Source organism: Chiloscyllium plagiosum, unplaced genomic scaffold (assembly GCF_037043375.1).
Source record: "Chiloscyllium plagiosum isolate Xiang-an unplaced genomic scaffold, Cpla_swu_hap1 HiC_scaffold_26, whole genome shotgun sequence".
NCBI lineage: Eukaryota > Metazoa > Chordata > Chondrichthyes > Orectolobiformes > Hemiscylliidae > Chiloscyllium > Chiloscyllium plagiosum.
Window position 1 is genome coordinate 15,625,262 of NW_028270164.1, and position 262,911 is coordinate 15,888,172.

Here is a 262,911-nt window from a genome sequence, read left to right on the forward strand (position 1 = left end):
TACCTATAAACACAAAGGATATGATTGTCATAAAGGTGTGTCATGATATTCCAGTTGTATGCAACAGCATTTTATGGATATTAAAAGAAAGGTGAGATAAACAGGAAATCCCATCTGGTTCACTGATGTCCTTTAAAGGAGACAACTTGCTATCCTTACCACATCTGGTCCATATGCAACTCCAGTGGTTGACTTGTAACAACCTTCTAACTTGGTCTAAAAAGCCACAAGCAAGCACATGGGCAAGAAAGCGACAGTGACACCCTCATCCCATGAAAAGATTTTTAAAAATGCAGATTGAGAGTTGAGTCATTCATTGCATTTAATCAATTCTATAGGGAGACTTCAGAGAATCTGGGGACCTATCTCTGATTCATTCCTGGATTATGTGGAGGTGCCAATGTTGGACTGGAGTGGGCAAAGTCACATGACACCAGCTGATTTGAGAGAGAGATCCAAAGATCTGATAGCTGGTGTGAGTGGAATGTCAGATAATACGTCTCTGAAGGTGACCAAGAGAGTCAGACAATGTGTAAAGTATTTATAAAGTCAATGTCAGTACTGTGCTGTCATGACAGAAGGACTGTTCTCCGAAAGTTTGTGTGATTTCAAATAAACCTGTTGGCCTATAATCTGGTGTCATGTGACTTCTGACTCATTTCTGGATGACAGCATTCTCACCAGGCAAATTGCCAGAAGGATCAGAATGCAGCTGCTCTTGGAAAAGTGCTATAACTAAACTCGTCTGAAAATAAACACCGATAAAGGCTTCCCTGTTGGATTAGAAACATGATTTTCAAACCTCGCTGAGGCCTGGGGATAATCTTACAGTGGCTCACCCATTCCCAAACACACGAATCCTTTTGCACATAAAACACATTCTGATATGTAACTGATAAAGCTATGGAAAATGTATGTTATGAAATATCTAATTATTGAGGATAGAATTGAAGGACAGCAAACATATTGGCTTTCGCTTAGCAAATGTTTATGGTTAAAAAAAACTTGTGTTTCTTTAGCGGGATCACAGGATGTGGGAATCACTGGCTGGGCCAGTACAGAGGAACCTCGATTATCCAAGGACACAGGGTTGAGGGGAAGTATTTTGTTCGGTTAATCGAATTCCGGATAATCGAATGCCGGATAACATAGTTTAGCCAAGCATCAGGACCTTGCGATCTTGCTGGATAATCTGATATTCGGATAATTGAATGCTGGATAATCAAGATTCCTCTGAATATATTACCCATCCCTAATTGTCTGTGAGAAGGTGATGGGGAGCCACCTCTCAGCTGCTGAGGTAAATTGTGATATAAGAAACTCACAATGCTTTTAGGAAGGTATTACGAGGAATTCCCATGCAGTAACAGTGAGGGAACAGTGATATAGTTCAGAGTTGGGACAGGATCTGGCCTGGATGGAAGCATGTAGCTCATGGTGTTCTGATGCATATGGCACCCTTGTTTTTCTGGGTGGTAGCAGGGTTTGAGTTTGGACAGAGTGGTCAAAAGAGCCCAGATGTGTTATTGCAGTGCATCTTGTAGAAAGTGCACATGCTGCTACTGTGCATCACTGATTGAAGGAGTAACTATTTAAGTTTATAGATGGTGCCAATCAAGCAGATTGTTTGTCCTGGATGGTGTTGACCTTTCTGAGTGCTGTCGGAGCTGCATTTATCCAAGCAAGTGGAGAATATTCCATCACACCTCTCACCAGTGCTTTGTGGATGTGGACTCCTTTGGACAGTCAGGAAACAGAATTCTTTCGCTCTAAAATTCTCAGCCCCTGACCTTTTCTTGCAGCCTCAGTAATTATGTAGCTTGTCCAGTTAGGCTTCTGGTCAATGATAAACCCCAGGCTGTTGATCAGAGATGGGAACACCATGCAATGTCAATGGATTCATTCTGACAGAATGCCTGGTCATTGCCTGGCACTTTGGTGGGATAAATGTTCCTTGCTGGTTATCAGCCTCAGTTATTGCTGTTTGTGTTTTGCTCTATGTACTTCCAGACTGTTTCTTTATCTAAGGAATTGCAAGGGGTACAGAGTGTTGTGTAAGCATCAGTGAAGATCCACATCGCTGACCTTACGGTGGAGGGAAGATCATTGATGAGCAGCTGGTTGGGTCTAAGACATTCCCCTGATGAACTCCTGCAGGGATGTCCTATGAGGTTCACCTGGCTGACCTCGCTACAATCACAACAGACATCAAGGCAGAAAAGGAGAAACTAAGACTGGGCGGCACGGTGGCACAGTGGTTAGCACTGCTGCCTCGCAGCGCCTGAGACCCGGGTTCAATTCCCGCCTCAGGCGACTGACTGTGTGGAGTTTGCACGTTCTCCCCGTGTCTGCGTGGGTTTCCTCCGGGTGCTCCGGTTTCCTCCCACAGTCCAAAGATGTGCAGGTCAGGTGAATTGGCCATGCTAAATTGCCCGTAGTGTTAGGTAAGGGGTAAATGTAGGGGTATGGGTGGGTTACGCTTCGGCGGGTCGGTGTGGACCTGTTGGGCCGAAGGGCCTGTTTCCACACTGTAAAGTAATCTAATCTAATGTAATCTAATCTAAAAAAAAAAAAAAGACTGGTGGTCAAAGACCTGGATAAAGGGATAGATATTAGAAGCATCTTAGTGGAGGAGAAGTTGAGAGGGAGAGATGGTCATGAATGGAAATTGGGATCCAGTTTCCAACAACCACAAACCCATATTCCTGGGTAGCTAAAAAAGGTTTTCCCACTGATTCTCATTGACTCTGGGTTTACATCAAACTCAAACAAACCCTGCCTGTCATCTCAGTCTAGGGAATTCAGTTCCATTGAGCATATTGAGACCAAAGCTATAATGAGGTCAGAAGCTTGATTTCTCTGACAGAATCCAAATGGCATTATTGAGCTGGTTATAGCTTAGTAAAGACTGCTCAATAGTACCAGACCATTTGTAACTCCTAATTGTTGGCTTTATTAGCAAGTATAAAATGTCTTGATCTCTGGGAACCTCCAATTCTGAACTTTTGCGCACCTCAGATGTGATTAACATCTGGACAGCAAAGCCTTCAGCTGCCTGGGCCTTAGACTCTGAAATTCCATTCATGACCATCTCTCCCTCTCAACTTCTCCACTAAGATGCTTCTAATAACTATCTCTTTATCCAGGTCTTTGACCACCAGTCTTAGTTTCTCCTTTTCTGCCTTGATGTCTGTTGTGATTGTAGCGAGGTCAGCCAGATGAACCTCATAGAATATGAGTTCCCTGATTGGGGCTGTTAATCTGATCTAATCAAGGAGCCCGGGCTAACAGATATAAACAGGGGCATCAGAGATTCTGTTCCCTCTGAGAGCTAGCTCTGACGGACCTGGAGCTGTGACTAGGAATAACCACGTGCAAATAAAGGGTGACTTGGTGATTGAGTCTGTGTGTTGTTATTTCAGTGGGGAAGGAATTCATTCAGCTCGTCAGGTGGCAAAGGCATCACGTTAGTGACATCTGCTGTGTCCATCTCAGATTCTGAGGTATTTTCCATGCTTGATGGAGAGGGAGAACCCCATGGATTCCTGAATAGTCAGAAAGGCAGTCGAGGAGTTTGCACATTCTCCCTGCGTCTGCATGTGTTTCCTCTGGGTGCTCTGGTTTCCTCCCACAATCCAAAGATGTGCAGGTTAGGTGAATTGGCCATGCTAAATTGTCCATAGTGTCCTGGGATGTGTAGGTTAGGTGCATTAGTCAGGGGTAAATGTAGAATAATAGGGTAGGGGAATGGATCTGGGTGGGTTACTCTTCAAAGGGTCGGTGTGGACTTGTTGGGCCAAATGGCCTGTTTCCACACTGTCTGAATTCTATAGGGATTCTATGAGGAGTCAGGCGTATTTTGCTCCCACACCGTTTACAAGTTTACAGTTTTCATATGGTGTCCCCCTGGTCCTGACCTTGTTATAATCACTACAATGTCAACGTTTGTTTGATAATACTCCAAGGAAGAATCTTGTGATGCTTTATTAGTGTTGGGAATAGGCCACCTGGCATCTTGTTGGGAACCCAGCATGAAGTTGTATGCAGTGAAAAAATAATGAGAACCATTCAATCTTAACTGCTCTTTGGTCCAGTTGTGAATCATTAAACAGATCTCTTCTGTTAGTTTGATAGGCATTTACTGGAGTGAAAAGGTTTCCCACTGTAAGATGATATGAATCTGACACCAGAGAAGTTTGCAATTGAGCTGTTTCTTGTGTGATAAATTCTTTTCATTGAAATTAACATTCGCAATGTTAAAAATCACACAACACCAAATTATAGTCCAACAGGTTTATTTGGAAGCACTAGCTCATAAGGCGCAGAATTTATAGCACAAGTTTACAGTGTGATGTAACTGAAATTATATATTGAAAAAGACCTGAATGGTTTGTTAAGTCTCTCATCTTTTAGAATGAACACGTTGGTTTCAGTTCTTTTTATGTAAATCACAGAACTTTTTTGAAAGTTACATTCTCAAGAGAACTTTAACGATAGGTGTCATGTCAGCCCAGATAATGCATTGAAGGTGTGAGGTGCCCTGTGTGAGGCTGTCTGTGCCCGAATGTTCAGACTGATTCTAATCTAAAAAATGAATTAACAGAATCTTACATGGATTTATGCAGTTTTTGAGCAAAATAAAAAGCAATTCTGCAAGTACAAATTCACCCCACATACTTATATGTGTGCATCTGTGTGTGTGTGTGGGACTGGGCGGGGGGGGGGGGGGGTGTTATGAATGTCTATGAGAGAGTATGTGTAAGTTTGTGAGTGTAAAGGGGTATGAGTCTGTGAGAGGGTGCGTGTGCGCGTGTGAGTGTGGGAGTGTATGTGTGAGCGTATGAGAGAGAGCTTGCATTCACAATGCTTCTGTAAAGAAAAGAAAATTATCCTTTGTTTTTCTCATGTCTACAGAACCTTGACTGAAGATGAAGAGTTTAGATACACTGATATTTCACAAAATTCTTGCCTAGTCATTGCTCCCTATCTCACTTGTTTTTATTCATTCTTCAATATGAGCATTGCTGATAAAACCAACATTTATTGCCCATCCCCAACTTTGGTTGACTAGTTATTGGAAACTGTATTCCTGATGAAGGGCTTTTGCCCGAAATGTCAATTTTCCTGCTCCTCGGATGCTGCCTGAACTGCTGTGCTTTTCCAGCACCACTCTAATCTAAACTCTGGTTTCCAGCATCTGCAGTCATTGTTTTTACCTAGTTATGGAAACTGCCTTCTAAACATCGGACTGTCTTACTGGGTCATTGCAGAGGTCAGTTAAGAATCTGTGGGTCTGGAGTCACATGTAAGCCAGAGGAGCTAACAACAGATTACCAGTGTTAGGGGAATTAGGGAATTAGTTGCATTTTGACAGCAATCAAAGATCACAATAACTGGCGTTAACTTTTCTCTACAACAACAACAACAAAAACAGAAATTGCTGGAAAATCTCAGCAGGTCTGGCAGCATCTGTGGAGAGAAATCCAACTCAATGCTTCAGGTCCAGTGACTCATATCCTTTCTCAGATATGAGTTTTCCTCTATTTCAGATTGATTTAAATAACTGACTCTGCACTCCATACCTGTCGTGGTGGGATTTGAACTCACATCCAGGCTTTCTGGATGACTAACTCAGTTACCTAACTTCTCAAAGTGGGGGTTGGGACCCCAGAATGGCTCATTACTGAAATGTTGGGGTCATGAGGTCCAAGGCAGCAATGGCCATGATGGAACTCCAAATGAGTTATGCCCATTGTGTCCTGTGCTACGAGATGGGTTCCTACAAGGATGTTGCAACAAGGACAGGGTTTGGGTGGGTGGGCAGGGGGTGGGGACTTGCATGCAGTGTGCTGCTGCCTAGTGTCCTGAAAGGCAAGCAGATCTCACAGAAAACCCCGAGCCCCAGAGTAAATCAATTAACCGAATAATCAATTATCCGAACAAAATAGTGCCCGCCCATCTTGTCAGATAATTGAGGTTCTTCTGTACATAAGAAGCTGAAAGTGAGATCAGTAAATCACAGAACTTTTTTGAAAGTTACATTCTCAAGAGAACTTTAACGATAGGTGTCATGTCGGCCCAGATAATACATTGAAGGTGTGAGGTGCCCTGTGTGAGGCTGTCTGTGCCCCAATGTTCAGACTGATTCTAATCTAAAAAATGGATTAACAGAATCTTACATGGAAAGCACTTTGTATACTGTAAATCACAAGCAAAAACAGAAATTGCTGGAAAAGCTCAGCAAGTCTGGCAGCATCTGTGATCCTTCAGAACAGGAAGGGTCACTCGACCTGAAACGTTACTCTGGTTTTTCTCCACAGATGCTATCAGACCTGCTAAGCTTTTCCAGCAATTTCTGTTTCAGTCTCTAATGTTGTTGTGGGCCTGACCTACTTGATGCTTCTTTTACAAAGTGAAGATGTTGAAATCTTGAAGTTCGATTCAGAACTGTGATAGTTTCTGTAGTTGAATGCTTAGAATTTGCCTCCACAGCTGTTCTGAGTAGAACAGGTTCTGGGAGTGAGTAAAGGATCCTATGTCTCACTTGCAGTGGCCTGCATGCTGGTCATCTGGTTCGGTAGAGCAGTCCTGGGTCACCGTTCAATCTTCTGAACTCCAAGGTGCAAGGTCCGAAGTCACACAATACCAGGTTATGGTCCAACAGGTTTATTTGAAATCACATGCTTTCGGAGCGCTGCTTCTTCGGCAGGTGAAGTCTAATGAGTACAAGCCCAACCTGCTCAACATTTCCCCACAAGGCAACTTCTCATAAGAAAGCAGAGTGGTATGAAGGCTGAGTGAGACATGCTGGAGCTGAGCAAGGACAACTTTTGGGTGACAGATGTTACGAAAGAATTTACTACAACCTTTAAGTATACTTTATGTTCTGAAATGGGACTAGTTCGGTTTCGGAAACCTGGTCAGCATGGACAAATTAGGCTGAAGGGCCTGTTTCTGTGCTGTATGACACTATGATTCTATGAAAGTTTTTATCCTGTTAGTATCCAAGAAGGAGGGGAACCATTGATCCTAGCTGAGGTCAATCTGCGACTGAAACTGGAATGAGACTCTTCCTTTTGCCTGGGTGGCCACCTGAACTCCTGTACACCCAGGACAGAAGAGACTTATAGAATCATAGTGTCTTAGAGATATACAGCACGGTAACAGACCCTTCAGTCCAACTCGTCCATGCCACTCAGACATCCCAACCTAATCTAGTTCCAAGTTAAAAATCACACAACACCATGTTATAGTCCAACAGGTTTAATTGGAAGCACTAGCTTTCGGAGCGACGCTCCTTCATCAGGTGGTTGAGACAGGCGGCGCTCTGAAAGCTAGTGTGCTTCCAATTAAACCTGTTGGACTATAACCTGGTGTAGTGTGATTTTTAACTTTGTACACCCCAGTCCAACAGCGACATCTCCAAATCATAAGCTAGTTCCATTTGCCAGCACTTGTCCCATGTCCCTCTAAACCCTTACTTATATACCCATCCAGGTGCTTTTTAAATTGTACCAGTCTCCACCACTTCCTCTGGCAGCTCATTCCATACATCCACCACTCTCTGCATGAAAAACGTTGTTCCTTAGGTCCCTTTTATATCTTTCCTTTCTCACCCTGAACCTATGCCGTCTAGTTCTGGACTCCCCCACCCCAGGGAAAAGACCCTGGGCGGCACGGTGGCACAGTGGTTAGCACTGCTGCCTCACAGCGCCTGAGACCCGGGTTCAATTCCCGCCTCAGGCGACTGACTGTGTGGAGTTTGCACGTTCTCCCCGTGTCTGCGTGGGTTTCCTCCGGGTGCTCCGGTTTCCTCCCACAGTCCAAAGATGTGCAGGGTCAGGTGAATTGGCCATGCTAAATTGCCCGTAGTGTTAGGTAAGGGGTAAATGTAGGGGTATGGGTGGGTTTCGCTTCGGCGGGTCGGTGTGGACTTGTTGGGCCGAAGGGCCTGTTTCCACACTGTAATGTAATCTAATGTAATCTAATGTAATCTAATCTAATGTAATCTAATCTAATGTAATCTAATGTAATCTAAAAACCTTGTCTGAGCATTTTTGAGAAAATATTTCTCTCCAGATGGTCATTATCCGAAAAGCTTTTGTGCAATTACTGCAAATTTCTGTCATTAAGGTTTATTTTGTGGTAATGAAGCTTGTCTCAGAAATGTAAAGTGAGCATTGTTAGCAAGCCTTGTAATTGACAGATTTTCTCATTATTTCTGACAAATTTAACAGCTGATGAGCTTAACTGTTAACTGCAGCAGAATCACACACATATCTGTCACTTTGATGACGCCTTGTTAATGTCGATGAAAAATGGCCGTTAACACTTCACTTAGTGAAAAGAATAAAATTCCAAATCCATTTTTGATATTTAATCCCCTCCTTCTCTCGCTACCTCTCCTCACCTTTCATGTTCTTGTAATACCCTTAAAGGGGTGTATATGTAAATTAATCAATTGGAACATGGGTGATTTATTGATTGTATTAAATAGATAAAAAGTACCATAGGTGATGTAGTGTTGGGGCCAAAACCATTCAGTTGTGTGGATATTTTTAAAAAGTCTGAATTATTTTTGAACTAAATTGGAAGGGGACTAATACTGGCTGGGAAATTTGCTAGCACTGTTCGGGAGGATTTAAACAAGTAAGGTGGGGGTGGGGGTGGGGTGGGAACAGGGAGATAGTGAGGAAAGAGATCAATCTGAGAATGGTCCAGTTGAGAGCAGAAGCGAGTCAAACAGTCAGGGCAGGCAGGGAAAAGGTAGGATTAATAAATTAAACTGCATTTATTTCAATGCAAAGGGCCTAACAGGGAAAGCAGTTGAACTCAGGGCATGGTTAGGATCATGGGAATGGGATATCATAGCAATTACAGAAACATGGCTCAGGGATGGGCAGGACTGGCAGCTTAATGTTCCAGGATACAAATGCTACAGGAAGGACAGAAAGGGCGGCAAGAGAGGAGGGGGAGTGGCATTTTTGATAAGGGATAGCATAACAGCTGTACTGAGGAAGGATATTCTTGTAAGGAGATCTCCGTTATCTGTAAGAATAATAAGGTGGTTATGGTAGGGGATTTGAACTTTCCAAACATAGACTGGGACTGCCATAGTGTTAAGGATTTAGATGGAGAGGTATTTGTTAAGTGTGTACAAGACAATTTTCTGATTCAGTATGTGGGTATACCTACTAGAGAAGGTGCAAAACCTGATTCTGGATCAGTGGTGCTGGAAGAGCACAGCAATTCAGGCAGCATCCGAGGACAGGCAAAATCGACGTTTCGGGCAAAAGCCCTTCATCAGGAATAAAGGCAGAGAGCCTGAAGCATGGAGAGATAAGCTAGAGGAGGGTGGGGGTGGGGATAGAGTAGCATAGAGTACAATAGGTCAGTGGGGAAGGAGATGAAGGTGATAGGTCAGGGAGGAGAGGGTGGAGTGGATAGGTGGAAAAGGAGCTAGGCAGGTCGGACAAGTCCGGACAAGTCAGGGGATCGTGTTGCTGGAGGTGAGAAACTAGGATGAGGTGGGGGAAGGGGAAATGAGGAAGCTGTTGAAGTCCACATTGATGCCCTGGGGTTGAAGTGTTCCGAGGCAGAAGATGAGGCGTTCTTCTTCCATGCGTCTGGTGGTGAGGGAGCGGCGGTGGAGGAGGCCCAGCACCTCCATATCCTCGGCAGAGTGGGAGGGGGAGTTGAAATGTTGAGCCACGGGGCGATTTGGTTAATTGGTGTGGGTGTCTCGGAGATGTTCCCTAAAGCGCTCTGCTAGGAGGCGCCCAGTCTCCCCAATGTAGAGGAGACCGCATCGGGAGCAACGGATACAATACATGATATTAGTGGATGTGCAGGTAAAACTTTGATGGATGTGGAAGGCTCCTTTAGGGCCTTGGATGGAGGTGAGGGAGGAGGTGTGGGCACAGGTTTTACAGTTCCTGCGGTGGCAGGGGAAAGTGCCAGGATGGGAGGGTGGGTCGTAGGGGGGCGTGGACCTGACCAGGTAGTCACGGAGGGAACGGTCTTTGCGGAAGGCGGAGAGGGGTGGGGAGGGAAATATATCCCTGGTGGTGGGGTCTGTTTGGAGGTGGCGGAAATGTCGGCGGATGATTTGGTTTATGCGAAGGTTGGTAGGGTGGAAGGTGAGCACCAGGGGCGTTCTGTCCTTGTTGCGGTTGGAGGGGTTGGGTCTGAGGGCGGAGGTGCGGGATGTGGACGAGATGCGTTGGAGGGCATCTTTAACCACGTGGGAAGGGAAATTGCAGTCTCTAAAGAAGGAGGCCATCTGGTATGTTCTATGGTGGAACTGCTCCTCCTGGGAGCAGATACGGCGGAGGCGGAGGAATTGGGAATACGGGATGGCATTTTTGCAAGAGGTAGGGTGGGAAGAGGTGTAATCCAGGTAGCTGTGGGAGTCGGTGGGTTTGTAGAAAATGTCAGTGTCAAGTCGGTCGTCACTGATGGAGATGGAGAGGTCCAGGAAGGGGAGGGAGTTGTCAGAGATGGTCCAGGTAAATTTAAGGTCAGGGTGGAATGTGTTGGTGAAGTTGATGAATTGCTCAACCTACTCGCGGGAGCACGAGGTGGCGCCAATGCAGTCATCAATGTAGCGGAGGAAGAGGAGGGGAGTGGTGCCGGTGTAATTACGGAAGATCAACTGCTCTACGTAGCCAACAAAGAGACAGGCATAGCTGGGGCCCATACGTGTGCCCATGGCTACCCCTTTGGTCTGGAGGAAGTGGGAGGATTCAAAAGAGAAATTGTTAAGGGTGAGGACCAGTTCGGCCAAACGAATGAGAGTGTCGGTGGATGGGTACTGTTGGGAACGTTTGGAGATGAAAAAACGGAGGGCTTGGAGGCCCTGGTCATGGCGGATGGAGGTGTAGAGGGATTGGATATCCATGGTGAAGATGAGGCGTTGGGGGCCGGGGAAACGGAAGTCTTGGAGGAGGTGGAGGGCGTGGGTGGTGACTCGAACGTATGTGGGGAGTTCCTGGACTAGGGGGGATAGGACAGTGTCGAGGTAGGTAGAGATGAGTTCAGTGGGGCAGGAGCATGCTGAGACAATGGGTCGGCCAGGGTGGTCAGGCTTGTGGATCTTGGGAAGGAGGTAGAACCGGGCAGTGCGGGGTTCCCGGACTATGAGGTTGGAAGCTGTGGGTGGGAGATCTCCTGAGGTGATGAGGTTCTGTATAGTCTGGGAGATGATGGTTTGGTGATGGGGGGGTGGGGTCATGGTCAAGGGGGCGGTAGGAAGGGGTGTCCTCGAGTTGGCGTTTGGCTTCAGCGATGTAGAGGTCAGTGCGCCAGACTACCACTGCGCCCCCTTTGTCCGCTGGCTTGATGGTGAGGTCAGGATTGGAGCAGAGGGATTGGAGGGCTGCGCGTTGTGAGGATGAGAGGTTGGAGTGGGGGAGGGGGGTCGACAGGTTGAGGCGGTTAATGTCCCGGCGGCAGTTGGAAATGAAGAGGTCGAGGGCAGGTAATAGGCCAGCGCGGGGTGTCCAGGTGGATGCAGTGTGTTGGAGGTGGGCGAAGGGGTCCTCGGAAGGTGGGCGGGTGTCCTGATTGTGAAAGTAAGCTCGTAAGTGGAGGCGACAGAAGAATTGTTCGATGTCACGGCGTGTATTAAATTCATTGATGCGTGGACGGAGGGGGACGAAGGTGAGTCCTTTGCTGAGGACTGATCGTTCGTCCTCAGTGAGGGGGAGGTCTGGGGGGATGGTGAAAACTTGGCAGGGCTGGGAGCTGGGAGCTGGTGTGGGTGTAGAGCTGGGAGTGGGGTCGGAGCCAGTACCTGGAGTGGGTGTGATGGTGGGGGGAATGGGGGTAGAGTCATGAGCAGGGGTAGTGTTCCCCTCGGGGTTCTGGGGGGTGGGGATAGTGACAGTGGGGTCTGTGGGGGGCGTATCAGCAGAATGCAGGTGAGTGGCGTTGGTGGGGACGGAAGTGGTGGCAGACACGGCAGTAGGGGTGGCGGAAGTCACTGAGCGTGTGGCATCGGCGATGATGTGAGGGCCGGAAGTGGCTGCGGGAGTGGCCATGATGGGGGCAGAAGTGACATCATCAATCAGCGTGGGGGTGGTAGCTGCATCAGCCGCATGGCTAATGGTGTTTCCGAGGCCAGGGGAATCTTCTAGAATGTTCGAGGAGCGCTGGTTATGGAGGTGGGTAGATAAAAGTTTGTTGTCCTTACAGTTTTTGATGTTTGAGATGGAATTGAAATACTGTTTGTTGAGAGTATGAATTTTCCTGAGGATGTAGTACAGAGTGGGTCCTTTGCAATTCTGAGAGAGTGTGGCCCTCAGCTGGGGCAGGGCTGACTGTAGAGAGGTTAGGTACCGGTGCATTGCTGCAAGCGTGGAGCGGAGGATCTTGATGGAGAACCGTTGCTGGTGTTTTTGAATCTGTAGTCTGTACTGTTTGTCCTGTTTGGGTCCGAACTCTGCTGGTTTAAAGGTGGTCCGGAGTCCGTGTGGGATGAGTTGGTTACGGAGGCAGGCACTGAGGAAGCAAATGTGGCTGTGATAGCGAGTTTGTTTCAGGACATGGTTGAAGAGCTTCAGGGCTGAGGAAATGACCTGGGAGTTGCAGTGGGAGAGAGACTCCCTGAGATTCTTGTAGAGAGAGGAGGAAAACTTCTTCAAGGCAGGCATCCTTGCAAGAGGATTCGCAGTAGGGTTAAAATGAACGAGGTAAAAACAATGACTGCAGATGCTGGAAACCAGATTCTGGATCAGTGGTGCTGGAAGAGCACAGCAATTCAGGCAGCATCCGAGGACAGGCAAAATCGACGTTTCGGGCAAAAGCCCTTCATCAGGAATAAAGGCAGAGAGCCTGAAGCATGGAGAGATAAGCTAGAGGAGGGTGGGGGTGGGGATAGAGTAGCATAGAGTACAATAGGTCTGTGGGGAAGGAGATGAAGGTGATAGGTCAGGGAGGAGAGGGTGGAGTGGATAGGTGGAAAAGGAGCTAGGCAGGTCGGACAAGTCCGGACAAGTCAGGGGATCGTGTTGCTGGAGGTTAGAAACTAGGATGAGGTGGGGGAAGGGGAAATGAGGAAGCTGTTGAAGTCCACATTGATGCCCTGGGGTTGAAGTGTTCCGAGACGGAAGATGAGGCGTTCTTCTTCCATGCGTCTGGTGGTGAGGGAGCGGCGGTGGAGGAGGCCCAGCACCTCCATATCCTCGGCAGAGTGGGAGGGGGAGTTGAAATGTTGAGCCCCGGGGCGATTGGTTGATTGGTGCGGGTGTCTCGGAGATGTTCCCTAGAGCGCTCTGCTAGGAGGCGCCCAGTCTCCCCAATGTAGAGGAGACTGCATCGGGAGCAACGGATACAATAAATGATATTAGTGGATGTGCAGGTAAAACTTTGATGGATGTGGAAGGCTCCTTTAGGGCCTTGGATGGAGGTGAGGGAGGAGGTGTGGGCACAGGTTTTACAGTTCCTGCGGTGGCAGGGGAAAGTGCCAGGATGGGAGGGTGGGTCGTAGGGGGGCTTGGACCTGACCAGGTAGTCACGGAGGGAACGGTCTTTGCGGAAGGCGGAGAGGGGTGGGGAGGGAAATATATCCCTGGTGGTGGGGTCTGTTTGGAGGTGGCGGAAATGTCGGCGGATGATTTGGTTTATGCGAAGGTTGGTAGGTGGAAGGTGAGCACCAGGGACGTTCTGTCCTTGTTGCGGTTGGAGGGGTTGGGTCTGAGGGCGGAGGTGCGGGATGTGGACGAGATGCGTTGGAGGGCATCTTTAACCACGTGGGAAGGGAAATTGCAGTCTCTAAAGAAGGAGGCCATCTGGTGTGTTCTATGGTGGAACTGCTCCTCCTGGGAGCAGATATGGCGGAGGCGGAGGAATTGGGAATACGGGATGGCATTTTTGCAAGAGGTAGGGTGGGAAGAGGTGTAATCCAGGTAGCTGTGGGAGTCGGTGGGTTTGTAGAAAATGTCAGTGTCAAGTCGGTCGTCACTGATGGAGATGGAGAGGTCCAGGAAGGGGAGGGAGGTGTCAGAGATGGTCCAGGTAAATTTAAGGTCAGGGTGGAATGTGTTGGTGAAGTTGATGAATTGCTCAACCTACTCGCGGGAGCACGAGGTGGCGCCAATGCAGTCATCAATGTAGCGGAGGAAGAATGGGGAGTGGTGCCGGTGTAATTACGGAAGATCAACTGCTCTACATAGCCAACAAAGAGACAGGCATAGCTGGGGCCCATACGTGTGCCCATGGCTACCCCTTTGATCTGGAGGAAGTGGGAGGATTCAAAGGAGAAATTTCTGGAGGAAGTGGGAGGATTCAAAGGAGAAATTTGGAGGAAGTGGGAGGATTCAAAGGAGAAATTTGGAGGAAGTGGGACCTACTCTTGGGAAATAAGGCAGGGCAGGTGACTGGGGTGTCAGTGGGGGAGCACTTTGGGGCCAGCGACCATAATTCTAAAATAATGATGGAAAAGGATAGACCAGATCTAAAGGTTGAAGTTCTAAATTGGAGAAAGACCAATTTTGACGGTATTAGGCAAGAATTTTCGAAAGCTGATTGGGGGCAGATGTTCACAGGTAAAGGGATGCCTGGAAAATGGGAAGTCTTCAGAAATGACATAAGAGTATCGAGAAAAAGTATATTCCTGTCAGGGTGAAAGGGAATGTTGTAGGTATAGGGAATGCTGGATTACTAAAGAAATTGAGGGTTTGGTTAAGAAAAGAAGGAAGCATATGTAAGGTACAGACAGGATAGATCGAGTGAATCCTTAGAAGAGTATAAAGGCAGTAGGAGTATACTTAAGAGGAAAATCAGGAGGGCAAAAAGGGGACATGAGATAGCTTTGGCAAATAGAATTAAGGAGAATCCAAAGGGTTTTTACAAATACGTTAAGGACAAAAGGGTAACTAGGAAGAGAATAGGGCCCCTCAAAGAACAGCAAGGCAGCCTTTGTGTGGAGCCGCTGAAAATGGGGGCGATACTAAATGAGTATTTTGCATCAGTATTTACTGTGGAGAATGATATGAAAGATCTAGACTGTAGGGAAATAGATGGTGACATCTTGCAAAATGTCCAGATTACAGAGGAGGAAGTGTGGATGTCTAGAAACGGGTAAACGTGGATAAATTCCCAGGACCTGATCAGGTGTTCCCGAGAACTCTGTGGGAAGCTAGAGAAGTGATTGCTGGGCCTATTTGTATCATCGATAGTCACAGTGAGGTGCTGGAAGACTGGAGGTTGGCAAACGTGGTGCCAATGTTTCAGAAGGGCGGTAAGGACAAGCCAGGGAACTATAGACCAGTGAGCCTGACCTCAGTGGTGGGCAAGTTGTTGGAGGGAATCCTGAGGGACAGGGTGTACATGTATTTGGAAAAGCAAGGACTGATTAGGAATAGTTAACATGGCTTTGTGCGTGATAAATCATGTCTCACAAACTTGATTGAGTTTTTTGAAGAAGTAACAAAGAGGATTGATGAGGGCAGAGCGGTGGATATGTCCTCTATGGACTTCAATAAGGCGTTTGACAAGGTTCCTGACGGGAGACTGATTAACAAGGTTAGATCTCACGGAATACAGGATCGACTTTTTGTCATTTACATAAATGATTTGGATGCGAGCATAAGAGGTACAGTTAGTAAGTTTGCAGATGACACCAAAATTGGAGGTGTAGTGGACAGTGAAGAGGGTTACCTCAGATTACAACAGGATCTTGACCAGATGGGCCAATGGGCTGAGATGTGGCAGAAGGAGTTTAATTCAGATAAATGCGAGGTGCTGCATTTTGGGAAAGCAAATCTTAGCAGGACTTATACACTTAATAGTAAGGTCCTAGGGAGTGTTGCTGAACAAAGAGACCTTGGAGTGCAGGTTCATAGTTCCTTGAAAGTGGAGTAGCAGGTAGATAGGATAGTGAAGAAGGCATTTCGTATGCTTTCCTTTATTAGTCAGAGAATTGAGTGCAGGAGTTGGGAGGCCATGTTGCGGCTGTACAGGACATTGGTTAGGCCACTGTTGGAATATTGCGTGCAAATCGGGTCTCCTTCTTATCAGAAAGTTGTTGTAAAACTTGAAAGGGTTCAGAAAAGATTTACAAGGATGTTGCCAGGGTTGGAGGATTTGAACTACAAGGAGCGGCTGAACAGGCTGGGGCTGTTTTCCCTGGAGCGTCGGAGGCTGAGGGGTGACCTTATAGAGGTTTATAAAATTATGAGGGGCATGGTTCAGGTAAATAGACAAAGTCCTTTCCCTGGGGTCGGGGAGTCCAGAACTAGAGGGCGTAGGTTTAGGGTGAGAGGGGAAAGATATAAAAGAGACCTAAGGGGCAACTTTTTCACACAGAGAGTGGTACATGTATGGAATGAGCTGCCAGAGGAAGTGGTGGAGGCTGGTACAATTGCAACATTTAAGAGGCATCTGGATGGGTTTACAAATAGGAAGGCTTTGGAGGGATATGGGCCGGGTGCTGGCAGGTGGAACTAGATTGGGTTGGGATATCTGGTCGGCATGGATGGGCAGGACCGAAGAGTCTATTTCCATGCTGTACATCTCTATGACTTTATGACTCTAGTGCTTTTGTCCTTACATCACCATGACTGTCAGGGATTGGTTTAGCTTTGTTGGTTTATAGAGCACTGTGATACCAACACTATGGGTTGAATTCCCATCACTGGTTTGAGGTTACCATGAAGGATTCTCCTTCTTAACCTCTTGCCTGAGGCATGGTGACCCTCAGGTTAAATCACCACCAGTTTCTTCTTTCTAATGAGAGAGCAGCCCCTATTGGCTGGTAAGTGACATAACAGCTTTTACTGTGAGACCATATCCGCTACACCTCAATCCATTTAGTTCTCTGCCTTCACATGTGTTAGTATGGTATTAGGTCCATTTTCTATTGATTAAAATTGTCTCTATTTGTTTATGGTCCAAGACGGACAGAAACGATCTAAAAGATTTGTGAAAAAAGCAAAGGTGGTGTCAGAATAGGGTTTCCCCCCTCTGTGAACGGTGAGGGTATGGAATACACTGCCTGGGACGGTTTCCCCCCTCCGTGAATGGTGAGGGTATGGAATACACTGCCTGGGAAGGTGGGGGATGTAGGCTCAATTGAGGCATTCATGAGAATATAGGAGGATTATTTGGATAGAAATAGTGTGCAGTGGATTGAGGAAAAGGCAGGGGATTGGCACTGGGTAATGATGTTCATTTGAAGAGACAGTGCAGGCAAATGTGCCAAATAGTCTCTTTCTGTGCTGGAATGTAGAGGCGTTGTCATAGAGTCAGAGTCACACAGCACAGAAACAGAACCTTCCTATCTGAGCAGTCCATGCCAACCATGTTCCCAAACTAAACTAGCCCAATCTGCCCATATCCCTTCAAACCTTTCCTGTTCATGAACTTATCCAAATGTCTTTTCGATGTTGTAACTGTAGCAGCATCCATCACTTTTTCTGGCAGTTCATCCCACACATGAACCACTGCCTGTGTAATAAAAGTTGCTCTTCAAGTCCTTTTTAAATCCTTCTCCTCTCACCATAAAAATACTCCCCCTAGTTTTGAACTCCCTCCCCTTCTGGAAAAAACCCTTGTCATTCGCCTTATCTATGCTTGTCATGATTTTATAAATTTCAATAAGGTCACTCTTCAACCTCCGACACTCTAGTGAAAAAAGTCCCAGTCTTTCCTGTCTATTTTTATATCCCAAACCCTCCATTCCCGGCAACATTGTCATAAATCATTTCTGCACCCTCTCCAATACTTCAGAAGAGGCCTCATTAACATTCTGTACAATGTCAATGTCAACGTAATGTCCCAACTCCTGCACTCAAAGGTCTGGGCAATGAAGGCAAGCACCTTCTTAACCACCCTGTCTACTTGTGACTCAAGTTTCAAAGAATTATGTGCCTGAACGCCAAGGTCTCTCTGTTCTACAACACTACCCAAGGTCCTACCATTAATTGTATCAGTTTTTACTCTGTTTGTGTTACCAAAATGCTACATCTCACAATTATCCAAATTAAACTCCATCTGCCACTCCTCAGGCCATTGACCTAGAACAGTTCTGTGATTCTGTGAATTTCTGTCTGTAACTCACCTTTCATCCCTCTCCTCCTGAAATGCCTAATTATTTACCCTTAACCAAGCAAGTGTCATAACATTACTGTCAGGAGTCTGTTCCACGTAATCAATTCTCTAGTCATAGTGATTTTCTCCTTTGTAAGAAAGCGTGCTCATTTGACATGAATCTTGCCTCTGAACCACGTGATCCTGTGTTCAAGTCCAACTCTGGAAACTGAGCACAAAATAAAACCTCCTGTGGCACAGTCAGGGAGTAGTGCATTGGCAGAGAAGCTGGCTTTCAGACATGATATGAAACCAACTCTCTCAGAACAGAACAGATCCTAAAGCACTATTAAGGACAAACTCTACTGCAGAGGTGTTACCCCTGCTGTTCTAGTGGATAGTTATCCCTCAATAAACATCACAGGTTATCGGATCATCATCACATTGCTGTTTGTGGGAGCCTTTGGGGGAAGTGCTGCCATTTTTTTCTCCAATATAACAGTGACTGCACTTCGAAATATTTGTCTTTACAGAAATGTGAGACATCTAGTGGTCATAGATAATTGCAAGGCTTAACTTTTTTTCTCCTTCAATAAAATCAGTCAACAATTTGGAGAAAAAAAATTGTTCTGAAGAAGGGTCACTGGACATGAAACGTTTGCTCTGTTTTCTCACCACAGATACTGCCAGCCCTGTTGAGCTTCTCCAGCAATTTCTGAACTTGTTTGGAACAATTTGGGAACTTTTCTGACCAAATGACCAGAGCAGGGTGCTGAAGACTTTGATGACTATAGTCGTTAAAATTATTTCACAGTTATCTAAATACGTTTAACAACTGAAGGTTTTAAATTCAACAAATTAAGTAAATCTGGAATCAAAAAAACCGAACCTGTAATGGTGACCTGGGAACTACGAATCATGGAATACGAGAGTGTGGTGCTAGAAAAGCACAGCAGGTCAGGCAGCATACGAGGAGCAGGGCAATCACCATTTTGGGCATAAGCCCTTCTCATGTTCCTGGGATGCTGCCTGACCTGCTGTCCTTTTCCAGCACCACACTCTCAACTCTGATCTCCAGCGTCTGCAGTCCTCACTTTCTCTGAATCATGGAACATGACAGTCATGAAACATGATTGTCATAAAAGCCCATCACATCCTTTCAGACATGAAATTTTCTACTGTATTTGGGTAGCACTGGCTTTGACAGCAATGTGGTTAATAATTAACTTATCTCTAAAATGGCCCAACAAGCCACTCAGTTGTATTAAACTGTTAGAAACACTGTAGTGAGAATAAAACCAGTTGAACATTTCAGAGTTGACCTTGTTCCTGGTCTCGATAAGGTCACACTCTTTTCTGTTAACCTTGCAGTTGTCCAACAGAAATATGTCAAAAATGTGACTGTTTTTCCACAAGTTAATAGCTTGACATTGTCATAACTCCTTTACTTTTCAACCAATATCTCTGATTCTTCCATCACCGTTTCTGTGTGTATCCTGCTCCCCTACAAGGTACTGAATATGAAATTCATACACAATGGTGTTCAATAGTGCATCTCACATTACTCTGGAAAGATAGAGGATCTCAAACAAAAGTTTAAGCAAACTATTTCATGCTGGCATTGTGCAATATTTTCCACCAACAAAAAGCTGTGATCAGACAAACAATCCATTCCACCTACAACATAATTGAGCAACATTGTGCATGAGTTATAATGTCACATATGCCAGCTGCATGTTCCAGTGTTAGATTGAATCAAATAGCATGCCTTTTCATTTGTTCATAATAAGCATTTCAGCTAGATCACACTCAGAAAACCCAAAACATTATGATGATCTGGCTCAGGACTGATGAACCTTATTTAAAAAGTTTTTATTCTTAAAACTATTCAAAATGGAGCTGGATTGTTGTGACAGTGAAAAAGCTTTTTGCGTATTTTATTGATTTTCTCACTGTAAAATATGAGACAATAAATCTTTCATTCATTCACAAAGCATCTTTTGTTTGATGCAATTAACCAGCACTTGTTGAATTATCCTGAGTGTGATAATAGCTACAGTAACAGCAAATTAAGATGACCAGTTCAGCTGCTTACATGATGGGGAGACATGATGGGAATTGTCCACTGTCAAAATCCTGCAGTGTTACCAGAAACTGAATTGGATCTGTCACATAAACACTGTGGCTACAAGAGTAGGTCACAGACTGTGAAATCTGTTGTGAGTAAATTATTTCTTTATTCTCCAAAGACTATCCACCATCCACAAGGCACAAGTCAGGAGTGTAATGGAACACTGTCCACTTGTCTGAGTGAGCATAGCTCCAACAACATTTGAGAATCTTGACTTCATCCAGAAAAAGCAGCTCCACTTAATGGGTACCTCATTCGCCATTTTCAACATTCACCCCCTGCACCACCAATGCACTGCGTACCATCTATAAGATGCACTACAACAACTTGCCCCATCTCCTTCAACAGCACCTTCCAAACACATAAGACTGAATGTTATCAGAAATCGACTAAATGTTATTCTGGCCATGTTTCATTGGAGGGTCTCCCTCCATGACACATGATGGGTTTTCTTGCACTACAGTCCCAGCATCACCTCATTAATCACACTCACAATGAATCTGTGAGGACAGCATAAGAGGGGAACATAAGAAACAGAACAGGTAATCATCCCACTCACAAGTTACACAGTAATGTACAGTAGGAGACGGAGCACTCCAACAAAAAAGATTACGGAATGCCTTGAAATTGTACTTTGACATTAGATCTTATTCAAATGAATGCAGCACCAGCGTGTTGCAAAGAGACAATGGAAGATTGTAAGTGCTGCATGAGAACTGAGACCTTGTTCTCCCAGCCTCATGTTGGCCAAGAATTCTTTCATTTTATTAGTATGAAGTACAGATAGAGATCCTGAAATACTGTGTAGCTTCATGGAGCATACAGAAATGTTTTGTTTTAATTTATAAATAGCCAACAGCACAACTTTAAACAAGATAAATGATTAGTTTATTGGACACGTTTTTTTCTGCAAGTTATTTAAGTAAAAAGTGATGGTTAAATTGTATCTATATTTTAGTTCATTACCATTACTTTTTAACTTACTTTAAATCGTACCTATATTTTAGTTCATAAAGAAAGTAAGGATAACAGTTGCATACGAAGCTGAAAGTGAGATCAGTCTCTAATGTGGGCCTGAGGCTTCTCTGACAAAGTGTAAGTGTTGAAGATTTGAAATTTGATTCAGAACTGTGATGGTTTCGGCAGTTGAATACCTAGAATTTGCTTCCAGAGCTGAACTGAGCAGAACACATTCTGGGAGTGAGCAAAGGAGCCTTTGTTTCACTTTCAGAAAACTGCAGGTTGTGTTCTTTGGCTGCCTGGTTCTGTAGAGCACTCCTGGATCACCTTTCATTCTTCTAAACTCCAATGAGCACAAGCCCAACCTGCTCAACTTTTCCTCACAAAGCAGAGTGGTATGAAAGTCAAGTGAGGTTTGTTGGAGCTGGGGAAGGACAGCTTTTGGGCAGTAGATGTTACCAAAGAATTTAGTGCAAACTTTAGACATACTTTATGTTCTGAAATGGGACTAGTTCAGTTTGGAAACGTGATTGACATGGGAGCGTTGGGCCTAAGGGCCTGCTTCTGTGCTGTACAACTCTATGAAAGATTAAATGCATCACTGCACATAAAAGACTGTTGGTGAATACTTACAGTTCAAGGTAATCAGCTCTGTGCTCCTGTGGAGTTTATGAAATATTGCGGTATCCTTGTGTGCTTTGTCACCGGTAGGTTCCACTTCTAAGGTGACCTGTGGTTACTTCAGTCGCACAGAGATGACTACCTTCAATCAGCAATGATGAATGACATAGACAAGGCTGCTTATGCCCAACATGTACACCCCAAACTGTTGGACACTGTACACATTTTACCTGAACAATCAGCTACAGGTGATTTCATCCTCTGTTGTGGAAATCAAAAAGTGTGGCACTGGAAAAGCCCAGCGGGTCAGGCAGCATCTGAGGAGCAGGAGAGTCAATGTTGCGAGCATAAGCTTTGCATCAGGGGAGAAATTCACTTGGATGATGGCACGGTGGCTCAGTGATTAGCACTGCTGCTTTCACGGCCCCAGTTTAATTCCATCCTTGGGTGACTGTCTGTGTGGAATTTGCACATTCTCCCCGTGTCTGCATGGGTTTCCTCTGGGTGCTCCAGTTTCCTCCCACAGTACAAAGATGTGCAGGTCAGGTGAATTGGCCATGTTAAATTGCCCATATTATTAGGTGCATTAGTCAGAGAGAAATGGGTCTGGGTGGGTTACTCTTTGGAGGGTTGGTATGGACTGGTTGGGCTGAAGGGCCTGTTTCCACACTGTAGGGAATCTAATCTAATCAGGAATGTCCTGATGAAGGGCTTATGCTCGAAACTTTGATTCTCCTGCTCCTCCGATGCTGCCTGACCGGCTGTGCTTTTCCAGCGCCACACATTTTGACTCTAATCTCCAGCATCCACAGTCCTTGCTTTCTCCTCTGTTGTGGAAATGCCTGATTAATACAATCTCTCTTTGAAAAGTCTCACAATGGGGCTGTACTTTGGGACATTCGGAAAAACACACTGATTCCGTCCATTTTAGACATGGTCACAGTCATTTTCCGTTCCCAGTTTGTATTTAGAAGCCAAATGTAGAGAGATGGCCATGCAGGTCATGCCTATTGCCGTGAATCTCAGGCTCAGCCTGGTTATGAAGGTGCCTCTCCAAGCCAAGTCATCCAACCTGATCCCCCACATGATCCCACACTCCAACTGGAATTATGTCAGCAACTGTCATCATCATGAGCTGTGGCTCTACAGTTTAGTCCTACCTACTGTCATACTGCACAGCACCTCATTGAGGCCATGAGAGAGATGACTGCTAATAACCTTCTGTCCATGCACTATCCCATACACTCCCATGCACTGTTGGATATCTCACTTGTCCAGCAATGTTCTTCCTCTTTACCGTCCACATCCCATCTGCATCTCAGGTTGTTGGCTCCAATCCCATGTCCCTACCGCAATAATGTGCCTCATAACCGTGGCCCTCCCTACCCCTTGACTTACATTCCACGGACCCTCAGGGTGGGCGGTGGCCTCCCCCATGACCAAATTGGACCTACTGACCAGACCCCTGACCAATCTCCGAGCATCTCTCTGACTGCTACACGATGAATCCTGGGACTGACTATACTGGAACTGCAGGCCTATTCCCCCGGCTGTACCGGATAGAGCCCTGATGCTGATTGCCTGAAGTAGATGACTGAGTCTGCCCAAGCCCTTGGACTGTGATTGCATTATGGATACAAGGCTATGGACCAAGGCTGGGAAATGGGATTAGAGTGGATAGGCACTGAATGACCAGCGGAGAAAGTGAGGTCTGCAGATGGGTTTCCTGAAGAAGCGCTTATTGCCGAAACGTCGATTCTCCTGTTCCCTGGATGCTGCCTGACCTGCTGCGCTTTTCCAGCAACACATTTCCAGCACTGAATGACCAGCACAGACTTGATGGGCTGCAGGACCTCTCTCTGTGCTATAATTCTATGACTTTGAGAGCAGAATTGTATGGAAGACCAAGAGCCTACAGCAGGAGAAAGTGAGGACTGTGGATGCTGGAGATCAGAGTCAAGAGTCAGGGAAAAGGAACTTGTGTGTTAGAATACAAAGGTTGAGTTTTACATGGGAAAAGGTTGAGGAAAACAGGAAGCTGGATAGGTGAGTGCTGGAATAGTCAGATCAGGAGGCAACAGATTTGTGCATGAAGATTTCAGCAGCTGATGGCCCAAGGCAAGATTGGCTGTGGGGGTGACATTACAGAGGTGAAAATAGGCATACTTGGTGTGGGGACATTATGGGGTTTGGAAACATAGTTTACTATTAACACCAATGACCGATAGAAGACTAACTTTTTTTGATCTTTGAGATAACTACAGCCCTTTGCTAACCATTTCATAATAATTTTCAGAGAGTAGCTGTTGGCCACAAACAAATCTTTTTCCACTGCTAACTGACATCGTGAAGTTTCCTACTTCCTGATCCAAGATTCCCTAAACCTTTCCAATTTTCCAATTTCAAGATTTTTCCAACAAAGCCGGACATGTCACAGTGATATAGAGTGTTATAGGGGTGCCCTCTTGTGGCAGAATGAGAACATCCCTTCCCCGAGACTGGGAAGCCCAGGTTCAAGTCCTACTTGTTCCACTATGTAATAGCGTCTCTAAACAGGTTGATTAGAATAAAGCATTGCAGAGAATCTCCTAGCAGTGCCACCTACTGGCAGGTATGGTATCCAGCTAATTGCTGTCAAAGGAATGGGGCCCTCTCGTGTCACAGTGGTATTGTTCCTGCCCCAGACCAGACAGATTTAGGTTGAAGACACATCTCCTTCAGAGGTGTATGATAACATGTCTGAACTCAATTAGGGAAAATATGTTCACTAATTTTAAAAAATAATTAAGATCAAATGCAACTTTGTAACAGGTTTTGAGGTACTCAGCTTGTTCTGTAAAACCGAGGAAAGAAATCAATCTAAGACTGGTGCAGTTGAGAGCAGAAGCGAGTCAAACAGTAAGGGAAGGTAGGACTAATAAATTAAACTGCATTTATTTCAATGCAAGGGGCCTAACAGGGAAGGCAGATGAACTCAGGGCATGGTTAGGAACATGGGACTGAGATATCATAGCAATTACAGAAACATGGCTCAGGGATGGGCAGGACTGGCAGCTTAATGTTCCAGGATACAAATGCTACAGGAAGGATAGAAAGGGAGGCAAGAGAGGAGGGGGAGTGGCATTTTTGATAAGGGATAGCATTACATCTATGCTGAGGGAGGATATTCCCAGACATACATCCAGGGAAGTTATTTGGGTGGAACTGAGAAATAAGAAAGGGATGATCACCTTATTGGGATTGTATTATAGACCCCCCCAAAAGTCAGAAGGAAATTGAGAAACAAACTTGTAAGGAGATCTCAGCTATCTTTAAGAATGATAGGGTAGTTATGTAGGGGATTTTAACTTTCCAAACATTGACTGGGACTGCCATAGTGTTAAAGATTTAGATGGAGATGAATTTCTTAAGTGCGTACAAGACAATTTTCTGATTCAGTATGTGGATGTACCTACTAGAGAAGGTGCAAAACTTGACCTACTCTTGGGAAATAAGGCAGGGCAGGTGACTGAGGTGTCAGTGGGGGAGCACTTTGGGGCCAGTGACCATAATTCTATTAGATTTAAAATAGTGATGGAAAAGGATAGACCAGAACTAAAAGTTGAAGTTCTAAATTGGAGAAAGGCCAATTTTGACGGTATTAGGCAAGAACCTTTGAAAGCTGATTGGAGGCAGATGTTCGCAGGTAAAGGGATGCCTGGAAAATGGGAAGCCTTCAGAAATGAGATAACAAGAATCCAGGGAAAGTATATTCCTGTCAGGGTGAAAGGGAAGGCTGGTAGGTATAGGGAGTGCTGGATTACTAAAGAAATTGAGGGTTTGGGTAAAGAAAAGAAGGAAGCATATGTCAGGTATAGACGGGATAGATCGAGTGAATCCTTAGAAGAATATAAAGGCAGTAGGAGTATACTTGAGAGGGAAATCAGGAGGGCAAAAAGGGGACATGAGATAGCTTTGGCAAATAGAATTAAGGAGAATCCAAAGGGGTTTCACAAATACATTAAGGACAAAAGGGTAACTAGGGAGAGAATAGGGCCCCTCAAAGATCAGCAAGGCGGTCTCTGTGTGGAGCCACAGAAAATGGGGGAGATACTAAATGAATATCAGTATTTACTGTGGAGAATGATATGAAAGATCTAGACTGTAGGGAAACAGATGGTGACATCTTGGAAAATGTCCATATTATACAGGAGGACGTGCTGGATGTCTTGAAAACGGGTAAAGGTGGATAAATCCCCAGGACCTGATCAGGTGTACCCAAGAACTCTGTGGGAACTATAAAAGTGATTGCTGGGCCTCTTGCAGAGATATTTGTATCATCGATAGTCACAGGTGAGGTGCTGGAAGACTGGAGGTTGGCAAACGTGGTGCCAATGTTTAAGAAGGGCGATAAAGACAAGCCAGGGAACTATAGACCGGTGAGCCTGACCTCAATGGTGGGCAAGTTGTTGGAGGGAATCCTGAGGGACAGGACGTACTTGTATTTGGAAAGGCAAGGACTGATTCAGGATAGTCAACATGGCTTTGTGTGTGGGAAATCATGTCTCACAAACTTGATTGAGTTTTTTGAAGAAGTAACAAAGAAGATTGATGAGGGCAGAGCAGTAGATTTGATCTGTATGGACTTCAGTAAGGCATTTGACAAGGTTCCCCATGGGAGACTGATTAACAAGGTTAGATCTCACGGAATACAGGATCGGTGCTGGGTCCTCTACTTTTTGTCATTTACATAAATGATTTGAATGCGCGCATAAGAGATACAGTTAGTAAGTTTGCAGATGACACCAAAATTGGAGGTGTAGTGGACAGCAAAAAGGGTTACTTCAGATTACAACAGGATCTTGACCAGATGGGCCAATGGGCTGAGAAGTGGCAGATGGAGTTTAATTCAGATAATGCAAGGTGCTGCATTTTGGGAAAGCAAATCTTAGCAGGACTTATACACTTAATGGTAAGGTCCTAGGGAGTGTTGCTGAACAAAGAGACCTTGGAGTGCAGGTTCATAGCTCCTTGAAAGTGGAGTCGCAGGTAGATAGGATAGTGAAGAAGGTGTTTGGTATGCTTTCCTTTATTGGTCAGAGTATTGAGTACAGGAGTAGGGAGGTCATGTTACGGCTGTACAGGACAGTGGTTAGGCCACTGTTGGAATATTGCGTGCAAATCGGGTCTCCTTCCTATCGGAAAGATGTTGTGAAACTTGAAAGGGTTCAGAAAAGATTTTCAAGGATGTTGCCAGGGTTGGAGGATTTAAGCTACAGGGAGAGGCTGAACAGGCTCAGGCTGTTTTCTCTGGAGCGTCGGAGGCTGAGGGGTGACCTCATAGAGGTTTATAAAATTATGAGGGGCATGGATAGGATAAATAGACAAAGTCTATTCCCTGGGTTAGGGGAGTCCAGAACTAAAGGGCGTAGGTTTAGGGTGAGAGGGGAAAGATATAAAAGAGACCTAAGGGGCAACGTTTTCACGCAGAGGGTGGTATGTGTATGGGATGAGCTGCCAGAGGATGTGGTGGAGGCTGGTACAATTGCAACCTTTAAGAGGCAAATGGATGGGTATATGAATAGGAAGGGTTTGGAGGGATATGGGCCGGGTGCTGGCAGGTGGGACTAGATTGGGTTGGGATATCTGATCGGCATGGACAGGTTGGACCGAAGGGTCTGTTTTCATGCTGTACATCTCTATGACTCTATCATCTATGAAACGTCACTGTAATGCTCCGCATGGACTGGCTTCACAGTGACTATGTGAAGACGAATCTCTGGATGGCATTACTCAGCATGAGACCTACTTAAAAAATCCTTTCCCCTGAGCAGGGAACTCTCTTCAAAAATAACACTTCAGCATGGAGGAACTACCTTTACTTTAATATAAGTGACTGATCATGTCCATAAGGAGCTGTTTCACAATGTTGTCAGATCACATGGAACTGGGACCTGAGGGCTCCAGTGATATCCTTTCCTCCCATCTCTTGTACACAGTTATACTGAATTAAGCTTGTTGACATTCACAGACATGGGTCAGTGAACCACCATTCACTTACAATATGTAAATGATTTTACCAAACTTTCAAACTCCTCTGTTATTTGTAGGCATTCCTTCAGTCAAGAGCCAGCACAGAGGTGTGTCAGATTTAGAATTTCCCTTCCTAACCCTGTGTACTCAAAATATACAACTCATCACTTAAGTATTACAACAGTGCATCCCAATGATTTTTACACCATGACCCAATTTTGAAAATTGCCAGTATCCCACAGTATGATTGGGGGAGGTGGGGGGGAAGGGGGTTGGACCAGAATGGGGGATGGTGGGTGGAGCCATGAGACAGGTAAGGGAGGCAGTGTACAGTCGCTTCTGCTATAAGGCGTTTTTCTTTACCGCGATTGAAGAATTTAAACCGTTGTTTGTAGAATGCAAGCTTTCCTTACCTGTATTGGCTATAATGCGATTCTGGGCGGATTAGTTTGAATGGCATGGCTATTGCATTGAAATGAAGCATGTACAGTGCAAGTTGTTGCTCAGATATCCAGAAGTAAGGAGAGGGGTGTTGTTTCTTGACTCACAGTGGCCCTTCTGGGCTAGAATATAAAGGTTCAATTACCTACTGTGGTGGAGATATGTTCAAGCATTTCTAAACAAGTTGGTTACCGTAGAAACATTGAAAATAGGAACAGCAGTAAGCCATTCAACCCTTCAAGCCTGCTTTGTCTTTCAATATGATCTGGGCTGATCATCTGACTCAATTTTCTTTCCTGCTTTCTCCCCATACCCTTTCATCCCTTTAGCCCTAAAAGCTATATCCATCTCCTTGAAAACGTTCAATGTTTTGGCTTCAACCGCTCTCCGTAGCAGAGATTTTCACAGTCTAATCACTCTCTGGGTGAAGAAATTTTTTGTCATCTCAATTCCAAATGGTCAACCCCATATCCTTAGACTGCGACCCTTAGTTTTCGACACCCCAATCACTGTGAACATTCTTCCTGTGTTTACCCTGTTTAGTCCTATTAGAATTTTGTAGGTTTCCTTGAGATGCCCCCTCATTCTTCAAAACTGCAGTGAATATAGTTCTAACTGATCTGGTCTCTATTCATACACCAGCGCTACCATCCCAGGAATCAGTCTGGTAAGCGTTTCTTGCACTCCCTCCATCGCCAGAACATCCTTCTCCAGGCAAGGAGATGAAAACTGCACGCAGTACTCCAGGTGTGGTCTTGCCAAGGCCTTGTACAATATTTATTTCCTGCCTACCTGCCAGCTCTCTTTCCATGTCAGTACACTAATCCCAGTCCCATATGTTTTAATTTTACATGTCAATCTCTTAGGTGGGATTTTATTGAACGCCTTCTGAAAGTCCAAGTAAACCACATCCACCGGTTCCCCCATATCAACTCTACTAGTTATAACCACAAAAAAACTTCCCTGGCCACATGGGTGTTTTTCCTGATGATGGGAATATGAATAAAGTTATTTGCACAAATGGAGTCCCTGCACTTACACACATACCACATGGGTGCTGTGGGGAAAAATAAGCACTTCTACTATATGGCAATAGTGTTGGGGTGACAAGAAAGAAAAAAAACAAGAGAGTTAGAATTTTTAAAAAAGCCACAATAAAATTCTCAGTGATTTGTCAAGCATGATTTTCCTTTTACAAATCCTCACTGACTCTTTTCAATCCTGTCACTGTTTTCTAAATGCACTGCTCTTAAATTGTTCATAATGGACTCTTGCATTTTACCTTCTTTACTCATTCGAAGGATGAGGGCATCTTTGGCTGGGCCAGCATTTATTGCTCATCCCTAATTACCCAGAGGGCAGTTGAGAGTCAACCACAGCGCTATGGATCTGGAGTCACACATAGGCCAGACCAGGTAAGAATGGCAGATTTCTTTCCCTAAAGGGCATTAGTGAACCAGATGGGTTTTTCCCCAAACAATTGGCAATGGATTTATAGTAGTCACTAGATTTATAATTCCAGATACTTATTGGATTCAAATTCCACCATCTGCCATGGCAGGATTTGTCCCCAGATGCCCAGAACATTATCTGGGTCTCTGGATTAAATTCTAGCAATAATACCACGAGGCCATTGCCTCACTGATACTCCATCAACTACTAATGTCCAGTTAACTGGTCATTAATCCCCAGTTTTCTCTATACCTCCTGTTTCACAAGTAAAAATAAATCCACAGGTTTGTTAATTTCTAAGCATATCATCCTCGATATGATCAACACTTCATTTATTCCCAGCTTGAGACATGAGTTCACCAAGATGGCGGCAGTGGGATAGGCAGTGTTCGGGCTCTGGAGCTCAGGGCTTGACCATTCCCTCCGCTGTCCACTTTTCTTTTTCTTTTCACTCTTTTCTCAATCTTTTACCTTTTTGCCCTTTTTTGATGGGCTGAATGGAAGTGGAAGGAGTGGCGACAGTGAGTTGGGCCCAGTGTGGGACCCGTGGTTGCAGCTCTACGGGGTGGGCCGAGTGTAGAGCCCGTGGCAGCAATGGTGTTGGTGGGCTGACTGAGCGCCTGAAGGAGGGGTGGGGACTTGGGCTAGCTGATTGCTTTGTGCTCCTTGGAACAAGTGTGGAGGTTAGCTCCTGGGCCCTGGGGCCGATTCTGGCTCAAACACGACAGTCTCAGCCTCGGGTTAGAGGAGCCAGTGCTGGGCCCATGGGCGGTTATGGAGGGATGAAGGTGACGATCGTATTCGAGACAGGGACCCCATTCCAAAGACCCCAGAGTCTGAAACAAGAAGCAAATGTAAAGATGAACACTATTGCTGTATTTTCCGGTTTTATTTTCTGTGTTCTGCTTTATACAGAGGAACTTCGATTATCCGACATTCAATTATCCGAATTTCAGATTATTCAAACAAGATTGCAAGGTCCCGAAGCTTGCTAAACTGTGTTATCCGGCATTCGATTATCCAAACAAAATGCTCCCGCCCGTGTCGTTCGGTAATCGAAGTTCCTTTGTATTCTGTGTTTTGCTTTATTTTCTAGGTTCTGTTTTATTTTCTATGGTTTGTTTTATTTTCTATGTTTTGCTTTATATTCCATGCTTTGCTTTATATTGTGTTTCAAGATGGCGCTGAAGAGTGGCAAGTCTAAACAACACTTTTCTCTGTATTTGTAATACACGTGACAATAAATAAGTAAATCTAAATCTAATTGTTCCCATACGACTCCATTCTGCATACACGAGGATAAAAGAGGATAAAACAGTAAACTAGAAAAGGTGCTTTGGATTTAAAACAAAAAGAATGATAACTTCAAGCCAGTTTGAATTTGCTCTGCAGATTTTGATGTGCAATTGGAAAAGTTTCCAACAATCGAGGCATTATTTATTCTTTCTAGCTGTTGCTTAATGCAACTGGAATAAATAACCACAAGTTGGCCAGAATCATTTAGTGCAGCAGACAACATCAAAAGTACATGAAAAACATGAATTGGCTCACAGATTTAATTATCCCTTGATCTCACACACAGTTTTGACTGAATGAGCCTAAAATAATACATTTCAAGATTGTTATGTAGTCAGGAATGAATTATGTTTCTTTGCATTTTACAATTTGATTAATTGTCTTTTGAAGTTACCACATATTTTTTGTGGATGCCGTGTAAGGGAATAGCAAGGAACATTGCGAGAGATGAAACAGCCTCTCAGCACACAAGAGGATAACTAAACAAACATGGTTTGGCAGTTTGAGTAGCCCTATTTATGGTGCATTTGCTTTGTTTTTTTTTAATTAAATTAACTACATAAACACTAAAGGACAACTGGGAAATAGATCTAAGACCAGGAACTCTTTCCGATAGCTCACTCACTTCTAAAATTGGACTAAATGCTCAATTAAAAAAAAGGAAGATCCAGAACAAAATCTTTCAGTCCTTCTCCACCTATATCTAATTTTTCTGTTACAGAGTTTCCTTCATCACTGCGTTTTTTTTAGAAATCATTCATGGGATGTGGATGCGAAATGCTAGGACCAATGTTTATTACCCATCCCTAATTGCCCAGAGGGCAGTTCAGGGTCAACCACATTGCTGTGGGTCTGGAGTCACATGTAGGTCAGCTGTTTCCTTCTCTAAAGGACATCAGTGAATCAGATCAGTTTCCTCGACAATTGATATTGATGGTCATCTTTAGACTCTTAATTCCAGATTTTAATTGAGTTCATATGTCACCATCTGCCGTGGTGGGATTCAAACCCAGGTCCCAGAACATTTCCTGGGTCTCTGGATAAATAGTCTAAGAGAATACTACAAGTCACCTCCCCGATATGACTTTAAGAAGCACTAACTTTCTTTCACTACACCTTTCAAAGTAATAATGTTTTAGTGCCCTAAATGGATATCTATTACATTTTCCATTCTTTAGGTGGACAATTTGTATTCCTTGATAGAGAATGTTATGGGCAGGGCCTTTTGGAGTTCAACTGGTTGGTGGTGAAAATCATGATGAAGTCAGTAGCCTTCTCTGATCGGTGTCTAATAAACTTGCAGGATGATAGTGATGAAACAGGGGGATGAGAGTCAATGGATTAGCTATAAAGATAGAAGAGTACAGTACAGGAACAGGCCCTTCGTCCCACAAGTCTGTGCTGATTATGATACCATTCTAAACTAATCCCATCTGCCTGCATGTGGTAGTTATCCCTCTATTCCCTGCCTGTCTGTGTGTCTGTCGAAATGCCTCTTAAATGTTGCTATTGTATCTGTTTCTGCCACCTCCCCTGGCAGCATGTTCCACACACATGTCAAACTCTGTGTAAACACTTGCCCCACAATAAAACTTGCTTTTATATACTTCTATCAGGTTGCCCCTCAGCCTTGGACACTGTACCAAAAACAATCCAAGTTTGTCTAACCTCTCCTTACTGCTAATACACGCTAATTCAGACAACAGCTGGTAAATCTCTTTTACACCTTCTCCTAACCCTCCACATCTTTCCTATAGTATGGCAACCAGAACTGCACATAACACTCTAAATACAGCTGAACTAATGTCTTATATTGTTGCAGTGACTTGTCAACTTTTATATTCAATGCCCCAACTGATGAAGGCTAGCATGGCAGATGCATTCTTAACCACTTTATCTACTTGCACTGGGGAGCTATGGACTTACACCCCAAGATACCTCTGGATATCAATGCTCCTAAAGGTCCTGTCAGTTATTGTCCAATCTCCTGTTGCATTTGACCTCCCAAAATGTATCACCTCACATTTGTCTGGATTAAACTCCATCTACTATTTCCCCGCCCAACTTTCCAATTGATTTATATCCTGCCACCTTCTTTGATAACCTTCCTCACTATCCACAACTCCACAGAAGTTGTTATCTTTTGCAAACTTACTGATCAGATCACCTACATTTTCATCCAAATCTCTTAGACATGTTATAAACAACAGAGGTCCATGCACTTCTCATAGACCTCTTGTCAGGAAAACACCCTTCCACAATTCCCCTCTGTCTTCTATGGCCAAGTTAATTTTGTATCCAACTTGCCACCTCAATATAGAATCCATTAATCTTCTGGACCAACCCAGCATAAGGGACCTTGTCAAATGCTTTAGTAAAGTCCCTGGAGACAGCATCCATTTCTTTATCTTAATCAATCATCTTCTTCACCTCTTCAAAAAAACTCAATCAAGTTCATGAGACAAGATGTCCCCTGCATTAATTCATGCTGACTATCCCTACTAAGTCCATTCTTCTCCTAATGCAAGTAAATCCTGTCCCTAAGAGTCTTCTCCAATAAATGTCCTGCCACTGATGTAAGGCTCAATGATTTATAATTTCCTGGTTGTCCCTGTCACCCTATTTAAATAAAAGAACAACATTGGCTATTCACCAGTCTTCTAGGACCTCACCTATGGCTAATGAAGATACAGAGATCTTTGTCAAAGTCCCAGAAATCTCAACCCTTATATCCTTTAGTGTCCTGGGATAAATCCCACCAGGTCCTTGGAACCTCTCTTGCTTAAAGCTTTTCAAAACACCCAACACCTCCCCTTCTTAATATCAACATACCCTTCCCTAAGGTTGCCATTATCCATATCCTTCTCCTTGGTGAATACTGATGCAAAGCACTCATTAAGGACCTCACCCACTTCCTCTGGCGCCTTACATAAATTCCCCACTTTATTCTTGTGTGGATCTCCCCTTTCTCGAGCTCCCTCCTTGCTCTTGGCCGATGTATAAAATGCCTTGGGATTCGCCTTAATTCTACTTGACAAGGACATTCATGGCTCGTTCTGACTCACCTAACGTCTTGTTTAAGGTCTTTTCCGCTACCTTTTTACTCAAGGATCTTTTGATTTCAATTTCCTAAACATTAATTATGCTTCCTTGCCCTTTTGAATAAATTTTCAATATCTCTTGTTATTCAGGTTTCCCAAAACTTGCCATTTTTATCTTTCATCCTCACTGGAATATGCTAGCCCTAAACTTTAATCAACTAGCCTTTAAAAGACTCCCATATGTCAGTTTTGGATTCACCCTCAAAACAGCCATCCCCAGTCTAATTTCTCCAGTTCCTGCCTAACACTGTTGTAATTAGCCTTCCCTCAATTTAGCACTTTCATCCGACGACCTTTCCTATCCTTATGCATCACTACCTTAAAACTTATGGAATTATGATTACTGTTCCCAAAATGTTCTCCTGCTAAAATTTTGATCACCTTGCCAAACTCATTACCCAAAACAAAGTCTAGTATGGTCCCTTAGGAGAAAGTAGGACTGCAGATGCTGGAGACCAGAGTTGAAAAATGTGGTGCTGGAAAAACACAGTAGGCCAGGCAGCATCCGAGGAGCAGGAGAATCGATGTTTCGGGCATAAGCCCTTCTTCAGGAATGAGGAATATGGTCCCTTCCCTATTTGAACTATTTACATAATATCTCAAGACCCCGTCCTGAATGCATCCAACACATTGTGTTCATCTAAGTCCTTGGAACTAAAGAAGTCCCAGTCAATATTGGGAAAGTTAATACAACCAACAATAACAACCTTAATGCTTTACATCTTTCTTTGATCAGCCGACATATCTGTCCCTTTGTCTCCCACTGGCTATTGAGAAACTTATGGCATAAACCTGTCAGGGTGATTGCACCTTTCTTATTCCTACATTTTACACATATGACCTCCAAGATGTCCTCTCTTAATATAGTCTGATACACTCTTTAATCAATAATGCAACCCCCCCCCCCCTTCCCCTTTTATATCCCTTTCTATCATGTCTAAAATATCTAAACACCGGAACAATGAGCTGACAGCCCTGTACTTCTCACAACCAAATTTCTGTAATTGCTGCCACATTGTAGACCCATGCACTAATCCAGGTTCTAAACTCATCTGTTATAATCCTTGCATTAAAATAAATACACGTCAGACTACCAGTCTCACTAAACTGATCATGCTTGTTCTTCCTATTAGACTTACTTGACTTAACCTCTACCTTCGACTCAACCACTCCACATGTTGACCTGTTGCTCTGGCTCCCAAACCACTGCCACCCTAGTTTAAACCCTCCCAGTGGCACTAGCAAATCTCCCAGACAGGATATTGGTGCGTCTCCAATTTAGGTGTAACCCGTCCTTCTTGTGCAGGTCCCTGGAAAAGATCCCAATGATCCAGATATCTGAAGCCCTCCCTCCGACATCAGCTCCTTAGTCACGCATTCAACTCTATTGTCTTCCTATTTCAGGCCTCACTAGCACAGGGCGTAAGCCTGAGATTACAAACCTAGAAGTCCTGCTTTTCAAATTCCTGCCTAACTCCCTAAATTCCCTTTGTAGGACCTTGTCTCTCTTTCTGCCTATATTGTTGGAACTAATATGGATCATCTCTACTGGCTACTCAGTCTCCCCTTTCAGAATACCTTATGTCTGCTCAGAGGCATTCTTGACCCTGGCACCAGGGGGACAATATACCAGCCTGGAGTCTTGCTCACCTCCATAGAAATACCTATCTGTGCCCTTGTCTCTGAATCCTCTATCACTATTGCTGGCCTAACTTTGACCCTCCTTGCTGTACAACAGTGCCAGTTGTGGTGCCAATGAACTGGCTGCTGCTGTTGCTTTCTCCTGAGATACCAACACCCCCCCCAACTGTAATCAATACAATATGCCTGTTTGAAAGGGGAATGGCTACAGGGGATTCCTGAACTGCCTGCTCATGTTTACTTGTAGTTCTGGTGTCACCCAACTCTTCTCTGTCTGCAGAGCCCTTACTGGTGGTGTGACCAGCTCGCTAGATGTGCTATTCTCAGCCTCATGGATGCTCCATAGTCGGTCCATCCATATCTCCATGTGGCCAAATCAGGGCCTACAGCTGAACACACATCCTGCATACATGGTCACCATGGAGACTGGAAGTGCCTCTAATTTCCCACACGTTGCAGAAGGAGCATTCTACGGGGGTTGGGTTCTCCTGCCATTGTGAGCCTGAGCACGTAGACAATAAGCCAGGAACCAAGTACACTATCTTACCCACTGCTCACCAAAATCAGATTTCTAACAAACCACAAATCTCAAAAAATAATAATACTTTATACTCTAGAGGCTACTCACTCAGTCTATAAAACTGGTTCTTGATTCTGCTCTGCTCCTGCCACCACTCCGAAGGAGCTTAATCCAGCACCCACTCCTCAAGCTTTTATCCGGAAGTTCCTACCATTGTTTACTTCCAGATATGCTCTGCTCTGTTCTGCTCTCCTGCTGCCACTATGCTGACTGAGCTCAGCTGAATGCTCTACAAAGTTCTGACATGGATTAGAGTGGTAATGGCTTAATGTCTTTGATAGATAATGACCTAAGCAGCTCTGCACTCTTCCGAAATGGATTGCTAAGTCATTGGCGAGATGCCCTCGAACATTCAATGCAAAACTCAACATGTGGGATTGAGACTGGCGTCCTTTCAACTTGGCTTTAGATAACCTTTCAAGGCAATGGCTCGTGTTCAGATTCTGCCTTTCAAACTCCAGCAGTACCTTGTGCGCACATTGGCACCTGACATTTGGAATTTATGCTCCTTGGATATGGTTGAGCAGGATGTGCCCTTGACAGATAAACACAATATTCTCATGAGTGGAATTTAGACACTCCTAAACATGATGACCCATTTCTGTGTGCACCACCAAGCCAAAAGAAATACTCATCATCCTGTGGAGAAATATTTTCTATTCTTTAACCTTATGTGAACCTTGCGGACTTTATGCTTGTGTCCTTTAATTCTACGCCCACATTAAATGGCAATAGTGATAGTTTGTCTTTTAGGGATCAATATTGAATTTGGAAATAGTGTATGTGAAGTTGAGTGAAAGAAACAAACAGGTTTTCATCATTTATGTTATTGACAGTCAAGCAAAAATGTGATCAAGTGACAAAAAGTTGGATTCTCAGCTGGCAATACACATAGTTTATAAACAGATCCTACAAGTAAAAAGGACCCAATTGTTCCCTCATTACAAAACAGCATAGAATGAAGTGATATTTCTGTCTGTCAGTTACATCTTCACTGAAGGAACAAGCTGTATTCTGCAACAGCAGGAAGCAATGAGCACATGAAATGGTTACAAGAGTGTCAGGTAAATACTAAGCTTCAGATTTAAGGTCGGCTAAGATGGGGGAGATGGGGATGCTGAGTGATATTTGTGTGATCAATGTGTATCAGAATAGATTTTCCCACAAAGTGATTGAATCTCACTTCTCCCGATTGATCCTCAGTTAGGCATGAGAACAAAAAAAAAACTCGTCCTCAGCTTCATTATTTCAGAATGCAGGACAATATGGTGTATGTGCTTGTCATGAACTACTTCCTTTGCAATGCTAGTGACGTATGTTAATGATAATACTGCTGTTAAATGCAGGTGCTTCACATTGGGTTTATTTGCATTCTGTTACAATTTCTGTCACTTTTTTTTGGCTTTTGATTGCAACATTTATTTGAATGTGTTTCGACTTCAATCACAGGTCCAAGCAGCTTTGCTGGAGTCAAAAACAGTCAACTTTCCTTGACACGTTTTAGCTCTAATCCATGATTATCGATTAACAAGTTCAATGGTCAAAACAGTAGATCAAAATAATTACTTCACACCTCTGACAAGGATTGGTGCACAAATCCACAACACAAAAATCTGTGTCTGAGCAGGTTCAGCAAACAAGTTAGCAATTTCGTTGTAATTAACTATGGCTAGTTAGCTAATAATTGCCGATTGTCTAAGGGTCAAGTGGATCTTTCAACATTGCCCGGATGTGTTAGTATGGGATAAAAGGGGACAAATACTTAGAGGATGAATTATTTGCTTTACCACTCTCAGTACTGAACTTTGCGTGACAAGTGTTGAAATTAAGAACTTGATTGCGAAGTTTAGCATAACGAGCATGTGACATGCTCGATTTTCCATCCGGTAAAGTTAATGGAGGGGAAATTCTATGGGCCGTGAATGGGGTTATGACCTCTGTGCCTGGAATGTGGTCATACTTCCGGTCTGCAAAACTTTGAGCCAGAAACCTTGTACTTAAACGTGTCCTGTAGAGGGTTTTTCCTAAACTACTTCCGTACTTACAGCTGTTATTCAATTTATTTTAAAATCTGCAGTCCTAAACGAACTTCATACTCACTCAGTCACTTGCCCACCCCCTTATTAATTTTTCACAGATTCAATTCCCTACTTTAGGCATCGGGTTTTAACCTAAGGCTGATGACAATTAGTTGGATGCAGTCAGTGGTAACAAATGTTGCAGTTATTGAAAATTCTTGAGTCTTTGTGAGCGAACCAAGTGCCAATTTTGCAGAGAGATTGTGCAGACAGCATCTTTTCATGCCAAAATGCAACGGAAACCTCCCCTGAAATACTGGTCCCAGTGTCTTTTCCAAGACATTTCTTGGGTGGTCCGACCATGACACACATTTTGTCAACGTCCAGCACTTTGTTAATGTCTTCCTGTGGCCATGTTACGTTTCAATATGTGCCTAAATTATAGATGATCTCTATTTTAACATCCTCTGAAGGCAATTTGTTAATGTATCACCTTAACCTTGAGGTGGCTGTTCAATTGCTTTGTCTCAGTTCAATTTGTAACCGTTCCTACCAGTCAAAAGTTTTAAAATCATATCTTCAAGAACCAAAGCTTTGTAGCAGCGATAGGGTGCGCGTGTATCACACAGACTCCAACAATTCAAGAAGACACTACCTCCTCTATGGTGAGTAGGGATTGGGTAAAATGTTGGTCATTTGATCAATGTTCACATAACAACATTAAGAAAAGTTAGAGTTTAATTGTATTTAGAGGGTGAGCATTTATTTTTGTATATACATATATCATATACAGGAGCAAGCTGAAACTGTCAGTGTTGGTTAGGAAGTAGGTAATATGTAATGTGCATTATTGTAAGTAAAAGCCTGTTAAGGTATATAAACTCGTCTTCAATGCTTCATCCTTGATTCTAACATTCACCACATTCTTGTGGGACTGTTGTCACAGGTATCCTGCACTAGGCAAGGATGGCAATGATTTTCTCTAAAGGAAATGAATGAACAAGTTAATCTTTCATGACAGCTCAGCATGGTCATGGTTACTGTTACTAATACAATAACATGATTAACCCCTATTGGTTTTAGTTTCCCCAAGTTTTGATAAATTAATTAAAATCTAAAACTACTATGCCAAGATTTAAACTCAAGGGCCCTGTAACTGTATCAGAGTGGCTTTTGAGGGAGTTCTGCAGTTAAGTCTTATAAAGAAAAGAATTGTAATCTTTTAATGAGATTGGATGACCACAGCGTCACTAACATCTGGGGCAGTTGTTGAGAAATCTGTAGGATCTTTCTTGACCGCATTTGCTATTTTAAATGCTCTGTGGAGTGCTCAACCACAATTTGTCTGTTACACATATTTACCTCAGTTTAAGTCAGGATGTTAGAATATTTTTTTCTGTGTGTATATACATGTAGACTGCATTACTGTTCCAACTTTGCATCGTGAAGTTAGAACATTACTAAAGTTTTTTCAAAATCTTAAAATCTTGTGATATTCTCTTAGTAAGTACCGAGTATCTAACATTTATCTACTCTCAAAAAATTACTTACTGGTTCCTAGTAATGTAAATTTAATGGTCTGGCCTCAGATCACAACAGTGATGTATATATACTCCATAGATAGTCCCACATCACTTGTTATATGTACATGAGGGAGAACTGTGGAGTAGAATAGGTAAGAATGGGCAAAAATTCTAAGTATGGCAGTGAATGCATACTTTTGGAACAGTGTGGTGATGGTGGGCTTATAACCAGGATATACGGATTTGCTATGAACTTGTAAATCTTGCTAACACATAGGCAGTAAGGGTGGGAGAGCTTTGTGGGCCAGAACAAGCACTAGGCAAACTAGGCAGATGCCAAGAGTGTGACATTTTGGGAGGGTGGGTGTGGCAAAAAAGCTGAATCAACTATTCATGAAACTCCATAGATAAACAAATAGGTTTCAGAAGTGGGAATGAAAGGTCTAGATCTACCAATATGCATCCACATATACTATACTGACTTACATATAGATTATCATGCACTTACATTGTCATTATTCCCAAAATTTCATATTATTTTCTTCATTATGTTTATGCACCAAGTTTACAAATTTGTGCATCTACATGCAAACATGTAAATAACATTAAAGATTCTAATTTAATCTAGCCCACACTATCATAATGACTGTGTCAAGTTTGCATAAAATTATACAGTAACTGTTGCTGGATCACAGAATATTGCATCATGTGAGGCATATTACACATCCTAATCTGCATTTCTTCTGGTATATAACCTCTGAAAAATATAGAACAATTAAAATGTACAATTAGCAGCATCATATAGTCCTTTCTTGTGTAAAATAAATCTAATTATAAATGCAGAATTTGAATTCACTGTAATGCATAACATTAATTTTTGAAAGTTAATTACGTGGAGGAAAGGTTTACGAGGCGAAGGTTTACTGAGGGCATCTAATATTCTAGCAGGGGCCTTGTCAGCTGTGTGGTGAAAAAGAAGTTGTCATTACTAATCACAGCTCCAGACAATAACTTGCTTGTAAAGTGCATATTACCACTGTAACTCACTCTCCCTCTGTAAACTGTAAAACAGCACAATCGCCAAGGGTCACAGTTCCCCACCAAGCCAGTACCCTCCTCAGTTGGAAATATATCCCTGTTCCATCAGCATCAGACAATCATGAGTTCAGGTTCCACTCCCGGAACTAAGCACACAAGTTGTCCTGACATTTCAGTGTTGCTTTGAATGGTTGCTGTCGAGATTCATAGAGATATACAGCACGGAAACAGTCCCTTTGGTCCAACTCATCCATGCCAACCAGACATCCTAAATTACTCTAGTCCCATTTGTCAGCAATTGGCCCAGATCCCTCTAAACCCTTCTTGATCGTGTACCCATCCAGATGCCTTTTAAATGTTGTACCAACCTCCACCATTTCCTCTGGCAGCTCATTCCATACATGCACCACTCTCTGCGTGGAGAAATTGCCCCTTAGGTCTCTTTTATATCTTCCCCCTCTCACCCTAAACCTATGCCCTCTAGTTCTGGACACACTGGGGACTTGCCTGCTCCAGGCCCATATGCCTCCAAACCTTTCCTATTCATGTATCCATCCAAATGTCTTTTAAATGTTGTAATTGTACCCACATCCACCACTTCCTCAGGAAATTCATTCCACATGCGAACCACCCTCTATGTATAAAATTTGCCTCTTATGTCTTTTTAAAATCTCTCTCCTTGCCTTGAAATTCCCCATCTTAGGGAAAAAGACAACTACTAGCAACTCTATCTATACCTCTCATTATTTTATAAAAGTTTATCAGATCACCTCTCAATCTCCTACACTCCAGTGAAACAAGTCCCAGCCTATCCAGCCTTTCTTTATAACTCAAACCTTCCATCCTGGCACCATTCTGGTAAATCTCTTCTGAACTTTCTCCAGCTTGATAATACCCTTTCTATAACTGGGTGACCAGAACTGGACACAGTATTCCAGAAGAGGTCTCACCAAAGTCCTGTACACCCTCAACATAACATTCCAACTCCTATTCTCCAAGGACTGAGCAATGAAGGCAAGCATGCCAACTATCTTTTTAACCACCCAGTCTGTATATGACGCAAATTTTAAAGAATTATGTGCCTGCACCCCTAGGTCCCTCTGGTCTACAACTCTATCCAAGACCCTACCATTAATTGTATAGGCCGTAACCTTGTTTGTTGAACCAAAATGCAATACCTCGCATTTATCCAGATTGAACTCCTATTGCCATTTTTCAGCCCATTGACCCATTTAATCAAGATCCTTTGTAATCTTAGAAAACTTTCTTCATTGTCTACTAAGCCACCACTTTTGGTGTCGTCTGCAAACTGGCTAACCATGCCTTCGATATTCTCTTCAAATAATTTCTATCAATGCATTTTCACTTGGTGTGATGGAAGAGCATAAAGCATTCACAGGAAATCTAACAACTTTACTTCATTGACGGCAGCAATTTGACAGATAATGAGCTGCTGTAGGAGTCTCAGCACATTGTCATTTTAATACCACTCGTCTGAGTGCAGAAAGACAATTTCCAGCTTGCACAGTGACAAGGGAATTCAAGAGTAAGCCCCCTCATCAGTATAGCACAAAATAAATAGAGTGAATTACTGGGAAAAAAGATGAACAATCCGAGAATGTTTTGAGATATTGAGGGATGCTGCGCAGTGTGCATTATGAGACAGTGGGAAAGCCCAAGTCTGTGTGTGTACATGGGAGTACTGTACAGAACTAGAACAATATAAATGCCAGTATTCAATTTCATGCTGCAATGCACAAGCATGTTTAATATTGTGATTTCTATTTCCATTTTGTGATTCAATATCTTTGGCAATTCACGTATCACATGTTAATCAGCCATCTCTTCTGCAGACTGCACATTGTAGTCATCAGCAGAACAAATGATTCTTTCTTCAATTAAGTTTGGCTAAATATTCCTCAATGGCTCAATGTGCAAACATACCATGTGTTCTGGTACTGAGCTCCATGCAAAATTCAGGTTTTATGTTCAAGTTTCTGTCAGGTTATATCATAAGGAGTGAAGTTGAACTGACAGGTCTTATCTGTCTGAATGCAACATGAAAATCATGAAATGATTACGCGAACTTTGAGCAAATACTTAATCCATACAAGCCAGCCATTTACTTTCCCACAAAATTATTCCAATGCATTTCTGAATTTATTCTGAATGTTATTTGCTCTCAGGATTTTGTCCTTTGGAGCCCTGGCATAATTTTTTGTTTGGTTACCCTTGCTGGCAGCTTCTTTTACATAATTATTGAATCATAACAATGGAGGTTAAGAATGACACCAATGTGCCGTCGCAAAGTTGAAGTCTATGACAGACAGATAGTAAGCTCTCCACTGGTCAGAGTCGTACGTAGCACAAAGCCAAGATGGCTATAGTTGCAGGAGGACAATCAACATGACATAGATGAAATGGGTTTTTGATCCTGGGGACACTGGCACACGTAGTGGTGAAATTGGGGAGCTGTAGCAATGAAATAGGCTTCCTGTGAACCATGTTTGTTCCAGGGGTCTTGAGAATCGAGGTGTTGTAACTCAAAGGAAAATAAAATATTTTAACATACAATTAGCAGCAGAAGTAGACTATTCAGACCTTCAAGCCTGCTCCACTATTTAATAAGATCATAGCTTATTTGTTTGTGTTTTGAATTCCACATACTACATAATTTCCCTTTCATAAAACCATGCTGATCTTTCCCAATTACATTAGTAGTTTTTAAGTCTATAAACATTTTAATGATCAATTCTAACACCACCTTCATGAAAAACCTCAACCTAACCAGCCTATAGTTAACAATAAAAACAGTGCTGGAGAAACTCAGCAGCATCTGTGGAGAGAGAAACAGAGTTAACATTTGAGTCTGACTTGATTCTTCTTCAGAAATGAAAAGATTCAGTGCTTTTATGTGTGGACAGAGGGAGAGGAGTAGCAAGTGTTGCCTATTTTCTGCCTCCCTCTCTGCTTGAATAAGAGGGGGTTACAATTACTATTTTGCAATCTGATGGAATCTTTCCAGAATCTAGTGCTTTGTGGAAAATTGGCATGATTGCATTATCTCATATACAACTTATTAGACATTTTGTTTAAGTGTGGTGCTGGAAAAGCACAGTAGGTCATGCAGCATCTGAGGAGCAGGAGAATCGATAAGGCCTTCATCAGGAATGAGGTTTGTGGGACGGGGGACCGAGAGTTAAATGGGAGGACTCAGCTGCTCTGGCCCTGATGAAGGGCTTATGGCCGAAACGTCAATTCTCCTGCTCCTTGGATGCTGCCTGACCTGCTGTGCTTTTCCATCACCACTGTCTTGACTTATTAGACTGTCGACATGGCTCAAAATCTTTGATCTTATAATTCTGAATACAGAAGGTCTATTGGTCATTGGCCAAACTTTCTTACATTGAATTGTTGAGGTGTCGAAGTATTTCCTACGAATGACATTATTGTCTCATTCAATGTAGGTCTTAAGTATTGGGTAAAATTAAATCTTGGGTTAAATATGTACATTTTATGGATTTGGAGAAGGTTTTATGATGTGTTTGAGCCATGGTCCAATGAGTAACTCTTTTTTTATAAGCCAAGCAACTGCAGGTTCAAAGGTAATTTCTCGTAGGAGAAAATGAGTCTCAATGTACTCCGGAGTCCTGGTGAAGGGATAATGTTCGAAATGTCGATTGTCCTGCTCCTCAGATGCTGCCTCTCCTGCTGTGCTTTTCCAGCACCTCACTCTTGACTCTGATCTCCAGCTTCTACAGTTCTCACTTTCTACTATTTGAACGATTGCTGTCTTTCAGTCCATTACTCTGTGTATATTGTCTGCAATGTTGACTTGATAATAACAGAGAGGAGTACATGATAAAAGTAATTAATTGACTGTGAAGCACTCTGTGGTGTTTTAAGGACATAAAATGTACTCTACAAATTCAAGTTCTTTACTTGTGTAACAAAACTGAGTTCAAATCGTGGATGTTTTCCCAATCGTTAATTTGAATGGTCAGAAAGTTCATAGTCTTTCCAAAGCAAGCCCCTAGCAAACTCCAAAATGATCCCAATTAAATCATATTAACTACCAAATAAAGGATGACATGCAAATGATATATATATAACGGATGACATTGAAAGAGAAATGTTTTACTAATTATTACTACCTTGTCAATCACATTGTTAAGGTTTGTTAATGTCATGTCAATTGCATTGTGAAGACAGGTAGCAGGTCTGAACTATTTACCGTTTGGCACCTATAAATATGAGATACTGAGACATTGATATTAGTGGTGTGAGACTGATAAAGTCAATAAACTCTCTCATTTAAAAAAAGGAATTGTGTCTTGGTTTCTGCTTCACCAGCCAGTTTGCATTCTTCTTGGCTTTGTCCTGGGAAATCTCTGATGGGTGATCAGAATACATTAAATAATTGCAAAAATGACTTATTTAATTTGTGCTCTGCACAAATATGCAGAACATGATAGAGTCTCATAACCCATTCTCACAGTCCATGCATGGGTTAATTATGGACAGGACTAATTGTCACAATATCCGGATCAACACTGCAAAGCACAAGATAGAATTCCATGATTTAGCACAAAGCACTCATGGGGAATGAATGAATGTTACCAATTAACCAGCTTCCTGGCCGATTCCAAATTTCAAAGGTCACAGCATTTCAGTTGCGGCATCAAAACCGGACAAAACAATCATTTGCCTGCAAGAATTGCAGCAATACATCCACGAAACAAAGTTAATTGTGTTACAGAACAGCGATATGTCTCACGTTATGAAAGGACACATGATGGTTAGCTTGATAAATAAGCTGAATAGATGCTATTAATGCTGAATCTCACACCTAATTCTATTTCCATTGATAAACACGAAACATCAGCCTTTAATGTTCCTGGCAGAAAATCTTTTCTCCTAAGTGTGCCTACTGGCAATCTGATTTTTCTCTATTCTGCTTTGGAGGTGTATGAGTGAAGGAAACTAAATCACGGCAGGGTGGCTTAGTGGTTCGCATTGCTGCCTCACAGTCCCAGGAACTTGGCTTCGATTCCAGCCTTGGGTGATTAGGTGGAGTGTACATGTTCTCCCTTTGTCTGTCTGGGTTTCCTCCCACAGTCCAAAGATGTGCAGGTTAGGTGGATTAGCCATGCTAGATTGCCCACAGTGTTCATGGATGTGCAGGCAAGGTAGAGGGATGAGTCTAGGTGGGATGCTATTTGGTGAGGCAATGTGGACTCAATGGGTTGCATGGCCTGTTCCACAGTGTAGGGATTCTATGAATAAATGCGAGGCTTTTGTTTGTCTTAGAATCAAAGAGATGTACAGCACAGAAACAGACCCTTCAATCCAACTCGTTCGTGCCAACCTGATATCTTAACCTAATCTAGTCCCATTTTCTAGCACTTGGCCCATATCTCTCTAAACCCTTCCTATTCATATACCCATCCAGATGCCTTTTATATGCTGCAATAGTACTAGCCTCCACCACTTCCTCTGGCAGCTCATTCCATACATGCACCACTCTCTGCGTGAAAATGTTGGCCCTTATGTCTCTTTATATCTTTCCCCTCTCACCCTAAACCTATGCCCTCTGGTTCTGGACTCCCCCACCCCAGGGAAAAGGCCTTGTCTGTTTATCCTATCCATGCCCCTCATGATTTTATAAACCTCTATAAGGTCACCACTCAGCCTCCGATGCTCCAGGGAAAATACCTCCAGCCTATTCAACCTCTCCCTATAGCTCAAATCCTCCATCCCTGGCAACATCCTTGTAAATCTTTTCTGAACCCTTTCAAGTTTCACAACAAGCTTCCAGTAGGAGGGAGACCAGAATTGCACACAATATTCCAAAAGTGGCCTAACCAACGTCCTGCACAGCTGCAACATGACCTCCCAACTCTTATACTCAATGCTCTGACCAATAAAGGAAGGCATACCAAATCCCTTCTTCACTATCCTGTCTACCTGTGATTCTACCTTCAAGGAGCTGTGAACCTGCACTCCAAGGTCTGTTTGTTCAGCAACACTCCCCAGGGCCTTACCATTAATTGTATAAGTCCTGCTAAGATTTGCTTTCCCAAAATGCAGCACCTCACAGTTATCTAAATTAAACTCCATCTGCCACTTCTCAGCCCATTGGCCCATCTGATCAAGATCCTGTTGTACTCTAAGGTAACCTTCCTCGCTTTCCACTACACCTCCAATCTTGGTGTCATCTGCAAACTTACTAATGTTATGTCCTCTTATGTTCACACCCAAATCATTTATATAAATGACGAAAGCAGTAGACCCAACACCGATCCTTGTGGTACACCACTGGTCACAGGCCTCCAGTCTGAAAAACAACCACCACCAACACCCTCTGTATTCTATCTTTGAGCCAGTTCTGTATCCAAATGGCTAGTTCTCCCTGTTTTCCATGAGATCTAACCTTGCTAATCAGTCTACCAAGAGAAACCTTGTCGTACGCCTTACTGAAGTTCATATAGATCACACCCACTGCTTTGTCCTCATCAATCCTCTTTGTTACTTCTTAAAAAAACTCAATCAAGTTTGTGAGACATGATTTCCCACGCACAAAGCCATGTTGACTATCCCTTGCATTACTGAATGTATACAAATCCTGTCCCTCAGGGTTCCCTCCAACAGCTTGGCCACCATTGATGTCAGGCTCACCAGTCTATAGTTCCCTGGCTTTTCCTTACCACCTTTCTTAAATAGTGGTGCCACGTTAGCCAACCTCCAGTCTTCCGGCACTTCACTCATGACTATCGATGATGCAAATATCTCTGCACCCAATAATCACTTCCCTCACTTCCCACAGAGTTTTAGGATACACCTGATCAGGTCCTGGGGATTTATCCACCTTTATGCATTTTAAGACATCTAGCACCTCCTCCTCTGTAATATGGACATTTTTCATGATGTCACCATCTATTTCCTGACATTCTATATTTTCCATGCCCTTCTCCACAGTAAACAGTGATGCAAAATATTTGTTTTGTATCTCCCCCATTTCCTGTGGTTCCACATGTAGGCTGCCTTGCTGATCTTTGAGGGGCCCTATTCTCCCCCTAGTTACTGTTTTGACCTTGATATGTTTAGAAAATCCCTTTGGAGCCTCCTTACCTCTATTTGCCAAAGCTATCTCATGTCCCCTTTTTGCCCTCATGATTTCCCTCTTCAGTATACTCTTACTGCCTTTATACTCTTCTAAGGATTCACTTGATCTCTATACCTGAAATATGTTTCATTCTTTTTCTGAAACAAAACTTCAATTTCTCTCGTCATTCAGCATTCTCTATACCTGCCACCCTTGCTTTTCACCCTAACAGGTATATACTGTCTCTGGACTCTCATTATCTCATCTTTAAAGGCTTCCCATTTTTCAGTCCTCCCTTTACCTGTGAACATCTGTCCCCAATCAACTTTTGAAAGTTCTTGCCTAACACCGTCAAAATTGCCTTTCCTCCAATTTGGAACTTCAACTTGTGGATCCGGTCTATTCTTTTCCATCACTATTTTAAACAATTAGAATTATGGTCACTGGCCCCAAAGTGCTTCCCCACTGACACCTCAGTCACCTGCCCTGCCCTATTTCCCAAGAGTCGGTCAAGTTTTGCACCTTCTCTAGTAGGTACATCCACATACTGAATCAGAAAATTTTCTTGTGCACACTTATTGTCACCATCTATTTCCCTATGTTCTATATTTTCCATGTCCTTCTCCACAGTAAACACTGATGCAAAATACTTGTTTGGAATCTCCCCCATCTCCTGTAGTTCCACATGTAGGCTGCCTTGCTGATCTTTGAGGGGCCCTATTCTCTCCCTAGTTACCCTTTTGTCCTTGATTTGTACCAAATTTTCTTGTACTTAACAAATTCCTCTCTATCTACACCCTTAACACTAGGGGCAGTCCCAGTCTATGTTTGGAAAGTTAAAATCTCCTCAGCGAACCACCCTATTATTTTTACCACAATGAGTATTAATTATTGCACCATTAACTCCTGCTTCTGTCTTGAGACAACTTGAAATCCTTCCCACAAACAGACTTTGAAAAATCAGATATGGCACTTTTCAAAATCTCAGCACATCTGTTATACAACCAATGGAGTATTTTTGAAGTACAATAGGTATTATAATGCAAGAAACATGGCAGCAAATTTGCATTTAGCAATACTGCTCCTCAGATGCTGCCTGAACTGCTGTGCTCTTCCAGCAGCATTAATCCAGAAGCTTCCACAAACAGCAACTTGATGATGAACATATAATCTATTTTAATAATGTTGGCTGAGTGATTCAGTAGGATACCTGAGAGAAATTCCCTGGTCTCCTGAGAAGTTCTGCTACTGGATTTAGAAGCAATGGGGCCTTTGTACACTATCTCATTGAAAACAGACAGTTCAGCATTCACTCAGTACTGCACTGAGGCTGTGAGTTTAATTCTATACTCAAGACCCTGTTGTGTTAAAACCTTCGCTGATTTTTCATTATTTTGTTTTTTTTTCAGTTTTGAGTTATGAGCTGGAATTGATTGATGGACTTTGGGTTAAAAAGAACAGAGGAGGTAAGCTTTGTTTGTTTGTGAGGCCAGGCCTCAAGGCTAATTGCAGGCTGAGCTTTGATTAAAAGGTTCCAACAGACCTAATGACCCCCTGGGAAGACCACTGTTAGAAGGTAACTCTGATCAAAGTTTCAGTAAAAACAGTCAAGGACTTCATGTTTATACCTGTGAACAACACATTGTGATGAACATTTAAGTAATCTGACTAGTTCTGTTATTTCCTCTTACTTATCTCTTTGTTTGACCTCTGACTTTTATGGGAATGGTGGCTGGAAACAAATGTTTCCAGTTTAAAGCACAGACATTAATCAGCTTACCGTGCTATTTAATTTTCTCTCTGCTAAAGCTACTTTATATGATCTACATCTTTCAGCCTTTTGTTTATGGTACGGAACTGGCGTCTGGAAATTAATCATGATGTGGAGGTGCTGGTGTTGTACTGGGGTGGATAAAGGTAAAAATTGTACAAAACCAGGTTGTAGCCCAACAAGTTTATTTGGAAGCACTAGCTTTTGGAGTGCTGCTCCATTGTCAGGTAAATGTGGAGACAGCTACCTGATGAAGGAGCAGCACTCTGGAAGCTAGTACTTCCAAATAAACCTATTGGACTATAACCCAGTGTTGTGTGATTTTTAACTGGAACTTAATCGTTCACCAAACCTGAAATTTGTTATTCAAATGCCTGGTTCGGAACCATCTGGGGGCCTGTGACAGTTTAATTTTACGTTGTTGTGAAAGCAGAAGTAGAAAGGCTGCTTTGATTCAGCTGTCTGTCTCCATGTTGTAACAGTTGTGAGACTTATAGGCTACAGCTTTCCCACTTCCAGAGACTGATTGCACTTCGACCATAGCCCATTCCCCAAACTGCAAGGACATGGATCTCCAGTCTCTGATTAGGGCCAAGTGCCTGATTGACTGTGGCCCATCCTTGGACTGGAATCGGGCGAGGTCCTTAACTAACTGTACGTCCGCTCCCAAGACTCACTACAGCTTTTCTCCACCCACTGAAGACTGATATCTTTTGACTTTCACACATGACCATTTACTTGCAGAACATGCAGTATGTTTGTCATGGAAATGCCTGGCACAAGTTGTAGCTGTGATGTTGGCGTAGTCCAATGCCACACAGCAATGTGTTCACCCTCTTTCCTGTTCAGTGCCGCCCATCGTCAATGCTACAAAGTCTGTACAAGCCACAGAGGCTGGCAACAGGAACTGAGCACTGAAACACTGAGAAAACCATGTGAACTTTGCAGAGGCTGGCAGTTCATAGTCAGTACTGAAGCCAATGAGAGTGTGCTAAGAAAACAATGAGAAGTGAATCGAGGCTGGCAGATTTTAACTAAGTGAGTGAGCGCCAAGAAAGCAAGCTAAAAAAAGCCATCAGTGGCATCCCGTGAAGATGCACGAAATGTCCCTGCACGCAAAATGACTTGTCAGAAGTTTATAAGTCAGTGACGTCTCTGAAATCCAAAGTGAAGTGCTGAAGGGCTGAAGAGGTGTGGAAGATGCTTTGAGAGCAGGGCCGGTGATGTGGTGACGTCAGAGTTTCGCTGGTACAGATGGGTGGACGAAGGATCGGGCAGTATGGTCACCATGGAGGGGTGACATTGTGAAGAAGCTGGGATGGGCATTCTGCAGCTGCCAGGGTGCCCACTTGGATTTACATGGCAACAATTTGTACCATCCTTTCCTTGGGAAAAGGCAGGAGAATTGCAAGTTGCCTTTGAATAAAGCAAGATGCAGCTTTCATGAGATTTAAATGTATGGATATAAGGTAGATACTGCTCAATAGTGAGATTCTAAAGTTGCCATTTAAGTCTTGAGGTAAAATTGTGAAAACTTTTGTCGTCATCAAGATTTTGATTTCTTAGTTCTTTCTGTATTTTCCCATGTTACTCACCATTATTCAGTTAGATTTGAACTCTGACCCCAGTCTTTCAATTCGAATGCAAAACTAACGTTGATCTGATGGTAGAGTGAACTATGTGCATTAATCTCCACATTTGATGCTTGGAATTTTGTTAAAGAGCAGAGAAAATTCCATTAAGACCAAAGAATGTCAGAATAAATGTTAAATTTGTTTCTTTTCATAGCTATTGGACCATAGCTATTACAAGATGATTAGGGGGTTAGATAGGGTTGACAGTGTGAACCTTTTCCCGCGTATGGAGTCGGGTATTACAAGGGGGCATAGCTTTAAATTAAGGGGGGGTAGATATAGGACTGAAGTTAGGGGTAGGTTCTTCACTCAGCGAGTCGTAAGTTCATGGAATGCCCTGCCAGTCGCAGTGGTGGACTCTCCCTCTTTATGGGCATTTAAGCGGGCATTGGATAGGTATATGGAGGATAGTGGGTTAGTATAGGTTAGGTGGGCTTGGATCGGCGCAACATCGAGGGCCAAAGGGCCTGTACTGCGCTGTATTCTTCTATGTTCTATGTTCTATGTTCTAAGTAGGGTTATTTGTATCAACGTCCAATATCATTGTTGCTGATGTTGCAAATGAAAATATGAAAATGAATAATATGCATTTTTAAAGTGATTTGGCAAGGTGGCATTTTAAATGCCAAATCCTTTATCTACTTTAATGAAGGTTGCACATTTAGAATAACTTGTTATTTTCCTTTGGAGGTAACTGACTAACCCACCTGGTATTTTTAACGTTCTCTGCGCTCATTTCTGATGTTGAAATGTTTTCTGTTTTTCCCTTTAACGATGAACTGACTGGGGATCGCTTGAGTTTGCTCTGGACATGCAGTAAATAATTGACTCATTGGCCTTACTAATTAACACAAACATCCTCCATGGTGAAGTCATGTCCTAAATCTGCTTGAACACTTATTTCCATCCAGTGTATGTGTCTTGTGGTCAATGGAAGTCAATCACTTTTAAGGATCAAAGTTCCAGGTTAACTCCCTAACTGTCCAGAAGGTGTGTCATAACATGCCTCAAACAGGTTGTATATAAATATTTATAATTTATATTGCATTTGTTTATTAATGAAGATCATTGATGAATTTAATCATGGAATATCGTTTCTTTTTAATGCATTCAACAAATTTTCTTATAATTATAACAAATTAAAAATAATGGCTTTGTTGTAGTTGGACTGGAATTAAGGATATTCCATTCACCAAAAACACTAACAGCATGTGAAGAAAAAGTCTCAGTGACTCGAGGAGTCTCTGCAGTTCACCATTTCACATTTCCAGCTTCAATTAAATTTTAAAAATGTCCTCATCTGAATGATCTCTTTGTCACTCTCCAGATTTGAGAAGGATACTGTGCTCTAAAGAATCATAGAGTCCCTACAGTGTGGAAACAGGCCATTTGGCCCAACAAGTCCACACCGACCCTCCGAAGAGCAACCCACCCAGACCCATTCCCTATTACTTTACATTTCCCTTGACTAATCCACCTAGCCTAGGCATCCCTGAAGACTATGGGCAAATTATCACAGCCAATTCACTTAGCATGCACATCCTTGGTATTGGGGAGGAAACCAGAGCACTCAGAGGGAACCCACACAAACACAGGGAGAATCTGCAAACTCCACACAGACAGTTACCCAAGGCAGGAATTGAACCCAGGTCCCTGGCGTAGTGAAGCAGCAGTGCTAACCACTGAGCCACCCAAGTCAGCAAAACAGATCTGCCTTCTTAAGCTCAGCATGTCTCAAAGGCAATGAAATACATTTAGAATGCAATCACTTCACTAAATTCTTCACAACAAGCACCCGCATGCAGTAACGTGATAATGACCAGATGATCTGTGTTAGTGATGTTGATAGAGTGATAAATATTGGCCAAGACTAGTGTTATGAAATCTTTTGCATTCGCTTGAATCTAAAGAAAGGGCCTTAGTCCAATGTATCATTTACATTCTCCCACTGTGGCCCTGTACTGAATCAGATTTTTGCGCTGAAGATTCTGGAGGTCACAGTCATTCTCATTCTCAGTCAGAGTTTTGTCAACTGAGCCATGGCTGTCTTATAATAACAGAATTAAAAATCACACAATACCAGATTATAGTCCAACATATATATTTGGAAGCACTAACTTTTGGAGCGCTGCTCCTTCATCAGGTATAAGATCGTATAAGATCGTATAAGATAAGAGTATAAGATCGTAAGACGCAGAATGTATAGCAAAAGTTTACAGTGTGACGGAAATGAAATGATATATTGAAAAAGACCTGGATTGTTTGTTGAGTCTCCCAGCTTTTAGAATGACCAGTTCTTTCATATGTAAATCCCAAAACTTTTTTAAAGTTACATTCTCAAGTGAACTTTAATAATAGGTGCCATATCAGCCCAGATAATGCATTGAAGGTGTGAGGTGCCCAGTGTGATACTGTCTGTGCCCCAATGTTCAGACTGATTCTATTTCTAAAAAAAGGATTTACAGAATCTTACATGGATTCATGCAGTTTTTGAGCAAAATAAAATGTAATTCTTCAAGTACAAATTCACCACAAACTTATATGTGTGCTTGTGCATATGGGTATGTGTGTGAGGGGGGGTGTGTGAGTGTCTGTGAGTGTGTGTGTTTGTGTATGTGTATGAGTCCGCTGAAGTGTTCTCCACACTCACCCACACACACACACCCTCTTACAGGCTTATACCCCTTTACACTCTCACTTACACACATACACAATCTCTCATAGACACTCATACCCCCTCACACACATACATACACACCCACATGCACGCAGATAAGCATATAAGTTTGTGGAGTGAATTTGTACTTGCAGAATTGCATTTTATTTTGCTCAAGACCTGCATGAATCCATGTAAGATTCTGTAAATGCCTTTTTTAGAAATAGAATCAGTCGAACATTGGGGCACAGACAGCCTCACATAGAGACCTCACACCTTCAATGCATTATCTGTGCCAACATGGCATCCACTGTTAAAGTTCACTTGAGAATGTAACTTTAAAAAGAAGTTTTGGGATATAAACATGGAATAACTGAAACCAACGTGGTCATTCTAAAAGATGAGAGATTTAACAAACAATCCATGTCTTTTTCAATATATAATTTCAGTTACATCACACTGTAAACTTTTGCTATTACTTCTGTGTCTTACAAACTTATACTCCAGAACCACCTGATGCAGGAGCAGCACTCTGAAAGCTAGTGCTTCCAAATAAACCTGTTGGACAATAATCTGCTGTTGTGTGATTTTTTAACTTGGTACACCCCAATCCAACACCGGTATCTCCAAATTATAATAACAGACATGTTATTGTCCTGATTGAAAAACCCCATTAGTACCAGCACACGAGCCTTTCTTGCTGTCAAAATATTTGATGTTCTGTACCTTCTTTCAGTTAGGACAGTAATAAACTCAAACCCCATTTTCCCCTTGACTGATATAAAAGATCCCACAGCATCTATTTCAGAAATGCTACTCAGTTCTCCTATTTTTCCTGCTCAAATACTTATCCTTCAACCAACAACACTAAAGACAAAGCTATTTTCTCATCTGTTGTTCCATTGTTATTTCTGTCACATTGACATGTGCAAATTGGCTGATCTGTTCCTTTCAATACATTACTTGAAACTGGTTTATTGATGGTACAATTTGTGATGAATGGTCCTACAGATATGGAAGTCTGTCTTCTTGCAGACAACTGAAATTATAATCTGAGTTTTATAGTGAGAACACGTCTGGGTCAACATTGCTATATTATTTGTTTTCTCCATAGCTTTTCCTTTTTCTAGGTTACAGTTCCTTGGATGTTGAGAACAAACTATATCAATCAAGTCCAGATGTCATTTGTTGATGAATTGACTGGTGAGTCTGGATGGTGGTCATTGGCGAGGCAGATGGTAAGATATGATCGTGGCTGGCAGTGACAAGATGGTGGTTGGCAGTGAAGCAGCTGGTAAGACAAAATGGCAGATGGCAGTGAAATAGCAGGTGAAATAAGATGGCGGTCAGCAGTGACAAGATGGCAGTTGGCAGTGAAACAGCCAGTGAGACAAGGTGGCCATCGGCAGCGAAATGGCAGGTGGGACAAGATGGCGGTCGGCGGTGACAAGATGGTGGTTGGCAGTGAAATGGCTGGTGAGTCAAGGTAACGGTTTCAGTGAAATGGACAGGCGAGACAAGATGGTGGTTGGCAGTGACAAGATGGCAGTTGGCAGTGAAACAGCTGGTGAGACAAGATGGCGGTCGGCAATGAAATGGCAGGTAAGTGAAGATGGTGGTCGGCAGTGAAGCAGCTTCAGTGAAATGGCAGGTGAGACAAGATGGCGGTTGGCAGTGAAATGGCTGGTGAGATAAAATGGCGGTCGGCAGTGAAATGGCTGGTGAGACAAGATATCATTTGTTGGTGAGCAGATGGCGAGACCAGATGGCGGTTGGCTGCAAGGTGGTGCCTGGTTAGCGGTTGGCAATGAGGGACTAAACCCAGCGGGGGGAGAGCGAGCCCTCATGGGTAAAGCTGAGAGTGGAGCGACTGCAGTCCCATAGCTATAGAAGGACTGTAATGATGAACTTTTAACTTAATTCTTTAACTTTCTATTTTGTAGGTTAGATTTTGTATCAAGATACCTTTGTCCCTAAGATGGTGTTGGGAATGGCGACATTGTACACTTTTCTATACTTGAGCACACATGACAATAAACTAATTCTAATTCTGGCTCTAAAAGGTCAGGAGACTTAGCTAGCAGTCCTTTGCAAACTGTCACAAAATGTCAAAGTGGAGTGTTTCTCCTCCTGGGCCTACGTTTATGGTTGGCAAGTGAAGCAACTGAGGAGCACTTCAGAGTTGACCCTTCTTGCCTGATATCTACAAAGATGCACAGTCCAGTGATGGTCACTAGACCACAGTCAGGACTGTGATGCAAGCTGATTTTCCAGTACTCCACACTAACCATTACCAGCCCAGGCATTAGAACACATCAGTTGCTGCATTGGCTGAGCATAAGTCAGCACTGAACAGAAGTGGACTTGGGACTTTATTTAGCTCTGTTTGTGCCTTACATCAATAGAGCCTTTCCATTAAGCCTCTGGTGACATGATGGGCCCTAAACAATTTAGAATGTTGCCCATCTAAGAACACAACTGGTTCCACTGTAATCAGAGTAATTGCTGGTTAATTTCATTGTAATTAGATTTTAAATTTTAATGAGCAGTGACTTCTCAGTTTTAGAGGAGAGGGGCAACTTAGAACCAACCTTATTGGTTTGTTTAACATAGGTAACACTTTAGTAATGAACTCTTTAACAATGCTTATTTACATTGTACAACATCACCACCAACTGGTAGAAAAGTTATATTGAAGACATTCCTTTTTTTGTTCTGTCACATCATCCCACGAGAAAATGGACTCAAAATCAGAAGTCACCCCCTTTAGTGGAGGGTGAAACTTCAGATTTGTTTGCTTATCTCATCTGGCTAAAAATGCTTTTGCTTGTGGTGTTAATGTTAAGTTTAACTGCTGTGGAGGTGTTGGTGTTGGACTGGGGTGGACAGAGTTAAAGATCACATAACACCAGGTTATAGTCCAACAGGCTTATTTGGAAGTACAAGCTTTCGGAGCACTGCTTCTTCATCAGGAAACTGTGGAGCAGGATCATGAGATACAGAATTTATAGAAAAAGATCAATACCATTGAAACTGAAACAATATATTGAATAAACCGCGGTGCAATCCGAAAGCTAATACTTCCAAATAAACCTGTTCGACTATAACTTGGTGTTGTATGATTTTTAAGTTTAATTGAGTTTACTGATGGGGGATCAGCAGCCTAGAAATTCAGTGATATGATTGGTGGGCTACGTGCACCTGATGAAGGCTTTTGCCCGAAATGTCGATCTTCCTGCTCCTGGGATGCTGCCTGACCTGCTGTGCTTTTCCAGTACCACTCTAATCTAGACTCTGGTTTCTCTGCAGTCATTGTTTTTACCCACCTACTATATTAGTTTAGCCTCAAATGAGGTGCCCACAGTCTATGCTTGGCTTTCAGCCCTTGTCCAATAAGGGGCTCAGATTTTGTTTGAGGTCTCCTTCACCAAATTGTAGAGAGTGTCCTTGACTGGCTACATTTAGGAATTCCAGGAAACGTAACTAGCAGTCCTTTGCAGGCTGTCATGAACACGTCAAAGTGGAGTGTGGTGGTTCAGGGATGTTTCTCCTCCTGGGCCTACATTTATGATATCACATGCTCCACCTCCTCATCTTCCCCATTTAATGTGGATTTGTTCACTTCTCTTGCAATATTGATGTAGATTCATAGACCATGGAAACAGACCCTTTGTTCCAACCAGTCCATGCTGTTGTTGTTATTAAACTGGAAAGAGTATAAAAAAGATTTACATTCATGTTTCTGAGACTGGCGGGTTTGAGTTATAAGGAGAGGCTGGATAGGCTGGGACATTTTTTCCTGGAATTTTGGAGGCTGAGGGGTGACCTTATAGAGGTTTATAACATCATGAGGGGCATACACAGGGTGAATAGCCAAAGTTTCTTCTCCAGAGCAGGGGAGTCCAAAACTAGAGGCATAGGTTTAAGATGAGAGAGGAAAGATTTAAAAGGGATCTAAGGGGCAACCTTTTCTCATAGAGGGTGGTGCGTGTATGGAACAGAGGAGGTAGATACAATTTAAAAATTTAAAAGATATTTGTGCAGCTACATGGATGTGTATCTCCTCAGCTTCCCGCATCTCCACCCTTGTACCCCACCCCTCCAACTGCAACAATGATAGAACCCCCTGATCCTCAACTTCCACCCAACCAGTCTCCAGAAACAACGCATCATCCTCCGCCATTTCTGCCACCTACAGACAGACTCCATCACTAGAGATATATTTCCCTCCTCACCCCCATTAGCATTCCGCAGAGACCATTCCATCTATGATTATCTCGTTAGGTCCACGCCCCCCACCAACCCACCCTCAACTCCTGTCACAAGAGGTGTAAAACCTGTCTCCACATCTCCCCCCTCACTTCCATCCAAAACCCCAAAGGATCCGTCTACATCTGGCAGAGATTTTCCTGCAATCCAAACACCTCATCTACTATGTCATTGCTCTCGATGTGGTCTCCTCTACACTGGGGAGACAGGACACCAACTAGAGGCATGTTTCAGAGAACACCTCTGGGACACATACACCAAACAATCCCAATGCTCTGTGGCCAACCACTTCAACCCCCCCTCCCACTCTGCCAAGGATGTGCAAGTCCTGGGCCTTCTCCACTGCCAGATTCAAGCCCCCAGATACCTGGAGGAAGAATGGCTCATCTTCTTCCTTGAGACCCTCCAACCACTCAGCATCAAAATCTACTTCACTAGTTTCCTAATGTCCCCTCCCCCATCCTCATCCCAGATCCAACCCTCCAAGTCAGCAATGCATTCATAAACTGTCCTACCTGTCCATCTTCCTTCCCATCTATCTGCTCCACCCTCTGTTCCGATCTATCACAAATCACCCTTACCTGCATCTACCTATTGCCTTCCAAGTTACCTTCCCTCCAGCCTCACCCTCCCCTCCTATTTATCTCTCAGTCCCCAGCTCACCCCATCCCCAAACATTCCTGATGAAGGGCTTATGTCCGAAACGTTGACTCTCCTGCTCCTCGGATGCTGCCTGACCTGCTGTGCTTTTCCAACTTTTTGACTCTGATTGCCAGCATCTGCAGTTCTCACTTCCTCCTCTTGATTTAAAAATGATCTCCCCCTTGTGGTATGCCTTTCTCCCAGATCAAATGTTTTAAAAGGACCTAACTTAGCCTGGCTTTCTTGAGTTAACAAAAGAGTAATTTTATTCATTACAAAAATAAAAAGACATAATAAAGCAACACACACGCACACACACACACACAGATTAGGAATAAGAAGTGAGTCCAAACTACATAAAAATTAAAATATGTATGAGTCAGTCTTTCTGGGTGGTTTGTGAAAAGTAGGTAAGAGTGGAATGTTGATGGCTGAACAGTTGATTTCTCAAGTTGATTTTGAAAGTCGTCCCACACTTCAGCTCTTTCACCACAACACTGAAAGTTTTTCCATTTCATGTATTTATCCAACTCCTTTTTGAAAATTTAAAAACCAATAACTTAAAAGCATTTTGAAACTATTTGATAAACAATTTTACTTGTAAAATGACAAAGTTCAAATTGATTACATTGTGCTTATAGAAAGCTGCAATATTTGCACAACCTTGTATTATACAACATTAAACTTAAAGTTTTTTTTATATATAAATAAAAATAAATTAACTAATGAACTCGTAATGGAATGTATGTGTTAGCATTTATTGCAGACAAATAGCAACTAAGAATAAAATAATGATAATCCAAAAGAGGGCATTTGTGCAAGCAATGACTATAACTGAAAGACACTGTGGAGTCTGAGGAATTTCTTTATTAACTCCCTAATCTCTGTGTGATCCTGGCTTGCAAGCTCTCATTCCCACTGCTGTGGTGGGCAAGGAAACTGTGGACCTCACCTACGTCAAAGACTTAGAATGTATTGATACAATAGAAAGGGAAGCAGCGTTTTCATTCAGAAACTTCAGAACATAATACACCAGTCTCATAAGGGAGTTTGCTGAAATGTGTGAAAGGCATTGGGTGTATTTGCTTACATTATACCAGATAACGAAGCAAGACAGGAGCTTGACTAACATCAGCCTGGAAATTCTAAATCTTCAATATGGAGTTTGATTCTGTGTGCCCTTTGCAACTATGGGGTCAAAATCCCAGAACTCTCTTCCTGATATCGCCCTCTCCGGTGCTTAAGTGAACCAGATGGGCATTTTTGACAATCAACTAATGGAGTCATAGTCATCATTAGATTGTTAATTCCAGATTTTTATTGAATTCAAATTCCACCATCTGCCATGGCATGGATTCGAACCCCGGTCACCGGAGCCTTAGTTGCGTCTCTGGATTTACAGATTTCATGCTGACAGTTCAGTGCCATATGGACAGAATGCCACACTGTCTTTTGGATGAGATGTTAAACTGACACCCCTCTGTCTTCTATAAAAGATCTCATGGCACTATTGAGTTTTCCTCAGTGTCCTGGCCAATATTTATCCCTGTATCTACATCATAAAAGAGGAGGTGTCCTGGTCATTATCATATTGCTGCTCTGGGAATGTGCTGATCTTACAATAGCTCTCCCATTTCCCACATTACAACATTTGATTGAACTTCAAAGAGTAGTCATTGACTGTAAAGCGCTTTGAGATATCCAGTGGTTGTGAAAAATGCTATGTAAATACAAGTCTTTCTTTTCCCTTTTTTTCCTTCATGTCATGTTCACATAAGCCCATTTTTCAGCAGGGTGATCAAGAAAGCTAATCTTCACCTCCCCTCTTTGTGCCATATTTGGTGAAAGTGATCCTTCCCTCTACATTTAATGTAAAATCTGACAACTAACAATTTTAGTTGAAGCATGTTTCTTGAAGAATGCGTTTCGTGCTGAATCAACATGAAGTTCAGTTGTGTTGGCGAACAGGGGACTGAAAGTCACAGTTTTTTCCAACATAGCACTGACAGGTGAATTTCTCAGCCAGGTACAACAGGTCACTGAAGGATTCTTGGCCTTTTACTGAAAGCTGCCCATTTCGTTTTCTGTGTATCTTGAAGCTGCTTGGGTTCAAGTGGAGGTAGTCGCTGGACTCCCAGTTCTTTCTTAAACACCTTCCTTTGTTGCTGCACAACGCCCTGCTGCACAATCTGGCTGCACGGGTTACATTTAAGATGTAGCGACCCAAGACATCGTCAATAAAACTCTGCAACATTGAGCACGATTGCTGCGGAAACAAGTTAAGTGCAGTGAGTGTCTCCACAGTGAAAGGCGCACAAGGGAGACAGTAAGTTTCACCAGCTTTTCTTTTACTTCTTTCTTGGGATGGGGGCGTTGCTGGCCAAGCCAGCTTTTGTTGCCCATCCATAATTGCCCAGAGGGCAGTTAAGAGTCAACCACATTGTTGTGGGTCTGAAGTCACATGTAGGCCAGACTAGGTAAGGATGGCAGATTTCCTTCCCTAAATGATGTTAGTGAACGAGGTGGGTTTTTCGGTCAATCGACAATGTTTCATGGTCATCGTGATTTGGAGACGCTGGTGTTGGATTGGGGCATACAAAGTTAAAAATCACACAACACCAGGTTATAGTCCAACAGGTTTATTTGGCAGCACTAGCTTTCGGAGCATCGCTCCTTCATCAGGTGATCATGGAGAATAAGTCTTACAATCTTATTCTCCACAATCACCTGATGAAGGAGCAGCGCTCTGAAAGCTAGTGCTGCCAAATAAACCTGTTGGACTATAACCTGGTGTTGTATGATTTTTAACTTCATGGTCATTGTTAGACTCTTAATTCCAGATTTTTATTGAATTCAAATTCCACCATCTGCCCTGGCAGGATTCGAACCTGTGTCTCTAGAATAACAGCCCAGCAATAATACCACTAGGCCTCCAAATCATGTACCCGACAGCAAGTTACACTTCAACAACCTGAAGAGAAAGGAGCAATAGTTCTGGGTGGGAAAGGAGTGGCTATACATTCCCATCGCCATGACAGTTAAAAGCAGGAGTCATCTCAGGCCACATTTACACTCTCCCAAGTAGTAGAGTATTTGTTGGTGTATTTGAGGATGGTGTATTCAATAAGAAAGGCACCAAAAGCTACAGAGGATGCAAAAAATCTTGCTGGAGAGAACTAGAATCTAAGCCCAATAACAATATCAGACCTCGTTGGTGGATAGAATCTACAAAGATTAACAGGCACCAATAATTAACCCAAAACCTCCAAGTAGGGTCTCCATTCTGTCACTCCAACTTTTGACTTGAGCTGATTACTATATGCAGATGGAATTTATTTTGGTGATTCTGGTTTGAAAATGATTGTGCTTCTCAGATAATTTTATTTTCTTTGCCGGTGCTTCACCTTGTACCTCCAAAATATGTTTCCAATGTGACCCCAATTCAAGGCTTGAAAATTATCGTTACAAGTGAGTTGAGTGGGGCAGGTGGTGAGGAGAGGGGAAGTGGGCAATGATGATGGGAATGGTACATGGGTTGTTGGGGGGGGGGGGCACCATGTGGGATGGGCGAGGTGGTCTGTTGGGTTTTGGGACGGGTGGACATGAGAGAAATGAGACGTTGGTGGACAGTTGTGGGACTTAGAATGGGGAAGAGCAATGAGGTGGGGGAAGGGTAGGCAGGAGGCATGATGGTTAGATTACATTCCCTACAGCATGAAACAGGCCCTTCAGCCCAACAAGTCCACACCGACCCTCCCAAGAGTAACCCACCTATACCTATTCACCTGTGACTAATGCACCGAACACTATGGGCAATTTAGCATGGTCAATTCATGCTAAGGCTGGAAGCGAACCTGTGACCCTGGTGCTGTGAGGTTGCAGTGCTAACCACTGAGCCACTGTGCTGCCAATCTCTTCAGGCAGATTGAAACAAATGCTATCTTTGCACTGGCTTCTCTTGGAGCAAGAATTAAGGACTAGGCCATGACACAGATTTAAAAGGCCCTTATAGCTAAATGGTACTGTGTTGGAGTTCCACACTCGATATTGCAGTCTCACAGCTCACAACTCCTGAATCTCGCATTGTGACCTTTAGTTTGGGAAGCCCCAATAATTTTTGGTCCATTACAAACCAAATACTTACACACTTTTAATCTCACTTTTTTTTATTCATTCACAGGGATGAGGGCTTTGCTGGCTGGGCCAGTATTCAGAGAGCAGTTAAGAATCAATCACACTGCTATGGGTCTGGAGTTACATGTAGTTCTGACCAGGTAAGGGTTTAGATTAGATTACTTACAGCGTGGGAACAGGCCCTTCGGCCCAACAAGTCCACACCGACGTGCAACCTACCCAGACCCATTCCCCTACATTTTACCCCTGCCCCTTACACTATGGGCAATTTAGCATGCTCAATTCACTTTACCTGCACATTTTTGGACTGTGGGAGAAAACCGGAGCATCCAGAGGAAACCCACGCAGACATGGGGAGAATGTGCAAACTCCACACAGTCAGTCGCCTGAGGCGGGAATTGAACCCAGGTCTCTGGCGCTGTGAGGCAGTAGTGCTAACCACTGTGCCACCGTGCCGCCCAGTTTCCTTCCACTAAAGCACATTAGTGAACTAAATGGGCTTTCCCCCAACAATTGGCAGTGATTCATAGTCACCAAGGCTCTTCATTCCAGATTTGTATTGAATTCAAATTCTACCATCCGCCATAGCAGGATTTGAATCCAGGTCCCCAGAGCATTATCAGACTCTCTGGTTTAACAATCGAGCAATTATACCATTTGGCCATCACCTCTCCCATCTATGGTAAAGGTTAATGTTGTTTGATGTTACCAGCAATTGACAGATGTACTTTGAAAGAACCAATGCAGACTCAATGACCCCATTGTTTTATATTTGGTACACTCTTAGTACCAGAAATATCAATTTTTTTAATGACTACTTTACAAGTTTCAGATTTCCTCAACCGGTTTTGTGCCATGTGACATCATTGCTGGAGTTTGGTTGATTATTTCTGAGTTCAGAGCTGATTGTGATCAAACATTTCTATTCACTTTAGGATGATGACAGAATGGGTATTCTGTTAAACAGCTGTAGCGAAGTGAATCATGAGGGGTGAAAAGCTTGGTAAGATAGCTTACTTGATTTTGAGTTATGTTTGAGCTTTCCCACACAACGATCCCCGCTGCTCCCAGAGAGGCACTTTCACCAATTGTCCTGATAAGGTCGTCCTGGGGAGAAATTTTGTAAGTTAGTTCTTCACACGAAAAGGTCAAGTAACGAAGCATGCCAACAGTTCTGGATTAGAGAGGTGAAAACACATAAGTTTACAAGACTTTTCGTTTTGCAAAGTTGATAGTGATCTGATTGGTTTATCATAACAAAAGTATGAGATAACCTCAATCATTGCAGACGACTTCAACTGGACAAATTGCATAAAACAAAATAAGTTTCGATGTGCGACCTAAACCAATGTGATAATAGTAATGCTTGTGCAATTTGTTTCTCTTCAGGGCTTGATTACACTAACAAGACTGACAGTCCAATGCAATACTGAGGGAACAGTGCACTGTCAGGGGGCTGCCTTTTAGAGGTGATATCAAACCGAGGTCCCATTTACCTCTTCGTGTGGTGTAAAAGATTATATGATATTACTTCTAAGATGGGTAGACGAGTTATTCCAAAGATCCAGTCCCTCTCATACCATCACTAAAATCAGATTATCACAATATTATTTATGGAAGTTCAAAGGATGTCATGTAATACAGCTGTCATGCTTCCTATATTACAACAGTGACTTCAAAGTCACTTAATTGGCAATAAAGCTCTTTGAGACATCTGGTCATTGTGAAACTTGCTACATTAAAGCAAGTTCTTCTTCCCCTTCCTGAATTGAAGTCCTGATTTGTCTGAACATATTGTTGACACATGTCATGATTGGCTATGAGGCGCCTCAATTCAGTGCTGCCTAATTCCTTCCAACTCCACACTCGCTTGGTACCGAAAAGACAATGTTCCAGCAGAACATGCACATTAGGTGCATTGGAAAGGGTCAGAGAATTGTTTATGTGAAGTGAAAAGCAGATAACCTGCAATTTCAATTCTTCCAATTTGGGGAAGAGGGTAATTAAAGTGTGGAACTCAAAGAATCCAAGAATTTTAATGGAGTCTTGTGTTATAGTTCAGTCAAGGAAAACCAGATAAGACAAGACAGAGGATATCAACGGGAATACAACTGTAGACACAAAATAGAAAATATAACTTTCCCAGAGTGCTTCGTGTTTGGAGTAAACCTGCTATATGGGAAATGTCAGGTAAGATGCTCAAAGGTGTAAGGAAAGAGTTTATGCTAAATGCAATATGAACATTGATGATTTTTTTTTACTAGTGTCTAATTTTGGTTGTCCTTTTCTAACTGACAGCTGACAATAGTCACTTGGAAAATGTGTCCAACTGACACAATCCTAAGAACTAAGGATTAAGTTATGTTGGAACGGCAGCTTTGAATTTTAAGTGTTTCCACATCAGAATAATGTTTGCCAATTGACTAGTGGAATTCATCAAATAATGTTTGTAGCTGAGTTCAGCATCAGCCAACACTGAAACTCAAACTCCAAACCGCAGCATGGTAATAGGAACAATTTATTTGAAAACGAAGTGGGTGGTCAGAGAGGATTATCTCGGAGGAAATAGGTGAAGATAAAAGGATTAATGTCACAATGAATTGCAAACTGATTGTACATAGCAGCGCAGTTGGCTTATTCAAATAAAACTTTCTCCTATAACATATACCCAAAGAGTGTTTTATTTCCCTAACACAGAGTGGCATGCAATGTAAAACTGCCTTTCCTGGTGCTCTTGTGGAATAATAAGTAATTCAAGTCAATCCATACAGCAATGGCATAACACACCCCTGGAACAAGTGGCATTTGAACCTGGGCCCCTGGCTTAGAGGAGAAAGTGAGGACTGCAGATGCTGGAGATCAGAGCTGAAAATGTGTTGCTGGAACAGCGCAGCAGGTCAGGCAGCATCCAAGGAACAGGAGAATCGACGTTTCAGGCATGAGCCCTTCTTCAGGAATGAGGAAAGCCTTGATTAATGCTTTGAGTTCAGAACTGGACTTGTTTTCTGCAAGTACATGAAGGCTGGTAAAAGGTAAGGATTGGATCCCAGTTCTATTATTCACTACCTGACTTTCCTCATTCCTGAAGAAGGGCTCATGCCTGAAACGTCGATTCCTTGGATGGTGCCTGACCTGCTGCGCTTTTCCAGTAACACATTTTCAGCTCCTGGCTTAGAGGTCAGGACACTTCCAATGTACCACAAGAGCTCCTACAAAGCAATGTAGATTTACTTTTTTCAATCAACCTGACCAGGATTGATGCATCTCTTGAGTAGGTGGGACTTGAACCTGAGCCAGAAGGGTTGCCCAATTCCAAGCAAAACCAGAAATTGCTGGAGAAACTCAGCAGATCTGGCAGCACCTGTGGAGAGAAATCAAAATTAATGCTTTGAATTCAGAACTGGACTTGTTTTCTGCAAGTACATGAAAGCTTGTAAAAGGTAAGGATTGGATCCCAGTTCTATTATTCACTACCTGACTTTCTGGAACAAATTATTTGGCCCCAATAAATACAGTCCTTAGACTTGCCAATGACCTGCCTGTGTCCTTTGGCACTTCCCTTATGTGCTAATAGTTTGGCTATCTCTAGCTGTCTACTGCACTCCATGGTGCTGTCAGTCACCCAGTTTACTACTGTCTTTTTTATATATCTCTGCTAAGCTTTACTCTCCTTTAGTACACAGCTGGGCACTATGCGGTAATGCTAAAAAGCATTTTCTTTTTAAAGCACAAATGAAATTTTCCCATAATTTATGAAAGTTGACATTAAGATTGGAAATGATACAAGTTATAAAACTGTCTGGGTCTGCTGTTGGTTCCCAGCCGACCAATGCTGATTTTTATGATTCTGTTCTTGCGTTAACATATCTGAATTGGACTGCTACCACTATTCCTATGTATCAACCCCTCTAGATCACTTTAGTTGCGCCATGCAGTACTTTCTCTTCCTGATCAGGATGCCCAGGTTGTTAGTGCTTTCATTTCACTTCCTGGTAAGAGATGAGTGGAGGTTGAAAGCCCCGTCTACAAATGAATAATCAATGGTCAAGAACTCATTGAATGGCTGAAAATTTCTGTCCTCAAACTCTGATTCTTTCATTCATATGGTCAACTCTGGCAAGACCAACATCTCACCTTGGAGATGAATGTCAGTTGCCTCCTTGAACAGCTACAGTCCATGTAGGGTAACTGCACCCACAGAGCTCTTCCCTGTCACAGGGCTTGCTAAGAGTCAGTGTCCCATTAAGGCTAGATCAGGTAAGAATGGCAGCTTTTTCTTTCTCTGAAGGTGATGAGTAAATCACAACAATTCATTCTTATTTACGTCGAGAAATTTATTCCACATTAAACTAGAGGGCATGGGTTTAAAGTGAGAGGGAAAAGATTTAAAAGGGACCTAAAGTGCAACTTTTTCATGCAGAGGGTGATGCTTGTATAGAATGAACTGCCAGAGGAAGTTGTACAGACTGGTACAATTACAACATTTAAAAGGCATCTGGATGGGTATATGAATAGGAAGGGTTTAGAGGGATATGGGCCAAATGCTGGCAAATATGTCTAGACTAACTTAGGATAATTGGTTGGCATGGACGAGTCAGACTTGAAGGATCTATATCTCTTACTCTATAACTCTAATGAATTGAACTTAAATTCCTTCCCCAAACCGCTGTGGTAGGAATTTAAACCCATGTGACAGAAATAATAGTCTAAACTGTGGATGACTTAAATTGTTACATCCTGACTACCTCTTTGACTAAGTTTCTGGTTTCTTGCACTTGTACTCCCTTTGAGACAGTATTAAGCTTTGTCTGACTACACAACGTACCATTTAAATATTGCAGGTGCCGAATAAAGGCAAGTTGTTGTTAGTTTACATGAACCACTTTACTACTTCAGTTTTGGATAACTTCTGATGGGAATACCAAGTGTTTAGAATAAGCATCTATCAGTCAATAAGCCCATCACTTAAAATTCTGCTGCTGATTTGTGATTAGTGTTTGATGAATTATCTTCTTACCTCAGAGAGAGTTTCATTCAGAGAATCACGATAGACTACTCTGGTGTAGGGATAGACAGGGAGAGATTGGTTCTCCTTGGAAAATGCTGCCACTCTCATCGCCTCTCGGACACGATTCTGTACAAAAAGTTTTGCATTGTTGGAAGACTTGAATATTCTGGACATATAAATACTAGGGTATAGGGCTGTGCTTTCTTGCCATAGCCAGAGGAGTTCATTGTTCCGTGATATTGCATGGGATGGACACCTCCCTGTGTACGTTCTGTGTTTGTTCTTGTGCATATAGTTGTAACAATGGGGGAATAAGTAATATCCCCAGAGTTGATTTGGTCTTAATTTCTTTCCCAGCTGCAAAGACTTTAATAGAAACTGTTTCGCAGCGTCTTCGAATTCAGTCTTGGCAATAGCAGCTGCCCTTTGCCTTGTTAAGGAAAGATCCCTTTGCTGGACTAATTCAATGGACTGGTGTTGGTAGATGAACTTGTGGTGCCAGTTTCGATCCCAAAGAGGCCTCCAATTTTCCCAGTCAATAATTGCTAAACCCCTGGACGTGTTGGATGGAATTAACCCTTCAATATCCTGTGCGGCCTTTTGCAAGTGCTCATCCATTTTGACCTGCTGTGGGATGCCACCATTGAACTCTTGACCAGTCAACTCATTATAGTGAGGATAGTAGCCAACCATGCCATTGAAAAAGATCCTAATGTCCTGCTGAAGCGGACTTCTTCGTGTGGTGGATACCATCGGAAAAGGTTTCAGATTGTAAGTCACTCCAAACTTCTTTGTGCATAGCTCCGTTGGTGCATTCCATATTGCAAGGAATGGAAAATTTCGTTTAAGTGGAAGCGCAGTCTTAAGTTGCAGCTGGCTGAAGCAAAATGGGATGAATGAGAGGTGCCAAAGAACTGCCAAACCATTAACGCAACCACTGAAACTCCCTAAAAGGTTGAATGAGTCCTTCATGGCAAAGATGTTGCAGCTTCTAAGAAAATAATAGATGAAAATGAAAGTTGTCACATTTGAAAATGTATTCGTAAAATCTTATTTAAAATTTAAATCCAGCAAGGTGTGTTGCACTTAAGTAACTTTCATAGATTCCATATAATGCAGATAGATGCCATTTGGCCCACTGAGTATGCACTGACCGTGTGAAGAGTATCCCACCCACAATCACTGCCTCCCCCCCATCCCCGTAACCCTGCATTTTGCACAGCTGACCTACTTAGCCTGCACATCCCTGGACACTACAGGCAATTTAGCGTGGCCAATCCACCTAACTGCACATCTTTGGATTGTGAGAGAAAACTGGAGCACCCAGCAGAAATGCATGCAGACATGGCAAACTCCATACAGACAATATGGCTGGAATCGAATCCAGGTGTCTGGCCCAATGAGGCAGCAATGCCAACCAGTGTGCCACTCTTATCTTCATCCCCAAGTCTGATATACTAACATATAATTGTTAGTCTACCAGTCAGTCAAGTTAAAGGTTGCATAGTAGAAATAAAAATTTGCAAAATATACTGATGAAGAGGTACTCAGCTGTTTGCAGTTCTGGTCTCCATGTACATCAGCAAGCTCTGCAGGCAATTCCAACAAAGTCCTCACCTTGGATGCACTGCAGTGGAATCCCTGTTTGTGACCTCACCCACCAGTTAGCTGATACTTGCCTCATCCCTGAATGTGTAACTAATCCATCTCCTCACATCCTAAGTTGTCCTAATCTCTATGTCACACTGAGTTGTATCTGTAAAAGGATATTATATATATTTCGGTTTTGCCCTTCCCCACCTACCACTGCCCGCCACCTCTATCCTCTATCTCTTGGCACTGTTGTACCTTCTTCCTTTCAGCAAGCTATGAATTGCCACCTCGCATGGGGTAGGGTAGCATCAAGAGATGATGGTAACGTAGTGTTACTTAATTTCAAATGTGTAGCATAAAGTTCAGGTACTAACACTATTTTAGAGGATAGATTAGAGGCAGGATCTGTATGCGATGAGACATTTAAGTAATGGGTGTGGATGTCACAGGCTGAAGCAGTATTTATTGGCCATTCCTAATTGCCCTTGAGAATGTAAGGTGAGCTGCTTTCATGAACCACTGCGGTCCATGTGGCAATTTTAGGGAGGGAGTTCCAGAGCTTTGACTCTCAGTGTCACTGAAGGAACGGCGATATAGTTCCAAATAAGGATAATGTGCAGCTTGCAAGAGGAACTTGCAACTGGCAGCATTCCCATGGACCAGCTGACTGTATCCTTCTAGGTGGTAGGGGTTGTGGGTTTGGAAGGAGCTGTTGAAAGAGTCTTGATGAATTGTTGGATTGTATCTTGGGAGTGAATGTTGAAGGTATTAGATAGGGTGCCAAACAAGTGGATTGCTTCATTCTGGATAATGTTGAGCTTCTTGAGTGTTTTTGGAGCTGCACCCATCCAGATAAACAGACAGCACTCCATCAAACTCCGACATTCTTTGTAGATAGTGAACAGGCCATAGGAGTCAGGAGGCGACTTATCCACCAAAGAATTTCCAACTTCTTACCTGCTCTGCAGCCACACTGTTTACATAGCTGGTCCAGTTCAGTTTCTGGTGAATGGTAACTCCCAAGATGTGGTTGTTTGAGGATTCAATGATTGCGCTGCCATTCAATGTTCAAGGGGTGATGGTTGGACTTTTGCAGGAGATGGTCATTGTCTGTCACTTGTGGGGCATGAATGCTACTTGCTATTTATCTGGGGCAGGGTCAAAGATAGTGTAGGTGCTAAGTTGTTAGAGGGTGAAGGTGTGCACAGGTTTGCTAAGGTACTCAAATGAAGACTTTGATGGGACATCACAGGAACATTGATGGGTATACACAATTAAATACTGAGTATAGTAAGAGACCAGATTTCCTTCAGATAACTAGACTGGTGATGTCCAACACCAACTTGATACAGGAATTCACATAGAGCCTGGAGCTCACCTTTTCCAGTTTGGAAGTGATGGTCAGCTCTTCTTTCATCCTTGTGGATTCAACCATGATGTGTGCGATAATCAATGTCAGTGCAAGCATCAGTAAACCAATATCTGAGTGCTTCAGGAAACTGCTGTCATCTTTGCCGTAGATTAAAACACTTCAACAATCTTCATCAGATTACTAGGTTTACTGACATACTGACCTTTGACTTGTGGCAATGACTCTGTAGAACATCAAGTTCTGTCCTTTCTTCCATCCCGTCCACTACATGCAGGTTTTTTTGTTATAAGCAGGAAGATAACTATTTACATAGGGTTTGAGCCTGCACTTTTAGTGAAAGCTTTATTTCAGTTAACCACACTCCACTGATATCTTTTTCCATTTTGTGTTTTTATATCTATCCAGAAGTGAGAGATCAAATGTTAAGGAAGAGTATACAGTTAATGACAGGACCCTGAACAGCATTGATGTACAGAGGGATCTTGGGGTTCAAATCCATAGCTCCCTGAAAGCAACCACACAAGTAGATAGGATGGTAAAGAAGGCATATGGCATATTTGCCTTTATTGGTCAGGGAATTGAGTACAAGAATTAGGGTGTCATGTTGCAACTTTATAAGATTTTGGTTAGGCCACACTTAGAGTATTGTGCTCAATCCTGGTTGCCACATTACAAGAAGGGTGTGGAAGCTTTAGAGAGGGTGTAGAAGAGGTTTACCAGGATGCTTCCTGGATTAGAGTTGTGAGCTATAAGGAGAGGCTAAAAAAACTCTTGAGCTGTGGAGGCTGAAGAGACTTGATAGCTATAAAATTACGAGATACATAGATAGAGTTGACAGTCAGAATGTTTTTCCCATAGTTAAAATGTCAAATACGAGGGGCTATGCATTTAAGGTGAGAGGGGGAAAGTTCAAAGGAGATGTGAGGGGCAAGTTTTTTATATAGAGAGTGGTAGGAGTCTGGAACGCACTGCCAGGGGTGGTGGTGGAAGCAGATACGATGAGGGCATTTCAGAGACTTTTAGATATGCACATGAATATGCAAAGAATGCAAGAAGATGGACCAAGGGCAAGCAGAAGGGATTAATTTCATTTGGCTTCATGTTTGGCACAGCATCGTGGGCCTGCACAACTGCACATTTCCTTTTCCCAACACCAAATCACCCCTTTTCAAAATACTTTATTAACAACCACTAGTAAATAATCAGTGTTTCCAACCAAATAATGTTATATGCAAAGCCCATTAAAGGTAATGCAAACCGCCAGAGGGGAGAGAGGGAGAAGCAGAAGGAGAGAGAGGGGGGTGAGGGGGCTAAATCAAATGGGAGTTGGATGGGGTTTCCATAGATTATTAGCTCTTCCATATTTATACAACCAATCAATGTCTAATTAACCCTTGACTAATATATTTATCACCACTTCATTGTTCCATTAGGTTTCAAGCAGTACTTCAGACTTTATTAGATGACAATATCTGCTCTTACCTGTCAAACTAGCAAACCCAAAATGTTGTTGTCCAGGCTGAGATGGTGTGGTCTACTACTGTCTTATAGTTAGACTTTAATTTGTCCTCCAGGGCCATCTGCAGTCTTTGTCACTGTACGTTAGCAGTCTTTCACTAGCCATACTGCAGCCACTGGGGAAACCCTGCACAGAAACACTGCAGGCAAAGTCACCCATGAGACGGCACGCAAGAGAATGCACAAGAAAAGTTCCCAAGTTCTGGGGAAGGGTCACTGGACCTGAAACATTAACTCTGATTTGTCTCCACAGATGCTGCCAGACATTTTCCAACAATTTCTGTTTCTGTTAAAGATTCCTAACTTCTGTTTGCAATGTAGTTCAATTTCATTTATAAATTCCGCTTGAAATATTTATTTTGTGTTTTTTTTTTATTTTTGCATTGTGGCCAAGTGAACACAATCTGGGTTACTGAAAAATGGCAAGATGAGATGAGCTTGATGTTCCTAGTATGACAGGTAGGTGCAGGGAGGTGGGGGGTGGGATTCCCAAGTTACATCCTCAGCCCTCTTCCTCTTCATCAACAAAGCGTCTGCTCATTAGCTGCTGACTGTTGATGAGATGAGCTGTCTCCTTGTTATGGAGTAGGAGAAAGTGAGGTCTGCGGATGCTGGAGATCAGAGCTTAAAAATGTGTTGCTGGAAAAGCGCAGCAGGTCAGGCAGCATCAAAGGAGCAGGAGAATCGACGTTTCGGGCATAAGCCCTTCTTCAGGAATGTCTCCTTGTTAAAGTTGAGGCAGCATGCAGCAGACCACCATCAGTCTCATGTCCCTTATTGCCAAGTGCTACCAGGTTTCTCTAAAGGCAGGCAATGGAAGCATTGTTTCAGTATGTCTGTGGTCAGCACTGTTCCTCCTTGTGTGGCAGCATGACTTGCATTGTATGCATGCTACCCAATGCCCGTGAGAATTCCACATGATTCCTAGTTTCATCAACATTATATCGTGGTCAGATAGTCCTTGTCATCTAACAGTGACCCTGTGGGTCGCGATGGTGGTTTAAATGCAGCTGGCAGAGCAGACTGGAACAGAATGAAGGCTGCCAAGGGACTTGGCACCTATCTGCATGATTTTTGAAGATGGTCACATTGGGTGAGGAAGTGGAATCTGTTTTAGTTCCAATATAAGGCAGAATGGACATGTGGCAATGCAATGTGTTTGCAGTCAATGGCACTGTGTACACAAGGGGCGGCCTACAGTGCCAATGAAGCTGTGTGGTGCCTTTGCCTGATCATCTCTGGCAAGAGAGAAAGTGAAGTGTTATTCACTCTGCTTGAACAGAGAACTTACATTACTCAACAGTGGATAGCGGGCTGGTGCTAATATCTTTACCTTTAGTCTGGAGGGAGTGAGGTACATAAACATTCATCAGCATTGTCACTTTCCGAGCAGCTGGCAATGTAGAGTTGGGCCTGGCTCAGAGGGGGCACATGACTGCTGCCTGGACACTGGGCACTGATCTCCGAAAGTTGATGTTTGTTGTGGTTGAAGTGGGGACGGGGTTTGTTTTAGTGCGGACCTCCATCCTGAAGCAGATGTCACACACATTGTTCTTCACTGTCCTTCAGGTAGAACATTAACTCCACGCACACCCTGGATATGTACTGTCTCCTGCTGAGTGTATTTCCCTAACCCCTCCCCCTCTGCTTCTCTAAGAGAAGCCCCATGCTTAGTGGAATACCTTCTACAGCAACCATTTCTGGGGGCAATTGCTATTGTGCAGAAACCTGGAAGTCAGCAAAAATCTTTGGTCCTACACAGTACTCCACTCCCTGTGAAGATCTGCAACTTGAAAGCAGTTACAGAAAATAATAAATATTGATATTATAATAGGATCATTAAGGAAAAAAAAGTAAAAATTTAACTCAAAAATAGTTAGTAATCATTTTAAATACAACACGTAGAGCTCTTGTGCTGCAGTGGTAGTGTACCTACCTTTGAGCCAGAAGGTCTGGGTCCAAGCACCACCTGCTGTGGGAGATGTGTAATAATATCTATAAGCAGATTGGTTGTTTTTAATACCCTGAAGTATTATCACACATAACAAAACAGCTTTTTTCCAACTACCAAATCACCTCTGGTATTTTTCATCTATTAACTACCACCATTAAATCACCCACGTTCCAATTGATTCATTTACAATCAAAGCCCCAAAGTCATGGGGAAAAGGGGAAGGGATTAAATAAAAATTGAGTTGGAGGGGGAGATAAAACATTCTACCCTCTGCAGTACTTATCTTTCTCTAAAAGCATTGAGAGATGAACAGGTTGATTCAAACCCACCTTTAAACAGAGTTGGAGAGGAAATTGTGTGAGGTTAATCTGGAGTTTCAGTCTGAAATGGTAGCACTGACATCAAATTTATGTTGCTCATCTGGTAGCCTTGTGGTGTTTTCGCTAGACTATTAATCCCAGGAGACACAGGTTTGAATCCTGCTATGGCAGCGGGTGGAATTTGAATTCAATGAAAACCTGGAATTAAGAGTCTAATGATGACTGTGCATCCATTGTCATTTGTCAGGCAAAACCCATTCAGTTCATTCATTCTCTTTAGGGTAGGGTGTCCACCCCGTGCACCCGGACCAACCAACCCAACCACCCCGTGGCTCAACACTTCAACTCCCCCTCCCACTCCACCAAGGACATGCAGGTCCTTGGACTCCTCCATCGTCAGACCATAGCAACACAACGGTTGGAGGAAGAGCACCTCATCTTCCGCCTAGGAACCCTCCAACCACAAGGGATGAACTCAGATTTCTCCAGTTGCCTCATTTCCCCTTCCCCCACCTTGTCTCAGTCAAATCCCTCGAACTCAGCACCGCCTTCCTAACCTGCAATCTTCTTCCTGACCTCTCTGCCCCCACCTCACTCCGGCCTATCACCCTCACCTTGACCTCCTTCCACCTATCGCATTTCCAACGCCCCTCCCCCAAGTCCCTCCTCCCTACCTTTTATCTTAGCCTGCTGGGCACACTTTCCTCATTCCTGAAGAAGGGCTTATGCCCGAAACGTCGATTCTCCTGTTCCTTGGATGCTGCCTGACCTGCTGCGCTTTTCCAGCAACACATTTTCAGCTCTGATCTCCAGCATCTGCAGTCCTCACTTTCTCCTCCAGGGTAGGGTGTCTGCCAGGCTTACCCAGTTTGTGACTCCAGTAACGTGACTGACTACCCTCTGATGGATGGTCAGTAAAAGCTGGCTTACATCCCACAAATGAATCTAAAATTAAGCTCCTTGATCCATCTGCTCTGTATACTTCTGAGAGATGTTCATTGTCTATCTAACTGCACTGACAAGGTATTCAGTCTGATTTGTCCCACATGAGTGTGTGGAACCATGAGAGCTAATGAGTCTAATTTCTGACTGAGTAACTCAACACTGCTTGTTTGGACTGCTTCAAAGTAGGTACCAATCCGAAACCAACATCTGCATCATCAAAACGTACAAGCAAACAGTAAACAGAGGGGTCATTAGCCTAATTCGTCCATGACAAATTCAGAACAGCTTTTAAATATAATTGGTTCTGATGCCCTGCTCTTCCATCACAGCTATGACAAATATAATGTTTAGCTCAGTGACTGTATTTAAACAAATTCTGCATTGTACAGGAAAGAAATTCCAGCTCTGACTCAAAATCTGACTGAGGTGCACCAGAACACAAATGACTAAAAGCACAGCAAACAAATGAAGAGCAACTTAAAACGCAAACAACCTCAAGCATGCACCATAATACACACATAAGCGCCTGTGCATACATCAGCACAGCTCATGCTTGCATTAATGTCCCAAATATACAAACATATTTCCCCTTAAATTGTGCACTAGCAACAACATAAAACAAAGTTTAAACTGAGTAGAAACTGAAGTATGGTTTCACATTCATGAGAAAGAATTGAACTACCAATTTGCATGTTAAATTTACCTTTCACTTGCTGGTTTCAAGATATCCACTTGTAGTTCTTTCCAGAAGCAATTTGTTGACCTGCTTCAGATTGTTCTGCGTAGTAGTCAGGTTGTAAGCATACTTATATAATTCTCATTTGAGCCAGTCTTCTCTGAATATTGAATCACTTAGATGACGAGTGTGAAATTGCTAAATAGAGATGTGTGGGATGAGTGTAAACCTGCTAACCATTAGTCGCATTTTTGGCTCCAGCTGTTTTAAAGATCAGGCTTCTAAAATTACCCTGCATTATTCCACATTTTTTTATCATAAATTGTTTATTAAGTTTCCTGATGTTTTTGATGAGTTTTATTTCACAAGATGGGAAGTTTGTGCAGCTGGAAGTTAGTTCATTGAATTCATGGCAAAAGCTTTACTGGAATTTTCCAGATAACACAACATTCCAATAAATATGTTCTCAGTGGTTTGGAAGGTCACAGCGAACAGGAATTGACAAACCTTTCAGCATCAAGAAAAATGTTTGTTTTTTTTCATAATTTGTTTTTAAAAAAAATCCCTCCCAAATTGTGGCATCCTCATGTTCTACAAGGATAGGTTTGTAAGTGTCAGTTATCTCTGGATTCAAGAGCAGTAATTGGCTGCAACTCAAATCCTTCTTATGCTTAAGAATTCCAAATTGGCAGCTCAGATTTATGAATCAAAATGGTTGTTCTCTTTACCCATGATCCCTAGAGTAGGTGAAACCACTCTATAAGTTTGTAATGAGTGTGTGCAACACCCAAAGGTTGGCTTTAATGAAAGAACACATGACATGACTTATTCAGCATGTTCTCTCTGCATACAATAGGTTGAATCAGCTATTTATACAAAAATTGAGCTCTGATGCCAAAGATTGTTATCAATCAAACATCCTGTTTTAACTTTTTAATTCTGAATATTGTACAATTTTTATGGATAATGAATATTATTCTATTCGCTGTTGTTCATCATGTAGATTGTACATAGAAATGTTGATTCATTGCAGCATTCAATTAATAATTAAATGGTGCCTTTGACCATAACATGATAGAATTCTTCATTAAAGTGGAGAGTCAAGTAGTCTTTTGCAAAACTAGGGTGCCGAATCTAAATAAAGGGATTTATCAGAGTATGAGGCATGAATGGGCAAGGATGGATTGGGGAAACTTGTTGACAGTGTTGATGGTGAATAGGTGATGTTCAATGTTAAAAGAACATGTGCATGAATTATTTATCACTTCCTAGCTTAGCCATGGTTTACCAAAGATATGAGTGGTAGTATTAGATCCAATGGGGAGATGTATAAAATTGCCAAAAAAAGCAGTACACCTGAGGATTAGAAATATTTTAGAATTTAACAAAATACAACAAAATGTTTGATCAAGTGGGAGAAAATAGAATATGAAAGTGAAATTATGGGGAGAATAAAAATGACCATAAAAGCTTCCACAGAGAAGAGGAAAAGATTAGTAAAGACAAATGCAGGTCCCTTACAGTCAGAAGCCAAGAAAATTATAATGGGAACAAAGAAATGGCAGAAGAACTGAACATATGCCCAAGTTTCATCTCCACAAAAGGAGACATAGAAGGTCTAACAGCAATGTTAGAATCACAGACTTGTTACGGTGTAGAGGGAGGCCACTTGACTGATTGGGCCTGCACTGGTCTATTTCCTCGTGCCAGCTTCTTGCATATCTTTGCACAGCATTTCTACTCAAGTTATCATCCATTGCTGTTTTTTAAGCCTGAATTGAATCTGCCTCTACCACCTTTCCAGGCCGTGCATGCCATATCCGAACGACAGCAGGGTGGCTCAGTGTTAGCATTGCTGCCTCACAGCGCCAGGGACCTGGGTTCGATTCCACCCTTGGGTGAGTGTCTGCATGGAGTTTGCATGTTCTCCAATGTGCCTGCATGGTCTTCCTTCAGGTGCTGTTGCTTCCTCCCACAGTCCAAAGACGTGCAAGTTAGAGTGGATTGGCCACGCTAAATTGCCCTATAGTGTTCAGGGATATGCAGGCTAGGTGGCTTAGCCACGGGAAATGCAGAGGTTTGGGTGAGATGGTCTTCAGTGGGTCAGTGTGGATTTGATGGGCTGAATGGCCTCTTTCCACTCTGTAGGGACTCTATCATTCACTTACAGTGAAAAAGATTTTTCTCAAATCATCTTTATTTCATTTGCACATCACTCTTAATCTGTAACTTTTTGTTCTATTTCCTTTCATGAATGGGAGCATCTTCTCTCTATCTACTCTGACCAGCCCACTCATGACTTTTGAAAAGTTCTTTCAAATCACCTTTTAAATTTTCTTCTCCATGTTCAGATGCCTCTACTTCTGAAATCCATCCTCATAACTGACGTCTCTCATTCCTGGAACCATTCTTGCAAATTGCTTTTGCACTCTATTCAATGCATTCACGTCTTTCCTATAATGTGACACCTACAACTATATACAATAGTCCAGGTGAGATCTAATAAGTGTCTTGTACAAATTCAACATCACCCTCTTAATAAAGGCGAGAATATTGTTGTTTTATTAACTTATGTCTTCACCTGTCCTGTCGCCTTCAGTGCTCTGAGCACATATACACCCAAGTCCCTCTGCTCCTGCACCCCCTGTAGGATTGTACCTCCTATTTTGTATTGTCTTCTAATGTTCTTCTGACCTCTCACTTCTCTGCATTGAACCTCATTTGTCACTGACTCACCCACTCCATCCATTTGCCAATGTACCTTTGGATTTCCACCCTCCCCACAGTTGCAATTCTTCTTAGTTTAGTGTCACCTGCAAACTTTGAAGTTGTGTCCTGCACACCAAGATCCAACTCCGTATTTACCAGAAAAAGCAAGGATTCCAATACCGACCCCCTGGGGTCCAGACTACAGACCTTCCTCCAGTCTGAAAAACTGACAATTATTCTGTTTCCTATCACTCAGCCAATTTTGTATCCACTTTGCTACTGTCCCTTTTATACCATGTACATTGACTTTCCTCACAAGTCCGTTGTGTGCAAGTTGAGTTAAGGATCCAAGGGGCTAGTGAGAGTGTGGAAGTGAAGGAAATCCACATTAGTAAGAATATTTTTCTGCGGAAATTAATGGGGTGAAAGACTGACAAATTACCAGGATGTGATAATCTGCATTCCAGTATTTTAAAGGAAGTAGTCCTGGAAATGTTTGATTGATGCTTTATGGTGATCTTACAAAATTCAACAGACACAGGTGCAGTTCCTACAGGTTGGAGGATTGCATAGGTAATCCTGCTATTTAGAAAGTGAAGGAAACAAGAAAAAAAAGGAATTACAGACCAGTTAGCCTAATACTAATGTGGATAATGCTATTATTAAAAAAAAGTGACAACAGATTACTTGGAAAGCATTAATGGGATTGGACAAAACCAGCATGGGTTTATGATAGACAAATAACGTTTTCACAGATGTACTGGATATTTTTGAGTATGCAATTCTGAGGTTGTACAGAAGAGGTTAGTGGGCAAGATTAGGGCAAATGAGATAAGGGGTAATATAACACTGTCGAGGCTTTGCATTATGCTAAGAGATATTCTAGGCTGAATGAGGAAGGAAGAAATAGGAAGAAGTACTTTCAGAAAGGCCAGCATAAAAATGAAGAACATAGAGGTAGAATGTAAACATTATATAGAACGTCACACACAAGAGAAGGATGGCGAAAGCCACATTCTAACTGCAAGAAGCTGCATCAGTTACATGCACGTGCAGAGCTAGAAGGGAGGAAAACAAATTCTTAAAGGTGGCTACTAGGGAATGCTAGCTGATGATTCTCCGAACAGTAGGTTCATGTTGTGAGCTCGAAAGGAGATGCATGGTTTGTGAATTATGACTGCTGAATGAGAGCATCTAGCCAATGAGAAGTATCAGATAAACACTGGTACTTTGTGCAGAATCATGAACTTTATAAACCTGTGTGAAGTCATAGAGTCATAGAGATGTGCAGCACAGAAACAGACCCTTTTGTCCAACTCGTCCATGCCAATCAGTATCCCAACCTGATCTAGTCCCATTTTCCAGCACTTGACACATATTCCTCTAAACCCTTCCAAATCATAAGCCCATCCAGATGCCTTGTAAATGTTGTAATTGAACCAGCCCCCATCACTTCCTCTAGCAGCTCATTCCATACACGCACCACCCTCTCCGTGAAAAAGTTGCCCCTTAGGCCCTTTTAAATCTTTCCCCTCTTTCCCCTCTCACCCTGAACCAACACCCTCTAGTTCTAGACTTGCTCACCCCAGGGAAAAGACCTGTCTATTTACCCTATCCATACCCCTCATGATTTTATAAAACTGTATAAGGTCAGTGGTTAAAGGTGGTGAGGCAAAAGTAAAGCCCTCAAAGATAAGATAGAGACTGTATGACAGAACATTGCTCATCCTAAGGGAATGTTCAAACATGGACGAAAGAGCTGAATTTTAGACGGGAGATGAGAGCGACAGCCCTTGTCATCAAGGCCACATTCGATGAGTGTGGCATCAAGAGGTCCTAACAAAACTGGAATCAAGGGGTAACAAGGGCAAATTCTCTGGTGGTTGGAGTCATACCTGGCACATAGCGAGATGGTTGTGGATGTTGGAGGTCAGGTACCTCAGCTCCAGGTCTTCCTTACTGGAGTTCCTCAAGGTAATGTAGCAAGAGTTGGACAGTATCCAAGTTTGGGCTGACAAGTGACAATTAATATTTGTGTCACACAAATGCCAGACAATGACCAGCCCCAATAAGAGACAATCCAACCACTGCACCTTGGCTGATCCTTAGGTTTGCTAATGACCAGAAACTCAACTGCACTTGCTACATTAGCTGAGTGGTGACAAAAATAGGTCAGAGGTTAGGAACACTGCGGAGAGTAACTTATCTCCTGACTCCCCAAAGTCTGTCCATCATTTATAGGGCACAAGTTAGGGTTGTGATGGAATACTCTTTATTTGCCTGGATAGATTTAGCTCCAACAACACTCAAGAAGCTTGACACCATCCAGGACAAATCAGCCCATTTGACACCACATCTACCTACATCCACACCTTCCACCACTGACGTTTAGCAGCAGCAGTGTATACTATCTGTAAGATGAACCGCAGAAATTCATCAAAAGATCCTTACACAGCACCTTCCAAACCTAAGACCACTTCCAACTAGAAGGACAAGGGCAACAGATACACGGGAACATCACCACCTGCAAGTTTGCCTTGATGCTGCTCCTCATCTTGACTTGGAAATATATCACCATTCCTTCAGTGTCACTGGGTCAAAATCCTGGAATTTCCTCCCTAATGACTTTGTGGGTTAACCTACAGCACATGGACTGGTTCCAGAAGGAGCTCACCAACACCTTCTCAAGGGCAAGTAGGGACAGGCAAGAAATGCTGGCCCAGCCAGTGATGCCCACATCCCACAAATGAATAAAAATAATTGACATAATTGCATGAGAAAATCCAGGCTGCTTAAATGTCAATGATCCATAATAACTCTAAGACTACTGAAGCTTCACAATGTTATTAATGCTACATGCTGCTTATGCTTCCTAATATGATAGGTAGGGCCTGATTTTGTATCTTGTGGAGCACTACATTAGTTAGACTTGTTCATGCACATTTTATGTTTTAGGTTGCTGAATTTGTGAGCTGAAATGTGAGAACAACAAGCCTTCAACGGAAAAGCATGGGACAGAGAGTGCACCTCCTTAATCAATGTTACATATGGTTAATTTTACAAAACAATTTTGTTTCAGAGTGTCCCATCAATTCAAAGTAAAATTGTTAGCTTTGAAATAGGGGATGGTGAACAAGAAGAAATGTTCATGTGATCTCTGTTTGTTATGAACTGAAGTAAAAACCCATTTGGGCTTCAATGTGCAGATGCAGAATCCTGTTATTTGTATTTATTCACAGGATGAGGGCATTGCTGGCTCAGGCAACATTCATTGTCCACTCCTAATTACCCAGAGGGCAGTTAAGAGTCAATCACATTGCTGTGAGTCTTAAGTCACATGCAGGCGAGACTAGTTAAGGATGGCAGTTTCCTTCCCTAAAGGACATTAGTGAACCAATTATTTTTCTAATAATTGACAAAGGATTCATAGTCACTATTAGACTCTTTAATTCCAGATTTTTATTGAAAATGCTAATTCCACTATCTGCTGTGGGATTCAGACCTGAATCACTGGCACATGACTCTAGATTAACAGTCCAGTGATAATACCATGAGGTCATCACCTCTCCTGATACCTCACAGAATAAGGAGGAGCTGCTGCTGAGATATAGAAGAAAAAGAATTAGAATCTCCAAAGGACGCTGACTGTAGAAAATGATAGGGAGCAGAAATGCAATTCTCAATGGGGCAAGGGGCTTTACCAGAGGTGACTAAACTATTTAAAGGGGCTGGATACAGGAATATCTGGAATTGTAGATCAATGAGATTGCCGTGGCCTGAGAGAGCGAGGTGCTTTTTGGTTATTATTCAATCCAAAAGATTCATGTGGAGTGGAATGATTGTTGAAAGTCAACTGGAAGCCATGACAAGGTGACTCACTAATTAGAGTTGGATGTAACTTTGAGGCTTTCTTACCACACCTGTGATGTGTAAACATTTTATAATAGATACTTGAGTTGCATCAGTTAGATAATGCAAAACGTAGCTTTAGTTTGGTGTATCAATTGTCTGATAATGACTATTTGATCAATGTTAATTATAGCTTGTTTGTTGCAGTAAAAGTTTTAAAAGTGAAATCTAGTCTGTCTACTTATTTCCACTGGCAATGTGGGAAATTCCTTTAATTTTCGAAGTTATCAGCCTGTGCAGGGATTGTAACACCAATCAGGTTTAGCGACTTGGAAATGATCAAAGGTGGGTGAATTGGAGTGGAGCAATTCAATGTCAAATCAAATACAAGAAGCGAAGTAAGTGAATTAACGGGAAGATTAGATTAAGAGTGAGAAAGACGAGGAAATAGAAATTAATTACTCGGCTGAAGTTTCTGGAATTATTTTACCGAGCAGCAAAGCAATGATAATCAGAGGGTTTTAAGCAAGAAAGGCTGATTTCATAAAGCCAATGATGGAGCAGGGTACATTAGCCGAGCCATTTGTGGTAATTTGTAATTCTTGTCCCGTATCTTCTTGTTACACCGGTTTGTGCATTAATAACCAGATGCATCAATGAAACATGATTGTTTTTCCAACAAAATCCAGTTTGCAGCATGAATCCTTCGTAGCTCTGACACAGGAACTTCTGAAATCAGGCAGGAGCTGATGCAGTGTAACAGAGGTGGCACAAACTTTGGTGGTCTCCAACCATAGTAACAGCTTGGAAAATCTCACCACTTTGTACAATGTGGCTGCTTTTAAGAGACAGTGAAGCACAGGGGAAACAACTGAGCTGTAATGTTATATTTAATATTACTTAAATTCTTGTGCAACTATTTTTCTTCGCTCACAATTGACTTGCCAATGCTTGATTGCACTTTTGCAGATTTTATTCTCACTTAAAACCTGTTTTTGTTGTTTTGTGAAGTGGGATTTGTTTCCACAGCTGAAATTCCTGTTTCAAAACACCATGCACGATTTCTCAAGGGCAGTACGTGTATATGTTTCAAGACTTGAATCAATTTCAAGAGGTGCCAAACATGCTCCTCACGTAAAAAGATGTTGATTCTGTTCAATGTTAGGCCAACATTTTTCAGCAATAACACATTATAAAAATAACCTGGTAGCTGGACTCAAGTTTTTAGCAGTCAGCTTTGATTTCTCTACCCTTTGAGTACGAAATACTCCAAAGATTTCAAAGCGTATTTGTGGAAAAAGAATAAATTTATAGATGCCTGAAAAACAACAGGAAATGCTTGTATTTGTTCAGGTTAGTTGGTAAGATGTTGGGGAACAGTTACATGCACTTCCTGGTGTAAAGGAAACTGGTGGGCACTGTGCATTAAAAGATTTTTCCCTCTTGTTTAGTCCAACCAAGGTCATGAGGTGAAAAACTCAATGAAACAATGGGAAAGACATTTTGGTTCTGGGAAGGGCTTTCTCTGCAGGCTACCTAACCCTGCCATTGGGCTGCAATGGGTTTTAGGTACCTGCTCTGTGTGGGAAAGAGTTGTTCATTGTGATTTTCCCCAGTGGAGCAGTCAACTGATGAGCAGTATCTCAAAACGTGACACTCTGAAGAGTGGCAAAGTCAAAAGGATAGACAAGCACAGGATGAATAAGGAAAGTGGGAGGGAGTGGTATAGTGATAATGCTACTGGACTATTAACTCAGAACTCCCAGGGTGATATTCTGGTGGTATAGGTTGATGATGCTGGATGATGAAACATGAATTCACCAAAAAAATCTGGTATAGACAGCTAGTCTGGTGGTAATGATGTAACCATTGTTGATTGTCAACAGAACCCATCCAGTTCACTAAGGTCCTTCAGGAAAGGAAACCTTCAGGCTGACATATGACTCCAGAACCATGGCAATGCGGATGACCCTTAACTGCCCTCTGGGCATTTGATATTTTTGTCTTCACTGGGGCCAGATTTGGAAATTAGTGACATTACAAATTATGGTGTCCGTCTACATGAGGTTCATCAGCACCACCTTGCTTCCCAGGTTGGTTATTACAGCAATGGTCAATCCAGCCTGTTAATAGCCTTCTAAAGCCAAAACCTCTTTAGAAATAATTTGTAAATGCATACCCGAGTTTTGCCCACCACATAAATTAGTTTCTAATTCACCTGATGATTTATTTTAATATTATATTCATGGAATGTGAATGTCACTGACCAGACCAATATTTATTGTCCATCCCTCATTTGCCCAGAGGGCAATTGAGAGTCAGCCATGTTGTTGCGGGACTGGAATCACATGTAGGCCAGACCAGGCAAGGATGGCAGATTTCCTTCGCTAAAGGACACTAGTGAATGAGCTGGTTCTTTTCCTGACAATCAACAGGAGTTTCACAGACACCCTTAGACTCTTAATTCTAGATTTTTAAAAAAAATTCAGTTCAAATTCCATCATTTGCCCTAAAAGGATTTGAACGCAGATCCCCAGAACATTGTCTGAGTCTCTGGATTAATAGGTATAATGATAAAACAATTAGGTCACCACCTCTACTGTATTTACACTCATGTCCACTGGACTTTGTAGCATGTAAGGAATAAAGATTAGAGTGGTGCTGGAAAAGCACAGCAGGTCAGGCAGCATCCGAGGAGCAGGAAAATCGACGTTTCGGGCAAAAGCCCTTCATCAGGAATACAGGCAGGTTGGCTGCAGTGGAGAGATAAATGAGGGAAATGCTCTCATTTATCTCTCCACTGCAGGCATCCTGCCTCTATTCCTGATGAAGTGCTTTTGCCCGAAACGTCGATTTTCCTGCTCCTTGGATGCTGCCTGACCTGCTGTGCTTTTCGAGCACCATTCTAATCTAGATTCTGGTGTCCAGCATCTGCAGTCCTTGTTTTTACCCTGTAAGGAATAAAGGTCTACTTTAAGCAGCAAAAGAATATTTTATAGTTGCATGATGTATTCCTTCTCTCTTTCTAAGATGTTGCCTCCCCTCACTTGCCTTCACCTAGTATCTCCAACCAATTAATATTATTAGCTGTAATAGAGAAAATAAATGTGGTTTAAGGAATCTTAAAGCTGAGGAGTGTTAAGTGAAGTTTTTCATTGTGATCTTATTAAATATTGGAGTAGGTTATCTTCTTGTGGTTGTACCTTTATTTATTTACACAACATGTCGATTGCAAAGCACTGGTACATGGCGTGAAGACCACATGTTTTCTTTATTTTGGGTTTGGACTAAAATTGGTAAAGGACTGCTTCAAAATAAGGACTGTGGAAAGAGCTGCTGCACTTCTGAGAAAACAAAAGGTAGTGGAACTCACTATGAGTTGTGTTTGCAATGTTGCTTTGTTCAAGTCGCAGAAGAATGCTTTGCGTGTGTGTGCAGAGCAAGCATCACCCAGAGGCAATCTGCTGATTGGTTTATGTAATCAAGGCCGTTTGTGGATGTCAAGGGGTCATTAGCTTGACAACAACACTCTGATTGGCTCCTTGGCAGGTGGACAGATTGTGTGTGGGTAATATAATATAAAGGCAGAGGGAAAGCACTTCACTCTTCTCTTTCACTGAAGTGACATAAGCAAATGCTTAAAAATAGCTAATCTCTCCCATCTGTAAACTTTTGCCTCAGACTAGTGGCTGGAAAACTGAACAATTGATGTGTCAACCACACCTTTGCATCTTATGAAAGAATCTGGAAATACATAGAGTTGTTAATTGAAGGTTTTGGAAGAAGCAAAAGGGACACTTTATTGAGTCCTATAGACTGGTGCTATTGAACTGTTTCTCCCCAGTACTTAGTCTTCTTCACCCAGGTTTGCTTGTTTGTCTGTGTCTGTGTGTGGATATAGGGATTTAGGAAAGGGATGGAACTTAAGCTAGAAGAGTTATAAATTCCTGATGAAGGGCTTATGCCTGAAACATTGATTCTCCTGCTCCTCGGATACTGCCTGACCTGCTGTGCTTTTCCAGCACAACAATCTCGAATCTGATCTCCAGCATCTGCAGTCCTCACTTTCTATTGCATTCACATTTTGTGTTTGCCTGTGGTCAGATTTGATTTAATTATAATAAATAGTAGTTCATGTTAAGCACTGAAGCCCAGTCAGTGGTTTCTGTGAATCTGAGTCCATTGGATAGATAAATTGAGAACTTCGAGTGACTTGATTAAACATTAATTCTTGTGATGGCTTTGAAAATTGTGCAGTTTGGGATCATTACACTTTTCCAGATGGGTTGTGCTGATGGGTTGTGATTTTAAATAAACCTTTTGGACTATAACCTGGTGCCATGTGACTTCTGACTTTGTCCAGCCCAGTCCAACACCAGCACCTCCACATCATGGCACTGAAGTATCAGCCTTGACCTTCCCAGATGGGTTTTGCTGATGGTGAAGTCATTGGAATCGGCAATGGAAATAATAAATATGCTGGAATCAAAGCAGGTAATCTTTCTAACCTAAAGCGTTTCAAAATAATGAGAGGCACAGGCAAGGTAGACAGGGAGAAACTGTTCCCCTTGGCCAAGGGATCAATGACCAGGGACATAGATTTAGGTAAAGGGTGGGGGATTTTGAGAGGATATGAGGAAAATCTTTTTCACTCACGGGACAGTGGGAATCTGGGACTTACTGCCTGTAAATATGATAAACGCAGAAACCCTCCAAACATTTAAGAAATATTTAACTGTGCACTTGCAATGCCAAAGCATTCAGGCTATAGGCCATGTGCTAGAAAATGGGATTAGAATGATTGCGCACTTGTTTTTGACTGGCACAGACTCAATGGGCCAAAGTGTCTTTTTCTGTTGTCGATCTCTATGACCATGACCTGAGGTAGAGATTTAGTTGATAAATATTAGAAATCTAGTAACAATTATCACATAATTCAACCAAGAAGAACCTTTATGTTCAAGGGCGAAAAAGTATTCTTGATCTGGCAATTATCAGAAAATCTTGAACAATGCAGTTAGAAGCACTTAGAAAATTTAACCGGTTGTGTTAAATTGGGTATGTTTTCTCTCAGTTGTTCTTTGAATATCAGCTTGGTTATTAATTATGCAGTGACATGGGGAAAGAGCTTAGCAGCGAAAGTAGTTGTCATGTTCTTTCAAAGAGACAGCACGGTGGCACAGTGGTTAGCACTGCTGCCTCACAGCGCCAGAGACCCGAGTTCAATTCCCGACTCAGGCGACTGACTGTGTGGAGTTTGCACGTTCTCCCCGTGTCTGCGTGGGTTTCCTCCGGGTGCTCCGGTTTCCTCCCACAATCCAAAAATGTGCGGGTCAGGTGAATTGGCCATGCTAAATTGCCCGTAGTGTTAGGTTAAAGGGGTAAATGTAGGGGTATGGGTGGGTTTCGCTTCGGCGGGTCGGTGTGGACTTGTTGGGCCGAAGGGCCTGTTTCCACACTGTAAGTAATCTAATCTAATCTAAACAATGGTAAACTTGAGGGAATCTATTTTGCAAGTTTATGTAATTAAGGTGGTTCAATTGTGGCACTTCTACTTATGAGCCAGAAACTTATGGTTTCAGATCCCACTCTGGGTCTTAGGCAGGAAAAATCACGGCTGGTACTCCAGTGCCATGATGTGGAGGTGCTGGTGTTGGACTGGGGGGGGGGACAAAGCTAGAAGTCACATGATACCAGCTTATAGTCCAATAGATTTATTTAAAATCACAAGCTTTCAGAGCGCTGTGATTTTAAATAAATCTGTTGGACTAATACCTGGTGTCATGTGATCGCAGACTTAATTCTTCTTGTTCATTCATGGGGTGTGGGCATCGCTGGCTCAGCTGCATTTATTGCTCATCTCCAATTGCTGAGAGGGCAGTAAGAGTCAACCAAATTGCTGTGGGTCTGGAGTCACATATAGGCCAGGCTGGGTAAGGACTGCAGTTTCCTTCTCTAAAGGACATTAGTGAACCAAGCCGGCTTTTCCGACAATCGACAATGGATCCATGGTCATCATTAGACTCCTAAATTTTTTTATTGAACTCAAATTCCACCATCTGTTATACTGCACTGCAGTGCAATATCAATGGACTATACTTTCAGAGGTGCTGTTTTTCAGATTTGATGTTAAACAAAGGATCTGTATCCTCTCTGCGGTGGCTATGGATGACCCCATAGAGTCAAAGAGTCAGAGAGAAGTACAACACTGAAACATACCCATCAGTCTAACTCATCCATGCTGACCAGATATCCCAATCTAATCCAGTCCCATTTGCTAGCACTTGGCCAATATCCCTCCAAACCCTTCCCAGTCATATACCCACCCAGAAGCCTCTTAAACGCTGCAATTGTACCAGCCTCCACCACTTCCTCTGGCAGCTCATTCCATAGGTAGGTCTTGTGTTTTGGCTAATATTTATCCCTCAGTCACGACAACAAAAGAACTGATGATTTGGTTATTGCTGTTTGTGGGAGCTTACTGTGCCTAAATTGGCTGTCAGAATTTTCTATGTTGGTACAGTGACTGCACTCCATTGGCTGTAAAGGGCTGTGCAATGTCCTGTGGCCATGAAAGGAGTTATATAAATGCAAGCTTTTCTTAAATTGAATAGCTCCCTTCTATGCTGCATCCTTCTGTTGTTAATTCTGCAGCAGGTTCACAAGTGAATGTCAAGCTGCTTGATAGTATTGCCTGCTCAGATTTTGTCCTAGCTGTTCTTTTATTATTTGTTTCATTTACCAAATGCGCAACAGAACAGAGATACTAAGCCCAATCCACTCACAAAGGCGCAATAAACTAGATAAATGAATCTTTTCTGCATGGTGGCTCAGTGGTTAGCACTGTTGCCTCACAGTGCCAGGGACCTGAGTTCAATTCTAGCCTTGCGTGACTGTCTGTGGGAGTTTGCAAGTTTTCTCTGTGTCTGTGTGGGTTTCCTCCCACAAGCCAAAGATATGCAGGTTAGAATGGATTAGCCATGCTGAGCCATAGTGTTCAGAGTTGTGTAGATCAGGGGTAAATGTAGGGGAATGGGTCTGGGTGGGTTACTCTTTGGAGGGTCGCTGTGGACGTATTGGGCCGGAGGGTCTGCTTCCATGCTGTAGGGATTCTGAATCAGTATAGGTACGGCTTTTAACTTTGTATCCTGTCTCTATATCTAATGGCAGCTTTATTTTGGTTACTCTTTGCTTATTGGCAACACGGCACTTGAATTTTATTTTGTGAAATTTCACCATTCTCCACATTCCAGTTTCTTCAGAAAGTTGTTTGTTGATGCAGTTAATTTGAGCCAAGACCTTTATGTCACAGCGGGGCCACATCAGGCCAATTTCACTTTCCTATGCAATGAGGTAATTACTCTGAGTCAGTCTTTGCTTCCAGTGTTCGACCATTTGCAAAAGAAACACTTGAAGCGCTTTAACTTGAAACACATTTTGTGGAACTGACTTTACATTTTAAACTGACGTGACTTTGCTTGCTTAATTTAACTGATGTTTTGTTGGTTATGCCTTTGGAATGTAGAGTGCAGTTCTGTGAATTTTATTTTTGGAAATTGCCTTTCAAATTCCAATTAATTATGGAGCTTTTCAAAAATGTCTCTGCATGATCGTATTCCAAATGTCTGTTGCACAAACATATATTTCGTAACATGTAGTTCCAATTAAATTTGGGGTTTGGGAGATAAGTCCAGGTTTTTGTCCATTCAATTCTCAATACTTATACATTGTTTAAAATAAAATCTACTAAATCTCTGCAAATTGTATGGGGATTTGTGTACAATAATTGCATTAGCGCATTTATGTTTAACTCGAAAGACATTTTTTGGAATCAACACCTCACTTTAAACTGATTTAATCTAGCTTGTGATATTTTCCTGAACTAAATGTATACTTTCATTTAGACACTCATACTTATATTTTAGACACTCCGGATTCAATTGTCTTCACTAGAATTATAGCCATGTGTTGTTTATGTGTACCTTTTGATCTCCTTTGTTTTTGTTGTTGGGCGCAGGTTTATCATCATGTAAATAAATGATGTTAACAAATTTCGAAGGGGTAGCATGGTTTTGCACCTCACTGACACACTCAGAACGGTTCACTTTCAAGACACAGGTGATGTCTTCAGCTGTAGGTCAAACAGAAATCAGGATCCAGGTGTTGAAGAGATCTCCTTCCCAACATGGTGGGCTTCCAGTATAAATTTTTTAAGTGAATTTCTCAAATGGTGCAAGTTTTTATGTAGGTGTATTGGCAATCATATAAATGGTACATATGGCTGTCCAGAATGACCGCAGTTGAAAGTGCTTTGAAAAATTTCCGAGTAATCTGGATCAGATCCAATCACAAAATGAATCAATTGCTGTATTTGGGAAATAATCAATTGATTAGTTTCTGTGAGTATTGCCAGTTGGCTTTCTGTACCTGAACAGGATAGTTTTGAAATGCTTTGCTTTGAACCAAAAAATAGTTTGATCAATCAATTTCACTCACTTAACAACAACAAATTACACAAACGTATTGTGTTCAATGTATAAAGATAGTACGATACACTGCAGAAAGTCAGCAACGATCCTCAGACAGCACCTTCCAAATGCATGACCACTTCCATCTAGAAGGACAAGTGCAGCCGATACATGGGAACACCATCCCGTGTAAGTTTGCCTCCAAGCCACTCATCATCCTGAATTGGAAATATATCGCCATTCCTTGCTGTTGCAGGGTCAAAATCCTGAAATTCTCTCCTGAACGGCATTGTGGGTCAATTTACAGCAGGTGGACTGCAGTGGTTCAAGATGCCAGCTCACCACCACCTCCTCAAGGGCAACGAGGGATGGGCAATAAATGCTAGCCAGCCAGTGACACTCACATCCCATGAATGAATAAAAAAGATTTTACCCAGACAAGTAATCGGATTAGAATGAACTCTGCCACAACAAAGAGTGCGGTTAACCAAAAGCTTGAGGTTTAAAGGAAGTTGTTCAAAGTGAAGAGTGAGATGGAGAGGCAGAGAGGTTCAAGTCAGGAAATTGCAGAATGTGGGACCAAAAGGAATGACAGTGCATCTGAATGCGATGATGGAAGCAAATGAACAGATTCATAAAACCTAACATTGAGAGGAATGGAGTTTTCAGGAACTGTTTGTGTGGCATGAAAATCTTACAGATATTTTGCTCATAAATTAATAGGCAATGGTTAATTTCAGCTATGTTGTTTCCTTAACATATGGAGACTTCAGTTGTGGTGCCATACGGAGCACGTGCTGCATACAAAACCTACATGTAAAAGATTTTATACTGCATCTTTTAATGTATGGTCAGCTTAGAGTATTCATGTTGTGCAAGTTAACGTGCCACCCTCTCATTTTCTAGATTAACCACTTATTGAAAAATAGCATTTTGTTTGATTTTACATCAAGATAATTCAATGGTTACTCCCAATATGAGTAGGGGAAAGATTGTTAAATGCTTCCCTTACAATCTCAGCTGGGAGCCTAGGAGATATTGGAAATGGCCTCATTGTCTGAGCTGGGGAATGAAAAAGAAAACAGTCTCCATTAATAATTGAGGGAGATGTACATGTTTGGGGGCACGGTGTGGTGGGAGGTGGATTGAAGACATGAAGAATAGAGTGCAGGTGGGATGTTTGGAGTAAGAGGGGGCAGTGGGGTGAGGGGAGAGTTGTAGTGGGAGGTAGGAAGAGAGGGAGAGTAGAGTAGGAGGTGGAGTGAGGAAGTTGGAGGTAGAGAATAGGTGGTTAGGGTGAGTGTTGTCTGTGGAGAGAGGGGGAGGTGGAGTGGGAGGTGAGGTGAGGGTAGGGTGGTAGGTGGAGTGAGTAAGGGATGGTGTGTGCTGAGGCGAATGGCTTGGTGGGGAGGAGACTAGCTCAGTATTTTTCCATAAAAGCTGCAGCATATGCTGTGACAAAATACATTTATTCTGCAAATAACTGGAGGCAAGGATGGAGCCAAAATTTGTCTAAGCGTTTTAAGCTTCCTGCTGCGCTCCTGTCTTCATAGTTACACGATGTCTTTCATTTACCAAGGTGAGAAATTAACTTCCAATGGCAAAATGGGTGGCATTGTTGCCTGTTACACTCTCCAAAACCCAGGTGGTTTGTATGACAGACAACCAATCTGCAACAAGCCTTGTTCCATCACTGGTACAAGCAGAAGTCCGTCCTTTAAGAATTTTGTTTTCATTTGGTCAACTGTCATTCCTTTCTTTATATTTATCATTCATTGCCATTTGTTTGACATCCCAGAACAAATTATGATGTGAAATGCAAAGGGCATGGAGCCAGTCTGGGCAGCAGACTGTGTGTGTACACTGCCTGGTAACTGGATTAGTCTTAATCCAAGTTAGCAGGCAGGAAGCAGGAAGACATAGCAAGGCATTGTGTTTCATCTGATTAAGCTGATTTGGATCCATATGCCAGCAAAATAGATTGCCCAGAAAGGGTTTACTAAGGTTCAGATGCAAAATAGATCAACTCCGGTGGAGTGTATATAAACTCAGAGAGTCATAGAGTCATACAGCATGGAAACAGATCGTTCAGTCCAACCCATCCATGCCGACCAGATATCCTAAATAAATCTATTCCCATTTGCCAGCATTTGACCCTCTGAACCCTTCTTATTCATATATCCATCCAGATGCCTTTTGAATGTTGTAATTGTACCAGCCTCAAACACTTTCCTCTGGAAGCTCTGTCCATTCATGCACCACCCTCTGTGAGAAAACTTGCCCCTTAGGTCCCTTTTAAATCTTTTCCCTCTCACCCTAAACTGATGCTCTCCAGTTTGGGAAAAAGACCTTGTCTATTTGCCCTTTCCATGCCCCTCATGATTTTATACACCTCTATAAGTTCACCCCTCAGCCTCCACTGCTCTAGGGCTACCTAATTTTATAAAGTGACTGAATTAGCCCCAAGTATAACATAAGAGCATGGAACCATGATGAGACCACTCGGCCCCTTGAGCTCGGTATGCCATTCCATAAAACCTTGGCTGATCTGACTGGGACCTTAAATCTCATTTCCTGCTCACACCTACACTCACCCCCATAGCTTTTGACTGCCTTGCAAATCAGAAACCTGTCCAATTGAACAATCAGTCTCCATTGCTCTCTGGTGCAAAGAATTCCAAAGACTACCAAGTCTCTGAGAATAGAAAATCTTCCTCATCTCCAACTTAAATCTTCATCCTTAGTCAAGGAGGGAAATACTTGCACTGGAAGCTGCTTTGTGAAGGCTCACTTCATTGATTCCGAGAATTAAGTCTTATAAGCAAAGATTGAGCAGGTTGGACTGCATTCGTTGTGGAGTCTGAAAGAATGAGAGGTGATCTGATTGAATGACGAATGGTATTAAGGGGACTTGACAGGTTAGATGCTATGAGAATATTTGCTCTCATGGGGGAGACTAGAACTAGGGCACATGCTTTAAGAATAAAGGGTCTCCCATTTAAGATTGAGATAAGGAAATTGTTGGGGCTGCATTAGGCAGATTTTGACTTCCAAGGGATTTCAGAGTTCTGGTTGGGGGATTGGGGTTTGCAGCAGAAAAGTTGAGTTACTGCTGCAATTAAATCAGTCATGACCTTGTTAAATTGTGCTCATTGACTTCTCCATCTTGTATTTCATCATCATAGAATCATAGAATCACTATTCGATCATGGCTGATATGTTTTTAACTCATTCTCCTGTCTTCTCGCATAACCCTCGATCTACTTACTAGCTAAAAATGTGTCTATCTCCGTCTTAAATACATTCAATGACCTGACCTCCACATCCTTCTGCAGCAATAGGCTCCATAGATTCACCACCCTTTGGCTGAGAGTCCCTGTTGCCCTCTGCTAACGATAATACATGAGGTAGCCATTCATATAAACTACAAAGGGTATTTATCTCCAAGACAACATATCAATAATCTTTCTTCCCAAAGGTAATCCCATATTGGAACTAGCCTACAACAAATAACAGTCACCATCCTGTCATGAAATCTTCAGGACCCATCTTTAAATTGATTCTATTTAAAAGTATTCATTATCGGGATTATCATCTCAGTTGGTTATGTATAGATTAGCTGGCATATTGCCCACATGTATGCTGACAGAATGCACATATTTGGTTGTGATGCTCACTTAGCCAAAGCAGGAGAACAAAGACCCCTTTTTCTGAAATGATGCCTCCTAATTTGTAGGTACCTCCTAGAGGGGTGAGCATCCTTTCAGCATCTATCCTGCCTAATCAGTAAGATCAGCAACCATTCTTCTAAGCTCCATTGAATTTGGCCCCATTTTTCTCATAAGGGAAACATCGTATAAGGTTACAGGGACTGAGATGAGGAGAAATTTCTTTGTCCAGAGAGTGGTGAGCCTGTGGAATTCTCTGCCACAGCAAGCAGTAGAGGCCAAACCATTGAAAGTTTTTGAGAAGGAGTTAGCTACAGTTCTTAGTCTAAAGGGATCAAAAGGAACAGAGAGAAAGTGGAAACAAGGTACTGAGTTGGATAATCAGTCATGATCATATGGAAGGACAGAGCAGGCTCAAAGTGCTGAATGGCCTACTCCTCTTATTTTCCATCTTTCTAGATTTCTAAACCTCTGCATCCTAGGAGTGAATCTTGTGAACTTACTATGATTGGGTAATCAACCTCTGCCACATATGTGATGCTTTCCAAAATTTCATTTGCTTCATGTATAGAGGAGATTTCATTAAATCAATACACATCAGGCTAATGACTAATTGCCTCTTGGTATCCACGCCACTGAGGCAGCCCATCATTTCATCACTCTAGGCTGTTGAAAGATGGATATCTGGAGCTTGTGACAATGTTGTGCAGTGATGTTCCCTTAATTTAGTTTTCTTGGATCCCAAGTAAAACTCATGGTGTTACCAGAATCATTCTGCAAATGGCAACTGGTAATTTGAAGCATATTTCTCTATTTTCTCAATAGGACTGGGGAACTCTTCAGTAGTATCAAGCTATGCACCTCCTATTATGTATACAATAGGTTACAGTCAGGGTAAGAGTACGTTGTATGCTCCCTTATTTTGCTCTGTTGAACAGTTGCAGTGACCTTCTTTAGTGCATGAGTTCCTACAGACCCATCTAGTCTTTGGAAGAACCATTGTAACAGTCCAATTTATAGGAGGCTTCCAACTGAGCCAAAACTACTTTTTATGCTGATGTTTCATGAAATCATTCATACAAGATCTCACATGAGATGTGAAGTCTGTTGGTCTACATAAATCAAGTTCAGTGGAGAAAAGTAACTCGGTTTTCGTTGTTAATGCTTTCTTGTGTTTAGTACGGCAATGTTCAGATTCATTTCCTACAGATCCATCTGTTTGTCCTAAACCGCTGGAAAAAGTTGCGCAAATTCCTATTTTCCCAGTTACTCCTAGCACATATTTGCCATCTGGATCAACTTCTGTGAAGGACATTTTCATTGCCTTTCTAGAATCTGGCTCTTTTTAGTTGCCGAATGCAATACTATTTTTAGTATTTGCTTTGTTCTTGTTTTTGCTCCTGCAATTACCACTTCATACGTGCATGCCTGAAGTTATATTTGTCTTCTAAACTGTCGTGAGAGTTTTACTTTGTGATCTGCTCACTCTTCACTCTGCAAACCCTCCTGGTTTTAATTTACAGGCAATTCACAGTTCTCCATGTTCCTATGTGCACGTCCAATCACTTGTTTTTGCATTGTGCTAGCTTGCACATTGCTTATTGCCCTTTCCTTGGGTAAGTACATCACTGGGCTATCATTAGTTTTACTTTCACTCTTGCTGCTCTCCCATCCTCAAAGACCATCGTTTTTGTTGGACAATGTGGTCTTTGTGTCCACCCACAGGTTCATCCAAAATAACATGTTCAAGTCTGCACAACTGGAAATGAGCCAGATTCTTCAATAAGTATTTTGGGTAGCGACTGCACAGCTAACATATAGGCCACCAACTGTATTACTTGTGGAAATTGTAGATTCTTGTCCAGGAGAATAGAAACAATAACAGTTTTGCCAAATTTGCATGCTTTTTTTTAATGTGGACTCCAACCCTCTTAAGATTTCAACTTATGTTCCCTTTTTTCATCATTGAACACTTAGCTCCTGCTTGACTCTCCAGGCCTGAATGCAGCTGAAGCCAGGTTCTCACCATTGTGGGATTTTTGGCACAAAAACTCTAACTGACCACAGATTTCACATTACCTTCTTTAACAACAATAAAGCTTGTATTGTTTTCCTAATGTTGGGATTAAGGTTTTTCTGAATGTTGAATAATGAACATACTTCATGGTGAACTTCAAAGGTAGCAATCTCACACAGTTGTGAACTTTAGGTACAAAATGTACAAACTCTACTCCATCTGTTTTTGCTGACCAGGTCCTAGTTGGTCTGTCCTCTTGGGGTAGGCTGCCATGTGGTTTGAGACTTGGGGTTTGGTCTTACACTGTGGAGAGAGGACTCCCTTATACTGCACTGTCTCTGTTCTTAGTGTGTTGTCTCTAAGTCTCTGCCTCACCAAGACTGACTATTGTTTAACTCTCGGATATTCCGATGAATGTTTTTTATCATATTCTACTTGAGACTGATCTTTGTAATGTAGCTCTCTGTATTTCATCTTCCCCTTTCACAGTCTCGGGAGTGAAGCCAATGTTCCAGCATTTGATAATTACCGTGCCATTCACATATGCCTTCTCATAATGCTATCCTGTGACCATTCTATTCCTAATGACTCTATGCAGTATCATTTCATAGGTAATCGCTTCCGGACATCATATCTTCAAGTGATGGAGTTTTTAACAGTGTGAGTAAACAGAGGCAGGAAATTGGACTTTGCTATTTTATAAAGTTTATTTTTAACAATTAATATAGTTAATTTTGTATCATTTTCCTAAAACCTGCCAGAAAACATGTCTTTCCTGTTTCAGATATTCACATCTTTCATGGCACAGTTGCAGCAAATCTATTGCTTTTTGATGGAAGGTAACGGAGAAAAAAGTCAGACATAAATGAATTTTCCCATTATCTGTGCACTTACCCTGTTTGTAGGGCAATCGAGGTGGAAGTGTGATCAGCCAGAGCTATGCCTTGGCTTGTTATTAATAATTAACAGTCTACTGGGAGATTCATTTCTGCCCTCAGAGTTATTTTTCTCCTGTAATCTATAGGCTTTTGAAACTCAAGTTGACAGGACTAATCAAGATTTATTTATTTACTTCATATTTCTTCCTGTTTTTTTTTGTCTTTAAGTGTCCTGCATTGTTTCATGCTCCACTACCTCAGTACTTTATATTATGGGAGTTTGTGCCTAATTAATCACAAGGTAGGACACTCCAGTCTGTCTGAGAGCAAAGATAAGAGAGGTGGGCAGGCTTTCTGTTCTACTACCTCATCTTATACTGCATTAGTCACAAAATACAAAATAGCAGAATCTCTCATGTCATGGTGGAAAATATCCTGATTTTTAAAAAATAAATACTGCATAGAATCCCTACAGTGTGGAAGCAGGCCATTCAGCCCAATGAGTCCACACCACACCTCCAAAGAGCATCCCACCCAGACCCACCTCATGACCCTACATTTCTCATGGCTAACCTACCTAGCTTGCACAACCCTGAACATTATGGGCAATTTAACGTGGCCAATCCATCTGACATTTTTGGACTGTGAGAGGAAACCGGAGCACCCGGAGGAAACCCACACAGACACAGGGATACTGTGGAAACTCCACACGGACAGTCACCCGAGGGTGGAATCAAACCCAGGTCCCTGGCACTATGAGGCAGCAGTACTGAGCCACTGTGCTGCCCCACATATGCTCATCTCACATGAAACACAGCTTTTGCACTATGCTGCATCACTGGCTAAAGTCACCAAGCTTGAGGGATGTATCCTATCTATCTTTAGCTACTAGTATATAGGGGCTGGTGATTCTTTGGTGTAGCGGGGTCCCTGACTTACGGACGCTCATATTTACAAACATGATCTCATTCAGGGGTGTATGAATAATCACTTTAAAGATCCACTGTAAAAATGTTTCAACTTGTTCACAACTTGGGGACTGCCTGTACTAGTTTCAAATCTTAAATGCTTAACCTTCTCTCGTTTAAGACCTGGTCTTTCAGGACAGCCTTGGGCTCTTAGTTGAGGATCGTCTATGTTTTTTTGAAAAATATGTTGCCATTGGAGGAAACCCATCCTAAAATGGACACTTGAATAATGTTGATTGTATTGTTGATGGTGACTGATCCATGTTTGATTTTGCCAATTTGTTCACCGACCTAAGCTTTTGTGCTGAGGTTCCTTAAACCCATGAGTAGAGTCAAGTAGCTGACTCCAAACGACAGAGAGAAGATTCTAGAATGATCTAGGGTTCTTTGCAAGGACCATATGTGTTGAAACTCATGTAGAGATATCAAAGTTCTGTAACTGAACTGGACTCATTTTTGCTTTCCTGTGCAACAAATCAAATAAATAAGCTATGTAACCTGGCAAATGCAATGACAAATATACATAACATGCTTGGACTAACTAGATTGTGTAGCTCAATAACAGATCAGGCACTTGGCCTCTTTCTGTGCAGTTTCATTATTTGATTCTAGTGACAGAAATGTCAATAATTTGCAAGACAGTTCAGCTGAATCCAAAGCTGGGAGTGACAGACAATCAGGGCTCAGTTTATTAGTGGGAGGGAGTAATAGACAGTGTAGGACATCACTGAAATGAGAAGTTGCTTTCAATATTTGGTTCCCACCATGACATGGCAATTGTGGGGATGATCGGATCTACCAGTCTCAACCATGGGTTGAGAGACATAAGAAGCAAAATGTCTGGAAAAATCACGTTTTGATGCTTGTAAATGTTAAAAAATTATGGAAAGCATGAGGGAAATATAGGAAAGGCAATGGTTTACAGGAAATTTCTAATTCCATTTCAGGAGTATAGCATTAAGAATGTTGGGCACAAGAAATAAAATGCTGTCCCCTAGATTTGTCATTATAGTTCAACATTCCTCATGGTTGAATTTTAGCTTTACTTTCATCTTAAAAACGCATTTAAGTTTTAAGCCATGTGTCATGCTCAAATTAATCAACTTTAATTGTAAACTCCAAACTAAAAAGAAGAAAACTTGTTTTAGAGATGGAAGTGGCCTTTTAGGACTCATTCCCAGAAACCTCATGGAATCGGAGACTCTGTGAATATATTCAAGGAAGTTTGGCATTTAATTCACATTCTTTCTGGGTTTTGAATATTTTTACTTGTGTAGAGTATCCATCTGCATACAGCAGGTTTAGACAGCCAAACTGATGTGTAATGTATATGAGTTGCCGAGTAACAAGCGAGCAGAGTTTCCTTTGGATATTGGTTCAGTAATTGTACAGATATTTGCATACTATCAACAATGAAATCTTGACACCCAAATTTATCAATGAATTGGTGAGTCAACTTTCTGTTGAAAAACTCCCCATCAAGGGTTATGGGCCAAATGCTGGCATATGAGACTAGATTTATTTAGGATATCCGGTCGGCATGGACAAGTTGGACCTACAGCATTGAGACAGGCTCTTTGGCCCAAACTGGACCATGCCGACCAAAATGTTGTCCACACTAACCCCATTTTCTACTGGGGCTTCCAAAAACAACAATAAACTTGGATTTTTGTACTGAACTATTGCAGGTAATGTTAATGCCTCCCTTCAGGAAGCAAATGAAGGCTCAGTTTCGTGACCAATAGACCAAATAAAAACAGAACGTTCTGAAGAAATTCATCAGGTCTGGCAGCTTCTGTGGAATGTAAAAAACAGAGTTTGTGTCTTGAGTCTGACATGACTCTTCAACTTGGACTCAAAACGTAAACTCTCTTTCTCTCTCTGCAGTTGCTGCCAGATCTGCTGATTTTCTGCTTTTATTGCAGATTTCCATTATTTGCAGTTGTATAATGGAAATTAAACAAGATTCTGATGCGGTTAGCCAAGTGGACCGCATAGAATAGGAGTTCTCTGATGGGGGGCTGTTAGTCTCGTCCAGTCAGGAGCCCTGGCTGACAGATAAGAACAGGTGTGTCAGACAACCTGTTCACTCTGAGAGCTGGTTTGAGGACTCTCCACGTGTAAGTAAAGGCTGACTTGGTGACGGGATACCGACCTCTGTGGAGTTATTTCAGCAGTAGTTTGTTTTTGTCAGTACATCAAATATTGGCTTTGGTGAAGAATAATATTAAGCAGGGTGTGAATTAGATACTTGATACTATCAATTGCCCTTTGGATGGGTTAGTTCAAAAACTGCTGCTAAAGGCATTGATAGACTATAATTGAAATATCAACATGGGTCACATTTATCTCTTTTTTGCCAGGCTATAGGTCCAAACTCCACTCTTGGTCTCAAGCACACACTTTTGAAATAACTCCATAGAGGCCAGCATCCCGTCACCAAGTCACTCCTTATTTATCCATGAACAGTCCTTGACTTTAGTACTGCTTCTTAACAGTCAGCTGTTGAGTGTCAGCATCTCTGACACTCCCCTTTTTATCTGTCTGCCAGGACTCCCTGATTGGACCAGGTTAACATCCTAATCAGGGAATTGATATTCTGTGAGGTCCAGTTGGCTGACCTCATGGCAATCCCTACATTCCTCCCTATCTGAGTTCGAGGATATTTGCCAGCCCATTCCCTTGGACAGCCCTCTGAGGTGTTTTAGCCATGGTCAGGTTCCTCCGACTCAGGGTCCGATACGGGTAGCATGTAACGCATGAGAGCTCGCCTTTTGTGCCAGAATAATCTCGGTAAAATTTCACTGTAATCTTCTGGCAGCAAAGGCGTCGGGACAGCTACATCCATCTCTGATACTGAGGACAAGTTGAAGCTGGACGGACAGGGTGAACCCACAGGTTCTCGCAGCCTTACTGACTGTTCTGTTTTGCCGCTGCACTGTTGCAAATTCACTGCTGTCAGATGGCCAATCTGCTTGTTTAGACCTAATCAACTTTATATGTTACTGGTCCTGACTTCTCATCGACCACACCTCTTTATCCATGAGGGGTCCATTTCGATGATTGTTACACCAAGCTTTGTCCACTGTACCAAACTGTCTCTCTTTCTTGGCAGCATCTTTTTGTCTGGCATTGGTGTTCCTGATACATTTCACCACCCTCTCCCAAACGTCCAAGAAGATCAGACTTAATCTGGTGTGGCGTCTTCTTCCCATGAGCAACTCTGCTGGTGCTATTCCTGTAGTTGCTTGTGGGGTTGTCCTACATTCAAATAAGAACCCTCTGTCACAGCTTCATATCTAGCAAGGCTTTCAGCTGTTTCTTTAAGTAAGCTTTCAAACTGTGGACTACTCTTTCTGTCAGGCCACTGGCTGATGGGTGACATGGACCTATCGTTACATGATGAATCCCATTCAACTTTAGAAAATACCTAAATTCCCTGCTGGTAAACAATGACCTGCTTTATCTGTGACCAACACCTCTGGACTCCAAGTATTGAAAAAAAATCCGCATGATTTTCCTATCATTGTCCCTGTGTTTTGTAAGGGGCCCACCTAGAGTCCCTCTGATCAGAATATGTCCCGAGTGAGGCTATGCAATTGTCTGCACTCAAGTGGTGTTCCCCAAGCTCAGTCAAACTGGCGAGGGTGACTATTTCCATCAGAATACCCTGACATTCATATGCCATACTTGCTGAATTTTCCAATGATAAAGCCAGTTGCAGTGCCTGTTTGAAGTTCAGTTGGGCTTCAGCTAGTAATTGTTTTTGCATGGTTACATCATTAATCACATATACTCACTGAGTTCAGAACATTGAGAGGGGACCTCACTGAAATGCATAAAGTTCTGACTGGACAGACTGGATGCAGAGATAATGCTTCCCTTGATCTGGGCATCCAGAATGAAGAGTCACTGTCCCAGAATACAGGGTAGGCGTTTTCGGACTGTGATAAAGAGAAATGTCTTCACTCTGATGGTGCTGCACTTGTGGAGTTCTCTGGCACAAAAGGTTGGGCATCAAAATCACTGAATGTATTTAAGAAATAAGTAAATAGGTTTCAAGAAGCTAAAGGTATCAAGGGGTTTTGGGGGAGAGAGCTGAAGTATGGTATTGAGACAAAGGATTAGCTATGATCATGTTAAATCGTGGGATAACCTTTCTGTATGAGTATTGTAAGGATTATTAAGATAATGTAAATAGTGAGAGGCTATCACATGGAAGTAAAAATTCAGATACTGTGACTACTTCCAGCATTCCTTTTAAATGAGAAAGTAGTCTAATGATGCGAATTGGTAAAGACTACTACTTCTTGTTGGATAGTTCCTGAAAAATGATTATTAATTTTAAAAAAGCCAATAAAAGAATGAAGGGAAGGGTGATGAGAAGTTTATTTTTATCAGGCATTGTTGAATAATAATTTGCCATGAGGCATTGCATCATTAAAGGAACACTTGATAACTCTTTGAATCAGGTGACTATGTGGAGTTTGCAATTCTCCCTGTGTCTGCATGAGTTTCTTCTAGGTGCTCTGGTTTCCTCCCACAATCCAGAGATGTGCAGGTTAGGTGAATTGGCCATGCTAAACTGTCCATAATTCTTGATTAGTGGTGCTGGAAAAGCATAGCAGTTCAGGCAGTATCCGAGGAGCAGTAAAATCGATGTTTGGGGCAAAAGCCCTTCATCAGGAATACAGGCAGAGTGCCTGAAGGGTGGAGAGATAAATGAGAGGATGTGTAGTTTCGCTGCATTAGTCAGGGGTAAATGTAGAGTAATAGGATAGGGGAGTGGGTTTGGGTGGGATGCTCTTTGGAGAGTCAGAGTGAACTTGTTGGCCCAAATAGCCTGTTTCCACACTGTGGGGATTCTATGATCAGATAATAATTGACCAAGTTGTGTGTGTGTGTGAGAGAGAGAGAGGGGTAACAAAGAAAGAAGGAGGGAAGAAAACCATAGACTGATTTTTTAAAACTTAGAACTACACATGCTGTAAATCAGAAACAAAATCAGAAACAAAACCAGAAATTGCTGGAAAAGCTCAGCAGGGCTGGCAGGATCTGTGGAGAGAAATCAGAGTTAACACCTTCCTCTGAGGAAGGGTCACTTGAATTGAAATGTTAACTCTGATTTCTCTTCACAGATACTGCATGGATGAGTTTTAGATGCTTTAACAAAGAGGTAGCCCAGACTACCATTGTATACTTTCTCTTAGAAATTCAGTTGTTAGAGTGATAGTCATGGAGATGTGTAGCATGGAAACAGACCCTTTGGTCCAATTTATCCATGCCGACCAGATATCCTAAGCCACTTTAGTCCCATTTGCCAGCACTTAGCCCTCTAAACCCTTTCTAGTCATATACCCATTCAGATGCTTTTGAAATATTGTAATTGTACCAGCCTCCACCACTTCCTCTGGCAGCTCATTCAATACATGCATCACTTTCTGCATGAAAAAGTTGCCCCTAAGGTCCCTTTTAGGTTTTTCCCCCTCTCACTCTAAACCTATGCCCTCTAGCTCTGGACTCCCACACCCCAGGCCTACTTACCCTATGCATGCCCCTCATGATTTTATAAGCCTCTATAAGGTCACCCATCAGCCTCTAACGCTCCAGGGAAAACAGCCCCGGTCTATTTCCATATTTTTGAAAATACTGCATAGATAGATTAGCTGCCAAAACTATGCTGGATATATACAACTTGTATTCAACAATTTCATATCTAAGCAAATACTTAAGGACTCAAACCACTCATGCCAAAATTGGGGACAGAAAGATAGGTACCTCCAAGATTAGATTAGATTAGATTAGATTACTTACAGTGTGGAAACAGGCCCTTCGGCCCAACAAGTCCACACCGACCCACCGAAGCGCAACCCACCCAGACCCATTCCCCTACATTTACCCCTTCACCTAACACTACAGGCAATTTAGCATGGCCAATTCACCTAACCTGCACATTTTTGGATTGTGGGAGGAAACCAGAGCACCTGGAGGAAACCCACGCAGACACAGGGAGAATGTGCAAACTCCACACAGACAGTCGCCTGAGGCAGGAATTGAACCCGGGTCTCTGGCGCTGTGGGGCACTGTGCCACCGTGCCGCCCACCTCCAAGTATTATTTCAGGGCACTTCTGTGAAAAGAACAACAAATTGAATACTGGTAATATATTACATTTATTCATATATCATTAGCATACACTAGTGTTCATCATTTAAATAACAATTGCTTGTATTTCACAGTGGAGTGCAACAAAACATTAATTTATTACTTTGAGAATGATATACTTCATAATTATGCAGATGAAAAACCCTACCCTATTCCTGTATTGTCACGATAACTTACATTGAGATGTCACAGCCATGCATTGAATGCACTTCTGTCAATAAAGGTGGGGGAATGGCACAGGAGTGGGTTTTGCTTTTCTGAATAAGAGGCAGCAATTCGCTTTACCATTAGAAAGTGACACTGGGGCTTAATGAAGGTCACCATCACATAATGTTCAAGGACATAGAATGAATCTTAGTTCAACTATATTCCATTCTCCAAAATGCAAAGTGCTTCATTGAACCCAAAAACTTAAATGACTTCATGAAATATAAATTGCCCTGTGTTACTTCTGTGTGTTGAGGTTAATGTGGAAGAAAAAGTATTTAAGCTGCTTCACTGCAATCATCCTTAAATGGTCTTCAAAGAGACACATAAAATGAATGCAATCTTTGGTCCTATTCATGTTGCTGATCCTTACAAACCAGGAAGGCTCTAGATTTAATTCCCAGTTGTCCTAAGTCATCTGGTTATAGATGGGGCACTGCTTCTGGTTTCAGTGCTGGGGTTAAGGAGGAAAAAATATCAGCCAAGGTTACTGGGTCCTTATCGTTACCCACTGACTGCTACTGCAATAAGGAAGTGCGTTTAAGATTCTGCTGTTTTCTATCTCTTGCAATGGCACTACATCTCATTTGATCCATAAGCAGCACAGCGCTTTATCTGACACCTTGCACACTTCAGGTAAGAGTTCATGTTGCAATGACCTCAGGCTGGGGTTTTTCCCATCTTTCTGAACATGTCCGAAAAAAAAGCATTAAAAGTGAGAGCCCCTACTTTCAGCATTTCCTCACCAAGTGGAGAGACACTGTCTGAACTGGAGCTAAAACATGGTTAACAAAGTACAACAGTACATACTTTTACATGTGCCAAATCAAGATATTCCACGCGAGTATCATTGTTTTAGATAAGCAATAGCATACTACAACCGAGAAAAAGATGCACAGTTTAATAATAACTGGTGCCTGCATGGTTATGCCTTTTTCAACATTACTTAGTGTATCAGACGCCAGTGCAAAGCACTCTACAATACACATTTGCCAAGTTATTTGTTCTGAAAGCTCTTGAGGCTTTGAGTGCAAATCACTTGCATTTGATCTTCAGTACTTCAGAATTTTTTCACAGAATGGTATGGTCCCCAACACTATGACCAAACATTGTTCCAAACATGACCTGTAGGGAGAACAAAGGGAAGTGAAGATTTCAAGTACTGTATGCGTTTATAATATAGTCCTTTTTTATAGCTACAGCACAAAATAAGTTGTGCTACACTCCCTTCTTTGTAAAGGAGAAGATAAGAGTCAAATTGGTAATCTGTTTTCCAAACTTATAGTTTATTAATGTATAATTGTTTCAGGAGTGATAATAATATCTACCAGTTATCTGCTTAAATGCTCCACTATCTAATAACAATACTGTTTTACTGGCTGTGTAAATATTTTTAGTACACACAGAATCATGAATTTCATAAATAATAGAGTTCATAAAAGGCCATCACAGTGGTTCAGTGGTTAGCACTACTGCCTCACAGTGCAAGGGATCTGGGCGACTATCTCTGTGGAGTTTGCACATTCTCCCTGTGACTGTGTGGATTTCCTCTGGGTGCTCTGGTTTCCTCCCACAGTCCAAAGATGTGCAGGTTAGGTGGATTAGACATGGAAAATGCAGGGTTACAGGGATAGTGCAGGGTGTGGGACTGGATGGGATGCTCTTTGGAGGGTTGATGTGGAGTCGATGGACAAAACGATCTGCTTCTACACTGTGTGGATTCTATGAAATAAAGAGCTATAATAAATCTGTGCAAATCATTGAGTCAATTGGAATGCTGTATCCACTTGGAAGAAATTACTGGAGACAGAGATTTACCAGATTAATTTCAGGAATGGGACAGCTTTAGTTATGACAAAAGAGCAGAAAAATGAGACCTGTCATCAGAGACATCTAGAAGGAGATCTGACAGGTAGCTCTAATAGGATAAAAATACTTCCATTAGTCAGTGAAACAACAACCGTTAGCTAGAAATTTATGATTACTACCAAAATAATAAGAAGGGAAGAGAATTTTCTTTTACAGAGGGTGGTAAGTCATCAGAAGCAGAGGTGGAATGACATTGCTTCCATATTGCTTTTAAATAACTGAGCTACACATTTTTAAAAACTCAGGAATGTCTTGGAAAAAGACAGCACAATGGGAATGACTGAATGACTCTCTTAAAGAGTTAGCACACGCAGTGTGATATATAATGGTTTGACTTAACTATTCCAAACCTGATGTGAAAATCACTCATGTTGATACCACCTTATGAAGGAGAAAGTACTTCCTTCGTCTTCAGAGGGAAAAAAAAGCAAGCACCACAAGGGAAAAAAAATAACTTTCACATATTAATGATAAGCCTGGCTCCATTTTCAAACATCATCTTATCTTTCCTCTGATCCAATAGCTTAAAGTTTCAAATCCACAATGATTGACACATCAAGGTTCTGTGGGATGTTATCTTTCAGTTGAGTTATTAAGCAAGGTTTATGCACTTTCATGTGTACCAAATATGTTCACATTCTAAGGTATTTCATTTGTTGGATGTGAAATATTTTGGGTTCTACATTCTGTTGAGAGGTTATGTGCTGAGAGGATGTTGCCCCTCATGCGAGAGTTTAGGGCCAGAGGGCATAGTCTCAGAATAAAGAGACAACAGTTTAAGACTGAGATGAGGAGGAATTTCTTTTCTCAGAGGGTTGTAAGTCTTTTGAACTCCTTGCCACAGAGAGCTGTGGGGCAGAGTCCTTGTGTATATTTAAGGCTGAGGCAGATGGACTGTTGATCAGTTGGAGAATCAAGGGTTATTGGGTTAAGGCAGAAACGTGGATGTGAGAAGTGTGAAATCAGCCATGATCCTGGTCAATAGTGGAGCAGGCTCAAGGGCCTGAATGGTCTATTCCAGTTCCTATTTCTTACGGTCTTTAGGTTTTAACTTAAAAAGGGCTACGTAGGAACATTTAACAATGTGCTTACTACTGCCACTAGATGGTCCCACAGTTTCAGAATATTCAGTAAGAATAGTGGTATGTTGAAGAAAAATTAGAGGCGAGCAGCAAATCAGAGAGAAATCCCTAAATAACTTCATAGTCGCCATTAGTGGGTTTAAGTATTTAACTAATGAAGATCATGTAGTAGGTTACTGCAGCATTCGTAATCATTGCACAACCAATGTGCAGTCAAGCAATTAAACTACAAAGATCTCAACTCATTTGGAAACGGCTCTACATTAAACATTTTAAGCTGTTAATACGTTGGGCAGAATTAGGATAGGCTTTATGTCAATGTTTTATATTAATTTCTATTGTTGACCTTGATGGAATTTGTTATGATAAGATCTTGCACATAAAAATTGATCTTAAAACAAGAATTCTCCAAATTAGATTCTCACCTTCCATTTTCTCTCTAATGTTCCATTCTCATTCCTCTTGACAATCATGACTTGTGCTTAGCCAAGACCCATCCCAAAAATGTCCATCACACATTTTCATATACAATAAATATATTCTGCTGATTGTGTATGTGCTGATGCCAGCTACTCGACCAGACAGTCAAACTTACATACTGCATCTAAAAGGATACTCCATGCTTGGAATAGATACAGAGAAGGGTACTTGATTTATTGAAGAATTTTCAAAGAGAAAAGACCGACAGCCTGATTGTTTTCTCACTTTTAAAGAAAACAGAAAACCTAGAGCTAGGTATTCTAGAGTGACTGTTTACATAAACCATTCTAGGATTTGTGCTGCACGATGTATTTCCCAAATTATCATTTCCCAATGGCTATCAAATGAACATTTTGCTGTATGCTCCATGCTCCAACTATTAATAGTTTAAACAAAAAAGTCTACTTTTCTAATCCACCTGGTCAGAGATGTTATTACAGACAGGTGAGATGTGAATCCAGACCTCCAGGTAGGGACACTACCACTGTGCTGCAAGAGCTCCTCTAACTGTTTGCAGAACGGAATTATAGGTTATGTAAGCTATTTTACACATAAGTGAATTATATTTTATTTTCACAAGGGATTAGTTGAGGCAATTTCTACGTATTAGGTTGTTTAATTTCAATGAGAGTATGTTTCTTTTTCTCAGTAGTAACATCATTAGTAGGCCAATCAATTTACTTTCTCATAGAATGCCTCCTGATCCCAGTACATGGGCGTGAAGAGAGAAGGGCCAAGGAAGATGGGTTGGTGTATGAGGTGAAATGGAGGCGAGGGGATGATTGTGGGTATACCAGGTACATGGGCATGAAGAGAGAAGGGCAAAGGAAGATGGGTTGGGTGTATGAGGTGAAATGGAGGTGAGGGGGATGATTGTGGGTGTGTAAAGTATGATGGGTAATGGGAGATAACTAGATTGGCATGGGAGTGGGTACAGGGACATAGATTGACATAATGGGGCATGTAGGGTGACGGGATTAAGGGAGTGATAGCAGGAAGGATGCTTTCTGTTTAAATCCTTATTTTAAACTTAGAACATAGTGCTATGCTCCCCAGGCAGACAAAAGAAAGTGAGAATTGCACACTTTTTTATATTATTAAGGTGGGAAGCACTTGGAGCAGGCAACTAGAACAAAATGCATTAATGTTTTCAACTGAACTATCTGACAGTCTGGTCAAACTAGTCAATTGTGGCTTTCTTTAAAAATAGAATTGGATGATTATCAGAATAGAAAACAATTTTACAGGGCTGTGAAGAAACATTGGGGGAAGTGGATCTAACTGAGTAATTCTTACAGAGAACTGGCATGTACACATAGGCAGAATAGCTGCCTTCTGTGCTCTAATCATTCCAAACAGATTTCTGTTAACAATGGATTCCAATGGAAAACTGTGAAAAGTGAGATCAGTGGTCTCAAGGAGTCATCCAGCACAAAACTGTTGTTACATACTCATTGCTCAATATGACAGATGGTCCTGGCTCTTCAATACAAACAGAATTGCTTGCAGTGATGCCACAGGTTTTGTGACCCCCTGTATGTGCAGTAAATACAGGTTGTGGTGGCAGCAAACGTAACCTTTTAAAATTCACAGCAAGTGCTGGCAAGTATAAAGAAATTCTAACTTAGAAACTTGGAAAACAAATCACCATATTTTTTGGTATGGAGTCAACGATATTGAAGACTCAGGGGTTAATGTTTCCCTCCCATTGGATGTGGCTAATAGGGAAAGCCTAGTTATTGGTGCTTAATCTAGAAAACACATCTGTTGATATGAATAGGACCTGATCTCTTCAAGATATTGTGGGAATAATGCATCTGTTTAATACTGTACAGGGTTTCATTGATTTCCTGGGGGGTCAGCAATGTTGTTTGTTGTAACCTAAGTGCTGCTTTTCATTGCTAGGAGCCGTGCTATTTGAACAGGTTTCTCTCACTCTGACTTTGGCTCAGGTTTTGATACCTGAGCTGGAAAGACCAAAGAGAATTATTTTCTTCATCAGGACCTGGGCTCATGTTTGAGATTTGCCTGTTTGATAGTCAGCCCACCTTGCTCAAAGCTCAACAAATTGTACTTTGTGTCCAAATTAAAATCTAAGATTCAGCCAGAGGTTACTGCCTGTGTGTGACTTCTCCCAGCCACAGTGAAAATGATCACATGCTGAAGTTTGTGTAGTACTTCATAGGATACTAGATGCCTCAAAAAGAAGAATTCAAACATCTTTATTAAACGTTTGGAATTAAAATAGTGTGCTTAGCTACTTCGTAGGAGGGACTCATATTCAGTAGTGGCTGCAATGGGTCTGAATATCTGGTATCACATGGAATATCAAACTAATCAGATACAACTCAGTTCATGCTCTTGGTCAAGATATATTTCTCGCCTATTGTCTATTTTATGTTTACCATCTATGCAGAGGTGATAAGTCAGCTTCTAAATGTGTAGCAGGTTTTATTCAGAGTGCTTTAGTTTAAAATGTCTGCTGGAAGTTTCAGCTTCAGATTCCAAATATTTCTACAGCTTTATGGACTTTACTCAGAGTCTCTTCCAAGATTTAACCAATCGAGTACTGTAAGCATCAGTTTTAAACAGACTGACACATTCGAACACAGAACGGCTCAATGCTGCAGTGTTTATAAATGATGTAACATCTATTTTACACTCCGTATGTGTTCATGATGATTAGTTATGTGTCACAATGGTAGGATGGGGTGGCACTCTCACAGCAAACAAAACACCATTGTATCAGAAACACTAGTTGACCTCACGCCAGGGACAACAAACATCTGAGAACATTCTAGGAGATTTGTGAAGTTGTATGAAAGTGCAAGCAGGGAAGGGCCAGCTTTGAGGGCGTGTGACCATTACACTGTTCTATTGTTTGGTGTTTGATTGTGTGTGTCTGTTGACTCTTCCCTGTTCTGTGTGCTATTACTCAAGTCTGGGTGTGGGTTACAGGGAAATAGAAACTTAAACAATCATGATAAAGGAAATATTTTTACAACATGTAAATAAGGTTCCTGTTGAGACATAAAAACTGCTGTGTCATTTCTACATATCTCCAAGGCATTAGATATAACAAGCATAATTTTTCTAATTAATAAAATGACGAGAGAAAACCAAGAAAGATGTGGCAAAAATCAATGTATGCAATTTAATTAGCATATGCACAATGCAATTGCATGTAATTAATGGCCTGTTTCTCTGTGCAGTCCTGCCAATGTGCAACTGATGTGTTCATCGTGAAATGTTCTGCCTATGCAATGAAAGTTGAGGTCAGGGCTGTGGTAGTACTGAAGATGACTTCTTGATGGACCCATTTATCTCCAGTGAGAGTTGCAAGCAACAAAGGCAGAATTTTCTCTGTCAGAGTAGAAATTCCAGACAATTCTTGCCTCTGGAGACCTGATCCATGAAACAGTGCTTTGCAAGTTTGAATTTTGGGTTCAGGGAGGGCACTGAGTTTTATGGGAGACATTGCTACCACCCCTGAAAAGAGTTCAGAGGCCACCAGCTGTACAGATTCAACATGTAAAGTAAATCACAAAACGTACAGTCAACCATCATCAATTGCACACCCCATTCACTCTTATCCATGCTAACCCATGGCATCTGATGACTTTTCATGCCAACCTATGTACCACTCATTCAACATGACCTTTTATAACCCCCTATGCCAATTTAGTACTGATGGTTCCATCAAACTCATACAGTCTCTTTAGAGCCCTTAGACCATATCATGCCAACACATTGACTTGCACTTACATACCTATTCAGCAATTAACTACGAGGATCAGAACTTGGGACCCAAACTGAGAATAAAATAACTTTTGCAGCATTAATCTTGTAAGGATAACTCTCAGGTATACATCAATAGACAGAATAAGTAAGAGCACTGATTCTTTCTTTAACACTGCAAAAGGTTTTGTTTCAAATATTTGAAGGACAGGAGATTTAAACATCGTTCCCTTTGACAGTAACAATGTGCTTCACAGTGACAATGAGTTTATCTCCTTGTTATTCATAATAATGTCTAACTTTAACAACCCATATTACATTTCAAAAAGGGGACCCCCATCTCTGTCAAAGGGCATCTGACCTTTCCTGAAGATGCCATGTGACAAATTTGAAATGGTATGTTTCTCAACAAGTAATTTTTTTTGGATACCCTACTGGTGAAGATTGGATCAGCTTCATAGGGTAAGAAAACATTGACAAATTTTGATTGACAAAGCTGTTTGCTTACCTGTTCTAAATCCTGATCGTTATCATTTTCATCACTTGACGTGTCTTCATTAATATAGACAGCTGCTGCACCAGAAACCTAAAGAATAACCAATGGGGATAACTTTTGAAGATTACTAGTGAAACACTAAGACTAATCATTTAGTTAAAGTAGAACACAGAACTGCCGATACTGAAATAAAAACAGAAATTGCTGGAGAAACTCAGCATATCTGACAGCATCTGTGGACAGAAAACCGAGTTAACATTTTGAGTGCAGTGACCCTTTGTCAAAACTATTAACCATTTAGTTAAAGCAGCTACAGCCGCCGCAGCAGAGGAGCTGGACTATATTGTAAAACAACTCCTGTTTGACACAATACTGCAGCATCTTTCCTTTATTCTTTGATCGAGTGTGTGTGCCCTTAGCAGAACCAGCATTTGGTGCCCATCCTAACTACCCTTGCTTGGCCATTTCAGAGAACAAATAGGAGTCATTCATATTGTTGCTGGTCTGGAGTCACAAGTAGACTGGACCTGGCAGTTTTCCTTTCCTAAGGGGAACTAGTGAACCAATTGGGTTTTTTCTAACAATAAATTAGATTAATTGAATTTAATTTTTTAACCAGTTGCAACAATGGGATTTGAACCCACTCTCCCAGAGCATTAACCTGGGGCTTCAAGATTACTAGTTCTGTGGTGTTAACATTACGCCACCATTTCCCCCATAATAACTGTTGTGATTGTAATGAGGTCAGCCAGGTGGACCTCATAGGGTATGAATTCCTGATTGGGGCTGTTAATCTGGTCCAATCAGAGAGCCCTGGCTGATAGATATAAACAGGAATATCTCCCTTTTTGATTTCCTGAAAAACCTTCTCCTCTGTTTTTGGCTGCACTTCAGTCCCATGCTCCTGATCTTTGGGCACCCGGTACGGAGGAAGGAGGGCAGGTCTGAAGACCTCCTCGTGGGTCTGCTCCTGGGCCTGGCCAAACTGGCCATTAACAGGTCCAGGCAGCGGGCCGTGGAGGGGGTCGTTAGGGCCGACTGCCTGCCCCTCTTCCGCGGTTACGTTAGAGCCCGGGTGTCCTTGGAGAAGGAGCACGCGGTGTCCACCAACACCCTGGAGTTGTTCAGGGAGAGGTGGGCGCCGCAGGGAGTGGAGTGCATCATTTCTCCCTCCAATTCTATTTTGATTTAGTCCCTACCCTCCCCTTCACTGTTTTGATCACACAGCACTGTCCCTTGATGTGAAGGGCAGTGCTTGTCACTGGCCACCCGGGTGTTTTCCTATCTTCCTGGTGGTGGAAATTGAATAAAGATTGGTGCACTTTGTGTCTTTCACTGTGTCTCACACCTGCACACACACACCATGGGTGCTGGGGATAAAATAAGCACTACCGCACTTAGGTGGCAGTGTGGGGGTTAAAATAATAAAAAAAGGGATATTAGAGTTGGGCGCCGCAGGGGAAAAAGAAAAAAGAAAAAAAAAGAAAGAAAAAAAAATTAAAAAAAATAAACAGGAATATGAGACGTTCTGTTCTCTCTGAGAGCTGGCTCTGGGGAAGCTGGATCAGTATAATGCCCATGTAAATAAAAATGACTTGATGATGGGATACCTGCCTCTGTGGAGTTATTTTAATAAGCACTGGTGCGATGGAATAATTTCCAATTACCTTGCAGTAGAGAGATGATGGCCCTGTGATCACTGCAGTAACTGCACTCCCAAACAGACCACTTAAGGGCAGAAATAGGCCACTTGGCCCCTTTAGTCTGCTTTCATCCATAAGGAACATGGCTCATGTGACTGTGACCTCAACTCCACATGCCTGTGAGATGCCTTGGGTACCATTCTAATGGTGCTATATAGATGCAATGTATTGTGTTGCTGTCTTGCTTTTTTGACTGTGAGTGAAGCCACAATTAGTCTGGTTCTGTGGAGTGGGAGCAGGTCCGGTAGGAAGGCATTATTTAGCAGAGCCCTTGAACCCTAATTCAATGGCTACACAGAGAATATTACATTCATTCTATAAAACATATTACAAGCACCTTCATACAGTACTCTGACCTACATTTACCCTCCCATAGACTGTTTTTTTTAAACTTTTATATTGAGTTAACCTTGACACCACAATCTGGCAAATATCACTTTAGTTCCCAGATAAAAGGAGTCGTTGGGCCAGACGTGAGGTATAAATTATCAGAAATATACAAGTGTACACAGTTTAGCACTTCAAACATCAAACAGAAGGAGCAACATTCCAGAGAGACAGGGCGTTATTTTGTGAGGAATTACAGTGCCCTTACCTCAACCTATCACTTGAGGTAAGGGCAGATGAAAAATCAAGACCACTTCCAGTGAATGTAAAAGATCAGAAATTATCACTGTAAAGAAAAGCAGGTATATTCTCCTGCCTTGTTACAATCATTACATCCCTCCCCCTTCTGAGTCCGAGGACATAGGCCGGTTCTTTGTTTTTGTCGCTCTTCCTCAGGTATTTTAGCACGGGGTCAGGTTTCTCCGACTCTGCCTCTCATATGGGCAGAATGTAATGCACAGTAGCTGACCTCTTGCACTGGGAGTGTCTCAGAAGAAATTTATTCTCTTCTCCAGGCAACATTCGCTGTATCCATCTCCGATTCTGAGGTAACTTTAATGTTTAATGGAGAGAGAGAACTCACAGGTTCTGGGAATTGGAAATGCTATCAAGGAGCCAGGAAACTTTTGCTCTCACACCATTTGCAGCTTTCAAATGGTTCACATGCTTTTCAGGACTATCGCACCTACCCGAACCTTATACGCTGTTGGACCTGACCTCACATCGATTATGCGTCTCATCCACACAGTGCCATTCCCATGGTTCTGACTTCAGGAAATACTCAAATTCCCACTGGTCAGTGATGGTCCATTATCTGTGACCAACACTTCTGGGAGTCCATGTATTGTGAAATATGCATAGAGTTTTTCTATCTTCAATCCCGTGTTTGATGAAATAACTCCTTATGCTCAATCCAGGCACACTGAGTGGGCACCCACATGACTAGGAACATGGAGCGCATGAAAGGACCTCCATAGTCGATGTGTTATCGAGTCTGGTGTTTACCTAGCCGTTCCCCTGAATATGGGGGAGCTGATGGTGGATCTAGATGGCACTCTGGGCACTGACCAATCAACATGGTTGTGTCTGCATCCAATCCTGGCCACCAGACATAAACTTCTCACCAACATCTTTATCCTAGAAACCTCTGCATGACCCTGGTGGATTTCAACCAGTATCTGTTGGCGACATTTGCTTGGGAGAATCAATCTTGCTCCCCACAATAATAAGCCATTCACTGCTATGGTCTTGTCGCACCGGGTCCAAAAAAGTTTCAGTGCTGATTGTAACGGCCCTTTGGTTTCCCCCATCACCACCAGCTATTTCAGTTATGCTAGGGCTACATCTTGCTGCATCCAAAGTCTGATATTGTCAGCTATGAATCGAAGTGTATCCAGAAAATGTAAAACCGTTACAAACTCTTCCAGTTGCAGTCTCACTGGTGGTGTATCTGCCATCAGGAGGCAGCTCAATGCATCTGCAATTGCTACTTGGCCTTCTGGACAGAGTTCCAACTTGTAATTATACGCATTTAGTGTTAGAGCCCACCTCTGAGTTCGACCTGAAGCATTAGGCGGTACTGCCTTGTCCTCTTTAAATAGACTGAGCAGGGATTTATAGTTCATTATTAAAAAAAATTTACATCTAAAGGTATTGGTGGAAGTTGTTGAGTCCAAATATGACTGCCAAACCTTCCTTCACTATCTGGTCATATTTACAGGCTGTACTAGCCAAGGTCCTGGAAGCATACGCTGTTGGGTCGTCTTCTCCATTGGGCAACCAATGAGCTACTAATATCCAGATGCACTACAGGGAGGATTACTTTGGCCAGGGCCCTCATTCCTGATGAAGGGTTTTTGCCCGAAATGTCGATTTTCCTGCTCCTCGGATGCTGCCTGACCTGCTGTGTTTTTCCAGCATCTGCAGTACTCAATTTCACCCGCTCCATTTCCACAAAACCTATCCTAATTAGTGCTGTATTCATTTGTTGGTACATCAACTGATGTTGCTCCACATGTTAATTATCAAATTTACCAACACTTTCAAGTCTCTCACTGTTAGCTACTACCGCACTGCCAAAAGGGTATCTAGGTTATCTGAGTTATTTTTAACAATATTCAGCACCTTTAGCTCATATCTTGTGTTAAAATTGTTCTGCCTACTTACTCATTTTATCAAATTCCATTTGTAGGTTCCTGCATCCCTTGTTTGATTTGAACTTAATTTGCTCCCTCTCCACCCTTGTGTGCAGTTGTCCAGAAATGCTCCACCACTTTACAATGAGTGCCTGAGTTCAGGTTATTGATGTAATCTAAGGGCTAGATTTCCAACCACCTACCACTTGTAATGTTTGCTCTGCACTGTCACACTGTGTGAGGTACACAGCTGTGTAATATTTATTCAGTGTCATTAAGTGAGACAGCTTCAATGACTTTGAGTACCACGGACTCCTGAATAATGTGTCAAATTCCATTTACACCACAATAAAGTTTATTTATTCCTCTTGGAGTCTGTTGCTATTAATTTCAGACAGTACTCAGTACATTGAATTTTTAGGTTAGGACTCCTACTTAATGTGGTTGTTCAATATATAGTGTTATATTTTAATTAAAAAGCAAACATATTTTTGGAAATTTTCTAACATATGTCTTTCTATGTTAGTTTTAGAGTTATTTGGTCAATTTATTGAGGATTTCTGTTCCTCATATCTCTTCTATCAGCTAGGAAGCACAGGTCATTGACACGGAATTAGGCCAGTCAGCCCTCTCAAGTATGGTCTAGTATTAGATCATGTTTGATCTTAACCTTAAACTAATTCAATCATTTCCACCTGGCATTTGGACAACATTTGTTGCATAGTTCTGAATGTGTGAAGAATCACGTGGATATAAATTAGGATTATCAGTCAGGCTCACAGTATGGCACTCTTGTTAGTGCTAGAAGCTAGATATTTAAAGTGCAGGGCCCTGGGAGTTCTTTGAAGATGAAAACAAAAATTTAATAAACAGATTGCGATTGTTTAAACACAAAAGCAGAAAATATGTGAAAGCCATTATCTGATTCATTTCTCAGGTCAATGTCTTGACTAATCAGAGTCAATCTGCCTCTGTTAAAATTTAAACAAAGCTCGGCAGCCACCTTTTCAATACCTCTACCAATCAGAGTCCACTTACCAAGTAATCAGTACTCTCCTCTGGTACAACATAAATATTGTTTTCCATTTTCTTTGGCAAATAGACAATTTCTTGCCAACTGTCTTGATGAGTGCAAGATTAAAAGCTTCAACAAATGTGCGATTTTTCAGGGATACCCAAATTACAATATTCTTTATTTTGTATTACTAGGTGCTAAGTTTCGAAATAAATGCTTCATACAATAAAATCACCAAGGTGCACAATTGGAATTGTTTGATAGAGATAAGTGAAAATATGTGGTGAATTTAAGACAGTAACCTAACAAGGTAAGAGGCCTCATTGTGTAATGATAGTGTCTCTAACTCTGGGCCAAAAGCTCCATGCTCAGGGTCCCCTACCAGGATTTGTTGCCCATGAAAAGCATGTTCAGAATGTGGCAAAACAGGTTAATTGTCACTCTGTAAGTCTTTCCAATGCACCTGAAGGCAGGCAGTAAGAGCAGGAAAACTTCCTGATCAGTATTCCTGCAAGAAACAATAGCAAGCCACTGTGGTATTTTGTCAGTAAGTGTGGACCAATCTAATAGAAGTCCACGGACCAGCCCTTGGAAAAATAACATAGGAGGATGGACAGATGGTCAGCCCTACAGCATGATGCACGTCAATGGAATCAACTCAATGTATGATCTGCTGGGTTGAATTAGTTATGATTTTGTTATGAATAACTGTTCTATCCAGAAACAAGGAGCAAAGCATTCTTTCATATTTTAAATACATAAGGATTCTTAAAAGAAAATTCCTTACTTTCTCTTTGGCTGCATCCTGTCTGTTTTCACTCATCCTGGCCAATGCGTACAGGACAGCATCGTGCACTGAGAGGAAGAGACAACTTCGCTCCAGCCCACCCTCATCAAACATTCCACCAGATTCGATATCTTCATACACTTGATCTGTTGTACAAGAATAAGAAAAACGCACAAGGAAATGGACCTAATGTCAATTTTCAAAAGCAGTAATGAACATCGCTCTTTTACTGTCTCCTGCCTTGAGAAAACCCACTTCTGTTTTTGTCTTTTCCTTCTTAATGCACTCCTGTAGCATTTTTGTGAAACTGTTCTCTTTTCAAGAGCAGGCACAACTCCACAAATAATCAACAAAGTCACCAGACCTCTTAATGTCAATTGGTCAAGGATTGATGAAGCGTATTTCTATCAGAGCTTGGCCATGGACCTGCAGGATGATTTTCTGTAATCTGAATCTGAATCTGGATGATCTATTTAAGGGTGAGAGTTCACAGAGCTGTGGAGAAAGTGTCGGCTGGTGGGAATAATTAGAGCTGGGACAGGCATGTATAGTGTCATTTGATGACTCTATGTTGCTGGCTCAGTTATGATGGAGAGGAATGGAGCTAAACTCTTGTTTAAATCACGAAAGTTTCAACTTGACTGATTTGAATTTTGAAGTGCAAACAAGTTTAGCTTCTTCTACAGGAAAATAGATTGTGTTTAAATAAATTGACTTTAACGCAGATAAATAATCCCAGAACAGGCATCAGACAGATGGGTAGGCCTAAGTTCACTGAGTGGTAATTTATAGGGTATTATGGCTCTTATCTAGTCAACTTCTTTTGCTACTGTACTTTCATTGCCAAAACACTGGAGAACTGTGGCTGACTCTTAACTGACTTAGCAGTTTAAGGAGCTGTTAGGGATGGGCAGTAACTATTTTACATCCATACTTTAATAATATAAGGTATAAATAAGTCAATAAAATGTACCCATGCTCATGCTGTGGTCAAAGATTTAATCAATGTGCAGTACAATTTATTGCTGAAAAATTTTCTGATAAAGAGGAGCTATTGCTATTATAATAGAAAAAGTTTAAACTGAAACCCATTAATGTGTCATAAATCCATTAGCCTGAGAGATCAAATACCTTGTTGCTAATTAACCTAATGGCCATATAACTAGGTTCTGATGTGGTGATTGGCCCACAATTAAATCCCACAACATAATTCAGAACACAACACCTGTGTTTTTATTAAAAGGTGATATGATCACTATATCCTGATGTTCACTCTTGTAATTTTGTAGAATTGACCTGATGTGCTCCAGACTGTCAGTGACAAAGACAAATTAGCGATCTCCCTTGCAAGCTCTGATGAATGTTATTATTAGAACATGATTTGGAGATGCCGGTGTTGGACTGGGGTGTACAAAGTTAAAAATCACACAACACCAGGTTGTAGTCCAACAGGTTTATTTGGAAGCACACTAGCTTTCGGAGCGACGCTCCTTCATCAGGTGATAGTGGAGGGCTCGATCGTAACACAGAATTTATAGCAAAAATTTGCAGTGTGATGTAATTGAAATTATACATTGAAAAATTGATTGTCTGTTAAGCCTTTCATCTGTTAGAATACAGTGATAATTTCACTTCTTTCATGTGTAAATCACAAAACCTTTTTTTAAAAGTTGCATTCTCGGGTTAGCTGTTAACAATGGTGATAGCTAGACAATATGTTGAAGGTAAAAGGAGAAAGTGAGGTCTGCAGATGCTGGAGATCAGAGCTGGAAATGTGTTGCTGGAAAAGCGCTTTTCCAGCAACACATTTCCAGCTCCAATATGTTGAAGGTGTTAGCCCCTTGTGTTGTCTGTCTATGACCTGATGTTTAGATCGATTCTAATCTAAAAAGTGAGATAACAGAGTTTTTGAGCTCAGAGTTCTACATGAATGTATGCAGTTTTTGAGCAAAGTGCAATGTAACTCTGCAAGTACAAATTCACCCCACAAAATATATGTGTGCATGTGGGTCTTTGTCTGTCTCTGTGTGTGTGTGTGTGTGTGTGTGTGTCTGGGGTGGGGGTTGTGAGTGTGAGAAAGTGTGTGTGCGTGTGTGTAGTGAGTGCAGAGTGTCTTAAGTCTGTGAGGGAGTGCATGTGTGAGTGTGGAAATGTGTGTGTCCATAAGGGTGTGTGTGGGTGTCTGTGTGCGCGTCTGTGTGTACCTGTGTCCGTGTGTATATGAGTGTGTGTGTGTGTAGGAATATCTGTGTGTGTGTGTGTAGTGCAATGGTAATGTGACACGAACCCAAGGTCCCAGTTGAGGCCCTCCATATGGGTACCGAACTTAGCTATCAGCCTCTGCTCAGTTGGGGAACACTTCAGTGGTCCAGGACATTCAGCCTCGGACCTTTGGGTGACCATCGTCCAAGGTGGACTTCGGGACAGGCACCAGAGGAAAGTGGTGTTGAGGTTATGTGTTTGTCTTCCTTGTTATCTGGGGTACGATACTTTGTCTCACTGTTTGTTGTGTCTCTTCTGTCAGTCCATTGTTTCTGAGTGTGCATTCTAGTGCTGCTATGGTCTAAGGAAGAAACTATGGTCTCATTCGATGTAACGGCACTGTTCACCTCTATCGACAAAACCCGAGCAAGAGAAACAATAGCCAACCTGCTGGACAAACAGAACAGACAACAAGACGGGGAACCTATCAACAAAGACTGCATACTCAAACTACTGGACCTGTGCCTCATAACACACTTCACATTCAACAACCAAATATATGAACAAATCAACGACACACCCATGGGCTCACCCATCTCTGGACTCATAGCAGAAGCGGTAATGCAAAGGTTGGAACAAACAGTCTTAACGCAAATTCATCCCAAACTCTGGGTCAGATATGTAGCTGATACCTTTGTAATCATTAAAAACACAGAAATAGAGAACACATACCGGATCATCAACGCCACACTCACAGGAATCCGATTCACTAGAGAGGAAGAAAAGGACAAGGACTGCACAAGACACTACATAGGACAAACAGGAAGACAGCTAACGGTCCACATCCATGAACACCAACTAACCACGAAATGACATGACCAGCTATCCTTAGTAGCCACACACGCAGATGACAAGTACATGAATTCGACTGGGACAACACTACTATTATAGGACAAGCCAAACAGAGAACAGCCAGGGAATTCCTAGAGGCATGGCACTCATCCACAGATTTAATCAATAAGCACATCGACCTGGACCCAATATACCGACCACTGCAGCGGACAGCTGGAACTGACAACCGGAAGCGGCAGGTAGAAATCACTATAAATGCCGGAGGAAACATCACAGAAGTGCTTCACAGGAAGCTCCCAAGCACTGAGGATGTCACCTAGACAGGGGACGAAACATCTGCAACACAAATTCCCAGCTCGGCGAACAGAACCACAACATTTTTAACAAGGTCAGGAAGTTCTTTGCGAAGGGGATGGTCACTCTGGATCCACATTCTATCACTCCACTGTACAGAACTTTGATGCTACATCATGTTGGACAATGTTATAATTGTATTTATAATTTTATCTGGATATCTCCCTCTTGAATGTATACCCATTCCACAAAACTCTCTCCAATTCAGTAAATGTTGGAAATGTTCAACTGGCATCTGGCAGCACCTGTCTTGCAATGTTAACTCTCTTTCGCTCTCCACAGATGCTGCTAGTCTTGTTGAATGTTCCTAGTATTTTCTGTTCTTATTTCAGATTTTTAGCGTTTTTTTGGAGGAGCAAATTACTGAAGATTATGGAATATGTACTGAAAACAAAAAATGCTGGAGATCACAAAGGGTCAGACAGTATCTGTGGAGAGAGAGCATGAGTTAACATTTCGAGTCTAGATGAAGTGAAGTGTGGAGGGACAGTATTTATGCAATGGTGGGGGTGGGGGAGTGCTGAGGAAGAAAAATAATGCAGATTAAGTGACCGGAATGTGAGAATGGCGGAACAATGATGTGTCTAACTGCCAGACGGGAAAGAATAGACAGTCCCACTGGAGTGGGGGGAGGAGAGAGAGGACATGGTGACAGAGAATGTAATGAGTAAAGCTAAGAGAAAGGGAAGGAATGGGATTGAGTTCATAATCTGAAGATGTTGGACTCAATATTAAATCCAGAAGCTTCTTTTTTTGTTTTTTTTTTGCTTATATAATTCAGTGCTGATAGGTATCAAATAAACTTAGAGAGCCTAGAGATTATTGGGGGATTTGGAAATTGTCACACGGTTGCAGGCAAGAGTGCTGTACTGAGCTTGGATTTGTTCAAATTGTCAGCCAAGTACAGAAGGAACATCTAACCTCAATTGGGAGCAGTTGGTAACAACACAAGCCAAAAGAACGGTGGATGCTGTAAATCAGAAACAAAAACAGAAGTTGCTGGAAAAGCTCAACAGGTCTGGCAATATCTGTGTAGAAAAATCAGAGGTAACGTTCTGAGGAAGGGTCACTGGACCTGAAACGTTAACTCTGATTTCTCTTCACAGATGCTTCCAGACCTGCTGAGCTTTTCCAGCAACTTCTGCAGTTGATAACAATACTGGATGCTCAGAATGAATATGTAATATTCCCCCAGTATTGAAGTCCTCACCTGGATGGGCCAACCAGATCTATAAAGATGCTAACCAGAACTACATCCTCGTTAACAATTTAACAGATGGCATTTCAGATGTGGATGGTCTTACCTCGTATACCAGCCAGGTAAATCGTTACTCCAATCTTCTTGTAATTTGAACACATCTGTGCATCAAAAGAAGTTCCAAAAATAAGAAGAAGGAATTCTGAGCAAAGTTAGCAAACAATCTAATATGGAAGAGCAAGGTGAAGTATTTTCAATCATCATTTTATATTCTCTCCTCTATCAATTCCAAATTAAAAGGATTAACTGACCATTCACTGTTCCTCTTTGCTGAACCTTATTGTGCATATAATGGCTGCTGAACTTGCTGAAATAACACCAGTCACTCGGTATTAAAATAACTCATTGTATTTATACATTGTATATTTGTAATTCTATGGAAGTGATTTTTGATGTGATAAAGGACAACATGAACGATCATATAGTCCCCTAACTTACTATATTCAAAATTCTAAACTTTTATAATGTGTAGTTTTAAATAACTCAGTGCATTAATTGAAAAGTTTTTCAGAGTGTTTTCAGTTGGCAAGGGATCACCAGGACACACAAAATGCGATTCACAATGTCAAAGTCTTCTTAGAGAAATTTTTTTTTGTTAAACATTAACTTTGGTCAATAATCACTGGTGAAAGATGTTAGCAAGCAGCATAACAGGAGACAGTTTTCACTAGGAGAAAGTGAGGACTGCAGATGCTGGAGATCAGAGCTGAAAAATGTGTTGCTGGAAAAGTGCAGCAGGTCAGGCAGCATCCAAGGAGCAGGAGAATCGACGCTTCAGGCATTCCTGAAGAAGGGCTTATGCCCGAAGCATCGATTCTCCTGCTCCTTGGATGCTGCCTGACCTGCAACATTTTTCACTAGCTTACTGGTGAGGGTGATTGTGGTGTAGTGGTAATATCACTAAACAAATAACCTAAACCTGCTAGTATCCTGGGAATAGGGGCTCAAATCTCATGATGGCATATGGAAAAGCTTTGATTAAAAATTTTCAATTAAAAGCCAGTTGAATAGTGACCATGTAACTGCCATCTTTTGTTGTTAAATCCCATCTATTTCAATAAAATCCTTTAGGAAGGAGATCTGTCTTCCTCACCAGGTCTGGCCTACATGTAACTCCAGACTGTCCTCTTGGCAACTAGGGATGGGCAATAAATGTTGACATTTGATGAATGAAACAAAAGAGTTCTTGTCCTCTGTGCTTTTGCTGATATTTCCTGCATTTCCTTCATATATTTGCCAAATACTTTCACCAGCCACTCCTGCCCTGACTGCTCCTATATTCGAGGCAAATGGAGCCACCCCCAATCAGAATGGTGGCTGCCTTGTGAGGAAAGCAGAACTAGGCACATGGTCATTTGAGTCACCCATGGACCTTCTCATCCTGGATTCAATTATTGAGGTGGCAGAAAGTGGGGGAAATGGCTCACTGGCTCAATGATTTGTCCTCCCCACCACCATTATCATAGGGAAGAGAAAATCTTGACTTTAGTGTCCAAAATAATTCTGATTGTAGTTTTCAATATATTTATTGGCGGAATATTCAGTCTTCTGAGGCAGAGAATTCCAAGATTAAGACCACACGACAATGGAGCAGAAGTAGTCCATTCAGCCCATCGAGTCTATTATACATTCAATGAGATGATCTGATTCAACTCCACTTCCCTGCCTTTTCCCCATAATCCTTGATTTCCTTAAGGATTGAAAATCTATTTATCATGTCCTTGAATATACTTAACGACCCAGTTTTAAAGGCCTTCTGTTGTAAAGAATTCCACAGATTTGCTACACTTTGTGCAAAGATGTTCCTCCTCATCTCTGTCTAAAATATTTGACCATTATTCTGAGAATATGCCCTCTGGTCCTAGACTTTCGCACAAGGAGAAACAACCTTTCTGTGTTTTCCACGTCAAGGCCCCGAGTTTCTAGATGGTGCCTCTCATTCTTCCAAATTCAAACAAGTACAGGCCCAACTACTTAACCTCTCTTTATAAGACAGGCCCTCCATAAGTGGTATTAACCTTGTGAATTTTCTCTGGACTGCCTCCAATGCCAATATATCTTTTTTCTCAGATTAGAGGCCCAAAACTGTTCACACTATTCCATCTATGGCCTAACAGTTGCCTTGTATAGTTTTAGCAAGTTCTCCCTACCTTCATTCGCTTGAAGTAAAGGCTACCATTTCATTTGCCTTCTCTACTACCCGTTGAACTAATCCTCTGAAGGAACTTTCCCCTCATCTCAGTCCTAAATAACTAAGACTTCTAGTTCTGTGCTGTATGGTCAGAAGAAAACACCTCTCAACATCTACCAACTGAAGCCTTTAAAATATTTATACCTTTCAGTGAGATGATCAGATCAAAAGGGTTGTTCTAGGAATTTTCCTCACTGTCAGCCATCTTATGCAACTCATGCTCATTATGTGAGTCCCATTGAGACTATAATGTGGCAAATAACTGGGAGGCAATCATCTTTGGCTTGAAGGTAAGATGATGCACTCATAGCTGAAGAATGTTTATTTAAATTTTATCTTCAATTCATAAAAGACTTTTGGGCACTGAAAGCAAAGCGGCCATGAACACTTTTCTATCTAAATCAACAGTAACAAGGCTTGTGCCCCTTGCATTCCATTTGCTCTAGGCTTGCAAATGACTCAACCTTGTAAATAGATTTTAAAGTTGGGAGATTTTATTCTTGCAGTAATGGAGCAGACATCTACAAATCTCAGCGCATTAATGTTTTCCCACTGGTGAATATAGCGCAATACAATTGCGAACAACATGGAATCAGGGACATAGGTGCATCTATTATATTATAGCCATGAGTTCCTAAGCTATCACGGAATTAGCCCTCTCATTTACATCTTCAATTTTCTCTAAGAACAATTGCCTTTGAAGAAGACTTTTTTCTCACAGGATTGGTTCTTCACTTTCTCTTTCAATCTCACTAAATCTATCTGAGGTCCTTGTTGGATGCTCTGTTTTCACTATCCTCCTGATGATTTGTCTGTGAAACACAAAGATTCATGCAGACATAGAAAAGCACTGATATAAGCATGCATTTCTGGCATTTCAATTGGTGAAAGTAATACTTACCTTTCCTAACACTTTAATTCCCATAAGGTCCACAAAACAGACTCCACTCATGTCCAAGACAAGAGTGTGAATGTCAATTATGGGGTGTGCAAGTTTGATGGGATCTTCAAGATTTTCCAGATCTGTTGGGGGTTTTGGTGTTCCCTCGTGTACTCCATTGGGAGTATTGACTGTGATGTAGGATATTCTGGGAGCTTCATCTACTGAGTTATTATTACAGTCCATAGCTGTTTCAGCTTCTACCTCTTTCACCAGCTCCTGTAGAGACACTTGCTGTACAAAGACAAAAAAGGAAGAATCTAATGAAATGAAAGAAAAACAGACCAATCAACAACTGTGGAAGGAACAGACTGACAAACATTTCAGGCTTTCAACAGAACTGAACAAGTGAAGGACGAACAAATGCTTTAATAGAATTGAACAGAGGACGGGAATGATAAAATGAAGACCTCATTCTAGGATGTATCAGTAGAATGGATGTCCTGCACAATTCCTCATTCCAACCTTTTTGTGCATTCTCCAAGGTCTTGACGCCATTCTTAAAGTAAAGTGCTCAAAACTGGTTGCAATACTTCATCTGAGGTCAAGTGATATATAAACGTCTGCTTTAACTTCCATGCTTTAGTAATGGTCATCATCCATAAGCATAAGCAGGAATTGACAGAAACTCAGCAGATCAGGTCGGGACCCAAGAAGAGAGTTATGATTGAGGATGGTGTGTTTGTAATGTTAAGTCCTGGATTGGCGGGGAAGGGGGCGGGGTAGTCGTAGTGTTTGCAGTGGAAGGGGGTGAAGCAGTCCTAAACTAGGTCTGGGAAACATGCTTAGTTAACTTCTGACCCCCATCAATCCCCAAACATACCTTCCCCACTGACTGTGTGGACCCAGTTCCTGGCTGGAAATAGAAAGTGGGCTGTTGCAGTCAGAGGCATTCATGCCAAAGAGACAGTTGCCAGATAATTGGGTAAGGGTTTGAGAGAGGGTTTATGAAAGGGGAAGCCCGGGGCAAGGAGTGTCTCACTGAATTATATTCTGACTAAGGATCCATCTGTAAGAAATGAACAAGTCACAATCACCATGTAGAGAGACCACCCAACATATCCCCGCGCCCCTCCCATTTTTGAGAATAAATTTTAAAACTTCAGCAACTTCAAATCACATGTTTCCTCTGCTGAGTTGAGAATAAGTTTGCTGTAAATTTGGCCCATTTGTGGTTAACTTTTGTTTTAAAATGGGAAAGGTTGGTCACTCTGGCATTTGCAGGGATGTGAACATTTACCAATTTGCAATCCTGTGGTCTATTGGTGCCATCATACCAATTCATACCTTGGTGCAGAGATTACTTGGTCTCCTTGCATCTATTTCCTGTTCCTCCTTTTTGACAGCTTTGAGATACTTCTTCTTGGCTAACAAAACCTTCACCGGATCAAATCCTGACTATAAAAGAGAAAGAAACATCTTAACTTGCCAAGAAGATACATCCTGTGCTTTATTGCAGAACTCGTGTTATTAATGCTTATTACTTCTTGGAGATACATGCACAAATAAACAGATAACCACAAGCGCTCACACATATACACGCATGCACACACATACACATGCACACACAGAGTTTATTATGGTAGGCTTTCAGTTCAATCCAAAGGAATGTAATCAGTTTTTCTCTGAGAGTGTCTATGAATGAATGCAAATCAAACAGGATAATTGAAATCTCATCTCATAAAGTGGTTTAGGATAGATCAAGATTTCACTGTAGACGCCAAACATGATGCATTCTTCCCTTGGAATAGAAGTACAAATCTAATAGACATTTTCTTTGAAATCAATAATTGTTTTGAAAAAGTTCAAATAATGGGAGATTGTTTACAGTGTTTGAGGCATTGGTAACAGGAAAGTTATAGACTTGACATAGGACCACAGAGAGAAGATCAGGAATTTTAATCACAGGAGGTGTTAATAAATTGTGTTATGAGTGGTTAATGATATTATAATGTTATTAAAGAAGGAATTAGGAGTTATTTAAAAAGTGACAATAAAAGTCTATCGAGTGAAAGACACAGCAAAGAACAGAGAGAGAAAATTGCAGTTTGAAAAGTTAAAGTGCATTGGGATAAATGGTTTTGTCCTGTACTTTTGATCATTTATTCAGGTTGCTCTGGCACCTCAGGTGGGCAGAAAAGATCTACCATTTTTGATGAAGAACTGGAGAGTGTCCTGAACAATATTTATCCTCAACTAATGCCATTAAAGCATATTATGAGAATTTGCTGTTTGCAAATTGGTTGGCACTTTTCTTATATTGCAATGAATGCAAAACTTCAAAAGTATTCAATTGACTGTAAAGTGTTTTGAGACATTTTGTGTTTGGGAAAGGCACAACATAATCACAAGTCATTCTTGTATTTGTGTGTCACACTCTGATTGTTACTTTGTCCATGAATCATGCAGCTAATTTTTGTTTGCTATTTAGTAATAAACAAGGAAAAACCATTTTATGATCACCTTAACCTTCTTATCAGCTGTGAATTGAGGAGATAAGTAGTTATGCTTACACAACACTACAATATTTATGCCATTCTTGTAATTACATCAGGCCAATTGCAATATGGAGAGTGAATAAGTCAAATTGTTTTTTGATATTTGGTATTCAGGGAATTTTACAAGTGTTTTGGGAATTGCATTTTGTCCATTTATTATGTGAAGCTTGCAAACACTTGTCAGATCCTGTTAGTGCAATTGTCAAACTGTGACTTCTAAAGGGCAAGTTCAGAACAATGTGGGTTTCGGTAAATAGGTAGGATATCCAGTCATAATGCATAGGCAGAACCTCTAGGCAAAACATAAAGGAGTTTGGAGTCATTTCCAATTGGGCTGGAGCAAAATGTGTTGGTAAGGAAAGGGAACATCACTTTAGCTTTATGATCAGTTTGGAATTTTGTAGTTTTGCTTTGTTCACTGCCAGAGGTGCCTGAACATACAGTCCTGCACACAGATCAAAGACGTAGGGAGAATTCACAAGAAGGCTAAGAACATGCAGCAGATATTAACATGTTGAGCTCAGAATCACAAACAATTTATGTGATGTTTGCGATTCCTTTGGACATTAGAATGCTTATGTTCCTAAGTATGAAATTGTTGTAACTTAGATCTGTTTTACTAATTCAGGATTGAACCAAATAGAGCCATTTTACCTTTTTAATCACTTTTTTCCTGAAAAACTCCACATTAGCAAAATACAACGGGGAGCAGTAGGTTATGATTTTTATTCCACTGATTTCCTTTGCCTGCAGGAGGAATGAATTAATCAGTTACTGATTAAGAATGATTCTGATTAGACAACAAGTAGTTCAACGATTCATTCATAACTTTATTAATGATAAATTATACATGAATAAAAAGATTAGCAATGTAATATACTTGTGAAGGTGAATAACATTGGTGAACAACCCCTAAAAACAGATACACAGTATTCCAAGAATTATCCCTCTTTTGTTATATTTATAATTTGTCCATGGATGCAGGTGTAACTAGCCCATTTATTGTGTACCCCAATTACACTTGAGAAAGTCTGCTTAAATGGTAAAGGCTAATATGAGGCATTTTTTGTGGCTGCTTATAACAAATGAGTGGCTTGCTAGGCCTTTTCAGAGTCCAGTTACATATCAATTATAAAGTTGGGGTCTGGAATCACTTGTCGGTGAGACCAGCTAAAGATGGCGGACATCCTTCTCTAAAGGATTTTAGCAAACAATTAGAATTGTATAATGATCCAGTAGTTCAGCCTCAACATTGACAATATTAAATTATATTCCAAAAATTTATTTTTTCATTTGTCAGATGTGGACATTGCTGGCTAGGCTAGAGTTTATTATCCATCCCCCAAGTGCTTTTGAGAAGGTGGTGGGGAGCTGCCTTCTTCAACAGTTCAGTACTTTGGGTGTTAGGACTCCCAACATGCCGTTAGGAAGGGAGTTGTGGGATTTCGACCCAGTGACAGTAGAGAAATGACAATAGCTTTCCACGTCTGGATAGCATGCAATTCTAGGGGGTCTTGCAGGTGCCATACATCTGCTGCCCTTGCCCTTCCAGGTGATAGAGGTCACAAATTTGGAAGTTGATGTCAAAGGAGACTTGATGAGTTACTGCAGTGTGTCTTATGGATGATACACACCATCGCCACTGTGGGTCAGTGTGAACGGAGAGAATGCTGAAGGTGTGGTGTCAGTCAAGTGGGCTGCTTTGTCCTGGATGGTGTTAAGAATCTTGTGTGTGGGAACTACTGCTCATCCAAGCAAGTAAGGATTTTTCTTCTCATCACCAAATCACCTAAGGTATTTTTCCAGCTGTTAACCCGTATTGTCTCGTTGTTTAACTTACATGGAGAGTCCATTAAGGACAATGCAGACCACCAAAGGTGAGGGAGATGTAGGGAGAGAAGGAGAGGGCCACCCAATGGTCTTAGTGACAGTATCTAACTCACTTAGATATATAGATATATATGATATATATTGCTATCATATATTAAACTGTATCTTGTTGAGACAACAGCTCTCCATGTTAAAGTGCTCTAGTGATTGTTCCTGTACCAATATTAATTAAACAGGACCTTAGACCCAGCCAATAAAAACTATAGCATCCTTTCACCCTGAAATACCACATGGCATTCAGTATTGGGAATAGTTGCTCAATCCCACACAATAAGGCTCTTATACTGCAGTTGTAGGATCTTTACCTCTCAGCCAGGAGATCCAGGTTCAAGTCCCACCTGTTTCAGAGGAGTGTCATTACACCTTGGACAGGTTGATTGAAAATATCGAACACCAAAAGAAAACGGCTCTTGTGGTGCAGTGGTAATGACCTATCTCTGAGCTAGGTGACCAGGGTTCAACTCCCACCTGTTGCAAAGATGTGAAATACCATCTCTGAACAAAGTTAAAAATCACACAACACCAGGTTGTAGTCCAACAGGTTTAATTGGAAGCACACTAGCTTTCGGAGCGTCGCTCCTTCATCAGGTGATAGTGGAGGACATAATTCTAAGGCGCAGAGTTTATAGCAAAAATTTACTGTGTGTTGTAACTGAAATTATACATTGAAAAATATCTTGATTGTCTGTTGAGTCTTTCATCTGTTCGAATACCATGATAGTTTCACTTCTTTCATGTGTAAATCACAAAACCTTTTTTTAAAGTTGCATTCTCAGGCTTTTAAAGAAAAGGTTTTGTGATTTACTCATGAAAGAAGTGAAACTATCATGGTATTCGAACAGATGAAAGACTCATCAGACAATTAAGGTGTTTGTCAATGTATAATTTCAGTTACATCACACTGTAAATTTTTGCTATAAATTCTGTGCCTTAGAATTATGTCCTCCACTATCACCTGATGAAGGAGCGGTGCTCCAAAAGCTAGTGTGCTTCCAATTAAACCAGTTGGACTATAACCTGGTGTTGTGTGATTTTTAACTTTGTATACCCCAGTCCAACACCGGCATCTCCAAATCATCATCTCTGAACAGGTAGATTGAAAAATATCTAAAACCAGAAGATAAGACAATGCATTGAACGCATGAGGGGGAAGATAAATTCAGAAGAACAAGTTCACAGATTTAAAGACTTTATTGCTTTCAGAACTGCAGTAGTCTTTCAGTAGTCAGTACACAAAAGGAATTGGGGGAGGGACAGGGAAGGAATTAGTTGAATCTGCTAGTTCCATGAGAAATAACAGTGGTTGCTAGGAGAACATGACTCATAGCTACTATAAGATGAAAGATATGTTTTAAAAATGAGTCGTCAGGACCATTCATAATTATCATAATAGGTGATTTTGTTTTTATCAATAAGGCAAGTCTTGAACTAGCTTTAATAAAGTGTCTGATATGTTATTCCCTTCCAATTGCTAATACCACTAAAGTGTCAGCTACCTGGATCAGAAGAATTTGGAATTCCCCTTTTGAATCTCAGATGCTGATTACCTGAGCATTCTGGATGCTTGGGATCCAGGTAATGGAAACTTTACTGCACTCAGACAGTCCATGGCTGCAACTACTTGAAAAAAACAGGCACTCAACCAGAACTTAAGTGAAAATGACCAAGTGAGCAACAGTGCCCCAGACTAAAGCCTTTACTACAGGCCTAATAAGAAGTGTTGAAGAATCAGTGGGGGCTAGAGAAAGCAATAAGAGTCGTCACCTCTGATACAGCTGTGTGAATAAAATGTGAAATCTCAGTTGGGCAAGGGGGGGAGTATTCAATCACAAATCGTAAACTAAAACTGGATGAGGAAGCTTGGAAGTATCAAAAGATAATACTTACAGCACACAGAGTGTTGGAGACAAAGCAAGCAGACACTGTAGGACACAGCTACTGCAGGAAATCAAGGCCCATAGAAATGCTTCGTACTAAGGTTGCAGCATTGGGAACACCACAAAGTTAGAATTAGTACAAAGTACAATTTAAAGATTAAAGCAGACAGAATCTAAAAAGAAGATAATTAGAAGACTTTTGAGGTTCTGATAAAAGCAGGAGATCCATAATTTAAACCATGGTTCTGGTGGGCATTATGTAACACAAGACTTTATTTGGGTTCTGGAGAAGGGTCACCGGACCTGAAACATTAACTGATTTCTCTTTACAGATGCTACCAGACATGCTGAGCTTTTCCAGCAACTTCTGTTTTGTTTATTTGGGCATGTTGTGGAAAAAGGTGTGTATTGTGTAAGTGGCTGAGAAAGGCAGGAAATCATCCTTTAATTTGCAAGGAAAATGTGGGAAATCTCCATTTAGATCACAAAAATGTGGGAGAATTCCAGTAAGTAGTACAGTTATACAGTTAAACCCATGACTTAATGGAATTAAAAAGGTTAAAAGAAATGAAACAATACAGCATTGCTGTTGTATAGTTTAAAAGCTTGAAGCCAAGTAAAATAAAACAGCATTGTTATTTATAGAAGTTTAAGTCTTTAGGGAAGAAGATTACAACAGTATTTAGATTCTGCAGAAATAAGAACCTTTAAATAATCAGAAAAGAAAGACATGGCAGGAGGACTTAAGCAAATTATGAGACTTATATCAGGGAAGGGACAAATAGAACATCTTGGAGAAAATGATTCTAAAAGATAAAGAATTGCTTCAAACTTAAATACTAAGATGATGAGGGCAGAGCAGTAGATGTGATCTATATGGACTTCAGTAAGGCATTCGACAAGGTTCCCCATGGAAGATTGATTAGCAAGGTTAGATCTCATGGAATACAGGGAGAACTAGCCATTTGGATACAGAACTGGCTCAAAGGTAGAAGACAGAGGGTGGTGATGGAGGGTTGTTTTTCAGACTGGAAGCCTGTGACCAGTGGAGTGCCACAAGGATCGGTGCAGGGCCCTCTACTTTTTGTCATTTATATAAATGATTTGGATGTGTAAGAGGTACAGTTAGTAAGTTTGCAGATGACACCAAAATTGGAGGTGTAGTGGACAGCGAAGAGGGTTACCTCAGATTACAACAGGATCTTGACCAGATGGGCCAATGGGTTGAGAAGTGGCAGATGGAGTTTAATTCAGATAAATGCAAGGTGCTGTGTTTTGGGAAAGCAAATCTTAGCAGGACTTATATACTTAATGGTAAGGTCCTAGGGACTGTTGCTGAACAGAGAGACCTTGGAGTGCAGGTTCATAGCTCCTTGAAAGTGGAAACGCAGCTAGATAGGATAGTGAAGAAGGCGTTTGGTATGCTTTCCTTTATTGGTCAGAGTATTGAGTACAGGAGTTGGGAGGTCATGTTGCGGCTGTACAGGACATTGGTTAGGCCACTGTTGGAATATTGCGTGCAATTCTGATCTCTTTCCTATCGGAAAGATGTTGTGAAACTTGAAAGGGTTCAGAAAAGATTTACAAGGATGTTGCCAGGTTTGGAGGATCTGAGCTATAGGGAGAGGCTGAACAGGCTGGGGTTGTTTTCCCTGGAGCGTCGGAGGCGGAAGGGTGATCTTATAGAGGTTTACAAAATTATGAGGGGCATGGATAGTTTAAATAGGCAAAGTCTATTCCCTGGGTTGGGGGAGTCCAGAACTAGAGGGCATAGGTTTAGGGTGAGAGGGGAAAGATATAAAAGAGACCTAAGGGACAACTTTTTCACGCAGAGGGTGGTACATGTATGGAATGAGCTGCCTGAGGAAGTGGTGGAGGCTGGTACAATTGCAACATTTAAGAGGCATTTGGATGGATATATGAATAGGAAGGGTTTGGAGGGATATGGGCCGTGTGCTGGCAGGTGGGACTAGATTGGGTTGGGGCATCTGGTCGGCATGGACGGGTTGGACCGAAGGGTCTGTTTCCATGGTGTACATCTCTATGACTCTATGACTCTAAATTAAAAGCTAAACAAGTAAAAAAACACACATTATATTTAATAGGACCTTCAGTTGATAATGTAATAAATTACCAAAAGAAGGCATGCATACGTTAGCAGAAATTTGGCAAGCGTTTGACAATTATTTAAGCCGAGAACAAATATTTTTTGAAAAAATGTGATTTAATTGAATAGTTCAATTTTAATTAATGATCTCAAAAGATTCATGTAAAACTGTAAATATGTAGCCTTGAAATCAGGATTTGTCAGACACAGAGGTTTTGTTGGAACTATTGATGAGTCTTTATCAGATTTATACATCCCAAAGAAGATTTGACTTTGGACAAAACTTTTCCCATTGTGCTGGAAGCAGAGATCAGGATGAACCATGGACAAATACAGAGAGGTTTAACTTTTTCTTTGAGAAGGAATACCCTAAATTGTTGACAGGAGGAGGGAAACACAATATCACCACATTAAAGGAGATGCTAAACTGTCATGTCTATATCGACTCAGGAAGATTTGTGTATCCTAATGAAACAAGACCAAAACTAACTTGAAAGGATGAGAATGGGTGTCATTTCCTTGGTGATTAAACAGAAGGAATGGTGTGTTTGGGCATGGCTACTGTACCAGGAGAAAGTGAAGACGGCAGATGCTAGAGATGTTAGAGTCGAAAAGGCTGGTACTGCTGCCTGACCTGCCGTGTTTTTCCAGTGCCACTCTTTTCAACCATGGCTAGTGTACCCAAACTCAATGAATCATGAGAATATGCATTGACCTAATAGAGCACAGGACAGTTATGAATGAAATCTACCTTGTGTAGACCAGAGTTTCGCTCAATGGTATTGAAGTAGAGTCATAATGTCATACAGCACGGAAGAGATCCTCTGCCCATCAAATCTGGGCTGACCTTTATCCAATTATTCTACTTTCCATCACTTGTCCTATAGTCTTGAGCATTATGAAATTTCAAGTGCTCATCTACATACTTTTTGAAGGTTGGAATGTTTCCCTCCTCTACCACTTTCCCTGTCTCAGCAGGAGCAACAGATTGTCCAGTCTAATAGACATCACCATGTATGACAGTTTTCACACTTACCCAAGGACAATGGGGATGATTAAGGACCTTAACAGAAATGGTACAGTCAGTCACTCAAGAGGCAATGGACCAGCAGCATTGTAACTTTATCTGTGCAGCTCAGGGAGTTATAGAGAGGGACTGCTCGAACCTTATATCATTGAAGAACAACCGTCTATTAATGATTGACTCGGATTCCAATGAGGAATGTCATGCTGATGACGATCTGCAGACCACACAAGGTCAAGATCAGAATCAAGGACAGCAGGACCCAAATTGAAGACCTACTAATCTTCTATAGAAACCTCCAAACTGCTTGAATTTATGAAGTCAGGGGCCTGTGGGATTAGATGGGAAAGAAAATTTGGAGGGAGACATTGTCTAAGGCAATTCTTCTAAGTATGCTAGTATTGACAATGTCATACAGTTTTAAGCAGGAAATCAGGGAATCACTCTGGATTTGTCATCTGTCTCTCCCAATAGCTTTAGTACCAATGTCTGGACAGTTAATCTCATTTAAACCTAATTCAATTAATTATATCTTGTTCAGACAAGAGCTCTTATTGTTAGGATTCTCTAGTGGTTGATCTTCTACAACTGTGAATCAAATATATCCATAGATCCAGACAAGTTCATAGGATTAGAGCGGCAACAAACACAATATCAACTTGCAGCTTTCAACTGCACATTTCTTCAACTATAATTTCCAGGCTGGGGTGCATAACATACTGGTCAAACATGCTAGTTAGAGCACAATACTGATGTAACTAAATAACATGTGTAACTGCAAAGTACAGTGGTTGCTGGAAAACTGAAATAAAAACAAAAAATACCGAAAATGCCTGAAATCTTTACTGTCTCTTTGCGTCCACAGCTGCTGCAGGACCTGCTGAGTATTTCCAACTTTATGCTTGTTCTAAGTAAATAATGCTTGCCTGTTGCTTTGATTAACATCCTTACCTTGTCATAGATCTTGGGATTTCTGTAAATGTCACTGGCTCCTATCTGTGCCACGAGATGGCCATTCCGACTGGGGAGAGAGGAACAGAGAGAAATGCATTAGCAGGAGAGTGTTTCAACTCTTCTGTAACATTTACATTAACAGGAACAACATTCTTGTCCCTGGCCCAAATACATTAATCATGTTTCTCTATAATAAGTCTCATGCTTGTAAATCAAAAGGGCTTATGTTTAAACAACTTTAGGGAACATTTCCAATGTGCTTTACAACCAATAAAGTACTTTTAAAACATAACTATTGCTGTAACATAGGCAACATAGCAGTTAATGTTTGTCCTGTTTCGTCCACGCTAGCCTCTGAGTCACAAGGTTCTGGTGCAAGTCTTACTCTCGGGTTTGAATGCATGTGTTAAGGTGAACAGTGCAGTATTGAGGGAATTCACTTCTGTTGAATGTGCTGTCTTTTGGTTGATAATTTAAACTGAGTTTCCATCTGCCTGATCAGGAAGATGTAAATGATCCCATGGCACTATGTCAATGAAGAGCAGGAGAGTTTTTCAGGTCAATATTTATTCCTCAACCAATATCACAAATAAAGATCATCTGGTCGTTATCACATTGCTGTCAGTAGAAACTTCTGGTATGCAAATTTGTTGTCACGTTTCCTAAGTGCAGCAGTCACCATGCTTCAAAAGGTATTTTATTGGCTGTAAAAAGTTCAGATTTCACCCTGATCAAATGATCCTCCTTTACTGTCTTGATATAGGCTGTTGAAAATTCCTATTGAATTTCAGTCTATGTGAGTTTAAATTGATTTTGCATGGTGCAGGCGTCATAGCAAGGCTGGTGATGGCGAGCCATTGTTTTGAGCTACAGCAGTCCGTGTATTGTTTGATGTAATTTAGTGGACTGCAAGGCTATATTAGAGCGAAGACTCAATCGGGTTGGATTGAGACTGAAGTCATGTGTAGACCAGACTGGATAAGAATGTCTGGCCCCTGCTCATTCAGGATTTTTCTTTAAATTTAAAGACATTATAGGAATAAAGTAGCTGTGGTTAGTTCGTGTGGTTGTAAAACTACTGAATATTTTAAAAATTCAACTGGTCCATGGAAAATGAATGTAAAAAACCTTAAGCTGCACAGTAGGATATGAACTCATGTTCCCTAAATTATCTGAATTGCTCAAGGGTAATTAGGGCTGGATAATAACTACTGGCTGAGCCAGTGAAGCCCACATTCCATGAATAAAAAAAAGGCTCAGATGTGGAATATTGGTTCAATGATTTAACCGCTCCTGTAAACAGGGAGCTGGGGGGGGAGGGGAAGGGTGGACTTCTTGTTTAAGAGTAAACACAGCATCTGCTCCTGTCTCCGGTGAAAAGTTAATTGAGCAGGTTTGTCTATGATGCCAGTCAATATTCCTGACTCATCCATTCCACAGCAGCAGGCTCCATCACTGCTACTTGAAATGACACAGATCTCCCAATATTGTTTCCGCAGGAACATGCTTTTCCCAATCACTGCTTTTGCTGCACATGACTCCATTCACTCAGAAGTTTCCTATGTATGGTGCAATTCTCCCCAGTGTTTTACCTGTCCATCACAGATTTACCCCACATGGTACAGATCCCCCTGTATTTCTCTGAAATATATTTTTGTATTTTTTTCAATATGTCACACAGCATTCCCTCTAATATTTATATGGTACAATTGCCCACGGAACGTTTCCCGTTAACATGGTACAGTTACCTCCACTATGTTTCTATGATATAGCACAGTTCCCCTCAGTACTTTTCTATTTATGGTGCCATTCCCCCTTGTATTTTTCTACTACGTTGTGCAGTTCCTCTCAGTACAGAAGCTCCCCAGCGCTTTTCCTCTATCTATAGCACAGTTCTCCCTAGTATGTTCTCTGCATCCCCCTGCATTTGTTTTGCCATGTAGTACAGCTCCCTCCAGAATTTGTTTTCACTGTGTGCCACAACTCCCCCCAACATTTTTTCTTCACATGGTCCAGCTCCCACCAGTATTTTTCCGCAGGTAAGGTTAAGTACATTGTTTTTGCCATACACCACACAGTTCCCCACCCTGCTATGCATGACACATTCCTTCAAGTACTTCTGCAGGGAAACAAAACTGGAGCAAAGTTAAAAGAAAAGAGGTTAAGGTTGCAAGCAATGAAATCTTCCTGCTGAGATTTTATAATGCAGTAAAATAGCTTTCAACCAGTAAGCAACTTTTCACTGCCTGTAACACCATTGGAGGGTTGCATGAAGGAATTAGTTACATCTGTGGAATCATGAGGGAAGCAGTTAGGAGTCTTATTAGAAAAAATAAGAGCCCAGATCCTGGCCACACAGTCCCTTTGCTATTTCCTTCTGTTTCTTCATGTTGAACATAGTTTTCCTCTCTAGCAGAAGAATTCTAAAGATAAAAGGACATTAGAATTCCACACAAAACAAAAGTCACCAGATTCTCATTTCAAAATCATCTTGAACCCACTTGGCCCAATTATGTCTATCAGCTCTTTGGAAGAGATCTCAAATTAGTCCCACTCTCTCCGTAGTCCTGCAATTTTTTTCAGATACATTTCCAATATCCTTTTGAAATTACCACGGAATCTCAGTCACATCCTTTAGTTCTATCAGACCTGCCATTGTGTGTGGGTGTGTTTGTGTGACAGACAGACAGACAGATCACCCCACCTCAGGCGAGGGGAGAGGTTGAGAAGGAGAAGCCTTCTTGACAACCTCAGCTGGAGTGGGAATTGTACCCACACTGTTAGCATCACTCTGCATTGCAGCCATTGAGCAAACCAACTCCCATTTAGAAAAGTGACACCTCCCTGGGTTAAGGGAGCAAACAAATCTTCTAACTTTCCTTCTGGTTTTTTTGCTAATTATCTGTTGTTTGCCAAAACATCCTTTCTTACCAAGTCTCAACAAATCTTAGGATGGTGTGGAATAATCTGGCTGTTTAGTAGTTTTCTGGGACCAACAAGTTAGCTGAGGTTTCTTTCCAAAGCCAATGAAAACAAAATGTATGAGTTCTCGGATCAAGCTGATATTTTTTCAGCTTGTTACCTGGTTGCCATTACTTTGTATTTTATTTTAAAGATGCAAGCTTTTGAAGAAATAGTTTCTTGATCCTACAGGTCACCAGAAGGATTAAGTAAACAAAGAGGAATTTTTAAAACTTCAGATGAGGTCAGGGAACCGAGACAAACGTTTAATTATTCTGATATTGCCTTTGAGACTGCTTCAAAAATAAAAGCGCCTGTTTTACACTCTTCATTTATTTTGATTTCTGAAGTATTCATTTCATGCAAAAACAGAAGTTAAAACAGCAGGCAAAACTGTTATGAAAAGCTTTAGTTTTGTGAAGTTAAAAAAAATCACCAGATCAACTATTAAAAAGAATGAAGGAAAATTCAGAAGAATCAAGATCCAGAGGGAACTGATTCAACTGTAAACCTTGTGTGGTGTTTGCTTCTGCAGGGCATTACCTAAGTGGGTGGCACGGAGGCACAGTGGTTAGCACTGCTGCCTCACAGCGCTAGAGAGCCGGGTTCAATTCCTGCCTCAGGCGACTGACTGTGTGAAGTTTGCACATTTGCCCCGTGTCTGCGTGGGTTTGCTCCGGTTTCCTCCCACAATCCAAAAATGTGCAGGTTAGGTGAATTGGTCATGCTAAATTGCCGGTAGTGTGGGGGAATGGGTATTGGGTGGGGGCAGGTCAGTGTGGACTTGTTGGGCCGAAGGGCCTGTGTCCAAGCTGTAAGTAATCTAATCTAATTTCATTTCTTTTCATAGTACTTGATTCCAGCACAGATTATTCAGTTTTAAGCATATTGATGAATATAGAAGAATATGTCTTCAATTTCCAATATATCCCAACCCAATTGAGGTCATAGTGCAAACTCAGGACGTTTGGTTGATTCCCAGTGGGGGTCATCTGTATGATTATCCTCCACTGACTTTAAAGTTGACCATTGTTCTTCCTTGAGAATTCCGTGAAAGACTGGTGTTGCTAGTTGCTCAGAGAAGCCAGTGGTGGGTTCCCTTCTTTAGCTGCGGCATTGGCGATTTGGGACAATTGAATAGGTTGCTAGAAGGGCAGTTAAAGGACAACGATGTTGGTGCAGGTGTGGAGTTGAAATTGGAGGTGGAAGGTTGTGTGTAATGTTGCCCGATGTCATTTGCTTAAGGATATGAGTGGAGCAGTTGTGTTTATTTTTATTTGACCATGGCGATGCATAGGTAATTAAGAACATAGGGGCTGGATGATCGTACAGGCTTCAGAACTGATCTCCAATTCAGCCAGCTCATGGCTGCTGTGTATCTTCATTTAAATACCTAGTTTGGCTCCATGTCAAAAGTCATAGAGTCATAGAGATGTACAGCATGGAAACAGACCCTTCGGTCCAACTTGTTCATGCTGACCAGATATCGTAACTTAATCTAGTCCCATTTGCCAGCACTTGGTCCATATCCCTCTAAACCCTTCCTATTCATATATCCATCCAGATGCCTTATAAATATTGCAATTTTAACAGCCTCCACCACCTCCCCTAGGCAAAAGTGAGTACTGAAAATGCTGGAAACCAGAGTCTAGATTAGAATGGTACTGGAAAAGCACAGCAGGTGAGGCAGCATCTGAGGAGCAGGAGAATCGACGTTTCAGGAATGAAGGCAGGGAGCCTCCAGGGTGGAGAGGTAAATGGGAGGGGGGGTGGGGCTGCGGAGAAGGTAGCTAAGAGTACAATAGGTGAATGGGGGTTGGGATGAAAGTGATAGGTCAGAGAGGAGGGTGGAGTGGATAGGTGGGAAGGAAGATTGGCAGGTAGGACAGGTCATGAGGATGGTGCTGAGCTGGAAGGTTGGAACAGGGGTAAGGTGGGGGAGGGGAAATGAGGAAACTGGTGAAGTCCACATTGATGCCCTGAGGTTGAAGTGTTCCAAGGCAGAAGGTGAGGCGTTCTTCCTCCAGGCGTCGGGTGGTGAGAGAGTGGGGGTGGAGGAGGCCCAGGACCTGCATGTCCTTGGCAGAGTGGGAGGGGGAGTTGAAATGTTGGGCCACAGGGTGGTGGGGATGATTGGTGCGTGTGTCCCAGAGATGTTCCCTAAAGCGCTCTACAAGAAGGTGTCCAGTCTCCCTGATGTAGAGAAGACTGCATCGGGAGCAACAGATACAATAAATGATCTCCCGGGCAACTCATTCCATACACACTCCACCCTTTATGTGAAAAAGTTGCCTCTTAGCTCCCATTTAAATCGCTTTTTTAGGCAATAGGTGTTGGCACTGCAGAGGTTGAAGTGTATTATTTCCCCCTTCTAATTTAATCCCCTTCCTCTTCCCCTATGTTTCCTTTCAGTTCTTGTTACACTGCCTCTCATGGGCAGTGCTTGTTAACAACTCCTTTAATTGGAAACATCGGCAGCAAATAATTCAACTTGGTTTTATTAAAAGAAAATAATCATTGCTTTGAGATTTACAATTCAACTCCCAACCTCAAAAGTACGTTTTAAGGGAGTGTGTTCCAAGTTCTCACTACCTCTTATCGGAGAAAGTGCTTCGTGACCTTACCCCTGAATGGTCTTTAGTGTTAAGGTTGCCCCTGAAGGCCCCTGGAATGAGCTTCCAATCTCACATCAGCGCCATCACTCAGATTTCCAGTTTCTATCTCAGGAACACTCCTGTCCCATCTCATCTGCTGATGAAATCCTCATTCATGCCTTTGTTACCTCAGGCTTTGACTATTCCAATGTTCTCCTGCCTGGTCTCTACTCTCTAACTGGAGGCCATCCAAAACTCTTGTACTCGAGCCTATCATCAGCCCTGCGCTTGCTCAGTTACATTGGACTCTCATCGTTCTTTTGAATGTCCTCCATGGGCTTGCCGTTCTCTATCAATGTCATTTCTTCCCATCCAACATTCTGACCTCTGATTCTGACTCTGCCATTCCCGATTCCCTGACCTTATTGTTTCATTATTGTCATTTGTGCCTTAAGTGTCGCAGCTACAAACTCTGGAATTCCTTCCCTACATCTCTTCCACATTCTATGTCACTTTCCTCCATTTATGCACTCTTCAAAGCCCATAATCTTTGAAAAAACTTTTGGTTATTTGATCTAATCTCTCCTTAAGTGGCCCAGTGTGGTATTTTGTTTTCTAACGTTTCCTGTGTAGCACTCTGGGACATTTAATATTAAAGTTATTGACGCTATGAGCATAATTGTTGCTGCTGTTTGTCTGAATTCACTAACCAGAGGAAATAATTTCTCATTGATGATCCTATCTGCTTTGTGCTCAATTCTCCTTCTCAGGATGAACTAAAAGAACCTGCTGATAATTTCACTGACAGGCTAAACCTAAAAGGGGTCCTCTTGCATGAGCCATCTAAACAGTATTTGACTAGAGAACCAAGTCCTTTCAAATATCCAGCTAACTTTCCAGCTCTTTCTACATGTGTTTTACTACCTATGCTAGGGATTCCATTAAGGGATGAACTAGAGGTGGCTAGATAGCTCAGCTGGTTATGAAATTTGAGTGTCGCTGGCTGGTCCAACGTGTGTTTCCCGTTCCCAATTGCCCGGGAAAAGGAGATGGTGAGTTGCCTTCTTGGACTTTTGTAGTCCTTTGAGTGTAGGTATATATGGATTTTAGTAAGGCGTTTGATAAGGTTCCCCATGGTAGGCTACTGCAGAAAATACGGAGATATGGCATTGAGGGTGAGTTGGAGGTTTGGATTAGAAATTGGCTGGATGGAAGAAGACAGAGGGTAGTAGTTGATGGCAAAGTTTCTTCATGGAGTGCCGTCACTAGCGGTGTTCCGCAAGGATCTGTTTTGGGACCATTGCTGTTTGTCATTTTTATAAATGACCTGGAAGAGGGGTTAGAAGGTTGGGTGAGCAAGTTTGCGGATGATACGAAAGTCGGAGGAGTTGTTGACAGTGAGGAAGCATGTGGCAGGTTACAGCAGGATATAGAGAAGCTGCAGAGCTGGGCAGAAAGGTGGCAGATGGAATTCAATGTAGCTAAGTGCGAGGTGATTCACTTTGGGAAGAATAACAAAAAGATGGGGTACTGGGCTAATGGTCGGATACTTGGTAGTGTGGATGAGCAGAGGGATCTTGGTGTCCATGTACACAGATCTCTGAAAGTTGCCACCCAGGTAAATAGTGCGGTGAGGAAGGCATATGGCGTACTGGCTTTTATTGGTAGAGGAATTGAGTTCCGGAGTCCTGAGGTCATGATGCAGTTGTATAAGACTCTGGTACGGCCGCATCTGGAATATTGTGTGCAGTTTTGGTCGCCATACTATAGGAAGGATGTGGAGGCATTGGAACGGGTGCAGAGGAGGTTTACCAGGATGTTGCCTGGTATGGAAGGAAAATCGTATGAGGAAAGACTGAGGCACTTGGGGCTGTTTTCACTAGAGAAAAGAAGGTTTAGGGGTGACTTGATTGAGGTGTACAAGATGATTAGGGGGTTAGATAGGGTCGACAGTATGAACCTTTTCCCGCGTATTGAGTCGGGTATTACAAGGGGGCATAGCTTTAAATTAAGGGGGGGTAGATATAGGACTGATGTTAGGGGTAGGTTCTTCACTCAGCGAGTCGTTAGTTCATGGAATGCCCTGCCAGTAACAGTGGTGGACTCTCCCTCTTTATGGGCATTTAAGAGGGCATTGGATAGGTATATGGAGGATAGTGGGTTAGTGTAGTTTAGGTGGGCTTGGATCGGCGCAACATCGAGGGCCCAAGGGCCTGTACTGCGCTGTATTCTTCTATGTTCTATGTTCTATGTTCTATGTTCTATGTTCTATCAGGAAGGGATTTATGAATTTGATCCTGCAACAGTGATGGAATGATGATAGATACTGTATGGCTTGAAGAGAAACTTGCAGATTGAGCTGTTCCCATGTATCCACTGCCCTTGTCCTTCTAGATGATAGAGATTTGGGTTTAGAAGGTTTAATTGGAGGAGTCTTGGTAGATTTCCACAGTGCAACTTGTCGATGATACACACTGCTGTGTGCCAGTGGTGAAGGGAATATTAAAGATAGTGAATGATATGCCCAAGAGGTCAGCTGTTTTGTCCTGTGTTCTACTTGTGCCTTGTAGATGATGGAAAGACAGGAGCTAAATTTCAAGACTTTGACCTGCACTTGTAGCTTAGCATTTGTATGGCTGATTCAGTTCAGTTCCTGATAAATGGCAATCCCTAGGATATTGACAGTGTGCAATATAGAATAACAGAATGGTGTAGGATCAATTGTTATTAGCTGTAGTAGCTTTTGAAGAGCTGCTGCCTTGCTTTGGCTCCTGTTTGATATGAAGTAATGTCCCTCAAGTTGCGTAACCACCTCTCTCTTTCTCTCTACCAGGGCAAGTGATCCCTCATACACCATGGCTAATTACCGAGCAGTAAAGCCAGATGTTTCCAGCAGTCATTTCTGGTTAAGAACATAAAGGCACTCAGGAAAAATGACGAATGTGGTATGAATAACTTGAATACTTCAAAATTCCAATTCATGATAGAATAGAATCCCTGCAATGTGGAAGGAGGCCATTCAGCCCATCAAGTCCACACCACTCCTGCAAAGAGCATTCCATCCAGACCCACCCCATCCCTGTTACCCTGCATTTTCCACGGCCAATCGATCTAACCTGCATACCTTTGGACTGTGGGAGGAAACTGGAGCACCCGGTGAAAACCCCATTCAAGCCCAGGGAGAATGCGCAAACTCCACACAGACAGTCACCCGAGGCTGGAATTGAACCCAGGTGAGGCAGCAGTACCAACCATTGGATCACCATGCCACCCCGAAACAATTAAAGTGTTAAAAGAGCGCAAAGCCAAAGTTACTAAAACAACATTTGGCTTCCACAGCAACTACACATCTCACATTTGTACATGTATTTGCTTCAGATGTCCAAGACTTTCATTGTGAGATTCAGACCTGAGTGTGCTTTCCTGATTGCATTATACAGCAGCGCTGAAGGGAAGGTACTTACAATTGTGTCTGGAAGACGACAACCAATGCTGAGAATCCAACTCCAACAGCCACACCATAGGGCAAACCGAGCAGAAATGCTGACAGGAAACTCACTATCCACACACACTGAGGGGTGAAGAGAGAACAGGTGACGAGGAAAGAAGCAAATGGTCACCACAGAAAAAAAATGAATATTTTAACTCTGTCAACAGAACTAGGGAACACAGTTTAAGGATACAGGGAAAGCCTGGGTAGTTCGAATGGGGATGAGGAGGGTACAATAGTTAGAATGGGGATGAGGAGGGTAGGTAGTTAGAACGGAGATGAGGAGGGTGAGGTGGTTAGAACGGGGATGAGGAGGGTGTAGTTAGAATGGGGATGAGGAGGGTGAGGTGGTTAGAACAGGGATGTGGAGGGTGGGATAGTTAGAATGGGGATGTGGATGGTGGGGGAGTTAGAATGGGGATGAGGATGGTGGGGGAGTTAGAATGGGGATGAGGATGGTGGGTAGTTAGAATGGGGATGAGGATGGTGGGTTAGTTAGAACAGGGATGTGGAGGGTGAGGTGGTTAGAACGGGGATGAGGAGGGTGAGGTAGTTAGAACAGGGATAAGGAGGGTGGGGTAGTTAGAATGGGAATGAGGAGGGTGAGGTGGTTAGAACAGGGATGTGGAGGGTGGGGTAGTTAGAACAGGAATGAGGAGGGTGAGGTGGTTAGAACAGGGATGAGGCGGTTGGGGTAGTTAAAACGGGGATGAGGAGGGTGAGGTGGTTAAAACGGGGATGAGGAGGGTGAGGTTGTTAGAACGGGGATGAGGAGGGTGGAGTAGTTAGAATGGGGATGAGGGGGGTGGGGTAGTTAGAACGGGGATAAGGAGGGTGGGATAGTTAGAACGAGGATAAGGAGGGTGGGGTAGTTAGAACGCGGATGAGGAGGGTGAGGTGGTTAGAATGGGGATGAGGAGGGTGGGGTAGTTAGAACGGGGATGAGGAGGGTGGGGTAGTTTGAATGGGGTTGAGGAGGGTGGGGTAGTTTGAGCGGGGTTGAGGAGGGTGGTGTAGTTAGAACAGGGATGAGCAGCATGTGGTAGTTAGAACAGGGATGTGGAGGGTGAGGTGGTTAGAACAGGGATGAAGAGGGTGGGGTAGTTAGAACAGGGATGTGGAGGGTGGGGTAGTTAGAACAGGGATGAGGAGGGTGAGGTGGTTAGAACAGGGATGTGGAGGGTGGGGTACTTTGAACGGGGATGAGGAGCGCGAGGTAGTTAGAACGGGTTTGAGGAGGGTGGGGTAGTTAGAACGGGGATGTGGAAGGTGGGTAGTTTGAATGGGGATGAGGTGAGTGGGGTAGTTAGAACAGGGATAAGGAGGGTGGGGTAGTTTGAACGGGGATGAGGAGCGTGAGGTAGTTAGAACAGGGATGTGGAGGTTGAGATGGTTAGAACAGGGATGTGGAGGGTGAGGTAGTTAGAACGGGGATGAGGAGGGTGGGGTAGTTAGAATGGGGATGTGGAGGGTGAGGTGGTTAGAACGGGGATGAGGAGGGTGGGGTAGTTAGAACAGGGATGAGGAGGGTGAGGTAGTTGGAATGGGGATGAGGAGGGTGAGTTGTTTAGAATGGGGAGAGGAGGGTGAGTTGTTTAGAACGGGGATGAGGAGGGTGAGTTGTTTAGAACGGGGATGAGGAGGGTGAAATAGTTGGAACGGGGATGAGGAGGGTGAGTTGTTTAGAATGGGGATGAGGAGGGTGAGTTGTTTAGAACGGGGATGAGGAGGGTGAGTTGTTTAGAATGGGGATGAGGAGGGCGAGGTAGTTAGAACGGGGATGAGGAGGGTGAGGTAGTTAGAACGGGGATGAGGAGGGTGAGTTGTTTAGAAAGGGGATGAGGAGGGTGAGTTGTTTAGAATGGGGATGAGGAGGGCGAGGTAGTTAGAACGGGGATGAGAAGGGTGATGTAGTTAGAACGGGGATGAGGAGGGTGAGGTAGTTGGAACGGGGATGAGGAGGGTGAGTTGTTTAGAACGGGGATGAGGAGGGTGAGTTATTTAGAACGGGGATGAGGAGGGTGAGTTGTTTAGAACGGGGATGAGGAGGTTGAGTTGTTTAGAACGGGGATGAGGAGGGTGAGTTGTTTAGAACGGGGATGAGGAGGGTGAAGTAGTTGGAACGGGGATGAGGAGGGTGAGTTGTTTAGAACGGGGATGAGGAGGGTGAGGTAGTTGAAACGGGGATGAGGAGGGTGAGTTGTTTAGAACGGGGATGAGGAGGGTGAGTTGTTTAGAATGGGGAGAGGAGGGTGAGTTGTTTAGAATGGGGATGAGGAGGGTGAGGTAGTTAGAATGGGGATGAGGAGGGTGAGGTGGTTAGAACGGGGATGAGGAGGGTGAGGTAGTTGGAACGGGGATGAGGAGGGTGGGTAGTTAGAACGGGGATGAGGAGGGTGATGTAGTTAGAACGGGATGAGGAGGGTGAGGTAGTTAGAACGGGGATGAGGAGGGTGAGTTGTTTAGAATGGGGATGAGGAGGGTGAGGTAGTTAGAACGGGGATGAGGAGGGTGAGGTAGTTAGAACGGGGATGAGGAGGGTGGGGTAGTTAGAACGGGGATGAGGAGGGTGATGTAGTTAGAACGGGGATGAGGAGGGTGAGGTAGTTAGAACGGGGATGAAGAGGGTGAGGTAGTTAGAACAGGGGTGATGAGGGTGGGGTAGTTTGAATGGGGATTTGGACAGGTTTCTTCACTTTGAGAGTGGTGAGCTTGTGGAAGTCCGTGCCACAGAAAGTGATTGAATAGTTTCAGCAAAGAGTTAGATTTAATTTGTCGGGTTGAAGGGATCGAAGAATATGGGGAGAAAGCTGCAACAAGGTCCTGAATTAGATGATCACCATAATCATACTGAATGGCAGAGCAGGTTTGAAGGACCAACTGACCTTTTCCTGCTCCTGTTTCCTATTGCTTAACAGCACTTTGAAAATGAAGAATCTGGAAACCAGTGAGGGTGACCTAAGCAACCGCTTTGAATTTTTGATGCAGTTGCATACCTCCTGCACTTTCATGTGAGCTTCTGAGTTTTCCCAGACCTTATCCCTACCACAGTTGCCTTACCACAACTATTTGCTTCCCCCACATTGTTTTTCTGTGCTCCTGTCTAACTTTGCCTTCCAGTTTTCCCTTGAGAAGCTGCTTACTCATGCTTGGTGTTCAGTTCAACAAGTTGTAGCTGCCCTTGTCCACCTCACCGCGTTTCTCTTTTTCACTTATGGTAGCTGCTGACAGTTAGCTATTCAGCTTTGAAAAGCACCACTGTTCAGGCTGATAGTATTCCTACCCAGTGTCTATACCTTCCTAGCATGAGTTGCTGTGTAGCAATCAGTAACACAGCTGATTTATTGTTTCCATATCTCTGCACCATCATTCAGCCCCACAACAATTCAAGAATCCCACACTCTTCCAATTTTGGTCTCTTTTGCGTCCCCAATTTTAATAGCTTCACCCCTGATGGATGTGTCTTCGACTGTCCAGGCTGCAGATGTTGGAGTCTTCTTCCTACTTGTCTCCACCTCTCCATTTCTCTCACTTCCTTCAAGGCTGTCTCTGTGACCAAACTCTTTGATAACCTGTCCCAATTGATCCCTTGTTCAAATCCATTCCAAATTTTGTCTGGTAACTTACCTGTGAAACACCTTGGAATATTTTACAATGTTAGTAAAACAATCTAAATTCATGATATTGATGATCAGGTAACTTTGTGTAGGTCTGGATTCAAACCTGGGTTGTGGAATGAATTGTTCAGTACTGTATTGTCAGTGTGGGAGGAGTCGAAAAGTGTGGCACTGGAAAAGCACAGCAGGTCAGACAGCATTCGAAGAGCAGGAGAGTCGATGTTTCCGGCATAAGCCCTTCATCAGGAATGTGTGGTGGGAAAGGGGGCTGATAGATAAATGGGGGATGAGGCTGGGGGGAAGGTAGTTGGGGAGGCAACAGTGATGCAGATGGGGGTATTGTTGGTGCACTTCGTAAATGAACACTATAATTAGATATCTTTAGAACTTGATGTATCTCAGTTGTTGCAGTTTTCAAAATGCATGTAAAAAGGCCTGAATTTCTAAATCACTTGTTAGAAAGAGGGTACTGGGAGCTGCATATTCAAGCATATGTTGTCCATATGTGTGTTGACACACTGCAGCCAACACATTATGTATTTTTGATGCTCATAATAAACAAATCCCACTTACACAGTCCAATTTGCTTTTCTTCCACAGGTAATAGGGGTCTGTGACCTGCAATAAAGTGTTTTTCAGGTTCACAGCTATCAATGCTCCCAGCACAGCCTAGAAATAAAGCAAAGCACATTTCATACATTTGAATGATGACAAAATCTGCTGTTTTTTAAAAACCAAATGGATAATGCAATATGGATAATCGAACTGTATACTGGAGTAACCCCTTGTTTTCTGCATGCTATTGATGTCTATTTAAAATACTCAAACTCTTTTATGTCCCGGTTTCCTTGTGTAAACTTTGATCCACTTTAAATTCTGTAGATACACATGGAAGAAGGAGGCCATCTGGTTCATCTGGTTCATCCTGCTGCAAGAGGTTGATTGCTCCAGAGTTTGTGAATGCTATCTTCTACCCAGAGGCTAATCTAGGTATTAGTCACTGTTGTTTGGTGTTTTTGTATCTGTTGCCTGTTCTCTGTGCTGTTAACCAGAATGCCAAACTCAACGCCTCATACTATCCACAAGGTCATTTTTCCCTTTGTCAGAGCTGAGGGGATTCCTAACCTGTTCAGTGATGCTATTGTCCGTGGAAGGATAAGGCAAAACACAGTAATCAGTGGTTATCTGCAGTGCTCACTTGACTCGCACAACACAACTGATGTTCAATGAGGAAAGATGCACATTTGTGGCATCTGAGATTGACTTTTCTGGGTGACGACAACCGGATTGAAACACATGCACAGCAATATCAAACCATTCATGTGCTTCAGACCCTGTCACAGTTCAAAGAGTTGGAAGTGACCATGTGTGCTGTCAATATTTATCATAAGTTCATTCCTAAATAGGCAGAGATCATGCAGCCTCTTCAAAAGCGATTGTGTAAAGAAGCACAATGGCAATGGATAATCTCTCCACAAATAGTGCTTGACACACTAAGATGAAGATAGCATCTCCATCAGTCACCCACTTCAAGCTACATGGGGAATGTGTCACAACAGGAACATGAGGAAATGCAATTGGAACTGTACTCTCACTTTACCTTGAAGAAAATGAGTGACCTATTGTTTTGCATCATATCAGCCGTAGGAACTGAATACAATTACTCTGCTGGAAAGCAGGAAACTCCAAAGCTGCTTCTACTCTTGTGAACATTGATACAACAATGGTTGAACTTTCACTCTCCTCATCGATCATCAAACAGTGACTACATTCCTCACTCTATCAAGATCTGATCATTGACCCCGTGCATCTATGGATGGCTAGATCATCTTCATCAGCCAAAGTTTGAAGATGAGTATCTTGCGGATTCACATAGTTGCCATAATGAAGACAAGATACTGTAGTTGCGCGGAAATTTGAACACAAACACAATGAACGTTGGAGAAACTCAGCAAGTCTGGTAGCAGGCTTAGATGTACTGCTGCCACAGACGGTATGCATGATAGCAAAGTGATTTGAGATGTTGATTGTGAGACACTATAGTAAAAGCAGACCAGGGTACTTAGAAATTAATGATCATGGCGATCCCAATGAGTCAGTGTGATCATCGCTTCATCAAGATGCTCATGCAGAACCACAACCTTAGGGTTTGTGGATCTCAGCACTGCCATCAGCTACATGCATAGCTCAAAGACTATTTCCGTTCTTGCGAAAACAAAGACATTGAACCCAAACAATGCCTCAATGAATATACAAATGTATGTTGTTTGGAATTTCAAATTAGGTTTTTTTTTCTAAGGCAGAAGGCATTAACACGCTTGCCTTCATTACTCAGATCTTTAAGTATAGGAGTTGGGAAGTCAAGTTGAGGCTGTCCAGGGCTTTAGTGAGGCCTTTTCTGGACTACTGTGTCCAGTTCTGGTCGCCCTGTTAAAGGAAGAATATTATTAAACTGGAAGGGTTCCAAAAAGATTTACCAGGATGATGCTGGGGATGTAGGGTTAGAGATATGAAAAAAGACTGTAAAGGCTGGGAGTCTTTCACTGGGGTGTAGGATTTTGAGATGTGACTTTATTGAGGGTTATAAAATCATAGGGGGTACAGATAAGATGGTTGACAAGAGTATTTTCCCTAGGGTGGGGGAGTTCAAAAATAGGGGACATATTTTTAAGATGAAGGGAGAAACTTTTAAAAAGGACATGAGGGGCAACTTTCTTACATAGAGAGTGATTCGTGTATGGAATGAACTGCCAGAGGAAGTTGTGGTTGCAGGTACAGTTACAATGTTTAAAAGGCATTGGATAAGTTCATGAAAGGAAGGGTTTAGAGGGATATGTGCTAACCGTAGGTGGTAGTAGTTTGGAAATATGGATGGTATGGGCTGGAGGATGTGTTTCCATGCTGTATGACTCTATAACAGATATGTTCATAGAATCCCTTCATTGTGGAAAGAGGCCCTTTGGACCAACAAGTCCACACAGACCCTCTGAAGAGTAACCCAACCCCCTACCCTATAACTCTACATTTACCCCTGACTAATGCACATCCCTGAACACTAAAGGCAATTTAGCATGGCCAATTCACCTAACCTGCACATCTTTGGATTGTGGGAGAAAACCAGAGCATCCAGAGGAAACCCACACAGACACAGGGAGAACATGCAAACTCCACACAGACAGTCGCCCAAGGCAGGAATCGAGCCCGGGTCCCTGGTGCTTTGAAGCAATAGTGCTAACTACCAAGCCACTGTGCTGCTCAGTTGTTCAGTATTTGGTAATTGTTGACAGTTCTAGTGCTGTGTGCTGTTAGTTAAGCCTACTGGGTGTAGTTTACAAAAAAAAGAGAGAAACCAAATGCAGGTTCGGAGCTGGTGACTGCAGAATTTTTTAAAAAGCTTTTTATAATCAAATCCCGTTCACACATAGGTACAAATAAACCCCTTGATTTTTTTGTCAAGTTAGCACCTAGGTCATCTTGCACTCTGATAATTATCCTCCAGTAATGTCAAGTATTAACTTGAACCTGTGCTCAGGATTATCCTTTCTTCATTTGTCCATGCGATGTGGACACTGCTGGCGAAGCTAGCATTTTTTGTGTGTTCCTGATTGCCCTTGAGGCGGTGGTGGCAACCTGTCTTTTCAGTTTTATTTCACTGGCAGCACATTCACCTATGAGCTCAGGAAGTTGTAAGTGGAAGCCTCACTGTGGAATATTTGTACCCCTGAAAATACAGCCTGACTTATGTCATGTTTTAGGTATGCCCTCTCTCTGCATAAACGCATAATTGAGGCAAACAGTAAGGGAGTACTGCAGTGTCAGAAATGCCATCTTTTGTATGAGATGCTAAATTGATGTTTTTCCCTTTGGTTACAGTAATGGGTGACGTGGATTTATTTGAAAGATGATAATGAACCTTTTCCAATGTCCTGTTCATCGGTTATCCCTCAACTTGACCAGTAAAACAAGTGATCTGTTAGGTATCACATTGAAATTTGTGGTACATTGGTCATAGCTCCTTGTTACAATTGTGATCTTCACCTTAAACGTAATAAATTTGCAGTGAGGCACTTTGGAGTTTTGAAAGACATAAAATACGTCACAGAAATGCAAGTTAGTTCTTGCTATGTGTCATTCCGTGAAAAGCCTCTTACCTTCGGAAGTGGCTCCAAGTATGTTCCTAAAGCCAGGAGTACCACTAAGACCACAATCGCTACGCATAGACTTGCAAACTGGAATGAAGAGATGACACATCATATCACAATATCTAATCTGAAGGCCTCCAGCCAAGGATAAATGTTTGCAGTATGTTCTCATTAACAGTGATGATTTCAATAAACTTCTACGTCAAAGGGTTGCTCCAGACAGCAGCAGACATCCAAAAAGCCAGGCAGTGCACAGGTGACCTTAAAGCCAGCAATTGGTCTCTTTTACATTCATCAAGTTTTAACATTGGCATGAGTGACTGCTCAATTAGATCTGAGCTCCAAGAATACACTATAAGGAAATAGTATGTTTCTGCAAACACACACACACACACAAAAATTGACTTAATTCAGGTCTTAACCAGTGCATTGAAAAATGGACCAATGTGTTCATAAGAAACAGCAACAGAGAGAAGTTAAAGACAAAAAAAAACAAAGCCTTATAAATCATAAAAATGGATTTGGGGGTGCTGTAAGTGTCAGGAAAAACTCAAAAGCTTATCCTCAGAATCAGAGAGAGGAGTGAGCAAGTATTTAGTGGCTTGTGAGCACACCAGTGGTGCTACCTCACTGAAATATATGAATACTCCAGCTAAATCATTCTGGGCTACTGCATGGAGGGGACAGAAATCCTCCCCAATAAGATAACAATGAGTCCTCTGTTCCTCTCACAATGCAATGGCTCCCTTTATCAAGGTGTGGGTGGTCACTTACATTGTACTATGCTGACCTCCGGGGGTCTAAGCTCCGAGCTTGACTGCCTGATGAGCCTTGCTTCTATATGACAGCTTCTTCTGAGGCAAGTCGCTTTCTTTTATTGGTCAGAGTGTTGAGTACAGAAGTTGGGAGGTCATGTTGCAGCTGTACAGGACATTGGTTAGGCCACTGTTGGAATATTGCGTGCAATTCTGCTCTCTTTCCTATCGGAAAGATGTTGTGAAACTTGAAAGGGTTCAGAAAAGATTTACAAGGATGTTGCCAGGGTTGGAGAATTTGAGCTATAGGGAGAGGCTGAACAGGCTGGGGCTGTTTTCCCTGAAGCATCGGAGGCTGAGGGGTGACCTTATAGAGGTTTACAAAATTATGAGGGGCATGGATAAGATAAATAGGCAAAGTCTTTTCCCTGGGGTCGGGGAGTCCAGAACTAGAGGGCATAGGTTTAGGGTGAGAGGGGAAAGATATAAAAGAGACCTAAGGGGCAACGTTTTCACACAGAGGGTGGTACGGGTATGGAATGAGCTGCCTGAGGAAGTGGTGGAGGCTGGTACAATTGCAACATTTAAGAGGCATTTGGATGAGTATATGAATAGGAAGGGTTTGGAGGGATATGGGTGCTGGCAGGTGGGACTAAATTGGGTTGGGATATCTGGTCAACATGGACAGGTTGGACCGAAGGGTCTGTTTCCTTGCTGTACATCTCTATGACTCTATGACTAAAAGTCACACCTTTGGGAGTCCTCACCTCTGACGCACAGCTCATTGTGCTTGTTGACTTTAGGAGTGAATGGGTATCTAACCTTACAAGGTGCTATAGGCAACTCAGACGTCAGGTCAGGACTCACAGTATCTGGAGTGTTCTGGTCTGAGTTTGCAAACATTCCTGCGTGTGTTACACTGGCAAAGCTCCATAAAAGTCTGTGGTTTTGGCTTTTGCTGGGGAATTTTGCAAGACAGGCATGACCAATTGGAAAAATGGGCACATACCCACTTGCCAGGAATCCTGCCTCTTCACTGATTCCTTTTAATGATCTGAACATTGGGAAAGCTGTGAATCAGGTAAGGGCTAAGTCCCTATGTGTCCCCTAAGTGACTAATGTGTTTTGCTGTAAAACTATTAATCAACATGAATTTACGAAGAAACTGAACTGTGTTCCAATCCTGAGAGCGTGATTGAAGAGGATTTTATACAGTTCTCTCCAGGTATTGAACCAATAGTACCTGGTATCACATTAAAACAAAATCATAAGAACTAATTAAACGGACAAATTGTATTCTGTCAAGAAACATGGAAACACTGTTCATGATTCTTCAAACAAGCTAACAAGAAACTCACACTGAGCAAGCTTTCATTATTGTTCTTCCATGGAATGTTGACATTGCTGGTAATGCCAGCATTTATTGCCAATCCCCAATTACTCAGGAGAAGATGATGATGAGCTACTTTCTTAGACAGCTGAAGGATCCCAAAATTATAGTGGTGCTAGGGAAGGAATTTTTACTCAGTTTGTTAGAATCAAATGGCTTATATAGAACTTTTCAGAAGGCAGCTAGACGTTACCATGGGTCTAGAGTTACATGTAGGCCAGCCAATGTAAGGAGCATATATTTCCTCCAGTGAAGGACATTAATGAACTAGGTGTTTTTTCGCAACAATCTATTCAATTCATGATCAGCATTATTGAGATTCATATTTTTTGGAAAAAAAATCATCAAATATAAATTGTCTGGCTGCCACAGTGGTATTTGAACATAGGCCTTTTTTCACTTGTCTGAATAATTAGACCACTAACATGAACACAATATGAACATTCCCATAGCTGTTTCTGTCGCATGATTTGAAGAGAGCATTCACTTCCTGTAAACCCCTACACATCCAGCAAGCTGAGATATAAACTGACAAAGGAGAGGGTAAAATGCCTCTATATATGGATAAGAACACTGTGCCATTCTGTCGTGCTTGTAATGAGATCAGCCAGGTGGACCTCATAGAATCTGAGTTCTCTGATTGGGGCTGTTAATCTGGTCCAATCAGGGAGCCTTGGGCTAACAGATAAAAAGATGAGTGATGGATGGGTGGTTTGCTGGGTTGCCTGGGGTGTGATATATGCACTGTTCTATTGTTCAGTTTATCAGACTGTTTGTACGTGATTGTGTCTACTGTTTCCTTTATGATATGATAAGGTGGAATTTGAGGTTTGTCCTCTTTTCGCTGTGAACTGGTTGTATGGTGTGGTTTGGGTCTGGCTTTGCCGTTCCTTTCCCCTGTAAATTGCTGTTTCTTGTAAATCGCTGTTCATTGTTAACTATTTGTTTGTACTGTTTAATAAAATAAAAAGAAATAAAAAAAGGAGTATCAGACATTCCGCACATTGATAGCTGATTCTGAAGAGGCAGCACTAGAGTCAAGAATTGTGCATGTGTAAGTAAAGGGTGACTTGGTGACAGGTTACCAGACTCTGCAGATCCATTTCACATTCAACTGGCAAAGACCACACGGTTTTTATTGAAAAGTTCCTGTTGTTTATCCATACACATCTATCTTACCTATCAGGGTACTGCAATCAATAGATAGCTGGACGTTGAATGGGAAAGACTCCATCTTCAATGACAGGCCTATTCCTCCAGGTCCCAGCACTAAGCCAGACTGCTTGTGAAGTACACTCAGTGCACTGAAATGTGATGCACTGGTTTAGTTCAAGTGTTAAATTGTTACACCTGTCCCTGGGTGGACCTTTGTCAAATGAAATTTTCAAGATGGAAATCAATTGATTTTTGATAGGTAAGGAAACAAAAGAAATGATATGTCCAAAGAAAGGGACAAAGACTTGAACGACAGATGCTGAATGACCTACCCCTGTTCTTGATTCTAACTTTCCTTCACTAGATGATTTGTCTTGAGGCCAGTTCAGTTCTGCTTTCCCTCCACCCCCATGAGGGTCATTATGGACTGTTCCTTGATTTGTGGATAGCGTTTACTCAGGACCATGGTTGTTCTGTCTTGGGTCTTTGTAAGAGTGAACAGGGCAATTTCCAACCTGTGGATCTTTGAGTGCATGGTACAGAACTTCCTATGGAGTATTGGGATCTGGAGTGCAGAATTTACTTCCTCTTCTTTCCTTCTGTGCCACTGCTCTGCCTCTTCAGTCCAATATGGTGACTCAAAGTGGGATGCAGCTTGATGGGCAAGTTATCACCATTTGGAAAGAAAGGCAGCCAGTTCCTCCCAGTCATTATTGTCAATGCTGCCATGTTTCAAGGAAAATTTCAGGGGGTCTTTGATCATCTTGCTTGACCTTCCCTGAAACTTTAGTCATTTAAGAGTTGAGAAAACAAACTTGACAGAGGTGGCAAAGAAGATTTTTGACTATTCTGACTCAGTGACCCAATCCATTGAAATTGATTTTGCAGTGGATTTGGCTGAATGTTTGTGAGGCTGACTTCAGGAAGGACACAAAGATTTGTTTGATGGTCCTCCCATTGAATCCAGATGGTGCTTCAGAATCATTCCTAATGAAATTTCTTTCATGTTCGTATGTGTCATTGATACATACCTAACCGGTGGGAAAGACTTCTACAAAGCTTCATCATCAAATACTTTGGCCAGATTGATGATTGCAGTGAAGAATTCCTAGTGTTGTTCTAGACATTTTTATTGGATATTTCTCGTAGCAATTCTATGTCGGAGATTGCTGCAGAAGGTCTAAAGCCACATTGTGTCTCAGGGAGTATTTTTTCCGGAGAGTAGTCCTAATTGGCTATCAGACATGGATAAGCATCTATTTGAATCTGCAGGAGGTGGGAAACATATACCATGAAGGATTTTTGTTTGTCATCATGAATTATATAAATGACCATGAAATCCCACATTGTGGAAGAGGTGTGATAAATGGATAAGCTACAGGAACGTATCAATGTCAGTAAACTGTTAGGTTTTCACAATTTAAACTGAAGTGATATGCTTATATGTGCAAGAGGCTCTTCAGTCTTTACTTTGCCAGTTAGATCCATACCTTCAGTAGCAATAGCAGTAACGGAATTAGTAAATTTACCTGTGAGCTTCCACCACCTCCTTCTATGGCCAAAGTCACCGACAATGCACAACAGATAACATGGATACGGAAGAATGATCCAAAAAAGTTACCAAAACCTAGTGCCAACATTTCCTGGAATACAGAAAAGCAGAAATTATGGCAGCAGCAGGAAAATTGATTAGATTAGATTAGATTACTTTACAGTGTAGAAACAGGCCCTTCGGCCCAACATGTCCACACCAACCCGCCGAAGCGCAACCCACCCATACCCCTACATTTACCCCTTACCTAACACTACGGGCAATTTAGCATGGCCAATTCACCTGGCCTGCACATCTTTGGACTGTGGGAGGAAATCGGAGCACCCAGAGGAAACCCACGCAGACACGGGGAGAATGTGCAAACTCAGTCAGTCGCCTGAGGCAGGAATTGAACCCGGGTCTCAGGCGCTGTGAGGCAGCAGTGCTAACCACTGTGCCACCGTGCCGCCCACCATTGGAATCATGAAAGTTTATGTTACTATAATAGAATATTGGTAGAATTACAGATGCTGCTGTAATCGAAGAGCGTCTCAGAACTATTGACATCTGCCCAACCATCAGATCTTACTGGATGGAAGTTGTTCAAAATTCCTTTGTAATTGGGCTTTCCTTTGACAGGAGAGATTGGTTATCCAGTTCTCATACAAGTAAAGGAAGACTGTAGGGCTGGCTGCTCTCTCATTAGTGAGAGAGAATAGTAGTAAGTTTAACATGAGAATCAACACATGTCAGGCACTATATGCCCATCTCCAGGCCAATGTACATCCCCATTCCCCCATTGTAGTGGAAATTGAGGACATTCGGAAATGGTCTCCTTTACCCACGAATAACAAGGCTTTTAACCAGCCTAATTGGCTGATTTCCTCGTGAGAGCAGGCAACCTTGCTGGATTTCTGCCCACTGACCCCAAAATAGTTAGCACTGGGAATGGTTTCTGGAAAATGGCAACCCTTCCAATGCTGGTATTTGTGGATCCCTGTCTACCTCTGTTCCTGACCTCAGTGGGACCTGAATGTTCTGCCCATAGTTTCAGTAATTAGGATCAAGGAATAGAGGAAGATTCCTTTCCAACTTTATTCAGCTGGAGAAGAAAGGCAAGGGTAAAAGGATGAACCTTTATTTAATGATAGTACCAAGGTGGAAGTGTAATGAAAAAGTGGACTAATTAAAGGTCTGAGGCACAGGCTTGGCTAAGGAATCATAAGATGCACTTGACATGAGAGCATGGAAACAATGGTTAATATTTTCTTCAATCATGTGTTATTTTCTAGCTCCAACAGGCAACCTATCAAGCTGATGAGGTGGGATAAGGTTGGCCAGTTAGCTGAATTACTGAGCTAATTTGGATTGTTGGTTAGTTGCTCTTGAAGGTATTTGAAGTCATTCATGATAGAAAGCTCTTGAGATTAATACCAGATTATATACCCTGATTTTATCATTGCAAAATCCACAGCCACAAAATGTTCATTTTCCGGAAGACTTAACAGATTGGCAGTAGTGCTATAGTAACAATAGTCTGAAATAAAATAGTTTACTAATGCTGCAGTTAGAACATTACAGTAGATTTTTCAAAGGCCATCCTTGATGTACATGTGACAAGTTTCATACCTGGTTTGCACTGACAGTATAGGTATGCCTGGAGGAGATTGTCCTTCCCACAGCTAGATTAATGACGTATCCAACTATAGCAAGAGAGAACGCAGGTCCAACCATATCACCCCACAGATTGACCAGAGGAGCTTCTGGAGGAGGCAGCCTTGGAGACAAAAATATGCCAATATTTACTAATGTTGCCTGAATGACTTGGGAAGACATTCCATTGGGAAATAGTGGATTACTTGGAGAAATCCCAATGAAATCACGTTAAAAATCTGAACTTTCTTCGTTTGGCCAGCAATGTGGAAAGTTGAACGTTGTCTCAAAGTGTCATTTGAAAGATTTTGTTTTCCCCTCCCTTGCTCTTGAGAAGGTGATGGTGAGTCACCTTTCTTGAATTAATGCAGTCCTTGTTCTGCAATTGATATGACCAGGAGAAAGTGAGGACTGCAGATGCTGGAGAGTTGGAATCGTAAAATGTGGTGCTGGAAAAGCACAGTGAGTCAGGCAGCATCCGAGGAGCAGGAGAGTCAACGTTTTGGGCATAAGTCCGACTGAGTGGCTTACTAGGGCCATTTCAGGGCAGTTAACAGTGCACCACATTGCTGTATGTCTAGAGACATATTGGAGGAAGTGAGGACTACAGCTGCTGGACATCAGAGCTGAGAGTGTGGTGCTGGAACAGCACAGCAGATCAGGCAGCATCCGAGGAGCAGGGGAATCGATGTTTTGGACAAGAGTCCTTCATTAGGAATGAGGCACATGCAGACCTGATCAAGTAAGGACAACTGATTTCTGTTCTCTAGCAGAGTTTTTGCACAATTCCAGCAGCTTCCTGGTTACAATTACTGAGACCAGCTAAAACAATTCTAGTTTAATCAATTTAAAGATCACTAACTCTCCTGGAGAGATGTGAACCCATGCCTTCAGAACATTGGTTTAGTAACAATACTACAATGTCACTGCTCCTCTTATCTTAGGTCTTGGGTTTTATTTTTGAACTAAAATATAAACAGGAGCTTTCCTGTATCAGTTGGGAGATAAAGCAGTCAACAGAATGTTGTCAGGCTGTCATTATTGCCAAGTTGTAGTGCAGGGTACAAGGCAAAGAATCACAGAATTCCTACAATTAGGAAGCAGGCTATTCAGTCCACAAACAGTATCTCATCCAGACCCATCTCCACCCCTGCATTTCCCATGGCTAATCCACCGAGCCTGTACAGCTTTCAACTGTGAGAGGAAAGACACACAAACAAAGGGAGAACGTGCAAACTCCACACAAACAGTTGCCCGAGGCTTAAACCAAACCCAGGTTCCTGGCACTGTGAGGCAACAGTGCTAACCACTGAGCCACCTCACCACCCTAAGAGGCCAGACTGTGCCATACTTAGTACTTCTCGTTTAGGCAAGGTATGGTTCCATCTGCCCTCGGACTTGCCAGGATATGTGACAGGTTCCTTTCAAGATAAAATACATTAGTACTCTGGATACGCTCCAGCTAACAAAACCAATGAAGCCTCGTTATCGTCAGTTGGAGTTCAGATGCAGGTTAGATCTCAACAATTAAGGGGCCTGTGACTGAAAACCAGGGCTAATGGACTAGCTCATTCCAGATTACTACTAGAATATAACTGAAAACGAGCTATCCTTCCTGGAGCTAAAGTTTTTTTTAGGTCAAATTTACTTCGATGTAGAAACAGAATGTTTATCTGTTATGGAAATTGCATTTAGCATTGCACAGACTGGGAGTACTTTATAAAAAGAAAAAGAACCTATAAGGTTGTTTTTGACTGGCACAGTAGTGGACAGCAAAGAAGGTTACCTCAGATTACAACGGGATCTTGATCAGATGGGCCACTAACCTGAGGAGTGGCAGATGGAGTTTAATTTAGATAAATGTGAGGTGTTGCATTTTGGCAAAACAAATCTTAACGGGACTTATACACATAATGGTAAGGTCCTAGGGAGTGTTGCAAAACAAAGAGACCTTGGAGTGCAGGTTCATAGTTCCTTGAAAGTGGAGTTGCAGGTAGATGGGATAGTGAAGAAGGCGCATGGTATGTTTTCCTTTATTGGTCAGAGTATTGAGTACAGGAGTTGAGAGATCATGTTGCAGCTATACGGGACGGAAGGATGTTGTGAAATTTGAAAGGGTTCAGAAAGGATTTACAAGCATGTTGCCAGGGTTGGAGGATTTCAGCCATAGGGAGAGGTTGATAAGCTAGGACTGTTTTCCTTGGAGCATTGGAAGCAGTTGGATGACATTATAGAGATTTATAAAATCATGAATGGCATGGATAGGGTAAATAGACAAGGTCTTTTCCCTGGGGTGGGGGAGTCCAGAACTAGAGGCATAGGTTTATGGTGAGAGGGGAAAGATATAAGAGAGAACTAAGGGGCAAATGTTTCACACAGAAGGTGGTGGTGAGTGTGTGGAAAGGTATCTAGATGGGTATATGAATAGAGTGGGACTGGATTACGTTGGAATATGTGGTCGGCATGGACGAGTTGGACCAAAGGGTCTGTTTCCGTGCTGTACATCTCTCTGACAAGATGGACTGAAGGGCCTTTTTCTGTGCTGTAAATCTCCCTTTCCTTAAGATGCTTCACTGACTCAGAGTATTTTGTGCATGATGCACAACTTTTGCCTATCATGATTCCATTATCAAATGATGAGTGCATAGTGGTAATTCGGAAATGTTTTCACACAGATCTTCTGTTCGTTAAAACTGATGGACTCTAAATTGCAGGGAATTCTTTCATGAATCCCAAAAACATGTACCCAGTAGATAAAGTTGCATATTGGAAGGACATAATGCTGGAAGGATAGCACAGTGACTCAGTGGTTAGCACTGCTGCGTCACAGTGCTAGGGACCCACGTTCAATGCCAGCCTTAGGTAACTGTGTGGAGTTTGTACGTTCTTTCTGTGTCTGTGTTGCTTTCCTCCCACAGTACAAAGATGTGCAGGTTATGTGGACTGGCCATGCAGGGATGGGGTGGGTCTGAGTAGAAAGATCTTCAGAGGGTCAATGTAGACTTGATGGGCTGAATGGCCTGATTCCACACTGTAAAGATTCCAGAAATTATCTTTTGTATTGCAATCTCTCACTTTATGCTTCTCTTTTGAATGGGATAATTCTTGATAAATTCACTTTCCTTAGAGATTTATTACCTTCAGCTGAGGGCTCTCAGAGGGTAGGAACAAAACAGATCATACTTCCAGCATAATGGGCTCAATTTTGAGTCACACAAAGTTTACTCACTTGTACAGCCTCAAATTTAGGCCCCATTGTATTGTTCTATGTAGGTCAATCCTGACGTAGTGTTATTTGGTGCATTGATTAGTGAATTAAAGTCTTAGAAAAATTGTTGCATAAATAAGGATTTATTCTTGTTACTATTTGGACCACATTGTACCTTCTCACTGAAAATGGTTACCAATTTTATTAAAATTAGAATAGAATTGTAGGAACATCTCTGTTGCTTATCACTAAGACCTTCATTGACATTTCCTGAACTTGTTTCTGGCAGTGAGGGTCTTTGTAGGCAGAGCATGTGAACACATGAATTAAGGGCAGAATTAGGCCATTTAATCCTTCAAGCTCCCCTAATCTACAATAAGATCATGGTTGACCTGCTTATGTTCGAATTCCGTATTGCCACATATCATAGAGTTTACAGCACGTAAAGAGACCCTCAGTCCAACCAGTCCCATGCCGACCATAATCCCAAACCATACTAGTCCGGCCTGCCTGCACTTAGTCCATATGTCTTATTCATGCACTTAACTAATTGTCTTTTAAACGTTGTAATTATACCTGTATCCAACACTTCCTCAAGACGGTCCCACATACGAACTACTCTAAAGATTCCTGCCATTCATCTTATCTATACCCCTCATGATTTTATAAACCTCCATAAGGTCACTTCTCAACCTCCTATGCACCAGCGAAAAAAGTCCCAGCCTATCCAGCCTCTCCTTATAACTCAAACCCTCCATTTCCGGCAACATATTGGTAAATCTCTTTTGAACCCTCTCCAGCTTAATAATATCCTTCCTATAACAGTGCTCCTGATAACTTTTGAATCCCTTATCTTGAAAATATTCAACTACCCTCCTCCACTGCCTTCTGAGGCAGAGAGTTCCAGAGTCGCACAATAATCTCTGGCCTAAAAGGCCAACATGCTGGTGAATTTCCTGGAAAACTCAGAGAGCTGTTCAAAAGAAATTCTGTCACCCAACATGTGAGAATGTTTATGCTGAAACTCAAAACTGATCGACATCTGGGTACAAATGCAGGGAGATCATAATTCTAATACCGTGTCCTTAATTCTGGACTCACCCAGAAGAGGAAGCTTCCTTTCTTTGGTCACCTTGTTGACACCATTGTAAACTCCAACTGAATCACCCCTTACTCTTTTAAACTCCTGTGAAAACAGGCCCAGCCTGTCCAATTCCTCCTTGTAGGACCAGCCGTTCGTTCTAGGTATAAGTCTTGTAAACTTCTTCTGAACTGTCTTCAATGCATTTTCATCCGTGCTTAAGTAAGGAGAATAAAACACCACGCAGTCACAGCAGGCTGAGGAGATTTTCACCACCACCCTGCGTTTGTACCCAGATGTCGATCAGGTTTGAGTTTCAGCATAAACATTTTCAGATTCATTTTCTTTTGAACAGCTTACTGAGTTTTCCCAGAAAATTCCCAGTATGTTGACAATACCAGATGGGTGGTTTTGGATTTCTTAGATACTGCTGGTGCTGATTACAATCTGATCCTGCATCCAAAGGACATATTTTCAATCTTACCAATGGAAATTCTTAATGTAATCAAGCAAGTATTACTATAAAGAGATTAGATTCCAGGGAAACCATTTTGTAACATGACAGCAATATTACAACTCCCTTTATATTCTAGTTAAGGGTTTTGATGTCGTAAATTAACTGCGACATGTAAATCAGGAATATGTCCCATAGTACTCGGTTAATTACACAGGTCATTTAGGTCTAGCCAATGTTCATTCTCTCCTAAACTGCTGCATCAATCCAAAAATACTATCTTGTCAAATCTATGACATGGGCATGCTAAATACTCATTGTAAAGTCATGAAGTTCAAGTCAATTGGTAACCTTCACAAATCTGAGGTCATCCAAAACTCTACCATCCTTATTGTAACCAATCCCATTTTCTTGTGCTTGCTGACCTCAGTTTGCTCCCAAACAAGCAAAGCCTTCATCTTAAAATCCTCACCTTGTTCCCAAATCCCTCTATGGTTTTACTTCTCCCTCTTTCTCTAGCCTCCTCCAGGCCACCTTACTTCAAGATATCTGGACTCATCCAACTCTGGCCTCTAGACATTCAACTATTTAAGCCCTAGCCTCTGAAATTCTCTCTGTAAACCTTTTGGATAGATGTATTGTGCAAGAGTATGGGGCAAAAGCAGGAGATTGGTACTTGGTAACGATACTTGTTTGAAGAAGCAATGCAGGCATGGAGGGCCAAGTTCCTCCTTCGTGCTGGTACACTTCTGTGCTTCTGAACCTTCCATTGTCTCCAACTTCCTTCTTTCTTTTGAGGCACTCATTGAAAACTATCTCTTTGAACAAGTTTTCAGTTATCTGCCATAATATATGGCTTGGAGTCATATTTTACTTCATAGTGCTCCCATGAAAGGCCTTGGGACATTTTGTTATATTAAAGGCATTGTTTGAATACAAGTTATTGTTGAATCATTTTCTACCTCTGAATATTAGAAAATCAGTTGCTAACAGTTTATCAGACAATTTAAAGTGCATAGAATCTGCCAATTGTGAGGCTAGTTCCCCAACTCCCTCCCAGTAGCTAAATTCAGAGTGTGATCCCTTTTAATCTCCAGATCAGGTCTGGGCATTGGTGTTGTGTTTGACTCAGTTGCATTGTGCTACATATCTGTTAGAATTTGACAATAGGACACTAAAATAAAATAATTTATATTCTTTAATACTAACCCCAGAGGAATCTCTCCGACAACATCTATGCCAAATTTTTGTGGTAATCTTGCACCTCCTGAGATTGCTGTAGTAACGATGACCTAGAAGCAAAAACAGAACATTATTCCATTATTTTAAAGAAATGCAATAAATTTATTTCCCTCCTCTTTTTTCTGCTAGAGAGAATGATTTTTGCAAAAATGCAAGGGCACCAGCAACTCTTTGTTACTTCCATCCAAGTTCCCATGACGTTTGGTTTGTTATTGTAGGCAAGTTATTCATCATGGAACTAAAGGCATTCAAGCTGTGCACATTTTTTGAATGACCCAGGAGCCTGGAAAGCCTTGGGGTCTGCAGTGATTTCTCCATGGCAACACTTCAACAAATCAGATTTGACATGGCAATCAAATAACACCCTTTTCACCTATAGTATAAATTGTCGTGGTCATTTGAAATTTGGTAATCTTGTGTTTGCCCTGATGAGTGCCAAGACAAAAAGGTTCAGCAACATGTCACTGTTTTCAGCAATGCACCAGTGCTTAGCTCAGAGTGGGGCTGGAAAAGGAGCAGGGATTTATCTCTCCACCCTGGAGGCTTCCTGCCTCTGTTCCTGATGAAGGGCTTTTGCCCGAAACGGCGATTTTCCTGCCACTCGGATGCTGCCTGACCTGCTGTGCTTTTCCAGCACCACTCTGATCTAAACTCTGGTTTCCAGCATCTGCAGTCCTCTCTTTTGCCTAATGCACCAGTGCTGTCGTATCGAGCAACTGATTCCATTGACTTTGCTGAGAAACATAACAGACAGCAGAACAGATATCGTTTACAATCACTCAGTCAAAATTGTGCCAACAAGTTCAGTTTGCTCTTCCTCCATTACCAGCCCACTGACATCAGCACAGGGCAAAGAAGGATGGGGACCTTCCTGGTCTGAACTTCCAAAATAAAATTCAGTGATAAGTTTATTCATTGATTCATGCGAAAACATATCAATCAATGACTGTTAGAAGAGCAGTTCAGACTTTAAGTGTAAACCACTTATAACTTTAGAAGCTCTCAAGTGTGGTGACTAGTTATAATGTGAATCCACAAAAAGAAAAAATGAGCTCTAAAACTTTACTTACCACAATAGTTTCCATTGGAATGGCGAAAGGAAGCTTGTGTTTAAATCTGACGTTAATCTCCTTGACAATGAACAGGAGCACACCCGTAATTATAGCAAAAATCAGTGATGCTACATTGGTCTTGGGAAGGTGTTTACAGATGTCAATGAACGTCTGGTTAGAAGAAAAGTAACAAGGTCACTTAGGCTGCAATTCAAAACTTAGAAATGAAAATATTTTGTTAATGGCTGGTTATCAACTACTTACATATATTATCGCCAGTGGACCACTGTATGCGTGAATGTTCAGTCCGAAGATGTATTTCAACACTGAGATTAAGATTTGTATCCCAGCTGCTGTCATGAATCCTCGGATGAAGGACTCAGAGAGATAGATGGAGATAAAACCAAACTGAACAAAGCCTAAGCAAATCTGTCAAGTAACAAAAGGAAGATTATCATTCAATGCATTATTTTATGTTATGTGAAATCAACATAGTAGCAACACCAACAAGGCCATCAGTGTCAGCTTTTTTTAACTACACTGAATATGACATGCAATTACAATGGGAAGTAGGTGACATAGTGGTAATTTCATTGGAGGTTGGGTCAATGGCCTGGGACAATGGCAGCTGGTAGAATCTAAATTCAATTTAATAATATTGGAATGGAATGCTAGTTTCAGCAATGGTTAATCATCATCCAGCTGCTTCGTAAATACTTATCAGATTCAAAAAAATGTCCTTTAGGGAAAGAAATGTGCCACTTAGTCTACACATGACTCCCGATCTACAGTAATGTGGTTGATCTTAACTACTGCTCTGCAATAGCCAATCAAACTACACAGCTCACATGAAATTACAGATGGACAGCCACAAATTTTGTTTGTTCTTTGTTTATTTGACATGGGTTACTGGGTGAAGTTCTGGTTCTAACCAGTTCTAGTTAGATGTATTCCTGAAGGTTTCCTTACCACCAGCTGCCTCACTATTATTCAATTAACTTTTTCCTCATTCAAATTAATTTTGAAGTTAATAAACATACATGTTCAAAAAGAAATGGAAAGTTGTCTGATAGCATTTCCCCTGGGTTGCTTGTAGTATCTTTTAGGTTTTTTTTTAAAGATGTTTGTAATTAACTTTCAGAGGTGCCATTACACACTTGAACTCAGGCCTTTGAGGAAGTACATTCACACTACACCACAAGAGCCCTTATATCCTGATCAAGGCATTCTCTAATCAATCTGTTCAGAGATGTGCTGACAGCTGAGACTTGAATATGGGCCCCTTGGTTCTGAGGTTAGGGACACTAACACTTTAGATTTATAAGAGCCTTTAGATTTATAAAATGTTTTTTAGGACAGATTTTTATTTAGTTTTGTTTTATTATGGCTGGCACCTGTTACTTATGATTCTGCATTTCCATTGACAACTGCTGTAGGCATATCTCTTGTTTCATGTCCAATTACTGTATCCTACGGCCTTGCACCATCCTTCATGTGATGTTTAGTCATTCCTACCTCACACCCTATCACAGATCTTGCCTTGCATTCTTCACTCCCCTTCCCTTACCACAGTAATTGCTTAAAAAATGATTATATCTCTAACTTTCTCCATCTCTGATGTGATGCCAATGGCCTGGTGCTGTGGATATTGGATTGGAGGTTTGGGTTGCTGGGAGAATTGACTGGATTGGGGGATGTAACCAGCGTGAGTGGGGAGAAAAACTCAGCATCCTGCTGAAATAAAATGGAATGGCAATGATTTGAGCTGAGGGTCCAGTTAATGACCATTTTCAATGGAGATGGAGTATTCCATCTATTGATGTCCCTCCCCCACCACTATCCCTGTTGTATGTGGATCTTGCCACCTGTTAGAGATTGACTCATGGTAACCATTGATACCTCCTTTAAATCTACCACCCAACCATTGCTCCCTGCCTCCTCCCATAACCAACTGCAGTAGACCATAATTGTAGCCGCATGGCATTCCTTCATAGTGTTGTAGCCAGACTTACTTCTAACAAAGCATGCCACCAATGTGGTCCTCCAGCTTCATTGATGGTGCCCACTGTCTTGATTGTAATGCTGGCTGCCCACAGCCAATTGTTCCTCCTACCTATCCAGTCTGCTCTCCCAGGGACAGTCTGTATCTTGGCTCCCTCTGGCCAAATCCTGCAGGCGGCATATTGTGGGGAGTGTGGGGAAGAGGGAAAGAGGAGGCTCAAGCACCATTGGGATGAGGACCGGCACATTGGGATCCCAACATCTATCATAAAATCAGCTCAGTAAGTCTACTTTTCTCTCCACAGAACCTGCCAGAGCGACTAAGTCTTGCTTTTTGCATTTTGTTCCCTTTTTCTACCGAGAGAGAAACAGAGTTAACATTTGGTATGACTCTTATTCATCAGGATTCTGAAATAGAGTCATTTTGGATACAAAATGTGACTCTGTTTCTTCTTCCACAGATGCTGCCAGACTTGCTAAGTTTCTCCAGCACTCTGCGCTTATTTCAAAATTCCAGCATATGGAGTAACTTGCTTTTGTTCCTCTTACCTATATTTTGTTTAAAAAAAAGCAAACATTGAATAAAAGAGGAATTAAAACTATGACTCCCCTTGGAGATGAAATATGCTTCCAATCTAATTTATATTAATGGCTTCCATCTGCTGGTGCTATTTCTGAATTGTTTACCTGTATTACAGCTGTTAAGCAGGTTACAGTTCCCGCAATTCTCATGCGATACTCATTCATAGCTCCAACATCTGTGACGGTTTCATTCAGACTTTCGTTGAAGTGTTGAAATTTTTCAATGGGAGCCTCAGCTTGGACCACGGTCCCAACTATAATACTCAACACAGCAAAGGTACCTGTTAGAAACATGAAGAGTGACAAGCGTAAGGAACCTGCAAGATGATGTTTTGATTCATCACATTATCCCGACTGGTGCTGCATTCATCCACCCCCTTTAGAGCTTTCCCACATATGCCAGTAAGTCGTGGGGCCAAATGTTATGTCCTTCTCTATGGCATATGTAATGTTGACAGTGGACTCGAAATGAGGTGATGTGGGGTTCTCACTGGCTCAATGATCCCTGCATCCACTGTACACTGGGGTAGTGAGCTCAACAGATTCATAACTCTTTGAGAAAAATAGTTTCTCCTCATCTCTGTTTTAAATCTGCCACCCCTTTAGACTAAAACTGTGATCTGTCATTCGAGATAGCTCTACAATTCAAGAAGACATCCACTCTACACTTAATCTGTCAATCTCCTTTGGCATCTTGTAAACCTCAACTAGATCTCCTCACCTCTCTAAATTCTAGATAGGTTAGGCCTAAACATCTCAATCTCTCTCCATAAGACAAATTCCTCATCTCTGTAAATCAATCCAGTGAACTTTTTCTAAACCACCACCAAAGTAATTTCATACTGACAGAGATCTTTGACCAGTCTGAAGAAAATTTGGCATTCAGGTTGAAAATGGATACAAAAGTCTCATTTCAGGTGGGTGACAAGGACAAAATAGTCACAACCAATTTAAGAGCAGCCTGTGGGCTTTTCCCAAATAAACCTGCACTCTGTAAGAATGGTCACCATTGTGCCCATTTCATGCATGCAAACAGGCCCAATGGCAGACGTCTGGATTGGTTTGGAATACCTCAGGAATTCAAAGATGAACCTTACAGATGATATTTCTCTTACTAACACTTGATAATTCTGTACTCTTGCCCCTCCTGCAAGGTTGGACTCTTCAGGAGAGGATAGATAATCTCTACTCCTAATGTTCCAGGTAAGCTGCTCTGAGGGGCACCCATTGAAGTGTCATCACATTCACTTTCATAATCTCCAGCCACCACCCCGTGTGGACATCAGATGTCTACCCAGAGGCTGGAGAATTTAGAAGGAATACAGGTTTCAGGTATCACAAATATTGGACTCAAAGAAAAGCAATATACTGTAGATACTGCAGATCTGAAATAAAACAGAGAATGCTGGAAAAACTCAGCATGTCTGGCAGCATCTCTGATATGACTCTTCTTCAGATGCATTCTCTATTTTTCTCTCATGAATCTGGGATTTGCTTGATGGCTATGTTTTCACATGCATGCATTAGAACCCAATGACTTTTTCCTTTAAATCCTGTCCATATCACCACTTGAGGTCATTTTGCCACCTACAGTGCATTTTAATCTAAAACATAATTCTATGACTTTCCAAAAACCAAACCCAATGTGCTGAAGCAACTGCACTCAACTTGCTGAGCAATGGCTCAGAACTTATTAGAGGTCATATCACTCATGAGATCAAAGTGATTACTTTTGGTTTCTGTTAACTCTATAACCCTGACATCCTTCAGAGATTTCTGCGCACCTCCAGCTCCGGCCTCTTATGCATTGATTTTCATTACTTAGAGTCATGGAGTTCTACAGCATGGAAACAGATCCTTCAGTCCAACTCGTCTATGCCAACCACATATCCTAAATTAATCTAGTCACATTTGCCAGCATTTGGCCCATATACCTGTAAACTTTTCCTATTTATGTACCCATCCTGATGCCTTTTTAACTGTTGTAATTGTACCAGCTTCACCACTTCCTTTGGCAGCTCATTCCATGCACGCACCACTTTCTGTGTGAAAAAGTTATCCCCGGGTCCCTTTTAAATCTTTCCCCCTCACCTTAAACCTAGTTCTGGACTCCCCCAACCTGGGGAAAAGACTTTGGCTATTCATCCTATCCGTGTCCTTCATGGTTTTATAAACCTCTATAAACCTCCTCAACCTCTGACGCTCCAGGGAAAATAGCCCCAGCCTATTTAGCATCTCCCTACAGTTCAAACCCTCCAACCCTGGCGACATTCTTGTAAATCTTTTCTGAACCCTTTCAAGTTTCACAACATCCTTCTCCATTGACTGCTGTTTCTTCAGCTGCTGAGGTCCTAAACTCTGGAATCACCACACTAAATCTCTCCACCTCTTTTTCTCTGTCCAAATCTTTAAGATGCTCCTTAAAATCCCCAGACCAGAATGAGTCACTTGTCTTAATGAGGTAGTACATCTGTCAAATTTGTTGGGAAAACATTCCTTAAAAAGCATCTTAATTTGACTACAGTAATGGTGCTATACACATTGTTTTTGTTGATGAATCCTTCGCGTTGGAACTATATTTACTTTAACACTCTTGTAGTTCTTTTAGAAATTTGCCACACATGATGTGTATTTTTGGTTAACACGTTGTGATTATGCATCAATCAGCAGTTCATATTTGTGATGAAAATCTATTCCCCACCGGTTCCCATTTGCATTTCTGACACAAACTAATTCCGGTTGCGCCAGGGAGAATTTTATGATGAAATTTGCTGAGGGGAAAAGTTAACAGGCAAGACCACCCCCTGAGAAAGAGAAACACCTGGTATGTCTGTTGGAAACATGAGCTTTTTAAAAAATTCAATCATGAGTTTTAAGCATCCTTTAGCAGGCTAACATTTGGTTCTGATCCCTAATTGCCCTGGAGAAAATAGTGGCAGTGTTCTTGAACTGTTGTAATCCTAATGGTGTAGGTATGCACAACAATGCTATTAGTGAGGAAATTCCAGCCTTACTGTACAATGGCATTGAAGGATTGGTGACATAGATCCAAGTCAGTATGGTGGTGACTTCTAGGGGAAATACATTCCGATTTTGTCAGAATTGCTAGAAATGCACAATACCTTAGCTACTGCCTGAAAGAGGACATCCTTCAAATGTCATACTTCACCAGAATTGTTTTTCTTCTAAAAGCTTCACCTGAAACATTAGCTTAACCTTACATTTTGGCACTGACTAGCTCATTGTAATTCATCTTCTGATTACATACCTCCCTTGTTGATTCAAGAATAGCATGAACAGAGAGTCACTTTGTTTTTGCGTTTAACTGGTTTGTTGACTGAAGCATAAAAGGAAGTGAGAATGAAACCCATTGTCAAAATGAAGGCAACAGAAATAAGATCATAATTTTAAAAAAAACAAACAACTCAATTATTACAGATAGGATCTGATCCTGTGAAGCATTCAAAGGAATTGTCATTGACGTGAAACATTAACTCTGTATACCTCTCCACAGATGCTGCCAGGCCTGTTGCATAATTCCAGGATATTCTGCTTTTATTTCCAACAGTGGCAGTATTTTGCCTTTGTTCCATAAAGTGTCTTTTGCAATAAAAGATTGGTATTCACTTTGGATTGCATCATCTTGCAATCAAGTGTTTAAAAACACAAGCTGTTTCCATGCTAAGAATAAAAAAATCAACAGGATAGACAAACCTGGGACCATGTGATGTATGCTTCCAAGAAAGAAGTAGATAAGAAGAGGGTAGAATGAGGAATACAGTCCGTTGACCGGGGGGAGACTGGCCAGTAAGGCAAATGCCATTCCTATTAAAGAAAACACATCTTAATTAAAACAACATCTTACTGTCTAAATCTAGAGTTTACATCACTGCATTTAACAACAAAAGCATATTTTCTTCTTTGACATCATTGACAATATGGCTGAATGTCCTTGTGATAAATGTTACAATTTCTCATCATCTTCTCCCTAATTCTAAACTACACAATATGATGTTGAGATGACAGAGCGGGAATACCATTAGATGGCACAAGTACAGAATAATTTGGAAAGGAGATTCAAGTCCTCCCCACTCCACCATCACTGCCACTCACCCCCCTGCCCAAGGACATGTGATGGAATTTGAATTCCATTCATAAATTTGGATTATAAAGTTAGTCACATTAACAATCATATCACAACCTGGTTGACTAACGCCCTTCAGGGAATGAAACATGAGCTGGCCTACCATGAGACCAGACCCACACCAATGTGTTTGTATTGATTTTATCTGGCCTCTGAAATGACCAAGGCATCCTCTTGGTTTAGGATCAGTTAGGAATGGGCAGAAAATGCTAGTCTTCCCACGATGCCCACATTGCATGAATTTGAATTAGCATTATTGTTAAATGTACTCACATGAGTACAGTGAAAAGTTTACAAGTAGCCACTTACATGCTAACTTAGGTACAAAACCAAAAGATAGCATATTCTTTTAATAACTAGTCCTCTATAACTGGGGACCAACCATCACATAAGGTCTTTCTGCCAAAGTACAATGGGGCTGTACTCAGTTATCGGACTCTTCCGGTGCCTCTGATATATGTAAATTGTTCCAAGTACCGAGCATAATTGAGAAATGCTTTTAGATTTGTTGTAACTATTGTGAAAGTCAAACCCCAGCATTTCTTTTCTTCTCTGGACACAAAAACTCTATGGGTCTGAATCGCTTTAGTAACAGTATGTAGATAAAGATTTCTTTGATGAATAAATATATTTTTGTGAAAGTAAACAAGTTCTCTATAATTAAATGACTTAAGACATTCAAAGGAATTCAGATTTTATAGCAATTCCATTATGTTGGAGTCTCCTTTCCTGTGTAATCAATGAATGATTTGTGCTGTTGGATGATTTAGCAAAATTATAAATTGCACCAGAATGTTTGCAGATTAATATTCAGCTTGCCAAGGACCAGCCCCTTTCTTGAGTTTAAATTGTTTTCTTTTACAAACTGTTTTACTTGGATCTCTATGTTCGCTTAAGAATGTTGGAACGTTTGTAATATTCACAATGGAACTCTAGGATAATCATATAGTCAAAAATTAAGATAGCTTATAATAACACTTTAATTTATACTACCTTATCATATCTCAACACCACACGATGTATGATTTTTTGGCATCCAATCACTTAGGTCTGAAATGCTTTGGAAATAGTTCAGTTAAATTGCGTATAAACTAGCTTTACAATGAATTCAGTACACTGGTCAGACCACATGAAGACATATGGGAACATAAGATTCTTATCAATACATTTAAGCAAACAATGTTAATATAGGATAAATCAGTTTATATATTATATGTTACTGGCAATAGGAATTCATTGCAATGAGCAGGTAAACAAGGGGAAAAGTTAGCAGAATGTCTGTTGCTAATTACAATGGAAATCTGAGTTGGAACCCATATCCAAATTTTGGATTGGACAATGCTTTCACATTAGGGGCTCAGGCTGAAATGCTACCTTTTGGTTTGTAAGATTTCATGGTTTTGCTTCAGCATATGGAAGCCATCGGAGAAATTAAGGAAGAGTCTGTTTTTGAATATTTATCCAGACAAAACTTTGAAATGCTGTAAATAGATCAAAGTAGTGTCAGAACAAGTGGTGGCACTAAATCTACAGTATCTGACTGTCTCCATCCCAGGGTTTCAAAGAAAGTCGTGAGGAAATTGCAAATCTTCAGGGTTTAATCTTCCAAAGTTTCCTCCATTCAGGGATTGACACTTTAGATTGGACAAATGTAAATGTAATTTCATCACTTAAAATGGGTAGAAGAGAGAAACCAGAAAATTATAGACCTGTCAATCTAGCATCTGTTGTGGGGATGTTATAATTAAGAATGGAGTGACCGAGTTCCGAAAGAAATTTGAGCCGATCAGATAGAGCTAACCTGGATTTATAAAAATTAGGTCATGTCAAACAAACCTAATTGAGTCATTTTTAAGAGACAGGGGAATGTCTACAGATGTTGTTTGTATGAGCTTTCAAAAGGTATTAAATAAGGTCCCACATTAAAAAAAAGATAAAATTAAAGAATTATGACCTGGTTGAGTTTCAGGGAGAACGGCTCTGCGAAAATTGAAAGCACATGATTAGAGGTGTTCCACAAGGATGTTTGGCCTCAAGTATTCACGGTATTAATTATTCACTTAACATTGTGCAATTTTTCCAATTACACAATAATGAGACAGAATTTAGTCTGGTGTTGGGGGGCATACCAACAAGTCTGATGGCAACCCAATTAACCAGACATCTGGGAACCCTGATAGAGGTCAATAACTGACAATGGGAACTCTGCTGCTGGGGCTCCTGGGTCTGCAGGTGACATTTCATTCCAGGATACTTTCCCCCACTTCCTCCCCCACCTCCAAAATGACTAGGGCTGAAATTTCACCCATGAGAGCTGCTGGTCAGTTAGAAGCTCTTCATTGGAAGTAATGGTTGCTACTATTTGTACCACTAAGGTTTTCGCCAGACAGCATTACTGAATCCTGGAGAAAGGTAAGTGAGGATGGGATGGAAATTACTGGGAGGACTCTGGCTGGGAGCAAGAGGGGAATCGGACAAAAGGGCAGGGGTACAGAGGTGGCCAAGATAAAAAGAAGCCATATGGAACATAAAACATAGAACCTAGAACATTACAGCACAGGACAGTACAGGTCCTTTGGCCTTCGATGTTGTGCCTATCTGTGAAACTAATCTGAAGCCCATCTAATCTACACTATTCCACTTTCATCCGTATGTCTATCCAATAACTGTTTAAATGCCCTTAAAGGTGGCGAGTCTACTACTGCTGCAGGTAGTGCGTTCCACGCCCCTATTACTCTCTGAGTAAAGAAACTACCTCTGACATCTGTCCTATATCTATCTCTTGTACTCCATGCTTGCCTTCATTGACCGGGGCATGGAGTACAAGACTTGGCAAACCATGTTGCAGCTATGTAAAACCCTTGTTAGGCTGCATTTGGAGTATTGTGTGCAGTTCTTGGAGAGAGTGCAGAGAAGGTTCACCAGGATGTTGTGTGGTCTTGAGGGCACTGGGTGTGAAGAGAGGTTAAAAAGACTAGGATTGTTTTCACTGGAAAGATGGCAGCTGCAAAGAGACCTGATAGTGATCTACAACATTTTGAGAGACATAAATAGAGTGGATAGTCAGAAGCTTTCTCCCAGTTTCAAATACAAGGGGACACACACATTCAAGGTGAGAGGGGGGCAAGTTTAAGGGAGATGTGCAAGGGAAGTTTTTCACACAGAGAGTGGTAGGAGATTGGAACGCACTGCCAGGAGAGGTGATGGAAGCAGGCACATTGGTGACATTTAAGAGGCAACTGGATAGTTACATGAATAGGGAAGGAATAGAGACATATGGACCATATAAGGGCAGAAAGTTTGCTTTTTAGTTTAGTTAGGGCATGATGATTGCCACAGGCTTGGAGGGTCGAATGGGCATGTTCCTGTGCTGTACTTCTCTTCAGTTTTTATTCTTTTGTTCTATTGACTCTCAGAAGACTTCTCCTTCTCTTTATCAGGCACCTATTGAATGAGGAGCCTCCCCTCTGAGGTCGCAAACAAGTTGAACAGGGTTCAACTCCTGGTTTCCCCACATAGTGAATCCCCTGTCTGTTACCAGTAGAATATTAACAGAAGATGACCCTAAGTGTTTCTTATTAGCTGAGATGAAGACCTAAAATGGCATCTGGGCAGGGAGACAGTCTTGAGCCCTTCCCACCCAGACTTAATCAAGGGGGAGAGAAGCTGACTCTTGAGTCCTCATCTGGTTAGACATGGAACTTCCCCTTAGTGCATCATTTATATTGAAGACAATAAAGTGTAGACCCAAGTATTTTCTAAATGGTGAAAAGCTACAGGAGAACATAGATACAAAGTGATATCTTGGTCTGTCTACACAGATCCCTAAAATGTCGTGGTCAGCTAAAATCAAAAAATCAAAAAGGGTAATGAAATGTTCAGCCTTTTAAACTGGGAGTCTAGAATATAAATAGAAGGACATTTTGTTGCAAGGCCTGGTTAAATCATGATGAGAGAACTGTGTACAGTTCTAGTCACCACACTTTAAAGAGGCAATAAAAGTCTTGGAAGCTGTTCATTGCTGCTTTTCTAGAATGCTACCATGATGAGATTACCATGTTTAACTCCAAGGCTTTGGTAATGGAGAGAGATCATGTGAACTAGACTCATATTCTCTGGAATACATACGAATAATTAAGGAATGACTTAATTGAGGTCTTTAAGATGTTGAAAGGTTGGATATAGAGAAATGCTTTTCACTGTTTAAGGACAGGGACATTACCTTAAAAGCAGAACTGGACCACATAGGAGAGAGGCCAGAAACCAGTTCTTCACATAAAGGAAAGTGTGACAGTCTCTCCCACAAAAAAAACAGATTAAATCCCAACCTAATTAAGTCGGAGATCAAAAGATTTCAGCCAATGAAGAAAACTAAAGGCTGTGGAGTTAAGGCAAGCAGTGGGGTAGGATACAGAATGGGGAATGAATGTGGAACAATCCCAAAAGTGTTGAATGACCTGCTCGTGTGTGTCTGTTCCAATGCTGCTGTATGGATCTGAAGGACGCAAATGTGGAATTCAATGGCATCCCAACATAGTGACTCTAAGTGATTAGCCATGGGGAAACTATTACATAATGAAAAGGAAAGATGTGGCGGCTCGATAAAGTGTACTAGATGCTGTGAGTTTGTTATTACTGGATTGAAGTATTAGCTACACCTCTTTTTTCCATGTCAGTCCATTGGCATGAAAATGTTGCCAGAGCTCACTCTAAAGAAGAAGCTTTCTTACCTTGGGGGACCTGGATAGTCCCAGCACTGATACCTGATATGATATCGAAAATTAAACTCCTCTTAATATTGTATTTCGGAAGCCATGCAATTATTGGGAAGAACTGAATGAGCAGGGCTTTGAGTCTGGCCGTTGAGCAGCTAGGGAATAGGAAAAAAATGTTCAGATCCTTTTGTCAGATTGGATAGCATTAAAATACACTGTCCATATATTTGCTTGGAAGCAATCGATCCATGTTTACTCACTTAAAAAAATTGAGACTTTAGAACTTTTGAAATTGTATGCAGATTATTTTACAGAGAAGATTTCTGGTGCTATGAAGTGTTTCATAAAAACTAGAAGCTGGATGAGGCCATTCAGCCCCTCAAGCTTGCTGTTTAGTATAATACTTGACCACACCAGAGAATATTCCACCAAGTAGTGAAGCGAGACTGAGCTCTCTTGTAATCTTGTCTTATAATTCTTTTAATCAACTTGTTGGACATGTTATGATGCACCTCTGGGGCAGGAGAGACCTGAATACAGGCCTTTTGGCCCAGATGTAGGGACATTACCACTGTGTCATCACACACAGAAAATTGCAACAGTGAGAATCAGTAGTCAGTTGGCATCATTAGATGGGTGATAGCTGATTGCTTGCCCCTCTCTCCAGCACAGGGATATAATCGCCAATTATAATGTCACTGCAGACCACATCTCATCCATTTGGTAGTTTTCCAAGGTCCAGTAGGTTCTGGCCTGAGCCATAATAACTGGAATATACCTCTCAAGCATTTCAAGGATGTGACCTTCTTTGTTTTCCTTAATGCTTAGAATTACTGAGAGTCAATGGAACCATGGTGGCAGCATTGAGATTGGTCAACAAACTCAAGTAACAAGAAGGCACCCTGGCAATAACACCAGATGCAGAAAAACGGTATTCATTTTGGTTAGTTGTGAAAGTTCAAAATGAGAAGGTTATTTTAAATGATTCCCATTTACCTGAAGAATTTCTTTGCTTTTTGTGCATGGGGGTAGCTCCTGACTTTTTTCTGGTATTCTTCATCAAAATCCGGAATTGAATAAGCTGAGCGGTCAACAATATAACGCGGGCGGACATGCATCTTGCCCAAAACTCTGCAGAGAAAGCAAATTGCAAATAATGAAAACTAATTATCAAGATAATAGAAAAAACCCCAAAAGAACTGCGGATGCTGTAAATCAGAAACAAAAATAGAAGTTGCTGGTGACCCTTGCTCAGGTCTGAGAAAGGATCACTGGACCCAAAACGTTAACTCTGATTTCTCTTCACAAATGCTGCCAGACTTGCTGAGCTTTTCCAACAACCTTTGTTTTTGATTCTAATTATCAAGTTTCCTGCTCATCAAGTGACTATCTCAATGATGGATTGACTGGATTTGTTGAGAATCTGTGACATCCATCCCAGGTAGCAATGAAAGGGTGAATTCCTGCTTTAGGCTGTGCCTGATTCTTTCTTCTATTCTGCCAAATTTCATCTCAATAATAAGTGCACATTAAAACATCCAGTCTGTTTTTGACTCAGTTGTTAGCGTTCTCACCTCACTATGTATAATATTTAATTGGCTGTAAAGCTTTTAGAGATCTTCTACGGTCACAAAGGCACTATATCAATACAAGTCTTTAATCATTTAACTTGGCCCAACTAGTCCATGATAGTGATTATTTTTCTTGCGCACTTCTGCAGCTAACTCTATAAAGAGAACTTTAATTCCCGCATGCCTCTACGTCATGTCTCCTTAAATAATATAATTCACTATTCTACTCAACTACATCTCGTTGTCACAAGATCCACCTTTACTCATTTTCTGGGTAAAGAAATTTCTGTTTTACTTTTATCTGGAATCCATATATGCAAGGGATGAGACTGAATTGTTATTGAGAGATGTGTTAATGTTAGTGATCAGTAATATCAAATGTTTTCGTGCCTGGACTAGTATGGGATAACTCTAGGCAGCTTCAAAGTGTTCTCCACACAAATAGGAGACTACAGATTCTACCATCCTAATGGCTTCCTTCAGGGGAAAGGAGTGGCCGAGTGAAAATATGGCTGTCAATCCAGGTAATGTTCTAAGGACCTGAATTCAAATTCTGTCACAGCAAATGGTGGGATTTGAATTTTTTTAAAAAGTGTGGAATTAAGAGTCTAATGATGACCATGAATTCATTGTCAATTGCTTGAAAAACCCATCGGGTTCACTAATTTTCTTTAGGGAAGGAAACTGCTAACTTACCTGGTCTAGCCTACATGTGACTCCAGACCCGCAGCAATGTGGTTGACTCTTAACTGCCCTCTGGGCAATTAGGGATAGGCATTAAATGCTGGTAAAGTGACACCCTTGTCCCTTCAATGCATAAAAAAAAAGGAGGTTGGGAGCTAGCGATCATGTGGGAATTTACAGTTTGCATCAGTGAAACTACATGGTTCAAGAGGTATGATTAAACGTATGCATCAAGTAACTCTGTAACACAAAGAGTGTAAGAGTAGAGAATAGATACATAATTCACAATGAAGTGCTTGAAATGTTAACTGTTTCTGTCTCCACAGATGCAGCTCGATCTGCTGAGTTTCTCCATTGTTTTTATTTCTGAGTGTCTGTTGTCTGACCTAATGACTTCTCATGTTTGTCTGGCTTTTTGGACTTTACGATCTGAATGGATTCTGTTGCTTTTCTGTGATACGTTTGGTCCTTTTCCTCTCAGGATTTCTCTATTGTTCTTTCTAATGTCTAATTCCATCAAGAACTGAATGGCATTTTCCAAAGTCAAAGCCTCTTTGGGTGGTAATAAATCTGATAATGACTTATCAGCAATTCCAACAACAATTTTGTTTAGAAAAACTGAAAGAACTGCAGACACTGCAAATCATAAGCTAAAACAGAACTTGCTGGAAAAGCACAGTAAGTCTGGCAGCATCTGTGAAGGGAAATCTGAGTGACCCTTCCTTCGAAGATAACCAATTGCCTGAAGCTTTAAAGACAATCCTGTTTCTCAATGGCCTTACTGTGCGATTCTCGTCATCTGCTGCTTTATAAGATGAATACAATTCTTTTTAACAGATTTTCCTCAATGACCTGCACTGTCTTTTGCACTACAAATAATTCACATTGTCTTATGTCCTTTTTTCTGGATGAGTCCCACTATCTGCAATCTTAATAAATTCTTCCTGCCTTTACAATAATGGATAATAATTGATCTCCCAATTTCTTCTGTGGCCTCAATAGTCTCTTAATTATTTTCTTCTGTTAGGCTTTTTTCTGCTTAGTCTTCGAATTCATTCCTTCAGTTCTTTAATTCTGGTTTCATGTCTTGCTCTGTGTTACCAACTGGTTATTAACTTATTCCTCTGGTCCTTGGCTTTGCCTCCTATAGCTATGCCTCCTGCGGCAACAACATTTGTTTCTGAGCTTTAAGCACTTTGTTTACTTCTCCATTTCTCAGCCTATAAATGTGCTCCATATTTTAAAGCTTTCCTCTTGCCCACCAGAGATAACAATTTTACTCAAGTCGCCTTCAATGTCTTTTCGTTGGCATGTGTTCATCAACACCCAATGAAAACTATAACTGCCAGGTGTGACCAGTGTTCCAGTGCCACGTAGCTGAAAGCTCCCATTTACTTACACACTTCTCTTACCAGCTCTAAATGCTTTCAGCATCAACTTTTGAATCTGCCTTGTTAATTCTTGCCACAAATTGATTTTCTTCGGGCTTCTGGACTGTTCAGCTTTTTCAACTACTGGTTGTCAGTAGAAGTTGCTCTCTTAATTCTACATCCTGAGCTCAGTAGAATCTGCACATTTTTCTGTTTGGTGTAAGTCAAATGCACCACTGCTCACCATGTATGATAGATTCACACCCATTCACTGAACTTTGTCTGAGTTAGCTGCACTCTCAGTCACAATAATACTGCTAACATCCTCTTTTTAGGTTGGGATCTATCAAGCCTGTTTTGTCCAGTATTGTAGGGAATATTCAGGTTGTCTAACTAGAGAGGCTCATGTCTTAAACAGGATGCAGCTTATTGCATGGCAGCAAGCAGGGACACATTACTTCGGTATAATATACATTGTTACAAAGACTATGAGGAGACTGAAGGATGGGTCTTTCTCTTTTGAGATCCAGAGCTGTTATTCTGCCCAAGCCGACAAGGCATCATTCTGCAGAATGGTTCTTAATACACTTCTCAGCATTAACCCTTTCAGAACCAAACTCCTTATAGAACAGTGTATATTACACAGACTAGCTTGTGCAGCTGATGTGTAGCCATTAGGAAGGGGGATTGTTCCACATAATTCCACATCGAGTGAAAGAATTTTTGAGAAAAGGTCTTATTTTGATGTTAACTGGTTTGTAAACTTGCTTCAAATAAATTGATGCTACCCAGTGCTTAAAATACTACAGCTACCTAAGTGGTTATTAAGGCTATGGAGGTCTGTTTTAAGTTGCCTTCTTATGGAGCCAGAATAAGCAGGAGAGTCTCCACATTAAGACTGTAACCATCATATTCACCTTGCTTTTGCTATGATCCCAGCTGACGGTAATACTGGACAAGTCAGTTCTCAGTGCGAAACCTGGCTTGATAGATTGGTAAAGTTTTTGCAGTTTGATTGCCATGATGCCATTTTGGTCTGAACATAAGACCATAAGACCATAAGACATAGGAGAGGAAGTAAGGCCATTCGGCCCATTGAGTCCACTCCGCCATTCAATCATGGCTGATGGGCATTTCAACTCCACTTACCCGCATTCTCCCCGTAGCACTTAATTCCTTGTGACATCAAGAATTTATCAATTTCTGCCTTGAAGACATTTAGCGTCCCAGCCTCCACTGCACTCTGCGGCAACGAATTCCACAGGCCCACCACTCTCTGGCTGAAGAAATGTCTCCGCATTTCTGTTCTGAACTTACCCCCTCTAATTCTAAGGCTGTGTCCACAGGTCCTAGTCTCCTCGCCTAACGGAAACAATTTCCTAGCGTCCACCCTTTCCAAGCCATGTATTATCTTGTAAGTTTCTATTAAATCTCCCCTTAATCTTCTAAACTCCAATGAATACAATCCCAGGATCCTCAGCCGTTCCTCATATGTTAGACCTACCATTCTAGGGATCATCCGTGTGAATCTCTGCTGGACATGCTCCAGTGCCAGCATATCCTTCCTGAGGTGTGGGGACCAAAACTGGACACAGTACTCCAAATGGGGCCTAACCAGAGCTTTATAAAGTCTCAGTAGCACAACGGTGCTCTTATATTCCAACCCTCTTGAGATAATTGACAACATTGCATTCGCTTTCTTAATCACGGACTCAACCTGCATGTTTACCTTTAGAGAATCCTCAACTAGCACTCCCAGATCTCTCTGTACTTTGGCTTTACAAATTTTCTCACCATTTAGAAAGTAGTACATGCTTGTATTCTTTTTTCCAAAGTGCAAGACCTCGCATTTGCTCACTTCCAATGCAATATTCATTGCTCACTTCCTGACTTCCTTTGTCAGCCATGGCTGTCTAATCCCTCCCCGGATAATCTTTCTCTTCTTGGGGATGAACCTCTGTACAGTGTCCTCAATTTTACCCACAAACTCCTGCCATTTTTGCTCTACTGTCTTCCCTGCTAGGCTCTGCTTCCAGTCTATTTTCGTCAGTTCCTCTCTCATGCCCTCATAATTACCTTTATGCTGTGGTTCTGTTCGCCGAGCTGGAAGTTTTTGTTGCAAATGTTTCGTCCCCTGTCTAGGTGACATCCTCAGTGCTTGGGAGCCTCCTGTGAAGCGCTTCTGTGGTGTTTCCTCCGGCATTTATAGTGGCCTGTCCCTGCCGCTTCTGGTTGTCAGTTTCAGCCGTCCGCTGTAGTGGCCGGTATATTGGGTCCAGGTCCAGTCATCCACAAACTCCATCAACAAATACATAGACCTGGACCCAATATACCGGCCACTACAGCGGACGGCTGAAACTGACAACCGGAAGAGGCAAGGACAGGCCACTATAAATGCTGGAGGAAACACCACAGAAGCACTTCACAGGAGGCTCCCAAGCACTGAGGATGTCACCTAGACAGGGGATGAAACGTTTGCAACAAAAACTTCCAGCTCGTCGAACAGAACCACAGCAACGAGCACCCGAGCTACAAATCTTCTCACAAACTTTGAATTACCTTTATTTAACTGTAACACCATTACATCCGATTTTGCCTTCTCTCTTTCAAACTGTAGACTGAACTCTACCATATTATGATCGCTGCTCCTAAGTGTTCCCTGACTTTAAGATTTTTTATAAAGTCTGGTTCATTACATAGCACTAGGTCCAGAATAACCTGCTCCCTTGTGGGCTCCATGTCAAGCTGTTCCAAAAAGCCATCCTGTAAGCATTCCATGAATTCCCTTTCTTTGGATCCACTGGCAACATTATTTACCCAGTGCACCTGCATATTGAAGTCTCCCATGATCACCGTGACCTTGCCTTTCTGACGTGCCTTCTCTATTTCCCAGTACATGTTGCGCCCCTGATCCTGACCACTGTTAGGAGGTCTGTACATAATTCCCATTATGGTTTTTTTGCCTTTGTGGTTCCTCAATTCCACCCACACAGACTCCACATCATCCGACGCTATGTCATGCAGTGCCATAGATTTAATTTTGTTCTTAACTAACAAGGCAACCCCGCCCCCTCTGCCCACCTCCCTGTCTTTTCGATAAATTGAAAACCCTTGGATGTTTAACTGCCAGACCTGACCCCCCTGTAACCACGTCTCTGTGATACCTACCACATCATAATCATTCACGATGATCTGTGCCATTAGTTCGTCTGCTTTGTTACGAATGCTACGAGCATTCAGGTAAAGTGCCTTAATGTTAACTTTCTTATCATTAAAGATATTGGAAGTCATAAGATGTCCTAAGTTATCCTTCCTTTTTGCTGCATTCCCAGTCTGTCTCAAGTTTAAATCTGCCTGCACATATGCTATCCTGCCGCTTATCTTTCCATTTAACTCCATACTCCCTGTCGCTTTCACTTTCCCTTCCCCCCAACTCAGAAGTTTAAAGTCCTACTGACCACCCTATTTATCCTCTTCGCTAGAACATTGGTACCTGATCGGTTCAGGTGGAGACAGTCCCAACGGTACAGATCCCCCCGGTTCCAAAACTGATGCCAATGTCCCATGAAGTGGAATCCCTCTTTCCCACACCAATCCCTTAGCCATGTGTTTACTTCCCTAATTTTCTTATCCCTATGCCAATTAGCACGTGGCTCGGGCAGTAATCCGGAGATTATGACCCTTGAGGACCTGTACTTCAATTTCCTTCCTAGTGCTCGATAATCCCTAAACAGGTCCTCCACCCTTGCTTTGCCTATGTTGTTAGTCCCAACGTGGACCACAACAACTAGATCCTCCCCCTCCCGCTCCAATATCCTTTCAAGCCGGTCAGAGATGTCCCGCACCCTGGCACCGGGCAGGCAACACACCATTCGAGACTCCTGATCCGGCTTGCATAGGATACCATCTGTCCCTCTAATTATAGAATTCCCTATAACAACTACTTGTCTTTTTGCTCCCCCCTCTTGAATGGCCTTCTGCACCATGGTGCTGTGGTCAGCTGGCTCATCCTGTCCAGAGCCCTTTTCCTCATCAGGAGCCTGCTAATGTTTGTTTAATATGCAAAGGAAAAAGTGAAAAAAGTTACCAATATATGATACAATGTTGAAAGATCTTTACATAAACAATAAAAATAAAGGTCCAACTCTCTTCTCAGTAATATCCTCTGTAGCCACTCAGTCCTAGAAAGGCATCACTCCCATCTTAACTCATTAATTTCTTAATTAAATGATTCTTTCCAGCCTTTCTCCTTCAATTGCAGAGGCAGCTTAAGACTTCTGTTCAGCTCAGATTGTTTGGATACTCCTTTCAAGTTCTGACAGCCTGGAAATTTCCAGCAACTTTCACACGCTGGTGGCTACTACAAACTAAACTCTCGCTGTTTGGTGACATCGGCAAACTACAAAATTGTCTTTGTGTTGGGATGACTTCTCTTTTTCTGAATTCAACCACTCAATGATCCAGAGCCATCCATTTCTGAATAATAAAACCAACTTTGTAAATGTGCAGCAATTAACTCCCGAGATAGCTGATCTTGTCCTTTACCCGAAATCACATGCTTTCATGAAAAATCTAGCTTGAGGCCACTGACCAAAATTACTTTCTGGCCTTTGCTTACAAAAAGGTCACCTTCACAGAACAGGAAACTAAAATTGATTTTTTGCAAATCTATGTTCACAAATAACAATAACACACTACAAATCTACATCACAATTCCAAATGCCCCTACCTTTCCTCCCAGACCAGGGATGATTTCTGATGGGCTGAATAGACACTTTGATGTAACTCTGATGACAAGGTCTTAGACTCTCTGCTGGTTGCACTCTGTTTTGGGGACTTATCAATGCAGCCAATCCACCCTGAGAAACTTGTCCTTTTAAATTGCCAAATTAAAGCCAACTTCAACAATCTTTAACTTTACCCAACCCAGCTTATAACCCGAGGGAAAGTTCTGTAAAATTTCTCTGGGCCCTTCCCAAAAGATAAATACAGCAAAGTATTAGAATCTGTGACTAACTTAACATTCTACATCACACACCCAAAACTGTTGTCTTGATTGTGACTTAAGTTGTTGACAATCATTTTGTCCTTTCCTGGTGTCCACTTACAGGTTGCGCAGAATTTTACATGGTGCTCTACATCTCCCAGCCTGCACGTGTTCTCACCTTATCAGTCTCAAAAGCCCGTGACCATACTTCAAACAGCCGAAAACATTCTAAACATGAGCCCACACTGACCTCTCAGGTTGAACCCTTATACCTTCAATTGGAAGATTTTTTGCATAAACACAGGCACTTTATTTGGGTCTGACACTCACCAGAGCATGGGGGCAATTCTTGCTGTCAGTTACATCAATGGGAATGTGGTGTCACAATATGTCTCAATGTTATTTGTGCTTTCTATGTGGTTACTTGTGCAGAATTTCGTTTAAGATTTACCATAGCAATATGATGTATATAGGGCGGTACAGTGGCTCAGTGGTTAGCACTGCTGCCTCACAGCGCCAGGGTCCCAAGTTCGATTCCAGCCTTGGGTGACGTGTGGTGTTTGCATATTCTCCCTGTTTCTGCGTGGGTTTCCTCCCACAGTCACAAAGATGTGCAGGTCAGGTGGATTGGCCATACTAAATTGCCCATAGTGTTAGGTGCATTAGTCGGAGGGAAATGAGTCTGGGTGGGTTACTCTTCGGAAGGTTGGTGTGGACTTGTTGGGCCGAAGGGCCCGTTTCCACACTGTAGGGAATCTAGTGTAATCTATTCTGATTAGCAGTGAAAAAAGCATGAATTATTTGTGGATATGCATAGCTAAGTGTGCTGTGATGTTGCTTGGCCTGCTTGATGAAGTCACTAGCACATGGTAACTATTCAAATGTCATTGAAGTCATGGATTCCTTGGAATATTGAATATTCCCTCAACATAATAGAATAATAATGTTTAAGAAGTGTTCAGATGTGCACCTGCACACTGCGGCCTACAAAGCTACAGACCAAGTGCAGGAAAATGGGTTTAGAACAGACGGATGGTTGTTTGAGACTGGCAGGGATGGGATGGGCTGAAGGGTCTTTATTTGTTCTGTTTCTCTCCCACTGTGGCTACATGAAATAGATAAAACCACCATATAAATTCATAGCAAGACAAGGGCGGGAATATTGTGGGAGCACTATCATTTGCTTCCTTTTGTTTTCAGTTTCTTCATTTCCACTGGGTCAAAATCCTGGTCCCTGTCCAATACCCTTGTGGAAACACCATTAACACAATTCCCATGTCTTGAAAATGACCCACTATTGCCTTTTCAGAGCAACTATGAGTTAGCACGGCCCATATCCATTGTCATTGAACCCGTTTCAAACCTAACAAAGTGATCGATTTTATTACTGTTTATTTTTCCACATATTTCCTGAATGGGATGCTTTATTGCTGGGAGTTTAAAAAAGAATGTGAAACAATTAATCTGTATCTGATTCTTTTTTCCTGAAACTCTTGTAAACGCCAATTTCGTCACGCCCAAAACACAAAATTGGTTTTGATTTGCATGCTTTGCCTGACTTGCGGCTGCAAGTAATTATAAAATGGTATCACTGTGACCCCTAATCTTTAGAGAGAGGCCAGAATGCTGCCTGCTGCACTAACCTTCCCAGATACATTAGATTATCAGAGTATAGGATGTCAGTAGGCAATTCAGCCCCTCAAACCCGTCCTGGCATTCACTGAGATGAAGGCTGATTTAGATTTAGATTTATTGACATATGAACATAAAAATACAATGAAACGTGCTTTTTGCATATTAATCGTGAAGTGTTGCTATATTCCAGCACCATTTTGAAACTTTGAATATAAGATCTTACAGCAATAGAGTTAATCTTTCTCTCTTCTTCCTGCTCCTCCTCCACTGCACCTCCAGGAGCTATTTGCCATTGGCAGGGTCTCGGTTATGGGTTTGCCTCCATTGTTGCTGTTACTACCGCAACCAAGCTGCAACCATGGGCTTGGTCTCATACCTCCTGTTTCCCATCCAATGTTCCTCCAGACACTGTCGCTGGTCATCGGTCACTGGGGTCCTGGCTCTAAGCTCCTCCACTGGCAATATCTTAACTCAAAATATTTCTGAAATCCCATAGAATGGGATCTCTACCGTGTGGAAGCAGGCCATTCAGTCCATTGAGTCCACACTAACCCATCGAAGAGCATCCCACTCAGCTCCACCCCTCCCTACCCTATCCATGTGGCCCTGCATTTTCCATGGCTAATCCACCTAGACTGCATATCCCTTGACATTATGGGTAATTTAGCATGGGCAATCTGCCTACCTTGCACTTCTTTGGATTGTGGAAGGAAACCGGAGCACCTGGAGGAAACTCACGCAGACACAGGGAGAATGTGCAAACTCCACACTGTTACGCAAGGGTGGAATTGAGCCCGGGTCCCTGGTATTGTGAGGCAATAGTGCTAACCATTGAGCCACCATATCACCCCTTCATTTAATGAAAAGTTATCAATTTAAGTTTAGAAGTTTTCAATTTTCAATGTTTCAGGTGGAAGAATTCCAAATGTTCACTACTGTTTTTTGTGGAGAATGTTCCTGACGTTGACTCTGAACAGCTCAACTCTAGAGATGTCCCCTTTGTGACTTCTCTCAGCAGAGGTAATAGCTCCTATCCAGCCCTTTCTTGCCTTTAAGCAGCATAAACATTTCAATTTGATTCACTCCTTCATCCCTCAAGAAAATATAAACCTTGCCTTAATTAGCTGTAAGCCTTCATGATTTAATTTTGCATATAGACATATTCAAGAAAGATGTAAGTGCCAAAAGGTTTTTTTTCCCATTTAAAGGTTATCACAGACCTTCCTTTTGTTTCTGAAGGTGACACTTGTCCTTTATCAAAGCTCATGGAACAAACCACATTATCTACATTTGGTTTTGGTCCTAGTAATTTATAGCGAACAACCCAAGGGTGTTGGTTTAGTTTGGCTAGTTTGCAGTCAAGAGTGCGGTGCTGCAAAAGCACAGTAGGTCAGGCAGCATCTGAGGAGAAGGAAAATTGAGGTTTTGGGCAAAAGTCCTTCATCAGGAATGTCAGTCAGAACCACACTCTTGACTCTAATCTCTAGCATCTGCAGTATTCACTTTCACCTGGTTAGTTTGCAATACAGAGTGATTTGATTTACTATTGTCACATGTACTGAGATACAGTGAAAATTATTTTCTGCATACTAACCAGGCAAATCATATCTTACAACATATTCAAAGACCCCTCCCAGCTGTTTATAATCTCTTCTACCCGCTTCTGTCAGGCAGAATATACAAAAGTTTGAAAACGCATCCCAACAGATTCAAGAACGGCTTCCTCCCTGCTGTTATTAGACTTATGAGTAGATCTGATATATACTAGAGTTGATATTCCTCTGCACCTTCCCTATGGCTGTAACACTATATTCTGCATTCTGTCCTGTTACCCTGATGGGTTAAATTCCTGCACCAGCTGAGATACCATAAAGGATTCCCCTTCTCAACCTCTCCTTTCACCTGAGGCATAGTGACCCTCAGGTTAAACCACCATCAGTTGACTCTCTCTCTCTCTCTACTGAGAGAGCAGCTCTGTGATAAGACCACAGTGGCTTTAATTTTATTTCCACCATTCTGTAGGAAGAACTCTACTCTTACTGACCAAAGGAAGGAGAGTGATGTCAAGTCTTGTCTGACTGTGGTTAACCTTCCACGTGTTGTGGAATAATGCTGGTTGACAGCAAGTCAGCAGTTTTTAATACCTCTCCCAAACAGAGTACAATTTCACTTAGAATTAACCAGTTTTTCGACCTGATGAACAAGTGTGAGTTAAAATAGCTGCTGCTCTCTGGTATATTTTTGGTGTTGGAGAACAGCACTATCAGCAGTAGTGACACAAAAAAATGATCCAATTACAAGGCACGAATTAATTTTAATCCAGGTCAGAGCTGGGAACAGTGAACGAAAGGTAGAATAATACGGCTGCATTTTCTTAGACTGGAATGAAAAGAGTGGGCATTGAACAGAGGTCTCAGAACAATAAAATCACTGGCAATGTAAACATAGATAATTTCCATTGGCAGACAAGAAATCACAGGCTTAAAAGTGAGTATCAGATCACAAAGTACGGATTTTAGAAGAAATGTTTTAGCACCAAATTGTGGTGGGGAGTGCTTTGAACTGATTGGTAATTGATTGGAGCACTAATCATGGCCCATTGTGACCGCTCTGACCCTCTGGAGCAGCAATTTGCATAGTGCCACTACCTTCCCTTTTCCCTGTAGCCTTGCAATTTCCAGACAATGTTCCAATTCCTTTTTGGAAACCGCAACTGGATCTGCCTCCACCACATCCCTAGCATGTGCCTTCCTGATTCTAACCACCTTCTATGTGAAAAATAATTTCCACGTGTCACCATCTCTGTCAAATCTCCTGTCAATGAATATCAACAGATTATACAAATTTAAAATTCACACAACACCAAGTTATAGTCCAATAGGTTTATTTGGAAGTACTAGCTTTCGGAGCGCTGCTCCTTCATTGGGTAGTTACTAACTGATGAGGGAGTAGCTCTCCGAAAGCTAGTCCTTCCAAATAAATGTATGGACTATAACCTGGTGTTGTGTGATTTCTAACTTTGTCCACACCAACACCGACACCTCCACATCCTGACCAAATTATACAACCCTTCTAAATACTGAAATTCCTCAGCCTTGGAACCATTTTGTGAAAATATCTAATGTATTTCCATCCTTCCTAATGAGTGGCGATCAAAGGTGTATGTAATACTCCAGCCGATGTTGAACCAGCGTTTTATACGGGTTTAACATAATAAGGTCATTAACCATTCATTTGATAACATTGACTGTAATTTCTACTCTTGTAAATGCCCATGTCATCAACGTATTGCAGATGTTGTGGTTTTCTATGTGCATACCATACTTTCATTGGTAATGACCTTGCCTGTCAATACAAAAATTGTTACTTTGTAACCCACTCTAGAAATTTACATGCTGCAGTATTGAGGCAATTCTACATGATCAGAGGTGATATCTTTCAGTTGAGATTTTTATCTGAGACTGCTTCAACCCTCTCAGGTGAATAGTCCCCCTCAGGGACTATTTTGTGAAAGAGCAGGAGCATTTTCCAGTCTATCCTGGCAAAGAATTAACTGTTAATCCAATTATCTAGTCACAAGCCTCATGTTATTGGTAGAGTTTTACTGTGTGCAAATTGGTTGTTGTACTTCTTAAGTTGCAACACGTCAGGTAGGTGTTATATAAACAGAACTCTTTCTTCCGATGTGAATATGTCTTTTTGCTAAATAAAAAAAATTGCAAAATTCATTTTCAAAACAACATCAATCAGATGGAAACTTAAGTGCTTTGGTGTTCCACTGAATGTTGTGTTTACTCATAAAGTGGGCTAAATGGCACAAGGGTATTATTCAACCATATAGCTTGGATGGGCAAACTTTACATTCAACAGCTTCAGATATGCCTTTCTTATTTATCATGAATTGCTGTCTTTTGCAAGCACTGAAATATTAAAGATATTCTAGATATGGAATGAAGAATGCATTGTAGCACATTTTTGCATGGCACACCTTCAGGCAGCTTTAACTGTTTGTAAGATGATAGGAGGACCATTATGGTGTTTGGTCTGGACATTGGAGGGGTATGGTCTGGACATTGGAGGGGTAGCTCTGTGATGACGTGGTGATGATATATTCCATGAGTGCGTCTCACTGAAGTCAGCACAAACATCAAATTCGTGATGGCCCAGATTCAGTCATCCAACAAATTTTACTGGTTCTAAAACCCTTATTTAAAGACCTTCATTGCAGTCAATCATTGGCACGCTGATGCCAAACCAAATTTTAAGTGTTATTTAATTGTCCTTTACGCTCCTTTTGTATTTCCCAACTTCTTAAAACCAGCGCTTCTGTGATTCTCCTCTCTGATTGAGAACAGAGCTTTGCTAGGATGGGAATGGCAAGTTGAAAGTTTTAACTACCTTGTGATTCCTCACGCAGCAGTTTCTGCATCAGTATTATTATTTTCTGTTATTTTATGCTCCACTGTTACATTGAAAAACTCTTTGTTATCACAGTACTGTTGCTTCTTTAGGACAAAGTCAGAAGTCTCATGACACCAGGTTATAGCCCAACAGATTTATTTGAAATCAGAAACTTTTGGAGCTCTGCTTCCTTGTGAGATGAGATCATTTTACCCGATGAAGGAGCAGTGCTCTGAAAGCTTGTAATTTCAAATAAACCTGTTGGGCTATAACCTGGAGTCATGTGACTTCTGACTTTGCCTATCCTAGTCCGACAACAGCATCTCTACATCATGGCTTCTTTCGGAGGCTGTGCATATCGACACATCATTAGACATCATATTGGGAGCTGCTGCATGCAAAGGAGGGAGAATTCAGGGATAGGGAAGAAAAACACCTCCGGTACTCAATGCCTATTGAGCTTAGAACCAGGAAGAATCAACCACACCGCCTTGTGGCCCAACATTTCAACTTTCCCTCCCACTCTGCCGAGGTCATGCAGGTCCTGGGCCTCCTCCACCGCTGCTCCCTCACCACCCGACGTCTGGAGGAAGAACGCCTCATTTTCCACCTCGGAACACCTCAACCCCAGGGCATCAATGTGGACTTCACCAGTTTCCTCATTTCCCCTCCCCCCACCTTACCCCAGTTCCAAACTTCCAGCTCAGCGCCGTCCCCATGACCTATTTTACCTGCCTATCTTCTTTTCCACCTATCCACTCCACCCTCCTCTCTGAACTATCACCTTCATCCTCACCCCCATTGTACTCTTTGCTACCTTCCCCCCACCCTCCTCTCTGACCTATCACCTCCATTCCCACCCCCATTCACCCACTGTACTCTATGCTACTTTCTCCCCACCCCCACACCCCTCTCATTTATCACTCCAACATGCAGGCTCCCTGCCTCTACTCCTGATGAAGGGCTTTTGCCCGAAACATCAATTTTCTTGCTCCTCGGATGCTGCCTGACCTGCTGTGCTTTTCCAGCACCACTCTAATCCAGAGCCAGGAAGAGTCAAGGTGACAGATCTGTGCCTGACATTTTCGCAAAAGGAGCTCTGTACCCTGGAACAGCAATATCTCACTTTTAAAAATGCAGATCCTTGTTTTCAGATCACGTTGCAACTATGCATACAGAACGGTGACCCTTTAAAATCTGCTCATTTGCCATTCAAATTGAGCCACAGTACTCCTTATACTTCGGGGAAACATGGAGGGTGGATATGACATTTACTCAACATTGATGATCCAGGTAAGGTGAGCTCCCTTGTTCCTTTGCTCGATCATTTCTGGGCATGCAGCTACACTGGGACAGCTGGCCAGAGGAAGTCTCTCCTATGTTTTCTTTCCTTCATAGAAATCTTATCAACAACCTTTCTTTACCTTACCAAAACATTTTTACAAAAAGAAAGTTCCTTGCATCCCAATAAAGTTAATTTGAATAATACTTTTCTGGGACAGCAGCACTTACTAGCAGGGCAGTTTTTATAAAAACAGCATTAAGTCTCTTCATATTTGCCTGTTTGACATCTTGCGGGACATGCCATTTTGAGAAATCATATTGAATTAATCTCTTGCCTTGACAGCTACTGCAGTATTTTTTCTGTGATGATAATGAAATTAATGATGGTAAGATTTATAAGGGTCGCTTACATTTTTTCAACTTTGGGCACTAGTGAGTGCCCTGTGTTAGAAGTTGCCAGAAAATCACAGGTGTGGTTAAGGATATTTTTCAGAAAGCTGGGCGTAACTGATAGGGCCAATTATCAAATGGCCATATGATGTAGAGGACATTGGTGAGATCTCTTCTGGAATACTGTGTGCAGTTCTGGTTGCCCCATTAAAGGAAGGATATTATGGAACTGGAGAGGGTTTAGAAAAGATTTACCATGGTGTTGCCAGGAATGGAGGGTTTGAGATGCCAAAATGGACTGGAACGCTTGGACATTTTTCACCGGAGTGTAGGAGATTAAAGGGTGACCTTATTGAGGTTTATAAAATTATGAGGGGCAAAGCTAAGGTGAATTACAAGGGTCTCTTGCCTGGGGTGTATATTTTTAAGTTGAGAGGAGAAAGATTTAAAAAGGAACAACTTTTTTACACAGAGAGTGGTTTGTGTGTGGAATTAACTGCCAGAGAAAGTGATGGATGCAGGTACAGTTACAACATTTAAAAGACATTTAGATAGGTGCATGAATGAGAAAAGTTCAGAGGGATATGGCCCAAATGCAGGCAGGTGGGACTAGTTTAGTTTGGGAACATGGTCAGCTTGAGGAGTCTGTTCCGTGCTGTATGACTCTACAACTCTGTGACAATGTAAGAGCAGGAATCAGTCATTCTAGCCATTGAGTTTACTCTGCTATTCAATGCAATCATGGCTAAGCTAATCACCCTCGACTCCACTTTCCTAGCTTTTCCCTTAAGCTTTGGTTCCCATAATGACTGAAAAATCTATCTCAGCCTTGTGTACACTTAATGGCCAGCCTCTACAGCTGTCTGTGGTGAAGAATCCAACAGGTACATCACATACTGAGAGAAGAAATTCCTCCTCATCTCCGTCTTAAGCGAACCCTTACTTTGAAATTATGTTCTCTGGTCCTAGACTTTCCCAGAAGGGGAAACAACCTCTCCATATCTACCCTGTCAAGCCCCCAAGACAATCTATGTTTCAATAGAGTTGCCTCTCATTCTTCTAAACCCCAATGCTTTGAGCCAAAAGTATTTCTTTTTTCTGGAAGGGCCCCTCCTTATTTGGTTCAGTGATTTTCTACGTTTGTAAATGAGATATATGGCAAAGGGGAAGCATTCCAGAAATAATTATTGCAGGAATGAGCTCCCAGCTATGGTTAGGGAAATTAACGTATAATGGAATCACCATTATATTCCATTGAATTTGCATTAGCTCACAAACACTAGAAAAGTAGCGGGGGCAGACAGAGTAAAGAAACTGATTTTGGCAACTCAGAAACTGGAGAACATAGAGAGAGATACTGACCAAAGGTGAGGTAGACAGACAGAAAAAAAATGTACAGCAAACTAAGATAGAACCAAATAATGGAGAGATAGAAATAAAATTTAAATATTTTAGTATAGGGTTAAAGGACTCAGACAGCGACTAAAGAATCAGTGGCATAAAGAGCCATAGAGTCATAGAGATGTACAGCACAGAAACAGACCCTTCGGTTCAACCCGTCCGTGCCAACCAGATAGCCCAACCCAATCTAGTCCCACCTGCCAGCACCCAGCCCATATCCCTTCAAATCCTTCCTATTCATATACCCATCCAAATGCCTTTCAAATGTTGCACTTATGCACCAGTCTCCACCACATCCTCTGGCAGCTCATTCCATACACGTACCACCCTCTGTGTGAAAACTTTGCCCCTTAAGTCTCTTTTATATTTTTCCCCTCTCACCCTAAACCTATGCCCTCTAGTTCTGGACTCCCCCACCCCAAGGAAAGTACTTTGTCTATTTATCCTATCCATGCCCCTCATGATTTTGTAAACCTCTATAAGGTCATCCCTCAGCCTCTGATGCTGCAGGGAAAACAGCCCCAGCCTGTTCAGCCTCTCCCTAGAGCTCAAATTCTCCAACCCTAGCAACATCTTTGTAAATCTTTTCTGAACCCTTTCAAGTTTCACAACATCTTTCAGATAGGAAGGAAATCAGAATTGCATGCAATATTCCAACAGTGGCCTAACCAATGTCCTGTACAGCCACAACTGGCCTCCCAAGTCCTGTTCTTAATACTCTGACCAATACTCTGTGCCGGGGCAGCACAGTGGCTCAATGGTTAGCACTGCTGCCTCACAGCACTAGTGTCCCAAGTTCGATTCCAGCTTCGGTCAACTGTATGTGTGGAGTTTGCACATTCTCCCTGTATCTGCGAGGGTTTCCTCCAGGTGCTCAGGTTTCCTCCCACAGTCCAAAGATGGTGCACGTCAGGTGAATTGGCCATGCTAAATTGCCCATAGTGTTAGGTGCACTAGTCAGAGGGAAATGTGTCTGGGTGGGTTACTCTTCGGAGGGTTGGTGTGGACTGGTTGGGTTGAAGGGCCTGTTTCCACACTGTAGGGAATCTAATCTAATCTAACCATAAAGGAAAGCATACCAAGCGCCTTCTTCACTATCTTATCTACCTTCGATTCCACATTCAAGGAGCTATGAACCTGCACTTCAAGGTCTCTTTGTTCAGCAACACTCCCTAAGACATTACCATTAAGTGTGTAAGTCTTGCTAAGATTTGCTTTCCCAAAATGCAGCACCTCACATTTATCTGAATTAAACTCCATCTGTCACTTCTCAGCCCATTGGCCCATCGAAACAAAGAGTAGGGGAAGAAGATGGGGAGAGACAATAAAGGTGGTATGAGAGCTCGTTAGATGGTTTAGTTTGTATGCACCCGTGTTAGCTGTAATTGTTTGCAGAAGTGTTGATTGGGTATGGAAACACCATCAACAACATGTCATTGCAATAATGGAGCAAGGCAGGGTCTGTCTCACGTGTTACCGAGTGACTGCTCTCAGTAATGCGGCTGTGAAATGGAATAACCACTGGAATAGCCATTCACAGGTTACTCTCAGATATCACCTGGTGATGGTTGACATAACTGCCAGAGTTTGTGGTTTTAAGTGTTGTTGGAGGACCAGAGAGGATGTATTACCTCATTCATCTGCCTCCAATTTAAAGTGCTCATTGTTTACTCCAACCCCTCCCATGGCCTCACTCTCTCCCTATCTCTGCGATCTCCTTCAGCCACACAAACTTTGCGTTTGGCCTAAGCATTCTTGATCTTAATGGCGGACTCATCAGCAGTTGTACATTCATTTGCCCAAATCCTAAGCTTTGGAGTTCAGGTTGTAAAACTCGCCATCTCTCTGCCTCTCCTTCTTACTGTAAGACATTCTGTAAATTTAACACTCTGACAAATCTTTTGATTATCAAACTTAAAACCTCCTTTATAAAACATATTCTCAACTGCAAAGTTCTGACCTATTCTAGGCACTTTACAAATGACATGGAGGCAAGATTCATCAAGAACAGAGACATGAGCTGTATGGATAGACTGAAAAAATTAAGCTGGGGTGGTCCTCTTTTAAGAAAAGTTTGAGAGAGATTTAAGGCATGTGCAATGTCATAAAGCATCTACCCCATGTCAGCAGAGAATCGTTATCCCATTGACAGAGGAGTTAAGAAGTAGAGGATCTAAACTGATGGGCAAAAGAACTAAAGAGACCAAGAGAAAACATTTCTGATATCATTATTGATTATAATGTGGAATACGCTGCCTGAAAGGGTGATGGAAGTAATTCATTATGGTTTTCAAAAGGGAATTGGATAAGACCCTGAATATTTGGAGGGTTGTAGGAAAATGGTGAGGAATGGGATGAGTTAAATTGCTCCTGCAGACATGAATTCAATGGACCAAATGGCCTGTTGTAATTATTCTATGGTCTCTTAACTGGCTCAGTGGCAATTTCTTTCTTTGTATTGCACCTGTGAATTGAGCTATTTTATTAATGTCAATGTTCATATTAATGTATAAACATATACAATCATATGGTAGTACAAAACAGACTACTGCTGAGAAGAAAAAGCACATTTTGTTGAACCAAAAACCGACATTTCTGGAAAAGCTCAGCAGATTCTGGCAGCATCTGTAGAGAGAAATCAGAGTTAATACTTCAGATGCAGGAACCTTTCAGAATTACTCTTTAGAAGAAGGATCACTCGACCTGAAACATTAAAACCACTTTCTCTTCACAGATGCTAACCAGCCAGTATTCCCTTCTGATGCAGCATAAAAATGTAGCTACTCCTTACATTGGCTTGCTGGTGAATTTTCCAGATAGTCTGTTTTGTACTACCAAATGACTGTATATTTTCTGTGTATGTTTCTGATTTCCAGCATCCATAGTTCTTCCAGTTTTTCATCTTGTAATATCTGGAAAATTCACCAGCAAGCCAATGTAAGGAGTAGCTACATTTTTATGCTGCATCAGCAGAGAATACTCGCTGGTTGGCAAGCAGACTCTGATTGGTAGAGGCATTGCCATGAGGAAAGCACCAGTCTGATGATGAGTGCCAGTTAATTGGTTGGTTAAAAATCGGACAACACCAGGTTATAGTCCAACAGGTTTAATTGAAAGCACTAGCTTTTGGAGCGACGCTCCTTCATCAGGTGATGAAGGAGCGTCACTCCGAAAGCTAATGTGCTTCCAATTAAACCTGTTGGACTATAACCTGGTGTTGTGCGATTTTTAACTTTGTACACCCCAGTCCAACACCAGCATATCCAAATCAGTTAATTGCTTGGTTTGTTTAAGTTAAACCAGATAGGTTGACTCTGATTAGTCAAGGTATTGCCATGAGTAATGAACCAGCGAATGGCTGTCACCTATTTCGTTCAGCTGAAGAAGGCTCATGTTCCTTTCTCTGAACAAGAGACTCATGGACTAATATATGCAGCTTCCAGTAAGTGCAAGTGCACCACACTGTGCACATACATATGTAAATCATACACATAATGTGTTGTTATAAAAGATAAAGATATTAAGGCATTTCACATCCTCCAGCCTCCTGGGACTCAGTATTGGGTTTAACAACTGCTGCCCCAATTTAATTTATTTTTTCTTTGCTGGTTCATTAGTTTTTCTCTTGTTTCGACTTATTCCGCTACTTGGTGTTTATACAACTGTTATTCTGCCATTAATACCTCTTACAGACAGATTTGAGGCACAACATTATCCACTTTTACCCATGCCATCGGGAGAGTGACACTGAGCATAGGTAACTATTGGGAACACCATCTCACTCATTCCTTGACTGCAGACTTGAGGGAGCAGGTAAGAACTCAAAAACAACTTAATTGCCCTTGAATCAATAAAGGAGGAGGATATGGCATAGGACAATGTGGAATCAGAGCAGGGAGATGCTGAGGTGGCTTCAATCTAAATGAAATAGACCAGTAGTATGCCGAGAATGCAGGGAACAGGAACTCTCCTTTTGCTGTTGTCTTCTCGAGCAGCCTCAGTATAATAGAGCTGACGAGCAGTCCAGGGGCACTGGTTTTGTGGCTACTGCTCATCAACTCAATGCTAAGAAGTTTGCACAACCCATCAATCTTAGCTACTTTTCTATGTTAAAGAGTTAGCATAATTGGTGACTGATTACATTGGTGGGGGCACCTTCAGATGTCAAAGCCTTAAATTATGAACTCTCCTCCCCACATCTCTCTGTCGCTCTTCCTCATTTTCCTCCTTTAAGATCTAAGGACAGCACAGTGGCTCAGCAGCTAGCAATGCTGCCTCACACCGCGGGGGGCGGGGGGGAGAGGGGGGCAGGGTTTGATTCCACCCTTGGGCAACCGTCTGTGTGGAGCTTGGACATTCCTCCAGGTGCTTCAGTTTCCTTCCACACTCCACAAAGATATGCAGGTTAAGGGAATTGGCTGTGGGAAATGCAGAGTTCCCTGGATAGAGTAGGTGGTGGGAAGTTACTCTTCGGGCTGTCAGTGTGGACTCAATGGGCTGAATGGCCTTCCTCTGTAAGGATTCTAACTGTTTGACCAGGATTTAAATCACTATAAGTGGTTTCTATGTGGAATGGGCTGCCAGAAGAAGAGGAAAGATTTGGAGGGATTGGGCAAATAGAACTAGTTTAGTTTGGGAAACTTGGTCGGCATGGACAAGTTGGCCCAAAGGGTCCATATGACTCTGTGACTCTATAAGTGACTTGGTGTCATATTTTGTTTTTAAGGCTACAGTAAAACACCTTGAGATGTGTTATTGCATTAAAGACCCTTTATAGGAATATAATTTTCTTTGCTGTTGTGCCTGGTGCCATTATGCTAACAAGTCTGTATTCTAGTAACTGCCCAATGCCTGAATGCCAACAAGGTGGCACTGTCCAGTGAGTATCCAGTTGTGCCAGCCACCCACTAAAACTGCCAGATTAAAAAACACCTTACAATTTTGCCACACAGAGAGAAGCCACTTGACCAATTGGTGTTGTATAAAGACTTTTTAAAGAAAGAGCCACTCACTGTGCGACATTCTGCCTGTTCCCATCCTTCCCAAAAACTGTTTGAATGATCCATCCTTTTTCATTTAGCATTTATTGACTTGAAAAATGGTGGGTTCTGCTTTCAATATTGTTTCACATCCTTACCAATATCTGTCTATGAGACAAGCCACCTAACATGTCTTTTGTTGATGATCATGATGTGGAGGAGGCGGTGTTGGACTGGGGTGGGCTAAGTTAAAAATCATACAATACCAGGTTATAGTCCAACAGGTTTATTTGGAAGTACTAGCTAGTGCTTCCAAATTAACCTGTTGGACTATAACCTGGTGTTGTGTGATATTTAACTTTGTTGATGATGATCTTACGCCCTTTGATTTAATGGCCAGTGGGTGAAATGCTTCTTTAAAAGTGGGTAGGTTATGCATTTATTAACATTTCAAACAAAATCAGTCTGTAAAATGTCAATTTCATAAGGAAAGAATGAAGGAGAACTGCAGCAAATATCTGAACAACACAACAACCTTGAACTACTACAGCATAGGGATATTCAGATTAAAATGTACATTAACCTTGGTGAATAAGTGTTCTGAATATACAAGTCAAATAGTAATATTTGCTGCCAGGAAATCATCTGAATAACAAATGCAGTATCTGACACGGTGATGGAAGCAGATTCAATGTTAATTTTCAAAAGCGAATCGAATAAATAATTTAAAAGGAAATGTTATCAGGGCCAACGGCTGAAAGCAAGGACACGAGATGATTGAGACAGCCAGCATAAGCAAAATGGGCCAAATGGCCTTCTTATATACTTTGACACGCTATTCACAATGACAACAGAAAAATATTTTGCTATATCAACATTCAATCAATAAAAAGATAAAGATATATTAGTACAAAATAAACCTCTCAGTCACAAAGAGTAAAATACTATGCTAGTTTTTGTCTTATTTAATAAGTTGTCCGCCTACTTCAACTACTGATTAAAATGTCTCCAAGACCATCCTAAGATTTAGTTAACATTGCGCTCTGGTCAGTAACCAGGAGGAAAATGGAACATGTTTTCATAATTCTCAAAAGAACGAACAAAATCGGTGTAGTTTAATTACAGAAACATTTTGTGAATCAACAAGGTAACAAGTGAATCATGTCTCTGAGTTTTCTAACAAGTAGATCTTACTGTGTGTGGAATTTAAAGTATACAGCTGGTATCCTTAAGGGTGGGGAGAATCTGAGCTTTGCGCCTTTAGGTTGGTGTATTTTAGTAGTCTGCATTGCGACTCTGAAACACAGCTCTGATGAATTGCCTTCCCCCTCCACCATCCCCTCCCCCGATCTTTCAAACACTCCTGGACAAAGTTTGAATGCAGCCTTTGCTGTGTCAAAGTGAACTAAACAACAGAGCCTGTTAATCGCCCCTTGCATTAATCAGCACAGCTACACACTCTGTGGGGAGAAGGCATGCCAAAAGTAGTCCACAAATCCTAAAACAAGCAGAGGTTCAACCAGACTCCAGAAAGCATAGAGTTAAAGTTGGAAAACATCTTCACTTGTTTAAAGTGGGGTGTACAGCAATCCACATTCTCACCAAGAAACAAAAAAAAGGAGCAGGTTGAAGAATGAGAAAAAAAAGAGGAATGGACAATTGAGGCAAAGGAAAGCAATTAGCAAAAGGGACCTACCTGGTTTATAGTTTAGGATGAGGTGGTAATATTTCCATGGACTTCCAAACCCCACTTATCCCTTCAGTGGGCTGCTGTCTGAATTGTAAGCAGTCCCACCTTTACTGAGGCTGGATATCTGTCTGCACTCTATTTTATAAACACAGGCATTAAGGTAGCAGCAAGCCAGAGATGACGTAGCACTCATGTACCTAATTACCTGAAGCACCTTTGCGGAGGTAAATATTAGTCGAGAGCTTTGAAACTGTATTATCTGCAGTAGAAACATTAGAGGACTGTCAGAGGTGAAACTGCTATTACTAGTAGACTATTATCAGTCTAATACTATCTTTATAAATTCCACAATCTTTACACAAATGTTGAATTGCTACCAATTTTCTCTTGCAAAATTATGGTTAGGAAGCACTTGGGCTTTCAGAGCTTAATTCTCCCCCAGTTTTCATTTGCACCCTGAACAGCCAGAAAACAGGTTTGGGGGCATTCTTGTTTTTATCTCTCCACATCCCTCCCCTAAGCACCTACTTACCCAGGCAGTGCCACAGCTAGCGTTTACTCTGTCTGCTCATTTATCCTGTTTTAATAAGTAGGACTGGTGGTATTATGCTGTGCGATATTAGGAATGAATCCATTCATGTGCTTATATGAACTAATGTTGTCTGCTATCTCAACAAAGACGTAAATGCAGAGGGAAAACTCTTTATTGAAGCCATTGAAACTACAATGAATCTCATATGAATACTGAGATTTACAACAAATCATATGCACAATGAGATTTGGCAAAAAGGTGAACTGAAGATAGAAACAAATAAACTTTCCATACACAAATTCTCTCCCTTAAGTAAATTGTCCTCTATTTTACTAAGCAATGAGTTGTGTGAACAGAGGTCTTGTGAAGCAATGGGTAATGTTCCTACCTCAGAGCCAGAAGCACCAGGATTTAGACTCATAGAGTCATAGAGTTGTACAGCACGGTAACAGACCCTTCAAGCCAACTCATCCATGCCATCAGGATATCTTAAATTAATCTAATCCCATTTACCAGCATTTGGCCCATATTCCTCTAAATCCTCCCTATTCATATACCCACCCAAATGCCTTTTAAATATTATTATTGTATCAGCCTCATCACCTCCTCTGGCAGCACAGTGTATACATACACCACTGTCTGTGTAAAAAAGTTGCCCTTTTAGTCCCTTTTCAATCTTTCCCTTCTCACCTTAAACCTTGGTGGCCGTTGAAGGGGTGTTTGTAATGTGGCCAAACAGGATGCTTACCAAATTATAAAACCTTCCAACAAATGCAGGCAGGAAGAGTAGAAGAAATTCCCTGTCAGCTGTGCAATGGCAAGTGGGAGAAAAAAAATCCCTCTCATCTGAACAAAAATAAATTGCATGGTTTTGACAAGTTCATTATTTAAGTGGCTTTTGAGAAATGTAATACTGAAATATGGTACAAATCCATTCTTCCCTAACTTTCTAGACTTGCTCAGGACAGGAAGTCTTAAATTCTGAACAAAAGTTATAATGGACATTATTTCACTCTCCATAGATGGTGTTACACCTGTAGAGTTTATCCACTACTTTCTGTTCATTTTATAGAAAATCTTCACTTATGTTTATCCTGCTTTCTCAGTCTGAGCACAATAGACCAAATAGCCTCCTTCCGTGTTGTATCCATTTTATAATCCTATACTGGGGGGGGGGGGGGGCAGGGTTTGTCCGCAGTGTTATGACAGTGGTATGAATGTTTCTGAAATGTCTACAGCAGTGTGGGCTGAGTGGTGAATAACAATAAAGAAATTCACCCCCAGCATCTTTAATGGGAATCTCGGGCTACCTCTGTAACATGTTCGAATGGAGGTAATTTGAACTATTCAGCTGCCCATTATGTGTCTCTCCCAATTTTAACTTCCTTTGAAGTCAGTGGGAAATTGAGTGGAGTACTGAGTAAGTAAAACCTTAAAGCATTTATCACAATTGTCAGACTCAAAAATGCCTGTGATCGACCTAAAATTACTACTCTTGGTTCTTTTTTGCACAAGAACACATAATTAAGATGCTCTTCTTTTAATACTTTCTTAATGGTGTCTAGTGATAACTTCTATTCAGAATGTTTTGAAAGTGTGTACGGAAAAGAACACATTGTTGCCCCTCCAGCCTAGTATTCACAGCTTCACTCTGATGGCATGAGCTTACACAAGGTGTGGAAGAAGCCAATCAATATTTAAAAGATTATAGGCTGCCCAGTCTCTGTTTGTTGTCATCTGGCTTCAAAGTGAAAAGTTCTATTGATGTTCTATGATTGAGAGACATTTTTAATTGGTTGTAAATGCAAAAACAAGGAGACTTAAAGTCTTCATTCCTCCTTCCCCTCCACATCCATCACTAATTACAAAACAAATCAATTTCCTTCATTGAGTGAATCTTTAGAGCAAGTCAAGATATTGAGCATTCATATGAGTCCTTAATAATCAAGTTGAAAATCATAGTTTTCTTGGTAATACTTACACTTGTTCAGCTATGCTTCATCTTATTTTTAATCAAGTATCCAGAAAACTCCCCAATGAGGGTTCCAATTAATATCACTCCGAACTATGCAGTTGTGACGACACAGACACTGTACACATTGTTATTAGCCAGGACACTGACAGCATCATCTGCATATAAACAGCTAACTGTGGAATTGCAAATGTTGCTGTCAGGGATTTCTCTACTCCTCCACGGAATGTATTATAGAAATTCATAAAGATCCAAACCAATTAGAGATTACTGAATTGACACAAACTTACAATTTTTACCCTGTAGTATCATTGCTAAAATTAATAAAATTATGTCTTATTGAATTTGTTGTAACTGGATTTGTAAAGGTACACTAAGTTTTAATTACTCCCAAACAGTATCTCTAGCCCTGAAAATTTATTTCTATACACGTGAAGTTCAAATTTCTCTATTCCACAAGACAGATGCTGCAGACATTTCAAAATAATCAATTTTTTAAAAAAAGGTTATTTCAGCTTCTACCCATATAATTGCCACAAGTTTTATTTTGTTTTCTTACAATAAAAATAGGTATGCTGTCTGAGATGGATCTTCAGTATAATTGTCCGCGTAACCCTTCTCACTTAGACATCGATATTGTTGGGCGCCAGTTGATACCAAAATGAAATTAATTTTGGAAAGGTGCAATCTATGCCATACAGCTGCATAGATCTTTGTGGACAGCGATGTTCAAGATAAATAGTGAGCACAGTTATGTCACACTTTCTGCAAAATCCAAGCTATGGTATTAATTACCTTCCTCTCTCCCTTGCTGTATGTGCTTTGGATACCACTTACTGAGTGAGGTAGAATATCTCTATTAGTGATTGGTTCTGAAATTGTACACATTTAGTATGCATTCTACCTGGGAGTTTTTTGATGCAGCTAACTAGAGGAAGGCTGACAGGTGTATCATAGAGTCAAAAACTCATAGAGTCATACAGCATGGGAACAGTCTCTTTGGTTCAACCAGTCCACACTGACCATGTTCCCAAACTAAACTAGTCCTACCTACCTGCATTTGGCCCCTATCTCTCTAAACCCCTCCGAGTCATGCACTTATCCAAATGTCTTTTAAATTAACTGTATTTGCATCCAAGTGTCTTTCCAAGCTAATAAAATTATCAGGGCTGACGTTTTGTTCTTCCTGGTCTGTCATTTAGAATAAAATATTCACAGTAGCTTAACTGGTGAATTTGTCACAAGGGTTATATTCCAAACCCCTACTTATATTTTGTAATGAAGATGTTTTCTATATCACATTTGCCTTAAGCTTGGTCTGACAGCAGTGATAGTTAAGGTTTTATAAAACAAACAACATGGTGTGCTGGTGATCTGAAACACTCAAAATCAGAAATTGCTGGAGAAGCGCAGCAGGTTTGGCAGCACCTTTGGAAAGAAAACAGAGTTAACATTTCAAAACCAATATCACGCTTCTTCAGAAATCAGTTCTGGGTCATTTGAAATGTTAAATCTGTTTTCCTTCCCCATAGTTAAGGTTTTGGTGCCTAAGGTCTCCTTCAAGCTTGGGGAAATATAAGGAAGTGTTCTAACCTCTCACCAAACCAGAGGAATCCAATTATGCAACATGGAGCAATTGGAATGAAGAACTGAAAGGCAGCATATGAGGAAGATGAAAGAATGTGACCAGAACATTTAGCTTCATTGATCTTACCCACCTGAGGAGTCACATGGACAGGCTTGTGCAGAGGAATGCTCGACAAGAGAAAAGAAGAGACTTACATTTACATAGAGCTTTTCACAGCCATTGAACATCTTAAAAGTGCTTTACAATGAAATGCTTTGTGAGTGTCATCATTATTGTAATGTAGACAATGCAGCAGCTATGTACAGCAAACTCCCACAAACAGCAATGTGATAAGAACTGGATAATCTGTTTCCTTTCTTTGTTGACTGAGGGACAGATATTGGCAAGGAAGCTAGCAATGTCTCTTGTTCTTTTCTTCAAAGCAGTGCCATGGGATTTTTATATTCACTAAGCAGGCAGCTTGGGCCTCAAGTCAACTTCTCACTCACTTGCAACACTCCCTCAGCAATGCACAAATTCGTTTTCATGCTGCAGCCCTTGTGAGAGACTTGAATGCAGAATATTGCAATTCAATGGTAAGCAAGCAACTGAGTCACAGTTTGTACATCATGGTGGGAAGTAGTTCATTTTGAACAAGGTGGAAAGTTTAGGGCCAACAGGTTGCACCCAACTACATAATAATCGTATTTGATCAATCAAAGAGCTGGAATTCACACCTGTGTGGGAACATATGCACTTGGAATTCCCCGGACAACACTGTTTGTTAATATTTGAATTATTTATTTTTTTTAATTCCTGGTGCAAGTTTCCAAGAACATTGACTCAGATTCACTTAAGTTAATATAATGGTGAATTCGGGGACCTCAGAAGGAAGCTGACAATCACTTACAATCGTCAATGAACTCATTAATGGAGTCAATATTCGCAAGTCTCTATAAATGATGGTGGAAAGGTATACACTGCATGGAACAAGAGTCGAGAGTGTAGTGCTGGAAAAACGCAGCAGGTCAGGCAGCATCCGAGGAGCAAGAGAATCAACATTTCTGGCAAGAGCCCTCCATCAGGAATGCAATCCCCACTTTCGCCACAGTATGGAACAATCTTGTTCTTTGCAGTTTATTGCTATTCTTTAAAGAGTTGCTCGTTAAAAAATATAAATTAATTGCTTTTTTTGGATGGTTCTGTTTAAAGGATAGACATTCAAAACATCAAAGCTAGACCTTAATTTTACTCAAATAAATGCATGACATATTCAAAATCACTTCCTGGTCTGCTGTTTTAATGCCAGCATTAATCCATTCAAAATAATTGTGTTAATGCCTCTGTGAAGCATATCATAAAGTTGCCCACTAATTTCAACAAGATGGGTGGGGTAATTGGTGAAGAGGGGCCTTCTGCCTCTCTGTGGGAGGAGCTGCTGGGTAATCCTGGCAGTGTGACATGCTCAGTAATGGGTGTTGTCCAGTTCCACAAAGAATGATCAAAGGAATACCAGAGGGGTATTAGTTTTGGAGGGTTTGTTCTCCTTAGGGATGGAGATGTGGGGATGGATCTTGGAGAGCAGGTGGTTAGGAAGGAATGAAGGTCAATATCTTCCAGCTCTTTTAAAAACTGGCTGTCTGCTCTGGCCCAACTGCTCAGACTGACCAAATTATGATGTAAACAGTGTATTATTCAGGTCAATATACCTGTTAACAAGCCTAATTGACATTAAATTGTCTATTTAAATATAATAAGACTGCAAGCAGTATTAGATTCCCTACACTATGGAAACAGGCCCTTCAGCCCAACCTGACACTCTGAAGATTAACACACCCAGACCCATTTTCATACCCTATATTTACCCCTGACTAATGCACCTAACATGATGGACAATTTAGTATGGCCAATTCACTTAGCCTGCGCATCTTTAGATTGTGGGAGGAAACCCACACAGACACAGGGAGAATGTGCAGTCTCCACACAGACGGTTACCCAAGGCGAGAATTGAACCCAGGTCCCTAGCACTGTGAGGCAGCAGTGCTAACCACTGAGCCACCATGCCACCCAGTAGAGTACACAGCCCCTTTGAGTCTGTTCCACTATTGAATAGGATCATGGCTGATCCGACATTTCTAATGCCCACTTTCCTGCCTTCTCCCTGTCAGCCTTGATTCTGTCGGATATGTTGCTGATTTTAGCACATGTCCACTTAGTTTATTGCCGACTAACTGCACAGTGGGTGGGAAGGAGGTGAGGCAAAAGTGAGGATTGCAGGTGCTCGAAATCAGAGTCTAGATTAGAGTGGGTGCTGGAAAAGCACAGCAGGTCAGGCAGCACCCGAGGAGCAGGAAAATCGACGTTTCGTGCAAAAGCCCTTCATTAGGAATGAGTGTGGGCTGGGCTGTTTCTCTATTTTAGGTGCCCTCACACCTCATCAACTAGCAAAAAAAAATCCAGACTGTGCTATAAACATTTTAAATGCTTGCAAACTCTCTTGCATACTTTTGTTTTATGTGGAGAGCCACAATGTGCTCAAGATCTTGTTATTCCATAGATTCCACTTGCACAGATATAGTATCTCAATGAACTCAGTACTCAACCTCCATACCTACACACGTCATTTGCCTGTTCATGGAACCTAGTAAACCTTCGAGAAATCACTTAATCTGTATTGCTGGAGTGATTCATTCTTTGGCATGAGTTTTCCCAGTCCTGTGGAGGTGCATTCAGTGGAAAACTGAGAGATAACTCAGAAAAGTTTGCTTTGGCTCAGCTACTTACCGTACACATCTCTGCCTAGGAGTAATCTTGTCAGAGGAGGAAAAAGTGATACAGACATTTCATACCTAGCAATGGCATGTAGCCAGTTAGGCCCATTATTAGCCCAACTGGGGAGAGATGCTGTCAATTCAGGAATGTTCCTGACTGTGTTTGGGTGCTCTGCTGAAGGTGATCATTTAACTTAACGTGACCATCTGCCATGAGTCAAGGGGCTATTGATAGTACATTTCCATCACACAATTGCAAGTGGCCACCCATACTGTTACAGGCTATTCTGTGAGTGTATTCTATCTCCACAATGACGGCCTGACAGTCAGGGCCAAGTGCGAGTCTAGCACTCATGGGCTTCTGCCTTTTTCAGCATTCCCCACCCCTCCTGGTAGACTGGCATCCAGATGTCACCTGAGCCTTTTACTTTCTTGGTCTGCCTGCCTTCCTCAGCCAGTGGAACCTACCAAACCTCCAAGGCACTGCCCATTTCAATTCCCCCAATCACTCCCTTTCTGACATGACCATCTTTGGCCTCCTCCATTGTCAAAACAAACCACAGTGCCTATTGGAGGAACAATACCTTATCTTCCGCCTGGGCACCCCTCTGGTCTGGAGGACTGAACATTGAGGTCTCCATTCTCCAATAATTTCCCTCTCCATCCATCGACTCCCTTTCCAGCCCCTCCCCCTTTCTGCCACAGCTCCCTGCCATCAACCAGATTCATTCCTCCTATTGACCAACCAGGTCATAACCTCTACCTGCCTTTACCTATCCCCTCTTCACCATCCTGCCCCCGCCTCCCCCTTTATCTGCAGCTTCCCCTACACCCACCCCCAGTCCTGAAGAAGGGTTACACCCAAAGCATCAACTTCTCCACCTCCTGATGCTGCATGGCTTGCTGTGTTCTTCCAGCCTCCTGCTTGTCTACTTTGCCTTCCTTAACCAAACAGGTGTCCTGAAGGCAGCTCCTTAATTAGCCACTCTGGGGAAGTTTGAAAATGAAGTCTTCCATAGTCACTCCTGGGTTCCTGATCCAGATTTAGGAACATAGGAACTGGAGTAGGCCATTTAGTCCTTGAACTTGTTCCATCATTCAGAGAGATCATGGCCAATCTGTGGTCTAACTCCATAAATCTGCCTTTAGCCCATATTCCCTTAAGACCTATGTTTAACTAAACATTATTTTTAAAAAAATTGAAGCTGCAACAGTCTCACAATCTAACTGGAAAAATATACAAACACTTGATGCAGTTCTTCATGGGTGTAAAAGCATCATGATACACAATTATCAAAAGTATTCATGTTTTCACATTGAGACCAAAGTAAAATTTTATTATTTTCCCACTAAGCCTAGACATTTTGAATTTTCAGTGACAATTAAAAGACTGAACAAGTTAAAATGAATAATACAGAAGAATACCTGCTATTCAGTGCACATTGACTTTTATTTTCTAACCCATCACGGCTTGGCTGATTTCTCCAATAGGAATGCAGTAGAAGTATTACCAGAGAAGCTTTATGGTTCAGTCTTGATTGAAATTACACCTCTCTGTATAACTTCATTTCCTGTTCTCACGTCATTCCTAATCTTTATACATTTCTATGTTCATATTTATAATAGATTTTGCCAATTTAGCCTTGTCATTCTCACTGTGCAATCTGGAAACTGGCATCCCACAATCACTCCTGAGTTTTTTTCTACATGTTTTTCACCCAATCTTTTTAGCAGCAAATGATATTCCTAATTTCCAAAATAATCATGTTGGCAGTATATTTTTCCATTCTGATTTAATCACATGAAGAAGGCCAAGTTTCTGAAAACTGTCTGTAGTTCACAAAGGTATGGCTGTCAGAGGCTGTTGGCATTTAAGTAACCAGCTGCCTCCACTAAAAGGGGGGAGTTTTTTAGTGTCTGGTATCTGGAATGCAGAGTGTGGAGATTAGACTATATAGAGCAGATACTTTCTCTGTGCAATTCTTTTGGATAGCTAAGGTACCCCTTTGAAGACCTGAGATAATCCTAAAGATATGGTGCCAGGACATTTCAGGGATGGGATTGGGTCCATTTAGGATAATTAGGTGCCCTCTGGCACTCTTAATTATCAATAGGATTATGTACAAAAGATGCATAAACCCTTTGGAACAATCCAACTTGTCAAGACCTGTCAAAAACTGTCAAGGATCTAGAAGTGTCAACAAATGTTGACTTGCCAAGAATGTAAACAAGTGTCAATATGTGTCAACAAACATTGATCTTTCAAGGTATGTCACAACTTGTCAAGAATTTCAACAAATGTCAAAATTAGTTTATGTGTCAAAAAGAATGTAGTCTGCATTATAGAACTTGAAGTAATAGAACCATATTTTTTCTCTTATGTCCGTGGGTACAAATGGCTACACCATGCGTTGGCATGGAAAATAAGGGATCAAATGGTGATGGGTGAAAGAAAGCATAAATTTGGTTTCATGGTAAAGGGGCCATGGAAGAAGGGTAGAAGGTGTTTTGCTGGGCATTTGAAGAGTGTTGGGATGAGGAGGAGTGAGTGGGGTGTGAGGGCTGGAGGAATGTTTTGTTTTAATTTCTTCCTTTTGGAGAAGTAAGGAAATCTGTTGGATCTGGTCCCTGGATAGCTATTTCGAGTGTCTATTAATTGAAAAACATAGCAGAATTTTTATTGTATGATTGATTTCCCAAAGTATAACTTTCACAATGGGGTGCATCTCAGTAAGCATTTTGATAGAAAACTCCAACTGCTTATCAAATGGAAATGTTTGTTAACATTGGAGATTAAGCACTTAAGGGTTTGTTTTCATAAGGGATTTGCCAAAGGTTTTCAATGTATTGACTCATTTTTGGTTATAAATTTCTGTTTTATTTTTCAAGAGTGACATAAGCAACAGCCACTGGTGGCACACTCCTAAGGTTATGTTATGGTGGATATTCAGTACAATTGCACAGAGATGAATGGGCAAAGAGTAGGGAGGTATAATTTAGCATAGGGACTACAAAAGGCTTAGAAATGGGGATAATGGGTGATACATTCTCATAACAGGGCCTATGGGGAATAGGTAAATGGGCATAGTGTGGCATAGGGAATATAAAGGGCAATGGGGATGGGCAAATGAACTCATGCTAGTAAATATTTATCACACAAGGCTAAATAGTGAATCAGCATTTGTTAGCTATTTGTCCTTGAGAATACAATTAGGCTTGTGGCACAGGGGTTATGAGAGTGTGTAGAGGAAATAGGATAGTGATCAGGCTTTGGATCTGAGATTGGTGCAGGGTAGTATGATATAACATTAGGATGAATAGTGGGAAATAGTGTGGCATGGATGGTGATGGGGAATGTGTGGGGCTGATCAGGAGGGATATTTTATGTTTAAGCCATATTTTTAAATTTTGATCATGGACCTGGAGCTGATGGCAGGCTTTTGCCCAGTTCGTCTTGGGAATTGGGAACTTCCTGGGTTACACAGCCCAACTCTAATCTGTCTCTTCCTCTGGTCCAACAATTGGCAATATGGGCAGTTGGATGTGTTGTGTCATTAGTTCAACTGTGACATCCAACCCAATAGGTTTTTAATGGAGATAAAATTAATTGTGGGAAACAAAACTAAATAGAAGGAGATGGGAGAAAGGAATAAAGAGAGGAAACTCTTGGGTTCTTTGAGAGCTATCTAAGTGCCAGTAGCCAGGAATGGATTGAGTGTTAAATGTAAAGTGAGTGAAAGCAGAGCAATGAGAAAGGAAGACGTTGAGTTAAAGATAGTTCAAAGGGAAAGGAACAAAGGATAATCACTGGAAAACTGGGAAAGTAAAGTGGTTAGGAGTACAATAGGGGTGGGTTAATGTAAGTTGTTGGGGAAAGAATTGCAACAGATTTCTAATGGAGAGTCAAGATGTGACTCTGGGCAAAGGCTGAAGGACTATATATTTCAATAGCCCTGGAATAAGATAGAGAAATTTTGGCCATTCTCCTCTACTAATTACTGGGTAAACTGTAAACCTGTACCTTGTCCTTTCCAACATGGTACCTTAATCCCAATTTCCAGAAGAGTGCCCTCTAATGAAAATTTTCTCCCTCTACTGAGTTTTTGGTTCTTGAAGGCAACCAAGCGTGATTATATTCTCATGGACAAATAGCTAACAAACGCTGACTCACTATTCAGTCTCACATGAAGAATAGCTACTAGCATCAAAGGATTAATAAGAACCCAGGAACTCTGCCATATATGTTATCATCTCCAAGGGAGGAGGACCGAAGGAAGAAAATTGTAGGTGTGGGATAGAATTCTCATTGTGACTTGATTGAGCAGAAGGTAAGGTTTAAGAGCACTGTTACTGTTATATTGTAAGTGAGGAATTTCCAGGATTCTGGATGTAAGTTTAAGTAACATTGAATCAACAAAGAGCATGGACGCACCACAAGACTGTTCCAGGTATTTCAAAAATCCCTACCTAGAAGCTGACTGATAAGTTTGAAGGCTCACTGGGGGAAGTATGCTACTCTTTTGCGAGTGTCTTATTTCTGATCTCCATAAGAATCCAACATTCCCTAAACTTGGCATGTATTACACATGGTTCAATTGGATGTGATTTGACAGGACTAAAGCTTCTTGTAAACTTCTACAAGTGGCAATCTTCATCAGAGAAGCTGTAAGACACTGAAGAGAGAAAAATTTCAGTAGAGGGCACTCTGCTGGAAATTGGGGTTAAGGTACGATGTGGGAAAGGAGAAGAAACAGGTTTACAGTGTACCCAGTTGCATTACCTTCACACGAGAGTAGTTAATGCTGATACTGGGAGACAAAAGTAGAATAAATGCCTCAATTTGTGGTAGCTGTAACATCTCATCTCCTTGAGGACAAAATCTATCCAAAACCTTAAGAATGAAAGAAATTTCAAAGCTCAACGGGTATCTTTCTTTCCATTTGCATGCTTAAAGAAGCAACAACCACCAAACAAAGGTATTTCTTGACCCTTCTTAATTAGTAAATGAAGGCAACATATGACTCCATAAATTATTTTGGAACATACAATTGCAAATACTGTGTGAAAGATTGTCGTCTTCTGATTCCTTTCTTTTCAAACATTCTCTCGTCAGGGCCATTCCCACTCCAATCCTTGTAGAATTTTTAAAAATATGTTTACATCAAGATTGACTTGTCACTTGCTGCATTCGAGAACAAGAGTCATGATGGGTGACTTTGCCCCAGTAATGTATCATTGCTGTCCTTGTACTAGATGTCATGAGTTAGTTGACAGCAGAGACAAAAACACAAGTTGCTGGAAAAGCATGTGTGGAGAGAAATCAGAGTTAACGTTTCAGGTTGAATGACTTGACCGAAACTTTAACTTTGATTTCTCTCTACAGGTGCTGCCAGACCTGCTGAGCTTTTCCAGCAATTTCTATTTGTGTCTCTGATTTACAGCACTTGCAGTTCTTTCATTTGTTTGAAAGCAACTGTGTCAATGTGACTGTTAAATGTAGGTTTCTCAGCTTGGATGGGAACATTTTATTGTCTCAACATCCCCATCCAGCAACACAGCCAATATCATGAACTCGTTGTATGGTATAATTTACAGTACACATTGGTGCATTAATGATACACATAGAGCTAACATGCCACCTACCTAAACTTGTAGGCATTTCTAAATGTTAAAAAAAATTCAACATTTAAAATACTATATGTGCAAATATTTTAATGACAACATGAACAAAATACCCAATAAATAGAAGTCATGGGTATCCAATTATTATGAATAATAATAATTATTACCTGATACACAAATATAATGCTGCAAAGGTTATTCATATTTTATCACCAAAACCCAAAATTGATGTAAAATGTAGTTCTTAAAATGAGTTTCAGTTGGCTCTAATTATTTACCAAACTTCAAAATGTCTTAATCATTGATAAAGTTAAGCCTGAACAATATAAAATACAGTAAGAACTATCCACATTTAGCAAATGAAAAATAAGTTCAATCATTTATTTAAAAATCACAGGGTATTGCTTACCTCAGACTGACAGGTGGTGCTGGATTATATCTGTTCCCTCAGGTGTTACAAACTTGTGTGCATTACCTCTCAGCATAAAGTTCTGAACAGACTGGTGATTACTGCTTAAATAGAGAAATGACTCATCAAGTACAGTGACAGTGTGTTGCTTATACTGTCGTTTGAAAATGATTTGCTGATCTTATTTAAATGACAGTCTGTATTGGACTGCAACAAAAAGGACAAAGCAATTACATGACCAGTAGGTAGAAAGGAAAAAGAAATAGAAACACATTTATTTCTAAGTAACCTTCTTTGCAATGAATTCAGTAAAGTCTTTGATAGTTGCACCTAAAAAAACCTTTTAGGGAACCTTAAACTATTTTAAGATTGTGAAGAATGTTTGTGTTCATTATCTACTTCAGACAATTTAGCTTTCTTGATAGTTTGTTTAAAAAAGTAGTTTAGAGTATGTAAACATGCTGAACATAGCAATAAGGAACTTGTACATTTACAGACAATATAGTTTTAGGAAAACAATTGTACTACTTTGGAATGTTACAATATTCTGTTTTGTGATCATTTTTTAATCATTCATTCTTGGGGATTGTGTGTTGCTGGCAAAGCAATATTTATCGCCTATTCTTAAGTGTAACTGCTAGGCAGTTTCAGAGAGTGATTAAGAGCCAACCAAATTGTTGAGGGACTGGTGTCACACATAAGACCATTTGAGTAAGAATTACTAATTCAGTAACACCATCATATTTGCTGTGTGGTTAGGTACCATAATACATTATACTATAAGATATTGCCAGTTATGCAAAAAAGACATTCCCATTATTTAAGTCTAAGAAAACCATTCAAAAACCATTCATACTGTTTGGCTTGCTAAGGAGGGATTCACCTTGATGATAGTGACTCTTCCACTGCAATGCGTTGTTCTCTGGAATGTCATGAAGTAGGCTCCAGTCCACCATCTGGAATTTCCTTCTCTTCACTTTGCCGATCTTCAAGTAAGAGGTGAACAAATTCACTTTGCACTTTCCTACGTCTCCGGCTGTGCAAAGAGGCAAATCACCTGAGTGCCAACTTGACTCAAAATAATTAAAATAATTAAAGAGAACTCCAATGCCAAGTTCATAGGTCAGAAATCTATCAGCATATCAATAAACTATATTTAATCTGACTTTAGATGCCTCATAAAAATTCTGCAATGCTTGGATGAATATTGAACTTTGAACAAAATATAAGAAAAACTGCTATCTCATTCCCTTAATTAATCAAGTATTGTGAATAAGACACTATCAGCCACCTACTTTCAGCTGTTAAATTTGATTGGCTTCAAATGAATGTACGCAATTGGCAAAGCATATATTGACTGAATAGATACATCATACCATGAATCTTGGGAGTCATGAAGTTGTTGGAATGCCGATGGGTTTGCTAATGATCTAAAGTCAAAGAAGCATTCTGTATTCTCTGCTCTGGACTACATGGGTCACGTCAACATGGTCAACCCTTAATTGTTCTCTGAAATAGCTGGCAAGCCCTACAATCAAACAAAACCATTATAAAATTAAATTAGGAGGCTGATCACAAAATTTTTCATGGGTTAACAGAAATGATCATTTGATGTCAGCTTTGACTGCAATGTGACATTTCAGGAATTAACAAAACATAAGCTTTCACACATCATCAAGCCTGTTCATGGAGTCATAGTCATACAACGCTGAAACAGACCCCTCAGTCCAACTTGACTGTGTGAGAATTTTACACATCACAAAATGACAACAGCACAAATTGTAAATGCAATTAGAAATGTTACATGGCCCAATGGTCATGCAGTCAAGTTGAACTGAAGGGTCAGTTTCCTTGCTGTATGACTATGACTCCATGAACAGTCTTGATGGTGTATGCATTGCATATGCTTTATTAATTATTCCTATCGCCTTGGAGGACTTTGGTTCTAACAATAGTTGTTTACTAACCTACAGAGACTGCGGTCAGAAAACTCCTTTTGAAAGAATATCAATATAATAACTAAAGATGTAGATTTTTTTTCTCTTTCCACTATGCAGGCGCATGACTCTTGTTCAGAAACTTATTGCAGATGAAACAACGCCATATTAGACTAATTAAAAGATCACTTTATAATATACTTAGGAGATTTAAAAAGGGTGGGGCTGGTGAGGGGAGGAAATAAACAACTGACAGGCTCTCCCGTCACATCACCTGGCGTATTGGATTCCTGGTTATGCTGGATAAGATTGAGCTATTAATTGTGCAAGGAGTTGCTAGACATTATGTCTGTTATTTTAATCTGTACCTACTTTGGAGTCAATCAAATCTAAACATTAAAATTGTGGACTAAATAATTATATCTTTACTGAAAGAATAGCTACATAACAAATGTGAGAGGGTGGATATTGTAGTGGCATCAGATCACATGGAACTGGAAACCATGCCTTCAAACTGTGATGTCATTTCCTCTATTATTACACCTAGTAAAAAATTAGGATAATAAAGTTTATTAAGGTTCAATCAGATGACAAATGGTTGTAAACAGTGATCTGACCGCAGAACCAGAGGCAAGCAGCAGTAAGAGGAAAGAGTAAAACACATCAACAGTACAGTTCCAAGGCCTAGTCCAGTCATACGACCATGAAGTGGTGGGAATACTCAATGAGAAGCTCAGCTGTGGCTTGGGTCAGTGAGCAATGGACTTCAACATCTATGTAGGCACCAAGTTATGGAGAGACAAAGACCACATAAAACCTGAAAAGGATTGAACAAGGTTCACAACAGAGAAAGAGGGAAATACAATCTACAAGAGACAGAAAAGAAATCAACAGTTGCAATGAGAAAACCAAAGATACTTACAGGAATGGGAATGAAACAAACATTCATAAAATCTGCCAATGGCAACCGGACAAAGAAACAGGGCATTGACCACTCCACAAAGGAGTGTCACTGACAGAAATCTAACCCAACCAATTTTATAGAGGGTTGTGTGTGCATGGCACAGCTGTGCAGCAACACAGGGAATTAAACATCAACCACAGAAGTGTGTAGGTATCCTAGCAGTTGAGGACAAAGAGATACTGTTTAACTATGGATTAGAGCAGTCTGACTGCAAAGTTTTAGACTCCTCTGGTGGCACAAACCTATTGGACAAACTTGGTTTGCAGATTATGGAAAATAATAAGAAAGTGAGTTTAAAATTCGATATAAGGGAGGCTGTATTGATCCTTTCAGAACCCAAACCATGATTAAGAAAAATGAGTTTTTAGACTGTCCTTTGTTCAACTTTGGGGCACACAAAATATTAAGGTAAGAGTAAAATGGGCTCCTTCCACACTGTAGGGATTGTCTGATCCTGAAGGTCTTGTGTCCATTCTGAAGAAGGTAAAGAAGAGCTAATGATACAACGGCAGCACGTTTAACCACAGTTAGATTTAATGTTCCTCCCTATTTGGAATGCCCGAAAAAACTGTACCTTAGGCTAGTTCAATCAACAAGGAAAGCTAATGGAGCTTTGAGTATTTACACTATTAATCAAGTGTCCATGCCTTCAGTGACATCTCAGATTACAGAGTTATAAAGGGACCTTCAATCATGCAAGACAATGATCTCACATCTCCAATGTAAAGACATTATTATTGGAGATACAGGTAGGGTGGAGTAGGCAATGTATCTTTATAATCACATAGAGAGAGCATCAACACAAACTTAGTGAATTTAAGAAAAGTTTCAAACCTCATAAATAGATCACCTAGAGGAAATTCAGCAACTGCATACAGTTAATGAGAAACTATTCAAGGAAAAGAATATGCTTATGTCTTCTTGGATCAGGCCAACAGTTATAAAGAACTAAGAAAATTTACAGACCAGGAACAGGCCCTTCGGCCCTCCAAGCCTTAGCTGATCCAAATCCACTGTCTAAACTTGTCACCCAATTCCTAAGCATCTGTACCCCTCTGCTCCCCACCTATTCATGCATCTGTCCAGATGCATATTTAATGAATAACCGTGCCTGCCTCTACTTCCTCTGCTGGCAATGTGTTCCAGGCACCCACCACCCTTTGTGTAAAGTACTTGCCACATGTATCCTCCTTTAACCTTTTACCTCTCACCTTGAAAGTGTGAGCTCTTGTTATTGAATCCTTCACCCTTGGAAAAAGTTTATCTCTATCTACCCTGTCTATACCCTTCATCAGGTTATAGTCCAATAGGTTTAATTGGAAGCACACTAGCTTTCGGAGCGACGCTCCTTCATACTCTTCATGATTTTGTAGACCTCAGTCAGGTCCCCCCTCAATCTCTTTTTTCTGATGTTCAGAAACAGGTGAGCTGTAAAACTGGCAGCTGAAATATTGATCATTTATGTGCTCACTTGAGACTTTTTACAGTCAGGGATCAAACTTTGAGGGATGAAGATTGCTTTACAGCTCTTCAATTCGATGGCCGAACGGTGTTTTTTTTTTAGATTAGATTAGATTAGATTAGATTACTTACAGTGTGGAAACAGGCCCTTCGGCCCAACAAGTCCACACCGACCCGCCGAAGCGCAACCCACCCATACCCCTACCTTTACCCGTTTAACCTAACACTACGGGCAATTTAGCATGGCCAATTCACCTGACCCGCACATCTTTAGACTGTGGGAGGAAACCGGAGCACCCGGAGGAAACCCACGCAGACACGGGGAGAATGTGCAAACTCCACACAGTCAGTCGCCTGAGTCGGGAATTGAACCCGGGTCTACAGGCGCTGTGAGGCAGCAGTGCTAACCACTGGGCCACCGTGCCGCCCACTCAGTAGACTGTTAATCCAGAGACCTAGATAATGTCTGGGGCCTGGGTTCAAATTCACTCATATCAGAGGATGGAATTTGAATTCAATAACAAATCTGGAATATGGAGTCTGATGATGACCTTGAATCCATTGTCAATTGTTGGAAAAATCCACCTAGCTGACTAATCTCCTTTAGGGAAGGAAACTGCCATCTTTACCTACGTGTAACTCCAGACAGCAAAGTGGTTGACTCTTAACCACTCTCTGGGCAATTATGGATGGGCAATGAATACTGACCTACTCAGCATCTCAAGCCATGATTGGATTTTTTAAAAACTGGAGGAGCTGGAATAGAACAAAGATCAACAAGTAGTGGCCTAACTACCTTATAGAGACTGATAACATATCTGTCCATTTAGGAACTGCAATTTAAATCTTGGAGATTTGAAGAAGGGGATCTCACAGCAGAGGTCCAAGTGTTCCCCACTGGGGCAACTGACGTTCTCACACATCTGACACAATAATGAGGTGCATTGATTGGCAGCAAGAAGTCTCTCTTTGACTGAAATGTTTAGATTCTCAACGGCGCTCTAAACTCTTAACTGAGGGAAAGTTTCTCCTCCAATTAGAGAGGGATGATCTAATATCTGAAAAGAACGCACTAGAAGAAAAGAACAAAGATCTAGTTTTATGTTTACAGAACATTTTCAAGAGGAGGCAAGCCTTTTTGAATCGTCTTCAGGATGAGGATTGTCTTTTTCTTAAAAAATAATGTAGACACACATGAGAAAGTCACCAACTGTCCATCCAGTCTATAGACTAAAGCACAATGCTGCAACATCTTATAGATCCTGTTCCAGAGTTTTTTCCACACAGAAGGTGATGCACTTCTTTTTTCCAATTGACTTTCACAAATGTCCATGTCGAGAGAGAAACTGCCATTTCACTTTATCCATTCATTCACCCTCCTGTTCAACATTAAGGAATCCCAAGCATTGTTTAGCTGAGGACGCTGTTGGATATTAAATTCCCAGGCCAAAGAGACACATGGATGGAAAGATGAGGAAGTGAGAGCTTAGTGTTATATGTGTGTTATTAATTGAATAAATGGGGTACTGTAAACCATTGTAAAGTATTAATTACAGCATAATGCCAAGATAGCAACTGAGCATGTGCCGAAAGAGCTAGGTCGTTGACGTTAAGTCACATAGAAAATGGATGAAGGAATAGTCCATTTAGCTCTTCAAGCCTGGTCCACCATTAAATATGACCTTGGATGATCATCTAGTTTAGTAATCTGTTCCTGCTTTCTCCCCATACCCTTTAATACCTTCAGCCCTTGCAAACATTCAATATTCCGTTCTTCACTGCCTTCTGTGGTGGAGAATTCCATAGGCTTACCACTATCTAGGTAAAGACACTTCCTGGAACATAACCTATTGCTGTAAGGCTGCATGTAACACTGTAACATTGGATGTCCTCTTTGACTCTGACTTGTCAATAGTAAAGTTTGATTAAGTTCATTCAGATGTGTGTAGACTACACATTTCTACATAAAGCAGATGGGTGATAACACCTAATACTCAATATTTGATTCATGAGGGTTATGAAATTTGAATTTTTCACATACTTTATTCAAAATTCAAATTTCTCCAACCACAACAGCATTTTGTGATGGATAAAATTGTTTGACAGTATGTCTCAGCAAGATGCACACTATAGCCCATGGGGAAGACAAATAACAGGGTTCCTTGCAAGAATGGATGTGGAATTATGTTTGTCACAGAAATATCCATGCTGTTAGTGTGAGAGGATGATGTATTTTCAAATAAACTGGTGGACTTTCGTTTTTTGTTCTTTGAGGATGTTCATCTTAGAAGTGGAAAGAAGTTAAGATGAAGTCTGAGAAATTATTGTCACAGAAATGTAACAATTCTCTGACTTGGTCACCTCCTTGTATGGTACTCTCTCACGTAATTGCAGAAAATCAGGATTGTCATGGATCTTGTAAGCTGATTACCTTGTGATACATTCTCTGGTCAGTGGAGCATTTGAGAACCATGCTGGAGGTATGGGCTTGCTGAACTTATTCATCAAATCAAAATTAAATAGTTTAAAAAGAAACCTTGAATTCTTGCACTGTAGTTATGTTGGGCTGATTTTGCTTCTGGGGAAAAGTGAGGACTGCAGATGCTGGAGATCAGAGTCAAAAAGTGTGGTAATGGAAAAGCACAGCTGGTGAGGCAGCATCTGAGGAGTAGGAGAGTCGACGGTTTGAGCGTATGCTCTTCATCAAGAATGAGGGGTGGTCCAAGGGGGTTGAGAGATAAATGGGAGGGGGGCGGCAAGAAGTTGGTATGGAGCTGAGGGGAAGGTAGTTGGCAATGCGATAGGTAGATGAAGGTGGGGGCTGATGGAGAGATCGATGGAGCAGATAGATGGGAAGGAAGATGGATAGGTAGAACAGTTCAAGAGGGTGGTGCCATGTTGGCAGGTTGGATCTGGGATAAGGTGGGGGAAGAGGAATTGAGGAAACTGGTGAAATCGACATTGATGCCATGTTGTTGGAGGGTCCCAAGGGGGAAGATGAGGCAATCTTCCTTCAGGTGTCAGATGGCTAGGGTTTGGTGGTGGGGTTGGCCCAGGACTTGTCTGCCCTTAGTGGAGCGGGAGGAGAGTTGAAATGTTCAGCCACAGGACAGTGGGGTTGTTTGGTGCAGGTGTCCTGGAGAGGTTCTCTGAAACGTTCCACAAGGTGGTGTCCTGTCTCCCCAACCACATGGGATCAATGTTGATTTCGACAGTTTCCTCATTTCCTCTTCCCCTACCTTATCCCAGATCCAACCTTCCAACTCGGCACCACCCTCTTGAACTGTGTTACCTGCCCATCATCCTTCCCACCTATCTGCTCCAACTTCCTCTCTGACCTCTCATCATCACCCCCACCCCCTACCACCTTCATCTACGTATCGCATTCCCAGCTACCTTCTCCCCAGCCCTACCACCACCTATTTATCTCTCCACCCTTGGGCCACCCCCTCATCTCTGATTTTGCTTCTGCTTTAGTTGTGTTGGCAAGAATGAGGGGTAAAATTTGTATTCCACCAATATTATTTGGCCATTTCAAATGGTTTTTGGGTTAACTGGGTTCTCATCTGCCTCAAACTGATTCTCCGATTCCTTATAGCTGCACTTGTGATTATTCATCAGCAAGTTATGCGTATGTATTGCAGTACTGCGCATCACTGAATATGATGGAAGACAAGGAAAAAGGAAGATCATGCAAGGAAGGGGTGTTGGAGTTACCTGATGGAACTAGACATGGGTTGGCAGTACCTTCCATTCTGCCTTCAATCCTAATTGCGACCAAGGTGGCACTTTGCACTGCTACCTCACAAGCGCCAGAGACCTGGGTTCAATTCCCACCTCAGGCAACTGTCTGTGTGGAGTTTGCACATTCTCCCAGTTTCTGCGTAGGTTTCCTCCGGGTGCTCTGGTTTCCTCCCACAGTCCAAAAATGTGCAGGTTAGGTGTATTGGCCATGCTAAATTGCCCGTAGTGTTGGGTGAAGGAGTAAATGTAGGGGAATGGGTCTAGCTGGGTTACTCTTCGGAGGGTTGGTGTGGACTTGTTGGGCCGAAGGGCCTGTTTCCATATTGTAATTAATCTAATCTAATCTAATACAGGAAGCTATCTCGCAGACATTCCACTATGTATCTGAGCTGCCCCATTTATAAAAGCCTGATGGGTATTCAGGGCCCCAAGAAAGTGGGTGCAAATTACTTCAACATTAGTAATTGTCCTCTTAGAAACATCTCGGACTTTTTATTTGCTTAGCTATTTGCTTCTTCTAAGTTGTCAATAAGACAGTCCAACCAATTTCTTGTCCTACCTATGTCATATCTCAGCCATATCACGTGTTATTCGTTATTTCCTATTACTGATTGTTCTGAGAAGGTGATGGTGAGTCTTCTCAAATCATTTTATTTCACATCAAGAAGTGAAATTGTTAATGGTAACATTGTCGCTAGCTTTGTCCTCCTAGTTTGTAGCGTTAACAGACTTGAGAGGTGTCTAAAGGCCAGAGTGTTCCTGACCATGGATGAACTGTATTAGCCCATTTCATGGAAACATGGAAGACAGGAGTAGGAGTAGGCCATTCGACCCCTTGGGCCTGCTCCACCATTCAGTATTGTCATGGCTGATCGTTGAGCTCACTACTTTAATCCACCCTCCTCCATTATGCCTTGCTCTCTTTGCCGCAAGAGCTATACTACCTTCATCTTGAAAAACACATTATGTTTTGGCCTACATCACTTTCTGTGGTTGTGAATTTCACAGCCTCACCACTCTGTGGGTGGAGAAATTTCTCCTCATCTTGATCCAAATAGTTTTACGCCTTATCCTTTATCTATGACCCCTGGTTCTGGACTCCCCCACCATTGGGAACATCCTTCCTTCATCTAAACTGATAGTCCTGATAGAATTAGATAGGTTTCTATGGGATTCTCATTCATGTTTCTTCATATTCCCCCTCTCAAATTAGAATTTCCCTCATTCCGTGAGCTTACATCGCCATCCCCCAGGAATAAGTTCCCAAATCGCCTTCTCACAGCAGTGGTTCCATTTGCTCACCTGTCTTCCTTTCGTTAGTTTCTCTGAATCTGACAACTGATTGTGGCCCATCCCTCCTTGAAAGATAATTGGACAGTCCCAGATGAGATAATCTGGGGATGGGGGTGTGTTGACAAATCTTAGATGTCAATGTCTCTGGACAAGGGGCACATGCAGTTAGTGCCTGCGAATTGTGCCCTTGAGACATTTTTTGATGCTGATCAACATGGAAGTGCCTCACAGTACCCACTCTGACTTCCATGCCAAGAATTCTCTGCATCTAGTTTGTTTGGTGTGATAGGAAGCTACATATCAATGAGGTGTGTTGGGCCATCAATAAGGTGCTTAACAAATATTCATGCTCCTTGTTATCTAACAAGGATCTCAGGCAGTTGTATACAAGATGCTGCGAGATGCTCTCAATGTCAAGCTAGCCCTCATGAGACTTCCTGCACAGTTCTGTCACAAACTTCTCCATAATTTAGGCCCATGACCTTGAGCAATGTATAATTTTGTGGGAATGCCATTAGCTGGGTGATGTTATTAGATTTGTAAGTTTGTATGACTGAAGCAGGAAACAGTCAAAATGTTACTTTATTTGCTGAGCTATTTTGCTAACCACTGAGCCACCTCAGTGCCCACTTCAGACGTGAGTACTGATGGCTGGGGAGATGATGTGCAGCCGAGTGCGCATATCTAGCAGAATGTGATGGTTCCAGACCCAACTGTCCCTGGCAGCTGCCAACCAATCTACATGGGCAGCCAGTCCACTGCATACATGTTGCAGCTGGGTTCGCACAGCACAACTGCACATATCTGTTGGGTACTGTTGTTCCTCTCTGTGCATGTGGAGGAACTCTCTGAATGTGAACACCACATGTCTTCTCTGGCATGAGGCTGACGAGGTGTCCGGTCTCCGAGTGCCAGCGGTTTGGGCCATTTCTTCCTCGGCCAGCAGGGGTGCTATTGCAGTGAGGTGCTCACCAGATTGTGCACCCATATTTGATGGAAACTTGACAAACAGGCAAATGTAAATCCATTGCCAACACATGAAACCATATCAGCTTGTACAGAACATGCTTCTGGTCAGTAAAAATACAAGTACATAAAGCATTGCTTTACACATGGTAATTTCAAAAGCCAGCATAAGTTCTCAAGCAACTTGATGACTGGTATTTGTTAAGTTGTGTCTCCTGTTGCATTCTCATCTGAAAGGTTAGTGCCATACTTTAGTTCTGTCTCCCATTTCATGGCTTGACGGCTTGGTGTTAATTGCTTTATTAATTAAGACTTGAAAAGAGTCGGGGTGAGAAATGGGGGAAGACTTCCTTCACGAAACTTGTAACTACTTGGCGTTGTGCAATGATCTCACCTAGAAGCTAGAGGTAAACAAATTTTCCTGCAATTTGTCCACTTAAATTTCAGTCATCTAATATCCAAAATCTCTCAAAATCACTGCAGCTTCTCATAGATGGTCATAGATAATCTTGAGCATCTGAAGTGAAATCAGTCATAGTAACTCCAGGTAAATTTTCTCTCTGAGATGATCAGCAAGCTATAAGACCATTATAAATAGGAACTGGAGTAGGCCGTCCTACCCCTCAAGCCTGCTCTGCTACTCAGTAGGATCATTCCTCAAATCCACTTTTCTGTGTTTTCCCTCTAACCCTTGATACCCCTACTCATCAAGAATCTATCTGTCTCAGCCTTAAATATACACAAAGTCTCTGCCCCGCATAACATCCTAGGCTCGGAGTTCTAGAGACTCAGAATCCTCTGAGAGAAGAAATACCTCCTTATTTCTGCCTTAAACTGACACCCCTTTAATCTGAGATCATACAAACCTCACCATTTCCCAACCCTCTCAGGTGTCAGCCTTCATCCAATTCTACACTTTTGTCCATTCCTGATTGTATTTTCTCCAACATTAGTGGCTGTACTTTCAGTTGCTGAGGGGATTTTGTTGAATGCAGTCAAGGAGAATTAGGAGTAACTATTAGAGAATCCTAAGTCTTGATTTATGGAAAACGACAACTGAAGTGTGTGCCATTTAATGCCTTAGTGAAATTTTAAGAGGCTAATTCAATGACATCTTGTGGTGCAAAGTCAGAGCCCCTACCACTGGATTGAGAGGTTCAATTCCCACCTCCTCCAGACACGTATAATAACATTGAGTCATAGAATCATAGAGATGTACAGCATGGAAATAGACCCTTCGGTCCAACCCACCCATGCCGAATAGATATCCCAACCCAATCGAGTACCACTTGCCAGCACCCAGCTCAGTTCTAGAATTCCAGCCTAAGCATTTCAGTCTCTCTATCTTTCTTTACTCCTCTGAAAGACTCATTATATCCATCATTGTAGTTCAAACTTTGAGTCAACTGCTTTAATATGCCATTATGTGGCGTGGTGTCAAATTTTACGAAAATTCCTGTAAAGCATCTTTGGGCATTTTGCTACATTAGAGGTGCAACATAAATGATGATGTTGTTGTTGTGTGGCAATCCACACTGCCTATACGAAAAGGAATGGAATGTAGTAAACTGCACTGTCAGCATGAGCAAGGGACATTACAACAATTGGCTTACCTACAAAAACACAAGCCTTTTGTTTGGCCACTGAGGTTAGTCTTTAATTAAATTGTAATTGGGGAAAAAAATCTCCACAAAGACTATTCCAGTGTAGGATTATTTAGATAAAATGAATGCTTGATGCTTCATAGCTATTTATTTTAAAATATGTTGGCGTCGAGGTCAAAAGTATTTTGGCATCTTAAACTGTTGACAGAAGTCACACATGGCATGTTCCTTTTAGACAATATTTTGACCATCAATACAACTCCATGACCCCAATATTTAGAGTGTAGACATCTTCATTGTCCATCCTACAACTTTCAGCACACATAGCAGCCAGTGGCTGAATTAGCTGTTTACATATTTGGGAAAGAATGCAGTTCTCTTTACATAATAGTCTTGAAAGGTTTTTACTGAGCCACATATTGTTTTGGATGTTTCATTTAGTTGATCTTGAATACCAAATCATTAGAAAACAAATCAAAACACTACTGTGTCTTGACTGACATTTAAATGGACTGAACCTCTCGTTTTTACCTTGGCAGACCTGACTGTCAATGCCAAATAAACTAAAGGTTAAAGTTAATCCTAGAAATCTCATTCCAGTCTCCACAATGATAATCTCATTTCTTTTACTTTGAATATTGAATAAAAATATGTTGGAAATAATGATAATAATTCAATATTTCCATTGCACAGTGACTACAGGTGAAAAGGTTTCAGAAAATATTAAAAAAATTACGAGAAGCCTGTTCAGTATCTAGCGTTAAATTTGATTTGCTTATCTGACTGTAATCTTTATCCTTTTAATTTTATTTCTTATTTTCTAACTTATACTTAAGATAATGTAACTTCTTTAAAATTTCTCTATTTTGTATCTAAGATTTGTATTTAGGTACTTTGTACCTAACATGGCGCCATGAGGGATGACATTGTAAACTTTTCATTGTGCTCCTGTGCTTGAGTACACACTTTAATAAATTTCATTCTAATTCTAATTCTGAATTGTATTCTCCATCATTCTTTGGATTATTAATCTTCATAGCTCTCCAGTTGGTATTCATGGTACCTGGGAAAAGTACATGAATCCATGGAATGACGACTGGGAGGGGATTTTGTTGAATGTAGTCAAGGAGAATTAGGGGTAACTATTAGAGAATCCTACGTCCTGATTTATGAAAACAACAACTGAAGTGTGTGCCATTTAATGCCTAAAGTGCCACTTGAGCTTAGTGAAATTCTAAGAGGCTAATTCAATGGGATCTTGTGGTACAAAGTCAGAGTCCCGACCACTGGATTGAGAGGTTCAATTCCCACCTGCTCCAGACATGTGTAATAACATCTTTAAACGGGTTGATTAGAAAAATGAGTTAAAGAAAAGAGAACTCAAGTATATGAAAAAAGCTAGGAGACAGTCTGCTAATGCTGGAGATCAGAGTTGACAGTGTGTTGCTGGAAAAGCACAGCACGTCAGGCAGCATCCAAGGAGCAGGAGAATTGACGTTTTGGGCCAGAACCCTTCATCAGGAATGAGGCTGGGAGCCTCCGGGGTGGAGATACAAATGGGAGGGGGGGTGGGGCTGGGGAAAAGGTAGCTGAGAGTGCAATAGGTGAATGGAGGTGGGGGTAAAGGTGATATAACGGAGAGGAGGGTGGAGCGGATAGGTGAGAAGGAAGATTGACAGATGGGACAGGTCATGAGGGCAGTGCTGAGCTTGTAGGTTGGAACTGGGATAAGGTTGGGGGGGGGAGGGGAAATGAGGAAACTGGTGAAGTCCACATTGATGCCTTGGGGTTGGACATCCTGAGGCAGAAGATAAGGCGTTCTTCCTCGGAGGCAGAAGATAAGGAAAAGCCATTTGCCTATAAAAGCTCATCTTATAAACTATCATTCCCATCATAAACTATGACAATTTTAAATTTGTTATTCAACTGAAGATTATTCCACAAACAGAGAGTCAAAACATATTTCCTGCTACAAGTTTCAAACTTACTTTTCACTGATTTTCATTTCAAACCTTTGGTCCCGCTTGTTGAGATTATTTTGAAGTAATAACTAAGGTTTATTTTTATATATCCTGTTTAGCATGTCTTTACTTTGATGAGGTTTCCCTTCAAGTGTCTCTTTTCCAAACTGTAAAGTTACATGTTCTTAATCTTGCCTCACAAGTTTCCTTTCCTGTGCCTTTCCATTGCAGATTTGTGGAGTGATGACCAAATCCCATGAAGTCAACACTCCATAAATGAACAAAAAAGAATTGTTATGGTGCTCTGACCAAACTCTTTATTGTAATGGCATTGCCATATTGTCAGAAATTCACTAATAATTGCGTACAACATGCTTTGAATTCAGATATTGCAAATAAACTGGCTGAAGAGTAAGTGAATACAACTGGTGGTTAGCTCAGAGAGAAATATTCTATAGGGTCATTTAAGGTGAAAAGACATGAAATAAAGCATACAGGCATTATAGGTGAATTCCAGAATACAGACCCATGACAGCTGATAGCCCTTTTACTCATGGCGAAGAGACACAACGGTGTGCAACTTTAGGGATTTCAAAATCAATATGTTGAGGGTTGCAGGGCCATGAAGGTTGGAGAGGACAACTTTGAGAAGTGAGCTGAAGAGAAGTTCTGGATGTGATGGAACTTGTTTGGAACGGCATTGGGAAGGTTATCAAGACTCACATGGTAAGCACTGAAATGATCAGAGGTGCAGAGAGTTAGTCAGGTAAATTTCAAGTGTGTGACCATTTAAAGATGAGAATTTAAAAGAAGGGCTTATGCCCGAAACGTCGATTCTCCTGGTCCTTGGATGCTGCCTGACCTGCTGCGCTTTTCCAGCAACACATTTTCAGCTCTGACCTGCAGCCCTCACTTTCTCACAAAATTGCTTTAGTCTTCACAGCGACTAATAGCATATTTCAAACTTGATTTGTCTGGGAGCCTGTCTGGGAAAGCTCAGTGGTGATGAATATTGAGATAGAACTGAATGAGCTGAATTGACACAATACATTGATCTGAGAGGCAAAGAAGTGATGGCAGTATGTAAGGAAGTCTTATTGAGGAACATAGCCATTTTTGTCACTCTAGATTACCCTCCCTATGAAGGCATAAGGCAGAGAGGTGTTAAAACGTGCAAGAGATCATAGAATCATATGCAGCACAACTACACTTTGCTAGTACCAGCTACTGTGCATGCTAAGCACAGCTGGGTTCATGTGAGCTGCTTGTCGGGAATGTCACTGCTCTACTTCTGACTTTCTACTGACCCTGAACCGGTCTGCCCGATTCTGCAGTGTCATTGCCAAGAAGTTGCTCCTTCATCTGAATATGTGCGTGGGACTGGAATAAAGGCCAAAGTCTGCTGATGGTGCAACTTGTTGGCATCAATTAATTTCTCCTTTATATTTTCTGAAATCACAATAAATTGATTGGATATATTGTGAAATAACCATGCAACACTGCTGGTGAGAAAAGGTGTAGTTTTGAAGAAGCTCAGTTCTGAAAACATCATATCGGACTGGAAACATTAACTCTGCTTCTCTCATAGCACTTCACTTTTTTAAAAGTAGCTCTGTTGCTGGGATATTTGGCACAAATTTACAAAACAACTAGGTGGGAGTATCAATTGATAAAATATGCCAGGAGCCTGGTGTTCTCCTTGGTCAGATTATGTTACTTGCCAATATCCAAAGTTATTGTAGAGGTGCTCAAATTACATTTTCAAGTACTTAAGATAATCTTAACATGCATATCTGAAAATAGACAGATGCCTAGAGATGCATCACATTTTGGAAGTCACATTGAGATGCTATCTGAAATGTACAGGACCACTGTCTGTTAAATGGACAGAATCATTTGGAATATCTAAACACCCCCAGAGGAAATAACATGGCAATGATGACTGTGATCAAAAAGCCAGCTATAAATACCTAAAACATTTGTACTAACTGTAGCATTAAAAGGTAAAGTTACAAATGGGTATTAAATAGACAAAATTGATTCATCAAAGGATGATCAAAGTCAAAATTAAAAATCTAAGGATTTTAAATGTAGCAATTCTATAAATTCATTATTTCTGGATATTGCTAAACTCTTGAGAAATTTAGTTGACACATTGCCATAGAGAACACAACAGGGAACAATTCTCCTCCATGCTTTTCTTTAAATAACCAGGGTTAATAGTCAGAGTTAAATTGCCTATGAATCAACACCCTTTTCCGATGCAATATAAATTGCTGTTCTCTTCAAATTTCTTAGCATTCCTGTACCTTGCCTGATGGAGACCTTCAGCAACCCGGCACTTTCTCAGTATCTCTGAAGCTTGGGAGCCAAGCGTTGTGAATGGGGAGTCGGCGCACTAAGTTTGCTGGATAGTTGGAGTATTATTCTGCCTGATGTTAACAGTGTGGGTACAATGCCTATGACAGCTGTGTTACTGTTAATTCATGGAGGCCTGCCTTCCCACCTTCTCCCATGATTGCTGTAGATAGCTCACCTCAAGCTAGTAAGCACTTGTCTAATTTTAACAATGAGGTGGGAGGTGACAGCTCTATGGTATTGTTAATCCAGAGATGCAGGTACTTTTCCTGGGACCTGGGTTTGAGTCCCACCATGACAGATGGTAGAATTTGAATTGAATGAAGATTTGGAATTAAGTGTCTGATGATGACTATGAAACCATTGTTGATTGTTAGGAAAAACCCATCTCGTTCACTAATCCCCTTTAGAGAAGGAAAGTGACACCCTCACCTGGTCTGAACTACAGGTGACTCTGGGCCCACAGTAAAGTGGTTGACTCTTAATTACCCTCCAGGCAGTGACTAGACAGTTATGATCTCATGCTATGAATGCATAATTTAAAAAAATGCTTATGGTCTTTTTTAGCGTATGGATAACAATATCCATAACTCTATTGAAGTTCCTTCATTTCCAATTTCTCAAGTACGTTTTGCTGGTTGTTGAACACAAATGTCCATTATCCATTAGCAAAGGTCTGAGGTAAATCTAGGAGTGTTTTTATTAAAGATCTTGGGAGTGATGTTAGTTTGTGTCTACTGCACAAAACACGCTGGTAGTAAATCAGCAGCTGATTTTTCATCACACCAATTTTCATCTTCAGTGGCTTGAAAATATTGTCAAGGTTCGTAATTTCAACATAGTAAAAGCAGCAGTGGAATAAAGAAATAAACCTCCAAAAAGAGTTTAAACTATCATTCTGTGAATTTCAATGGAAAGAAGGTCTGTCATGGTGAAAACTCAGCTCTCAGGTTGCAACATTTTTTTGCTACAGATAAATTTCATGCATCAAATGCATTCTTTCCAGGGAGATATGGATGAGATTCAGGAGACAATTTTCAGTGTTTCCAGCTTAAGTGTCATTCAGCGAGGTCAGTGAGCAGCCTGTGTATTCACTTTCATAGTTGATAAAAAGAGTAATATTTGCATTTCTACAGCTTTTCTCACAATGTCAGGTCATCATTAGACTCTTAAATCCAGATTCCTAGATTTAGAGTCATAGAGTCATAGAGATGTATAGCATGGAAACAGATCCTTCTGTCCAACTCGTCCATGCCGACCAGATATCCCAACCCAATCCCAATGGTCCCACCTGCCAGCACCCGGTCCATATCCCTCAAACCCTTCCTATTCATATATCCATCCAAATGCCTCTTAAATGTTGCAATTGTACCAGCCTCCACCACTTCGTCTGGCAGCTCATTCCATACAAATACCACCCTCTGCGTGAAAAAGTTGCGCCATACGTCTCTTTTATATCTTTCCCCTCTCACCCTAAACCTATGCCCTCTATTTCTGGACTCCCTGACTCCAGGGAAAAGACTTTGCCTATTTATCCTATCCATGCCCTTCATAATTTTGTAAACCTCTATAAGGTCACCCCTCAGCCTCCGACGCTCCAGGGAAAACAGCCCCAGCCTGTTCAGCCTCTCCCTATAGCTCAAATCCTCCAATCCTGGCAACATCCTTGTAAATCTTTTCTGAATCTTTTCAAGTTTCACAACATCTTTCCGATAGGAAGGAGACCAGAATTGCACGCAATATTCCAACAGTGGCCTAACCAATGTCCTGTACAGCCGCAACATGACCTCCCAACTCCTGTACTCAATACTCTGACCAATAAAGGAAAGCATACCAAATCTGGGACCTGGGCCTCTAGATTAGCAGTCCAATAATAATATCATAAAACTGTTGCCTCCCCTGTAATCTTCAGAGGAAAATATCATTTAAATTTATAATATATAAATATACAAAGCTTAGAATCTATCTCATAAACATACCAGAAATAAGAACAGTCATTGGCCATTCAGCCCCTCATTCTGCCATTCAGTAAGTAGGGAGCTGATCTGATTGTGGACTTAAATCCACACTCCTTCCTGCCAACAATGACTCTCCCTTGTAAACCTGTTTAACGCAGGCTTCAATGTCAAGTCATAGAGTCATACAGCATGGAAACAGATCCTTTGGTCAAACCATGCTGAACATAATCTCAAACTAAACTAGTCCCACCTGCCTTCTCCTGGCTCATATCCCTCCAAACATATCCTATTACATGTATTTATCCAAATTTTTTTTAATGTTTTAACTGTGCCCACATCCTCCACTTTCTCAGGAAGTGAATTACCCTCTTGTATAAAAATTATGCCCCTTGCATCTTTTTCAAATCTTTCTGCTCTCACCTTAAAGATGTGCTCCCTAATCCTGAAATCCTAATTCAGCCTCCAGAGCTCCATAGGGTAGGGAATTATAAAGATGAATCCTGAATCAGAGAAGACTTTTGTCACTTGTTTCCTTATTCTGATACTGTACTGCCTAGTTTTACACAAACCCATAAGGGGGGACATCAGCTCAGTATTTACCATGTCATGTCTCCCAAATCTAATGTTTCAATAAGATCATATTCATTCTTGTAAATTTTAGTAACTTTTCCCTTTAAGATAACCTCTCCATCCCAGGGATTGGCTGAGAGAACCTTTAATAAAATGTCTTAAATGCAGCATATTCTTTCTTAATTATTAAAAAGATCACAACTGTGTGAAACACTCTACATAAAGTCTCACCAACAGCTTATACAGTTAAGGCAAAACTTCAATACTTCTTTAACCCAGACACCTTGCAATAAAGGCCAACAGCCCATTTGTCTTCCTACATACCTGCTGTACCTGCTTGCTTTTGTAATTCGTGTTAAAAGGACATTTAGATCACTCTAGACTGCAGCATTCTGCATCCTCTTTTCCTTTGAATAATGATTTGCTTTCCTGTTCTTCCTTGCAAATTGGACAACATCACATGCTTCTATAGTATAGTCTATCTGCCAAATTTTTCAAGACATTCTTTGCCCAAGTCATTAATGTACATTGTAGATAATCGAGACCCTAGGACTGGTCCCTGTGGCACTCCATTAGTTTCTATTGGTCTGTCTGAACATTATCCAGTTATTCCCACTCTCTGTTTCTTGCTGGTTAGCTGCTTTGTATCACAATGAAAGAAATATACAATATGGGAATGGCAAATACTCCAATGTCCAAACATTTTTATGAACTTTTTTCCTCTTTCAACTTTAATGTTGAAAATATGATAGCCCACTTAACATGACAAGCTCCCTTGACCAATGATAACCAATCAATTTTGGCTTGCTGAAACCAGTTAAGGGAAAGATTTTGGCTGGGAGAGCAGGGAGAGTTCTGAAAAAGTCCTATAGAACTGTTTACATTCACTTGAGCAAGAAGAGGTTTAACATCTCATTTGAAAGACATAAGTGGTGTCGACCTCTGGAAACTTGATGAAATAAAAGGCAAAATGCAATGGGTATGAATTTATCTTAAGCAGTAACTCAAGGCTCCAATAGAAAAGAAAATTTGCAGACCTGGAAACGGGACTTCTGATTCACTATCCCCCAGTTTGAACTCCCTGACCCCCACTTCCTTTCATCGTTTTATGCCCCAATAAACTTTGAAGTGGAAAAAATGTGTGAAAAGTTGCTATGTAGCAGCTTGTGAAAAAGTGCTTCTGCATGCTTCAGTATAACAAGGTTTCCTGTTTATGGAAGCTATCTGTTATCGTTTTGCAATTTTCTTCAATTTGCAAAGTCAAATTGGAAACATTGTACATAGGAGCAGGAATACGCCATCCATCTCATTGAATCTGTTGTGTAAATTTATTTCTGAAATCTCTCTACAGAAGGTGGTATCCAGTCACTAAGTCACCCTTTATTTATACGAATGACCTTGACACTGATCCAGCTTCCTCACAGCCAGCTCTCAGAGTGAACAGAACCTCTGACGCTGCTATTTATATCTTGGTCGAAAAGCGTGGCTCTCGCAGAGCACGGCAGGGCAGACAGCATCCAAGGAGCAGGAGAATCGACATTTCGGGCAGACGCTCTTCATTAGGAATGTCACTTTCTGCTGTTTATATCTGTCAGCCAGGGCTCCCTGACTGAACCAGATTAACAACACCATAACTTATAGAAGTGTTGAGAGGTGACCTTATAAAATTATGAGGGGTATAGACAAGGTTAATTGTAGGTGTCTTTTCCCTAGGATGGGGGATTTGAAGGCAAAGGAGCACATTTTTAAGGTGAGAGGAGAGACACTTTAAAAAGACATGAAGGATATATGGAGTAGTTCATGCCTGGAAGTGGTAGTTGCGGGCACAATTACAACTTTTAAAAGTCACTTTGCTAAGTACATGAATAGGAATGGTTTGGAGGGTTATGAGCCAGCAGTAGGCAGGTGGGACTAGTTTAGTCTGGGATAACATTCAACATAGACTGGATGGACTGAAGGGTCTATTTCCATGCTGTATGACTCTATGACTCTATGAGGGCCATCTGGCTGACCTCATTACAATCACGACAGTTACATCATGGTTGATCCATCTGTTGAATACATGAAATTCAAAGTTATGTGAGTAAAACATGGATGATACGAAAACTGGCAAACACAGTCGTTACTAAAAACATTTCAAGTATTTACAGAGTTTCATTGAGTCGCAAGTTAAGTAGCCCTTCCAAGTAAGCTATGTAATTATTATACTGGTTCAAGCAATTGCTCTTGAAACATGAACTGTATTTTTTTCTCAACTGATGTTGCAGGACTTCAGAATTTCTTCATTACTTCCTGTTCTTATTTAAAGCACATTAAGATGGCCATCATTGAAACACAATGACATAGCATGTTTCACAGTAGTTACGTTGGCACTGGAGCATTAAATTTTGAACATACCACGCCAATGAATATTCTCGGACACTAAAATTAAGTTTGAACAGAGTTGGCAACTCTACTCAGTCAGGTCTACTGTGTTTATGACTCAGCTCCACCCCAATGGAGATTTGTGTAAGATTGCCACATCTTAAGCCCCTTTATTGAGTGATTGCTTTTATATCAAAACCTTTGGCACTGTGCTATAAATGGTTGGAGTGTGAGTACCTATAAACATCTTTGCATGCTGTTATTTGATTAATAATTAATTTTTGTGATTTTATTTCTATTGCTTCTTGGACCTGACTAATTGGGATGCTGTGGATACAGAGCCAATTGTTAAATGCTCGATTGACTTAATTCTCTAGGCCAGAGGTAATACGCAAATGCCAACCAGGTGTATGTTACAGATCCAACAGGCCATATAGAGGTAGGTTGGAATTGTTGTTTTTATACTCCTTCCTCAATTCCATATATATTAATTGCCATATTATTTCATTCTAAAACAATGTGGAATAATTGGAAATTTTAAAATCTCAGGCAGGAATATTTTCCTTAAGTGAAATTTTGAAAGAGCCATGACTGAGGATTTGGTTTGCCCTTTTCTCAATGGGAGTGGTTAACCTTCTGTTTTCATTGTGCCCTTTACTACAGCTGTATTTATTGTTACATAAACTGCTTTAAAACATTCAACTGTTGTTGTATGTTAAAGTAAATATGTCAATATTTTTTCAGTACACTTGCCTTTGGCATTGCCACACATCACTTGCAGATTTTATGATGTTTCACGTAATAACACATAAGGTATTCAAACTGTGATTCAGATTTAAACTAATTGGTTTGACTCATTTTGTAAATCTAAGCAAGCTGATATTCTCAGAAAAAAAATAACTTCATGGACTTTATTAACCACTTCCAACTACTCTCTACTCTTAATTCCTTTCTCGATCTTATGTAGTTTCTAATCAAATTTTCTAGCCTCCTGCCCAGCCCTATTCCCCTTCATTCTCCTGGTCCTCTAGCTTTGACATTGCTGCATGTCCACGTACACAGTATCCTTTATGTTTCCTCTATCTACCAGACCTGTAACTCCAAAGAATAAATATCATTCATTTCAAAACCTCCTCAGAAAATCTAGTTGATTTAGCAAATACAATGTGCCTTTCAGAAAACCTTATTAGCTGCTTCAGATTATTTCCCCTTTCTCCAGATATGTAGTAATTTCAAGTAAAGATTCCAAAAGGTCTACTCCCCAGTTATTAAACTGACTGGCCTGTAATTATCTGCCGTGAAAGCAGGTGTTACATTGATCAGCCTCCAGTTCTCTGGCACACACTCAGTCTTACTAAAGCTTTGAATATAACTTGTAGCACAGGCATTATTTCTTCTCTGGAAGTGTCATGTATTTCTTGGTGTATGTTTTACTCATTTTACTCTAATGATGATTTACCTCCGCCTCAATATCCTTTTCCTGTATAAAAGTTAAATAAAATACCGTTAAATATCCTAGACAATCCTTTAATAATCCTCTCCACTAATCTATTCCTGATTTATTTGTAAAATATATTACCATTTAAAAAAAAATATTTTCAGTGTCTTGCATATTCAGTTCTTACTGTCCTTTTCCCACCACTTTCCTTATTGTCATTTTTAAGTTTGTATCATGTATGTCAATGTCATAAATCCTCTTTTTCATTTTAAGTTTATTTCTGGACATTTTTATTAATTTAAGGCATTCTTCACAGTCTTTTTGATGCTGTATTCTGTAATTTATTGCGTCTTGTTAATTTTCCTTTTGTTGATCACTATCCTTTTTTGCTAAATTCTCTGTAAGTCTCATCTCAGCTAGTTCGTCCCTCATCTTAAAATCATCCTCATTTTGATTTGATTTTGCTTTTTTACAGCATGTTTCCCTTTCTATTTGGACTTTAAATGTTATTGCGGCTATTCAAAAGGCTCTCAGCCATAATTATCTCCTTGACCGATTACATTTCTTGTGACAAAATCTCATAAATCGTATTCCTTTGTAGCTACAGAAACATACAACTTGAGGATGGAGACTTGCACAGATTTGGACTCCTACTCAAAGTTTTCTATTTATCCCTCCTTTCTCCAATCAATGAGTCACTAAATAAAATCTCCAAGTGCTTCCCAGTTTTTTTGCTTGATTGATACATGATTTTTCTCTCACATTTCCTTCCCATAATTAGTGTACAATTTTTTTGTCATAGAGCCATAGAGTCAAACAGCAAGGAAACTGATCCTTTGGTTCAACCAGTCCATGCTGAACATAATCCCAAACAAAACTAGCCCCACCTGCCTTCTCCTGGTCTATATCCCTCCAAACCTTTCCTATTCATCTACTTATCTAGATGCCTTTTAAACATTCCAACTGTATCTGCATCCACCACTTCCTCAGCAAGTTCATTCTGCACGTGAACCACCTTCTGTATAAAAACTTTGCCCCTCGTGACTTTCTTAAATCTCTCTCCTCTCATCTTAAAAATATGCCCCTAGCCTTGAAATCTCCCATCTTAGGGAAAGACACCTACCAATAAACCTGTCTATACCACTTATGATTTTATAGATCTGTATAGGGTCACTTCTCAACCTCCTACGCTCCAGTGAAAAAAAGTCCCAGCCTATTGAGCCTTTCTGTATAACTCAAATCTTCCATACCTGGCAGCATCCTGGTAAATCTCTTCTAAACCCTCTCTAGCTTAATAATATCCTCCTATAACTGGGCAACCAGAATTGGACACAATACTCCAGAAGAGGCCTGACTAATCTGCCTGGGATGGCCATGCTCCAATTCTTACTGTGTATATTAAATCAGCTACAATTTAGTTTAAGTTTCTATGCTGTAATTAAATTTCAATTAAAACACTCTGCTTCTCCTTTTGTCTCTGATCCTTATTCCTATTTCGCCTAATCCGTGTAATGGAAGCACCATTCTCACCTTTGTTCACGTCAATGTTTTATTCACCGCTCTCCAGGATATGTCCTGCATCCATATATGGAGTGTAAAGAGATATTTTACAGGGCTGTTAGAAACAAAATGACAATTTATTGTGCAAAAGATGGAATTTATAATGAAGGTGCTAAAGCTTAACAAAATTAATTGTTTTGTTGAGCACATCATTTATTAATTGTCATTTCCCTACAAAATAGCACTTTATTCCTATATAATGCCCATCATCCCAAATTTCTGCTTAATCTTTAAATGTCAGAGGTCACACGACACCAAGTTATTTTCCAACAGGTTTGTTTGAAATCACAAGCTTTCAGAGCACTGCTCCTTCATCAGTGAAGTAATCTTTAAAGGTTGTGCATTGTTATTAAACTATATCACCATTCCTTCACTGCCATTGTACCAAATTCTGGGATTTCCTTCTGAACAGCACTGCAGCTGAGTTTACAATCCAAGGACAATAAACACTGGCCTAACCAGCAGTAGTCAAATCTAATAAGTTTTGGAGTGTGAGCTTGTCAATGACAGACACTGTGATCAGTAGTTAAAGAATGAACACAGTCATCGTTTTCATCCATTTACATTAATTACTGAGAACGCATACTGCAGAAGCAGATTGTTTAGCTCAACTGTTCCAGGCCAATGTTGAAGATACATACAAGCCAGCTCAACCCCACAACCAACCCCTCAACTCCACTTCAGCTCACCCCAACAACACAACCACTAATTCTTTTCTTTCTCATATGTTTATAACAATTCCCCTTAAATGTTTCCATCCCACTTGCCTCCACTGTATCTTGAGATGGTGACTTTAACAATCTAACCACATAATGGGAATGTCAAAAAAAGTTATCTCTTAGCTTTATGAGTCGAGATGTGCCGTTTTGGGCTCCCTGTGAACTAACAAATATGAACAGAGAATTACAATATCCGCCTTCATTCCAACATGACAAACTCATTTGCTGAATTCTACAGTAACTGAAGGAACTTGCCATTTGCATTGTGACATACAATTATATACAATGTCAATGGAGGGACAAAGTATTACATACATTGTAACTTACATTTCTGGCTGATTAGGTCATGCCATCACCAGCTTTGGTAAACAGCAATACGGAGACGCCCTCATAATTTGCACACTTTAGGACATTTGAATCTGCTATATCAATATTTGGGATTAGTATCAAATCAAATTCTAAGCCTGAAGTGACTAGACTGAGCTAGTTTTGATTCATTTAACATTTCAACGTTGCCACATTCAGATACTTTGGGATCGGATTCAGTTGTTTGTTTTAAAGTAAAACTGTGCAGGCAGTCTGTGGAAGGAATAGGGAATCTGTGGATGGGCATTTAACTTTTACGGAGGGTGACTTGAATGACCTCACACAGGCCAGTACCCCGTTACCAAGTCACCCTTTATTTACAGGTGGAAGAAGCTTGACACTAATCCAGCTCCCTCCGAGCCAGCTCTCAGGGCGAAAAGAACCTCTGACACTTCTGTTTTTTGTCTGTCAGTCAGGGCTCCCTAATTGGATCGGGTTAACAGCCCCAAGACTGACCTTGTTACTATCACAACAGTGACCCAAGCTTCTCTGCACGTGCAGAAAGGGAGAGAGGCACAAATATGTTTCCATTATCATTTACAGTGCTCACTGTGCGGCAAACATTGATGTCTGAAAGCAATTGATCCAGGCTGACTTAATTAAGGGGGATGGTAGCAAAACAGTAATGATGTTGGCCATGTAATCCAGAGGTTTCAACTAATGATCTGGAGATGTGAACCAAGGCATTGGAATAACTTCAATTCAATGATTTATTAACCCTGGAACATAATGCTAGCGGCATTATTAATGAACAATTATTTTTTATTGTTATCCTGTTTATATGTGGATGCTATTGGGACCTAGTTCATCTGTTACGTTATCTGAGCAAAAAACAGCCTACAGATTCCCATGCACAAAGAAAGGTGTTGGAGAAAGCAATTAGAAATGTCACATGAACCTATCCACTTCCCTAATTCCCTGGAGGGAAGGAACCACATTTACATACAATTAGAAGCAGGAGTCGGGCCTGACTTGTATACTTCAAACAAGAGCTTCAGTATGGCCACTATACTTGTTTCAAAATATTACAAGCTTTTCTCAGTATTTTTACCTGTACTGGCAACCTTCTAAAAGATCAAATTTCTTCTCAAGTCAGTCTTAAATGGGAGATCCCTTTTTTTTAAACTATATCCCTTAGTCCTAGACTTGCCTTTATCCAGAACTCAGAAGCATTAGATGTACTAAGCCTACCTGGGAAAAAAAAATCCAATCAACTAGCAATAGTGGAAAAAATTGAAAAAGCTCATGTAGACCAAAACAAACTTGTTAAGGTTACAACTGGGAAATATGAATCAACCCAGGGCAGAGCACTCATTATCAGACATTTAATATAAGTTATGCCCCTTGGAGGAAGGGTGAACATTTGTCCATTGAATAAACAATTCAAAGCTCAGAAACTAAATCGAAGTTTAAATTGCTGTATCTAATAAAAGACCATCATTATAAGAGTTTGAACCTGTTGGGAAAAACTGCAAACAAACTTTCAAAAAGAGGACACACATAAAGAAAAGCATTAAACTAGCTGGTATAATTTGACTACACTGCATAAAGAGTTTATTAATAATTGCTGTGTTTAAATGAAGATTAATGTTTGCAATGCAATCAAAAACAGACTCAAAGACAAGATGTAGGGTACCCAACATTTTCAGTATGAAACTCGTGAGCAATCAACAGAAAGACTGCAAATTGCCTATATTGTTAAGAGGAATGCGAAACCCATTATGAAGGAGAGAGAAATAGCGCAAAACTGCAACATCTTTTTCCATTTCAGAAAAATAAAACTACAAAATGACTTCATTTTAACACATTGCTATGCTCTTTAAATTCTTGAAAACATTTTTTTGCAAATAGCTTTGACAAGTAGGTTTAAAGAGAATCCAAAAGGATTCTACAAATACATCAAGGACAAAAGGGTAACGAGGGAGAGGATAGAACCACTTAAAGATCAGCAAGACAGCCTAAGTGCAGAACGGCAGGAGATGGGGGAGATACTAAATGAGTATTTTGCATCAGCGTTTACAGTGGAGAAGGATATGGAAGCTAGAGAACTTGGGGAAATCAATAGCAACATCTTGATGAGGAGGAGGTGCTGGATGTATTAAAATATATTAAAAGGTGGATAAATCCCCAGGACCTGATCAGGTATAACTTAGAAGTTGTGGAAAACTAGGAAAGTAATTGCTGAGCTCCTTGCTGAGATATTTATTTCATCAATAGCCACAGGTGCGGTGTCGGAAGATTAGAGGTTTGCTAACATAATGCCACTATTTAAGATAAGTGGCAAGGAAAAACCAGGGAACTACAGTGCACTGACATCAGTGGTGAACACGTTGTTAGAGCGAATCTTGAGGGACAGGAATACATGTATTTGCTAAGGCAAGGAATGATTAGGAATAGTCAACATGGCTTTGTGCATGGGAAATTGTTTCTCATAAACTTAATAGAATGTTTTGAAGAAGCACCGAAGAGGATTGATGAAAGTAGGGTGGCGGATGTGATCTGTATGGATTTCAGTAAAGACATTCAACAAGGTTCTGCATGGGAGACTGGTTAGCAAGGTTAGATCACATGGAATACAGGGAGAATTAGCCATTTGGATACAGAACTGGCTCGTAGGTAGAAGACAGAGGGTGGTGGTAGAAGGTTGCTTTTTGGACTGGAGGCCTGTGACCAGCAGTGAGCACAAGGATCGGTGCTGGGTCCATTGTTTTTGTCATTTATTTAAATGATTTGGATGTGAGCATAGGAAGTATGGTTAGTAAATTTGTAGATGACATCAAAATTGGAGGTGTAGTGGACAGCAAAGAAGGTTTCCTCAGAGTTCAATGGGATTTTGATCAGATGGGCTAATGGGCCTAGGAGTGGCAGATGGAGTTTAATTTAGATAAATGTGAGGTGCTGCATTTTGGAAAGGCAAATCAGGTCAGGACTTATACACTAAATGGTAAGGTCCTGGGGAGTGTTGCTGAACAAAGAGACCTTGGAGTGTGGATTCATAGTTCCTTGAAAGTGGAGTTGCAGGTAGAGAGGAGAGTGAAGAAGTCATTTGGTATGCTTACCTTTATTGAACAGAGCATTAAGTATAGGAGTTGGCAGGTTATATTGTGGCTGTACAGGACATTGGTTAGGCCATGTTTGGAATATTGAGTGCAATTCTGGTCTCCCTACTATCAGAAGGATGTTTGTGAAACTTGAAAGGGTTCAGAAAAGTGTATAAGGATGTTGCCAGGGTTGGAGGAATTGAGCTAAAGGGAGAGGCTGAATAGGCTGGGGCTGTTTTCCCTGGAGCGTCGGAGGCTGAGGGTTGACCTTGTGGAAGTTCCTAAAATCATGAGGGTGGTGGATAGAATAAATAGCCATGGTCTTTTCCCTGGGGTGTGGGATTCCAGATCTAGAGGGCATAGATTTAGGGTGAGAGGGGAAAATTTGAAATGGACTTAAAGGGTTACCTTTTCACGCAGAAGGTGGTGCATACATGGAATGAGCTGCCAGAGTAAGTGGTGGAGGCTGATACAATTACAACATTTAAAAGACATCTGGTTGGGTATATGAATAGGAAGAGTTTAGAGGGATACAGGCCAATTGTTGAAAAAGGAAACTAAATTAACTTAAGATATCTGGTTGGCATGGATGAGTTGACTGAAGAGTCTGTTTCTGTGCTGCACATTTCTCCAACTCTTTGGCTTTAATAGAAATTGAAGGGTAATTCTAAAATATTTAGAAGATTTTGCAATGCTAATTGATAGAATTTAAAGATAAACTTCTGAAAAGTGAAACAAAGAAATAGGAGTATAAAAGAAACTTAATTAAAACAGGCTTCATTAACAATTCATCTTCAGTATACAGCAACAACAAACCACAATACCAAAAATAAGTTGCAAAAGAACACTCAGCATTTATTAATTGAAGTGATCATGCTATTTAAAATATTGAATACCAGCTACATGCACAATATAGATAAAATATTCTTTCACAAGCAAATCAGAAATTGCTGGAAAAACTCAGCAAATCAAGCAGTATCTGTGGAGAGAAAGCAGAGTTAATGTTTCGGGTCCAGTGACCCTTCTTCAAAAATATTCCTTCACTAGGTTTCAAACAAATTATTTAAATAAGAGAAGTAACAGTAATGAAGAAAAGTTTACACCACAAAGTAGACGTAAGATTACAGGTACTTCGGACAGTGTATTAAAGTAGATGGTCTGGAAGAAATAATTCATGAGATGAAGAATTGCTTCAGGACTGCAAAAAAAGCCCAGAGGAAAGAAGAACAAGGTCAAGTAGCAGAGCATATTTTAAAACAACAGAGTATAAGAGATAGACAACTTGGATAATATGACATTGGCAATTATATTGTATTTAGAAACAGTGGAGAAAGCCCATTTTAATATAGGATTGCAGTTTCCAGGAGAACCTGTTGACAACTTTATTGATGATTGTTTCATATTGTCAGAACTAATTTGAGTTAAAAATCACACAACACAAGATTATAGTCCAACCAGTTTATTTGGAAACATTACTTTTTTAGATTAGATTAGATTACATTACATTACAGTGTGGAAACAGGCCCTTCGGCCCAACAAGTCCACACCACCCCGCCAAAGCGCAAACCATCCATACCCCTACATTTACCCCTTATCTAACACTACGGACAATTTAGCATGGCCAATTCACCTGACCTGCACATCTTTGGACTGTGGGAGGAAACCGGAGCACCCGGAGGAAACCCACGCAGACAACGTGCAAACTCCACACAGTCAGTCGCCTGAGGCGGGAATTGAACCCGGATCTCAGGCGCTGTGAGGCAGCAGTGCTAACCACTGTGCCACCGTGCCACCCACATGCGCTGTTCCTTCATCAAGTGGTTGGCAGAACTAATTTGTCAGTCTGTCACACTGACAGAACTAATTATGTCAGTTAGAACTAATTTGAGACAGAGTTGTTAGTAGAATTGTATGATACTTTTCATTCAGCTCTGTTACAAACAAAAAAGAGATGTCACACTTGAAAAAGCTATCCATATATAGTAGAAGCTGAAACCCAAAAGTATTACAAGACATTGACAAGAACAGAAAGTAAACCGAACTCAAAAACATCATCATGTAGGGGAATGGGTCTGGGTGGGTTGCTCTTCGAAGGTCGGTGTGGACTTGTTGGGCCGAAGGGCCTGTTTCCACACTGTAAGTAATCTAATCTAATCTAATCAGACCTGATCAAAACAGCATTAAAGTCTTCAAATTGCTTGATACTAGAGGTTGCTGTTTCAGATATGGAAATTTTAAAAACATATGCAAACAGATACAATATCTAGTTTTATCACATCAGCGCAGCTTTTGTAAGAAAGTGGGCCATTTCCAGAGAATATCGAAAAGTCAAAAATAACATCTGAAGCAGAGAATTAATAAAGCTTATTTGCAGATCAAGATCAACACCTTAGAGCTAATATTATTGGAAGAAATTCCAGATTACTAAGAAATGCCTCCATTAAGACACATCCTAATATGATGAAATAACATCTTTAAACTGAATCATTCCAAGGGGTATTAGATGACTCATGTGTATGATAGAGAGTATACAAATTCATTGGCATCAAACTTCATTTCAAACGTGACACTGGGACAAGTGTTTCTATATAATATAAAAAAAACCCACTTCATTAAAACTACAACTTTCTGACACAGGACAGCAGGAACTACAGAACATTACTCAAAATCAAAGACATTGCGAGGGTAGTCTTAAAATAAGAAAGCAATTCTATATGGAATACGGATGCATCATCAGAAACCAACACTACTCACTTGGAGCAGAGAAGCCTGTGTAACTTTTACAATTCTGCTTAAAAAGCATCAACCCGCTCAGACATCAAATGCAATCAGTTGACATAGCTTTGTTCAATAAGAAGAAGACTTCATAAGCCTCAGAGGAATACTTGATGAACCCAAGAGGAAATGTATGCCACTGAAGATCAGTTATATAAGTATACAACAACTCTTCATACCTTGAGAGGTCAGAAGATGCTACTGATTTCATAGGATGAGATTATTAAATTAACTTCCAACCGCAAATGAATATTCAAACTCTGATCATTGGATATCTTTGACACCATAGAAACCAATAATTTATAGTACCAGTTAGCAATAGATTCTTGAGATAGTTAGTTTGTCTGTTTGAAGGAAGCGGTAGAAAAAGGGCAAAGTCAGATTTAATTGGATAAACTGACCGTGTCATCCAAGTGAAGATGTGCAAGAATGGAAGAGGCATACACGAGTTAATCTCACTACAGTTGACTTCTTTCAGAAACACAGCTTCTTCTCATACATGATTCGATCAAACTAAAGATCCTCCAAGTGGGAATATGTTAAACAGTATTCAGGAGATTAAAGATCCACCGAGATTCCAGTTTTTGAATGAATTGAACTTGAAAGTTCTGTCCTCTAGCAGCAGGCTTCCACGCCAACCAAGTTGTCAGCCATTTGTAAAGTCAGAGACTTGCTGAACAATGGGTACTTGTAAATCTATTTGCTTTACCAATGTTATTTATTTTAAACAAATGTATAAAGAATTTAATAAACAGTTAGTATCTGAAAGAGTTAACTAACACCATGAGGAAAGCTCAGCTTATCAGAGTGAAAAGGATACTTCTCTGGAAAGTAGTTTCTTGGAAGGAGCTAACTGGTTCACTTGTTTTTCAAGTTCCAAGTTCACAGTAATGTTTTCTTACTCTTAAGTTTAACCTGAGGTCTCATAAGGAACTACCATGTAACTTAGATGCAATGTAACCATTAGGTCGTGTGCAATAAATCTATTCTGTTCAACAAATACCTTGTGTGGCCATCCTTCCCTACTTCATATCAGTGACTGAGCCAGTAACAGTAAGAGGGATTGCTGGCTGTGAATTTACCCAAGGCATCTCAGATGATTCTGCTGGATATGACCGCAACTTATACCAAATGTTGCACTCAGTGTCTGTGTACTACCACAAATACCAAGGACAAAGTAAAGAAGAAAGTAACACATTGTCTCAGTACAAAGTGATAGAGTCATAGAGATATACGGCACAGAAACAGGCCTTTCGCCCAACTCATTCATGCCAACGAAGTTTCCTGAACTGAACTAGTCCTATTTGCCTGTGTTTAGTCCATATCCATCGAAAACTTTTCCATCTATGTACCTGTCCAAATGTCTTTTAAATTTTGTAGCTATACCTACCTCTACTTCCTCTGGCGGTTCAATCCATATACATACCCTCTGCAAGAAAAAGTTGTCTCTCAGGTCCCTTTTAAATCTTTCCCCTCTTACCTTAAGCCTATGGAGAAAGGGAGGACTGCAGATGCTGCAGATCAGAGTCAAAAAGTGTGGCGCTGGAGGAGCACAACATGTCAGACAGCTTCCGAGGAGCAGGAGAGTCGATGCTTTGGGCATGAGCCCTTCATTCATCATTCCTGATGAAGGGCTAATGTCCGAAACGTCAACTGTCCTGCTCCGAAGATGCTGCCTGACCTGCTGTACTTTTCCAGTGCCACACTTTTTGATTCTTACCTTAAACCTATGCCCCATAGTTTTGGACTCAATTACTCTGAGGAAAAGACATTGGCTATTCATCTTATCTATGCCCCTTGTGATTTTGTACAGAGTCATAGAGATGTACAGCATGGAAACAGACCCTTTGGTCCAACCTGTCCATGCCAACCAGATATCCCAAACCAATTTAGTCCCATCTGCCAGCACCCAGCCCATATCGCTCCAAATCATTCCTATTCATATACCCATCCAAATGCTCTTAAATGTTGCAATTGTACCAGTCTCCACCACTTCCTCTGGCAGCTCATTCCATACACGTATCACCCTCTGTGTGAAAAGGTTGTCCCGTAGGTCTCTTTTATATCTTTCCCCTCTCACCCTAAACCAATGCCCTCTAGTTCTGGACTCCCCGACCCCAGGGAAAAGACTTTGTCTATTTACCCTATCCGTGCCCGTCATGATTTTATAAACCTCTATAAGGTCACCCCTCAGCCTCTGATGCTCCAGTGAAAACAGCCCCAGCCTGTTCAGCCTCTCCCTGTAGCTCAAATCCTCGAATCCTGGCAACATCTTTGTAAATCTTTTCTGAACCCTTTCAAGTTTCACAACATCTTTCTAATAGGAAGGAGACCAGAATTGCACGCAATATTCCAACAGTGGCCTATCCAATGTCCTATACAGCCACAACATGACCTCCCAACTCCTGTACCAATAAAGGAAAGCATACCAAACGCCACCTTCACTATCCTATCTACCTGCAAATCCACTTTCAAGGAGCTATGAACCTGCACTCCAAGGTGTCTTTGTTCAGCAACACTCTCTAGGACCTTCCCATTAAGTGTATAAGTCCTGCTAAGATTTGCTTTCCCAAAATGCAGCATCTCACATTTATCTGAATTAAACTCCATCTGCCACATCTCGGCCCATTGGCCCATCTGGTCCAGATCCTGTTGTAATCTGAGGTAACCTTCTTCGCTGTCCACTACACCTCCAATTTTGGTGTCATCTGCAAACTTACTAACTGTACCTCTTATGCTTGCATCCAAATCATTTATGTAAATGGCAAGAAGTAGAGGACCAGCACCGATCCTTGTGGCACTCCACTGGTCACAGGCCTCCAGTCTGAAAACAACCGTCCACCACCACCCTTGGTCTTCTACCTTTGAGCCAGTTCTGTATCCAAATGGCTAGTTCTCCCTGTATTCTGTGAGATCTAACCTTGCTACTAAATCTCCCATGGGAAACCTTGTCGAACGCCTTACTGAAGTCCATATCAATCACATATACTGCTCTGCCCTCATCAATCCTCTTTGTTACTTCTTCAAAAGACTCAATCATGTTTGTGAGACATGATTTCCCATGCACAAAGCCGTGTTGACTATCCCTAATCAGTCCTTGCCTTTCCAAATACATGTACATCCTGTCCCTCAGGATTCCCTCCAACAACTTGCCAACCACTGAGGTCAGGCTCACTGGTCTATAGTTCCCTGGCTTGTCCTTACCACCCTTCTTAACCAATGGCACCACATTAGCCAACCTCCAGTCTTCCAGCACCTCACCTGATACAAATATCTCAGCAAGAGGCCCAGCAATCACTTCCCTAGCTTCCCACAGAGTTCTAGGGTATACCTGATCAGGTCCTGGGGATTTATCCACCTTTACCCGTTTCAAGACATCCAGCACTTCCTCCTGTAACTTGGACATTTTGCAAGATGTCATCATCTATTTCCCTACAGCCTATATCATCCATATCCTTTTCCACAGCAAATACTGATGCACGGTGGCACTGTGGTTAGCAATGCTGCCTCACAGTGCCAGAGACCTGGGTTCAATTCCTGCCTCAGGCAACTGTCTGTGTGGAGTTTGCACATTCTCTCAGTGTCTGCGTCAGTTTCCTCTGGGTGCTCTGGTTTCCTCCCACAGTCACAAAGATGTGCAGGTTAGATGAATTGGCCATGTTAAATTGTCCATAGTGTTAGGTGAAGGGGTAAATGTAGGGGAATGGGTCTGGGTGTGTTGCTCTTTGGAGGGTCAGTGTGGACTTGTTGGGCCGAAGGGCATGTTTCCATACTGTAAATAATCTAATCTAAAAGAAAATGCTCATTTAGTATCTCCCCCATTTTCTGTGGCTCCACACAAAGGCCGCCTTGTTGATCTCTGAGGGGCCCTATTCTCTCCCTACTTACCCTTTTGTCCTTAATGTATTTGTAAAAACTCTTTGGATTCTCCTTAATTCTATTTGCCAAAGCCATCTCATGTCCCCTTTTTGCCCTCCTGATTTCCCCCTTAAGTATACTCCTACTTCCTTGATATTCTTCACTCGATCTATCTTGTTTATACCTTACATATACTTCCTTCTTTTTCTTAACTAAACTCTCAATTTCTTTAGTCATCCAGCATTCCCTATACCTACCAGTCTTTCCTTTCACCCTAACAGGAATATACTTTCTCAGGATTCTCGTTATCTCATTTCTGAAGGCTTCCCACTTTCAGTCGTCCCTTTACCTGCCAACATCTGCCTCCAATCAGCTTTTGAAAGTTCTTGTCTAATACCGTCAAAATTGGCCTTCCTCCAATTTAGAACTTCAACTTTTAGATCTGGTCTATCCTTTTCCATCACTATTTTAAATCTAATGGAATTATGGTCGCTGGCGCCAAAGTGCTCCCCCACTGACACCTCAGTCACCTGCCCTGCCTTATTTCCCAAGAGTAGGTCATGTTTTGCACCTTCTCTAGTAGGTACATCCACATACTGAATCAGAAAATTGTCTTGTACACACTTAACAAATTCCTCTCCATCTATACCCTTAACAATATGGCAGTCCCAGTCTATGTTTGGAAAGTTAAAATCCCCTACCATAACCACCTTATTATTCTTACAGATAGCTGAGATCTTCTTACAAATTTGTTTCTCAATTTCCTTCTGACTATTAGGGGGTCTATAATACAATCCCAATAAGGTGATCATCCCTTTCTTATTTCTCAGTTCCACCCAAATAACTTCCCTGGATGTATTTCCGGGAATATCCTCCCTCAGCACAGCTGTAATGCTATCCCTTATCAAAAGTGCCACTTCCCCTCCCCTCTTGCCTCCCTTTCTATCCTTCCTATAGCATTTGTATCCTGGAACATTAAGCTGCCAGTCCTGCCCATCCCTGAGCAATGTTTCTGTAATTGCTATGATATCCCAGTCCCACGTTCTTAACCATGCCTTGAGTTCATCTGCCTTCCCTGTTAGGCCCCTTGCATTGAAATAAATGCAGTTTAATTTATTAGTCCTACCTTGTCCCTGCCTGCCCTGACTGTTTGACTTGCTTCTGTTCTCAACTGTACAAGCCTCAGATTGGTCTCTTTCCTCACTATCTCTCTGGGTCCCACCCCCCCACCTTACTAGTTTAAATCCTCCCAAGCAGTTTTCGCAAATTTCCTTGTCAGTATATTAGTCCCCTTCCAATTTAGGTGCAATCCGTCCTTCTTGTACAGGTCACTTCTACCCCAAAAGAGATTCCAATGATCCAAAAATGTGAATCCTTCTCCCATACACCAGCTCCTCAGCCATGCATTCATCTGCTCTATCCTCCTATTCCTGCCCTCAATAGCTCATAGCACCGAGAGTAATCCAGATATTACTACCCTTGAGGACTTCCTTTTTAAATTCCTGCCTAACTCTCTGTAATCTCCCTTCAGAATCTCAACCTTTTCCCTTCCTATGTCATTGGTTCCAATGTGTACAATGACCTCTTGCTGGCCCCTCTCCCCTGTGAGAGCATTCTGCACCTTCTCTGAGACATCCCTGATCCTGGCACAAGGGAAGCAACATACCATTCTGCTTTTTCTCTGCTGGCCACAGAAACATCTCTCTGTACCTCTGAATACAGAATCCCCGAACACAATTGATCTCTTGGAACTGACATACCCCTCGTTGCAGTCTCAACTTGGCTGTTCATGTAACGTTCCCCTGCGAATCCATCACCCCCTACTTTTTCCAAAACAGCATACCTGTTTGAAATGGGTATATCCACAGAAGACTCCTGCACCTGCTGCCTACCTCTCTTACCTTTCCTGGAGTTAACCCATCTATGTGACTGTATCTGAGACTTTACCCCCTTCCTATAACTGCCATCCATCACATACTGTTACTGTTGCAAATTCCTCATCGTTTCTAACTGTCTCTCCAACCAATTCATTCGATCTGATAAGATTTGTAGCCAACTGCATTTATGGCAGATATAATCCGCACTAACCCTTAAACTCTCTTTAAACTCCCACATCTGACAAGAAGTACATATCACTCTATTAAAGGCCATTTTTGCTCCTTCACAATCTATAGACCCAGAAAATAACACCATCTTATTCCTCTACAAACACTGCCCCTGGTTAAATTAATAGTTATGGCTTGTATTTTAAATTTAATCAAGAGGCATATCTCCAAAAAAATATAATCAAGAAAGAACCCACTCTACTCACTTCTGCAGATTCTCTGTGGGCCACACTTAAAACAACAATTAACTTATCTGATCCTGTGCTGTGGATTTTGCCTAACAGTTCCTCCAAGATCAGTTGTGAATTTCACTGTTTGTTAATTTTCTCAGATGCACTCCCATGTCCAGCAATACATGAATTCAAACAGCAAAGGCAGTAATTGTGCAGGTTCTTTCTCTCTCTCTCTCTCTCTCTCTCTCTCTCCTGCAATGGCCTCACCATGTGCTTCCTTTGTCTGTTATTGTCCCTTTTAAAATTGCTGTTGTTTTGACTTTTCTTTTCCAAAGTTCCAAAACAATGCAACAGTATATAAAACAGTAATTGCCGCTCCTGGAATTCGAGGACATCACCTCCAGCACCTAAAATACCTCAAAAAAGGAGCAGATGTTACAGACAGAAATTTTTCCCGTCCTCCATCTTGAAATACCTAGAATCCTCCCCAACTGTAGCATTACCTCCTAATTCCTGTGCTCAATGATCTGACCAATGAAGACAAATATGCCAAACACCTTCTTCATCACCCTATCTACCTGTGATGTCACTTTCAAAGAAATGTGCACCTGCATCTTTCTATTTGACAACGCTCCCTAAAGCCCTGTGTAAACCCTGCCTTGGTTTGTTTCATAAAAATGCAATACCTAGCTTTTATCTAAATTAAACTCCAGCTGCCATTCCTTGGCCCACTGATCTGGTTGATCAAGAGGCACGCTGCTAGTCACAGGTCACCAGTCTGAAAAACAACCCTCTACCACCATCCTCTGTTTCCTCCTGTCAAACCAATTTTTTATCCAATTGGCTAGTTCTCGTTGGATCCAATAAGGTACCTTGTTGAAGACCTTGCTAAAGGCAACATAGACAATATCTACTGCTCTGCTCTCATCTATCCAGCTCATGCACTAACAGTCATGCACAAAAATGTGAGGTGAAGCGCATGGATGGATAGTTAATAGGAGAAAGTGAGGACTGCAAATGCAAGAGGCCAGAGTCGAGAGTGTGGTGCTGGAAAAGCACAGCAGATCAGGCAGTGTCTGAGGTGCAGGAAAATCGATGTTTCGGGCAAGAGTCCTTCATCAGGAATAGTTAATTGAACCCGGGTCTCTGGCGGCACGGTGGCACAGTGGTTAGCACTGCTGCCTCACAGCACCGGAGACCCGGGTTCAATTCCTGCCTCAGGCGACTGACTGTGTGGAGTTTGCACGTTCTTCCCGTGTCTGCGTGGGTTTCCTCTGGGTGCTCCGGTTTCCTCCCGCAGTCCAAAGATGTGCAAGTCAGGTGAATTGGCCATGCTAAATTGCCCGTAGTGTTAGGTAAGGGGTATGGGTGGGTTGCGCTTCGGCGGGTCAGTGTGGACTTGTTGGGCTGAAGGGCCTGTTTCCACACTGTAATGTAATGTAATCTGTAATCTAATCTTAATCAGGATAGTTAATAGTTTGCTTTATTATAGGATGTGTCTGTTTCTTTGGTCATTTTGAACAGTTGAAAGTTCTGGATCTTGAATCTGTGGTGATCTCATTGTGAACTGAAAGTTCTGACAAACATATACCAACCCACCAAAGACAAACTGGATTTTGAGTTCTGTTTAGCATTAATAACAGTTCCTTTTACGTCATTGTTTGATTTGAGGCTGTTGCGTGAAATCATATTGGATCAGAAGGGTGCAACCCTTTAAGTCTCTTATCAATTGGAACAGCTCAACCAGCAACCCTCCTTCTCATTCTGAGCTCAGAAACAATGCGACCTGCTGAACAAAGACTTAGCTGCTTTCGAATGAACTTGTTTTGAAAATCTGTCAATAGTAATGATAACAGGAAACTAGTTTGGCATCAGAGCACAAAAGAAATGATCACTGGAAGGTGGACCTTTTTTTCAAAGTGTGGCATAAAGATTATATATTTTGCTGAAATATAAGGAGAACAGGGGGCTAGCGGGATTAAACAAGTGAAGAAATATCAGGCACAACTGCTCAACCGAGTCACTGTTTTTCTGTTCAATTGGCTGCTAAAATTGAGTGTAAGAAAACAAAGTGTAAGGCAAGGCCAGCTGGTATGGCAGACTTGTTCCTTCTAAAGACCATGTACAATTAGTCTGTTGTGGACTCTGCCTTGTTTATTAAATCTCTTGAGAGAAGTGAATAACCACAGGTAAAATTTCCAAGATAAAGCTCTGTGAAAGTTATCCCTGACACCCTAAGGTAACATAGCAAAACTCTCAGACATTAGGCTAAAATTACAATCAGCATTATTCAACCCTTGCCAATCGCATTCCACTGGTGACACTTTCTTGGTCTCAGAAGTACAGAAGCCATTGTGTTCCAGAGCGTATTTGAATACCTGTGTCACCGTCATCACCTTCAACCTTGTTCTTTAATAAACCAACAAATGTTTTTTTAGAGAAATTAATCAAGATCGCATTAACTGATTTTTTTGGTGGAAATCCAGTTCACATATGGTTACAGTGGGAAGACATCAAACTTAGTTTCTTGCTGTACATGAGACTTTTCTTTTCCATATCACTATGATCAGAGGTTAAGTAATTCCTTGTATCGATGTTATCCATCCCTCCCTGCATCAGAAAGACTAAAATAACTGTGCTGCCTTAATCTGCTTTACTCAAACGGAAGCAAATTCAATTCCACAAATCTTCCTTCCAAATTAAGAGCTTTAAACAAGGGCATCATCCTTGTTAAAAATCACACAACACCAGATTATAGTCCAACAGGTTTAATTGGAAGCACACTAGCTTTCAGAGTGACGCTCCTTCATCAGGTGGTAGTGGAGGGGTCAATCCTGTTAGGATTGAGCCCTCCACTACCACCTGATGAAGGAGCATCGCTCCGAAAGCTAGTGTGCTTCCAATTAAACCTGTTGGACTATAACCTGGTATTGTGTGATTTTTAACTTTGTACACCCCAGTCCGGCATCTCCAAACCATCATCCTTGTTGCTCTTCTCTAAACCTCCTCCACATCATCAATGTCCTTTTGTAAGTTGAGCACATTCAAACCTAGCGCTCCAGAAGTGAATGAACTTACAAATGAAACAATATTGAGCTTACAAACTTAAGGATATTTCTGATATAGAAGGGGCCCGACACTATTAACCAGGATCATTCACATTTCCTCTTTAGATTCTTGGAGAACTTTACGATGTGTTTGATACACTTATGGTTTAGCTGTTTTGCAAGCTTTGGAATATTTGGATATGAAAAGCAGGAGAGTTCATCCTGATGTTGTAGCCAATATATACTTGTTCACCAATATCATTAAAAATAAAGTTTGCCTGGTCATTTCCTTTTTTTAAGTGGGATCTTACCATGCACAAATGAGCTACCTCCATGGGCAGCACGGTGGCACAGTGGTTAGCACTGCTGCCTCGCAGCGCCAGAGACCCGGGTTCAATTCCCGCCTCAGGCGACTGACTGTGTGGAGTTTGCACGTTCTCCCCGTGTCTGCGTGGGTTTCCTCCGGGTGCTCCGGTTTCCTCCCACAGTCCAAAGATGTGCAGGTCAGGTGAATTGGCCATGCTAAATTGCCCGTAGTGTTAGGTAAGGGGTAAATGTAGGGGTATGGGTGGGTTACGCTTCGGCGGGTCGATGTGGACTTGTTGGGCCGAAGGGCCTGTTTCCACACTGTAAAGTAATCTAATCTAATCTCCTATATTACAACAATGAATAGGCTTCAATTTATTGGCTATAAGGTGTTTGGGATGTCATGAAAGATGTTATATAAAAGTAAGTGTTCTTTTATTTCATCCTCTTGGCATTCACATATTATCTAGCCTTAATTATGTTTTATTCTGATGTGTAGCACTTGATTTTACTGCTATTAGGAAGCTAAAACAGCTAAGCTGGTTTTGTTAAGTTAGACTGCCTTAATGGGTTTAATGGGTATGTTACTATCCTGACGAATGTGACATTTTAAAAAGACAGCCGTAAGAACCAAGAAATGGAAGGCAAGTTAAAACAAACTTAAGGAATATGATAAATCATTTTGTTTATTTTTGGATGGTTTAATAATTTTGCTGAACTGAAGAATTACCTGGCTTTGGCATTGGTTGCGGTTTTTTGACAGATGCATTGTGAGATGTTCGAGATGGCCATTCAACTATAAAAATGGCCATTGCCCATGATATCTTTCAAATACAGCCTTAGTTAGTTTGGCAACAAATCTTTCCATGAAATGCAGTATAAAGTTTACTAATTGGCTAGCGCTTGTCATGGTTAATGTGTGAAACCTCCCATAATGATGAGCAAGAGAACACAAGACTGACAGAATTGGTGGAGAATGACCTTGGCTTCATTGTTGTAAGACCTAGTTCATTAATTCATTGGTGTTCTGGGGTCATAGCGTCATACAGCACAGAAACAGACCCTTCAGTCCATGCCAACCAAGACTCCCAAACTAAAGTAGTTCTATTTGCCTGCATTTGGTCCATATCCCTTTCCTATTCATGTACCTGTCCAAATGTCTTTTAAATGTTGTAGTTGTACCTGCATCTAACACTTCCTTTAGCAGCTCATGCCACATACGAACCACCCTCTGTTAAAAGACTCCCCCTCAGGTCCCTTTTAAATCTTTCTTCTCTCACTTAAAAATATGCCCTCTAGTTTTGAACACCCCTATCCTAGTAAAAAAAAACTTTTTATTTACCTTTATCTATGTCCCTCATGGTTTTATAAACGTCTGTAAGGGCACCACTCAACATCCTAAGTTCCAGTAAAATAGGTGCCAACTTATCCAGCCTCTCCCGATAACTCAAATCCTCCAATCTCGGTAGTATCCTCGTAAATCTTATCTACACCAACTCACATTTTATAATATCTTTCTGATAGCAAGCGACCAGAACTGTACACAGTACTCCAAAGTAGCCTTACCAACATTCTGTATAACAACATGACATCCCAACTCCTACATTGAATGGTCTGAGTAATGAAGGCAAGCTTTCCAAATGGCTTCTTTTCCATTCTGTCTATCTGTGACAAAACTTTCAAAATGCTATGTCCTGAACCCCTAGGTCTCTCTATTTGACAAGACTCCCCAGGACCCTACCAATCCAAAAATGTGCAGGTGAGGTGAATTGATCATGCTAAATTGCCCATAGTGTTCAGAGGTGTGTAGGTTAGGTGCATTAGTCAGGGGAAAATATAAAAAACGTAATAAGGTAGGGCAATGGGTCTGGGTTGGGATACTCTTCAAAGGGTCGGTATGGACCTGTTGGGCCAAATGGCCTGTTTCCACACTGTAGGGACTCTATTTAACTGTATTAGTCCTTCCCGTGCTTGGCAATATGTCAAAGATTCAGGAATTACTCCAAAGCTGAATTAACTACCATGCAATACAGGCTAGCTCAGTTGATTGGATGGCTGGTGTGTGATGCCAATGGTGTGGGTTCAATTCCTGCACAGACTGAGGTTACCATGCAGGACTCTCCTTCCCAACCTCTTCCCTTATCTGAGGTGGGGTGACCCTCAGGTTAATAAACTGTCAATTGTATTTCCTTAATGAGAGAATGGGATTGTGGTGACCTTGCCTTTTTTTAAACCAGACTTGAATTTTCCTTCCTCGTCAATTCCTTCCAAAACCTGAGGTCACTTCAGGAAAAAAATGTCCTGATATAAGAACCTGCATTAAATGCATCACCTATAAAGTCCTAATAAATCTCAAAATCTTAAAGAGAATAAGGTTTCAAGATTATTAATGAAAGTCTTATTTGAAGGCTCCACCAACAGTCTGTTTATCTTTTTCTTCAGAATTATAAGATATAAGCGTTGCTGACAAGTCTACCATTTATTGCCTACCTTTAATCGTTACTCTTGAGAACGATTGTTGATCTTCTTCAGTGTCTCCAACGGCTGTTGCCACAATTAGTGAGCATTGTTCTTCTGATTTCTGTGTTTTATTGTGACTTCAACAATTGCCAATAATAATTACGTTAGTTGTTTAAATGCTGTCCAAGCCACTTCTTGCCTCTGATTCAGGTGGTCAGGGTTAGAAACCCACTTCAAGACTCAAGCACAAAATCTAAGATGGCACTTCATACAGAATAGTATTGTTAGATATGATGTCAATGATGAGCATTATTGAAGAAAGTTTGGAGATGCTGGGACCAGAATTCTTCCCTTACCTAATAGCAACAGATATAGTTTAACTGCTTATCCTGCCTATCTGTCACTAGCCTGTGGGATTTTACTATGTCTGAAATACTGAGTACCTTTGTCTGTATGATAACAGAAATGCATTCAAAAATAATTTGTTAAAAATGAAATAGTTTAAGGTCTTGCTGGAGAAATACTGCAAGGTGGTATATGAAAGCTCTTCATAACACTTACCTATCCTTACTGAATTCATGAAACCTTTCCTTTGAAAATGAATTTGACACATTTACCATTTTGTAATGCTCTTCGATAAGCTTCTTGTAGTTTAGGTCCTTGTTTTTCACTTATTCCAGATGTTTCTTGGTTTCCCAGTTTGAAAATAGTCTTGAAGGTTGATTTACCAGTCTGAACTAGTAACCAGATCCAAACAGAATTTAAACAACTTTCTGTGAACTTAAGAATTCTGCCAAACCATCACTTAGAGTCATAGAGTCATAGAGATGTACAGCATGGAACCCGTCCATGCCGACCAGATATCCCAACCCGATCTAGTCCGACCTGCCAGCACCCGGCCCATATCCCTCCAAACCCTTCCTATTCATACCCATCCAAATGCCTCTTAAATGTTGCAATTGTACCAGCCTCCACCACATCCTCTGGCAGCTCATTCCATACATGTACGTGAAAAAGTTGCCCCTTAGGTCTCTTTTATATCTTTCCCCTCTCACCCTAAACCTATGCCCTCTAGTTCTGGACTCCCCGACCCCAGCGAAAAGACTTTGTCTATTTACCCTATCCATGCCCTTCATAATTTTGTAAACCTCTATAAGGTCACCCCTCAGCCTCCGACGCTCCAGGGAAAACGGCCCCAGCCTGTTCAGCCTCTCCCTGTAGCTCAGATCCTCCAACCCTGTCAACAGGAGAGCAGAATTGCATGCAATATTCCAACAGTGGCCTAACCAATGTCCTGTACAGCCGCAACATGACCTCCCAACTCCTGTACTCAATACTCTGACCACTAAAGGAAACCAAACTATCCTATCTACCTGCAACTCCACTTTCAAGGAGCTATGAACCTCCACTCCAAGGTTTCTTTGTTCAGCAATACTTCCTAGGACCTTACCATTAAGTGTATAAGTCCTGCTAAGATTTGCTTTCCCAAAATGCAGCACCTCACATTTATCTGAATTAAACTCCATCTGCCACTTCTCGGCTCATTGGCCCATCTGGTCCAGATCCTGTTGTAATCTGAGGTAACCCTCTTCGCTATCCACTACACCTCCAATTTTGGTGTCATCTGCAAACTTACTAACTGTACCTCTTATGCTCGCTTCCAAATCATTTATGTAAATAACAAAAAGTAGAGGGCCCTGCAATGGTCACAGGCCTCCATCTGAAAAACAACCCTCCACCACTACCCTTGGTCTTCTACCTTTGAGCCAGTTCTGTATCCAAATGGCTAGTTCTCCCTGTATTCCATGAGATCTAACCTTGCTAACCAGTCTCCCATGGGGAACCTTGTCGAACGTCTTACTGAAGTCCATATCAATCATGCCCACTGTTCTGCCCTCGTCAATCTTCTTTGTTACTTCTTCAAAAACCTCAATCAAGTTTGTGAGACATGATTTCCCACGCTGAAAGCCATGTTGACTGTCCCGAATCAATCCTTGCCTTTCCAAATACATGTACATCCTGTCCCTCAGGATTCCCTCCAACAACTTGCCCACCACTGAGGTCAGGCTCACCAGACTATAGTTCCCTGGCTTGTCTTTACTGCCCTTCTTAAACAGTGGCACTATGTTAGCCGACCTCCAGTCTTCTGGCACCTCATCTGTGACTATCGATGATATAAATATCTCAGTAAGAGGCCCAGTAATCACTTCTCTAGCTTCCCACAGAGTTCTCGGGTACACCTGATCAGGTCCTGGGGATTTATCTACCTTTAACCGTTTCAAGACATCCAGCACTTCCTCCTCTGTAATCTGGACATTTTGCAAGATGTCACCATCTATTCCCCTGCAGTCTATATCTTCCATATCCTTTTCCACAGTAAATACTGATGCAAAATATTCATTTAGTATCTCCCCCATTTTCTGTGGCTCCACACAAAGGCAGTCTTGCTGATCTTTGAGGGGCCCTATTCTCTCCCTAGTTACCCTTTTGTCCTTAATATATTTATAAAAACCCTTTGGATTCTCCTTAATTCTATTTGCCAAAGCTATCTCATGTCCCCGTTTCACCCTCCTGATTTCCCTCTTAAGTATGCTCCTACTTTCTCTTTACTCTTCTAAGGATTCACTCGATCTATCCTGTCTATATCTGACTTATGCTTCCTTCTTTTTCTTAACCAAACCCTAATTTCTTTAATCATCTAGCATTCCCTTTAAACCTGACAGGAATATACTTTCTCTGGATTCTTATTATCTCATTTCTGAAGGCTTCCCATTTTCTAGCCGTCCCTTTACCTGTGAACATCTGCCTCCAATCAGCTTTTGAAAATTCTTGCCTAATATTGCCAAAATTAGCCTTTCTCCAATTTAGAACTTCAACTTTTAGATCTGGTCTATCCTTTTCCATCACTATTTTAAAACGAATAGAATTATGGTTGCTGGCCCCAAAGCGCTCCCCCACTGACTCCTTAGTCACCTGCCCAGCCTTATTTCCCAAGAGTAGGTCAAGTTTTGCAACTTCTCTCCTAGGTACATCCACACACTGAATCAGAAAATTGTCTTGTACACACTCCATGTAAACCTTTAACACTATGGCAGTCCCAGTTGATGTTTGGAAAGTTAAAATCCCCTACCATAACTACCCTATTATTCTTTCAGATAGCTGAGATCTCCTTACAAGTTTGTTTCTCAACTTCCCTCTGACTATTGGGGGGTCTATAATACAATCCCAATAAGGTGATCATCCCTTTCTTATTTCTCAGTTCCCCCCAAATAACTTCCCTGGATGTATTTCTGGGAATATCCTCCCTCGACACAACTGTAATGCTATCCCTTATCAAAAATGCCATTCCCCCTTCCTCTCTTGCCTCCCTTTCTATCCTTCCTGTAGCATTTGTATCCTGGAACATTAAGCTGCCAGTCCTGCCCATCCCTGAGCCATGTTTCTGTAATTGCTATGATATCCCAGTCCCATGTTCCAAACCATGCCCTGAGTTCATCTGCCTTCCCTGTTAGGCCCCTTGCATTGAAATAAATGCAGTTTAATTTATTAGTCCTACCTTGTCCCTGCCTGCCCTGACTGTTTTGACTCACTTCTGTTCTCAGTTGTACCCGTCTCAGATCGATCTCTTTCCTCACTATCTCCC

At 41.5% G+C, this 262,911-nt stretch overlaps 2 protein-coding genes, 2 long non-coding RNA genes and 1 pseudogene across 7 annotated transcripts; 3 read left to right on the forward strand and 2 right to left on the reverse strand.

Moving 5' to 3' along the window:
• Positions 1 to 38,508: 38,508 nt before the first annotated feature.
• On the forward strand, positions 38,509 to 64,056 carry LOC148145088 (uncharacterized). The gene is made up of 4 exons (XM_087973509.1): positions 38,509 to 38,948; positions 49,359 to 49,415; positions 63,102 to 63,195; positions 63,991 to 64,056. The coding sequence occupies exons 1-4, from the start codon at positions 38,729 to 38,731 to the stop codon at positions 64,016 to 64,018; spliced, it is 399 nt and encodes a 132-aa protein (XP_087829635.1). The 5' UTR covers positions 38,509 to 38,728; the 3' UTR covers positions 64,019 to 64,056.
• Positions 59,150 to 74,501, reverse strand: LOC122562931 (hyaluronidase-like; annotated as a pseudogene). Its single transcript, XR_015750893.1, has 4 exons — positions 74,483 to 74,501; positions 68,073 to 69,054; positions 64,073 to 64,162; positions 59,150 to 61,187 (listed from the first exon to the last, which is right to left on the reverse strand). The product of XR_015750893.1 is annotated as a hyaluronidase-like (transcript).
• Positions 64,182 to 82,388, forward strand: LOC148145089 (uncharacterized). Its single transcript, XR_015750895.1, has 3 exons — positions 64,182 to 65,245; positions 78,246 to 78,339; positions 82,106 to 82,388. It is a non-coding gene; the product is annotated as an uncharacterized LOC148145089 (long non-coding RNA).
• A 4,984-nt stretch (positions 82,389 to 87,372) lies between these two features.
• LOC148145090 (uncharacterized) lies at positions 87,373 to 154,051 on the forward strand. Its single transcript, XR_015750894.1, has 3 exons — positions 87,373 to 87,493; positions 145,597 to 145,996; positions 150,753 to 154,051. It is a non-coding gene; the product is annotated as an uncharacterized LOC148145090 (long non-coding RNA).
• On the reverse strand, positions 105,152 to 217,272 carry LOC122563099 (solute carrier family 26 member 9-like). 3 transcript variants are annotated; one of them, XM_043716525.2, is made up of 22 exons: positions 217,124 to 217,271; positions 216,241 to 216,341; positions 179,972 to 180,106; positions 178,991 to 179,130; positions 173,831 to 173,941; positions 170,222 to 170,397; positions 167,798 to 167,962; positions 167,552 to 167,704; positions 166,449 to 166,531; positions 160,473 to 160,620; positions 158,842 to 158,955; positions 154,022 to 154,099; positions 150,444 to 150,539; positions 146,228 to 146,334; positions 137,206 to 137,275; positions 130,011 to 130,103; positions 128,146 to 128,256; positions 126,820 to 127,092; positions 123,774 to 123,828; positions 119,062 to 119,207; positions 113,047 to 113,124; positions 105,152 to 106,494 (listed from the first exon to the last, which is right to left on the reverse strand). In XM_043716525.2, exons 3-22 carry the CDS (start codon positions 180,091 to 180,093, stop codon positions 106,441 to 106,443), a joined length of 2,373 nt encoding a protein of 790 aa, XP_043572460.2. In that variant the 5' UTR covers positions 180,094 to 180,106; positions 216,241 to 216,341; positions 217,124 to 217,271; the 3' UTR covers positions 105,152 to 106,440. The 3 variants fall into 3 exon arrangements, with proteins under 3 accessions (XP_043572460.2, XP_043572464.2, XP_043572462.2); XM_043716529.2 differs by lacking the exon at positions 216,241 to 216,341 and having other exon boundaries at positions 217,124 to 217,272; XM_043716527.2 differs by lacking the exons at positions 216,241 to 216,341; positions 217,124 to 217,271 and adding an exon at positions 203,374 to 203,681.
• Positions 217,273 to 262,911: the final 45,639 nt, after the last annotated feature.

Bases quoted from the DNA above. Each gene is read 5' to 3' on its own strand.
- LOC148145088 (XM_087973509.1), top strand. From the start codon at position 38,729: ATGATCTCTATTTTAACATCCTCTGAAGGCAATTTGTTAATGTATCAC. The intron at 49,416-63,101 runs GTAAGCTTTGTT...ATTCATTCACAG, and splicing joins GGTTAAAAAGAACAGAGGAG to GGATGAGGGCTTTGCTGGCT. The intron at 63,196-63,990 runs GTAAGGGTTTAG...TATTCACTTTAG, and splicing joins TTACATGTAGTTCTGACCAG to GATGATGACAGAATGGGTAT.
- LOC122563099 (XM_043716529.2), bottom strand. From the start codon at position 180,093: ATGCATGTCCGCCCGCGTTATATTGTTGACCGCTCAGCTTATTCAATT. The intron at 173,942-178,990 runs GTAAGAAAGCTT...TTTCTTTAATAG, and splicing joins GACTATCCAGGTCCCCCAAG to GAATGGCATTTGCCTTACTG. The intron at 106,495-113,046 runs GTAAGCAAACAG...TTCTCCCTACAG, and splicing joins ACGATCAGGATTTAGAACAG to GTCATGTTTGGAACAATGTT.